The sequence below is a fragment of the Hesperophylax consimilis genome, chromosome 27 (assembly GCF_061612785.1).
Source record: "Hesperophylax consimilis isolate HC1 chromosome 27, BYU_Hcon_1.0, whole genome shotgun sequence".
Taxonomy (NCBI): Eukaryota; Metazoa; Arthropoda; class Insecta; order Trichoptera; family Limnephilidae; genus Hesperophylax; species Hesperophylax consimilis.
Genome location: NC_142862.1, coordinates 26,834,158 through 27,122,515, shown reverse-complemented (window position 1 = coordinate 27,122,515; position 288,358 = coordinate 26,834,158). Strand labels below are relative to the sequence as shown.

The 288,358-nt window shown below is 35.9% G+C and overlaps 6 protein-coding genes and 2 pseudogenes across 6 annotated transcripts; 5 read left to right on the top strand and 3 right to left on the bottom strand.

The window, feature by feature from the left end:
- Window positions 1–24,270: 24,270 nt before the first annotated feature.
- On the top strand, window positions 24,271–25,508 carry LOC149410867 (uncharacterized; annotated as a pseudogene).
- A 1,740-nt stretch (window positions 25,509–27,248) lies between these two features.
- LOC149410866 (uncharacterized) lies at window positions 27,249–36,932 on the top strand (annotated as a pseudogene).
- A 1,275-nt stretch (window positions 36,933–38,207) lies between these two features.
- On the bottom strand, window positions 38,208–52,328 carry LOC149410865 (uncharacterized). The gene is made up of 5 exons (XM_089648084.1): window positions 52,267–52,328; window positions 46,285–46,463; window positions 44,058–44,231; window positions 43,005–43,547; window positions 38,208–38,419 (listed from the first exon to the last, which is right to left on the bottom strand). The coding sequence occupies exons 1-5, from the start codon at window positions 52,271–52,273 to the stop codon at window positions 38,258–38,260; spliced, it is 1,065 nt and encodes a 354-aa protein (XP_089504210.1). The 5' UTR covers window positions 52,274–52,328; the 3' UTR covers window positions 38,208–38,257.
- A 10,342-nt stretch (window positions 52,329–62,670) lies between these two features.
- Window positions 62,671–66,146, top strand: LOC149410864 (uncharacterized). The gene is made up of 3 exons (XM_089648355.1): window positions 62,671–63,084; window positions 63,417–64,862; window positions 65,721–66,146. The coding sequence occupies exons 1-3, from the start codon at window positions 62,671–62,673 to the stop codon at window positions 66,144–66,146; spliced, it is 2,286 nt and encodes a 761-aa protein (XP_089504481.1).
- Window positions 66,147–93,429: 27,283 nt separating this feature from the next.
- Window positions 93,430–109,546, top strand: LOC149410863 (uncharacterized). The gene is made up of 8 exons (XM_089647958.1): window positions 93,430–93,477; window positions 102,239–102,414; window positions 103,003–103,173; window positions 103,510–103,869; window positions 104,749–105,108; window positions 105,866–106,468; window positions 107,533–107,772; window positions 109,300–109,546. The coding sequence occupies exons 1-8, from the start codon at window positions 93,471–93,473 to the stop codon at window positions 109,387–109,389; spliced, it is 2,007 nt and encodes a 668-aa protein (XP_089504084.1). The 5' UTR covers window positions 93,430–93,470; the 3' UTR covers window positions 109,390–109,546.
- A 15,666-nt stretch (window positions 109,547–125,212) lies between these two features.
- or (AP-3 complex subunit sigma-2 or) lies at window positions 125,213–152,453 on the bottom strand. Its single transcript, XM_089648464.1, has 6 exons — window positions 152,254–152,453; window positions 147,530–147,621; window positions 132,977–133,088; window positions 130,979–131,158; window positions 128,477–128,584; window positions 125,213–125,347 (listed from the first exon to the last, which is right to left on the bottom strand). The coding sequence occupies exons 1-6, from the start codon at window positions 152,320–152,322 to the stop codon at window positions 125,333–125,335; spliced, it is 576 nt and encodes a 191-aa protein (XP_089504590.1). The 5' UTR covers window positions 152,323–152,453; the 3' UTR covers window positions 125,213–125,332.
- Window positions 152,454–153,538: 1,085 nt separating this feature from the next.
- On the top strand, window positions 153,539–244,241 carry foi (solute carrier family 39 fear-of-intimacy). The gene is made up of 7 exons (XM_089648402.1): window positions 153,539–153,893; window positions 216,543–218,187; window positions 223,065–224,437; window positions 235,532–235,668; window positions 237,682–237,762; window positions 238,058–238,245; window positions 239,814–244,241. The coding sequence occupies exons 2-7, from the start codon at window positions 216,955–216,957 to the stop codon at window positions 239,952–239,954; spliced, it is 3,153 nt and encodes a 1,050-aa protein (XP_089504528.1). The 5' UTR covers window positions 153,539–153,893; window positions 216,543–216,954; the 3' UTR covers window positions 239,955–244,241.
- A 14,596-nt stretch (window positions 244,242–258,837) lies between these two features.
- On the bottom strand, window positions 258,838–272,669 carry AspRS (aspartyl-tRNA synthetase). The gene is made up of 13 exons (XM_089648376.1): window positions 272,593–272,669; window positions 272,170–272,301; window positions 270,339–270,510; window positions 268,881–269,010; window positions 267,538–267,715; window positions 266,044–266,188; window positions 264,023–264,174; window positions 262,696–262,862; window positions 262,029–262,144; window positions 261,262–261,416; window positions 260,533–260,644; window positions 260,036–260,095; window positions 258,838–259,081 (listed from the first exon to the last, which is right to left on the bottom strand). The coding sequence occupies exons 2-13, from the start codon at window positions 272,284–272,286 to the stop codon at window positions 258,978–258,980; spliced, it is 1,608 nt and encodes a 535-aa protein (XP_089504502.1). The 5' UTR covers window positions 272,287–272,301; window positions 272,593–272,669; the 3' UTR covers window positions 258,838–258,977.
- Window positions 272,670–288,358: the final 15,689 nt, after the last annotated feature.

The window sequence follows — 288,358 nt, the reverse complement described above, 5'->3', positions numbered from 1 at the left end:
GCAACACGGCATTATACCCCAAAAATAAATCATCATTGTTTATTCGAAATCAAAACCTGAAGGTTTCCTACATACTTTTGTATGCATGCTGTTCTTTTAGTGGAAAAATGATTTCTCTTTTCCTATAAATATGATTATAAACAACATCTTTGACATACTTCGTTTATACGTTATGTACTTTTCTCATTTCTCTTTATAACATTTTCTTTCCCTATGTTTTCTAAAAGTTATTTGTAAACGTTTATTTAAAAAAATAATAATGATAGTAAATAACGCTTAGTAAGATTAATTCCCTTCAGGAAATTTTAGTTAATGACTGCAAACAATTGTTCCAAGAAACTGATATTTTAGACCTAAGACTACTGAATGCTACAGCATGAATGCTACCTAAGACTACTGAATGCTACAGCATTCAATATCTAAAATTAATTAATTAATTTATTTATTTTTTTATGTGACACCTCACAAGAGTGTCCCTGCCTGTGCAGTGTACAGACAGGGGAACTATGTCACCACCCGGTTGGGCGGCGTTGTGAGGCGGAATAAGGTAGGGGCTGTAGGAAGGGATTTGTTAATGCGGGCCTTGAAGAGGCTCGGATTATAGGAGGGAGGAAAAACAGATGCCAGTAGCTCGTTCCACATACGAGCCGACTTACACAAAAACGAGTCGTAAAAACGGCCCGTTCTCATGAAGCCAACGTCAACCGTAAACGGGTGTTCAGTTCGTGTCCGTCGAGTTTCGCGCACGTGCACCGGTGCATCAGGAATCAATGCTGCTAGATCCTTGGAGCAGGCTCCATTGAAATACCTGTAGAACAGACACAGCATGCCTACATTGCGTCTATGCATTAGAGAAGGCAATCGGTCTGTTAACAACGGATTGTCAATCAGACGGATCGCTCTCCTTTGCACAGATTCAAGCAGGTTTATGAAGTATTTTGGGGCACCAGCCCAAAGGTGGCTCCCAAATTCAATAGTTGGGCGGACTTGAGACTTGTACAGGGTCAGCAGCTGGTCACTGTTGAAGAATCTCCTAGCCCTGTACAAGACGCCCAACTTTTTGGAGGCCTGATTTACTCGGGCTTCTATGGATCCCCGATACTTGAGCTGGTCTGATATAGTAACTCCAAGCATTTCAATGGAGTCTTTATTGGGGAGAGTGTACACGTTTACACGCGTTTAAACAATTTCACATAAAACTAGAACCGTTCTAACCAAAGACATGGCACTTATGCAGTACTCCATTGAAAACTCAGATTAGACCAAAGATATGTTACATTTATCGCATTAACGAACAAGAAGATGAAAAAATCAACAAATTTAAAGGTGAGGAAATCACGATGTAACATCAACACAACTTCCTTCAGTAATAAATATAAATATGAATCTCTAGTGATGACGACTGTGAATAATACGAAGTATATTAAAAGTCATTAATAGAAATGATTAAAAAACAAACAAAAAATTCGAGTTATCGGTTTACGTCGATTCCTTTCCCTTTCCATCCAACGGGACGACCGACTAAATTGAAAAAAAAACAGGAGTAAGAAAAACACAAATATACAAACAATGCTTTTCATCTCTAGCCAATACTATTTATTAGATCAATATTACGTTTTATTTTATGTGTGTTTCTATCTGTTCGATTTCAAATTCAACTCTGATTGCTATTGTTTAATGCCATTTTACTATTGATATTTGAGAACAGTGTGTTTCTTGCAGACTTGTTATCCACCAACGCCTTGGAGTCAGGCTCTTCTGTGACAGGTGAACTTCCTTCTGTGGACCTCGACCAGATTAAAGTGGTTTTTTTGGATGCCGTGCAGCCTGTAGGAGAAATCAGTACACATTTCTGGAATATTAACACAAAAAAAATCATTAGTACGTATGTGTGAAAAATAAAACTTCCAATATTTGTAATAATTGATTCAGTTTAACTAAAAAGTGTATTAACAAGTGGCCATTGCTTGAACTGATTTGTCAATTATTATTTGAGAATCCAAACACCTTGATCTTATGGTGTTTCAAAATCTTATAATATTATGTAAATAACAAATCTCTCTTTATACGAACATTTTATATTATGTTCACTTGAAAATAAAACTCAAGTCAACTCAATATGTACGGACTTTGTAAAAGCATTCGATGAAGTAAACCATCGAATTCTAATAAACTTTGCAAATTCGGTACAAAAAGTTAATTCTTAGAATAAATAAAAAGCTACCTAACTAATAAAATTCTTCAAGAAATAATTTAATTCTAAGCTGTCATACAAATTCTTGGCTGCAAAGGGGTGTACCCCAAGAGTCACATTTAGGGCCAATTTAGTTTTTACTTTTTATAAATGATTTTTAAAATTTTTTTATTTGTAAATTCGCAAAAAATAATGCTACATAATTTACAGAAATATGGTAATTCTTTCACAAAATTTTATATACATTTGCAAATCTAGCCACGAATTAGGGAAAAGAACGAAGCAACTGCAAGCGGCAGGTTCAGCGAGGTTCAGTTCGGCAGTTAGGCTCGCGTATGTATACGTAGCATTAGATGTACCACCATAATAAATCTAGGCTTGTGTTATGAGGGATGTGATGGATTTTTTAAGTAATACGCCAAAGTATTCAATTTATATTTTCAGTGTGTTTACTATATTATCACATTATTTTATTATATTATTTATTTTGTTATCACCAACACAGAAATTCTCAGGCGGGCTAGAGCAGAGAGAGAACTGCTTAGATTAATAAAAATCAGGAAAATTTCATATCTGGGTCATGTACTTCGAGGGGAGAAGTATCACTTGCTCCAGTTAATATTGAAAGGCAAGATAGAGGGTCGCAGAGGGCCTGGTAGGAGACAAATGTCTTGGCTGCGAAATATACGAGAGTGGACCGGCATTAGAAGTGTGGAGGAGCTATTCCGGGCAGCGCAAGACAAAGAGACATTTTCTAGAGTGATCGCCAACGTCGGGGGGACCTGATACGGCACATAAAGAAGAAGAAGAAGAAGAAGTGTGTTTATTAAAGTGAAGATTAAAATCTTTGTTGTTATTTATATTTCGGATACTTTCTGGATATGAATTTAAAAAAAGTTCAATATATTCATAGTTGAATTGCCCCATTGTTTTTTTTACATTTTGGAGTTGGGTCTGTGTAATCTATTCTTTTTAATATGTGCATTTTTATTTAGAATAATATCCTGTTAAATTTGTAATGTTGCATGATAGAAGTATAATGTATTTAGTTTTAGAACTTCAAAATCTTTGAACAGATGTTCTGATCAATATGTGAATGGTTTAAATAGAATTGTATTTTATATTAATTTTTGTGCTATATAAAACGGTAGTGTGTGTTTTTTTATAAGTTTCACCACATTTTAATGTCATACTGTATTAGTGATTGGCAGAAAGAAAAGTATGTCATTCTTATTAAATCTTTATTTAGTATATGTCTATGATATATGTTAGTTACCTCACTCTGTCTTTGAATATGTTTATGTGTGTGGACCATTTTCGGCATTGGTCTACTGTAATGGTTTTGCTTTCTATTACTAAACACAAGTTATTGCAGTTATGTTGTTGTGTATTTGTCGTAGACTGGATTATAATATAATTTGTATTTCTTTAGGCGTTTCTTGTTTTTTAATGCTAAATGGTATTTAATAAGTTTTTTTCGTTTGATACCGTTACTGTATTTGAAAATAATGTTTATGATTTATTTAGTTAATGGTTTTGCTTTCTATTACTTAACACAAGTTATTGCAGATATGTTGTTGTGTATTTGTCGTAGACTGGAATATAATATAATTTGTATTTCTTTAGGCGTTTCTTGTTTTTTAATGCTAAATGGTATTTAATAAGTTTTTTTCGTTTGATACCGTTACTGTATTTGAAAATAATGTTTATGATTTAAATTCATTTAAAGTAATATGTCATTTATTATTAAGGAATTCAATTATTTTGGAAGTACGGAATTTTATTATGTTATGAAAAAACTTACCCCAGCAGAAACATCGAATTCGTAATCATAATAACATTCCACTATCGTTAATATTCCCGCCCAGCAAACGTAGTAACGGTCGCATCTGGTCGGATGCGGAATAAGTGTTATTTCGGTCCCGTTGAGTACACATTTCACAGGTTCTACGGGAGTTGTCTCAGGTGGGCTTACAGTTGTGGATGGTTTAGATGCCGTGCAGCCTGAATCAGAGATAATTACGCATGCCTGGAATATTAATATAAAAAAATAAATTAGTAAATTATGAAAAAAATATTTTATAAATATTTGTGTAACTAATAATGATTTTTAACGTAGTGTAGGGTGTCAGGACATCGTGACAAAACATTGTTATTTTACTTCAAGTTTTTCAGGATACCCATCAATTCTTTCGTTAATGACCTACAATCCCGTTTTAAACAGAAATACGAATAATTTGAAGAGATTCTTAATAAACTAGCAACATATTTTATCAGGAAGTTTTCTCCTTGTGGTCATGTACCGAACGTGAAAGTGAAGTAGCTAGGTAGTTTGTAACATTAATGACAATTGATGGGTGATGAAAAGATTAATTGTATAAATTAATGATGGATCTAACGATTGTGACATTAATTGGTAATTACCAAATACAATAATCTAGTCATCTACGCACACGCACTGAACACAATGTATGTAGGTAGAGATGAGATCTGAGAAGGAAGTTAAATAATAGAAGGTTTTAAATATCAACAGACGTTAATTTATTAAAATAACAATTATTAAATACTCGATCAATAAAAATAAACATGAGACTCTAATAAACATCTTATCTCCGGGCGTGTCAAGAATGCACGTAATAAAACGACATCTTGATAAAAATATGACCAAAGAGCAGGTAACATTATTAATTTAAAACTTTAAGAATCTTGTAAAGAATGTCTGAGTGGGCGCCAGCGTAGTATAAAATAACTATGCAAGAAGTTAAATAAGTAATCCCTAATAGAATGATAAGTTACATAATTAAAAAGTTAAAAGAGAAAAAGACCTTTCGTGACTTGCAAAATAGACCCCCATGTTCCAGTGTCGCACGAAACACACCAAAGTCTCCAGAGTCCGGCCAGCAACTGAACTCGACGAAGTACGCTCCGGACCGAGAGCTCGAAACAGTAGTGCCAATCGGAGAAAATTAACCCATGATTATTCTAATCGGGTAGGAACTACGCCGCCCAGAGTAAGCACTGCTACAAGTTATGCAATCTAAACGATCCACTATTAATTTCTTCAATGTACCTGTGTGTTAGTAGTCCACCATTTATGTATCGAAGAAAGTTTATTTCTGATTCTTTATCAAAAATTTTGACTGGGTATATAACTTATGTATTTTTAGGTAATATTTTAGTAATTATAATTACGTAAATATTGAATAATCACCTTTTCTCCCATATCGAATTCGTAACCAGGGTAGCATATCCCCATGTATGATAATACTCCATTCCAGCACATGTAGTAAACGGAGCAATTGGTTGGATGCGGAATATATGATAACCCTGTTTCGTTGACTGTGCATTTTACGGAAGGGTCTATGGGAGTTGGTTCAATTGGCCTCTCCGACGTAATCTCGGGTGTAGTTTCAGTTGTGGACTCAATTGGAGGTGGAGCTGTTGTCTGGGCAAAGCATCCGTTTGGAGATGGCCAATCGCACGACTGGAATAATAATAATATAAAATATAAATATAATTTTAACACATTCTTTGCGGGAAACGAGAAAACTCGTCATACGTCTTTTACAGTAAGATGCGGTAGACGAGTTTACTCGTTTTGTTGCGCAAAGCGGTAAGGAGCGGGAAACTTGTAAACAAGGGGTTCTAAATGGGTGCGGGGTCTTGTGTTTTCTATTGTCGGCGGTACCCGATATATCTACCTGTCAATACAATGAGTTTGAAACACAACAAAAAAATAAAATCGTTGTCGCGTATGTTCCGCTCACTAACTACGCAGTGAAACGCGGTACATGTGCAAGTTTTGCAATGTACCCCTGCATAAAGGAAAGTGTTTCGAACGCTATCACACATTGAAGCACTATTAAGTTATAGTTTTTTATATGTATTGAAAATATCTAAATAATCTTGTAATTTTGTATGAGTAAATTTCGATATGTGAAATATTTAAATAAATATTTCAATTGTGAAATACTGTTTTTTCTTTGACTCCGAAGAAAGTAGAAAGTTTTTGTTCATAAAAAAGACATTACACATAAATTGCTAAGTAAATAAATAGAGACATCTTTTTAAAGTAAAACACTAAAAGTTTCATCGAAAAATATCAAATAGATCATAAGATATGAATATTTTGCGGAAATTTGGCTAATTTTAAATTTTGTCTAATTTTGGCGCTAAAATTTAAAAAAACCCTCGCGCTTCGCCCCCAATTTGGTGGTAAAATGCCCGACCATATACTGTTAATACACTCTCAACCAAACTTTTTTAAACGTATAAGAGTTCTAGATGTCCAAAATCAGCGGAACTTCAGCTGATTTGAGGATTGCTGTGATTCAGTTAGAAGTGGGGTAAAGGAAGGAAAATTAAAGAAAAGCCATGGAAAGTGCTTGGTTATTCTTCTTCTTTTATATGGGTCAAGGGAGAATATCGAGGTATTTGAACCAGTCTAGGGCCAGATACGTTACCATGTGGATCCTATCAATTCTGCCGGGGAATGAATGGAGCAGTATTTCTTCGATTACATGTTCGGTGGTTTGCTCTGTACATCATCTGCGGTTGTAGGAGCTTATTTATGTATGTCTATTGATGGAAGACCAGAATTAAAGAGGCATTCAAAACTAAGGCTATCTCTCAGTGGGGTCAGCTTGAGATGATTATTATTACGGTAGCCGCTCGCTGACTAAGGGTGATGTGATGTACTAACTATAAGTACTAACCCGAAGGTCCTGGTTGTATTCGAGGCCATCAGGGCAAGTCTCCAGGTTGGTGACACCATAGGAGCACGTGTAAAACATGGTGCAGGAAGTCTCGTGCGGGAAGTACGTGGTTTCCGTCTGGTTCATCGGGCACGTGGGTGCTCGCTCCAACCAATCGCGGGATGACTCGCATCTCTACAAATCAATCATAATTTTTTTTAAATATACATTACATTCAGTACCTTTATTATAATATTGGTTAAAAACATCATTGATTAAATCTTTAGATAGTGAATAAAATGAATAATGACAGAGTTCCACAAAAATCCAATGAAAAAATGATACATTCTGAAGAAAAGTAACGTTCTATGACAACAATAACTGGCATGGCCTCATTCACTCAAAGATTTGACAAAAACACAACCACACGTTTACAAAATCTGCTGCCATATTGAATTAAGTGGCTCGTGAGGGCCATTCGTATGTTTTTAACAACACCCTCGAGCCCCAGTCAGATTTTGACGATCTCGATATATTATTTATTTTATTTATTTATTGCATCTCACTATACATAAAACACTTTTTTTTCTCATAAAAATCAACCACACTAGGACTGAGCCTGTATCGAGGTTAACAATTTACATTATAGTGAAGCAAACATAAGAGTTTTGGGGATCAGTGGTGAAAGCACGAAATGAAAGGCATGTCGCGAAGTTCACTGTGTTTATTGAGTCAGTTGCCGAGACGAGGAGATGATCTAGGACAGATGTAGAATATTCCGGTTGCTGCGGTGTTGTGGTGGTCAAGCGCGGGTCAGTGAGTCGACGCCGGGCGCTGGTGACCGGGACTCGATGACTGTCAGGCACTGGCGATCTGGGGAATCAATACTCCAGTGCTGACGGAAGCCGAAGGTGCGGCGGACCTTGTAGGCAGTTAAGTGGGAGGTGCGTAGACTAGTGAGGATGCTGCGTGTCCTCGTGGTGGTCATGATGGCGTGGAAGAAGCGCTGGTCAGAGACACTGGAACCAGGGCGCTTGTAATCCGAGTAGCGCTTGCCAGGAACGGCGATCTGGACAAGGCGCTATGATGATGTCCCGATGGGGTCCATGGTGGTACGGGCGAAGCCGGGTACGTTGTCCTTCGCGCTAGTAAGAAGAGCGCGGGTGATCACTCGTTGATTTAACTGACGGCTGATAGATGACTGACTGACTGACTGACTCGCTGCGTCGGGCATATTTATACTACACGGCCGATGTCAGCGGTAGGTAGATGGATGGCAACTAAATCCTAGGCACTCGCACAGACTGTATGTTTCAGAAACCTTCGACAGCGCGGCAATTATGCATAGGCCGTAGACTCGAACCTTCTGACGAGTTCTCGTAATGTCCCAGACTGACTGCGCGATAGTATTGTCGCGAGTAGACAAGTAGGTGCTTGTCTGCTTGTAGTACGTAGGTTGCTCTGTTTACGATGCGATTTGGACTGCAGGTACATGATTCGGGAGTAGGTACTAAGTAGGTCGAGCGGTTTATTATTAATTAGTTAATCTAGATTTTTCTCGACGCTACAGAGTAATCACAAACATAAATTAACTCTACATACAAACACAAAATATTTCAAAATTAAAGAAAAAAATAAGTATTAGATGTGTTACCAGATGGGTAATTTGACAGTATATTGTAACAATATTTGAACCATAACTAATCATTAATCATTATTCTAAAGAAGAAGCAAAGTAGATAAGAAAGACAGATAGGGTGACATTCAGTTTTTAGTAAATGGGACTTATATAAAATGTTATTATTTAAGAAAGGACAAAGATGAAAAAATATTAAGACAATTGTCTGTCAATACAAAAATCTTAATTAAATTTTTAAATTTAACTAAGGAATTGGTATACTTAATATGATTTGGAAGAATATTAAACATAAGTGGTGCCTGATATAAATAATTTCTTTGACCAAAAAAAGTTTTAGTATGTACCGCAACAAAGTTCAATGTAGAGCTAATTCTAGTTGTCCGCATTTGTTGTGTTCTTTCAGCAAATTTAATATTGATAAAAAATCGACAAAGTATTTGAGTGATATATAGCTGTTTTATACACATAACATTACATTCCTTATAAAGTAGGTTGGATGGATAACAGAATTTTTTTTTGTACATTACTTTAAGGATCAATTTTTGGGTAATATTTAGTGGTTCAACATTGGACTTTAGACATGATCCCCAGCATACTATGTTATAAGAAAGTCGAGATTGGACTAAGGCAAAATAGACAGTTTTTAATTTCTCTTTGTCCAATATGTGTCGCAGTTCTTTAAAAATAAATGTAAGTTTCCTTATATTTTTTGTTAACATATCGATATGGTCATTCCATCTTAAAAATTTATCAATCTTTACACCTAGATACATGATACAATTTACACTTTCCAAGGGGTGGCAATTACAATTTAGCAGACAATTATGTATAATTAGATTATGAGTGTTAGAAGGCTGACTTTTTGATAATATACTAAATGAAAAATATATAGTTTTTATTGTATTCAAAGTTAAGATGTTATTATTCAGCCAACTCTTTACTGCTCTTAATCCTAAGTCACATTTGTTAAAAGCATCTCTCCAGGTTTTACCCTCAAATATTAAAACAGTATCGTCTGCGAAACTAACAATGTTACCTGGAATATCTAAATTACACAAATCATTAAGTTAGATTAAAAAAATATTAATCCAAGCACACTACCTTGCGGAACCCCAAAAGAGATTGGTTTGCTATTGCTTAAATGATTATTTATCTCTACTTGTTGCGTTCTATCACTTAGATAGGATGTGAACCAGCCTAGTGCTGTACTATGAATGCCAAGAGAAGATAATTTTTTGAGGAGTAATCCATGGGACACCGTATCAAATGCCTTTGATAGTTCTAAGAACACAGCCAAAGCTTTTTTTCAATAGTCTAACGCACTAATGACTTTGGACAATACCCTCAACACTGCATCACTTGTTCCTATATTCTCTCTGAAACCAAACTCATTACTAGAGAGTATATTATATGTTTCTTAGAATGATACCAATTTCGACTTAGCCAATCTCTCTATTACTTTTGAAAGAGTATTGAGTAAGGGTATAGGTCTGTAATTATTATTATAACCTCATTTTTACCAAGTAAGGATATATTTTACTTTAATATCACACCTGACAAGAATTCTTCGAATAAAACAATGTCATGTTCACTAATGGGTATACTCTGGAGATGTATAACTACCCCTTTTTTGTTTCCCTTGAGTTGCGTCTACATTTTGCGTGCATTTTAGTACCCATTTCATACAAGATTGCCAGCTCGGTCTTTGAACAATTTACTACCAGTACTGTACCTACCTTCTATTATTTCGTACCTAATAAGTACATTTTTATTTTTATATCTTATTTTTTCTAAGTTTAATAACTATTATATTATTTAAGTTATATTTTTTATTTTTTAGTTTTTAATTAAATTTCTTATTTTCTTAATTATACAGGGTGTCCGGAAACTCGTAATACAAGCGGGAAACTGGTGAATCTACATCACATTTGGAGTCGATTTTGTAGTCTATTTTTTTATTTATTTGAGCTTTCGTTATCGAATAAATCGAGTTAGAAGTTGATTTTTTTTTTTAATCAAATTCTTATAAATTATTACTGAAGATCAAAGTACCCAACTAATTAAAACTATTTGAAAGTTAAAAAAATGAAGAAACTCGGATTTGAAGCATTATTTTGAAATCACCCTTCATTTAATCCGGTGTAATCATAAAATATTTCTGCTCTGCAGGGTTAAAACATCTGTTTTTCAACCCTAAACACCAGAAAAAACTTTAACCCTAAAATAGCCGAAAAATATATATATTTTTTTTTTGTGAAAATGCTCAAATCAAAAAACTTTATGTTTATTTGGGTTCCCCATGTGGTGTAGATTCTCCAGTTTCCCGCTTGTACTACGAGTTTCCGGACACCGTGTATAGTGTTATCAAATTTATCATCTAGTTTTATAGCTGTTTGTTAATTTTTAGCTACATCAACTAGTGAAATTTTACAACCTATAAACCATAATGACTCACAACACTCCCCAACTCAAACACGAGAAATAATTTCTCAATTGAGTTGGGCAATTTTTTGTTAAAAATTTCTAATTTTTTCGCAATCAACCTCGAAATATCTACATTTGTAAATTATTTTAATGTGTTTGTATATTCAATAAAAATAAAATTAGGCTGTAAAACGATAAAGTTGCATTCCAAACACAAGACTGGTTAAACCATAAGAGTAATTCTGTGCATACTAAAATTTTAGTTATTCGAATTTAGAATTTTAATACATCATTCGGAAGACAAACTGCTTTTAACTTATGATTTAATCCTTGTCCGAGTCCACAACTTTGATTTAAATTACACCCAGCCCATGAAAATGGTTTCTCCTATTTTTGCAGCCCATAGTAGTCTTAGCCTTCCAAAATATCAAATTGACAAACTTCAATCAGTGTTTAATGCAGCAGCACAGCTCATAACCGGTGTTTCTAAATATTCGCACATTTCAGAACACCTTCGTAACCTTCACTGGATCAAATGCCCTGAAAGAATCCAGTACAAACTGTGCTGGATGGCATCAATGAAATGGCCCCACCCTACACCTCTGAACTATGCGTCCCGGAAAACACTGGTCTGAGGCAGTCAACTCTTAGATCAGTAACATCATCAGCTGTAGGCAGACTGATATAACCTAATAAGCGCAAGCCAAATACTAAGTTTGGTGATCGCGCTTTCGTAGTATCTGGGCCGAAGGCTTGGAATAAACTTCCTTCGGAACTAAGATCCATAACAAGTCCAACCGAATTCAGGTCTAAACTAAAAACTTGCCTTTTTAAGCTGTCATACCCAATTAAATATACCATTCCTGAGAGAAAGTCAAGTTATATCCAATTTTCTAGTTTTGTCCTAAATCCTGTATCCAAATTTCGCTAGTAAACAATCAGATAATTTTAATCAAGTTGTAATGGTTATAAATTCCAATGTAATGGTGAGATAATCAGGATCAAAGTAGTGGAATGTATACGGCAGAGCAGAGATCACAACTCAGGATTATGGGAATAGTTTTCTGTCAAGTAGGTAGGAAATCAGAAAATAAAAGAGGATGAACTTTATAAAACTATAATGTAACCATCAAAAGAACAAAACACGGGAGTTCAAAGTTATACCAATGTAACATTTAGAATATAAAACATAAACATACCAGATGGACTCCTGAACACACTATGCTAACTAAACATGGCCGAGTATCGTAGGAAAAACAACGGATGGCGAACGAAAACTTGATTCTGGTAGAGGGGAACGGACCAACCGGGGACGGCGAGGAATCCAAGGAACCAAGGTCATCCTTCACTTTGGGGAGGAAGGGCGCTACACCTTCAAAGAGCGTCTCTAGCCTCATGCTGGTTCTTTTTATTTATTGATTTTATTTTAGTAATTTGTACATTTAAGTTTACAAATGACTAATTAATTTGTTACATGTAAATATATTATGTTTTTTCTTGCTTGATGTGGCTCCTACACAACATCTTGAACTTTTCAATTGGGGCAAACTTGAGGTTTTCCGGCAGCGCGTTATAGTATTTCATCCCTTTATATAATATACTATTCTGGGTATTCGCTTTGTCCTTCTTTGGTAGCCTGATTTCATTGCACGTCCTAGTTTTATGTTTGTGTATGTCCTTGTTGTATACAATTTTATTTGAAAAATCTTTGGGTAGCAGGTTGTTGTTGTAACTATTTTGTGTAAAAATATCATCGTGGTAGAGGGGAACGGACCCGTGACGGGACCACGGATCAACCGGGGACGGCGAGGAATCTAGGGAACCAAGGTCACCCTTCACTTTGGGGAGGAAGGGCGCTACACCTTCAAAGAGCGTCTCAAGAATCTTCATCCGAGAAGCACGTGGTCCAACCAGTCTCCAAGACTTACGGACTTCGTTAGAACCAACAGCAATCCGTGACTTCGCGACGCGGGGTTAAACAGGCATAATATTCTAGCCACAACCAGAACCAATCTCTTTACAATTTCAAGTCCAAAACACAAATTCCACAAAACTGGCCACCGGCCATCACCGAGAAAAGTGGGATTCACATAACCTCCACTAAAAATAAAAACCTACACGAACTATTCAGGAAAAACACCCCGCGCCCTTTTTAAAGATAAAAAAAACTTGTATTCACATGATTTACTCAGATTAAAACACCTTCATGGTGAGTGACTAATTCGCGTCCAGCTAACCCATGCTGTCCGGGATGAAGTGCCCATAAACAAAAACTATCCCCAAAAAATTTGCCAAACTTCAAAAAAAAAACACCATAGACAAAATAACCAATTAGGCAAGAACTGCAATAGTCAAATAATATTTATGTGACAAAGTGTTAATCTCAAGTGACCTAACAGGTACAGGTACTGTATATTATCTCCATAAATAGTTAGTAATAACATAGATCACTCTTGAAATGTAATCACCACCCCTGGTATACAGCAACACGCTCAATCTTACTTGCACAAGTAAGCATATACGTTAATTCGTCAAAATGGTAAACTGCTTAGACGAATGTTTATTTTCGAAACTAAATTTACACTAATTTGCACAAGTAAACATCTAGGTGCGTTAAGATGAAATGAATATTCTGCATAGTGCGGAAATGGTTTGTTTACACTTCAAATTATTGCGACTTTTGTACAAACTGTTTGCGCATACATGCTGCTGACGAATGGACGCCGCACACGCAAAATTTGCACAAACTGAGACGGAAGTTTGATGTTATCAAACATAATATTGTAATATGGGGGACTTTTGGAAGATTTTTATTGTTGTCCTGCCAGTTATTGGTCTATCACCCTAGGTGTTCTTCTTTCTACTATATTGTGAAATGAAAAATCCATCGGAATTAATTACTTTTGTCAGGGAATTGTAGGCAGTTCCGTCGTCGCAACTCAGGATCAACTCCATCCCTTCTCGGCAGACGATGTATTTAGTGGCATGCTCTTCGTGAGGTATCACAAGGTCTCCTGCCAGAGGACAAGCCGCCCAGGCGCACCCCAGGAGAGACACCACCAGTAAAAGTGTTATGCTTTCTGCAACAATGGGAACATAATAAATTAGTTAACTAGCAAACCATCATGTCATTTTGTGGCATTGAGGTTTGCACTCATTGCTTTGTTTACATTCATTCATAACCAGATCGAATGTCTCTCTGTTCCGTTTTCCCCGAGGAGATTTTTAAGACGCAAAAATGTCCCGTTTTCAGAATGAATCATCAAATTAAGAAAATAATATTTTTAAATGTAATGAGCGTGTGTCTAAAGGTACGACAGACACATTCGTGTATGAATTAGATAGCACGATAATGCCAAAGTATAAATGGGCGTGTCTGCTTTGTTTCTCGTCTTACCTTCCGAAATAGTAACTTGTTCCACAATCTGAATAATAACCACTCAAATATTCTACCAACAAGAGCATTTTTTATTACTAATAACAGCAATGTACATTATTACTTGGTGATTTAGTTCAGCAACTCAAACGAGCTATGACCATAAATAATAATAAACCATACATAATAATAATAATATTTTACAAGACAAAATTAAAAAAATTATTACATTTTATTTTATTTTATTTTATTTTATTAGGAACATTAACAGGTTTATAACATAACATGCATAGAGGGAGAGAGAAAAAATAAGTAGAAGAATTAGGTTACAACCCAATAACCAATTTTCACATCATGCTATAAAGATAAAGAAGGTTAAAAAGCAATAAACAAACAAAGAAAACAAAGAAAGGTTAAAAACAAAGAAATGTCAAAAACAAGGAAATAATAAGAGGAAATGTATATATATATACACTAGGGTGTCCCAGGACATAAGGAAGATTTTTTTTTCATGAATTTAAATATGCATACCCTCTTATTTTATTTCATTTGATCCCAATAACTCATATAATAAATATTATTTTGATTAAACACCGGCAACCCGTGCCGACTTGATGCCAAACATATGGTACAGAGTTAATATGGAAGGATTTTCAACTTTCATTTTTGTCGGATAAATAAAATTTAAAAATGCACAAATGTTCAATTATGTAGTATTTTGTATTTAAAAATGGTTTATTGATTACATTTTTTCTTCATAGTTTTTTTTTTACAGTAAGGATACATCTTCCGCTGTTCCTGAACGCATCGTAACAAAAATTATTTTTGTTCCTCTTCGACCGTGAGATTAAGCCATGAAAATCTTGCATTAACGTAACAGTTCTTTCAGCTGTATCATTCACTACAATCAGCGGCGATACCTTCTTTCTGACTTTTTGATACGAAGCATTATTTGACCACATCGTACGGAATTCGTTAAGAAAACTGGCATCTGTTTTCAGACGATCAAACAAATACTTGCTCTTGACTGAAATGAAGTCGTAAATATTTTTCTCTGAAACAAAAGTCACTAAATTATGATATGAACAAAAACCTCAATACAAAACATAATTTAAACTACTAAATAAACTTACCATACAATTTACCATCAAGATCTTCCTTCGATGGGATGTAAAGTTTGTCATGGGTTGATAAATTGTTTTTTTTTTGATATTTTGAGCATTTTTATTTTAGTTGTTTGATCCACAGCGTCGTCAAACAGCGATAAAATAGATCCTTCATCGGTCAAATACCATAACTGCTTACTGAACAGAAATAAAGCTGCCATTGAGATGTTTTCATCAATTTTTTCTTAAGCCTTCATCGATTTCAAAAATCACAAGTCCTGGTAAGGTGCTTTAACTTCTATAATACATTGTAACCATGGCTTGACATAGGATGTTACTATGAACAGGCAAACGTCTAAAAGTGCCGCCTTATCCATACCGGTAATTTTAAATTGCGCACAAATTAATGATATTTTCAAGGAATAAAGCGCCTTTGCCATCCATCGAGCACCTGGAGGCCCAATCTTAAATTTTCTCGCTATATCTCCTCCTAAAACTATCACACAGAGCTCTAAAAACTCTCAATAGTCATCTCCAAGTAATTTTGTTGTCAGTGCAGTACGGTAAAAGTCAAGCAAATCATCGATTTCGGAAGCGGTTAGGTGCAATGTGAGATTTTCTCTGTAACACTGAATTTTATCGGGATCACCATTTTTACAGTTATCTCAAAACTTTTTGAATAGTGGTATGTCAGGGCTTGTAGTCACTTGACTGATTTTTACTTCAAACACAGCTTTTAATACCAACTATGGCTATATTTGGTATATATTGACAGTTAAATTCACTTCCCGGATATTGTAGAACAAAACTTCAAGAACTTGTCCATTAGATGGCAGTTTAGAACCCGATATTTGGTGTTTTACGACTCCTATTAAAAAAATACTCTTTTTAGAAGTGCGTAAATCTAACAACATCTTACCTGAACGAGTGATTTTCGTTTACTAACAAAATAGCAAGTTACTACAAGCTCATCAACACGTTTGCTCGCTGGCGTCTTAATGTACAAGTAATGATATCTTTCGATGCAAGTCGGCACGGGTTTCAGTTGTCCAAAGTAAACTAATTTTTTTTAATAAGTGTTTTGTCATTATTAAAACAAAAATAGAGGGTATGCGTTAAAAAATAACAACTTTAATTTTTTTGGGACACCCTTAAACACATATAAACACATACATACATATATATACATACACATGCATATACACATATAAATACATACGTACACACATACATATACATAGTTGCATACATACATACGCATACATACATGCATACATACATACATACACACACGTACATTTGATATTAAATACAAATAATATGTAAGAGTGATAATGAATAAATGATGAATGTAATGTATTAAATTTAGAAAAGGGTTAATTATTACAATACTCTGTTAACAATTTTTTTAAAAGCTCCTAAGGTACACGACAGGATATCAGCACCAAAATAAGTTTTATTATAATGATTGCAAGTTTTTAGTAAGAAAGAATTTTGCCTGAGACTCGTTGAAGCAATTTCGATATGAAACAATGATTTGTCTCTAGTTTTCTTACTTGGGACTCTAATATTGATTGATGACAAAAGGGCTGGACAGTCAATATGACCACTCAAGACTTTGTGTAAGTAAATCATGTCCGCAGTGTCTCTCCTGCTTTTTAATGTTTTATGTCCGTAGTGCTTGATAGAGCTTTCCATATCGTAATAACGTAATTGTCTCCTGAAGTTCAAGTGATGTACAAACTTTCTTTGAACAACTTCAATGCGTTTTGTGTGAATGTTATAAAAAGGATTCCATATGGCAGAAGCGTACTCAAGATGACTACGGACGTAGGAGTAATACAAAATTTTGAGTGTATGGATATTGTTGAATTCCTTTCCAATACGGAATAAAAATCCTAACATGCTCAATGATTTCTTGACAATCTTATCCACATGTGCCTTGAATGAAAGTTTGTCGTCAATCAGTACACCGAGGTCTCGAATTTGATTGACTTTATTGAGTGGTTGACTGTTTGTAATATGGTAATTATATTCAATTTTATTTTTATTTTTTGTAAAGGTTATTACATAACATTTGGCAGTATTCATGTGGAGATAGTTGACAGTACAATAATCATTAAGCTTATTAAGATCTTGTTGCAGTTTATAACATTCAGTAATAGAGTTAATAGAAAGAAATATTTTCATGTCATCAGCAAAAAGTAAAACTTTAGCATGCTTAAAGCATTTTACAATGTCATTGATAAATATAGTAAAAAGCAACGGTCCCAGGTGAGATCCTTAAGGGACACCTGAAGGTACATTGACAATCTCAGAATTGAAACCGTTTACTGCTATTATCTGGGAGCGTCCGTTTAGGTATGAAACTAGCCGTCGGTACAAATTACCGTGTCTTCCTAAAGCTAAAAGTTTAGACAATAATAGGCTGTGGTCGATTTTATCGAATGCTTTGGAGAAATCTGAAAAATTGAAAAATTGAAAAAACATGAAAAATTCACTTTAAAAAATAACTTATATCATTAATTTCGCTATTCCAAATTCCTGTAATATTCAAAATTCTGTTAATGAAAAAATACACAGATTTAGGAAATGAAATAAAAATAATTTGGCATTCTCAGACTATAAAAATTTTACCATTTGTTATTTCGGCTACTGGCATTATACCTAGCTCTCATTCAAAATTTAGGCGTATTAGATCTGTCAAAAAATTTATATATAAAAATGCAAAAATCAGTCATTTTAAATACATGTAGGATAACGAAAGATTTTAAATATTTATGTTGAGGGATCAGTAGAATTTATAGACCATGTTAGGAGTTCCTCCGAGCCGAACCTTCTGATATGAAAATATCTGGAGTCGGTGAATTATTTTCCCATTTGATCTCTGGTGAGTTGACGTGCTGTTCTTGTCTTGTTTTGTGTTTATTTTGCTTATATAATGCACTTGCATAATGTTGATTCACTAGTTATTCATTTGTGGAAGTGGAAGGGTTTAGTTTTTCCTATGGGGAAGATTTAACCCGGATATAAAGTCGGAAAAATATAAAAAAATTTATTGTGATAGAAATGAAATGTATGATTCATAGAAGTATTATAAACCATCATGGTCTGTAGTATCATTTAGTTATATAAAAAAATCATCAATACAAATTGACTTATAGGTATAAAATATTAAAATCCAAATCTTTATTAAGTTATACAGGGTGTATCGGCAAGTACCCGACAAACTTTAACCAGCTATTCCTCAGCACATTTGGAGTAAAAAATGTTATGGGCGCTTTGCTGTCCGGTAACATTTTTTTCCATTAAAAACACAAAATAAATAAAAAAAAATCCACACTCCGTCACTGTCATTTGCATTGTTTCTCGTGTTCAACAGCTGTTATTACCAAGTGTGTCAAAAAGTGTCCTCGCTCTTTCGTACACACTAAATAATAATAGCTAAAAATGAGACGAATGGTGCCGTGCCATTTCGTTGTGATTGTAAAAGCGCGCCAACGTAGGTACGTACGTACATTATTCAACGAAACTCGAACAAAATATTGCCAGATGGGTTTTCAAACTTTGACAAAGGATAAAACATTGGTGACATGTAGTGAAAATATGAATAATAATTTTTTTATTAAAAAAAAATGTTACCGGACAGCAAAGTACCCATAACATTTTTTACTCCAAATATGCTAAGGAATAGCTGGTAAAAGTTTGTCGGGTACGTGCCGATACACCCTGTATAAATGATAATTTGTATTTTGCCGTTTTGGTGAAAAATTACCTCAAACTCGCTGAATAAGTACGCCGATTTGGCCGATTTTTCGAACACGTGTTCCGGCTTCGCGATGAAGTTTTCTAAATTTATTAAAAGTTTATCAGCAAACCTTTTAATATATTCGTAAAGGCCTGCAATCCCGTTTTCAACTGGATTACCAATAATTTGAAGACAATCTTAATAAATTAGCAATACTCATTTTTATCTGTGCGTATACGACTTGTTTCAATTCTAAGAGTTTCTTTAGTTCAAATCAGTTTATTAATAGGCAATAATATTGCGTAACGAACGACACATTAAAAAAATGGGTATATTGACAGTTAATCGAAGCTTATCGGCCGTCGGAACATTTCTTATTATTTGCTTACCGTGCTCGCAAATATCACTCACTGACCATAGATGATGAATTAAGTCAATCTCGTATTGATGGTTTTATCGATCGACCGTTCAAAATAAGAGGAATGAAGGAGTTGAAGTTGAGTTAATTGTTGATGACTGAAATAAAAACCCAATACTTAGGTTGTTCCCAATTGACAAAGACTGCCTCTTCCCAACCCCTTACTTACTCCTACAACCTCATTTTGCATGCAGGCCATAGATTAGTCGATGATGACCGCCCTTGAAAATTTTCATCAGTTAATACGATGAACTTTGTTTGAATGTTAACATAAAACATGTCAAATCATTATGCCGACACGATCAGATAATGCAAAAAGATAACAATCAGTTGATTGAGCATTTTAATTACTTAATTTGATTTTTTTAATCCGATATTGGTGATTAAAGGAGCATAAATGACGAAGTCATGCTGATAAAACTGACAAAAACTGAAAATATATAATTTTTTTCTTAAAAACAGGTACCTAAACTTAGGAAAATCCAATTCAGGGCAGTCAACCATTAGGTCAGCAACGTCATCAGATATCGGAAGATTGAAGGAACCAAAGCACACACTAAATTCAATGAGTTTGCTTTCCGAGTGTCAGGACATAAAGCCTGGAATGGACTGCCACATGATTAAAAAATGATGACTCGACAGAAATCAGAGCTAAACTTAAAACTCACATTTTTAGACAGTCATATGCATTAAGGCGAAGCTTAATGCTAAATCACTATTATGATTAATCTTTATAACGAATTGGTGTACATTATGAATACTCAAAAATATGCTTTAGATAAATTAAAGGTGTTCATTTCGCTTGAGTAGAAATAAATAAAATAATAAATTACTTAATAAAAAATATAAATGTAAACTACTAAAAAAAAACAACTTTTACTACGCGTAAAAGAAACAACTTTTAAAAAATACAGTATTATAGCTAAGATTATCCGTGACAGTTTCACTTGATTAACTTTTTTGCTTTCTTATAGAATTATTTACAAAATAACTAAAAACCAGTTTTGCGCTTGAAAGAGAACTTTTCTGGACTCCGGAGATTTTAATGCCCATTACCTACGATATAAGGATGACCGGATAAATCATCACAATGATAATTCATCACATCTTTAAAAAGTTATATAAAGTCATGGAAAGTGATGAAACAAAAACTTTATTAACTGGGTTAAGTAGGTTAGGTTAGGTTAGGTTAAAAAAAAATCATCGTTTCTAATGACTTTATATCACTTTTTAAAAGTGTGTTGATTTGTCACTGTGTTGAGTTATCATGGAACCGATATAAGGTATACCAAGAATATACACATTTTTGGCTTGTAGCTTCCTCTTAAGTCGGAAACCTTCAACTTTCACAGTTCCACGACATTGTTAATAACTAAATGTGTGAAAAATGTAAGCAACTAAGAATTCGTAAGCTTATTAACGTCAAAATTCTCCAGTCCTAAAGTGTCCTAAATTCTCCAGTCTTTTAAAATAAATAAATATAAACTCCATTTTTGCCACTGATTTTCTAATAAATGTAATATTAATAACAATGGGGGGTAAAATAGCAAATGTAAAATTAATGTCCAGTGTTTTTATTCCTCAATTTAGCTTTCAAAATCGTTAACTTTGGTCTAGCCTAAGATCTAGTAATAAATTGTAAAACGCCTTTAAGATATTCCCATGTCTTAAAGGGAAGCTACAAGCCAAAAATGTGTACATTCTTAATATACCTTATATTGTCGGTAATAGGCATTCAAATCGCTTGACAAACGGAGTCTAGAAACGTTCGATTTCAAGCACAAAACTGGTTTTTATTTATTTTGTAAATAATTTTATAAGAAAGCAAAAAAGTTAATCAAGTGAAACTGTCACAGATAATCTAAGCTATAATACTGTATTTTTAAAAAGTTGTTTCATTTATGCGTTCATACATATCTATTGATAAGAATTTTTTTTAGTAGTTTATATTTATATTTTTTATTGAGTAATCTATTTTTTATTTGTATTCTACTCAAGTGAAACGATAGGAAAACCTTCCATTTATCTAAAGCATATTTTTTGGTATTCATAATGTACACCAATTCGTTATAAAGATTAATCAAAATAGTGATTTAGCATTAAACTTCGCCTTTTGTAATCTTAAAAGCACAGGCGTCAGATGGGAATGCTGTCCTTTTTCTATACTGATTACAATGGAAGATGCTCCAAGGAACTAGTGTCATTGGTGCAAGAGGATTTTTTTACGAAAACGGCGCTGGACAAATATCCATTTATGATTAATATTATTTCTTCTGTCTACACTTTATCTAAATGTATTAAAAAGCTTATCACCAGTGAAAAACTACGGCTATTAAATAAGTTGGTACTTACTCATCATTTCGTTCTATTTGTAGACACTATCAGCACAATGAAATGACGATAATTTTCTAGTGAAACAGGTTTCAGGAATGATAAAAATTACATTAAACATCACCTTTATATGCAGTTTTATACGTAATCACACAAAGCAAGATGTATTTGATTAGATTATAATAACACTGTTAATGTACCATTCTTAAAAAAATTATCAATATGTCGCGTAAATTCTTAACATCGAAATGAACTCTCAAATAATATTAAGGCGATGCACTACGTAGTAATGCAAAATCATGTGTTTTTGGTTTGAAAATTTGGTCGCTTAGAAATGTTTCAGATGCTTTAAACAAAATTCCGCGAGTATCTTGGCCTTTGAAATAATCGAGTATTTTTTACATAATTATTTTTATAAGCCCAGAAAAAAATAATTTATAAGACATATGAAAACTGCTTTAAAGTTCAAAATTTCCTACTTACGAACCCATTTTCGGTTATGGTTTTATTGTATAATGTGGAAAATTAAGTTATTTATAAAATGATGGGAAAACATTTAAATATTTATGCCTGAACATCCACAAAATAAAATAAAAGGCACTTTTTGGCCATGTTTTTTTCTTGCCTAAATCAAAACAGCTGGATGGTGTCAAGCGGGAATTTAAGCCTTATCACCATCTACGTAAGGAGTGTTATTGATGGCGGTTCGATTCAAAGTATTACACGACGTAGTGCATCGCCTTAAAAGAGATTATTGCGATTCTGACGAAATTAATAATTATTTTAAGAGATATTTTTTACTGTTTCGAAACTGTGATGTATGGTAATAAGTTGAATATTTAAGCGCTAGATGGCGCTAGTCATAAAGCTTACTCCAGAATCCGACAGATGTCGCTAGAATGTAGCAATTACATGTGGGATTTTATTGACAGGCAACAAGCTTCTCGAACCAGAGAATTACCAACCCTCGGATAATGAACAGTGTAGCTAAATCCAGACCTATTATTTGTAACGTAAATAAACACAATTATAAGTATAACCTTTTACTTATAACAAAGAGTTCCCAACACCAAAATCTGCGTAGTAAGGTACAGATATAACAGAAACAAAATCTGATGGCATCAGAAAATCTCTGCTTAAAAGAAATTACATTTTAAAATTGACTTCAGGGATTACAGCTGACTTTCGCCGGTGACTTTATTGAATTAAGTAGTGCATACCGTGACAAATATTGGTGGAAGAAAACTCACGCTAAGACAATACAGAAGACAATACAATAGTGTCCAGTCGCTGTTCCGTGAACAGCCTCGCAGGGCAGAAAATGGGACGATTCAACAATTCTACCGAAGTTGGAACGCTGCAAAATGGATACACGACTACGCGAGTTACGATCGAGTTCACGAAAAATATTAGATCTTTTATACCAAGATGCATTGTAGTGTTCCATTTACGATACATTTTGACGTCGAATCTACTGGTCATTGATGTCTTGTCAAAACTGTTTACACTCGGAAAACGCGTCCGGGTGCGGTGGTGGGGGTAAGACACTTTCCGGAGATAGCTTTCCCGTTTATCTCTGTGACATTGTCCTGTCTCCCAAGCTGCTGTTCGCACTAGGACAGTAGGTCCGGAGCTAGAACAAACCAGTATTGTACTGTCCTCGTGTGATCAGAGTATAGGTGCACCATAAGGTTCAGTTCTTTTTTCTGTGTGACACCTCACAAGAGCGCCCCTGTCTTTAAAGGCAGGAGAGCTATGACGCCATCCGGTTGGGCAGCTTTGTGAGGCGGGTAAAGTACACTGTGAACGTTTGAGCGGGAATCATTAGCAATCAAATAACCATAATATGTGATGCCACCTAGACGTAAATCAAGACATTACCTGCTTTTCTTTTGGAAGAAATTGATTTACGTTGAAGACGTGAAATTTGGTTTGAACAGGATGGAGTTCCACCGCATTTCGGACTTGCCGTTCGTCGTTACCTAGACGAGCAATTCCCTGATCGTTGGATTGGACGTGAGAGTCATTCTCCATGGCCGGCGCGGTCTTCAGACTTGACGCCATTAGATTTTTTCTTTTAATTTGCGATGAAGGTTAAAGTTTACGCCAAAGAAGAAATTCCGTCGAAGAACTCCGGTTACGTATTCACGAAGTCGCAGATGACCTCATCTGGCGTATCTACGCCACAAAATACTAATTGTACATAGTATTACTTTACGTTTACATGCTTATCTACAAGCTGAAGGTGGACATTTTGAAAATGTTAAATTAGTCAAAAGCAATAACATTAAAAATTAATTAATTAATTAATTTTTATAAAACGACATTTCTTGTCACAATATGGAAAAGTTGAAGTTTACATTTCAATCAAAACCAACAACAGACGGAAAGTCTAATTTTATTGCCATAACCTCAATTATTACACAAGATGACAAAGTTTTCCTGATTCCTGAAGAATGTCAAGCAGCATCACTCCACATACCTATCTACACCTCTAAGGCTTATGCTACAGTAAAAAATACATTAAAAAAAGACACCAAACCAGAAGTGTATGGATAAAAATGACAGAAGATATTTCACAAACATATGTGGATGCGGATAAAAACATGATTTTTCAGGACCAATTTCTAGAGGAAATTACCAAAGAACAAGTGTGTATTGCCAATAACAGGAGTTCAGAAGACCCTATAGTGAAAATTTTGGAAAAATTAGTTGAAAATCAGCAGAAAAACGAAAAACAAAGCATGAAAAAGTTAGCTGATAGGTTTGTACTTGAAAAATTTAATGGAAAAAATATAAGTGCATGTCACTGGATGGAAGTATTTGAAACAGAATGTGCAAGGTTTGACATTACTAAGGACGAAGAAAAAATTGAAATCTTCAGATTATTTTTGGACAAATCATGTACAGATTGGTATTTGTCCATGATGATAAAGCTTAGTTTACAATCAGAGTGGTTAGATTGGAAATCAAACTTTCTGCAAACCTATGGTGATAAAGGTTGGACTGCTAGCAGGTATGCTTTATCTTTCAAGTATCAATCAGGATCATTATTAGAATATGCGGTTAAAAAAGAAAGACTTTTACTTGAAGTAAGAAAAACAATTGATCAGGGGACTTTAACCGATATAATTGCTGCCGGTTTACCAGATTATATAACAGATAGAATCAACAAGGATGAGATTATAGAAACAAAAGACTTGTTTAATGAACTTGGCAAATTAGAACATTTAGTTTCGAAGAAAAAGTATATGAAAAAGAAAGATGACACAAAGCCGTTGAAAGAAAAATGTAGCATTTGTGAAAAATTAAATAAAGGTGTGCGCTATCACTCAGAAGATTTATGTTGGTTCAGAACAAAGAATAATAATAATGAAAATGATAAGAGGAAAATAAAGCACATTAATAATTCAGAATTAGAATGCGAACTGCAATGTGAGAACCAAAAAAACTAATAGTGCCGCCATTAATTAAAGTAAAGTTAGTGTTAAATAAAAATGTTGAAGTATTTGGAATCTATGACTCGGGCTCTAATGTGTCATTGATAAACTCAAGGTTATTGAAGATAAACAATGAAAAAACAGGTTATTCGAACAATACTAACTTAAAAACAATTAATAGCGTTAAAAAGGCAATTGGTATGATATCACTGGATGTAACTATTTTTAACATTGAAAAAATATGGATGTCTTTGTAATAGACAAAGAAAATTTTGATTACGATTTTTTAATTGGACTTGATTGCATACAAAAATTTAGCTTAATTCAACATGAAAACTTAGAAATCAGCCAGAAAGCTCCAACACAAATAAATGAAATAGTTTCTAATCAAACCCAATCTAATAATTTAATAAACTTCAATGAAAATTTTACAAAAAAAAACTTCATTACTTATATAAATCATCTAGACTTTGATCAACAAAAAGTGATTGATGAATTAATAGTGAAGAATAAATCTGTATTTGCAAAGGACAAATATGACATTGGAAAGGTAAAAGATTATGAAGCACACATTGATTTGTTAGTGGAAAAATATTGCAATAAAAGACCGTATCGTTGCACAATCGAAGATAAAAAAGAGATTGAAAAACAGATTGCAATATTACTAGAAAAAAATATAATAGAAGAATCATATAGTCCATTTGCAGCTCCAGTTACATTGGCTTATAAAAAAGATGAAAACAAAAAATCTAGATTGTGCATAGATTTCAGAGATTTAAATAAAATTGTTGTCCCTCAATCACAGCCGTTCCCGCTTATTGAAGACCTGATGGTAAAAACAAGAGATTGTAAGTTTTTCTCAACACTAGACTTGAACTCAGCATTTTGGTCAATTCCTCTGCGAGTCACAGACAGGCACAAAACTGCTTTCGTCACTCAAGAAGGACATTACCAATGGTCATGTTTGCCATTCGGCTTAAAAACCGCACCAGCAATATTTCAGAGGATAATGTGTAACATAATACGGAAACACAAACTCGGAGATTTCACAGTAAATTACATAGATGACATCCTGGTTTTTTCAAAAACTTTCTCAGATCATGTCAAACATCTAACACAGCTGTTTCAAGCGATTGAAAGTGAAGGCTTAAGACTGAAGTTTACAAAATGCACGTTCGCAGCTGACTCGGTTAAATATTTGGGTCACATAATACAAAATAATTCAGTTAGACCTCTGAAAGATAACTTGATATCAATAAGAAACTTTCCAACCCCAAAAACGCAGAAAAACGTGCGACAATTTTTGGGAAAAATAAACTTTTACCATAAATATGTGCCAAAAATAGCAATGAAATTGGATCCATTGCATAATCTTTTGAGGAAAGGTCAAACCTTTGATTGGACTATGGCATGCCAAGAGTCATTTGATGAGATGAAACAAATTTTATGTTCTCAACCAATACTAACCATATTTGACCCGAACTTGCCTATACATATATACACAGATGCTAGTATACTAGGAGTGGGAGCTATCCTAAAACAGCCACAAGAAAACAATGAGGAAAAACCAGTAGCTTACTTCTCAAAGAAATTGAATGAAGTTCAAAAAAGGAAAAGGCTATATATCTGGAATGCCTAGCTATCAAAGAATGTATTAAATATTGGCAACATCTATTGATAGGTAAGAAATTTACTGTCTTTTCAGATCACAAGCCATTAGAGAATATGAATATAAAATCAAGAACTGATGAAGAATTAGGAGATCTAACATACTACCTATCACAAATGATTTTCAAATTAAATATTCTCCAGCTAAATACAATATTGAAGCTGATTGCCTAAGCAGAAACCCAGTCTTAGAACCAGATGAGAACCAAGATGAGCAATTAAAAGTTATCAACTTAATAAAATTAGAAGATATCTTAAAAGATCAGGTGAAAAATGAGAAGATACAGTTCAGAAGAGATAAATTGATATCGAAGAATAATGTTTATTACAAAAAAGTAAAAAAAAGAGAAAAAATAATTCTATCAGAAAAATTCAGCATAGTATTTATCAAAAATGTTCATACAGACCTAGGTCACATAGGAATTAAACAAATGCAAAAAATGATAAGCTCGTTGTACACAGCAGAAAATATGACAAACAATATAAAGAGAACCTGCGAAAGTTGTGCAGTATGTTTAAAGAACAAATCAAGAGGACAAAACAAATATGGATTGATGTCCCACTTGGGTCCCGCAACAAAACCTTTTGAAATATGTTCCATTGATACAATAGGCGGTTTTGGGGGTTCACGGTCAACAAAGAGATACTTGCACCTGCTATCAGATCATTTCACGAGGTTTGCATATATTTTGACATCAAGAACTCAAAATTCCAATGATTTCATCAAACTCGTAAATTCCACAGAAACTAATGACATCGGCATGATACTCTCAGACCAATACCCGGGTCTCAATTCTAGAGAATTCAAAAAAATTTTGGATGAAAAAAATATTCCAATAATTTTTACTGCAGTAAACTCACCTTTCTCAAATGGATTAAATGAAAGATTGAACCAAACACTGGTCAATAAAATTAGATGCAAAATTAACGAAAACGACTCAAAAGTAGCTTGGACAACTATAGCACATAATTGTGTAAAAAACTATAATGAAACGGAGCACACTGTCACAGGATATTTTATTTATTTATTTTATTTTATTTTATTTAAGTACATAAAACAGGCATGGTGCCCAAAAATTTATATACATGGATGTTTAAATACATAATAATAACAAAATGATAATAACAAAAATAGTAACAAAAGGAAAATGTAAGTAATATTAATATTAATCTATTATAATTATATGTAAGCTAAATATGCAAGTAAATAACAAATAAGAATGGGTAAAAGGTAAATACAAATATGTTCATAAACGATTTGTTATTGTCACATCTGTACTGGTGAGACACTGATTAGGTAGGTACAATGTTGCTTCTCTTTAAATAAAGGGCTTCATCACAATATCAGCTTAATATGATTAAAGGTAATACTTTTTTTTTGAAGTGTTTAAATTGGTCATTAAAAATGTCTATTTCATTATTAGAGCCATGCATAATATTATAATTTTTTAATGTTCGCGGTACAGGGGAAAAATATCCTGTATTTGTGTGGTAGGCTTTAATATAGAAAATGTCTTTCATCCTCCTTGTTGATTTTCTTGATGGTATATTGATGTTAATTTGGGATAAAATGTTTGGTGTGTCAACTGATGCATGTATAATTTTGTGTAGGAGCAGTACGTCAGAAAGTTTACGTCTGACCGTCAGTGAGTGTAGCTTATAGTGCAAAATTCGATCATTATATGTTCCAAATTGATCAGATAAACCTTCACGATAAGCAATTACACGGGTTAGTTTCCTTTGTATGGATTCAATCCTATAATTATGAATCTCATAATTGGGAGACCAAATTGTTGATGCGTATTCAAGAATACTTCGCACAATTGATTTATATAATGTTAAAGTTAATTCTGTACTTTTAAAACAATTCGTGATTCTTAGCGTTAATCCTAATACTTGTGATGCACTTTTTGAAATTGTATCTACATGTTTATTGAAGCTAAGTGACGAGTCAAATGTCACGCCTAAGTCTTTGATTGAAGTTGTGTTTTGTAAAGGGATATTGTTAATGTGATATGTGTTTGAGAATTTATTAATGTTTTTTGTGAATGAAATTACGGCACATTTGTTTTCATTAAAATATAAATCATTTAGTGTGCACCATTCATGAAGTGATGATAAGTCTTTTTGCAAATCGGTGCAATCTTCTAATGATGTAATTTTTTTGTACAACTTAAGGTCATCGGCAAACAGGAGATATTTTGATGTTTTTATTCTTAAAATTATGTCGTTGATAAAGATTAAAAACAACAAAGGTCCAAGATGTGAGCCCTGCGGAATTCCCGACGTTACAGTAAAAATATCAGCGGAGTAGCCTCCTACAACCACTTGCAGTTTTCTTTCTGTAATGTAACTTTCGAACCATTTTAAAGTATTTCCATTTATGCCAAACTTTTCCAGCTTCTTGATGAGTAATGATTGATTTAACTGGTCAAATGCTTTGCAAAAATCCGTGTAGATGGCATCTACTTGTAAACGTTTATCGATGCTATCGCGGATGTACTGGGAGTATTCGAGAAGGTTAGTTGTTGTGGAACGCCGAGGGAAAAACCCGTGTTGCTCAATGATAATATATTTACTTACATGAGCTAATAGACAGTCATATATTATTGACTCAAACAACTTTCCTATGCAGTCAAGTTTAGAGATAGGTCTATAATTTTTTATATCGCTCTTACAACCTTTCTTAAATATAGGTGTTAAGAAAGCCGTTTTCCATTTGACTGGGAAAACACCTTCTTGTAATGATTTGTTATAAAGAAGGCTAAGTGGTCTGGCAAGAACATCTCTGCACATTTTCAAAAATATTGGCGGGATACCATCAGGACCTGATCCCTTATTGGTTCTCAATTTCTTACACTTGACTAATATCGTTAAGGGCGAAACAGTGATCATACCAAGGCTTTCGTTACAGAAATCTTCAGATATTTGTGGTGAATAGTTTGCATTGTGAGGTTTATAAACAGATTGAAAGTGCTTAGAAAAAAGCCCGCAGATAACTTGACCTTGGGTAGTTTTTATATCATTTAGGTGCATCTCTTTTGGAATATCGGTTGTGTTTTTATATTTGCTTTTTGCAAATTTCCAGAAATCATTCGGGTTAGCTTTTAAATTTTGTTTGATTAAGTCTAAATGCTTATGATAACAAACTCTAATCAGATTTTTTGTTCTGGTTCTAATCAAGCTGAATGATAAATGATCTAGTTCATTACCATATTTCTTATATTTTTTATGAAATTTATTTTTTTCCTTTATCAAACGAATGAGATCTTTTGAGTACCACTTAGGAAAGTGATTTTTGTTCGTTTTGAGGGGAACATGAGAAGAGATAGGAGATATTGAGGGGAACATAAGAGAAGACGAATCTAGCTAGAGATCAGCTGCTAGCGGATGTGAAAAATTACAATAAAAATCAACAAAATACCGAAGACAAACTTAACACATTGAACATTGGAATTGCCGGTCCTCGCTCGCCTATCTACGTTTCCGAACAACTGACCTTTCGATCAAAGCAGCTCTGGTTTAAGACACGCCAATATGCCAAGGAACGTATGTTTCGATTCGCGTGGGTTAAAGGAGGGAACATATATATTAGAAAAGAGGCGGGAACAAATGCTATTCTCATTTCCGATGAATCAAAATTGTCAGCACTGTGATAAAATTGTACCAATTTCGCTCTCGAGGTATATTTCGTCTCGCTTGTTTACTATTATATTTAGTCGTTGTTCCCGCTTCATCATGTCTATTGCCTTCCACTACCTGCTAGGAACTTGTATTATCACCAGATTCATAGTAAATTTAGGTGTCAATAAAACTAAATTAGATATTGTATTAAAACTTATATTATGCGAAAGTTTATCACAGCACCACGTTAATCTAAAATATAAAAACTATGTTACGCAATACTACACTTATCTAAAATATACTAAAAATGTTTCGTTTACCATATGATAATTATAATGATTCCGATATAAATTATAACACAAATGTTATTTATGATCTAAATAATCTAAACAAATACAATTGGGGCTCATATAGTCTAAAAATCATACATCAGAATATCAGAAGCATTTCAAAAATCGATGATTTTTTGTTATTTCTTGATCAATTTAATTACTCATTCGATGTTATAATTTTGTCGGAATGTTGGATAAATAAAGAATACACCTCCAAAATTATAAACAATTACTGTGAATATCACACTAACATAAGTTTAAATAAATCAAGTGGAATCGTTGTTTACATCAGAGACGGAATACAAGCACAAGTAGATGAAATTTTATTATCACAAGCAAACTGTCTGAAAATTGTTTTGAACAACAACTTATGTATCTTTGCAATCTACAGATCACCCGCTTTCCAAAACATCGACACTTTTTTGAGCTCACTTCAAGCAATCATCAATACTTCAAAAAAAATAGAACGTCAAATCATCATAGGCGATCTCAATATTAATACTATTCCCGAATACCACCGTCAATATAACGATTATTTATGCCTGCTTACTGAAAATGGATTCATTCAGACAATTAAGAGCCCTACTCGAGAACAGGGCATGAGTAAATCTTGCCTAGACCATATCAATGTTAAAAATGTTAACCTAATCGACTCATTTGTTTTTCACACTACAATTTCAGACCACTACACCACAGCTCTCTGTCTTAAAAACAAACCTCCCACTGATGCTAAAATTAAATATGTCCCTCGAACAAATTACAATAACTTGGTCGAAGACTTGCGATCAGAAAACTGGCAAAACGTTCTAGACCAAATTGATACTGACTCAGCAATGAATGAATTTATCACAAAATTACATTCATATATATCTAAACACACTAGTCACATACACATAACAAATAATCAAGTAAAACTCACACCTTGGATCTCCCCTGGCCTTGTCAAATCTATTCACAGAAGGAATCAATTACACGAAAAGGCGAAAAGATGTCCTGAAAATATTTTAGTACAAGCTCATTATAAAAAGTATAGGAATTTATGTAAACATTTAATTAAATCGACCAAAGAAAATTATTATAAAAAAATTATTTACGAAAATAACTGTAGGCCAAAACGTCTGTGGGAAGCTTTTCGTAATATATCTAAAACAAAAATTAATAAATCTTCGGAAATTAAATCGTTGTACATTAATAATATAAACTGTTCGGACCCAAAAATTATGGCAAATTTTGCCAATAATTATTTCACTTCAGTGGGAGTCACTCTTGCGAAAAAAATTCTTGATAAACTTAATACTACTGAAATTGATCTCGCTAAGTTTACTACCTCTAATTTCGGTCATAAAATAGACAATATAGAAACAACGACAAACGAAGTCATGAAAATAATTGACGATCTTAAGTCATCAAATGCTTGTGGTCCTGATAAAGTCTCATCAAATCTGTTAAAACTTATTAAATCCTCAATCGCAATACCGATCGCGTTCATCTCGAATCTAAGTTTTAAATCAGGAATATTCCCCAATCATTTAAAACATTCAGTAGTTATATTGCTTCACAAAAATGGTGACAAATCGCATGTACATAATTACCGGCCAGTTTCTTTACTAAATTCGGTCTCGAAAATTATTGAAAAAATTGTAAAAAATCGCCTTAGCACATATCTGGAAGATAATAACATTCTTTCTAATAGACAATACGGCTTCCGACCAGGTTTAAGCACAGAAAACGCTATCACTAACCTGACAAAAATCATCTCTAATAATATCGATGGAGGAATTAAATGCACTGCACTATTCCTGGATCTAGCCAAAGCGTTCGATACTATATCACATAAAATTCTGTTGAAAAAACTACAGTGCGTTGGAATACAGGGTCAACTATTAAAGTGGATGGTTAGTTATTTAGAAAACAGAAGCCAAAGAGTGAACATTAATGATACTCTAAGCGATTCAGCAAATATTAAATTTGGTGTACCTCAGGGAAGTACTCTAGGGCCAATTTTGTTTAATATATATATTAATGAGCTATGTAACAGTTCCCTTGCCGACCACATTATTACCTTTGCAGATGATACGGTCTTGTTATTTGAAGGTAAAAACTGGAATGAAGTTCACAATAAAGCAGAAGCTGGTATAAACAGTGTTAAACAATGGCTTGATAATAATCTACTCACACTCAACACGGAGAAAACAAAATTCATCCGCTTCAGTGCAACTCAAGCGGGACAACCGAAAGAAACACAAAACATTATTATACACCACTGCAATAACCCAACTACTTGTAATTGTAACACCCTAGAATGCGTAGATAGTATAAAATATCTAGGAATTATGATAGACAAATTTCTGAGATGGGACCTACATATAGACTCAATTTCCACAAAAGTCAGAAAACTTACTCATCTTTTCCTGGGCATTAGAAATATTCTCTGCATAAAAGATCTGAAATGTTTATATTATGCTCTGTGTAACTCATTACTTGAATATGCATCTTTGGGATGGGGCGGATGTACCAAAACAATACTGGATCCCTTAGCAAAAGCACAGAAATCACTATTAAGGGTCATCCTAAAAAAACCATTTAGGTACCCCAGTGATGTATTATTCGAAGATATACGAGTTCTTGATGTAAGGCAACTATACATAAAAAAAATTATATTACACACTCAAAAACAACGTCACCACTACCCTTCCATTGATCATTATCACGACACTAGACATTCAAGGAGGAATCCAGTTGTTCCACCTACTACTATGACATCCTTTGCCCAAAGACAATTCTATTACCTTGGTCCAAAATTATTCAACCTCTTACCCGATTTATGGAAATCGAAAAGCATAAGCATTCTGCGTAAATTAGTTTATTATTGGCTTCTAGACTTAGGAAGAGTCGAAAGCGAACTTATGATGACCAACAGATAAACAAAAATGTTCTGTACTCACATTTATTCATTGTTATTGGCAGTTAAATAAAAAAATCCTACCATGCATCTGATTTATACAATGCGATTGATAATTTTTGTGATTGATAATGTTTATACAATATGTTTTCATGTACCTTGTTTATATTTTTCTTGATTATGTATATTATATTATATGTACCTTAATTATGTAAATTAATACACAGCACAGTAACAGCGATCAAATTAAGAAACCCACCTAATATTTTTCTTATATTGTAACTATAAATTAAATAAATTAAAACTAATATTCGGGTGTACAAATATGTCTGAAAAAGTTTTTATTTTGATTACTTTGATAAATATATATGTGTATAGACTATATTACTAGCGTAACTATTAATGTTAAGTATGGAAATATAATTCATAACAGCAGCGTGTACAAATGTTAACTAAACCAGGCAATTTGGCTGTCCTAAAACGGGAAAATTTCCTAGTTGGACAGCCAAAGCTTCCTTAATATGTGTGTAATTATTTGTATCTAATAAATAAATAAATAAAAAAAGATAATCTGGTAGAGTATGCTGTAAAACTGATCGACAGATTGATCAATATTTCCCTGATTAATGAATTCCCAATCAATCTCACGAAGAAAGGTATTAATTGAATCATAGTCGGCTTTATAAAAGTTTGGTCTTGGGGCGTTACGGGTTTCTAGATGTGGTAGAAAATTAAAAAGAAAATTTATTTCTAGAGCAGGGTGGTATGGGTCTTCTTTACTTAGTGGAGATGAAGAACGTATTACTGATATGTCTTCTTTATCTGATAAAATGAGATCCAATATTTTGGATTGGTGATTCACTATTCCGTTAAATTGTTTAAGATTACAGAATGATAGTGTATCGATGATGTCAGAGGTGATTGTATTTGTGTTTGTGGTGAAAGGTAATAAATTGTTTGTTTCATCGGTAATCCAATGAATGTTAGACTTATTGAAATCGCCAAATATTAAGATGTGTTGGTTTGGTGTTGTTAGGTACACATTCCTAAGATTGTTTAAAAATGAGCTTACAATAGATTCTTCTTCAGTTGGCGGTAGATATACGGTGCAAACATTCAGTTTGATACTAATGTTATTATGGTTTATATTGAGTTGGATCCACAAGTCCTCCGCTTGACATTCCCAATGCGCCATCCTCTTCGCCTCTAGTTTTCTTGATACAGCAATCATGACTCCTCCTCCATCTTTTTTTGTCTTGTGAACTCTATCCCTCCGAAATACTTCATATCGGTTATCTACTAATTCCTGGTCACAGATAGATTCCTTTAACCATGTTTCTGTTAGGCTTACTAGGTCGTAGTCATTGATAAGGACGTTTTCGTATATTTCATCAATTTTTGTCCTCATTCCCCTGATATTCATATACATGCAGTTAATCATTGTAGAATTTATAGTGGTTATGAATGTTGTCGTATTGGTAAATTACCAATCAATTTTTTCTTCCAGCAATATGTTGGTCTGTGTGTATATCGGACTGTTTAATCAGTGATTCAGGCGATAGTTGATCCTCGTGGGAGATCACTATTATCTTAGATGTAGATGTCTTCCTGATGAAGCATCGTCCGTTTCTTGACCATGCAAAAGCGTAGTTTTGATCTCTTGCGAATCTTTTTGTTTGTCTTAGTAAATTTTTTTCTTGTGTAGTGAGGTGCTCGCTTATGAAGATGGGCTCTTTTTTTGTGTCGTGAACCGCTTCAAGTGGGTTGTATTTATTTTGTCTTCTTTCAGCTTTTGTTTAATGTTAAATGTTTTTACGGCCGCAAGGAAGTTGTCTCTTTTCAGCTGATTGTTAAATTTGACTATTACTGGGCGCACAGGTTGATAGGGAGGCTCATCATCAGAGATTTTCAGGTTCCGTCGGATTCGGTAGAAATTGTTAATTTCAAGATTAGCGAGGTCGAGTTTGACGGTTGAACCTATTTCGTTAATGATTTCCAAAAGATTTTCGTTGTTTTTTTCTGGAATTCCTCGAATTTCGATGTTACACGATTTATTTGAGTGTTCTATATCGTTTAATTTTCGTTGAACTTCTTTTAGTGCACTCTTGATAACAGAAATGTCGTTTTCATTTTTCTCAACTTTTTTAATTTTTTTGTCCATTTCTTGGATTTGCTTAGAGAAGTCGTCAATTTTGTTTGCGCAGTAATCGATTGTGACTTTAAAGTCAGTGATGTCTTTACGAAGCTCTTGGAACTCTTGTTTCAATTCTGTTAAAATATCCATCACTTGAGCAGATCTGGTCATTTTTGTGAGTTGGGCCTCTTTGTGTAAAGTTAGCCCTTTTTAAATTTAATTTGATAGCCACAGAAAATACAAGTCAATGGCGAATAAGCAAATATTGTCTATGATTTTTATTTGACGTTACAATGACAATAATATTTTCAAACTTCAAATTAAGTATTTAAAATCACGATCGATGGCTGAAGATTACACTGCCACTGTTGCAAACACTGCCAATTTGACTAGCGTATCGCTGTTTATTTGTTTTTAACTCTTAATATGTTACAAGGTTACTTTTTTGTCACTTAATTGTTATTAAATACGGAGCTGTCAATTAGTGACGCACTTAAACTTGGGTAAGAAGGATATGCGCCACAGTATCTACTTAACGGCACAGATGTTACGATTTTGCCAAATGAGTTAAAACTTAAGAAGACCGACATCAGTTTGATGCAAGACAGAAAAAAAGCTCTGGAAAATACTATGAAGTCACATAATTACAACAAGATAATTTACGATAAAAGCAGGAGACACTTCAACTTCAACGTTGGTGATATTGTTTTTGTGGAGAATGGAAACAAACTTAATAGGAAGAAGCTAGACGAATTGAGAATCGGACCCTACAAAATTATAGAAAAATTATCAAACTCAATTTACAAGATAAACACTGGTCGACAAAAATCAGAATCAAATTTTACCACATCTCAAAGTTAACTCCAGTACCTGCATTAATGAACCAAAAAGAGGATACTTAATAGGTTGGGGTTTATTGTCTTCCCTGGGGGGGGAGATGTAAAGAAAAATATAATTTTCTTTAATGCCGAGCTTGTCTCGTCATTTTGGCTGTGTGTGTCGTGGACTGTCACTGGCTGGATGTGCGCCACAGTACCTACACAGTCGAATCAATATTTCGTAATCTATGGTTTAAGACATAGTAAAAATAATGTATGGGTTGTGACAAAGCAGATTGATGGGAATAATTTCAATAATTTGTAATTGTGATTAAGGAATTGACATAACAATTAATAACATTAAATGTCGTTTCTTTCCTCACAGGTAATGTTTTGTTACTGAATTCTTTTCTTTATGTAAATCTTGTGAGATTAACAAAATAAACCTCTTCTTTCCTTACAGAGAAACTCAATTGTGTTTTAATTGACTGTGTCGTTCAAATTACAAGGAAAATATCATTATATACTGATAAATAATGGTATGTTATTTTAATGCGGTTCTCTTTTTGAATTTGGTTTACAACAAACGATTTTGTAGCTTATTGTAAACGTCGAAACCTCTCTCTTATTTTATTGTTTACATGCGGTTTCTATGGATATGGTCAAATCACAAATATGCAACATTGACACGGCAAGCTCACAGCGAATTTATCGAGATAGTTTGTACCTTACACTAAGGATTTTTAGTAGGTATGTCTTTTTGTATGGAAAAAAAAGTTGTAATTTCGGAAAAGGTTATTTATCTTTTTTACTCCTACCATTACCATCATGTAGGTATCCTAGCACTTCATAATAACATAATTTATATATTTTATCTTCAAAGAAAATGTACACCTTAATTTTGATACTTAAACCATAGAATTGTTAAAATAACTACTATAATACCCATGCACAGCCTTTGTGGGATTATTTGCTATATAATATTATATAAATGTGAGGAAATCGTGGTGTAACCACGTCCAGTCCGCTTCGAAACAGGAATCTCTAGTGAAGAGGGCTGTGTATAAACTACTATACTTTGTATTTAAAAAGCCGTCAGTAAAAATAAGATAAAACACCAAAACAAAAATTCTAAAATTGTAAAGTGCGCAGGGTTTTCGATTTATACCCTTCGGATCCAATGTTACCACCGGCTTAACTAAACACCATCCAATGTGGCGCTCAACAATTATTGTGAGGAGTGAGAAAAACATAAATATTACAAACACGTATTTATTAGGTCTATATTATGTTTGTTCCGTTTTATTCCATGTGTGTTTCTGACTATTCGATTTCAGATCAACTCTGATTGCTCTCGTTACTCGTCAATATTTTCATCCTTCAATCATTAATGCCATATTACTAACGATCTATGAGAATAATGTGTTTCTTGCAGGCTTGTTATCCATCAACGCCTTCACAAAGGAGTCAGGCTCTTTTGTGACAGGTGAACTTCCTTCTGTGGACCTCGACCAGATTGAAGTGGTTGTTTTGGATGCCGTGCAGCCTGTAGGAGAAATCGGTACGCATTTCTGAAATATTAACATAAAAAAATCATTAGTATGTTCTTGAAATATTTTATCAATATTTATAATAATTAATTTACACGTAATTAGTTTAACTTGAAAGTGTATTAAATAGTGAGAGTTTCTGGAAATGATTTGTCAATTATTATTCGAGAATCCAAACACCTTGATCTTATGGCAGCACAAAATCTAATAATATTATGTAAATAACAAATCTGTCTTCATACGAAAATTTTATATCATGTTCACTTGAAAATAAAACCAATGTTACTGGCGTAGGTGTCCAGTACAACCCAAGTCAACTCAATATTTTCGGACTTTGTAAAATCATTTGAAATAAAATTTGCAAATTCGGTATAAAGGATAAAGTCTTAGAATGAAGTGCTACCTAAATAATATAATTCAGCAATAAATCATTGTAAACAGTCATACAAATTCGTGACAGCAAGCGGGGTACCTCAAGATTCTCATTTAGGCCTAATATAGTTTTTACTTTAGAAAAACTAAAGATGGCATACAGTCTATATACTCATATTAAAATGAGCTTAAATACATTGCAATATTGGTATTAACTTAAAAAACACTATCTAAACATAAGTAAGTGCCACATATTAAGATGTCCCGTTCGTTTTCAGAGGTTTGTGTAACAAGTTTAGACCAAGTTGGTTTGTTAAATCTCTATATCTCGTGTCGTGATAGTTTTCAGGCTTGTGCAAATTAACACATGACAATAGGGGATTCGAGCGATATCTTTGTGCTTTACATTGAAGGGAATTTGCATTTATATCTAGGCTTCAAAGCAAGGAACCGTAATTCTATGAGGATTGAAATTAGCTACGAAAGGGCTAATTTATTGTGATTAAAAATATATCGATAGGTACCCCAATAAGGAGATTACGTTCCATTTTATTTTTGTAATCTGAACTAATAAATAAATTAATTTAACTAGTAATTCTGCGGTAAGCAAACCTTAAGTCCCAAAAAATGTGTTTCTAATTTTCTCTTATTTAATAAATCACAATAAAATTTTCCTTCAAAATCATAAGATTGAAAGTAGGTACTTAAATACCTATCTATTAAATTTTAAACCATATAATATTTTAGTATAAGTTTTTTTTTAATGAGGAATTACACAATTTGTCCAAAGCTCAAGAGCTACCTAAATGAACATCCTTCACTTGGATCAACTCAAAACAATTTCCCATTCACTATGTCAATCTTTAATCGAGTATGGTATTATAGCCTGGTAAAGATTAATCTCCCGATATAGCAGCCATGTTCCCTTGCAAATAATTTTTAAAACGAACCTAAAATACATATTTTTCCAACAACCATTATTATAAATTCATCGTGAAAGAGAAAGGAGCCCTTTTGGCCCGGGGCTATGTATGTATATATATTAAAAGTCAAAAGCCTGGAGAGGAGCAAAAGCTGCCGCCCAGTGATTCGAATTGTATAGCTCAGAAACTAATAATGAACATTATTCTAAACTACCAATCACAAACAGTTCCAATGAAGTCTTTAAGAAAATCTGTGTTTTGGACGCTAGGCGACAGATGACGCAGTTACCTACTCTGGCGTCAGGGACTTTCCAGCAAGAAAACCTAGACAGCATTTTAATTTCCAAGCAGCGTTCCAAGAACCTTCGAATGCTGATTAACTCTTGACAGGCCAAGATGCCAAACAAAACGTCTGTAACCAAGTGGGTCTTCCGACGATTCCATGCATTTTTCTCTCTTCTGGGCTTTTAAACTGTAGAAATCCTAATTATTCAGTCAATTATTAATGGTAACTTTTGTATTTGCGCAGAAATACGTAAAATACTGAAATCATATGTCAAGTATTAAGGCTAATATAAGGAGGATAGATTTTTGGGAAATACCTACTCCCCCATTTGACTGCGGGATAGTTAAAGCATTTCTCATATCACTGTCTGAATTGTAACTCTCTCGATCGTTCTCGTGTTTATAAACAGAAGTGAGTTAGCACATAGCACTCAGTTTACACCGCAAGAACTGGGAGTTGCGCTGAGCCCTGTGACAATATCGCCGGCCTGCGCCTGCGTTGCGAGCCCTTCATGCTCGCATCATCTGCCGTCAATATAATGATTGGATTATTTATATAGCGCCGTTTTCGTGAGAAAATCACCTCAAGGGCGCTTAACAACTTAATTTATGCATTGATCACGAAGACTTTTGGCTTATAACTAAGTTTCATAGATAGAGACTTGTGACTAGTGGCTTATAACTAAGATTAATGTCGAGTGATTTACAACTAAAACTTTTAACTATACTTATTTTTATGACCATAATATCCACCGTATCTTCAGAACTTTCCTCACTGGAGCACCTGGAAGATCCATGATCTTCAACACCAGTGAAGAACTTCATTACTCAGTCTGGTGTCCACTTCTACGCCATAGAGCTACCGACTTCATTGCCATGACTACACTCCACCACCGATCATCTCACTGGAGCAAGAGAAGCACGGATTCACATCCCACCGCTACACTGGCTATTCTGCTAGGATTCTGTGTACTCTGTCTACTTCAATAAAGCCGCTGCGATACTCCTACCACATATTTCATTGGTCTTTGCATTATCACCCGACAATGCCCAAAGTATACAAGAATACGTCTTCAAACACAGAACTACTTTTGACAATGTCCAAACTGCTCGCGATACCAAAACCAAAGATCATAACTTCTTACTTATCCCTTTCGCTAAAACAACTTTTGGACTAAGAAATTTTGAATACCTTGCAACAAAGCTATACAATGCTCTTCCAATGGCCATTAGACAGAACTCAACTAAATTTAAATATAAATCAGATACCAAGTCTTGGATCATCAAACAAGACATATCTAATATCAAAGATTTTTTTAAACCAATTTATATGTATGCATTCCGAATGGTAGGATACTGATAAACTGTTATAAACTGCTTATATTATAAAATGAGCCTGTTCTCAACACAGGAGTTCCTAGTGAGACAGGCACAATATCGCACCTCCGGTGCTAAACTGTCAACTATGCAAGTTTTGTCAAAATTGATCTGAGTATGAGAAAAAATAACTAATGTACCTCTTTACTTGGTGCGTCATCGTCGCTTGTGTAGTGCGTATAATTTCCGCGTGAGGGCAGTTATGTCGTTATGGTTTTGGTGCAAATCTAACCTCCACTGGGAGAAACAACGTTTGATTGGTTAGTTGCGCGCGGCACCCCGCACGAATAGCAGTCTCCTGGAGCTACAACGCCTCTAAGGTTATTGTGACAATTCATTTTTAGGTTTTTGGAGCAATAACAACACTTAAGTTGGTTGTGACATGAAATAATAAATATACTTGTGTACGTAGTGACGTTGTTTCCCCAAACCTTATGTTTTATGGTATAAAGTTTTCGTTCGATTAACAATTGTGACAATGTTCTTGATTCGTGGGGCGAAGAAGACTGGTAAACCATTTGTGGTAAAAGAAATGAATTACGATGATTTCTTTGATTTGAAGTCACTTGAGGAAAACATGAAGTTTAATATAGCAAAAAATTTAAACGGAGATGTAATCAAAACTGGTGATATTAAATGCATTAAATTCACAAAGAATTGTGAAAATTACCAATATCGAACAACTTACAAAACTTAAAACTGGGAGGAAGCAAAAGCTATAATTCAACCAAGAGGAAAAAATTTCGCGGAAGTAGAGGCAACGCCCAAAGAATAGATGACATTCCCTACAAGCAAGCATACACTTCAAAAATACCAATTATAGAACGCAAAAAGCGTGATTTATTGCAATTAGTGGAGGCAAATATCATACCAAGATACTATGAAAGTTTCTATAATGATCTCATTTAATTTTTTGTACGTCTAACATTCTATAAAGTCACATTTCCACTTGCAGGGAAAACAAGTTTATTGAAACCACAGCGTTAAAGACTCCCTGATTTTCCTGAGAATGTGACAATAAATTTAAGGTTTTTGATTTTTTTAAGAGTACCCAATTAGTACAAAATTAATGCTAATTAAAATAGTAATAATAAGTAAAAGAAATTGCATTTGTTTGATACTGTTGTTAATTGCGTAATTATAGTATTTAAATAGGTACCATACGTGACCAATGATTTAATATGAAACGTCGCTGAAAACCGTTCGTAAAATGGTAAGAAGACTGAATTTAAAAAGTCTGATTAATAGTAAAGTTCTATATGTAGAATTAAAAAAGTTTGTTATACTGCTTTGATATTTTAATTAATAAACCTTTAGAAAAGTATGATATCGTGTTTTGATTGTTATGACATAATTGCCTGGTAAATTGTTTTCTAGTGCCATAATGTCACTTCTGGGAGGGTTGTAAATTTAAAATGTTTATATTTTTTTATTACAAAGTTGTGAGACGTTTGCTTTTACTTTGATATGAAGTTTAAAGTTGTAGTTTAAATAATTACCAGTTCATTTTTTAGACAAGAAGAACTATACATTATAATAGGCTGTCGAATTTTCAAACGCTTCTCCTGAAAAATTACATTATTTGCATAAGTGACAGTTTAGCACCGGAGGCGCGATATATAACCAATGTAATTATTCAAAAAACTCACCTCATATTTGACATCGAATTCATAATCATAGAGGCATTGCATCAAGTCGAGTTTTCCATCCCAGCAAATGAAGTACTTTGAACAGTCGGTTGGATGGGGAAAATATATTACTCCTATCGATTGGCATTTTATCGGAGAGTCTGTGGGTGTGGAATCAGTTGGAATCTCTGTTGTTTCAGTTGCGGGTTCAGTTATGATTTCAGGTGTGGTTTCAGTTGCAGGATCAGTTATGATCTCAGGTGTGGTTTCGGTTGCAGGTTCAGTTGCGGGTTCAGTTATAATTTCAGGTGTGGTTTCAGTTGCAGGATCAGTTATGATCTCAGGTGTGGTTTCGGTTGCAGGTTCAGTTGCGGGTTCAGTTATAATTTCAGGTGTGGTTTCAGTTGCAGGATCAGTTATGATCTCAGGTGTAGTTTCGGTTGCAGGTTCAGTTGCGGGTTCAGTGTTGATCTCGGTCGTAGTTGTGGTCACGGTTATGGGCTCAATTGGGGGTGGAGCTGTTGAGTGGGCAAAGCATCCGTTTGGAGATGGCCAATCGCACGACTACAATAATAATAACAAATATTAATAAAAGTTAAATACACTCCCAACGAAATGTTTTTTTATTACATACGAGTTCTAGCTGCCCGAAACCAGCGGAATTATGGCATCCCCTTTGTTAGGCAGCGGAAGTAAAAGACAAGAAAAATCATGGAAAGTACTAGGATATTCTTCTTCTTCTCTTATATGGATCAAGGGAGAACATCTAGGTCTGAAATCCAGTCTAGGGCCTAAGGCGTCACTCTGTTAAGCCCATCAACTCTACCAGGAAGTCATTGTTAGGTGGTTTGCACCGCACCGCATTCACCCATTGCCGACTTTGTACATCATCTGCGATTGAGGGTAATATGAACTTATTTATCTATGCCTATTGTGATGGAAGACCAGAATTAACGGGGCAATCAAAACTCAGGTTCTCTCTCAGTGGAGTCAGGTTTGAGATGTGCATGTATCACGGTAGCCGCTTGCGGACTACAGTAACTACAGGGTGATTTACTAACTATAACTACTAACCCAAAGGTCTTGGTTGTATTCTAGGCCCTCGGGGCAAGTCTCCAGGTTGGTGACACCGTAGGCACACGTGTAAAACATGGAGCAGGAAGTCTCATGCGGGAAATACACGGTTTCCGTCTGGTTCTTTAGGCACGTGGGTGCTCGCTCCGACCAATGGCGGGAAGACTCACATCTCTGCAAATCAATCATAAATACATTAGGTACAAAAATGGTCTTTACACTTAGTACCTTTATTATTTTATGGCTATAATCTTCATTGATTGATTCTTCACATTTTTTTAATGATTAAAGAAAGACAAACATTTCCGGGTCACGAATAACCTGACAATATTTAAAAATCTCCTAATACTACCACATTAAGTGGAAAATTTTGCTTGTGTTGTGATCTAGGATGGAGCCAGCTGAGGAATTAAGCACTCAACGCCTGGGTGGGACCCAAACGCGATGTCAACCCAGCGACCGGTCTTTAGGTATTGACTAAATGAATACTTACCAACATTTCACAAAAATCCAATGAATAAACAATATATCTCTGAAGAAAATTAACATTTTATGAGACATGGCCTAATTCACTAAAAGATTTGACAAAAACACAACCACTCTTACAAAATCTGTTGCCATATTTGATTGTCGTGGCTCGTGGATAGATGGCATCAGTAGGTCCATTTTAAAAATAGTAAGTCCTTCTGCACGCCCATTCTTACTGTTTACTATACACATAAACAAAGTATTGCATTCTATAAGTATAGATGTATCGCGCAACCGCTTGCACAAACATTAATTTTTCAACAACTAAATTTACTCTAATTTCCACATGTAAAATGTAAGATGGCAAAACTGTATAGTGACTTGCGCAAACTTCAAATGATTGTGACTTTTGTGCAATCTGTGTGGGCATGCTGCTGTGAAATCAAAAAGATTCATGCCGCACAGCGTGCCGTGACTTTTGCGTAAAATTTTACAAAGACTGATTACAAACAAGTCGCTGCGGATAAATGGACAATGGACATGTGATGTTATTAAACATTATATTGTAATCTGGGGCCTATTAGACGGTTTTTATTGATGTCTTGTCATTTATTGGAGCCCTGCCAGATGTTGGTACGTCACCCTACATATGTGTTTTTTGAAAATATATTTTTTTCTGTTATAATGAAAAATCAAGTCGTCAGAAACATTTTTTTACTGTAATACATCTATTTTAAAATGTCTTTTAAAACACTTTTTGTTTTGCAGTATTGAACCTTCCTACCCAGGAACTGTAGTCGATAACTAATAATAAATTAATAAATAATAATAATAAATTTATTTCACATAAAAATCATACAATAAAACATGCGGAAACTTTGACTAGCCAACTAGGAATGTATCCTGTTTTAGGCCAGTCAAATTGACAAGTTTAGTTCATATTATAATTTAGCACTTAATATAAAACAAAACTATATCAACCTCGCCAAATGCCGATCGGATAGGACCGATATTTATTTAATTTATTGACTGCAGTAATGTCATCCGATTTTAGAAAAATGTGTATATGCCCGCGTGTGTGTATGTGATTGCAACCAAAGGTTTATGTATTAAACAAGATTCCATTCAATGTACCTGCGCGTTCAACACGCTCTTGTGTCCTGTTCAGGGTTGATCAAAGCAAAACGAACTCTGAGCAGAATTCTTGCCTGAACAGACTATGCGATAATTACAATGGCGTATTATCCAAGGTTGATATTTTCAGTTACAAACTTACAAAATACAAGAGGTCCATAAAAGAATATTTCTCTGATGGTTTGTGAAAAATGTTTATGTCTCTATTATTTATATCTCTATTATGATTTGATTTATATCTACAACCTCTCTCCATGGCTATAAATGTATTGTTTTGTAAATTTTTCGTTTTAGGTATATAAATTTTTTAATTCATATTCCTTTCTCACAAATTTAAATTACTTATTCCATATTATGCTGTCTCAGTTAAAGTCACAAGGAGGAAATCCATAATTGGTTTTATTTTACTATAAAATACTTATGTACAAACTGATTAAATGTAAACTGTCGATTTCTCGAAAATGAATAAATAAATTATGTTATATGTACTGTCGTCGGCAACGGGGGTATCTACCGAGTTTGAACTCGATCGTATGTCGGAAAGAGGGTTTATTTACGGTTCCATAATTTGCATTCATTCATTACGGACAACAAAATCGAAATTCAAAAAATTCACAACTATAACCTTAGCCAGGGGATTGTATGGAGTCCCGTCGTCGCAACTCAGAATCAGCTCCGTCCCTTCTCGGCAGACGATGTATTTAGTGACGTCTCCTTCGTGGGACATCACGAGGTCTCCTGCCAGGGGACAAGCCGCCCTGGCGCACCCCAGGAGGCATACCGCCAGTAAAAGGGTTATGCTTTCTGCAACAAAGGGAACATAATACATTAGAACCATCACGTCTTTTTGAGGCATACATAATGAACCACAAGTTACTTAATGCTAAATCACTATTTTGATTAATCTTTATAGCGACTTGGTGTACAATATAAATACCAAAAATGTGCTTTAGATAAATTGAAGTGTTTCCTATCGTTTGGCTTGAGTAGAATACAAATAAAAAAATAAATAACTCAATAAAAATTATAAATGTTAACTACAAAAAAACTTTTTTTTCAATAGAAATGTATGAACGCGTAAACAACTTAAAAAAAATACAGTATTATAGCTAAGATTATCTGTGAAAGTTTCACTTGATTAACTTTTTTGCTTTCTTATAAAATTATTTACAAAATAAAACCAGTTTTGTGCTTAAAATCGAACGTTTCTAGACTCAGTTTGTCAAGCGATTTTAATGCCTTTTACCTACAATATAAGTTATACCAAGAATATCCACATTTTTGGCTTGTAACTTCCTCTTAATACATAACCTGATAATACGTCCCGTTTAAGTTTTAGACTAAACAGGGACTTAATACAACACGTTATGTGAACAACTTCCTCCAAGCCCGAACCAATGTAGCGTCATTGTCCCGAACGGATTCAACTCACCCCCCATAGACTTCTTTCTATTCTAAGAGCTTCGTTAGTTCAAGCCAGTAATTTTGAATAACGAACGACATTATTAGAAAAAAATGCTTATATTGACAGTCAACCGAAGCTTATTTGACACTATCGTGGCCGTGTTAAATTTTGGATTAATATCCAGCTGAAGAGATCAAAAGGCCTCCCTCAACCAGTGTCTCTCGATCCGGCCCGCTATGCAGTTGGTGGGCAGACGCATCCGCCGCCGAGACCTGGAGAAATCTCACTACATGAACCCGTGCACCCTGCTAAGTCACCAAATTTAGCGAACTATACCCGTTTCCCAAATTGTAACTGACCATAGATGACCAACATAATCAATATCGTATTGAAACCTTCTGACGTTCAAAATAAGAGGAAAATAATTTACTGTCTACATCTGATTTCAAAGTAGTAAGATTTCTGTTAGTAATTAAGGCGATGCACTACGTCGTGTAATATTTTTAATTGAGCCGCTATCAATAACAACCCTTACGTAGATGGCGATACGGTTTAAATTCCCGCTTAACACCATCCGCCTGTTTTGATTCATGCAAGAAAAAACATGGCCAAAAAGTGCCTTTTATTTTATTTTGTGGATGTTCAGGCATAAATGTTTAATTTTTTTCGATCATTTTATAAATAACTTAATTTTCCACATCATACAATAAAATCATAACCGAAAATGGGTTCGTAAGTAGGAGATTTTATTTTATTTTAAAAACACTCGATTATTTCAAAGGCCAAGATGTATTCTACTCGCAGTATTTAATTAAAGCATCTGAAACATTTTTAGGCAACCAAATTTTCGAACCGAAAACACATGATGTTGCATTACTACGTATGGCATCGCCTTAATAAGAAAATAGGAAACTGCGCTTACTTACATCGGTTTATCTAGTTAGTGCCTTCTAGGGAAAATTCAAATCCGGGTTAACGTATGATTAAATTATTAGGGTACGTATACGAAACGCGAATTGTACCACGAATCACGGGTAAGGAACGAATCAACTGCAACCTCCGTTTCGCGCCATTTGCGGTTGCTTCGTTTCTTTCCCATAAGTTAAGGTTCAGTTCAGCAATTCGGCTCGCGGATGTATACATAGCATTATAAGACTTGTTGACGCAACTAAATGCATTTCACTTTAACACATATTCCTCCATTCCTACATCCAATTACCTGTCCATGTCTGACAGTGTGGAGCAACTACATTCAGTGACATTGCAACAATTTATATATTCAGTACAAGTCTGTTGTGCAGTGATAACCAGCATTTTCTAGTTAGTCAGAATCTTTTTCCAATTCTAACTGTTTACCACATTAACCCCAATAGTTGTGTAAAATATTGATTACAGTCCACAATAAACCACAAACTGATTCACGTACAATTTTGTGACTACAAGACCAGTTTATGAATCATAATTTTTCGCATGCAAGCCATCGATAAATTGGTCGATTATGAATACCCTTGATAACTTTCACCAGTTAATACGATGAACATTGATTAAATTTTAAAACACGACATATTAAACCGACACGATCAGATAATGAAAAGAGATTACCAATCATGCCTTTGATTGAGCGTTTATGGTATATGTTTTTTTATACGCGAAGTGCAATAAAATCGCATAAATGACATGAAATCTGATAAAACTGACCTTTGTACATTTTTAACATACCTCTCACTGAACTGTGATCTATTCCGATTAAAAAGAAAACATACGGTGCCAAATTACGTAAGATTATTCAACTAGCGATGAGTCGTTCATGAACGAGCCGCACAATAGTGTTAGCTCTTTTTGATGAGCCTTGTTTGTACGACTCCCGGTAAGCCGTAGCACAGCTCAATTGAAAACTCAGAGACAAGTATGTCGTCAAGTCCGACATCTAAACTTAGACATATTATGTACCTACACCTACTGACTACCTAGCATCTATTATTTTTTTTTAAATTTGTATGATAAACTAATGTTTGTAAGACAAGGTTTTATGCATAGCACAAAGGATAACAAATTATTATAAGCAAAAATTAGTCGCCTGAAATATCAATACAAATTGAAAATATCTTCCGAGTAAAAATAAATGCCGCCGACGGGAATTGAACCCGCACCTTCTGATATCCGGTCAGGTGCTCTGGACCACTGAGCTACGTCGGCTTATTTACAACACGCCAAATAATTCAATATGTACCAGTACTTCAATCAACAATTACTGCTTATTATATTTTTTTTCATCTGTAAACAACCAACTTTATTTTTGTACGAAAGGCTTTGTTAGTGCTAAATTTCTCACTAGATGGCGTCGAGACATATTATATCTACATTTGTTGGTGACATATTTTGACTTGTCAAATGTTATTTTAATAATTTGTTATCCTCTGTGCTGTGCATAACACCTTGTCTTATAAACATTAATTTATCATTAAAAACAATAATAGTATTGGACGTACAGGAGTACCGGTAGTAAGAGTCGTACAATCATTCATACGCTTTCACTGGGAGCTGGGGGCCGTATTGGCTGAGCCGTACCGTGGAGCCGTATTGAGGGATCCGTGTCGGGCGTGTCGCACCGGGCGAACACAGTATTCTCATTGCTCATTCGCTCATATCTCACGGCTCCCGTTCAAGTGAGCCGTAATTCAATTGAGTCGATTCTTTGAGCCGTATGAACATATTGAGCTGGTACTGGTATTGTCCCATCGCTCTTTGCAATTCTAAATTGATCATGTGTTGAAGAAAGAAAGTCCATATTTTAACTTGTTTGTTCAATTTCAATGAAATAAGAAAAAACAGCTTAATTCTTGCGCATAGATAGGTCACAACACACGATCAATCTACATCACATTTCAAGTCGATTTTGTGGGAAATTTTTTTTGATTTCAGCTTTCGTTTTTGAGAAAGTCGAATTGTTTAGGTCAAATTTAATATCAGCTGTTTAATGCCCTAAAACACGTCTAGACAAAACTGATTCCAAATTTTATATAACCTTTTAGTTTCTGAAAGAATTGGAAAAAGCAAAAAAACATCTGTTCCCGTTTGTGCCAATAGTTTCTGGACACCGGACAACAGATTAAAAAATATATAAATAATGTGTAAAGATAAACATAATATAATAGCATAACTATTAACTATATATAAATGGCAATTAGTGTTATAAATATTTTTTGAGCTAAGAATAATATAATAAAATTTACTAAATAAGGGGGTATTTCACCATCCTCTTGATAGTTTATTCTTAGGATAACATGTATTAACTTATCCGTTATATAGCCACCATTTATAGGTTAGAGTACCGGATAGTAAATAAATAAATCGAAAGTAACCTTTATCCTATGGATAAACTGTCAAGAGGATGGTAAAATACCCCCTAAATCTTAACACACTTCCTATGGGAAGGTATTTCTACCTTTTACGCCAGTCCTACTTGAATAGTGGAAAAGTCATTGCTGTCCAATAAATCTCTTTGTAAGGGTTCCAACTATATTTACACGTATTTAAAAATGGGAAACTATATATAAACCCGTGGAAAGAGTAATACATCATTACACTTGCAGAAATGCATGGTGTGCGCCTATGCATGCGTTATTGCCACAAAAGTTGATAGAATGCATTGTCATCAATAACGAGTCTATCTGCCTTTCAGGTCTCTGTTTCAGGTCGATCAGATGTCGGGAAGTAGGTTTATATCAATTTCCAAGTTTCTATTGTATTAATTAATCCATTCATTATTTATTTATTCATTCTTTCAAGAAAACAAAATCTAAATTCAAATGGATGTTTAGTAATTGAAAACAATATAAGCTAATCTCAAACGAATATTAGAAACAGAAATATAGGAATTGAACTCAGTACCTCAGCCTTACCGGGGCAATATATGTATTGAACCTAAGACTAACTTATTAACTTTAAATATAGATAAGACTAAATTCATAACCTTTAGCATAAACTCGAGAGGCCAACCCTCCAAAAACATCTACCGTAAAATACATTCCTGTCACTCAGCGAGCACCCCATGCAATTGTCCTCCAATCACACAAACCGAAAATATCAAATATCTTGGTATATACTTCGACCGTTATTTAAAATGGGACAGACATATTGAATCGGTTAAAGGAAAGATAAACAAGTTGATTTACTTTTTCAAAAACGTGAGAAATATACTAACCTCGCAATAGCACTATCTATAATGGAATACGGCGTTATTGCCTGGGGCTATGCCAGTAAAAATACATAGACCCACTATATAAAGCTCAGAAAACTTTAATAAAAGTAATACTTAAATTACCAATACTAACACCCACTTCAACCATATTTAAACAATTCCCAGTGTTGAAGATTCAAAAAATATATTCAAAACAAATACTTACTTTCCTTTACAAGAACCTAAACACATTTAAAACTTCACAAACTTCTCGCAATACCAGAACAAGACATGCACACCAACTACTAATACCAAAAACCAACACATCCTTTGGACAAAAACACTACAGATTCCAGGCTATAAAACTATTCAATTCACTTCCAACACAATATAAAACATCTAATTAAGATTATTATTACTAATTATTCTGTAAGCAGAATACAAAAAACACATATGGAACTGGCTACAATCCTTTTAATATTTCACTTTTTATATTTCACTTTTTTTGGAATAACTATGGAAAAACTACTGTTATAACTATGGAAAAATCGATTTTATATTATAATTTTTAATGTTTCTCTGTGTTACCAACGCCACTGTATTGCTTTAGAATTATATAACTTTACAATTGAAAAAGTCCTCCACAACACAGGTGAACTCCTAGCGTGGAGGACAATATACTATACCATTGTATAACAAATATATTAAAGAATAAATAAATAAAAAAATAATAAAAAAGACCTCAACCTTACCGGGGCAATATATTTATTGAACTCAGGAGTTCAGCCTTACCGGGGCAATATATTTATTGAACCCAGGAGTTCAGCCTTACCGGTGTAATATATTTATTGAACCCAGGAGTTCAGCCTTACCGGGGCAATATATTTATTGAACCCAGGAGTTCAGCCTTACCGGGGCAATATATTTATTGAACCCAGGACCTCAGCCTTGCCCGGGAAATATATGTATTTTAAAAATTTATCACTAGTGTAAAACTGCGAGTAAAAGAAATTGGTACTTACTCAACATTTTGTTTTTGTAAAAACTTTTAGCCAAATGAATTCACGACTATTTTTAAGTGACACCTGAATGATAAGTATTATACTGGACATCACCTTTATATGCACTTTTTTATGTAATCACACAAAGCAAGATATATTTGATTAGATAATAAAATCATAGCTGATGATCCATTCGTAATAATTTATCTCGCATAAATTCCTAACTTCGAAATTAACTCGCAAATAAAATTAAAAGAGATTATTACACTTCTGAAGAAATTTGCTGATAAGGCAATCTGAATGTCATCAGAAAATCTCGGTATACAAAAAATTGTTACATTTTAAAATTGACTTCAGCGTATTTTCGCTAACTTTTACCTGTGACCACGAAATAATTGTCATTTAAGTAAAAAGAAAATGCATTCTCAATATTTATCAACGGCTTCGTAGAATCATTTTGGTTTTCTGAAAATCACCGCTCAAATTATTATTTTATTTTTATTAGCAACGATTTACATTATTTTATTTACTTACGAGCTGACGTGTACCCGGCGTTACTTGACTTTTCCATACTTTCAATAAAGTATTAAAAATACTTTCAATAAAGTATTAAAAATACTTTCAATAAAGTATTAAAAATACTTTCAATAAAGTATTAAAAATACTTTCAATAAAGTATTAAAAATACTTTCAATAAAGTATTAAAAATACTTTCAATGAAGTATTTTATATATATAAACCTACCGGAAGAAATTTCTCAATGATAGTGGAAACCTTATCAAACTCTGTTGCATTGTTTAGAAGAACTAAGCGCACAAACAAACCGACTTTGTTTTAAACTATTTAAAGATTATCGCTCTTTTAAAGATTAGTAAAAAGTAGTAAGAAGGGCATGCATCAATAAGTTACTAGCAATCTCTTCTTAGTCTAATTCTCATTCTCTATTTACATACTTGTGTTATTTACATTTATACAGATTTATTCTTTCTTTTTAAAACTGCTCATGTTTTACGCATGCTTAGTTTATCAATACCTACTACTTTTGTTTAAACTATTTTTTTATATGTTATTATTTTTAGATTTAGACGCTACCATTTATGTGAATTTAAAGTTCCTACGAAAACCTTTTAATTATTTTTAGATTTTTGATTTTATGATTACTATGAACATTCAATGATAACCTTGTAACAATCTCCAATCATTCTTACTAGATCTTTGGTTTTATGACACTATGTACACTCTACAATATTTTTTGATTTGTTACCTTATAACATTTTCCAATACTTAATTTTATTTAAACTTTGTATACTTATGTTTTTATGATCATGTGCATGCATGAGTATGTGTGTATGTATGTGTATGAATTTATATGTATATATTGATCACAAGGTATATATACGGATAAATAAATACATGCGTACGTATGTATGTATGTGTATATGTAAGCATAAATATGTACCCGCCTAAGAACAGAAATCTTCTAGTGAGGCGGGTTACTTGTTTGTATATGATAATGTTATTTCAATAAACGCCAGGGTTGCCGGCAATAATAGAAAAATATATTATGTAAGTGATACATTGAACTGACTCCATACTGACTCCACTAACTGAATCGGACTGTCCGAATTCTCGATAAATTAGTTCGAATTTTGAAAATCTCATCTTGCTTTGAACTCGGAAAAGTTGAGAAAATCAAATATTTAGGTGTTATTATTGATACAAAATCAAATTGGCAGTCACAAATTAATAATACCGTCTGTAAATTAAGATATCTTACATACACATTTTACAGACTAAAAGAAGTGCTCAATGTTGAAAAACTGAAAATTATTTATTTTTCTTTGGTGCAATCTTCACTCATATACGGAATAATAGGATGGGGTGGTGCGCTTCATGCACGTATAAAACCTTTACAAATAACTCAAAATTATATCATCAAAGTTATGTATAATCGGAAAAGAAAATTTTCAACAGATAAGTTATACAAAGAATCTAAACTATTCTGTCTCCGTAAACTATTTATTTTGCAAACTATGAAATACATCTTTAAAAACAAAAATAAATTCGAAATAAATGAAAACAGAATGAACATTAGAAATAATAATGTATTTTATACTCCCAAACAAACACAAAACAAATGCAAACACACTGCAATTTCATTCGACCTCGTACTTTAAATCTGTATTATTCAAGTGATTACTAAACTTCCTCAATATTTAAAAGAGTTAAAATTATGGCTTCTCGATAAAGCAGTTAATTTTTTTTTTATTTAATTTGTATCAATTTATGTTTCTCATAAAATATTCACCATATATTACACTAAACACTATTGTAAACACAAACCGCTTAGACAAAATGTAATCTTGTTTATGTTTTAAATGCCCGTCGTTTGTTTATTTCTGGGTACAATAATATAATAACTTAAAGGTGGATCAACTTAGTCTAACAACTTCTTACTGGATCAACATACTACGGGAAGAGGACAATATATATTGTCCTCTTACCAGGCACAGGCTGCGCCTTAATGGGTTCCCATTATTCGTATTGATTTATATAATATTGTATATAATTAATGTAAACATTGTGAAAAAATAAAGAAAAAAAAATAATAACAATAATTTTATTTTCGAAATATTATATTATGGGTAGATACTTTATCTCTCCAAACAAAAAACCCCTTCAATTTTGAAAATGACACTGTTGAAGCGAAATTCTAGAGTTCATTGAAGCAGAGTTACAGACAGACGGACTAAAGTAAATAAGGAGTTAAAATAAGTAAATATAGAGTAAAATACGCATGAATTATGTAATGTTTTTAGTTTGTTAAATCACTTTGAGTCACAATAAAGATATTTATAAAATCAAAACCTAATTTAATAACCTTCACTGTGCAAGATAAATATGTCACTGAACAAAATAATAACTAGTTTTTAACTAAACACATAACGCGAAAATTGCAAAGATAAACCAATTTTTCACTTTCAATAACAAATTTATCACGATATTACTGATATTGGCAAATAGATATTTATAAAATCAAAACCTAATTTAATAACCTTCACTGTGCAAGATAAATATGTCACTGAACAAAATAATAACTAGTTTTTAACTAAACACATAACGCGAAAATTGCAAAGATAAACCAACTTTTCACTTTCAATAACAAATTTATCACGATATTACTGATATTGGCAAATAGATATTTATAAAATCAAAACCTAATTTAATAACCTTCACTGTGCAAGATAAATATGTCACTGAACAAAATAATAACTAGTTTTTAACTAAACACATAACGCGAAAATTGCAAAGATAAACTAACTTTTCACTTTCAATAACAAATTTATCACGATATTACTGATATTGGCAAACGAACGCGTAAAGAGGAACGGCCTTTTTCATACAAAACTTAAATTTGGATTTGAGGACAAAATTCCCAACCAAACTGAAAGTTTTTTTTTTAATCCAAAGATTAATTTATAAAATACGGGCAGTTAAATTAAATTAAAATAAATTTGTAAATAAATAAATGATTTCGCTTTATTTACTATACGAATGAACCATTTTGACGTGCTAAAATTAATTCACAAACGACCGATTTACGTTGGAACAAAAATTTGTCGTATAAATTAAATTTTCTACACAAAAAACACATTTTTACGTTGTTTTATTTTTCATTATATTCAAACAGTTGGTAAAGCAAGTTTTTTTAACAATTACAATTAACTAACAGAAAAATGCCAATTCCTTCTAAAATTATGAAAAATTGCATATTTAATGGCATATATATTGAAATTTAATACACAAATAAATAAAATTACAAAAATACCCATACTAAATATTAGCTACATATCTTGAATAAAAATATTATTCCATTAGGTTGGGTATTTTTGCCTCAATTCCTAATTTAAGTAGTACATGAAAAAGGCCTCGCAGTCGTTCCTCTTAATAAGATAGCGCATCACAAATTTTAAACTTTACATCCCTTTAAGAAAATTAGCAAAAATAACTTATCGTTAATGAATATTTCCAACTCTAGAAAACAGACGAAAAATAAATGACCCAATCGTTTTACAAAAATTGTGAAATTTGTCTGAACTCCTGCATTTAATTAATTAGACTAGACAGACCCCACTTACTAATAAACGACATTTAAATTTTACACAACTGATAAACAACCATTTACCCGGCATTAACATTGTTTGTTAATCAGCTTTCTAAAATTTAAAACACGTTTATTGGTAAAGTTATCAGCAGCAGACACATACCTGGACGGATGACGAACCTCGTGCTGGCACTGTTGGTGGACGCGGTGGACTCTCTCACTGCAGCAGCTGGTCCAGTTTCATCACCACCTAGGATTCTTGCTGCAGAGTCTCCATCTTCTATCTTCGTCGCATCTCACAGCGGTGCTGCCAAGGTCTGGTATCTGTGAGAGGATATTCTGTCAGCGCTTTATTAGCAGCAGACACATACCTGGATGGATGACGAGCCTCGTGCTAGCACTGTTGGTGGACTCTTTCGCTGCAGCAGCTGCTCCAGTTTCTTCACCACCTAGGATTCTTGCTGCAGAGTCTCCATCTTCTATCTCCGTGTCGCCTGTTCCTGTACTTCACTTTTTTGATTTATTTATATTTTTTGTAATACCTGCATCAACTGTAAAGCGCCCCTGAGGTAATATATCTCATAAAAGCGGCGCTATACAAATTGTCCAATAAATAAATCTCTCTGCATGCATGTATGTATATCATTTCAACTGTGGTTGGCAACTTTTACACAGTCTTGGTATCAAGCATGTATTTGATAATAATTTGAACTTCTAAAGCACACCTCTAAATCTAAGTCTCCAACCCTGCATTATGGGTAGCCATCTATAGGTAACCTCTTAAGGCGACATACGACTCTAATAACGGGGGTTTGCTCGACGCTCACATTTTAATTACTTTTGATGAACGTATTACTAAAATCTCAATTGTTTCTAGAGGGATCCCTACGGATGTAAATTATTTGTATTTATGATTAATAAAAACAGGACCTTACCATTAAAATATATTGTGTAAAACGGTTTTAAATTTTATAAAAAAAAATTACTTTATAATTAGCGGTAAGCACCAGATTTTATTTTTGTAGACGATGAATCAGTAACCTGATGGATTCCTCTATTTTATTATTTTAGTAATACGTTCATCAGAAATAATTCAAATAAACCCCACGGAAAGATCGATTTTCTAGGCTTGATAGGGCAACGTTGACCGTAGGTCCATCCATTACGCCGGGCTGAGCGACGAATCTTGTCTATAGACGACTTCATCACTTATGTCGTTAGATTTCCACTTTATTTTAGAGATTTGAAAGGGCAAATTCAACCGCAGGTCTGTCCAATACACCAGCTTACGTCGTTAAGATTTTGTCGTCTTAAAATGGACACGTTAGGGAAATTTTGTCGTCTTAAAATGGACAATAGCTAGAGGTATAGATTTTCCATGCGGTGGTGTTCCCAATGTTAGACATTAGACCAGTGTTTCCCACAATGGGGCGTACGCCCCACCGGTGGGGCGTAACGCCTCAGCGGTGGGGGGCACCACCCTTCAGAGATGAGACAGGTAGGCATTCCACATATAGAGGGGAATACTCATCGGTCATACCTACAAAAAATGTCTGAGATGTGCAAAATTGAAATATACGCCAAATTTTACTTAAAATGTAATGAAACCCGTAACAATTTCAATAAGTATCTAAAAAGACATAAACTGTGCAGGATGTCGACAATATACTGCTTAATTGTTTAATATACAATGTTTAAGTATAATAAGGAAATCTATAATTGGTTTCTCAAAAAAGTAAATTGCACATGTATTAAACAACCAAGTAACTGTTAATTTTCCTAAAATAAAATATATAATTACAAAAAGAACATGATACATGATTTTTCCTAAGCATGAATTCGAATTTGTAACAATAAGCCGGGTATCCGTGAACATGAATGATCGTAGTAAGAACATGAGAATGGGGTTTGCTTAGTATGAGTGTGAATGTCTCTTCTTAAGCTTGACTTTTGTGAACATGAATAGTTAGACTAAGAAAATGAGAATGGTTTATCCTAAATATGAGTGATAATGTGTGTAATAATTACAGTAAGAATGGTTTTTCTTAAGCATGACAGTATGAGTGATATTGTTTCTCATTAAACGTGACTTCTGTGAACATGAATTATCGCAGTAAGAACATGAAAATGGTTTATCTTTAGTGTGAATGCAAATGTGAGTCATTAAATTTGTCTTTTGTGAACATGAATAGTTACAGTAAAAACATGAGAATGGTTTTTCCTTAGTATGAATGCGAATTTTTGCCATTAAGCTTGACTTCTGCTAACATGAATAGTTGCAGAAATTTCATTTCAGTTATAATAAATGTATTAGAATAGGTATTATTTAATTTCACTAGGGGTTCATATGTTTACAAACATATTACAATATGATTTGTAAATTTACCTGTTGTTTAATTAAAAAAGATGCTGGTGGGGCATCTGACTTTTGAAAAGACTACGGTGGGGCATGGCATAAAGAAGGCTGGGAAACACTGCATCAAACAATATAACGTTGTCCGCTGAATATTTCCGTAGCGCTGCAGTATCTCGGTAGACAAAAAAGTTGGTGATATGCGTTACGATAGTGACCCGCAGTTCTAAGATATAAAAATAAATACAGAAACTTTAAGCTCCGAATTTCGATCGATTTATAAAATATTTATCCTTAACACTTAAAGTTTTAAAGTTGCTAAAAAATATATGTTATTTGTTATTGATTATAATTCCCTCGATATAAAAAAAAAAATAGAAAAGCATGCTCTGAAAATTATTATAAACACGTTTTGTTATGTTATTTAATATGTTATAAGTATCTAAAAATTCAGTGTATTTTTAAATGCAAATTAAGCATTTGTCAAGACATTTTTTTTTCTATTTTAAACGAGTGTTTTATAAAATATTTTTCCTAGTATCGTTTAATTATTATTGTTTTTCATTATTAGCGCGCTCCCTCTAATATTCGTATTTATATATCTCTCTTTCAAATCATTTTTGAACGCTTACTACGGGGCCTTAAATATGTGGTCTGTGTACTGAAGTAGGTGCTGACTTATTTTTGTCTTGCTGGGAAAAACCTGGTTGACACGGTTAAAACCAATGGTTAGAACTTTGCACTTGTAGATACATAAAACATAGTAATGACGTTGTTCTGGTCATACATTACAAAGTAAATACTAGTTAGATGCCTGATTAGATTTTTAAAACAAGATATAAAAACAAATTTTAATTTCAATTAATAAATTTGATTTAAAATCGAGATATTGTCTTTTTATCTTCGGATTCTTCACAAGAAAACCCCTCCAGAGAGGGGGGAAGGAAGGGGCCACGCCCTTTTTATACTAACGTCATTTCAACATTTCCATTTCTAATCTCCGGTAACATAAAATCAATGTTCACTTTGTGTTTGCAAATTCTGAAAAAATAGTTGAACTGGAAAAAAGGCGCAGCACACCTCCAAAAAAAACTGAACCAAATGATAATTGATAACAATATCTTTATCTCTAATCAATTATACTAATTGAATGTAAATCATGTTTTTATTAAAGTTTACTAATCATTATCAGAAATCAAATTACTAATTTGGAATGCATAAACAAAGTGACTTACACACGTGTTTATTTGGCTTAATACCGAATTCCGCTCTGGTGATTGTAATCGTTTCTCACTGACAAATTGGTATAAAATTATTAAATGGTCTTAAACTTAAATGGGCTTCATTCTACGCATTACAAAACCATCAGATAAATCTTTTACACTATATTTCATCTCATCTCGAATGTGCATCAATGATTTGAAAAGATTTTAATAAAATATTTGAAACACCTGTCTTGTCCAATCTATCTTCACTATCTATCACTTCACACGTCATAATTGTCAACCGCTAGGTGAACTTGTTTTGCTCCGTCAAAAATAAAAAATAAACTTGTATTAAAATAACTTTAACCAGTAAACCACAGTGAATAAGTAACTAAACAACATTGCCTCTTGGCACTATTCTAACAATCTTTGAATCTTCACCCATTAAAGTGGAAATAAGTGTGAAAGTGAAATACGTAACGTCAAACGTGTTATTGTTTGTTTGTTCGAAATCTAACATTGAATTAAACTATTTTTGTCCCACGAGAATAATTAAACAACATAAACCTTTACCACACCATTGTATAAATCACAACATTTTAAAGAGCAATATATCGTGAACGAGAAAAAAAATTTAAATAAAAATCCTACCCAATACACTGAATTTAAAGAAATGGGTAATTCTACGAAAAGTGAGTCATTATAAAATATAGTTTCTGGGATTATAATAATCACAAATACTCATTTACTCCTGCTCGAAAAATAATACTTATAAAAAATATTAATAATGGAATGCAAATCCTGCAACACTGAGATATTCGATAACGAAAATCTATTATGTAAGACGTGCAATAAGAACTTTCACTTTACATGTTGTCATATTATATCCGAGAGCAATTTTCGTAAATTGAACAAACAAAATAAAAATGCTTTTACCTGCACTATTTGCAAGGAAGTTAAAAAAAATCTTCACTAAAAACAGAAACCCTGTCATCTGTGAATGTGATGACATCTGTGAACGATACTGAACAACAGTATGATATATTGAAATCCATCACAAACCAACTAAACGAAAACTTTAAAACTTTCCAAGGGATGTCTCTCAATATCTATTCACTACTAGAAAATTTTCAACGTGAAATCATAAATAGGATTTCAAACATAGACAAAAATAATAATGAAATTTAATCAATGGAGAATTCCATAAATTACGTAAAACCAACATCAACCAGCAATACTCAACCGCCCTCGTCTGCAGACCAAGGTACGGTTCCGGAGGGAGTGAAAACAATTATTACAACATTATGATATTTGGTGACAAACAGGGTTTACAAACCGATTCGTGCAAAATGCTGTAGTCACATTTATCCGGATGCTACGATTGATAATTTTATGTCAAATGTGTTTCATGAAAGCAAAAACTTAACGAAAACGGATACCGTTATTCTGTGCCCAGGTAAACAAGATAAATCGCCGACAAATCTGTTAAGTAATCTCCACTATATAATACAAAATCTTAAACACACAAACATCGTTATACATCCAGTCACAGAAAACAGATACCTTAATGTGTCCAAGCTGAATTATGAAATTAAAAAAATAGTTCTAATGTTTAAACAAGCTAGTTTCACTGACCAAATAGCATACCATGAAATAAGAAATCGCCCTGAAAGTACATTAAATAGCAAATACACGCAGACTCCAAAAAACTGGGATCCGGAAGCAGAGAACGGAAACAACATAATCAGGTAGACGAGAAGAAAACAAAAAAAAGAAACACATTAGAATTTTTAAAAATGGACCAATATAAAACCTCACTGTACTTCAAAAGGTCAAACTTCTCTGTCATTCATGTACCTTAATGTAAAAAGTTTAAAATGTAAAATTGAAGATATAGAATGTCTACTTAAATCCACAAATTCCAGTTTCAATATTATTCTGATGAGTGAGACATGGCTGAAAGAAGGGGAAGTAAAGTACGTAAATCTAGAAGGTTACCGGCATGAAGCATCCTACCGCCCACAAGGAGCTGGAGGGGGAGTGTCAATATTAGATACCATGGACTTTAATGTAATCAACAACGTGTACGACTCCGACAACAACTTCCTGTGGATACATACAAACAAACTTAATTTAAACAAAGGTGTAGTGTATAAAAAGCCTAGTACTAATTATCAAGACTTTTTGGATAAACTTAGCCCCCAACTTGAAGCACACGAAAGATGTATTATTTTTGGAGATTTTAATATAAATCTACTTGACTCAACAAATACTCAAACACGTAAGTACACAGACACAATTAAATAAAATAATTATAGCATTCTGAACAAAATAAACAACAAACACGCGACACGCATTACAGATAATACTAACACAATCATAGATCATGTACTTTCCGACATCACACTTTCGTACTCACTAACAAACTGCGATAATGCAAAACGTCTTCGTATGAATATAAACGTATTAACTTAGATAACCTAAAAAAGGATATCCTTCAGAATCCCTTTCACTTCTGTGGTGATATGCAAGTACTGCAAATACAGTGGCAGCAAACGCAACCGTTCTGCGATGTGAAAGACAATTGACATTCAATTAGAACGCCCAGTTAGAATACAAGCTATCCGGGCAAGATGTCAAATATTAAACTCGGAGATTTATTAAGGTGTTTTAATGGCGAGGGAGACGTTATTCAGTGGATAACAAAAGTCGAGTTGGTTTTAAAAATTAAAGAAGTAAAGGATGTGTGCGCGATCATCCCGATGTTTCTGGAGGGACCAGCATTTGCTGTCTACAATGAGCTGAGTGCAGAGGATAAGGGAAATGGTGACGCCATCAAAAATGCGTTGATTTGTGCCTTCGCAACAAACCCGTTTCTGGCCTATGAGGAGTTCGTGAGGCGCACATGGCGTGATGAGCCGGTCGACGTCTATATGACGGACCTGAGGAGGTTGGCAAGGCTAGCGGGTGTGACGTCGGATGCTCTCCTCATGAAAGCTTTCATAGTGGGTCTGCCTTTAGTGGTATCACGTGAATTGCGCGCGCAGCCAAAAGTAGAGACAATGCCGCTGTCAACAATCATGGAGCGTGCTAGAGCTCTTATGGCAGAGCTCGTGGATCAGCCTGTCGTGGCGGTGGCTCAGGGCCAACAGAAATTTGTCGCAATATCTCCAAATGCAAGACGGCGTTGTTTTAAATGTGGTGGGCCACATTTGGTCAAATTCTGTTGTGAGTAGCTGAAAAGTGTCTGTTGGAACTGCGGAAAAGATGGTCACTTGGCCAGGCACTGTGAGAAGGGAAACGGAAGCAGGAGAACTGGTGCGCCGGCAGTTCTTCTGAATCAGGAATAAAGGCGCTACCAATAATCCAAGTTGCAGTCAATGGAAAGCAGGTGCGTGCACTCGTTGACTCAGGGTGTTCTCGTACAGTAGTGATGAGTGGGCTGTGTAGTGTACAAGGTCCTGGTTGTGATGTGATTGCTGTTGATGGCAGTCGTGTATTTTGTGAGGGGCGAGGTGTCGCCAAGATAGTAGTGCATGGTGTGTCGCTACTGGTAGACTGTGTGGTGGTGAAAAAACTATTAAGTGCAGTCGATGTTATACTGGGCATGGACGTTATCGAAAAACTGGGTGGTGTTACGATAATGTGCGATAGGGTAGAGTTCGTAAGAAGCAGACTAGACGAGTACAGAGCGAATTGTGTCGAGTCTGGTGAAACCTCGGCAGACAGAATATCTGTTGAGAACAAGGATTTTAAAGCTACATTCAACGGAAGAAACTGGTGCGTGAGTTGGGTGTGGAGAGGTTCTCCCGCTGAATTAGAAAACACTGTAGAGTGCTATAGAAGCACTAAGTTACCAGAAGCGGAGGCAGCTTTTGAAGAAGAGATTCAAAGGTGGATCTCCGAGGGCTGGCTCAGGCCATGGAAGGGAAGCTCCGGTGGTATCCTTCCTTTAATGGCTGTGATCCAAAAGAACAAGGGAAAAGTACGTCCTGTCTTGGATTATCGTGAACTCAACGAGAGTGTTCAGTGCCATACTGGTGAGGATGTAGCAGTGTGTGATGAGACACTTCGGAAGTGGAGGAAGCTACGTGAACCTCTAAAGTTGCTTGATCTCCAATCAGCATATTTACAAGTGCACATTGAGGAAAAACTTTGGAAGTACCAACTTATTAAGTATAAAGGCAAAACATACTGCTTGACAAGATTAGGTTTTGGGTTAAAGTGTGGTCCCAAAATTATGACACGGATTGTAAACGAGGTGCTCTCGCTTGACGAAAGGGTGCGACGGGGCACAGATAGCTACATCGATGACATTATAGTGAATGAAAACATAATATCAGCTGAAGAGGTTGCGGCACACTTGCATACTTACGGTCTCGTAACTAAGCCTCCCGAGAAGCTGGAGGGCGCAAGAGTGCTCGGATTGCGTATTGAACGTGATAAGGTAGGACGTTTAATGTTCAGAAGAGGCAATGACATTCCCATAATGCAAGAAGGATCGCACCTGAGTAGAAGGGAATTATTTTCGATCTGTGGCAAGCTGACTGGGCACTATCCTGTCTGTGGATGGTTAAGGACAGCCTGCAGCTTCATGAAGAGAGAGTGTCAAGGCCATGCATGGGATGATTACGTTGGCGACAGGGCCCAACAAATGGCTGAAGAGCTTCTGGTGAGAGTGAGAATTGACGATCCTGTAAAAGGGGAGTGGCTAGTGCCTGAATCATTAGGTGATGCCAGAGTTTATTGTGATGCAAGTAATCTGGCCCTTGGAGTTACCTTGGAAATTGAGGGAAGAACTGTTGAAGACGCCGCATGGCTGCGTAAGACAACCGATGTAGCGCATATTAACATAGCGGAGCTAGATGCTGTCCTGAAGGGATTAAACCTAGCTCTGAAGTGGAATCTTCAAGTTGTGGAAATAATTACAGATTCGGCAACGGTTTTGTGCTGGGTGAGATCTACACTTACCGGGAGTAGTCGTGTAAAAGTTTCTGGCATGTCAGAGATGCTCGTCAAGCGGCGTCTGGGATTGGTGAAGGAGATTGTAGAAGAATTTGATCTCACATTGTCGATCACCCTTGTAGAGTCTTGTAAAAATAAAGCCGATGTACTTACTAGGGTCTGCAAGGCCTGGGTAAAGAGTAGCCATGACAGGAAACGTCATGAAAGAGACTTAAAATCTTCAGAGTATGAAGAGAGGTTGGAGATACTTGAAAAAGAAACTGGAGAGCAAACATGTGCTTTAAGCGTAGAAGCTTTACATGCTCAGCATCATTTTGGAGTAGAGCGAACGCTTCATCTTGCCCGGCTGGTTAATCCCGAGGTGAGAAGAGAGGACGTCGATAGATGCGTACGTAACTGCATACAATGCAGGACAATTGACCCACCGCCGTCAACCCATGAAGCGGGTAACCTCAATGTTGCAACAAATTGGAGTCGCTTGGCAGTTGATGTCACTCATTTCGGTAGGAAATGTTTCTTCACACTCATCGATTGCGGGCCAAGTAGATTTGCCGTGTGGCGGGAAATCGAATCAGAGAACGCAGTTTCGATTGTCAAAAATCTGGAAGAAGTGTTTCGGGAAAGAGGCCCACCCAGTGAAGTTCTCATGGACAATAGTACTGCGTTTCGTTCCTATAGTGTTGCAGATATGTGTAAGAGGTGGAATGTACGTCAAAGATTTCGCGCGGCATACCGTCCAGCAGGAAATGGTATAGTTGAACGACATCATCGAACAATAAAGAGAACTGCAGCCAGAAGTGGAAGCGATCCTCTGCAGGCAGTATTTTGGTATAATTTGGCTGCGAAGAGTCAGAAGGATGAGGGTGTTGCGCCTTCTAGCTCGGTTCACACTTATTCATGGAGGCACCCTTCTGCGCAAGTGAATATAGAAGAGGAAGTATCGACTGAGTTTGAAGTGAGCGATGTCGTTGCGGTCAAACCAGTAGACAAAAGATGCACATCACGCTGGAGGCAAGGAAGGGTGACAGGACTTAATTCAGTCAACAATATCATAGTTGATGGTGTACCAAGACATGTGCTTGACCTGCGGAAGATGCCTGACAGAGAACGAACTGAGTCTGAAGAGAGATGCGAGGAATTGGCCGCAAGTCCCACTGTAAATCTTCTCGATGTGTTTGAAGAGGACAGTGAAGAAGAAGGAGAGACCAGTACAGAAGGACGACCCACTAGGGCGCGAAGGTCTCTGGGCTGGTTAAGTCAATTTGTACAGTGATGACGACATCAGGAGGGCGTGTGGTGATATGCAAGTACTGCAAATACAGTGGCAGCAAACGCAACCGTTCTGCGATGTGAAAGACAATTGACATTCAATTAGAACGCCCAGTTAGAATACAACTTCAACGTAAATGAGGATTCGATATCAAATTTTGACAACTTTGTAAACTACCTCAAAAATAAAATAAACTCAAATAGTACACAAAAAATAAATGTCACCCGGATTGGATAACCAAAGACCTTTTAAAACTAATTAATAAAAGAAATAAATTACACCTTAAACTAAAAAAAACAACCGGGAAGCGTACCATTAAAAACAGAATTCATAAATATTCGTAATAATATTACTAAAAAAAACTTTAAAACAAAAACACTACACCATCCTCTTTAAAAATTGCGAAAATGATTCAAAGAAAACATGGAATCTAATTAATACCATACTAACAAACAAGTCAAAAACTCTCAACAAATCTTGTAACAAGATAATAATCAATAATGAAATAATCTCAAATAAAGATGATATATGTAAACATTTTAACGACTACTTTTGCAACATTGGGTCCTCATTAGCTGATAACATAAAAAATAAGCCCGCACACAGTTCAGCTAACGAAATAACGTTAGAGCATAATAGTAATCAATCACTATATCTTCAACCTACCACGGAGGTTAAAATAAACAGAATTATTAAATCACTTAAACCAAATGCAAGTGCTGGCTATGACACAATAAAATGTAAAAATTTTCAAAACCAATGATTATCCAATGCATTGCAGAGGGGACTTTTCCAGATTGCTTTAAAATTACGAAGGTAATACCAATATACAAATCTGGATCAAAAACGGATAAGTCAAATTATCGGCCAATCTCAATTTTACCAATTCTATCAAAAATTTTCGAACATGTAATTTATGAAAGATTAAACAAATTTCTACTAAACAAATCACTGCTATATAATAAACAATACGGTTTCAGAAAAAAAAACAAATACTTTTTCAGCAACTAATGATCTAATAAACAAACTAAGAACCAGCATAGACAATGGAAATTACGCTATAGCAATCCTCGTAGATCTCCAAAAAGCATTCGATACCGTGAGTCATGTGATACTACTAAAAAAAATTGAAAAAATAGATGTAACCGGCCCTGCTCTCCAACTCATTAAATCGTAGTTAAATAACAGAATGCAATATGTCAGCTTAGATAACAAAAACAGTCAACACAATAATATAAATTATGGTGTTCCTGAAGGATCCATATTAGGGCCTCTCTTGTTTCAAATATATATATATTTTTTTTTTTTTTTAAAAAGAAAGACAAACATTCCCAGGTTACGAATAACCCAACAATGTTTGAAAATCTCCTACTACCACCACAGAAAGCCGAAAATGTTGCTTGTTGCTTGTTGCTTAAATATTAACGATATCTGTCAGTTAAACCTAAATGGGGAAATTTTTTATACGCGGATGATACTGCTATATTTTACTTTGGTAAAAACTTAGAAAACTTACTTGAAAAAGCCCAACTGGATCTTAATAAATTAAATAACTGGCTAGTTAAAATATATTAACTATTAACACAAAAAAAAAACAAATTACATGATCTTAAGTTCACAAAAAAGAAAACGCCGTCTCATAAACCTTTGCAAATAGAAGGAAAAAACCTACAAATTTCAGATGTTGAAAAATACCTGGGACTTCATATCGATAATCACTTATCTTTTAAACACCACATACAAAAAGTAAAAGAAAAAAATATCCCACAAATTGGTGTATTTGGTAGAATAGCCCATCTTCTACCGATACAAGTAAAGAGGGGATTATATTTTAGTTAAATTCAATCTCATCTAAATTATCTCATAGAAATATGGGGAAACACAAACATCACATATCTAAACGAAATTCAAATAATACAAAATAAAGTTATAAAAAAACTTTTTAACTATAGACCAGATACCCCCACCAAAAGAGTATACCAAGAAACTAACTAACTTAAAATTAGAAAACTGTACGAATACAACATATGCCTATTAATTGACAAAATCCAAAATGGCCTCATACACACAAATACTTCATTTATGAAAACATCACAAGTACATGACCACCACACAAGACAACATAATAAATTATACACAAATTCAGCAAAGACAGTGTGGTAAAAGAAACATAGGCCATGAGGGTGTACACATATATAATCTCCTTCCTGATAGCCTGACAACCGTAAATAGAATAAATATATTTAAGAAAAAACTGTTTGCCCTCAAGATCAATGAGCAAAACCAAAATGCTCTTACTTAAGAAAAATATGTTACTTAGGTAGTAAACCATAATTATTAATATTTATATTATTTTTGTTTTCATCAATGTACACTTAAGTTAACAAAGCGAAATATGTATTTCTTTTATGTTAATAAATAAATAACTAAAAATCTTACAAAATGGTAGAATCGGTTGGGGAGGGACTTTTAAAACAAACCTCTCGCAAATGGAAAAGGTTCAGAGGTTAATTTTGACTGAAATTTTGAAAACCATCAATATTTCTTACCACGCAGCTGTTTTAGGGTTCTTAGTTTAAACTAAATTTTCAAAAATAATGCATTGTTACAAATTCACAAAGACAATTTTAATTCAATATTTTTTACAAAAATAATCAAAGATCACGTGGTAAGAAATACATAAATGTAATACTAGTGCATATCAACACCATTATCAAGGTTTTTTTTTCGCTTCTGGATAAAATCAAAACTGAATAAAATGACGTTTTAGAACTGCCTTATAGACTCACCAGTTCCATTGGAAAGGATTACATTTCCGTATAAGATTGTGAACTGCCTTATAGACTAACGTAACTAACTTCTATCGGAAAGGATTACATTTCCGTATAAGATTGTGAACTGCCTTATAGACTAACGTAACTAACTTCTATCGGAAAGGATTACATTTCCGTATAAGATTGTGAACTGCCTTATAGACTAACCAATTCTATTGGAAAAGATTACATTTCTGGATAAGATTGTGAACTGCCTTATGGACTAACGTAACTAACTTCTATCGGAAAGGATTACATTTCCGTATAAGATTGTGAACTGCCTTATAGACTAACCAATTCTATTGGAAAGGATTACATTTCTGGATAAGAGTGTGAACTGCCTTATAGACTAACGTAACTAACTTCTATCGGAAAGGATTACATTTCCGTATAAGATTGTGAACTGCCTTATAGACTAACCAATTCTATTGGAAAGGATTACATTTCTGTATAAGATTGTGAACTGCCTTATAGACTAACGTAACTAACTTCTATCGGAAAGGATTACATTTCCGTATAAGATTGTGAACTGCCTTATAGACTAACCAATTCTATTGGAAAGGATTACATTTCTGGATAAGATTGTGAACTGCCTTATAGACTAACGTAACTATCTTCTATAGGAAAGGATTACATTTCGTTGCCCCAAACGCACGTCTCTTAAACATTAGTTTAACATTAAAAGTAATATATTTTCCTTTGTGCTATGCATAAAACATATTTTTCTCTTAAACATTAGTTTATAATTAAAACTTCTATTACTTCTTTATTCGTGTCTTAATTATACTTTGCGATATTATAACTTTTAACATCCAGTTGTTAGGAAGCATCTTATGTAACCATAAATAATTATTATAAATAGAACTTAACAGATTTTTTCTATGTTCACCATCAAATGTAAAATTAATTCATATATAAAATTTTATGTTTCCTACGTAAAAACTTAAATTTTAACAAAAACTGTATCCACAACGTGCACTTTTTTAATTACTCACATTTAGATAATATTAGCGGTTATCACCATTCTATATTTATCAGTTTATTACAATCATACATTGATTAAACTGGCCGCCTAGCTAAAATATTGTGTATTAAATAAAATAATTATCTTAAATATTAGTTACATTTTTATACATAAATATCGCACAAAGTCCCAACTGCTCTCAACTGTTCGAAGCCGGTGGGATTATGGCATTCCTAATGGGATGTTTTCATAAAGTAAGCACTGAGAAAAGTGAGTATTGCTAATTTATTAATAAATCTATTCAAATTATTGGTAATTCGGTTAAATAATGCGTTGCAAGCCGTCTCAAGATAAACTTTTAGTAAATTATTTATTATTTATTAACGCCCTATCGGGCTTTTACATAGTAAGTTGACAGTATATGTATTTAAGTGTAACATGTACATAAATAAAATAGCTAAATATAATTTACTCATAAGGTATTTAGAAAATAATATGGTTTAGTAAATCAAAGTATGAAAACAAGATCTTTTTTTTAAAGCTAATAAATATTACAAGTTAATAACTAGCAAAAAGGTCTAAAATTAGTTGCCTTTTGAAACTCTCAAAGTTATTAACACCAAATATGTCGATAAGTTTACAATATTTGTTTGCAAGGTGATGAATTCTTGGAATTGGTGAGTACAAAGAGTAGTTAGTATTGAGGTTATTGTTACATTTAAAAGTGTCTATGCTTCGAGTTTGTCTGGCAGGTACATTCATATAAATTAATTCCAATAATTCAGGGCTGTCAATGAGAGATTTGATAATTTTGAATAAAAATAATATATCAGTTAGAACTCTTCTATCCGATAGTTTGAGAAGTCTGGTTTCGGTACGTAAGTTATTATAATTTATAAATTCGATGGGAATATTCATTTTAAAATTGATGTACCGAAGAAATTTATTTTGTACCTTTTCTAAGGCTTGAGAATGGACTTTGTAGAACGGTGACCATACTGTTGAATTATATTCTATTTTACTTCGTACTAATGAGCAATATAAATGTTTTAAAGTTAACACATTTTTAAACTTTGCCCCCATTCTCAAAATAAAACCGAGCATTCTCATTGCATCGCTAGTAGTTTCATCGATGTGTAAGTTAAACTGTAGACTTTCGTGGAATAAGATACCGAGATCTAGAATCTGTGAAACTCGAAGAAGATTAGCGCCATTAATGAAATAAGAAAAATGAAGAGGATTTTTACCTTTGTAAAAACTAATAATCTGGCATTTACTAATATTTAGTTGCAAATCATTTTCTGAACACCAAGCAAATAGTTTATTCAGATGCGACTGCAAAATAGCGCGATCATTATCATCTTTAATTATTCTGTAGATCTTCAAATCATCGGCAAATAACAGAACTTTGACTCTGCTAAAAATATTTACTATGTCATTGATGAACAAACAAAATAATATTGGGCCCAGATGAGATCCCTGCGGTAATCCACTTGATGCCGCAAATTTGTAAGAAGTGAATGAATCAACCTTTACCGCTAAGTACCTTCCCAACAGATAACTCTTAAACCATTCAAACATGCTCCCTCTCACTCCCAACAATTTTAATTTACGTATTAAGATTCTGTGGTTTACTTTATCAAATGCTTTACTGAAGTCAGTATATATGGAGTCAGTTTGATATGATGTGATAAAGCCATTAACGATATCATTAGTGTATAATATTAAATTGGAAAGCGTTGATCTTCCTTTAATAAATCCATGTTGAATTGGTGAGATTACTCGTTTAAATTGAGATATCAACTTGTCTAGTACTAGGCTTTCGAAAAGTTTGGGTAAAGAAGACATTATGCATATTGGCCTATAATTTGTTACTTCGCTCTTATTTCCTTTTTTGAAAATAGGCGTCAAATGACTAAACTTCCAAAGGTCAGGAAACACACCTGATGAGAGTGACTTCATAAATAACTTATGTATGGGATGTGACAATGAATGCATACAATTAACTAGGAATCTAGGTGGAACTTTATCGGGTCCTGAGGATTTGCGGGAATCGAGACTCTTCAGCTTAGACATAACGTCCTCTATAGTTACTGTACAGTCAGATATATCAAGGTTTTCAACCAAATTAGAACAAGAGTACTTACTGTCTACACTATTACTAACATATACACCACCAAAAAACTCAGCAAACAGATTAACAGTTTCCTGTAGATTTTGTGATTGTTTACAATCGAATGACATAGTACTAGGTATATGAGTTCCATTTTCTTTTTGGGATTTAACATATTTCCAAAAGAAATTTGAGTCCTCTATGAGAGAGCCTTCGACAACACACATGTAACTGTTATAACATTTAGTAGAGAGCTTATTACATTCTGCCCTCATTTTTTGAAAGGCAATATAATCGATAGCCAGGCGACTTTGTTTGAACCTCTTGTGCGATATTTTTTTGACGTAAATTAAGTCAATCAGTTCTTTTGAGAACCATTTCGGAAATTCAGTTTCCCTATAAACTGTCAAAGGTACAAAATTTTTGATTGAAGAATTAACAATGGAGTAAAATTTTACAAGCTGTACATTAATATCAGCATCAGTGTCTAAAAATGACCAGTCACTCTGTTTAAGAAAGTTAGAAATTTGAACATAGTCTGTTTTTTTGAAATTGCGAGTTTCTTCTATCTTTTTTACAGTGGGAATTGGTTTAAGATTAGACATACATATTTCTAGTGGCGGATGGTAAACATCGACGGGCAAAAGTATTTCTGTACTTCTCACAACACATATATCAGACACATTAGACAAGACCAAGTCCAATGTACGGCCACCTATATTATAAACACAATTACACTGAGTTAGTCCCAAGAACAGGGCCATATCTCTAACTTCCCGAATTTTAACATTGGAACAATAATTGTCAGTACTTATATTACACCAGTCGTAATGTGGCAGGTTGTAATCACCAACTAGAAGTAATTTTGTATGTGGGTATTGGGCGCAAATTGATTCAACCTCTTCACAGTGGTTGCTGTAGCATTGAACGTCAGAATTTGGAGGTAGGTACGCACATCCCACTATTATTTTTCCGCCAGAAGTGTTCACTTTGACAAAAATTTGCTCGATGCTTGGGTTCTTCGTGGATATTTTTGAGGAACTGAGATTTTTTGAGATAGCAATGGCTACACCACCCCCTCGTGTTTTGGCACTTGTTTTAGAATTTCTGTCCGTGCGGTATATATTAAAATTAGGGAAGCCTAATTCAGCAGATTCAATTCCCGAGTCAAGCCATGTTTCGGATAAAAAGAAAATATCACTGCTGATGGTTGCTGCCGATGCTACCAAAATGGGAAGTTTGGTGCGGATCCCTCTCACATTTTGATAATAGCACTTTATTATTTGCTGTCGTAGTTTTTTGGTACACAGTTTATAATTTTTGGGACTGAGTTCACGTATTTGATTGTGATATTTGTTTCACCGTTTTTCTTCCTCGTGTCAAGTTCGTTTCGTAAATCCTGAAGTTGAGCCCTCTGCAAATTAGTTTGATCATTACTGGCCTTGATACCATTTTTGATTCTTGCACTTCTTGATAAAACCTCACGCGCCGATACAGATTCCTTAAATTCGATCTTAATTGGTCTTGTTTTGTTAGCTCTTTGTACACCCAGTCGATACATCTTAACGACATTTGGTATGATTTCGCTATTAATATCACTTATTACTGAAACTACTTTTTCTTTATCCATTGCGATAGTCGTTGCAGTAGATTCCGAGATGCTCTCCGGAACATTAAAGAGAATGATATTCTTCGATCGGATTTTTCTTTCTTCTGCCTCCGCGAGCAAATCATTTATTGGAGAGCAGTTTACTGGAATTTGTTGCTTATCAATTGTCCTTTCATAAGTATCAATTTTACCCACGAGAATCCCCACCTTCACTCCTACGTCTGTCATGTTTCCAGAGACGGTTGATAGTAGTGACAATATTTTTGTCATTTGATCCCTGGTGATTTTAAGTGCAGGATCGGTGATGGCTTTATGGAGGGCACTAATTGATTCTGTCGCCATATTTAATGATGACACGGCACTATCGTTATTATTCATAATGACAATAAAATAAATATTATTTTTTAATTTTAGACAAGAATTAAGTTTTGACAACCCTGCAGCACTAAGCGGGAACTATTATTATAAATGTATATTCAACTCACTCAGTGTCGTGAGTAAATGTCACTTTTCGTTTTAAATTTATAATAATGTTTGCACAGAGTACGGTTTAAAAACACCAACGGTTTCGAATGGCAATAGTTATTGAGATACCACCGAGAAATTATTTATTGCAGTGATTTATTGCGGATTAACTAGTTTTATAACGCAGAGTTGAAACAATCGACTGTTACACTTGATACTTAGTATTGTTGTTTTTTTTATTTAAATTCCTAATATATCGGAACACGTGTTCATGCACCTGCATTTTCTTTGATAATATATGACGAAATGTGAAAACATTGGTATTCTAATGAACACGTGTTCCGATGTCGTGATAATACATTCGTATTTTACTGAGAGTTTATTAGGAAACCTATCATTCGTTAAGTGCCTGCAATCCCGTTTTTAACCGGATTACGAATAATTTGAAGACGTTCTTAATAAGTTAGCAATACTCATTTTTCTACATGTGGATACCGTTAAAAACGCATTGTAGATTTAAATTTAATTTTTCTAATTCTGATCATCGTTCTAAATATTTGTCGTTTTAATGGTTTCATTTATAATTATTGATTTCAAAAAGTGCACATTTCTAATCTGTTCCAACTGGCTACAGGGTTATTATCACAGACATAGGAATTAATAGACGAGAAGATAATGGCGAGGGGTAAAATCAACTGTTGAAGATCGAAGGGAGTGAAGCTGACTGTGATTCGTCAATAAATCAATCTGACAGTAAATAGGCATCTCGCATTATAATATCACCATTTACTTCTTAAAAGTAAAATCTGCTTTTGAATGAATAGACATTTTTACATGGGAGCGCAAATTACTCGCCACGTTATGAACAAATTTGCGAAGTCCGAATTCGGCAAAAAATTCGGTTCTATTTTCCGAGTCGAATATTTCGTTTAAGTATTTAGTTAAGACACTTTTATAAATGTTCATAATTTACTTCCCAGCAACCAACCAGCTTTGTGTTTCGCGTCCAGACGTTTCTCGATGTGATAGTAACAACTGATTCATATTATACGATGTGAATATGCTTAAAATAAAGTAAAATAATGCTTTTATATGGAATGTAATACGACAATTGGGTTTATTCTCTTTTTCACATCTATTTTTACAAGTTTTCATAGTACAAGTCAACATTTTGACGTGTTATTTCGTAAAATGAACCGATGATGCCTCGACCATAGTTCGCACAAGAATGATGACGTCACGTTTTCAAATTTCACTTGAGGCCATACGCGAGCACAGCCGGCTCCAATGGAACCGGTATGGGGAGTGGGGATAATACGCTTTTAATCACTTAGGGCAGGTCTACTAATATTCATATGTCTATGGTTATTATGTATAACGTAGAAAACGCTGCTGGCTGGTAAATAGAAGACGACTGTGACCGACATTGCCCAGCGTGACGTCAACAACGCCATATTCACAAACAAAAACAACAAAAAAATATCGTTCTAACGAAACGAGTCGAAAATTCCTCATTGTTCCTCGTTACGGAAAATTTACTTGTAAAATTTGTAATTCTTGTAAAATCCAACATTACCGTTATTTTTTTTTCTTAAATTTAAACAATTAAAAAAAAACAGTGAAAATACCCGTATGGAGTATGTTGGAGTAGGGAAAGGGAGGAAATGGGGAGGAGGAAGGTTTAAATTACCAGACTATTCAGATCTGATCACCAAATAGGTTAAATTTATAATAATTTCATGCAACGTTTCCATTATCAATGATGATCCATGAATATCCAAGGTTCTCACTTTACCCAACACTAATTTCCCTTATCCTAGTATCTTCAGAGTATCTGGCACATCCAATTTATAAAAGGTTTTATCGATAATCTCTGAAACTTCTCATCGTTCCTGAGCATGACTGCAGATCGCCATTTAAATTTTCTTTTCAAATCCTAAAAAGCAAATAAATAATTTCATCGTCTCATACATACTCTTCTATTATCTTGACTCTTGAGATGGCCCGACTCCAGGATCTGATTAACTTAATCGTGCCATGTCTTCCTCGAGCATCCCCGACTTGTTCTACCATTCTCATGTGCGTCATACATTCTCCTTACACTCCTTTCTTCGTTCATTCGCTCTACATGCCCAAACCATCTGAGCATACATTTCTTAATCTTACTCATTACGCTTACATAAGTCTTGCATTCTTTGCGGATCTAAACATTTCTCACACGAACATACAAGGTTTTACCACACATTCGCCTTAGGGATGCCATTTCTACAGCATTCAGTCCACTTTCATCCTTCCTCTACCAGTTCCGGATATCACTGCCATCAGAGGCGGATTTGCCCTTAGGCCTATGTAGGCCCGGGCCTAGGGCGGCCAGATATTAGGGGCGGCCAATCGTGACAAAAACGTCACAGATGATAACAAGAAATTACTTCCTAAGTACCTAAATATTGTACGTACGAAATAGCGATATGCAAGAGCGTGTTCACACACAGCACACAGCGCGCCCCCACGCCCCGCAGCCGCCCTCGCCACACCTATCATGCTCCGTCGCTCGCGTATTTCCAATCCATTCAGTTGCGCAAGTGACTGAACCGCGTTAGGTATTGTTATGCATAATAGCGTGTTCACACACAGAGCTATAATATGCGTGGGATGGCGTATTTCAGCATATCGCTCGCCATACTTTCTAATTTGGAATGTACGGCGAGCGATATGCTGAAATACGCCATCCCACGCATATTATAGCTGTGTGTGAACACGCTCTTAATCACCTTACAAAAGCTATAGTAAATAAATAAATCAGAGATTATAAAATAATACAATAATAAGATGTTATTTATGCCAATTATGAACTTTCCACTGATGACTGATGATAGTGAATAATAAAGTGTGACATTATAAAGGTATTTTCTTTAAAAAATAAAAATATATATATATTTTTAGTTAAAATCTATGAAAAAGGGGGGGAAGGGAGGGGGGGGTCAGGGGGGACAAATCTCACCCCATGAACCATGAATGATAATGGCAGGAAAATTAAAACGGTTTTGACCCTAGGAACTTACTGAAAAGTTTGGATACTCCTGGTCAATATGATGGGTACTGGAGAAAGGGGCGGCAACATGGTCTGGGGCCTAGGGCGGCCATGACTGCAAATCCGCCTCTGACTGCCATACATCAGGTTAGGTACCAGCACTCCATTGTGGACTGCTAGCTTCGCTAGTTTGGACAGTTTTTTGTTAGCGCCAACCGCGTTCAGTCCTTCATTAATGGAGTTTTGTTAAAATAACCAAATTTCTTCCTATTGACCTTGTCCACTTTTTAATTTGTTTTTAAAAGCTAGATTGTTTATTTTTCTTGATTACGACCGAAATAATATCATACCATTTTGCTCCATATTAGTACGGTGTCCTTTGTTCATAAGTAATTTCATTATTAGCAGGTTAATTGTTCATTTCCAACCAGTGAACATTTGGAAATATTTATGGTCCTTCTGGTTTAAAACTTTAAAAAAATGTTTTTTTTAAGTTTTAAAAGAATCTAAGCTGTCCTCAACACTTAGTGTAAGGCATAGAAGATTAGGAATATAAAATGTACCTAGATGTAAGATGACAGTTGCAAAATACCATAACGTGTTATACAGGGTGTATCGGCACGTACCCGACAAACTTTAACCAGCTATTCCTTAGGACATTTGGAGTAAAAAATGTTATGGGCACTTTGCTGTCCGGTAACATTTTTTTTAATAAAAAATTTACTATTAATATTTTCACCACATGTCACCACTGTTTTATCCTTTGTCAAAGTTTGAAAACCCACCTGGCAATATTTTATTCGAGTTTCGTTGAATAATATACGTACATACCTACATTAGCGCGCTTTTACGATCACAACGAAATGGCATGGCACCATTCGTCTCATTTTTAGCTATTATTATTTAGTGTGTATGAAAGAGCGAACACACTTTTTGACACACTTGCTAATAACAGCTGTTGAACACGAGAAACAATGCCAATGACAGAATGTTACCGGACAGCAAAGTGCCAATAACATTTTTTACTCCAAATGTGCTAAGGAATAGCTGGTTAAAGTTTGTCGGGTACGTGCCGATACACCTGTATATAACACATACAAATTGACTTTCTATCTCATATCGAAGTTTCTTTTTTCCTTTTCATTTGCTATTATGTTGCTATTTTATTTATTTTAGATGATAATATGTTTTTGTCAAACTTATGGCGCTGTTTAAAAAAAAGCATGTTTAATAAAATAAAATACTTTTTTGTTTTAAAACCACGATATTTATTAATTTAAGAACAAAATACTGTATTAATTTGTACCCTGATGATGCTTAAGTAAAGCGAAACCGGTCGGTTCTTAAATTAATAAATATCGTGGTTTTAAAACAAAAAAGTATTTTATTTTATTAAATATGTCAAACCACAAAGTGATTGCTTTCTACAATAATATAAAAGCATGTTTGTTCAACAAATTTCGCTGTTTTTCAAAAAAAAAACAGAGACATTTGCGGGCTTTACGTAATTAACAGTTGGAGATTACGGATGCGATTCGTCATATCATACGATGTAATTATTCACAGGTGACAAAAAAACAGATTTTTACCTGTCCCATGTGACATTTATATAACATAGGTATGTGTCAAAATTTCAAAGCAATCGGTGAACATTTTTCGGAAATTTAAGATTTTTAACAAACGGACTATTTTTATTAATATGTAATATAGCTGTACCCCGCCACGCGTTGCTGGAGCTCAGTCTGTCTGTGCAGATTGAGAAAAAATAGCGCGTGCTGGTTTTACGTCCAAGATTGGTTCTACCTGTCACAGGCGACATCTATATATAAATCACATGACACTGTGTTCGAACACGCTAATCTCCGAAACCGCCTAATCGATTACAATGAAATTTTGTGAATTTGTATGTTTGGTTCCAACTTGAAATATAGGATTGTTTTGGACCCGATAGGTGGCGCTGTTGTCGAGATATAAAAAATTAAACTTCCACTTTTCTTCATAATTTCAACAAAAAAAATAAATACCAATTGTAATGAAGCAAAAAATATGTACGTCCTAAATTACTGGCAGTAAAATAAAAAAAAACTTGTTATTTAAAGCGATCCACTACGTCGTGTAATATTTTGAATCGAGCCGCTATCAATAACACACCTTACATGGATGGCGATAAGGCTTAAATTCCCGCTTCACACCATCCACCTATTTTGAATTATGCAAGAAAAAAACATGGCCTAAAAGTGCCTTTTATTTTATTTTGTGGATGTTCAGGCACAAATATTTAAATGTTTTTCGATCATTTTATAAATAACTTAATTTGCCACATTATACAATAAAACCATAGCCGAAAATGGGTTCGTAAGTAGGAGATTTTGAACTTTAAAGCAGTTTTCATAGACCTATACATTTTTTTCTGGCTTTATAAAAAGACTTAAAATATAAAAAATACTCGATTATTTCAAAGGTTTATTATTCTACTCGCAGTATTTAATTAAAGCATCTGAAACATTTCTAGGCGACCAAATTTTCAAACAAAAAACACATGATTTTAAATTACTACGTAGTGCATCGCCTTTATAAAAAAATACTAGAGATTTTTGCACATGCTGTGAATGAATCGAAAAAACAAGGTCGAATAAACGGGTTAATTTTGTTTCTCTAAAATCTAAAATATGTGTTTCCAATCCCAATTTCATATCTATGTTTTTGAGATTTTCATTTATTATTGGAGACATCTATGAAATTCTACCCAAAATTTTAGTTCACTCTAGCAATGTCTCGAACCAATTACAAAATTTTCATTGAAGTAGAGTTTCGTATTTTCTTCAACAGAGCAAAAAGTTTGTAGAAAAGGCTGAAAAGTTTGTAGAATGCAGGAAACTCCTTTAATGGAGGACTGAACGCGGTTGGCACTAACAAAAAAAATGACAGAGAAGCGAAGCTATATACCGGTGCACTATAGAGTGCTGATACCTACCCTGGTGGATGGTAGTGAGATATGAAACTAACAGAGGAACAATTTGGTACCATGGAGAAAAGAAGGGTACCTATATTGATGTATGGCTGTGATACCTGGAACTAACAGAGGAATAAATGATATCCCTGAGACATATGTGTGGTAAAATCATGGTACGGTCGTGAGAGAAATGTAAAGATTCGCAAAGAATGCAAGACTGACGTAAACGTGATGATTAAGATTTAAAAAGGGACTCTTGGAAGGTTTGATGGTCATGTAGAGTGAATGAACGAAGAAAGGAGTGTAAACTTAATATATGACGCGAATGTGAATGATGGAAGAAGTCGGGGGCGCCCGAGGAAGACATGACACAAACAAACCTGTAGGATCTTGGTAGTGAGACAATGAAATATGATGTTGTTGTTGTCACAGCGTTTATTGAGAGTCGGAATAACACATCAGTTGAGTTGCGCAGTTGAGAGATGGCTCTGGATCGATGATGATGATGACAGCAGGCGTAGACGACGATGGCGGCGATGGAGTCGTGGAGACCGGCCTTGTTGCTGCGTTCAGCACTGATGAAGACGTGGGGTCTTCCCGATACTCCAGTGTGAACGAGGTAGGCGAAGGTGCGATGGACTGGTCTGCAGATGAGTGGAAGATGCTGACCGGCAAATGACACGGGGCTGAGGCGTAGACTAACGTTATGCCAAGTCGGACTTGTTGACTGGAGTGATGTGGAATGAATGATGTACTTAGGTCCTCCACCGCTTATATTATAGCTGCTGATTCCTTTGTTCTCGTCGGCCACGGGTTGGAGTAGCGTCTGGACTTCGAACCCGCAGGACCGCTGACTCGGTTCATTGAATGAGCGTTTGCATCACCCTGTATGCAAATCAGCAGTTTACGTATTGCGGTACCGATATGCGGTGCAGTCTGGTTATGATTTGATGACCCTAAGAGCGGTGACGTAACCGCTACAAACCAAATACTTGAGACATGTCAAGAGTCGGAATAACAGAAAGATGGGACGAAGCAAGACGTGTGTTCCAAGACCGAGTTGGTTGGTAGTCCATCCTCTCTGCCTACCCCTGCCGAAACAGCGTGATGGTTAGTTAGTTATATTAAGATTGGGGCGATACACTAATTACCTCGTAACGATGTGCGAATCCCTAATCGTATGATGGCATAACTTAATATTGTCTAGAGTCGTTTTATCTTAATATCTTGATAAAAATTTAATGCCGTACTACAAACAGTTACTATCAATACCGTCAATCAGGCACTTATAATGACTACGCATTGATAATGTTCGTATCAGTTATTTAATTCAAATAGAAATAGTAAATAAAGCTAGGTATTTTATCATAATTACATCATGTGATATGACGAATCGCATCCTTAATCTCCAACTGTTAATTACGCAAAGCCCGCACAACGCACCGATCCGCTCTCATATAGCAAAATGCCAAAATAAAGTTTACAAACCTTTCCACCAAAGTTCATTTTATTATTAAGTATTTATTAACTTTGTTGTTGAGCTCGGCTCAGCCCGTTGCGTGGGTCGTGTGCTTCATTATTATGTTCAATTTTACCAGCATTTTTTGTTAGTTAATGTTTATCTTTAGAAAACCAATAGCTAACTGTTGTGTATCTGGGTTTTTTGACAAACTTTCTTATTAAATAAAACTCATATTAATGAGATAGATTGACGATGGACTCTGATATCGTAAATGCCATGCGGTTGCAATGCCATTATACACTCGGTCTCTACAATAATCGACAGCTAAACGCCATCTATGGATAACCTAAAAGACTAATGCCATTATAATAATATCTAATTTCATCTATGGGTGAGCTCTTAAACTAATCTCAGTAAGCATGAAAGAGTAAGAAGACGTTTTTAATACCCACTATTATCGTTATTATTTAATAAGCAGATTTCACAAAACATCCTTTCTTTTCTCGAAATAAGAATCCAATCGAGATTTAAATTGGTTTATATTAGTAGAATCGAAGAAAGAATTTTGTGGAAGTTTGTTCCATGCATTCACTAGGTACTCTGTTTTCTAGGATTTGACACAAAAGGTGTTTTTTTTTTGTCCATGATTATTCATATTTTTGTTGTTAGTGAAGATACCAGATATCTGGGCAACCAACGTCTTAACCCCCTTTTAAAAAAATTATGCTAATATTTTAACATTCCATAATATTTTAACCCTTCAGGCCTTGGAAGGACATTATTAGCCACAAACATCATATTCCATTATAGCCTCTAAAGGACAGATCTGACCGGGGCGTCCATGGTTTTCTACATTATAAAAGTATTTTTTATAATTTTTTCTATGATGCGTAGATAGGTGATTTGTTCGTCATTTGAAATATAAATAATTATTCTTTTCTGTTTGTATCAAATATTTATACCGAATTACATGGATAAAATAAATAAAAAATGTCAAGTACATGATTACGAATCGGCAGAATTTTTTCATTGACAGTTGAAAGTTAAAATATTATTTATATTGTATAAACGGCATAAAAAGTGAAGTGTCAGTTTTCTCTAATTATTAATTACCCACACAAAAGGAATGTTTTGTATAAATTTTGAATTCTTACAAAATAATGGAAGTTCTAAGTCAAAATGTCTCGGTAAGTTTTTTGTTAACATTTTCAAGTTTGATATTTAAAAAATATATTTTTTAACTATCAATGTTTATTTAAAATACAAACATTGCAAAAATAATTTTATCCAGTTTCTAAAATGGTATTTCTTTTAACGGCAACTTCAAAAATAAGCAATATATAGCACATTTTATATATCTCGGGAGAATTCCGAAATTCCGTGAAATTTCACCTTGTCATGTCGTTGGGACTAAAACCTGAAGGGTTGAAGTGAACCGGTGGTTTCTTAAATAATTTTACACATTTTTAGACATACTGACTATTTTTTTTACAAATTTGACAAATTTTCATAGTTAATTACCAGATTTATATCATAATATTTCCATTTTTATATCATGAAAACTAAATCTATTAAGTTTAAAGAATACGTGTGTATGTTTCCCTTCTGACCGCAAGCAAAGTTATTGTATTTGCAATCTCTACTTGTATTAGATAATTAGATATAGTTTTGTCGTGATTTAAAAAATAAAATTGACACCTGCTCTTCTTCTAAATGATGTATAAACGGAAGTGAGATAACAACATATTTAAAGCCGTATTACGGGCAGTTTAATTAATTAATTGATTATTGTTTTCGACGAACCACGTGAATAATAATTGAGCCATTTTACTGATTAAAAAGATTTACCCACATTCCTAGAGACATTGCTTTTAAAATAAAAATGTTGTTAGCGGACGACAATAGTCAATTGAATTATTATTGATAACGTGAGATGTGTATCTTTATCTAAATAGAATGGGGAGAGCTGGCAATGTTGTTAGTAAGGTTATATTATAAAACGAAGCAAATAATGTTAAAAAAATGGTTATTAACATGTCGTGTTTTATTAAAATATTTTCACCATTTTCGCTTAATTATTAATTATTTACACCCATCTCAACGCTTACTACGAGACGGTAAAATCAAAAAAGTAAATCAGTTTCTACAGAAAACAAAAAAAGTCGGGTTGGGGTAAATAAAATAACATAAATACATACGTACAGTTTGACCTAAAATGGCCTTTAACGCAGAAACAACTGTCATACTTGCAGAACTTAATGTAGGTACGAATTAATAACAATAAATAAATCATTTTATTTTACCTTCTGAAAATTTTGGCAAATAGGATTGTGTTCGATCAATTTTGGTTTTATAATCAACGATGAACGAAAAAGAAAAATAAATCGACGGTCTCGATAACAATGTCGGATGTGCCAATGTGTTGTTTTGCAGACGAGCGGTTTAATAGTGATTTGTTTTTGGGGTATTATGCCGTGGTACGCTACCTCCTTCTTTAGCCAACGTTCCGGACAGGTGTGTTGGCTGGCGTTAGGGCAGATGTGTAATCTAAGGTTTTTTTTTTTTCATTTTCTAGATTCTTATATTCCATGAAGTGGTGAATCATTTAAATTTACTGAATTTAAAGTTAATGTTCTTTATACAAATAGAACGGCGTCATATGCGCCTCACAATTTTTACCTCATATGGGTTTATTCAAATATTACCTGGCTTTTATAGACTTAGAGGCCTTGTATTTTCTCGGTAGGGAAAAAATTTGTTACCTAAAAACCCTACTAAAATTGCATGTATCATCATCCAGCATCAGCACCAGCGGCGACCTACAGCGGCCATATATTACATACGTGTCTGTTTGTGTTGTGTTGGGAATGGGAAGGGGAAATTTTGGCTGCGCCCTATTGTTGGAATCCTTCCGCATTTGCCGTTGGGAGTAAGGAAAATCGCAGAAAACCTTACCCAGGAAGGAGCGGCCGAACGTCAACTTGAAACGTATGCGGCCTTCAGTAACATCGGTATATGATGTCCTGCATTTTGAGATGTGTGTGTGTGTGTCTGTTTTTATGTTAATATATACTTATGGGAAGATAGAAAATAAACATACATATACATACAAATTATAAAATATTATATAAATATATAAATAGATATATAAACATTATATATTTGGGAGGAAGGTCGGGAGTTTAGGAAATACCTACTGCTCGCTATTCGTCCGCGTCTAGTTCTGGTATGTGCCATATGTGGTCATGGTCCATGAGGATGTGTTTAGGTAGTCTATGTGTGTATCTGAATGTCAGGTCGCTCGGAGCATTGTATTGTCCTATGTCTCGTATTAGTTGATTTTTACTAAGTGTGAGTGATTTGTAAAAGCGTTCAGTCAGTCTGTGTGTGAATTCGTATAGAGTTGGAATTTGTTCTCGTTCGTGTAATCTCTTCAAGTTTGTTCTGAGTCTCGTGTTGTATGTGATTTTAATGCAGAGATTTTGAAGTGTCTGTAGATTCTTGTGGTCTGAGTGTGAGATGCTGCTACATACGGGAATCGCATAAGAGAGTACTGGACGAATGAGCGAGTAGTAGACGAGGAGTTTGGTTTTGGGAAGTAGCGGACTCCGTCTATTGAAAATTGGCTTCATCATGCCGATCGCTTGTCGCGTGCGCGTGTGCATCTTCGCTTGGTGAGATTTCCAGTTGAGGCGGGAGTCCATGGTCAGGCCCAGATATGTCACTTCATCTTTCCATTCTATGCTGTGTCCTCCCATTTCGATGTTGAAGTCAGGTGTTCTATTTATACGTTTTCTCGTGAACATGATGGCTTCGGTTTTCGCCTCGTTCAGTTTCAGGCGCCATTTCTTGTAATACTCTACGAGCGCGTCGAGCGCCCTCTGCAGGTAAATCGCGGCCATGTTCGCTTTCAGCGAAGAAACGTATAGTTTGACGTCATCTGCGTAGATAGACAGATTGCATCTCTCGTCTCGGGGGATGTCGTAGGTGAATAGAATGAAGAGAAATGGTCCCAGTAAACTTCCTTGCGGCACGCCTTTTGGAATCTCACGCATTGAAGATAGCACGTTCCTTAAGAACACTCTGAACGATCTATTCTTTAGGTATTCCTGTATCAGTCTCGTTAGGTATATGGGCGTGTTAGTGCGGTGCAGCTTATGCACGAGCCCGTCTATCCATACGGTGTCGAATGCCTTCTCTAGGTCGATGAGCGCAGCGGCGGTGAAGCGATGTTCGTTAAATTTTCTTGCGATAAATTCCGCTACTCTGGTGAGTTGATGGGTCGTGGAGTGCCTCTTTCTGAAGCCGAACTGCTCGTCTGGCAAAGTCTTGTTGTCGTCGTGGTGTGGTACAAGCCTGTTGAGTATAATTTGTTCAAATACCTTGCTCAGCGTAGATAATAGGCTAATCGGCCGGTAGCTTGTCGGCTGCGTTCTATCTTTATTCGGCTTTGCGAAAGGCAGCACGGTCGCCGATTTCCAAATCTGGGGGAAATGCCCGGTCATGAGGCAGGCATTGAACAATTTTGTTGTGTAGATAATGGCTTTTTGAGGGAGATGTTTGAGTAAAATGTTGTGAATTTGATCGCTTCCCGGCGCCTTGTTTGTTCTCAATCGCCTGATTGTGACAGCAATCTCGCTTGGCGTAGCAAAGTGAATATCTTCAGCGTTTGTCTGCTCCGCTTCCCTCAAGTCTCGTAGAGAGTCAGCTACGATCCGGTCCGTAGCCGGGTCGGAAAGGCCGTCTGTAGCGGCGTAGGCTCTCTCGAACCCGTCGGCGAGTGTTTCAGCCAAAGAGTATGGATACTAGAGAGACAGCATGTGAAGTGTGCCCGCGCGCTCCAAGTGTGAATTTTGTGGAATTTTACGGAGACGGCTGACATTAGCTTTTACACCTCGGTCGCGTATTGAGCTCCTAGTAAAACGTTGATAAAACATAGAAAAATGGTCAACTGCGCCGTAAAATTGTGTAAAAGCAATTCTGTGAAGAAAATTAAGAAGAAAGACGGCCTTACCTTTCACATATAAGTATTTAAACACCGCTCAATTAGACATTTTATAGTTAATTTTTTGACGAGTTCATTTCAACCGCCATCACGCCAGCACGCCATCTCGGAATCACGCGGCGGACGAATGTCAATGGGCCGAATCAGTCAACTTATTTTATAATAATTAAAAATTACCAACAAACCTTTATTTTTTATTAATTATAACACACGTTTATAATGATTTGTCTTGTATGGTGACCTGATAAATCAACACATCGACGATTCAACACGAATTTTAAAAGTGGTATAAAGTCATGGAAAGTGATGAAACAAAAACTTTATTAACTGGGTTAAGTAGGTTAGGTTAGGTTTTTTCCTTCGTTTTTAATGACTTTATAATGTACTTTTAAAATGTGTGTTGAATTGTCGATGTGTTGATCAGGGAACCGTCTGTATATATATATACCTAGGTCGTACTTTAAATCCTAGTTTTGTGATGTCATGCGCGCACATGGCAGATGTGTGTCACTATTTTAGGTTTTTCGATAAATAACTCTTAAAAGTTCACTTGTATCACATTTTATCTTTTTCCGGTGTAGATAAATATTCTAAGATATTCCGTGTTTTTTATCGTATTTTTGGAACCATGGCTTGATGTTTATATTTATTCATTTTGTATCATGCCTATAAATTGTGTTTATAACATAATATTTTATTAATTATTTAAAATTGTTATTCATGTCTCCTATCTTTAATTTGATTTTTTTTCTTCTTTTTTTTGTTATCACTGTAAAACTGTAGAGTTTTTTCTTATATTATTAACGACAACTCCTTTCCTAAAAGTCAAGCACCAGTTTACATTAGAAAAGAATATAATAATGCACAAAATTGTACTCTGCAAATCTGTTGATTATTTAAAATAATTCTACCTAATACAAAAAAAATCTATTCAAACTGATGAATTGCGCAATATTAGCACCAAGGAATGGCGCTGCGAGTTTCAGCAAGATCATAACATTAGTTTTTCACCCAATTGCACTTGCTATACATTCCCTGAAGATTGATACCGATTTATTTGGACGCGCACTACACGATAAGATCATAATCTTGATTTGGCAAAAAAAGAGTTACGTGAAATCAGATTTAGGTAATTAACAATAACATGTATGGTACAATAAATAAATAAACAATATGTATGTCTTTTTTTACTTCCCTTTCTGCACTAGTTAATTTTATATTTTTACCACCATTCTTTGTTTGGCAAATAATGCGTAATGCGCTGTATGCCCAAAATGTGATAAAAAATTAAGGATGTTTTTTTAATAAAAAATAAATAAAATAATGTGCAGCCCGTTCACAGTTCGGCCCTTAACTCTGACCCACGGCCCCCTCCGCGCTCGCTTACCGCTCTTCCCCGTCTCTATCCCCCCCCACAAGGGCGTAGACAATTATGGGAGCTTCATTGGTTTTGCGTATTATTTAATACATCTCGACAAATTATGCCGCTTCCATTGATCCTAGTTCCATGGTTTCAGCTTTTTCTTGTAGCGAAAGCGCCGTCCCGGGGCCGTTCAATTTCTGTAGCGGGGGGATTGTGAAGTCTTTATGTCGCAGCGCGCTTGCCATTTTCCATAGGGAATTATCCTTCGGCGTGAGTGATGCGACTTTTTTGTCCCAGAGTTCGCGCTTGAGTTCTGCGATTTCGGTCTTGATTTCCCTCTGCATGCAGTTGTACGCTGTCTTGAAATATTCGTCGCGTGTGCGGTGAAACATGCGTCGCAGGCGATTTTTCTCCTTGATGAGCGATAGAACGTACTCGGGAAGCTTGATCGTGTATGGGTGTATTTCTTTGAGAGGAATGTGTGTATCTTGTGCTGTTTGAAGAATCTCTGTGAGAGTGCTTGTAGCTGCGTCGATTTCTTGTGGCGAGCGCAGAGTTCCCGAAGTGAGATGAATTCGTTCGTTGACTTCTTTTTTGAATCCTTCCCAGTTCGCATCCTTGTAATTGCGCTGTTTTCTGGGGGTCCTTGAAGTTGTGCCGCCTATAGTAAAGCTCACGGGCAGGTGGTCCGAAGACAGTTCGTCTAATGTGCGCAGTGGAGATATTGTCTTAACATTTTTCTCGAGTACTATATCCAATGTACTCGGATATCTAGATAGTCGCGAGTAGTACGTAGGTCTGTCGGGCGCCATTATCGAATAGGTATTTGTCTGCATGTGTGTAAAGAGCGTATTTCCGTTCGCATTACCTCTGTAGTTATTCCAGTAGTTGTGTTTGGCGTTCAAATCGCCTCCCATCACAACAATTGGTCCCAGATTGAGCAATTTATTGAGATCTTCTCTCACTAGGTTACTATGGGTGCAGTATACGGAGATGATGGTATGCGCTCTACCCTCTATGGTGACTTCGATAATCGTGGCTTCAGCGTGCTTCAACTTCGGAGTAGGTATTCTTGTGGACGTCATAGATTGTCGAACGAATATTGCGGTTCCTCCGCCTGATCTTCCTTGTCGATCGTCACGATAAATCTCGAAACCTTGCACTCTCAGCGGTACGCTTGGATTCAAATGAGATTCTGATAGGAGAATAATGTCGGTGTGTAGTTCGTTTGCCAAAGCGAGCAGTTCGTCTGTCTTGTTGCGCACGCTAAATGCGTTCCATACGAGGACTTTCACCGTCTCGGTATTAGGCATCGAGGGTGTCTAGGAGCTCAATCAGGATGACGAGCTTGTCTGCTCTTGTTGCGCAGCGGGCGAGCTGTGATCGCATCCTCAGGAGGCCTTGGAGCAGGGCCATCAGGTCCAGGTTGTCATCTGAAGAGGTGGGCGCGCGCACGGGCTCCTGCTGTGGGCGTGGCTGTGGGGGCGGCGCGGTCTCGCGCTGCTCTTGGGCGGGGGCGGTGCCTCCGGCTACGTTGGCCCATGTGCGTCCATCCGTCCTCGGCTGAGGAGGTGGCCTGCTCGGGTTCTGTTCTGCCGGCGGGCGTTGGGCCCTTCTGGCAGGTCGCTGCTGTATTGAAGCGACGTACGCTACCCGCTTGGGGCAGCCTCGGTAATTGGCGGGATGCGGGCCTGAGCAGTTGCAGCATGCGGCGGGCTCATCTCTCGTCTTCTTGGGGCATTCTGCCGAAGCATGCTCCAGTAAGCATTTTACGCACCTTGCTGTGTGCGAGCAGTTTCGGGACCCATGCCCGAAGTCTTGACATCTGTAGCACTGAGTGCCGTGCTGAAGGTGGTTGCTCCTGTGCTTCTGGAGTCGAATTCGGCAGTGGCACAGGTATTTGACGGCCGCGCGCAGCTGTCCCATGTTGACTTCCTTATTGAAGTGCGCTAAGTATATGGGATATTCTATTGAGGCGGTCATCTTGACCACCTTCACTGCTGGGAATCCCTGCGATTCCAGGTCTGCCTTGATATCTTCCACTTCTACGAGCGGCAGGCCCTTGATGACGGCCTTTTTCATCTTTTCTGCTTCGGCCGTGAATGTGTGGAAGCCGCGAGCCTCCGCCCGCAGTCCATTGGTGAGGGCGCGATGGTCCTCCATCGTGCGCACGAAGATGTTGGCCGTGCCGCCCCTGTTATACCTGAAAGTAAAATGCTTACCAGCCCCCAGATGTCCTTGCACCGCAGCTGTGATCTGCGCGTGTGTCATGTTCCCCAGGGTCATCACGACCGGGGGAACGCGGTCTCTCCTGCCGGTACCTGCGGGAGAGAAATTATTATTAGTATTGGCACGCTTTATACGCGGCGCGCCGGCGCCTTCGCTTACCTCGGGCAACTCATCAAATCGGTTGCCACACTGGAGCGGTTGTGGTCCCCGTGGGGACATGGGCCTCTTCACGGGGTTGGACGGCCTCGTCCAGCCTCCATCCTGGGGGGCAGCCGTCTCCATCGGCTGCTGTGGTCTCGGGGGCGCCACGTAGGCCGACGCTGGGCCTATCGGGGGGCGCGTGGGGGCAGGACTGGGTCCTGCTGCCCAAGAGGGGCCTGCTGCGGGCTCCGTCATCTCCGTTTCATCGGGCGTGGTGGCAGTCGTGGTGGTGGATGGTCTCCGGGTCCTTGGGTCCTCGGGGCGGGGCTGTGGTGCGGGGACCGTATAGCGCACGGTCCCGGTCTTAGTGCGATGCGCAATTTGGCGAGCGCCGGGCGGTACCACGACCGGGGAGTCCTCGTGGTCAATGGGGAGCATCCGGGTCGGGAACATGGTCATCTGTTTCGAGCGGTGACTCCTCTTAAAAAGGGAGCACGTCTCAGGTGCTTGCGGGCGGTTTGTGGGGGCCAGCGTGGATCTTCGTAAGTTGAGTGTTTTGCGTGAAAGATTGCCTTGATAAAGGCAGTTGGGTGGGCGCGGGCGCCTGTTCAGTGGGCCGGCGGGATTCCTCCGGCCGGCAAAAGTAGCGGGGCCTGGCTGAGTGCACAAGCCAGACAAAAACGCTTGTGTGGTTGTGTCACAAACCACAAAAACCTCCTATCATATCGTGTAATCTAAGGTTCTGATGAAGTATGTGGTTATGTATGAAGATGCAATACCGTGTTACCAGCTCCAACTCACTAAGAGCTGATATAAACATATAATTTTAAAATGGTTTTCTGCGTTTAGTTTTGGTGTAGCCGTCAATTACCGAATACCAAGAACTACTGAGCTTAGCTCCATGGTCTCTATTAATATTTACGGGATTTTTATGAACTTCAATTGCCTACGTAATCAGTCGTGTTCTATATGTTTTGGGTCACCCCAGGACTTCAGGAAAAAATCCAAAGTAATGTCCGGCAATTGTCGATTTGTCAGGGTGGCCGAGTTTACATGCTCTGAAGTGTTCAGATATCTTTTTGGAGATTGTTAGTTTTTCTGTTTTTAATGATATGCAGGGTTTTCCAATAAGAGGTGTTATTTTGAATAGCGCGCTATTTCGGTAGATGTTACTTTTGAAGCTGTCATTTTTTGACATTAGACAAGTAGAAACTACGCCATTAATAAAAATGGAACGATACAAGCTTCAACAACGCATTGAAATGATTAAAATTCACTTGAGTGAATTAAATGCAAATAATCTTGAGTGATGAGGCCCATTTTCACCTCGGTGGCTTCGTCAACGAGCAAAATTGTCGCATCTGGGGCTCGGAAAACTCAAGAGTTATTGTTGAAAAGCCTCTCTATCCTCAACGTGTGACTGTTTGGTGCGGGTTATGGTCCGGCGGAGGACCTTATTGGACCTTACTTTTTCAAAAATGAGGCTGGAGCAACAGTTACGGTGAATGGATTGCGCTATCGAGAGATGATTAATGTTTTTTATGGCCGGAATTGGATGGTATTGATCTGGACAACGTTTATTTTCAACAAGACGGCGCACAGTGGGCTGAAAATCGCCTTTCATAGACATAGAGACTTGAATTTTCAAGGGCATTTTTTTTTGCTAGAAATGGATTCTGCTGATCATTACTATGCTATAAAATGTCGTACGAAGCAATTGCGTGTACAAATGAAGGAGTTATAATTTTTTTAAGAAAAATTTGTATGGCGCTGACATTAAAAATGAGGCTATCTCTGGAATCATAAGGTTGGCCGTTCTATCTTTACACACAGATAATACTACTATTTATTTGTATTTTTTTGACATACTTCATATTGTGGCGCAAGGTGCGATTATTTTTTTAAAAATCCTAAAGTAGAAAAAAAATCTTTTTTTTGTTGATGAATCATTTTAATGCTTAAATGCTTTACATGTGAGTATGCTTTGTCTAGTTTACAATATTTTATTTACACTGCAAGCCAAAACACTGTGCACAGTGGGCTGAAAATCGCCTTTCATAGACATAGAGATTAGAATTTTCAAGTGTATTTTTTTTGGCTAGAAATGGATTCTGCTGATCATTAATATCCTATAAAATTTTGTATGAAGGAATTGCGTGTACAAATGAAGGAGTCATCATTTTTTTAAGAAAAATTTGTATGGAACTGACATTAAAAATGAGGCTATCTCTGGAATCATAAGGTTGACCATTATATCCTTACACACAAATATACTACTATTTATTTTTATTTTTTTGACATACTTTGTACTGTGGCGAAACTTGTGATTTTTTTTTAAAAAATCCTCAAAGTTGAAAAAAATACTTTTTTATGTTGAAGATTCATTTTAATGCTTAAATGCTTTACATATGAGTATGCTTTGTCTAGTTTACAATATTTTATTTACACTGCAAGCCTAAAAGCATTTAAGCATTAAAATGAATCATCAACATTAAAAAGGGTTTTTTTCAACTTTGAGGATTTTTAAAAAAATAATCGCACCTTGCGCCACAATATGAAGTATGTCAAAAAAATACAAATAAATAGTAGTATTATCTGTGTGTAAAGATAGAACGGCCAACCTTATGATTCCAGAGATAGCCTCATTTTTAATGTCAGCGCCATACAAATTTTTCTTAAAAAAATTATAACTCCTTCATTTGTACACGCAATTGCTTCGTACGACATTTTATAGCATAGTAATGATCAGCAGAATCCATTTCTAGCAAAAAAAAATACCCTTGAAAATTCAAGTGTCTATGTCTATGAAAGGCAATTTTCAGCCCACTGTGCGGCGCTACGTGCCACACAAGCAACGAAACCATTGATCTTTTACGATTGAACATCAAAATAACACATCTTATTGGAAAACCCTGTATTTCTCCAATTAAATAAATAGGGTTTAATGCAAAATATTAAATAGCACTATATTTATTGACCTTTTCGGTTCTTGGGGACGGTCGAAATGTAAATATTTTATCAACAGAACCAATTTCACCCGCGTTCCTCACTTTTTGACAGTAAAGATTTGCAATATAAAGCACTGATTTATTGTTATCAGGTTAGTGTTTGTGTTGAGGTTAATCATTATAGATACTAATTTATTGTGGTTCATTTATAAAAAAAAGCCAATTGTTAGCATGATTGGTAAGTAATTAAATTAACCCCTATTCTGGCAATGTATTTTTCTTAATAGATTTTTGTTTCCAGATAAATTCGCTGTTTTTGGACGTATTTCTATATAAAATAATGTTCTTGAAAGTAAATTGAAAGACTTTCAGATCTTAGTATTAGAAATCGACATATGCAATTACAAATAAAGTTGTTTTTAACGCAAACAAAGATAAAGTTTTTTTTATGTAGCTTAGGTACTGATGGTTATGTGAAATTGTAATTACTACTTTACACGTAATTAAAAAACGTATTTAATTAGGCAAAGTGTCATAAAAGTTATTGTCTCTTCACTTTTTTAAGTTCTGTTTTCATTTCAGCTGTGTGAAACAACTGTGCAATAATGATATTATAACAAAACTTGAATAGAACCTTTACAGAACTTGAAAACAACGTGTCCTTAATATTGTTTCACAGAATTATTTAAAAAATTTCGGAAGCGTTTATAGTATTTTTTTAATGCAAACTGAAAAGTGTTATTCTCTCTTTCTAAAATTGTTTAAATCATATTTCTCACCGCAATATAAAATGAGGTAGCATAACTTTTATGAGACCGTGTCACGCTGGTGGGAGATGTACCTCCCAAAAAGATCTACTATTGTTTGTTGTCTGTGAAGAATATCTCCCGAAATTGTCCAAGGGATTAGATGATCATTAAAATTTTAATTACCAACCTTCCTCGCCCCCATCTCCTTCCTCTCCTCATTCTCTTCAACCTCCCAATATGCAATTAGGGATACCATAATCTCACTGAATTTAATTTTTTTATTCATGTAATCCTTTGCTCTCCATTTTTTACCACTAATAGCATTTAATTAATCATTTCTATAATATATAACTCAAACCCTAAACTTCAACAAATCTCCTATCAAACTCTAAGCCCCAAAATTATCAAGGAAATTGGTTACTTTAAGAATTGTTAGTAGAGTCTAACACGTTTTAAAAACGTATAACCCATTTACCGCAGTCGATTAGTGATTAGTGCAATTGGTATAAGTCTACTTATAAACAGTTGGTGTAAGGCTACGTATAAACAGGATAAAAAATCCGCAAGCCGAACCACGAATTATGGAAATGGAATGAAGCAACCGCGAACGGCGTTCCTTTCCTTTCATTCCTTTCCACCCATTCCTTCTTTCTCTTCTTCCTCCCCAAAAATAACATAGGCATTATTTTCCTCCGGGCCTCCTGTGTGGAGCTAATTTTTAAAAAGAACAAAAAATTTGTAAATTACATTAATTATACATATAAATAGACAATCAATTTGGGAGGCGGTTTTGGATACCGCCGCCCAGGGAACCATTTATTGGATAACCAACACCTATGCCATAGGTCACACCAAGTAGTTCGCTACGTTTGGTTATTTGTGTTTGTGATACGGGTTCATCGAGTGAGGTGTGTTCAGGACGCGCCTGACCACGAACATCGTGGGGTGCCGTATCGGGAGGGGCCGGTTTGGGTAGACCCTTTGACCTCTCCAACTGATCGTTCTCCGCAGCAGGAGGGATATATTCATAAGTCTGTCACTCCTGGACGTACTGATCCCTAGATTCCTCCCCACCCCTTCCTTCCATTCCTTAAAAATACCCTCCCCATCCCCAAAGAACACATTATTTTTATATTTATATTTACAGGGATTCTATGTGCAATATTTAGGTTTATACTAGGTAGATTATGTGAGCAAGTTTTAAATTATAATTATATGATTATCAAAATCTCAGTATGATTACAACATGTATTATTATTGCTAGGTGTTTACCTAGTTTCGGCTAAATATTTATCAATAAACTACAATCATTTAAATCTTAAACGACGGATATAGGTATATATCTACTAATCAATAAACAATGACATCACATCAATAAAACCTGAGTGCTATTTAACTAAATAATTTTGATTAAATTAATACATCTAAAGTTAAAAAGTACCTGCCCAAATGACTAGCACACGATGTAATCAACATATTGATTATTTGTGATAATATCTTTGACAGACAAACTACACGTACGCACTATGTGAAAGAAGATAAAATTTGATTTCATTATAGTTTTTGTTTTCTACAGGGTTTTCCAATAAGAGGTGTTATTTTGAATAGCCCGCTACTTCGGTAGATGTTACTTTTGAAGCTGTCATTTTTTGACATTTGACAAGTAGAAACTACGCCATTAATAAAAATTAAACGATACACGCTTCAACAATGCATTGAAATTATTAAAATTCACTTGAGTTAATCAAATGCAAATCATCTTGAGTGATGAGGCCCATTTCCACCTCGGTGGCTTCGTCAACAAGCAAAATTGTCGCATCTGGGGCTCGGAAAACCCAAGAGTTATTGTTGAAAAGCCTCTCTATCCTCAACGTGTGACTGTTTGGTGCGGTTTATGGTCCGGCGGAGTCATTGGACCTTACTTTTTCGAAAATGAGGCTGGAGCATCAGTTACGGTGAATGGATTGCATCGAGATTAATGATTTTTTATGGCCGGAATTGGATGGTATTGATCTGGACAACGTTTATTTTCAACAAGACGGCGCTACGTGTCACACAAGCAACGAAACCTTTTAAATCTTTTACGATTGAATATCAAAATAGCACCTCTTATTGGAAAACCCTATTTAAAGCAATATTAATTATGTACCTACCTACTACAAGGTCTAATGTTTCTGAAACAATAATATAACGTCAAGGACAGCCAGGGCCGGCCCTCTGCAGGCGCAATTGGAGTAGTCCGGCTTGCCGATGAGCCATGGAGCCATGGCGCTGATAATATGTTACGCCCAATACAGCGCCCTTGATGTTTTTACTAACGCCAGGCTCCGTTTGGCTCATGGCCCTGTCGACATCACAAAGCAATAAAAAAGTATTTATCGAAACAATATCAATAATTATATTTAGAGATTGTGAAAATGTGAATATAGCATGAGAAACGGGAGAAACTCAGAAAATAAAAAGATTTAAATCTACAAAATACATAAAAACACACGCGTATTCGAGTGCAATGTTGTGTCAAAATTTTAAAGCGGTCGGTGAAGAACTTTCAAAGCAATCGGTGAAGAACTTTCAAAGCAATCGGTGAAGAACTTTCAAAGCAATCGGTGAAGAACTTTCAAAGCAAACGGTGAAGAAGTTTCAAAGCAATCGGTGAAGAACTGTCAAAGCAATCGGTGAAGAAGTTTCAAAGCAATCGGTGAAGAACTTTCAAAGCAATCGGTGAAGAACTTTCAAAGCAATCGGTGAAGAACTTTCAAAGCAATCGGTGAAGAACTTTCAAAGCAAACGGTGAAGAAGTTTCAAAGCAATCGGTGAAGAACTTTCAAAGCAATCGGTGAAGAACTTTCAAAGCAAACGGTGAAGAAGTTTCAAAGCAATCGGTGAAGAACTGTCAAAGCAATCGGTGAAGAAGTTTCAAAGCAATCGGTGAAGAACTTTCAAAGCAATCGGTGAAGAACTTTCAAAGCAATCGGTGAAGAACTTTCAAAGCAATCGGTGAAGAAGTTTCAAAGCAATCGGTGAAGAACTTTCAAAGCAATCGGTGAAGAACTTTCAAAGCAAACGGTGAAGAAGTTTCAAAGCAATCGGTGAAGAACTGTCAAAGCAATCGGTGAAGAAGTTTCAAAGCAATCGGTGAAGAACTTTCAAAGCAATCGGTGAAGAACTTTCAAAGCAATCGGTGAAGAAGTTTCAAAGCAATCGGTGAAGAACTTTCAAAGCAATCGGTGAAGAACTTTCAAAGCAAACGGTGAAGAAGTTTCAAAGCAATCGGTGAAGAACTTTCAAAGCAATCGGTGAAGAACTTTCAAAGCAATCGGTGAAGAAGTTTCAAAGCAATCGGTGAAGAACTTTCAAAGCAATCGGTGAAGAAGTTTCAAAGCAATCGGTGAAGAACTTTCAAAGCAATCGGTGAAGAACTTTCAAAGCAAACGGTGAAGAAGTTTCAAAGCAATCGGTGAAGAACTGTCAAAGCAATCGGTGAAGAAGTTTCAAAGCAATCGGTGAAGAACTTTCAAAGCAATCGGTGAAGAACTTTCAAAGCAATCGGTGAAGAACTTTCAAAGCAATCGGTGAAGAACTGTCAAAGCAATCGGTGAAGAAGTTTCAAAGCAATCGGTGAAGAACTTTCAAAGCAATCGGTGAAGAACTTTCAAAGCAATCGGTGAAGAAGTTTCAAAGCAATCGGTGAAGAACTTTCAAAGCAATCGGTGAAGAACTTTCAAAGCAAACGGTGAAGAAGTTTCAAAGCAATCGGTGAAGAACTGTCAAAGCAATCGGTGAAGAAGTTTCAAAGCAATCGGTGAAGAACTTTCAAAGCAATCGGTGAAGAACTTTCAAAGCAATCGGTGAAGAAGTTTCAAAGCAATCGGTGAAGAACTTTCAAAGCAATCGGTGAAGAACTTTCAAAGCAAACGGTGAAGAAGTTTCAAAGCAATCGGTGAAGAACTGTCAAAGCAATCGGTGAAGAAGTTTCAAAGCAATCGGTGAAGAACTTTCAAAGCAATCGGTGAAGAACTTTCAAAGCAATCGGTGAAGAAGTTTCAAAGCAATCGGTGAAGAACTTTCAAAGCAATCGGTGAAGAACTTTCAAAGCAAACGGTGAAGAAGTTTCAAAGCAATCGGTGAAGAACTGTCAAAGCAATCGGTGAAGAAGTTTCAAAGCAATCGGTGAAGAACTTTCAAAGCAATCGGTGAAGAACTTTCAAAGCAATCGGTGAAGAACTTTCAAAGCAATCGGTGAAGAACTTTCAAAGCAAACGGTGAAGAAGTTTCAAAGCAATCGGTGAAGAACTGTCAAAGCAATCGGTGAAGAAGTTTCAAAGCAATCGGTGAAGAACTTTCAAAGCAATCGGTGAAGAACTTTCAAAGCAATCGGTGAAGAAGTTTCAAAGCAATCGGTGAAGAACTTTCAAAGCAATCGGTGAAGAACTTTCAAAGCAAACGGTGAAGAAGTTTCAAAGCAATCGGTGAAGAACTGTCAAAGCAATCGGTGAAGAAGTTTCAAAGCAATCGGTGAAGAACTTTCAAAGCAATCGGTGAAGAACTTTCAAAGCAATCGGTGAAGAAGTTTCAAAGCAATCGGTGAAGAACTTTCAAAGCAATCGGTGAAGAACTTTCAAAGCAAACGGTGAAGAAGTTTCAAAGCAATCGGTGAAGAACTGTCAAAGCAATCGGCGAAGAAGTTTCAAAGCAATCGGTGAAGAACTTTCAAAGCAATCGGTGAAGAACTTTCAAAGCAATCGGTGAAGAACTTTCAAAGCAATCGGTGAAGAACTTTCAAAGCAAACGGTGAAGAAGTTTCAAAGCAATCGGTGAAGAACTGTCAAAGCAATCGGTGAAGAACTGTCAAAGCAATCGGTGAAGAAGTTTCAAAGCAATCGGTGAAGAACTTTCAAAGCAATCTGTGAAGAACTTTCAAAGCAAACGGTGAAGAAGTTTCAAAGCAATCGGTGAAGAAGTTTCAAAGCAATCGGTGAAGAACTTTCAAAGCAATCGGTGAAGAACTTTCAAAGCAATCGGTGAAGAAGTTTCAAAGCAATCGGTGAAGAACTTTCAAAGCAATCGGTGAAGAACTTTCAAAGCAAACGGTGAAGAAGTTTCAAAGCAATCGGTGAAGAACTGTCAAAGCAATCGGTGAAGAAGTTTCAAAGCAATCGGTGAAGAACTTTCAAAGCAATCGGTGAAGAACTTTCAAAGCAAACGGTGAAGAAGTTTCAAAGCAATCAGTGAAGAAGTTTCAAAGCAATCGGTGAAGAACTGTCAAAGCAATCGGTGAAGAACTGTCAAAGCAATCGGTGAAGAAGTTTCAAAGCAATCGGTGAAGAACTTTCAAAGCAATCTGTGAAGAACTTTCAAAGCAAACGGTGAAGAAGTTTCAAAGCAATCGGTGAAGAAGTTTCAAAGCAATCGGTGAAGAACTTTCAAAGCAATCGGTGAAGAACTTTCAAAGCAATCGGTGAAGAAGTTTCAAAGCAATCGGTGAAGAACTTTCAAAGCAATCGGTGAAGAACTTTCAAAGCAAACGGTGAAGAAGTTTCAAAGCAATCGGTGAAGAACTGTCAAAGCAATCGGTGAAGAAGTTTCAAAGCAATCGGTGAAGAACTTTCAAAGCAATCGGTGAAGAACTTTCAAAGCAAACGGTGAAGAAGTTTCAAAGCAATCGGTGAAGAACTTTCAAAGCAATCGGTGAAGAACTTTCAAAGCAAACGGTGAAGAAGTTTCAAAGCAATCGGTGAAGAACTGTCAAAGCAATCGGTGAAGAAGTTTCAAAGCAATCGGTGAAGAACTTTCAAAGCAATCGGTGAAGAACTTTCAAAGCAATCGGTGAAGAAGTTTCAAAGCAATCGGTGAAGAACTTTCAAAGCAATCGGTGAAGAACTTTCAAAGCAAACGGTGAAGAAGTTTCAAAGCAATCGGTGAAGAACTGTCAAAGCAATCGGTGAAGAAGTTTCAAAGCAATCGGTGAAGAACTGTCAAAGCAATCGGTGAAGAAGTTTCAAAGCAATCGGTGAAGAACTTTCAAAGCAATCGGTGAAGAACTTTCAAAGCAAACGGTGAAGAAGTTTCAAAGCAATCGGTGAAAAACATAATTATAGATAGATTTTTATATTTAACTTCGGAATACGTTATTTTTGGTTAGAAATTTATTTTGTTTTTCGAAATGGGTCAGGTTTTTTTTATAAAAAACATTTGACCTTTTTTATATATAATGTGCTATTAGTTAATTTTCCATGTTGCGAAAATTTTATTTTTCTGTAAAAATTATTTAATTTGTTAAATGGGTCCGAAAATTGTTGTTGAAACTGAGAAATACCAAGTTTTGTAAATTTTCTTTTGTCTCATCGAGGATGCTGTTTGGAAACTTCAACAGTTCTTTTTTAAAATAACAGAGGGCGCCACTTCCGTTAACAACAATCCTATTAACTATAAGATAATAATCAGATTTTCATAATTATATATGTAGGCAGAAAACGGGCGATTTTGAAATGGCGGTAAAAAGTTTTCAATATTTATTTATTTATTTATTTATTTATATATATAATTTGTACATTTATTTATAACAATTACAGGTAATAAAGCCTAAGACGTTATAATTGTACCATTTATGCAGTGTATATGCAATGCCAAAAATCTCGTAAATGCGCTATAGGACACAAAAAATAAATCTAATTTCTTATCTACCGCATTCAAAAAGCACGTAGCTCTCCCCACAGGTGAGTTCATTAATAAATTAGTGCGGCTTGCTCTACTATATAGAAGATTGTGATGACGTCCTCGAGAGTGAGACTCTGGTACAAAAAAATTTAATTGGGCCAGTATCTCATTATTAGATAAGTGACCGTTTATTAGTTGGAAAAATATTTAAGCAAAGCAATACCTCTACGTGTCTCTAGGGAGTGGTAATTGGTCATGCCTAATATATAAATCGATGGGTAAAGCCAAGGGTAACGTCCATAGAGCCGCGAGAATAAAAACCTTAAAAAAAATTTATGGACTCTTTCAATGCGTAAAGTGTATGTTAATTCATGTGGAGCCCAGATGATCGAGTTTGATTCAAGTACACTTAGGACTAGTGTGTTATATAATAACGTCAGTGTTTTTGTGTTACGAAACGGATATGAGTTTCTAATTACGAAGCCGAGAAGCCTGTATCCTCTGCTTATTAAATCATCGATGTGTTGGTGAAAGGTTAGTTTGCTGTCGTAAATAACTCCTAGATCTTTGATTTGATTTAGGTGTTGGAGAATAATTTCATTGATTGTATATTCAAATACATGCGGTTTCTTTGATCTTGTATACGAGACGATATTGCACTTGGGTGTACTGAAGTTCAAGCCATTTATTTTGGCCCAGTTTGAGACGCAGTCAATGTCACGTTGAAGGAGAATACAGTCAAGATGGTTTTTTATTGAACGATATAGTTTCAAGTCATCTGCAAATAGTAAATACAGCGAATGTGTGATGACTGAACCAATATCGTTGATAAAAATCAGAAACAGAAGTGGTCCAAGGATAGACCCCTGAGGAACTCCAGAAAAAACTGTGAATTCCAAAGAACTGGAACCCTTATAATAAACAAACTGTCTACGATTTCGAAAATATGAAGCAAAAAAACAGAGTAGTCTTTTGGAAAAACCAAATGAAGCTAGCTTATTTAGAAGAATGTCGATGTCAACCTTGTCGAATGCTTTTTCCAGGTCGAAATAAGCAACATCCACCTGTCCCCGATTGTCGAGAGTTTGTGATAAGAAATCTGAGATGCATAAGAGGTTTGATGTTACTGACATCTGGGGTCTAAAACCATATTGACGGTCATCAAGAGTTGGATTAACGTGATTAAGTATATATTTATGTAGAATTTTCTCGAATATTTTCATGATGGAACATAGAACGGCAACTGGTCGATAATTCCGGATATCGCGTTTATCTCCCTTCTTGTAGATAGGGGTTATTTTAGTTAATCTCCAGATGTCTGGGAGAATCCCAATTGAAACTTGATTTTGATGTATCTATAGATTTTACAATTTAAATGTATGAAAAATAATAATAACCATTTGGTTCATACATATCAGCGTATGTTAGAGTACTGTAAAAAAAACATAATTCAAACTGCAACAAAAACACCACTATCCCTGTTTGACATATTTTGACTTTTTGCAGTGCACTTGCGGGAGTGCGTCGTGTTACCATTGTTTCACCTTCGACGCTGCCCTCTGTATTTATTATTGTTTGTCTTGATCTTTCCAGCATACCTCGTGGTGGCCGCGTCTCTTCTGGGCCTAGGCAGCTGTTTGTCTTGCGCCGGCAAGCCCCCTCTCGCCCTTCAACATGACAAAAGCGGCAAACTCTTTTACGTCTGCAGGAACGGACAGGCTAGCGTTGTCGCCTGCGACCCAGGATTCCACTACAACCGCGACACGAAGGTACCTATTTAAATTGTTTTTTTTTTCATTCAATTTCTTCACTAGCCATCACGCCATTTCACCGCAGGGACAGCCATGAACTCTTTTATTGACACTCACTTATTAACTTGCCATCACACTATTTCACCGCAGGGACAGCCATGAACTCTTTTATTGATACTCACTTCTTCACTTGCCATCACGCCATTTCATCGCAGGGATTGCAATGAACTCTTTTATTGACACACACTTCTTAGCTAGAAATATCGACGATAGCCACGAACTCTTTGGCCATGCACTGTTACATGTTGCGTTGGTACAACCAGAAGTTAATAAGGTTGATAGGAAATAGAGCAAAGTAGAAGAATAATGGTTAAAGGGGCAGTTTTACCATTTTATTACATGCGTCAAGAGATAGTTGCTAAACTGTCTCTAAGTGACGTTGCAAATGTCAACGATCAATGCAGAATCGAAGCATTTAAGTCGCTTTGTTGATTGGCGCATTCTTATAAGCATGATTAGCTCTCTATTTATTTATTTGCGCCCTTGAGGTAATTTTCCACAAAATGCGACGCTGTACAAATGAACGAATTATTATTATTATTTTAGAGTTGCATAAATGTGGAGGACATGTCCAGGGTGCCAAACTGCCCCATCGACCAGGAAGACACTCTCTATCTGCCTCATGAGGAGGCCTGTGACAAGTTTTACACGTGCTTACAAGGTATTCTGGAAGAGATCACCTGCCCCGTGGGACTGGAGTTCAACCCTGAAGCCAATGTAAGTAATAAACGCCAACTTTGTAACTTATACTTTTGTTAGGTGTACAATTAACAATTAGATATTATAAATCTACAAACCATTGCACACCTTTTATTGCCATTGAAAAATAACTTTTTTTTTTTTTTTTTTTTTTTATTTATTATAAATTTTTAAAGATACAGGTATATGCAGTCCCACAAAGCTGTCACACATGACGGCTTGTCTGTAGGTTCTACAAATAATATATATAAAACATTTTTAATTTTTAATACATGTATGACACAAAATTATACAATAAACAATATCACAAAATAATATATATCAAAGTACCTACCTATGATTTTAATTTTACAGGTCTGCGACTGGCCCAAGCCAGGTGGTTGTGGAATTACTACTCCGTCATCCAATACTACAACTACTGAAGCGCCAAGCACAAACACCACTATTGGCCAAACCACACCAGATTCAAACTCCACAATTACAGGAGGACCTTCTAATTCAACAACACAAAGCCCACCAATAAACTCAACAAGTTCGGGTTCTTTTAAACGTAACATGGGGGACATGTCCAGGGTGCCTAACTGCCCCCTCGACCAGGAAGACATTCTTTATCTGCCTCACGAGGAGGCCTGTGACAAATTTTACACGTGTTTACATGGCATTCTGGAAGAGAACACCTGCCCCGCAGGACTAGAGTTCAACCCTGAAGCCAATGTAAGTAATAAACGCCAATTCTTATTTTTTTATTGTTATCAAGTTAAATTTGTAGAACCCCATTTTAATTTTAATTTTTTATTTATTCAATAATTTTGTTATTGGGTTTATAAAAACAGTTTATATAAACATATTATAATGCCTTCAGAGGGCGAAACAGCTGTCACGCGTAATAATAAGTACACAGCAGAACTTGTTTAAAAATAAACTTTTTTTACAAACCCAATAACAATATTATTGAATATATAAAAAATAAATAAAAATAAAAAAATAAAAAATAAATGCTAAATTAGTAACTGTAACTTGTCTGTTCAAACTGGTTACTTGAAAAAAACAGAAAGGAAAAAAGTGAAGGAAAAGAATAAACAAACCGAACCTAACGGAGATTAGTCAATGGTAGAAGCAGTGACGTAACTATAGCATTCACATGGGGGGGGGGTTAAACTCTGCAGGAGAGAGCGGGGGGGGGAAGAATAAGTGCAAATAGTTCAAAACAGTAATTTCGGTTGTGACTCTGTCTGTAACTCCGGTTCAAATTAGTATTTTAATTAATTTTCAAAAATGGAACAGACTGTTGAAAATTTGCTAGTATTATTTTACTTTACAGGAATGTAATCACCGAGTAGGTACTATTGTCTTTTTTTCTTACGGAATACTAAGGCCGATGGAGGGAGGGGGGGGGGGGGGTTAAAGTCCCCTTTCCTGTAAACTACACCACTTCTGTACTGTAGAGGTACACCTTTAGAAACTAGTTCAGTTCGTAAACATGCTTCCCAGGGTGTACTTAGCCTATAATAAAAAATAAGATATTGTAAATCTACAAACCAGCACACACCTTTTATTGCCATTGACAAATAACATTTGATTTTCATTTTACAGGTCTGCGATTGGCCCAAGCCAGGTGGTTGTGGAATTACTACTCCGTCATCCAATACTACAACTACTGAAGCGCCAAGCACAAACACCACTATTGGCCAAACTACACCAGATTCAAACTCCACGATTACAGGAGGACCTTCTAATTCAACAACACAAAGCCCACCAATAAACTCAACAAGTTCGGGTTCTTTTAAACGAAACGTGGAGGACATGTCCAGGGTGCCAAACTGCCCTATCGACCAGAATGTAACTCTCTATCTGCCTCACGAGGAGGCCTGTGACAAATTTTACACATGCTTAAATGGCATTCTGGTAGAGAAAACTTGCCCCGCTGGACTGGAGTTCAACCCTGAAGCCAATGTAAGTAATAATCACCAACGTTGTAATTGTACCTTTACTGCTCAAAAGGGTTTCTAGAAAAATAGTTTAAAATACTAATTTCGGTTGTGACTCTGTCTGTCTGTAACTCCGGTTCAAAGTACTGCAGAACGTTTCCTTTCCATTTAAGTGCCATTTTCAAAATTGGAGTGTTTATAATACAAAAATGTAAACAGAAAATTATTTTAACTATCATTTCCAAAATTTTAACTGATTTGTCAAGAATTCACACTATCAGTCTTCTCTTGTTGAAAATACTAACTTTGGTTGTGAGTCTGTCTGTGACATAGATGGAAGTGTAATTTTAAAAAATCTTACTGATTGTGTCAAGAATTCAGACAAGCTTATAAAGAATTTATTAGCTGGAATAATTTTAAAAGAAAATTATTTTAACGATCGTAACGGTCGAGAATACAGATTATCCATTGATTTTTCATGGGTCGTTGCTAGTATTATTGTACTTTCTAGGAATGTAATCTTCGAGTTGTTACTATTGTCTTTTTCCTACGGAATACTAAGGCGACGGGGGGGGGGGGGGAGGTTTGAAGTCCCCTTCCCTGTAAACTAAAATACTTCTATATGGTAGAGGTGTTACAAAGAACACATTTAGAAACTGGTCCTCAAGCATGCTCCCCAAGGTGTGCTTAGTCTATAATAAACAAGTGGATATTATAAATCTAAAAACCTGCGCACACCGTATATTGCTATCGACAAATAAAATTTGATTTTAATTTTACAGGTCTGCGATTGGCCCAAACCAGGTGGTTGTGGAATTACTACTCCATCATCCAATACTACAACTACTGAAGCGCCAAGCACAAATACCACTATTTCCCAAACCACACCGGATTCAAACTCCACAATTACAGAAGGACCTTCCAATTCAACAACAACAGAAAGTCCTTCCAACTCAACTACGACAGAAGGCCCATCTAACTCAACAACATCAAGCCCACCATCAAATTCAACGACAGAGAGCCCTACAAACTCAACAACAACAGAAAGTCCTTCTAATTCAACCACATCAAGCCCACCCACAAATTCCACAACAGAAAATCCTTCCAACTCAACAACAACAGAAGGCCCATCTAACTCAACAACATCAAGCCCACCAACAAATTCAACGACAGAGAGCCCTTCAAACTCAACAACAACAGAAAGTCCTTTTAATTCAACAACGCAAGGACCCACAACTCCAAAACCCAACGTCTGTCCACTGAATGAGACAACTATTTCGATTATCCCCCACGAGTCCAACTGCCAACATTTCTATGTGTGTTTCGCAGGAGTACCAACGGAATACGCATGCGATGATGACAAGGAATTCGACCCCGTTCTTGCGGTAGGTCTAATACGCATTTATACTCCATTGAATCTGTTCTGTTCTTACATTACTTCTGTTCACTATTCTATTCTTCTGTTCTGTTCTTTCTTACATACATTATTTGCATTTTTCATCCAAAAACCTACTTAAACTTGGTTGTTGTTTTGTCCAATCGTGACTAACAGCAGATTAGTCGTGCAAATTGCAAGCCTAAAAAACGAACGGCGTAGCAGCTTGTTTTTTCAACATTGATCTAATGTCCAATGTTGTAATATGTCTAATGTTGGACAAATATTGAAAATATTCCGCCTTTACCAGTAGTACTAGTACTAGCTCTCATATTTGTTTCCGTATTCCATTGACTGTAATAATGGAGTTCTCAGGGATCTTAATGCGGAGCCTTTTTTCAATGAAGGCGGAATATTTTCAATATTTGTCCAACATTAGACATATTACAACATTGGACATTAGATCAATGTAGAAAAAACAAGCTGCTACGCCATTCGTTTTTTAGGCTTGCAATCTGCACGACTAATGTATGTGTGGCCTATGTATGTTCCGAGTGCTTACGAAAGCTATGCAAATGGTCTCTATATCAACGATAATCATTATAGACATATTTATTCAATTCATGTTGAAAATCAGCGACTACATATAGACAGAGCTGCACAACCACCTAGCCACTCCCATCTAGCGTATATATGATTGAGTGATTAAAATGGCAAAGTGAAGTGTATGAAATCAATTACTGTTTCTATAATGGGGATCGGCCCTTTTGACAGCGTCACTCAGTTTATAGCATGATATTGTTTATTGTGTCTTTACATTGTATTATTGTTTACATTAGATATTTTAATATTCTTGTTATTGTTGTTTGGACGTAACCAGTTACTCAGTCAAGGCAAGCATATTCCATGCTACTTCTAGTCCATCCTTTCCTCCAAAAAATTTCTGGACGTCTTCCCTCTGAAAATTCCGCCAGTGTTTTATGCGGAAGCATAAACAAACATGTTATTTTTTGTAAGATGATAAACCCTCCAAGCCATTAAAACCACGAAACTAACAATTTTTTGTTCCTCTAGAACTGCGTGACAATCACCGAGGACGGTTGCACAGCTTCGCAGATCACGACTGTCACCGCCGGACCCACCGAGCAGGTGACAGACGAGCCGCAGCACGAGTCCTGCAAGCCAAATGACAACTCCGTTACCATCATCGCACACGAGACCGACTGCCACAAGTTCTACGTGTGCTTTATGGGAGTCGCCACAGAATTCAGCTGCGATGTGGAGCAGAACTTTGAGTTCGATCCTATCCTAAAGGTAAAATATTATTCTTTAGTCGTTGCCTCATTGCTGAGAATAGTAAACCCTGTTTCAATTTCCCTGGTGAACAAGAACCATCATTCCAGACTGGTGAGGGAATGCTGGACTATTCTTGTACTTACTACCATCAATAAAATAACCCTCATCTGGATACAAGTACCTAAAGGTATTGAAGGTAACGGTGGGCTGATGGACTAGCAAGGAAAGGGATAGAAGCACCGCTTGCAGGATCCGAGCCAGCCGTAGGAGTGGTAGCTTCCCACAACAAGCTATATATTGAAAGGTGGGTCAAATAACAGCACTGGAAGGAATGGGAGACGGCACCCAGAATGAGAAAATCTAAAGTACTTATTAACGGACCAAACCCTAGACGAACCAGGCAACTACCTACTCAATATGGACAGAAACTTACTGAAGGAACTGGTAGGACTACTAATGGGATAATGCCACGTCAAGAGACATGTAGCTTTTAGGAGTGGAAAACACCAATAGATACAGGAGATATGAAAAGTATGAAGAAACTTCAATTTATCCATGGTTTCAATATCCCAGCCTGACGGGAACAAGGCTCAGCTACCTGGGAAGACACATTGTGGAACCAGGAGACATAGCCAAATAGCCAACGACAACCCTGGTGAACTTTATCGAAGGTACCGGGTTACTGTCAAAGAAATTAGGTGAAATGGGAGGTAGCATAATGAGCCCATGGCCTGAGTATTCACGGAAACTATGGTAAACCATCTCCACTTATCGGTGATTTTCCTCTAGTGTTAAATGTTTCAAGAAAGGTAAAATAGTATGATCTTATTTTGAAGTTGTGCAGTTTTTTGTATAATTATCTGTTTTTTTTTAAACACTTGGCAATGAGGCGTAAAATGATAAAGTAGACTGAATACTTTTTTTTAATCGAACCACAAATATTCCCAGATTACGAAAAACTTGACAGTATTAGAAATCTCCCTTCTCCCATCATCAATAGCAGAAAATGTTGCTTGACTAGGTTAGCAGAGGGTGCAAACCCAAAGCCTTGGACCACTCATCCAATAACTGGCCGGTGAAATCTGCGAGGCAATCCTTGAAGGCTGAAGTTCATAGAGGACTCTGACAGAGTGGGCAGAACCATGAAAGTTGCAATGCTTATGTCAAAACCTTAAAAGTTTCAGTGCTTATTTCAAAACATTGAAAGTTGCAGTTGTTATGTCAAAACCTTGAAAGTTGCAGTGCTTATGTCAAAACCTTGAAAGTTGCAATGCTTATGTCAAAACCTTAAAAGTTTCAGTTCTTATTTCAAAACATTGAAAGTTGCAGTTGTTATGTCAAAACCTTGAAAGTTGCAGTTCTTATGTATACCTTGAAAGATCTACGGTCTTGAGTTTTTAGAATGAATGAACTGCAGGTGCAGAATGATTACAGATAAATGAAGGTCCGAAGACGGGGCATTTGCAAGTGATCATCGAAATCGCTTATCTATATAAATTACTAATACATAATACGTATTTCTAATTAAAATTTTGTTTTTTGCAGAGTTGCGTGCCAATCACAGGAAATGGATGCACAGCTTTGAAGTCAACTACTGCAGCAAATTTCTTCACATACTCAAGATTCCTCAACTAGTCAAGACGAATTTCAAACAATAAAATATTTTTCTTTTTACCCATACCGAGTCAGTTTTCGTCAAACACAAATCATTTGGAATGTTCTGAATTTTAACACTTGATTTTTTTAAAGTTTTTATGTCTAAAGTTCACAAACATTTTTCGAATAAACTAAACAATAATCTGTATTTAAATACTTTGTTTAACCCCTAAAAATTTAAAAACTGTCCATCAGTTTCAAAACACCCTTAATTGATCAGGACAAAGCTTAAAATAAATGCAGAAGGATTGTGTGGAGCGGGAAGTGAAACAAGGCCTACTGAGGAAACAAAGCGGTTTATCGGCAACATATTTTTAAACATCTAAATACTTGTAGGTATACAACTACTAATAAAGTGAACTAGAGGCGACTGCTCCTGAAGGTCATTTGGTAATTGACCCTCAAAGTTGTAAGACGATAATGCAAGTCGAAATTAGATAATCCATAAAACATAAACAGCCTTACTAAAGAAAAACCACTTCACATTCGTTAAACATTGTTTTCGTTACACATTGTATAAAGACTGTTAAAGTTTAGATTCGAGTGGGTATGTACTAATAAAAAATATCTTTAACTGGGCTCCAAAAGTACTAGCAATGTTGCATTTTCCGCAAACTGACACGTGAAATTCCGGTCTTGAAAAAGTTAGGTTATTTCGGACACAATTTTCTTTAATTGACTGTTACCGCGTGAATTGAATCCTATGAAAGTGATGTTTTTTTAATAATACGTATGTTTAACATACGAGTATCTGTAGGTAAACATAAATTATACAAATCAACGTGAATGAATTCAAAATCTCATTTTTGTTGTTATTCTCTAGGAACTATTATAATATTTTTTAATAATTCTTTATTGTATAAACGAGATGTGGATTTTTTTTTACAGATTCCCTAAGCCAAAGGACTATGTTTTCATAATATCGATTTTTCTACTTTTATAGTAAAAATATGTGTGTTTTTTTTTCAATTTTTTAAAATATTCCAAATTATAAATTTCAAATACAAAAATCTAAAAGGTAATTTTATCTAGTTTCTTAAAATGGTATATTTTTTACAACATCTTCAAAAAGAAGAAATATATAGCATATTTAAAATACTTTGAAATTCGATGGAATGAAATTTGAAGTTTATACAACAGATAAACAACCCCCTTGGCTGTGTAAGCAATTTATATTTCTTTCCATGAACTGAACAGTTAAAATACCCTAAAAAATTCAAGTTTATACAACAGATAAACAACCCCATTTGACTGTGTAAACAAGGTACTATATATCTTTCCGTGAACTATTTTATGTCCGTTTTTTATATTAGTAGTGTTTTCACATACACGGTCACATTTTCTCCGCGTTTTTTAGTAAGACCAAATGTCTTTAATGTAAATTGGCACTTTTGTTTTCTTCGTCAGCACCACAGATCATGGAAGTGGTCAACATAATAAATTATTCTCAATATAAACACATACATTTGTTTTAAACCACTATACTTCAATATATTGCTCTAACTGTTTTGGAAGTGCCCTTCCTTCATCAGGAGAATAATAAAGGTACAACTGACAGACATATATATATAAATATTTAGGAGTTCGAGTAGGAGATTAACAAAGGGAAGAGTAATTAGGAGTATCACGGGGAGAACAGAGCGGTTTACTGGAAATACTTCTTCAACGGGAATATTGTCGACAATTGTTCCACATTTGACAAACAATAATATATACATATAGGCAAACGTAAAAAGTAAGGATGAATAAGTAAATAAGTACAAGCAAGGAAATTATTTTTATATTATTATATAATATATAGAACAAAAAGAGACATCAAATATAAATACTCGTAGACATGAATTATATCAGTTTGAACACATTATATATTTGTGGTTAACGGTATTATTTGGTATTTTTTATAAAATATATAAATTTGAAAAGGCACTCAATAGCATTTCCTGGTAGATCTCCAAAATAGTTAAGCTTATATTTTTTATATAATAGAAACAAACAGTACGTGATTTACAGATATGAAACAATATACAGGAATAAGATACTTCATGTTGGGTACCTGTGATATGTTTTCTTGTAATGTCTGCTAAGTGGTATGTTTATTCCTTAATTACCAGGTGACGTGTGTAGTATATAGGTGAGTGTGTGACGTGTGTAATGTGTTTGTGAGTATTTGTTTTATAATTAAGCGTGTGAAATAGCACTATAGTTATATTTTACATGATGTATTATTTTTGTCTAATATTTACTGTCCATCTCCTTCTCATTTGAGATGCTTCATTTTATTAAGTCCTTGGTTTTCAAAAGCCTTTCGGTTGATAATCTTCTTCAAAATAATTAATTTTTTCTTCAAATATTCAGGTACTTAATGTTTATTTTTTTTCTTGTGCATAACATACTATGAATCCTTTACAACATGCATGTAACGTAAACTACATATTTTAGATACACTCTTTAAAAAAGAAGAAACATAAGATACATGTTACAACGGGTAATGTGTGGTTAAAAATGTCAACAGTGTTGTAAATGTTATTTAACTGCGCCATGCCTTGTGTCATGCTATGCCGAGCCAGTACGTCCATTCTGCTACGTGGGATACATAGCAGATAATGGTGTAGTCCTTGGCTGTAGTTGTTCGGTACAAACAACTTATAGCATTCCAGGAAATATGGGCTATTAAATTATTCATAATTTTGTACGTCGTTACTGCCGTTGTTTAATAACCATGTGATCAATTATTTGCCATACATTGTTTCTTTTTTAGTTGATTACTTTTCATCCACAATTTGGTATTTTGTAAAGTTTGTTGGCTCTCCAACATGGTAAGATTTATTGTTCTTTTACACATACTGACTGTTTAAATTATTAATCAATTATTGTCTCTAATTTATGTAATGTTTACTATTCATTGTCGGTTATTTTCTTTATTACTTGCCTCTGCTTTCTTCAAAGAACGTAATTTGAAATACTTCTCAAATTCTTGTTCATCAACTGTGGTTGGTATTATATTCTTGGTATTTTTATAAAGACTGTCAAAGGCATTTCTTGGCAACTCTCCAACATGGAACGGTTTATCGTTGATTTCAATTTTCAGGGTGTGTTTTTTTTCTTTACTATCGGTTGAATTATTCTTGTCTGGGATTACGACTGCATCAGATTTAGTTTGGGCTGATGCGTCATTAATGTCACTATTTGGAGGCTTGTATTTACTAATGTAATCATTTAGTTGTTGGTTAGTGGTGAAATCATTCTGATTTTGGTATTTTGCGTTGTAATTGTTTGGATTTGGGTATTTAGCACTGTAATCATTTGGATTTGGGTATTTAGCAGTGTAATCATTTGGATTTGGGTATGTAGCAGTGTAATCATTTGGATGTGGGTATTTAGCAGTGAAATCATTTGGATTTGGGTATTTAGCAGTGTAAGCAATTGGGTTGGGGTATTTGGTAACAAAAGCATTATGCTTTTGGTAATTAGCATGGTCAAATCCATTTACATGTCCATTGTATATATTAGGATTTGAAGGTTGAATGTTACCAAAATGTGGTCTATCGTAGTAATAGTTTTGTCCATTTCCATTCATGTAATTATTAGAATGTTGGCTAATAAACGGAGAATTCAAACCGTTAGTGCTTCCTACGGGGATAGTGCTTATTCCTTCATTCAAACCAGTATTTTGCAGTGGTATTTTGGTATTTTCAGGAATACTTTTTACTGGATTCATTTCAATTCCTTTTGGAGCACCATTATGTGTGTTATGTCCAGCAAATGATTTATCGTTTCCATTATAAGCTCCAAAAATCTGGGGATTTCCTCCGTTATATCCATATTGATCAACTTTTCCACCATTAACTCCGTATAAGTTGCCGTAACCATTCATATTTCCATGTGGATTGCTAGTCACTCCAGGTGGAATTCCAATTACGCCATTGTGTCCATATAAACCATTTGGGTTATAAATTCCATGCATATTTCCTACTCCACCATTATATCCATTAAAATGACCATTGATTCCGTTGGCATTCACTCCATTATAAGCTCCATACCAAATAGGTTGTCCATTATTGATTCCATACTTATTTCCGTCTACATTATTGGCCCCGTACAAATATTCATTATTATTGACTTCGTGTGCGTTGTTTTTAACACCATTAGCATTTCGGTCAATGAGTATATTTGGACTTTCTTCCCCTTTGTAAAAATCTGCATTCCCGTAGGGAATTTTCGGGTTCACTTTATCACCTTGATAGTTGGCATGTATATCGTTTTTTACTCCTTGCCAATTAACGTTCCCGGTATTGAGACCAGTTGGATTTCCATTATGAAAATAGGCATTTCCGTCGTGTATACCAGGGTGTGTGTAAGGCAAATGGCCATTTTGACTAGTATATACATTTACATTGTCTTTATCGTCGTACACCTTGTTATTATCGCCATGTAAAACATTTGCAGTTTCTTTCATCTCATTTAGATTGATATTTCCGCGGTCTAGTTCATCAAACCGTTCTTTACTATTTATTAAATTAATATTTTCGTCATTGAGTACATTTGAAGTTTCCTTTCTCTCGTGCGAATTGTTATTTCCATAGTCATTTAACCCCTCTTCATTATTACTTGACATGATATTTTCTTTATAGAGTTCTTTAGAACCTTCTTTTCCACTATTTAAATGTATTTTTTCGTCATTGAGGCCATCCAAACTTTCTGGTCTATCATTTAAAAATGTGTTTTCATCGTTGATTTTATTGTAAACTTGTTTACCACTTTCGTCATTGAGTTTATCCGAATTTTCTTGTCTATTATTTAAAATTGTATTTTCGTCATTGAGCTCATTGTAAACTTTGTCACCACTATACAAATTGATATTTTCGTTAATGAGTTCATTCGAAGATTCTTTTTTATTCATTAAATTTATGTTTTCGTCATTAAGTTCATACGAACTTTCATTTCTATTCGTAAAATTGCTAATTTCGTCTTTGAGTTCATCAAGTTCTTCCCTTTCACCGTATACATCGATAGTTTCATCAGTGATTTTGTTCGAATGATCTTTCGTATTATTTAAATTGTTAATATATTCATCATTGAGTTCATCCGAACCTTCTTTTTTATTCAATGAATTGATGTTTCCGTCAATAGTCTCATCGAAATCTTCATTTTCAGCGTACAACTTGATATTTCCGTAATTCAGTAAACCCAAATCTCCTTTTTTAGGATTCAACTTGATATTTCCGTAATTAAGTTCATCTAAATCATTCTTTTCACTATTAAACTTGACATACCCACCATTAATTACATCCGAGACATCTTCATCGTTTCCATTATTTAAAAATATGTTTTCGTTATTGAGTTCATTAGAACTTTGTTTTCCGCCATACAAATTGTTATTTTGTCGAATATTATTATCAGCATTCTCAGTTTCTAAATTATAACTAGAAAAAATTTCTCCATCAGGGATATCATTGAGTAGGCCTTCGACATTATCTTTCGAGTGTTCGGTTGCACTTGATGTTTTATATTCTCCGTATATTTTATCATCACCAAGTTCATTACTTTTGTTCAACTCGACTGGAGAATATATTTTTGATTCCTTGTGGGAATCAAAATTTTCGAAACCTTCATCATCTCTTTTATGATATTCATTTCCATTTTCTGTGAGGCGTGGGTTACTACTATCAAAATAATTTTCACTCAGGGGTTTACTAGGTGAGATGTCTCCTGTTCTATTTGTATATTGGTCTTCAGTATTGTCGTATTCATGGGCAGTATTTGAATTTCCATTATTAACAGTGTCAACTCTGTACATTTGCACAGCAGTTTTGTCATTTGGTTCAGGTTGATATTCATCAGAATTGACATCTTCTTGATTGGTATGTTGATATTCGTCATGGTAATTTTTAACAGTAACATTATCACCTTTAACCACTAAATCTTTGATAGAAATCTTATTTGGTTCAAGTTTAACCAGTTCATCCAAATTTACAATACCTTCCTCATTGTTATTTTTAAAATTTTTATTATCAGCATTTTCTCCTTCATCCAAAAAATCATTGGCTGAAATTGATTCACTATTTAACTGTTCTTCAACATTGAGGTTAGCTTCTTGATTGGTATGTTGACATTCATCAACGTTGATCTTACCACCAAGAGTGTCACTTGTTTCATTGTCATGCTGTCCTTGTATAGCATCAATATCCTTGTCCCGTGTCTTGAAGTTTATCTCAGTGTTTTCGGAATCCAAATCATCATCCATTGTAGCATTATCATCTCCATGCAAGTACTCATTATTGTAATGTTCTGTCAAATTATTCTTGGGTTCATAATTATGGTCAAAAATATAATCATCGATTTCTTTCCACAATTCATCTCCTTCTTCAAGTAAAGTCACGGAACTATTGCCATGCCCAATCGTTGATTCCGGTTTCAAAGAGCGACTGTCATTTTTTTCGAAACTTAACTCTCCATCAGCATCAATATTGGTATGATATTTGATGGTTGGATGGTAGTAATTGTTGTTTTCAACTAAATATGCGTTCTCTTCATAATTTTTGCTTGGTTCAAGATTATGATGGGCTTCAAGATTGGTGGGGTTTCTGTGTTCATTGTCAAAGTCAAGCTCCTCAAAAGTTTCGTGGTCGCTTCTTGGTTGATCAAATTGTTTTACAGCATCTATACTAGCTAAATAGTAAATTGGTTCGCTGTAGAACTGATCTTCCACGTCAGAGTCCAGGTGTATGTTTTGTGATTTCTGCATATCTTTAACCGAATTATTTTCATCCCTAGTGTCACTGAAATTGTTAATATTAATATCATTGCCACATTTTGGATTAGCGTGTATAAATTCATCCACATTTTGAGTTTTCACATCATAATCTTTGTCAATTTGGAAGGAAGATTCACTTAAATGATCCATTTCCTCTGAATTTGATTGTAGTTCATCGAAATCATTATTTGCAAAAATTTCAATTAGGTTTTCGTAATATTTGTCACTGCTTTCGATTTCGTGGTCATTTTCATTTCCAAATAAGTTTTCATTTGATAAACTGTTTCGAGAACTGCTAGCATATTTTTTTTCCGTGTTGCTTGGATTATTAAAATTATTAATGAATATATCTTTACTCTTTTTGGGTTCATAATGACGGGTTTCAAGACCATTACCAGAGCTATTTACAAATTTGTTATATTGTCCACACAAAAGCTTTAAATCGTTTGTGTACTGACCATCGAAATTATCAACATTCGATGATGCACAATTGTGATGTTTTTGAGAATTATTAATTTCGCTCCAGTAATTTTCCCTGTTGTTCACATAGGTAATTTGAATTGAAGATTTCTTCTTATCGCAATAAATCGAATTAAATTCTGGATGATAACTCCAAACTTTTTCTAAAGAAGTTTCCAGGTTTTCATCCTCTTTTATAAAATATTGAATCCTGTTAACGAAATTATCTGAACATATTTCAACAATTTCGATTTTTACTCCTTGGAGATTTTTGAACAATTTTTCTAGATACTTTGGAACATTAAAGTCATTATTCACGCGGGCCTTGAAAGTCTTTGCTTTTATTATTGGGATATGGCTTGTTTTGCTGCCATCAATATTTTTTTCCTTACTTGATTTCTTATTTTTCTTTTTTTCCTTTCCTCTTTTATTTTTTTTCAATTTTTGATTACGGTTCAACTCTCTTTTTGTCCTTATAATAGTTCCCTTTCTTTTATTATTGCAATCGCTGTCTTCTAAGCTTACGCACTTCTGTAACAAGTCAGTATATTAATTATTAGATATTACCTCGATAATTATTTAAAACAAAACTATCAGTAACTTATTTTTCGTAACCGGCAGAGAAAATCCTTTAAATAATCGTAGTCGATGGAGAACTACGAGTACAGAGCATTCAACTTAAAGATAAAACTTTGTTTTCGTGGGAAGAATGCTCAAATCTGGAGGGCCAAGTTGTGAATCCATTTCAATAATAATAATGACAGGTAATAATATTAGTTTTTCATACCTGATGAAGGGTGCTAAAAGCCGTGTTCTCAATACATCCAAACTCGAGTCCTGTGTCACCCAGACATTGGTAATACCTCCTGCAGTCGGCCCTGTGCGGTATCTTGGTGATATAGTCCCCAGCACCCTTGGAGTTCACAGGGCACTGGTCGAAAGTTATCCACGGCAGGGGAACCAGCTTGTTCACTTCGATCCAAATGAGAATAATAGCTAGCTTTTCTGTTGGATGGAAAATTGTTCAGATAAACGAAACCAAAACATTAATTTTCTAGCACTAAAAAATTTTTTTTTTTTTGGGAGCAATTTATTTGTCCATGATTTTCATAATAGACTTTGAGGAAAAATTAATTTGAATTACGAAATATATGTGAAATTTTAAAATATATTAAGGAATCTTTTAGGATTCGTCCATTTCAAAAACACACTTCACCAGGGGACCCAAATTAGAACCCTGTGGAACTCCATAATTTCTCAAATAAAAGCCGTAACAAATAAATTAGCAACATCAAAATAATCCCTGAAAGAAAACAGGATTTTTAATGATACAATTCCAAATTGTATTGATGGGATCTTTTGAAAAGATATCCAACCTAAAACATAAAAAAATGTTATTTAAACTTTTATGTAAGGCTAAGTGATATTTATTTCAGCACATATTAATTTAATTATTGTTAAAAATAATTGGAGAAAAACACATTTTTTTAGTCTTTTTTTAATTTTTTTTCTGACTTCTGTACCGTGTACAACCAGGGGATCACAACTAGGTTGGGGAAGTTGTGACGTGGACTATGTAAGGGGATGCAGGAAAGTTTTTTTTAGGACAGTTCTTGAGAAAGCCCGGATTAAAAGAGGAAGAAAAGTCGAAAGCCAGTAGCTCGTTCATGCTTGGCGTTTTATAAGAATAAATCGGAGAAATACTCCGTTTTCGTGCTCGTTTTAAAGATTTAAAATGATTGTAAATCGTTCTTAATTCACACGCAAGTCACTACTAAGAATATGCTACAATTGCCACTGTTCACAGATATTTTTTCTAATTACAATAATCACAATTGTTTAGAGCGAGCATAACTGATTTCTTTAAATTTTGTATGCATAATTTAGTATGGATATGGTGCATTATATAACAGTTAAAATAGTAATGAAATTTTTATTACTGCAGTAAAATATTCATATTGGGACTTGGTAACTAAGTACAGTAGCAAAAGTGGGTTTTCATCAGAGTTATATAAAATGTAGGAGTGAGACAATACAGATGGAGGACTTGAAACCGCTTTTCATTTGGTCCTCATGGACCAAATTTGTCTCTACAAAGGAAAAAAACTCATTCTCGCTTTAAGCAGTATTTTTATGCTATAAAAAAACAATTTCCTAGGGAAAGTTACTACGTCGGCTTTACTACACTTTTTGGAGCAGCTTTTCAGTAATGCATCACACCGCAAAAAGGCATTTCCACATGCTTATGTCAAATGCTGACGATGGTCACCTTTGGAACAACAATATAATTCATATATTTATTAGGTATAATATTTCCACCATGCAAAAACTTCTTTGTTTAGAAATTAAATTGTTAAGAAATCAAAGAATTATATGAAATATATTATAAATATAGGATTGACCCAGTTTTAAAGCGGTAGAGTAAATACTGCTTATAGGCACTACTATTAAACCGATGATTTGTCAATTCTCAATTAAATATTTTTTTAATGACAGTAAATTAGAAATTTTGGCATCCCACAAGGTTCTGATATAAGTCCCCCTTAAATCAGTAGTATGTATCTCTTCCCTCTTGAATCAACTTTTCAAACAGTATAGTTGTTTCCATCATCAGGTTAGCTTGTAGAATTGCAAACCACTTTTGTAAAATTGATTCTATCCCAAAATCAAAAAAAAACAAAAACTTGAAATTCAAAAATAAAAAAAATTGATTTGATAACATATTTTTATTACAAATTCCTACATATAAATAACATAATATTTTTCAAGTGGAATGAAAATACAAAGGCAATACATAATATATGGATAGAACACAGCACATAAATAAGGACACCCTCCCAAACAATGATATGTAGAATAAACTAGACCAGGTCTTTGTAAATAACACAACAGTCGAAAATTAATAATGATTAAAAAAAAGTTATGAAATAATTGTCATCGTACGGTTATTGACTGAAAAATCATTAATGTATGATGAATTCAATCAATTGTATAATTATTGATCGATGCATACAATGACATGATGATGATTGATCAATTTTGGTTCAATTTACGGATCTCTTGCGTTGTGTGGAGTGACTGAAGGAGGCTATTGAATAATAATTGCATTACATTTATTATGTATTCAATTAATAATATTGTAAAATAAGAATTTAAATAATACAATAATTTTATAATTGAGGAGCAGGATTTTTAGTTGCAAAATGCGATTCAAAGTTAATTGAAATGCATACTTTTCACTAGTAATTAGTGTTCAAACTTTTGCACATAGCTCCAGCTGTGTAAAACCTACATAAGTAATATTTACACAGCGGATAAAGGAGGGATTGGAGAAACCAAAAAGGCGACGGAAGCAAAAACAGATCGTGCATTTAAGTTGTTATTGCACACTGCTCCTTAATTATTACAAATATTGAATAAAATTATAAAAACATTGGTTGATATTAGAAAAACAGTGCAATACAATTTACATTCTTTCAACAACTCAGTTTACCAAACTCAATTGTGGGCTTGAAGAAAAATTCAAAACGACGCAAATAGTTTGATGGCGAACATTGACACCTATTATTTAAATCGGACTGCAGAAATGGAAAGAGGCATCAAATAGGAGACCTCCGATAAGAGAAGGAACCAGAAGTAGAAATGACAAGACCGAAAGTCTACAAAAAGAATTGTTAACAAATGTTATTTAAGTTTTGTACCCAAATTCAAGTGTTATAACCGCAGCACTCTGTCAGTAATCTGCCGCATACCTAGACTTGAACTTTGTACACAGATGGGTTGGATTATCTTACTGTTACACGCTCAGTTACTACACTGCCGTCTATCTTGCTAGAGCTGACTGATTTACCAGCCACCAAGGTTAATAATTGTTGTTTTAGAAAATTTCGGTTAGTCCTCTGTATATTTTAGTAACTGTCGCATGTGTTTTTCTTTGTTTCATTCTGCCACGTTTTTTGTTTGAATAAATTTACAAAATGTAGTATTCGCATAAAAAAAAAACATTGAGAGAAAAATGGAGTATTCTTGCGAGCGTAAACATGACATCTTAAACCATAACCACTCGACTCGAACAATATCTACCCAAATTTAGGTTGGTGACTTTTATGAATTAAAAGTAACAATTTTTAACTGATATATAGATGGATTCATTGGCTTTAAACCGCAGTAAACAGTTCATATGTTTCCATATTAATATTTGGAGGTATGATATTAATTAAATCAAATGACAGAATCGAAAACCGAACAACCGGAAAACTCCATCGCTCGAGTGACTAAAATAGAACAAACATTGTTTGTTTTTACGAAATATCTGTTTTAATTTTTAGCATATTTTGTATGTATGCATTATACTACCTTGGTAACTAAAAACACACCGTCTTTCTTGAGTCTCAAGGTACCGTGTTAACTAAAAACACAGTGTCTTCCTTGAGACTGAAGAAAGACACTGTGTTTTCAGTTACCACGGCAGTATAATCCGGCGCTTTCTCTAATTGGACACTTGCTGGGTTTTTGATGATTTGTGACGGATTAGTGAGAATGTATTGAAAATCATGGGCTGCAATCTGCAGGTTGAAGTTTGCCATGATGATAGCCAACCTCCAATAGGAGAGGGCACCGGAACACGTAGAATAAATAGAAATGGCAAGACCAAAAGTCTAATAAAAGAATTTTGTTTTATTTAACTTTTGTACCCAAATTCAAGAGTTAGTCATACAAGTAATTATAACTACCACACCTCGGACGTAATTTTGTATCTGAAGGGTCCATCCTGCGTATGCTATATCAATGCACTAAACAAAAAATGTCCTTTTTATAACAACAATAATTATTATTATAATGAATTTTATTCACAATATAAATTTATACATATACATTACGATAAAATTGACAAATAACTTATTAATCAAAAATCATTGATTTTATTTGAGACGGTACTTGTGTGATTTAATTGGTGAAAAAGATTCATAATATATTGAACTATTATATGGGATACCTGTTGATACTGTGGTTTACAATGTTTTGGCTTTTACTCGTTTTCTATATTTTGCCTCGAGTAATAGTCACCCTGTATAAGAATGGAAAAAGAGAGCACAGGATTAAAATACATCGGAAAATGAACAGAGCTATGGATTTTAATAAGTGAAATATTAGATTAAATACAGGGCTTTCCAATAAGAGGTGTGATTTTGATATTCAATCGTAAAAGATCAATGGTTTCGTTGCTTGTGTGGCACGTAGCGCCGTCTTGTTGAAAGTAAACGTTGTCCAGATCAATACCATCCAATTCCGGCCATAAAAAATCATTAATCATCTCTCGATAGCGATCCATTCACCGTAACTGTTGTTCCATCCTCATTTTCGAAAAAGTAAGGTCCAATGACTCCGCCAGACCATAAACCGCACCAAACAGTTACACGTTGAGGATAAAGAGGCTTTTCAACAATAACTCTTGGGTTTTCCGGCCCCAGATGCGACAATTTTGCTTGTTGACGAAGCCACCGAGGTGGAAATGGGCCTCATCACTCAAGATGATTTTCATTTGATTCACTCAAGTGAATTTTAATAATTTCAATGCGTTGTTGAAGCATGTATCGTTCCGTTTTTATTAATGGCATAGTTTCTACTTGTCAAATGTCAAAAAATGACAGCTTCAAAATAACATCTACCGAAATAGTGGGCTATTCAAAATAACACCTCTTATTGCAAAACCCTGTAGTAAATATAAAAAAAATTATTGATGATCGGAAAACTAGTGAATATTTAAAAATCACCAAAAATATGACAGATTATCCATGGTTAAAATAGGTATTGTCTATGGTTAATGTTTTTACCAAGGACCTAAAAAGCGCTGGACAGAGCATTAGTTCGATTTTGTATGCACGCCATTGAAGCCAAGTCTACGGTATGGGAAATTGCCTGGCAGACATGTTGTATGAGTAACTTGACGGATTAGCTGATTTATATGTGAAGTGGTGCATAATGAACTATTATTATTTTATTTTTGTGTTGTTAATGCAGTTATAACAGCTTATGATTTATTTTGGGGTGTTTAACCTCTCAGAAAAGGACTTTTATTTACTTTGTGTTCCTTTGCGAACTGTCAAAACGCGAAAATTTTTGTGTTATTCACGAGTTTTGTTAAAAGCTTCATAACTCACGTTTTGGGAAACGTAGCCTCATTCTAAAAAATGTTTTGGAAAGATTATGAAATTCACTATCGTATTGTTTTGTTATACGTAAATATTTGCGTGTCTAAATATACATTTTCTGAAAACGTCAAAAATATGTAAAAATCGCTAACCATTATTTCAAAGCTGTGAAAAATGTACTTTTTTCTGAGTATCATAAAGAAATAACACTTTATATATTGAAGAAATATAATTAAAAACTATTAGTCACCTCAAAATATTGACCGTCCAAACTAAAATATTTAAATAAATTATTTAAAAACGCAATAAATTATGAACGAACAAGATGACAGATTCAATCGACTCAGATAATTCACCTCTACATTCCATAGATATTCTTGAATGCAGACGCGTAGCGTTATTCATTATCGATACTCTGTTTTTTAAATTATGGCAATCCGTATACTAGTGATGGAAATAAATCGATTTTTGTAAAATCTCGCACGTTTACGTGAAAAGACGTACTAATGTCTTGACCGCTATTATCATATTTACGTCTTTTGACGTTCTAATGTTCCGAGTGGTTAATGAGACAAGGAATGGAATGCATCATTAAAAAATTTATGTGGGTTTTGGCATTTTCTATACTTCTTCGCACTCACCCCACGGCTTCAAATTGTTCTTCAATTACTCCGTCCAGAGCTTTTCAGGTCTTTGGTTTTTACAGAAATCATAGTGTAGCGACACCCTACTAGAATAATACGAGGCATTCGCAGCGCAACCTTGCACCTTCGAAAGCACGCCGGAGATGCGAGTCTAGAAGCTTCCAGCTGTAATGCGCGCTGCCCTTACTAGAAGTCCTGAAGGTTCGAGGTTGCGCTACAAATGGCTAGTATTATTCTAGTAGTCTTTCGCTATAATACTTTCCATCTTCCATAAAGGAATAAATACAAATTTAGTAAGCTTTAAAACCCTCTGCCTGTCCGTGTGTCTTCTCTTTCATTGTGTAAATGAAAATAAATAAATATTTGTCCCAACTGAAAGTTTGAGCTAACTTGCACTCTTCCTGTTTGAGCCAAATCTTCCATGAAATAACAAAATGAGAATAATGAAAGGTGGTACAGTAGAATGTCAATTATCCAAATAATCCAAACAAATCTTTAATAAAGTTTACAGACGAAAAAAAATCGAGCGTAGTTCCAGTGTATACTGTTTGAATAAAAACAGGGAAAGAAAACAAAACAAGACCTGGTTTAACCAACAAAAGTAAGTTGTTTTCAAATCTTCTTTTGAGAATTTGTGCTTCAATTACCTACCGAGAAAAAACCATTTTAAATGAAAGGTATCTAAAATCATTTAAGATTATTTTTTATAATTTAAAATGAATCAAATTTAATAATGTTATAATTTAGTTCTGCAAGAATTTTAGTTTTGTTATTAGAACAGTTCGATAATGCCTTTGAACTCTGAAACAGCTATCACAATAATAACAGAAATACAACGTAATAATGACTAAATTTGATTTATTTTAAAATGTAGTTTTAGAAAAACATAGTGAACAATCTAATCTTATGCTACGTATATATACGCGAGCCGAAATGCCGAACTTAACCTCAACTGGAAAGGAATGAAGCAAACGTAAATGGCGCAAAATGCCGCTTTGTTCCTTTCCGGTAATTTGTGGCTCGGTTCGCGTTTCGTTTCGCAAATGTATATGTACCATTAGATATTTGACTATCGAAAATAATTGCTGTATTCAAACAATTGGATTATCTGAACAATTTGATAATTCAAACAACTTGATCTGAATCATTTGACTATCTGAACAACTCGATTATCCGGATCATTTAATCCTAACTACCCTCGTTTCCAATCAGTTAATGGGATAATGGGCGCTCTACTGTAAATATAATTATCATAATTCAATAAATCATTTGGACTGCTTTCTTTCGTGGTCTGCATTCTTTTCCTCACTCTCTTCCACCCGAGGATACATCAAGGTGGGCCGACACAAACTAACGAGATCTGCCGATAGCGCCGTCTTCTTCTTATCACGCTTCGACCTGACCTTCTTTTCATCGTCATTAGCCTCCCCGTCAAAACTCAGATCTAAACGCATGGACTTATCCGAACTCACAACGTTCTCCGCATGTTCGAAATCCATCGACTGCTGAGTGATATCCTGATAACCCGACATCTGCGAAATAGACGAGATTTCTTTTGTCAGGGAGTTTAAATAACCGCTTTCGTCGATCGTGTTAGCAGTGCTTTTAGCGTAGATTTCATCGGGCGATAAAATCACAGTGTTGGCCGTTCTGTTTGTGTAGTTTTCTTCGTAGTCTTGCGTGGCTTTGAATCCTTGGTTGACAGACGGGGCCGGTAGTATCTTGGGGGCGAAGGGCCGGTGCAGATCGCGCAAGTCCTCATAGTCCTGCTGGTTGGAGGTGTTGGGGTAGAGGGACTGGATGATGTTGGAGGCCATGGTCATGCGCGAGGATAGGAAGCCAGGGCCGCCCCGCGGGGGAAACTCGGGGCTGATGTAGGTGCGGTAGTCGGAATTAGGCTGGACTGTGGTAGGTCAGAATTTCAAATCCTGGAAAGAAACATATTATGTAAAGATTCTAATGTGACAATTTTTTGAGAAGAAGAATTGAACCAGTTTCTTAGGGAAACTCACAAGACTCTTGAGCGAAGAAATACATAATATGTTATTCCAGTGCCGAGACGTTGAACAAAAGAATGAGATGTAAAAATAACCAATTCTGATACGAAAAATTTCAACCGGGTACTGATGCTCAAAAGACGTTTTTGAACCAGTGACGAAGAGATCATGAAACACCAACAAGTTAGATACATTATTCCCACCTGTCGTCTGTTCTCCTACGATTGCAATACGTTCATTAAGAGGAACAGTTGCACGGCCTTTTTCATAGATAACTTAAATTTGGATTTGAGGATTTAATTTTTTTATTTATCTATCAATATAAAGTTTTTTATTTTTTTATTTATCTATCAATATAAAGTTTTTTACTTGTATTTATCGACATCTGTCTCACTAGGGTACACCTGTGTCGAGACAGACGTATACAGATACTTAAAGAATATTTACATGCATGACTAAATCAAAATCAAAATACAAATTACAAAGTTGTATACATTTTAAACTATGGATTCAATAGATAGATAATAGAAAGAGTAGGTACAGGTACGACAATATTGTAAATATATGTGTAATATAAATGCATTTAGTTAGTAGCATTTAGTTTATCGTAGTTACAAAGGGTTTTTTATAAAATTATTGATTCTTATATTTTATTTTGTATTTGAATTGTTGTTATTGTTTACGAGTAATTTGGTTTACAGATGTTTGCGATAGTGGGACGCCCAATACTTGTTATCCATTTCTTTATTTCATGTTTGAATTTGGTTATTGACTCTGTTTGTCTAATCGTGGCTGGTAGTGTATTGTATAGTTTACAAGCTGTGTATTTAAAATGTTTTTGCCCAAAGGTATAAGGTTACCAAATTGAATAATAATTTATTTATTTAGAATTAATGGCATAAGTGCCATTATACACAATACTTATTGACAGTCATAGTGCAATATAAAAAAAAAAGATTATATAAGTAATTAAGACAAAAGAATATACATCATTACAAAGATAATGAAAGTAATGAAGTAGAAACAAAAACAAAAAACCTGTTATGCAGCGACCTCATTAAATTATGCATAGCTGAAATGTTTAATTAGTGCAGCTTTATACTTCAATAGAGGCATATTAAAAACATCAGCTAACATAGCATAAGAGTTATCAATGGTGTGTAGTCTATTAATAAAATATGTACATATAATCAAATAGTGTAATTTATTTATAACCAAGAAATATAGCAAATATTTGTGTTCTATATTATAACATATAGGCCATTAAAGAATTACATTTTTAAGATTTTAGAGGCAACGTTTTGTGAGTCGGTTTTGCTTTATTTACCATAAAAATGAGACGAAGTATAATTTAAAAAATATATATTTTGACGGGCGTAAATTTACACTAAAAATGACCGCTGGGACCCAAATTTATTGTACATTTAGATTTAAATTTTACCCAAAAAAATGTTTTATTTATTATTTTCATTCTATTAGCACAGAGTAGATGGTAAGTTTATTTTTCTAATGTTTACAATTAATTTTGCCAAAAATGTCAATAAGAATGCCAATAAAAATGCCAAAGTTGCTTCTAAAATCACGCAAAATTAAATCTTTAATGGCCTATTTATCGTAATTTAAAAGACAAATAAATAAAATATCACATATCCGTACTAGATATTTGCTATACCTTTTGATTCGAATTTAAATTTTGTATAAAAAACGCCGCGCAGCAGTTCTTCTTAAGATCAAGAACCTAAAATTCTTAGGTGGATTAGCTGTTGAATTGTTTTAGGAATATGGGGCCGTTCAAGTATTACGTAAACAGATTTATTACAATTATTTACCCCCTCTTTCCCCTTGTCACCAAAAGTAAGCAAAGCTCTTACCCCCCCCCCCCCCCCCCTCCCATGCTTACGTAAAAATTGGTACCTATATGCATTTTTCTGTTAATGTATTCTTTTTTTTTTTATTGATTCATAAGCGAAAGAGGATCAACGGTAACACAAATATTAACTTGCTTTGATTTGCTTACAACACGTCAAATCGTCAATCGTACAGAAACGAAACAATAGATTGATGGAAGAAATTTTGACAAGTGAGTAGCGCGCGGTAATTCCCCCATTCGCTTCTAAGCGAGTACCTAAACGTATTAATTATTTGTGGGAATCCCCGAATATGTATTCGGTTTTCAAACATAGACAATGTGTGGGTTGCCAATGTGTAAAAAAAAAAAAACTACTGCTGAGCAGTGCTGACGTAATCACTATCTCGACCCCCCCACCCCCCCATGTCATCAAAAATAAGCAAAGCAAAGACCCCCCTGCCCCCCTATAGTGCTTACATAATACTTGAACGGCCCCTATATGGACAGTAGGGAAGCAAGCCACAACTTGTGAAATAAGCTTGTGCAATACCACTCAAGTTAGAAGAGGTAGATATGCTCTAACTCAAAATCTGAGTATTATTTCTATGAGCTGGAGTCAAACCATGTGACTATCATTTTGGAACCAGGAGGGTTCGAATATGTCTCGAATAAACTACGACATCATTCGAACATTGGGTGCACATTGAAATAATCAGACCCTGCACAGAAAGTAAAGCGTGCTGAAGTAAGGTAACGGTTTGCAGCACAGTCCATTGTGGGACTTTTCAGAATGATATATACATCCGAATGTTTGTTTCCGTTGTTTGTTAACGAGGACATCCGCCGTTCTCTCTTCCTTCGCGTGTTCGCTTACTGCGGTGAGTAAATTATAAAACATTTGAAAAATTATCAATCTAAACACTGTTACAAATTATGTATTCAATTTTGGAAACAAGCCAAACTTTTTTCACCCGATTTGGGATTCGCAGTTATGGTTATTAGTTATGACTCTCGAATTAATTTATTGACGATCATTGAGAGGGACACGCAAATGCCACCTCCCTGCTCCGCCCAACTTGGTTTGTTCCTCTCGCCCTTATGGGCAGCTCTGTCTCTTAATTACTCAGTGCTCAGTACAGAATGCGTGAACCCGTGCGTACAATATTATTAACCCTCTTGGCTTTGGGTTGACTGAAGAAGTGGACTGTTACCTTGATAGCTTGCGGAAGGTCGGGCAGTTTCATGTCGCGGATCTGCTGCGGCAGGTTCATACTCTTCACTGCCGACACTGCTCGTGCGGGGGCCGCTGATAGTCCGGCCTGGAATACACATTCATGCAATCAATGGTTAAATAAATTAATACAAGCAGTATAAAGTGATTTCATCGAGGTTTGTTTTACTTGAGAATCGGCCAATCTAAACGGAGAAGTCGTAATACAAATGTAAAATTTATTCTCAAGGTTCTTATCAATGGATTTCACATATTCCGCTTACAAAGGCTTAATCACATTCTCAATGCACTTGTATGTAACTCAAAACATTCTCAAGGTTCTTGTTAATGGATTTCACATATTTCCAGGGCGCTTAGAAAGGGTCTACACACATACTCAATTCACTTGTATGTACCTCAAAACATTCTCAAGGTTCTTGTCAATGGATTTCACATATTCCCAGGGCGCTTAGAAAGGTTCTAGTCACATTCTCAATGCACTTGTATGTACCTCAAAACATTCTCAAGGTTCTTGTCAATGGATTTCACATATTCCCAGGGCGCTTACAAAGGTTCTAGTAACATTCTCAATGCACTTGTATGTACCTCAAAACATTCTCAAGGTTCTTGTCAATGGATTTCACATATTCCCAGGGCACTTACAAAGGTTCTACTCACATCCTCAATGCACTTGTTTTTACCTCAAAACATTCTCAAGGTTCTTGTCAATGGATTTCACATATTCCCAGGTCGCTTAGAAAGGGTCTACACACATTCTCAATGCACTTGTATGTACCTCAAAACATTCTCAAGGTTTTTGTCAATGGATTTCACATATTCCCAGGGCGCTTACAAAGGTTCTACTCACAATCTCAATGCACTTGTATGTACCTCAAAACATTCTCAAGGTTCTTGTCAATGGATTTTACATATTCCCAGGGTGCTTACAAAGGTTCTACTCACATTCTCAATGCGCTTGTATGTACCTCAAAACATTCTCAAGGTTCTTGTCAATGGATTTCACATATTCCCAGGGCACTTACAAAGGTTCTACTCACATTCTCAATGCGCTTGTATGTACCTCAAAACATTCTCAAGGTCCTTGTCAATGGATTTCACATATTCCCAGGGCACTTACAAAGGTTCTACACACATTCTCAATGCACTTGTATTTACCTCAAAACATTCTCAAGGTTCTTGTCAATGGATTTCACATATTCCCAGGGCACTTACAAAGGTTCTACACACATTCTCAATGCACTTGTATGTACCCTAAAACATTCTCAAGGTTCTTGTCAATGGATTTTACATATTCCCAGGGTGCTTACAAAGGTTCTACTCACATTCTCAATGCGCTTGTATGTACCTCAAAACATTCTCAAGGTTCTTGTCAATGGATTTCACATATTCCCAGGGCACTTACAAAGGTTCTACACACATTCTCAATGCACTTGTATTTACCTCAAAACATTCTCAAGGTTCTTGTCAATGGATTTCACATATTCCCAGGGCACTTACAAAGGTTCTACACACATTCTCAATGCACTTGTATTTACCTCAAAACATTCTCAAGGTTCTTGTCAATGGATTTCACATATTCCCAGGGCACTTACAAAGGTTCTACAGACATTCTCAATGCACTTGTATGTACCTCAAAACATTCTCAAGGTTCTTGTCAATGGATTTTACATATTCCCAGGGTGCTTACAAAGGTTCTACTCACATTCTCAATGCGCTTGTATGTACCTCAAAACATTCTCAAGGTTCTTGTCAATGGATTTCACATATTCCCAGGGCACTTACAAAGGTTCTACACACATTCTCAATGCACTTGTATTTACCTCAAAACATTCTCAAGGTTCTTGTCAATGGATTTCACATATTCCCAGGGCACTTACAAAGGTTCTACACACATTCTCAATGCACTTGTATTTACCTCAAAACATTCTCAAGGTTCTTGTCAATGGATTTCACATATTCCCAGGGCACTTACAAAGGTTCTACAGACATTCTCAATGCACTTGTATGTACCTCAAAACATTCTCAAGGTTCTTGTCAATGGATTTCACATATTCCCAGGGCACTTACAAAGGTTCTACACACATTCTCAATGCACTTGTATTTACCTCAAGGCGCTTGTCGTTCTTAGTCAAGGTTCCTATACATTCTCATGGCACTTGTCAAATGCCTTCACACATGTAAATACCACATAAGAGTCCCAACTGCTCCCAACTGTCTCTAGCCAGTGAGACTAGGGCATCCCCAATTGGGGTCTGTTGTGAGGCTGAAGGTACTGGGGAGGAGAAGGAGATAGGAGGAGGAAGGTGGAGGAGTACCTGGCTTTTCAGATCTGGTTACAAAACACCGCTAAAGCCATTTCAAGCAATGTTTCAATTCTGAATGATGGTCTTACACCAGGGCGATACTGAGAGTATCTTCCACTCTGAAAGCTCATCAAGGGTATCCTTTCACACTCTATAAACAGATAGTTAGCAGCGCTCACCTCCTGTTTCTGCAGCTTGTTCTGGTCCTCGATCCTGGCCAGAATGTCGGCCATATTGGTCTGCAGCACCATGCCTCCCATGACCAGCTCGCTGAGGATGTGGTGGACGCAGTCAGCGTGGAAGATCAGGTCCAGCTCGCACACATTCTCAAAACACTTGTCCAGGGTCTCCACAAATACCTGCACAGAGAATATATGTACACACAGAACAAGGAAGTGATAAGTCAGACATAAGGTCCCGGGGCATAGGGGTCTACATCATATTTAGGGATGCTGTGTATAGGGTATTTTTGAGGAAAGGAAGAATACTTGGGTCTAGCTCAAAAGACTGGCTAAACATTCCATAGCCGAACTGTTGACCACAAAAACGAGTGATAGAAGCGACCTGTCCTCATGTGACAAATACTATCAACCGTGGATAAATATTGGGCACATGTTTGGTGTGTTTTCCGATCATGCAAAAGTGCTGAAGGGATCAATGACGCAAGTTTCTTGTGGCATCTTCCATTGAAATACTGTTAGAACAAAGACATTGCTAAGTATTAGGTTGGAACCCATCTTGGAATTGAACCAGGGTGTAATGTAATTTGCTAGCTCAGTGTAAAAAAGGTAGGCAGATGAGAACTCGAATCCATCAGGGGTGGGGAACTTTCCAGCTCATTTCTTCGTCCATCGGTCAGGGATTGGGAAGGTCAATTCAATTATTACTCATTAATATAAAGAACAAAGGTTTATTTAACACTTTCTAAAGAAACACATGGTAGAACAGAATCTAAACTCTATCTCTCCCTCTCTATAGTAACGACCGGGTGAAACGGGGAGTTTTTAAGATGGAATTTACTGTCTTGAACAGCAGAAGTGGATTATAATGAAGGTGCTTACAGGTTCGGCTTGCCAAGAAGGGGGGCCATAACATGCCGAGCTGGTAGTTGCCAGCGCTCCAAAGAGAGCTGCGGTTGGTTTGGTTTTGTGACGCACTTGAGAATTCAACGGAAGCGTGGTTCCATTGAGCAAAGTTTAACTTAAGATTTCGAAACATGATTGTGAATTGGCAGCGCGAAATAATTAGTTAAATTCAAGAACGAGTCCGATTCTAATAATGCGTAAACTGCGCTTCATTGTTGCAAGTGTTTCAATTGTTCTGGGACCCGCGTGCGTTCAGGGCTGAGATAAGATCGTGACTGCTGCCGAGCCGAAGGCAAGATGGAGACTCCGCACGCGGCGAGTCAAAGGGCCGGAAGCGGTATTCCGTTTTGACCATCTGGCCGCTTGGTCTGCCAGAGTGGGGGTGACAAATGATGCTACAGGGTGATGTACCTTTTAATGTATTTCGTAACAACATCATTCCCACCTGACTCCTATGCTCCAAAACAGACCAATTGTCATGTGGGCATGCTAAGTCTGTTCTACAGATATTTTAATGGAGTCTACACTAAAGAGCTAGCAGCATTGATCTCGGTGCACCCATGCAAGTGCGTGAAACTCGACGTACACGAGCAGAACACCCATTCACAGTTGATATTGGCTGGTGTTTGTATAAGACGGCTCATATTTACCGGCATCTGTTTTTCCTCCTTCATATAATCCAGGCCTCTTCAAGACCCGCATTAATCAATTCCTTCCTACAGCCCCTACCTTAACCCGCCTCACAACGACATAGCTCCCCTGCCTTTACAGACAGGGACATTTCTTGTGAGGTGTGACATAATTTTTTTTCAAATAAATTACAATCCATAAGTTGTTAATATAGGATATTCTATCAAACGGACCCTACAGAGTCAAGAGTTTTTTGCAGAGTCAAAGTGCTACCAACAGTGGGGCACACTTGCAATTTGTACAGTATCAGCAGTGGTGTAATAGTATTTATATTTCAATATTTATATGAATTTGGACAGGTAATTTATTTTGCAAATAAAATAGCAATCATGGGATAGAGCACTCTTAATAAATTTTTTTGTCGTGCTAAATAAGTAGACAACAACATAAAAATGTAATTACCTGAATAAGGTCTAAGATTCCCAGTTCACTTTCTGAGGAGTCCACGCAGAAGACAAAGTACAGCGTGGCGTAATGCCGGTAGATCAGCTTGTAGTCTGATCCCCCAATGAGGCTGGAACATTAAATAATACTTCTGTCAAAGGATCCCAATAGAATATTTGTTTATGGAATTCTACGGAATGAACGCTTGATTCAGTTGGGTGTCGCAGTGCATTGCGTACGACAATTGTGTTAGCTTTTCTGCATAATTAATTAATTCATTTTTTTAATTCCTATTTGTTAACGTTATATATCCAATTTGTTAACAAATAGTGTGGTAAAAGAATTTATAGAAATACACAATTACAATCGGTTCAATATTGACGACGGTATAGTTGTAAGTACAAATTTACTTATATGAGTCAATATTAAATTGCTTAGCCAAAAATTGAACAAAAAAAGAAAAAGATTTTAAACATGCGCAGTTAGGTTTTTCTTTCACAGTGAAATGCAAATTTCCAAAATCGATGATTCAGGTGTCTTAGCGATTACTGCCATATATTTGCGCGAGAGTTTCGTACATAGGTACACATGTCGACATTTTGTAAGCTCATCGGCGACGCCAATCTCTTGCGACCAGCCGAGCAAGGTTGTTCCAACTCAAATCGTCGTCGTCGTCGCTTTAAACATGGTAACACTTATTTTAGACATTTTGTAACTGTAAACAGTCAACAAAGAACGACAGCTACAGGAACTGTTTGGTTGTGAGTGAGGTTATGAAAGCATTCTAGTTTTAACGTTTTGAGTATTCAACAACCTGTACGGACTGTGCGCGAGATGTGAGTACACAACATAAGTATCGGATACTTGCATATCTCTGTGGAAGAAGAGTCTTAAAAGCAACTAAATGTCCACCTTTATACAAAGGCTACAAACTAATGCAGTGTCTACATAGAGTTGTCGCATAGAGTTTAATATTGAGTGAAGATGGAAAAATTTCACAATAATATTCCAATCTAGTATTAACAGTTATTAAGAGTTAGTATGGTGCTGTCCATGGCTATCCTACGAAAAGCTGCAATGATTTTAGGCTTCCTAAGACAAATTTATCGGCAACACAAAACAATAGTTATTATAAAGTGTTATGGTAATATGCAGGGCCCAATGTTGTGATAATAGGCTGGCTTATGTGTTAGGTTTTTAAGTACATTATTGACTGTTATGTTGATTGAAAAGTGGGTGGCCAAGTTTGACTTTGTTGGTTTGTAAAAAGACCAAACGCGCCAGAGTCCCTTCCAGTGGTTAGACTGGAAAAGAACCCGCCAAACCGACCAACCGACGGTAGAGCATAATCCTCCATACAGGGCGGGGAAAAATATATCCCATCTACAAGATGTTTGAAAGGAAGTTGCAAGGTTATAAAATGAAAGTATCCTGGTTAAACTTTGGACTGACCGTAACAAGGTATATTTTGAGGTAAAGGTTTTAAAGTGTTCAATAAACTCCCTTTAAATGTTAAGGAAGCTAAAAGTTGTGCAGTTTTTCAATGTTCTTCTTCCTAGCACTATCCCAACTCATTGCCTAGGTAGGCTGTTGGGGTCGGCTCTTCTCGTTCTCAGGTTATAGCTTCTTCGGTTCTGAGTGTCGCTTTCATCTAGGCCGTTTCTTTGTAGGATTTTGGAGCATTGGGTCATCCAGGAGTTCTTTGGTCTACCTCTGGATGACTGTCTTTGAAGCTCTATAGACATTGCCTGCTTCACTGTGTGGTCTGGTGGTCTCCGTCTTATGTGCCCATACCATCTTAACTGTCGTTCCTCTAGCTTACTGTTTATGTCAGTGACACCCAGGCTACCACGAATGCGTGAGCTTTTAATTTTATCTTTTAATGATACTCCTGCCGTCCATCTAAGCATTCGCATTTCTGATGATTCGAGTTGCCTAGAGTAGGAGTTGTACATAGTCCAGCATTCGGAGCCATACATTATCGCGGGTCTAACAATAGTCTGGTATGTCTTTCCTTTAAGTTTTATTGGCATTTTCGTGTCGCACAAAATTCCTGTTACGGATCTAAATTTCATCCATCCCACTCCTATCCTATGGTTGACATCCGCTGCACATCCTCCGTCTCTGTGGATGAGTGAGCCCAGATACTTAAATGAGTCACAGTTGGCTAATGTTACTCTATCCAATTGCATCGAAGGAGTTACAGCATTTGGGTCTTCAAATGGTAAATACAAATATTCCGTCTTTTTCCTGCTAATTTTTAGTCCATTATCCTCCAGGATCTTTCTCCACCTTTCCAGGCTATTTTGTAGATCACAATGATTTTCTTCTATCAGTACTACATCATCTGCAAAAAGCATAGTCTTGAGAATACTGTTCATTTCTTGACTCGTTAGGTAATTCATGACCATTATGAATAGCAATGGGCTGAGGACAGATCCTTGGTGTACCCCCACTTTAATTGGAAATGTTGGTGACATCCCTGATGTGCATCTTACTTGTGTTTCTACGTCTGTATACATATCTTGTATGGAGAGCACATATCCTTCTGGTACGTTATGAGATCTCAATGCCGCCCATATCAGGCCTCGGGGTACCCTGTCAAATGCTTTTTCCAAGTCTATAAATACCATGTGTAAATCTTTTTTTGCATCTCGATATTTTTCAACTATGATTCTGACTGTTTGAATAGCATCTATTGTTGATTTCCCCGATACAAAGCCGCATTGATCGTCGTGTATTTTTACAATATTCCTAATTCGTGTGTTTATAATCCTCTCATATATTTTCATGGTGTGAGACATAAGCTTTATCCCTCTATAATTGTCGCACTTCCTAGAGTCTCCCTTATTTTTGTAAAATGGAAGAAGATAGCTTTTCCTAAAGCTTTCTGGCATTGGTTCTCCGGTCAGTACTTTATTATACAGGTTGCACAGCCATTTATGTCCCACTTCCCCACACTCTTTCCATAATTCGGCTGGAATATTGTCTGGCCTCACTGCTTTCCCCTTTTTCATTTGTGATATGGCTACTTTAACTTCTGTCGGAGTGATTTCTTCAACTGGCCCCAGCACTGGTTTCTCTGACACATGAATTGTTCTTGGAAATTCTTCGTTCAGTAATGTAGAATAATAATCTTTCCATCTTTCACATATTTTGATTTCGTCTGTGATCAACTCACCGTCAGTGTTTTCTATGTATTTGGGTGTTCTAATAGATTTGGCCCTTTCTCTCCTGTGTGCTGCGATTTTGTATATTCTTTGCACTCCATTGGGTGTTTCTAGGTCATCATACAGCTCTCTCAATGCCTCATGTTGTGCAGAGGCAACTATTTTCTTTACTGTCTTTTTGATTTGCTTATACACTATCCGGAGTTGCTCTTTCTCGTTATCGCACTTACATTGTGACCAGTTTCTGAAAGCAGTTTTCTTCTCTTTTACACATTTGTGCACCTCGTTTGTCCACCACCATGATTCCTTCTTTATTTTCAGTTTACCTTTGGAGACTCCCAGATGTTGTTTGGCTTCCTGTAAACATACCTGTTCAAATGCTTTCCACATTTCAGTTGGGTTTTGTGTCTCTTCATTTTGGAGATTTTCAAGCATCCAGTTTTGGAGTTTTGACGTTAATTGTTTTCCGTTTTCTTTTGAGATATTGAACCGCTTAATTTTGGTTGTTGGTTTTATCTTGTCCTTATACAATTTATGTCTAGTTAAATGTAATTCCAGCAATAGTAGGCGATGTTGTATTGCAAGGGGTTCACCAGGGATAACTTTACAGTCTCTGAGCATTTTTCTCATTTTGTTTCTACATAACCAATAATCTATTTGTGTTGCAGCATTTCCACTTTTGTAGGTTATGAGATGTTCTGGTTTCTTTTGGTAGAATGTGTTCACGATAGTGAAACCGTATGCATCTGAGAAATTTAGTAGCTCATCTCCTAGTTCGTTTCGTGCTCCATATCCAAAGCCGCCATGGCTAGTATCATGGCCACTATTTGACATCTCCACATGCCCATTCATATCTGCACCCATCATGATAGCTTCATTTTCTGGAATGTTTTGGATTAATTCTTCCAGCTTGTCCCAAAAACTGTCTCCTTCTTCTCTATCACATCTCATTTGTGGTGCATATGCACAAATGATATTGTAAATAGCGTTACATATTACCAGTTTTAACATTATAATTCTATCATTGGGTGCTATTACTTTTATCACATTTTCATGAAACCTTTGCTGTAGTACTATGGCTACTCCATTTCTGGTACTACTTTCTCCGTAGTAATACAGTTTGTAATCATTTGTCTGTGTTTCTAGGTAGCGGCACTTGTCTATATTTGTATTTTTCCATTTGGTTTCTTGAATGCATGCAATATCAATCCTACGTCTTCTCATCAATTCGGCCAATTCTTTGCTTTTTGCTGTAAGCGTTCCCAGATTCCAAGTAATGGCTCTTTTCCATGAAGCTTTGGTTGATTGACTATGGTTTTTATCCACCTGTTTCTGCTATCGTGGTACGAGAACACGCCGTCAGATGGAATGCAGGAAAACACTTCTTCTTCTTGACATATAAATTTATTAATTCACAATATAATTGCAGAGGATCTTATTTTCCTCTGCTAAAACTTAAACTGAAAGAAATAAAGGTCTAGTTTCCTCTATTCTTCAGTTTTACCTAGGTTTACATAAACCTAGTGATTATCTCACGACTGACAGCGTAGGTACGTCTGTACCTACCCGTTATAGCAACACTGCAATACTGTCCTTTTTCTGGGAGGTATCTGTATTTAAACTAAATTCTGAAGGACATTTTACCAAAATAAAGATGTTCCACCCGCTCGTTGGCAAACAACATTCTTAACATAAAATAAAATGCACTAAACTATTCTTAATGATACAAACGTGACTTAAACAATACAAATATTTTAAAGGGATTATTTTAAGGGACATGAAACTTTATTTGGGGTTTTTATTACTATGGGACAGGGGTGGGAAAGGTATTGGCAAATATTTTTAGGCATAATGGTTTAACTAGGGTCATCATAAAATAGAAAGCGAACAGCTCTATTTGAAAACTGCCGCTGCTTGCAGTAAAATGTCACTAATTCTTAAATCATAAATGATACACAAACAAGACAATATCTTTATAAAAATACCAGGCCAATGAATTGTTTTATTGTAGGGTCGAATCTGCAAATGTGGGAAACTACACTAAACTTGAAAATACGAACTGTGGGAACTGGCTTGAAGGTTAAATTTTACTGAGCAATATGTAATAGTCGCATTCTGGAAGATACATACCTCCTCCCGTGAAGATACTTCACAAAATAGGCAAAGAATGCGACTGTTATCTTTATTAGGTACCTACTGCTTGTCTACGAAAATTACCAGTTAAATTTATTAAAATGTCTAAAATACAAATATTTATGCTACTCTTAAAACTAAAAATTCCGTGGAATATGTAAATCTTATGACTAAAAATTGTGTAGTAGGTAATGTCTTAAAACTAGAAATTCCGTAAAAAATGTAAATCTTATGACTAAAAATTGTGTAGTAGGTAATGTATTAAAACTAGAAATCCCGTAAAAATGTATATCTTATGACTAAATGGTTGTAGTAGGTAATTTTGGAGAATTTATTTAAGTCTATGAAACATGCCGCCGATGTGGTGAGTAAGATAGCCGATGGTTTTAACTCTAATAGTTCTTTGTTTATGCTATCACACTGTTTAGCCAAATTCTCTTGCGGCCATACTTCTGGAGGTGATTTTAGGAATTCGGGACCAGAAAACCATCGCCCCTCTAATCCTAAATCTGTCATCCTAGTATCTCTGGTAGCCTCATCTGCTATATTATCTTTAGTTGGAAGCCACCGCCAGCATTCTGAACCAACTGTTTCTTCCAACTCACCTAACCTATGCGCAACAAAAGGCTTAAAATTTCTTGAATCAGATTTTAACCAGCACATTACGGTTTTTGAATCTGTCCAAAAATGTTTCGAGTTAAAGGTGAGCGTGTGTTCACCGATTATACATTTATATAATCTACTACCTAAAAGGGCTGCTTGCAATTCTAAGCGCGGAATTGACATCGGCTTGATTGGGGCTACGCGGGTTTTGCTAGCAATAAAATTTACGAAGACCTGACCATTAGCATTTTGAACACGACTATAAGCTACACAACACATTGCCTTTTCGCTCGCATCACAGAAAATATGAAGTTGTCTGTCTACGGCGTTTTCCCCACCGCATAAAATCTCGTAATACCTAGGAATTTTAACTTTACTTATTGACCTTAAGGCTTCCAACCAATGAAGCCATTCATTAAAATTACGATCATTTAATTTCTTATCCCAGTCAGTACCCGACCTCCATACATTTTGCAGTAGTATTTTAGACCGAACTGTCAGGGGTGCTAAAAACCCGGGCGGATCGAATATTGTCATAATGACTTTCAACATCTGCCTTTTCGTGGGTCTTTGCTTCCCAGAAATAATATCTCCGGGAATTTTTTTGAAGCTTAGATCGAATGACAATGTGTCTGAATTTGGATCCCATTGCAAACCTAATGTTCTCTGTATGTTTTCCTCACCTTGTTCGAAACAAACAACATTCTTCGACCTGTGGGCTACGGGAATGTTTTCTAGCGCCTCTGGCGCGTTACTTGCCCAGCCGGTGATATTAAACCCGCCTTGAGCATGTATGTATGTAATATCTTGTATTAATTTCTTCGCACTTTCTACTGAATTTACACTATCTAAATAGTCGTCCATGTAATGTTTTGTTTTTATTGCTTCGACGGCCTGGGGAAACTGAGATACAAATTGATCCGCGTTTTTATTTTTTACGAATTGCGCCGAACAAGGTGATGATTTTGCGCCAAAAATCATTGAATTCATAGCGTATACAGACGGGGCTACCTTACGATCTTTTCCTCTCCATAAAAACAACTGAAACGGTGTATCTTCATCAATAATTTTAATTTGTAAAAACATTTCTTGGATATCGGCGGTGAATGCAATTTTATTTTGCCTAAATTTAAAAAGCATTCCTAGCAGAGAATTATATAGATCGGGCCCGGTTAAAAGCCTATCATTCAAAGAAATTCCCTTTGATTTTGCCGCCGCATCAAATACAACCCTAAGCTTTCCTGGCTTATTTGGGTTGTAAACAGCAAAATGTGGTAAATAAAATTTATCCGAGCTATCCGGATACCTACCACTGAAATTGAATTTTTTTGCATATCTTTTATCTAAATAATGTTGTATTTTGTTGCAGTAGGCTTCCGCAAATTCAGGGTCTTTGTCCATTCTCTTTTCTAAAGTTTTTAATCTATTTTCCGCAACCTGAAGACTATCAGGAAAATATCTTTTTTCTTCCTTCCACAGCAAACCCGTCTCCCAATGACACCCCTGACTAGCGCGTTTTGTGGTACTTTCTAACAGGGAATATGCACGTTTATCATCTTTGCATATTTTCGGGCTCACTACTCCCATCTCGTCTATCTTAAAACTCTCTTTGATAATTTCATGCAATTCGCTATTTTCGTTTTCCTGAACATGAAAATTGAATTCTACACTATTTCCCGTTTTATTTGAAATATGGCCGAGCGCGACCCAACCAAGCTTTGTATAAGATAATGATACTTTATTTTTATCTCCCTGAACTATTTTTCTGGAAATAATTAATTCCCAGTTGTTTTGCCCAATTAACATTTGGGGTTTTACATTCTTTTCAAAGTGAGGAGCGTTCTTTAAGTGTTTATTACTCGAAATGTACGAATTAGATAGCGCCATTTGAGCTGGTATCTTTAAATCCCGAACGGTTCGAGCACTAGCTATGTACGATTCTACTTCGTTTTTACCTTTTATTTTTACATTTATTGACATAGAATCCGCGTTGTTGGAGCTCATTTCATTGACTCCATGCAATGAGAGGTCACTAACTGGTCCAGACAAACCGATTTGTTTGGCTACTTCTTGGTCTAACAATGTGACGGTTGACCCATCGTCTAATAGCGCATGAATATCTCGGCTTCCGAGTGGCCCGTATACCGTAATCGGAATAATTTTTAAAAGTACTTGATTACTTTCCCACGTGTTTGTGACAACTTCATCGGTTTCCACCCGATTGTGATTAACCAATAAATCATGAAATTTTTCGTTTGGTGATTTTAAATTTACTTTACAATTAAAACGGGAATGTCCGTACCCTAAGCACTTATAACAAACATTATTATATTTAGCAATTTCCCATCTTTGCGTTATTGGGACATTTTTAAATTTCTCACATTGCCAAATCTGGTGTTCTCCTTTGCAAACACAGCACGGTGGTTTTCCATTATTAGTGGTGTGATAAAGGAATTTTTTTGACGTATCGTACGGACGTTCGAAATGATTATTTTTGGATGCATAAGGCCTATTAAAATTTTGTTTATTTTGATGTTGATTAGCTTGCCGTGGATGATAATTATTACTATACTGCTTGAAATGGTTATTGGAAGCGAATTTAGTTTCGTTACTGATTTTAGAATTAAAACTTATTCCTGAGTCACGTGAATTAATTACGATTTCTTCCAGCCAAAGTGATAAATAGCAGAGTATTGGCTGTGTTGTGTTCCGCCTATCTTTGTCTGTAAGCCACAACGTTCGTAGTGTACTAGGTAGTTTACCGATTAATGTCGATAACAAATCTGGATTGTGCAAATGTCCGATATTTTTAAATGATTTTAACATAGAAATTAAATTTTTTACTTTACAAGAAAATCGAATTATGGCGTCTGAACTGGTATTCTCATCTAATTTACTTAAATTTCGGATCTCACCAATAGTTTTTTGTATGATGTGATCCGTGTTGCCAAAAATATTTTCTAACGTATTTATTATTTCCTTGACATTGCAAGGAGATAATAGAAGGGAAGAAACCGCGTCACGCGCCTCTCCTTTTAACGCTTTTTGTAATCTATATAAATTTTCGCTGTCAGATACTTTTAAGAAGTCTGTGGTATGATGGTATATTGATTTGAACGCAATCCATTCAATTGGATTGCCGTTAAATGTGGGAAGATCATTGACTTTGGGCCTGGTATTATATAAAGACATTGCCTTACCAATTGATTCCGCGAGACGGTCTTCAGTTATAGCAGGTGTTGGTCCCTGGAATCGGCCCTGCGACTCTGGCCACTGTTGCCCGTCGCGTTGCTCTGCTAAGTTGAATGGCTGCTCTGACGTAGGCAGCTCCCAGTAGCTACTGCTTGGCTGCTGAGGCTGCGTCGACTGCAGCTGAAGAGATTGCCCTACCGAGGGCTGCTGATCCGATGTTCCTCTGGGTGGGAGTAGCTCGTACCGCCCGCCCTGCTGCTGCTGCTCCAACCGCTGTCCCAAGTGCAGCGGAAGAGTCTGCTCTGCCCGAGGCTCCAATTGCGATGGGAGAGTCTGCCCTGCCAAGGGCTGCTGCTCTGAGGATCCTTTTGGTGGGAGTAATGCGTACCGCCCACCCTTGTGCTGCTCCAACCGCTGTTCCAATTGCAGCGGATGAGCCTGCTCTACCCGAGGTTCCATTTGCGACGGGAGAGTCTGCCCTGCCAAGGGCTGTTGCTGTGCAGTTCTTGTGGGCGGTTGTAGTGATAACCGCCCATCATGGAGCAGTTCCTGTTGCTGCTCCATTTGAACTCGAAGAGGCTGTTCATTGTGATCTCCAAGTTCTGATGATGAACTGTGATGTGACTGGTCCACCCAGTCATTGACTCTATCCTCGAGAGTCCGTTGCGAAGTCCTTGATGCAGCTTCTAAAACGAGCGCCGCATGTTGCTCCTCTGCTTCCAAGACTGACATTGCTGCAGTCATCTTTGCTTCGGAAGCCTTTGCTTCGGAAGCCTTTGCTTCCGCGGCCATCTTTGCTTCAGCCATCTCCGTAAGTAGGCGGGCCTTTTGTCTCGTGATGTGCACCTTGGTTGCTGAAGCTTTTATTTGAGCCTCCGTCCAGCTGCTGCTGGTTCCCGCCTTGCTGCCGCAGACAGATGACGTCTTTGAGTGTTGTCCCGCTTCCATGATGCTGCTGTTCCCGATGCGGCTCGAAGGACCATATGTTTCTGCTATCGTGGTACGAGAACACGCCGTCAGATGGAATGCAGGAAAACACTTCTTCTTCTTGACATATAAATTTATTAATTCACAATATAATTGCAGAGGATCTTATTTTCCTCTGCTAAAACTTAAACTGAAAGAAATAAAGGTCTAGTTTCCTCTATTCTTCAGTTTTACCTAGGTTTACATAAACCTAGTGATTATCTCACGACTGACAGCGTAGGTACGTCTGTACCTACCCGTTATAGCAACACTGCAATACTGTCCTTTTTCTGGGAGGTATCTGTATTTAAACTAAATTCTGAAGGACATTTTACCAAAATAAAGATGTTCCACCCGCTCGTTGGCAAACAACATTCTTAACATAAAATAAAATGCACTAAACTATTCTTAATGATACAAACGTGACTTAAACAATACAAATATTTTAAAGGGATTATTTTAAGGGACATGAAACTTTATTTGGGGTTTTTATTACTATGGGACAGGGGTGGGAAAGGTATTGGCAAATATTTTTAGGCATAATGGTTTAACTAGGGTCATCATAAAATAGAAAGCGAACAGCTCTATTTGAAAACTGCCGCTGCTTGCAGTAAAATGTCACTAATTCTTAAATCATAAATGATACACAAACAAGACAATATCTTTATAAAAATACCAGGCCAATGAATTGTTTTATTGTAGGGTCGAATCTGCAAATGTGGGAAACTACACTAAACTTGAAAATACGAACTGTGGGAACTGGCTTGAAGGTTAAATTTTACTGAGCAATATGTAATAGTCGCATTCTGGAAGATACACCACCGATGGTCGTCAGACGTGGAACCAGAGTGACCCAACTAACTAGGGCTGGATCCGCTATCATTGCCCGTTTATGGTCAATTATCGGATTAAACTAATGAGCCTGGATACCCATTAGATATGGTGTATGCGACTAGTACCCGAATATGTCGAGTTGCCACACCCACCATTTGTGAGCAGCCACTAACATGCGGAACAGACGCTCACTGCTTCTCACTTTAGCCGTACTTTTGGGGTCCCCCGACGGATTGGTTACCATCAACTTCACCCTCCAGTCCGTTGCCCGTTGGTCACCGCGTGGAGGTATGAGAAGCGAGGGTGGGAGAAGCTATGTCGGTCCAGGCCCTAGGACCAATGTATTGCGCTATAACCACCCGAACAACAGTGCAGTTTTTCAATGTTGTGAAGTCCAAATATTAGTATGTAGGTAATAGAATATTATTAAAGTAGTTTTAGAATAGATACAAAATGTAAAATTTTATAGCTAAATTAAATATATTTAATAAATTTATAAACACATTCGACAGTCTGTCAGCCATTCAAGGTCATGTCTAAAAACCAACTGAATTTGGATCGCTTGTATTGAGGGATATTAACATTTGTGACCATGTTTATTTCATATTATACTGTGTTAGTATTCATTAAAAAATATTTATAAAAATAATAAACAGCAATATCTATCGTCAAACATATTACCTATGGATAAAAATATTACCTATAGATAAACATATTACCTGTAGATAAACTATAAAACTAAAGGTCTAAATTAAATCTGGCTTGTTGAAATGTTTAAAATATACAGATCTCTTAAGGCGAAGCTTAATGCCAAATCACTATTTTGATTACTCTTTATAATGAATTGGTGTACATTATGAATACCAAAAATTTCCTTTGATAAATTGAAGGTTTTCCTATCGCTTCGCTTGAGTAGAATACAAATAAATATATAAATTACTCAATAAAAAATATAAATGCAAACTACTACAAAAAATATTTTTTCAATAGAAATGTATGACCGCATAAAGGAAACAACTTTTAAAAAATACAGATTTATAGCTAAGATTATCTGTGACAGTTTCACTTGATTAACTTTTTTGCTTTCTTATAAAATTTATTACAAAATAAGTAAAACACAGTTTTATGCTTAAAATCGAACGTTTCTAGACTCCGTTTGTCAAGCGATTTTAATGCCTATATTTATATTTCTTTTGAAGACAATGGAGAGGCTAATGGACAGGCACATAAGGGACGGGGCACTGAAAGAGAAGCCCCTCCACGAGTTACAATTTGCTTACCAAGCAGGTAAGTCAGTCGACGCGGCACTGCACAGGTTGGTGTACAAACTGGAGCAGGCACAAGCGACTGGGGAACTGGCGGTAGGGCTATTCCTGGATATAGAGGGAGCATTTAACTGCACCACTATTAAATCCATTGATGAAGCGGCAGAAAAACATGGACTCGACAAAACCACCAGAAGGTGGCTGAGGAACATGCTCTCAGGCCGGATACTTACGGTGACAAGGGGTGAGGTAAGCATCAAAGTGCTGGTGACACGAGGGTGTCCACAGGGAGGGGTCTTATCACCCTTGCTGTGGAGCCTGGTGGTGGACAACCTCATCCGGAAACTCAACAACAGGGGCCTATATACGCAAGGGTATGCGGATGACATTGCAACCATAATAAGGTGTTGGGATGCAGACACAACCCGAGGCCTTATACAGTCAACACTGGCAACAGTGGAAGAATGGTGTGAAGAAACAGGACTGTCAGTCAACCCAGACAAGACAGAACTAGTAATCTTTACGCGTAAAAGGAAACTAGAAGGATGGAGCAATCCAACCTTCTATGGAAAGGAATTAGAACCCTCTGACACGGTTAAGTACCTCGGAGTCATCATAGATGCCAAACTGAGCTGGAAAAACCAGGTGGAAACTGTAGGCAGAAAGGCCTGTGCTCTGATGTGGGCAACTAGGCGAATCTGCGGCAGAACGTGGGGTCTCAAACCTAAAATGATGCAATGGCTTTACACAGCCGTTGTAAAACCAAGGATCATGCACGCAGCCCTGGTCTGGTGGAGGAAAACAACACTGAAAACAGTGATGGTCACACTCAATCACATACAGGGACTTGCATGCAGAAGCATCACAGGAGCCATGAGAACCACTCCAATACTAGCCATGGGAGTGCTGCTGAACCTACCCCCACTAAACATAGAAATAGAGGGGGCGGCGATGGCGGCAGCCTACAGGTTACATTGCAATGGCCAATGGAGAGGAGAGTTGCCCAGAAACAGTCACACGGAGATAGGAATAAGACTGAGGGCAATTAGTCCGACGGCTGGGATGAAGCAGGACGGCAAGCAAGCCGAATACTTCTTCGGACAGCTGTTTAAAGTGACGTACCCCACAAGGGAGGAATGGGACTCGGTCCCAGGTCCAAACTCCAAACAGGAACTAATCTGGTTCACAGATGGGTCCAAGATGGAGGAAGGAACAGGGGCCGGGGTCTGTCTACAGGGATCTAAGAGGGAACTCAGTATACCTCTAGGAATGCACTGCACTGTGTTTCAAGCTGAGATGAAAGCCATCTTAGCCTGCGCACAGGAGAATATGAGTATCGGGTACAGAAATAAGAACATAAATATATGTTCAGATAGCCAGGCGGCCTTAATGGCACTGGAAAGTAACCGATGCGACTCCAGACTGGTGATGGAATGCAGGACTATCCTTATAGAACTGGCGACCATCAATAAAGTAACCCTGCTCTGGGTACCAGGACATAAAGGTATTGAGGGCAACGAGCGGGCTGACGAACTAGCAAGGAAAGGGGCGAAAGCACCACTTGCGGGATCCGAGCCGGCCGTAGGAGTAGCAGCTTGCCACACCAAACTACATATCAAGAGGTGGGTCAAATCCCAACACTGGAAGGAATGGAAGAAGGCACCCGGAATGAGGCAATCTAAAGTACTCATAAACGGACCGGACCCTAACCGAACCAGGCAACTACTCGATATGGACAGAAACTCACTGAGGGAACTGGTAGGACTATTAACGGGACACTGCCATCTCAGGAGACACATGCAACTGTTGGGAGTGGAAAACACCAACATCTGTAGGAAATGTGAAGAGGAGGAAGAGACTCCAATTCACCTATGGTGCCAATGTCCCGCTCTGCTGGGAATAAGGCTCAGATACCTGGGAAGACACAGTGTGGAACCAGAAGACATCGCCACATATCCAATGACAGCCCTGGTGAACTTCATTAAAGGGACCGGGTTACTGGCAAGGGAATGAGGTAAAATGGGAGATAGTACAATGGGCCTATGGCCTAAGTGCTCGCGGGGAACTTAAGTAAACCGCCTCCGACCGAAAAAAAAAAAAAAAATAAAATAATGCCTATTACCTACGATATAAGGTATACCAAGAATATACACATTTTTGGGTTGTAGCTTCCTCTTAACAAAAAAATGTAAGCGTGTTAGAGGTTTTTTTTAGCACAAAAAGTCGCTGAATAAAGATGATCAATTTGAATCATGTATGCTTTTTTGATTACAGTAATATGGCTGGGCGACTTACTGGTTTAAACCCGTGCGCGAGAGGCAACAGATTTATTCTTTCAAAGACAAACTCACGCTCGTATGAAGTCAGTTGTAAAGGGCTAGTAAAATAATTAAGGTTAAATAACTCACCTTCCTCCCTCCAAGAAATTGCAGACATTATCATCTCTTTTTGACACCAATTGGAATGTTTCTTTTATTATCTGTTGTTGCATGTCTTCATTCTATAAAATATAAACAGTTTATTTATTTATTTACACAGGGTACGTACAGTCCATTTATTTATAGGTACATAAAATTACAAAAACCAATGGGGTATTTTCACAAAACTATGAATACTGCTAAAAATGTGTGGAAAATTTAAAGTTCATTTTGTGCTTATGATTATCATACAAAAATTATGTAATTTTAATAATCTTCATTCATAATTATCAATTTGAAAAATGATCTAAAACTGCACATTTCGAAATGGTTCCAATTGGCCACAACGTCATTATGACATAGAAACCGCCAATGTCTGGTATGAAGGCTGTCACTAACGTCGTCCAGCGTGACATTAACGCCGCCGAATTCACAAATAAAAACGAGAATGCCGTCGCCAACGTTGGCCAGTTAAAAACAGTCATGTCATTTTGACGGCAAACCGAAAATGGCACTTTTAAATCAGTATAACTTAACTTAACTACTAGAAAAAACAACTATTTACGTCAGGGGAGATGGAAAAACATGCATTTAAATTCAGATTTGGTAAAAACTCTAATAAGCGGAATTGCTCCTCAAAGTCGACTACCGATATAACGTAACATTTGCCGGAAGTACCAATGTTTATATTATTTAATACAAAATAAGTTTTTAGGTATTTATTTTTTACTATAGTAACTATAAATAATTTTTAACACATTTCTGGCAAGTATTTTTTGGGCTGGCGTTACGTTTTTTCCGGGCGAAAATAAAGGTCCTGCGCGAATTTCTTTAATTTGTTTTAAATGGCTATATCTTCGGAAATAATTAAAATATTTTAACGAAAATGTAGTAACTCAGCATACCCAAGCTATAAAAGTACTAAACGAAAATCGAATATTATTTGAAATGCAACTCAATTAACCTTGTAATATGTTTATATTGAAATGCAACTCAATTAACCTTGTAATATGTTTATATTATTTGAAATGCAACTCAATTAACCTTGTAATATGTTTATATTATTTGAAATGCAACTCAATTAACCTTGTAATATGTTTATATTATTTGAAGTGCAACTCAATTAACCTTGTAATATGTTTATATTATTTGAAATGCAACTCAATTAACCTTGTAATATGTTTATATTATTTGAAATGCAACTCAATTAACCTTGTAATATGTAAATATTATTTGAAATGCAACTCAATTAACCTTGTAATATGTAAATATTATTTGAAATACAACTCAATTAACCTTGTAATATGTTTATATTATTTGAAATGCGGCTCTTCTATCAAGCCTTATCTAAAATTGCCTCCCCTCCATTCAACATCTCATCTCTTCTAAGTCTGAACTCGACTCCAATTTTCATTATAATTTAGAAATTTGCCTATTTAAATAAAATTAATATTTAAATTCACCTTTCATTTCTCAATAATTTTAGATGATGGCCAAGCCTTGAAGGGTGAAAGCCAGAAATAATGGGAAAAAAAAAAAACTCAATTAACCTTGTAATATGTTTATTACGGTCCGCCTATCGGTATGTGCTCACACCTGCTTACTTTAAATACGCCCGACATCTCTCGCTCGATTGCACATAGGGGTTGAGGGGGGTTTCACGGTCGTAAAAACCCTCATTCCAGGAATTATTACAATAACAAAATATTTTATCTTTTGTTGAAAACGATGTAAACGAAAGGCACGAAGATAAATATAAAAAGATGACTTGCATTACGATTCGATAATTATGTATATATAGGTGGGATCTTTACAAAGAGATTGGTATATATTATTCATATAAAAAAATTGGTTATTTCCATCTTTTCTGTCATTGAAATGTGGCCGGCGCAAAATGTAGAACTACCCTTCCTGGAGTTAAGCATCAATCGACTGGACGGGTAGAACTACCTTCCTGGAGTTAAGCATCAATCGACTGGACGGGTAGAACTACCTTCCTGGAGTTAAGCATCAATCGACTGGACGGGTAGAACTACCCTTCCTGGAGTTAAGCATCAATCGACTGGACGGGTAGAATTACCTTTCTGGCGGAAATGTGTTGGTAGAAATTTTACAAAATAAACCTAATCTAAGAACCTATGTTGTTCATTCCAGAATGCGACAATACCTATTACAAATAATTTTATCATGAGATCCATATTTTCCCACTGTTTCTTAAATTAAGCTTTTCATAAAAAACAATATATTTTTCCCCCTAACTTCGCCAATAAGTTCCAATTCTACAAATAAAATAATTTGTCTAACGACCTAGTATTTTTATAAACACAATTTCTTCTAACTAAGTCATGAATTTTAGAAATAAGTGTTCATTGTAAATTTATGTCCAAGTGTTGGGTTGGGTTTCAGTTCTTAACAAGAAAGTGTCGGACTTTATGGCCCAACGGGAGTATTATGCTTTTTTAACAAGGGCAATGTTAATATTGACACATAATAAAAAACCTAATTTTAATTTGCAAAATGTTAATGCATTCCTAAGATCCACTGTAAATATATTTCTATTGGTCATGTGACATTCTCTACTAGTCTTAGTTTAACCCATTGGCCTCAAACGACGCCGTCCCGGCGTGTGTACGGCGATGTGTCTTAAAATCAAACGACGGCGTCCCGGCGGATCTGATGTCTGTCGGCTTAAAAACGAAAAAGGGATACATTAGTAACATCTGTGTTTAAAATTTTAAATGCCAATCACTCTGGAGATAATTAAGCATTCATTTCGTACTAATTGGCAGGACTCCGTTGGTACAGTTTTTTCCTGATATTTACAATTGAAATTTTGTTATATTTCAGCGTCATTGAATTTTTTTCAAAATGGCGTGTGGTTCGGGAATTGACAAGTTTTTTCGTAAAACGCGTGGTGGGCGGCTAACAGCCCAAAATGAAAAAAAAATATTGTGTTAATAAGTATGATTAATGTACAAATGTTATATGTAATAATGTACATGAAGAAAAAAAATAGATTTTTGTAAAAAAATATTTTTATATCCTCGTTTAATAATATTATTTTTAATGATATCACAGACCAGAAGTGTCGTCAGAATTGATAGGTATAGAAGTACTTACAAATTAAGGGAAATTAGACCCTTAATCTGAGTTCTGTGATTGAAGATATCACGGACCAGTAGTGTCGTCAAGATTGATAGGTAAAGAAGTACCTACAAATTAAGGGAAATTAGACCCTTAATCTGAGTTCTGTGATTGAAGATATCACGGACCAGTAGTGTCGTCAGGATTGATAGGTATAGAAGTACCTACAAATTAAGGGAAATTAGACCCTTAATCTGAGTTCTGTGATTGAAGATATCACGGACCAGTAGTGTCGTCAAGATTGATAGGTAAAGAAGTACCTACAAATTAAGGGAAATTAGACCCTTAATCTGAGTTCTGTGATTGAAGATATCACGGACCAGTAGTGTCGTCAGGATTGATAGGTATAGAAGTACCTACAAATTAAGGGAAATTAGACCCTTAATCTGAGTTCTGTGATTGAAGATATCACGGACCAGTAGTGTCGTCAGGATTGATAGGTATAGAAGTACCTACAAATTAAGGGAAATTAGACCCTTAATCTGAGTTCTGTGATTGAAGATATCACGGACCAGTAGTGTCGTCAAGATTGATAGGTAAAGAAGTACCTACAAATTAAGAGAAATTAGACCCTTAATCTGAGTTTTGTGATCGTGGAAGATCACAGAGTAGTCTCGCAAGAACTGATAGATACAGAATTACCTAAAAGCTAAGGGAAATCAGACCCTTTTTCTCAATGTATTTTATTATTATAAATTGATGTGTACCTAAGAAAGTGTTTTCCTGCGTCCCTTTAGGTGTTCTTGTACCAAGATAGTAGAAAAATTAGATTAGGTTATGTTTATTTCAATAATTTGTGGATATTAACACACTTCGTGCGGGCGAAAACAAGAGTTCAATGTGGAAATTATACTTTGTTTCAACTACAAGAATCTACAAGAAACAACTATAAACATGCACAAATTATATTATAAGGTTCTTAGTTTGCATTAATTAAGTAATATATTATGCATATTTAGATTGAAACAAAGTGTTTGCAAGTGTCGTTCGAAAAAAAAGTTCAAAATGGCGGAAAAGGGATCATTTTACAAGGTAAATTTTGAATTTTGATTGAATAAAAATGGAATTATAATGGATCTATCCAGACGTAAATCATTGTTTCTTGTAGTAATTTAATTGAAATGAAGTGTAATTTCTATAATCTGGCCTATAAAAGTGTAGAGGTTAGGGAAATATTTACAAATAATTTAAAAATATTTACTCAGCAAACTTTGTAGATAAAATATTAATCAAACACTTAATTTATCTCCATTATGTTAAAATTAAATTAGAAAATTAATATTTCCTATTAGGCAACTGATAATTGGCATAAAAAACAAGAAAGTATTATTCAATAAATGTAAAATGTAGGTTAATTGGAGTTTACTTTGGATTGGGTTTTTTAAAACATAAAATCATAACATATGCTGGAGAAATTTCTAATCTTCGTAATAAAATAAACTAAATAATTTAAAGGTGATTCAACTGCGCGAAAACAAAGTAGAAAGTTTATAATTCCAATGAATCGAACCAACGATAAATCTCCAGTGATATTTGTAAAATTAAGTTTGGCGATTTGTTTATTTACTTACAAAATACTGGTAGAATTTTGATAACCTAGGTTTTCCATGATTATTGAACACTAAAATGGCTTTAATCATAATTAAGCTTTAAATAATATGCAAACTACGTCCCAGATTTGCAAATAAATGGGGGAATAAGAAATAATGAGTTTAATAATCACGATTTTTGACAGCAATCGGCGACGAGACGTACATAGATAAAATCAGAATTTGACAAGTGGAAATAGACTAAATAAGGCTTGTTGATGGTACGATCTAAATAGAAAATTAAAAAGTCCCAAAACCCAAAAACGATTAATTTTTTCAATCAACGATTTTTTTTCAGTGAGAATGGCGTACTGAATTTTCCGCTACATATTTCTAAACACAAACAAAAACAAATTTAAGAAGCTATGTGCTTGTGCTCCCAGTCGAAAGAATGGACTGTTGACATAGTAGACAATCGAGAGAGTAATTTCTTCAAGGGACTCTTCACATTGCCCGACTCAAGCATCTGGTTCACTTGATCGTGCCATGTCTTTCTCGAGCTTCCCGAGTTCTTCCACCATACACATTCGCGTCGCGTATTCTCATTATACTTTGTTCTTCGTTCATTCCCTCTACTTGACCAAACTATCTAAGTGACCCTTTCTTAATCTTTCTCATTACGCTTACATCAGCCTTGCATTTTTTGTAAATCTCTACATTTCTCACGCGGTCATAGATAGTTCCACACACGCCTCAGGGATCCCATTTTTACAACATTCCGACTAATTTCGTCCATCGTCTGCCAGTTCCATGCCTTTGCCATTGCTCATACTTATCAGGGTAGGTACCAGCGTTCTATTGTGGACTGTTCGGTTTCGGTTCTTTGGACAATTTTTTATTAGCATCAACCGCGTTCAGTTAGCATTAACCTTTCTTTCAATATATTTAGTAATCTCCTTTCCATCTCTCGTATCTACATTCCTTGTCTTTTTCGTTTTCATTCAAAAAGTGTGAAAAGGAAGTTTTTATTCACGGCTTTTAGGATGACCCTCGATGACATGCGTACAACCTCTGTCTGGACTAGCATACCATTTTATTATTTTTTGGGTTCATTTTTATTTTCAGCACACCGAATTTCTGCAGCAAATTTTTCAACCCTGGCAACTACAGAAGCAATAAGTTTCGCCACACGTACATTCGGATCGGCGGCACCAATCGCCGCTCCAGACCGCCGCGCAGAAAAGTTTCACAGTGAACTGCGCTGTAAACCGTTATCTTACTTTCGGACTTTACTTTTCTGCGCGGCGCGGGCGGCCTGAAGTGGCGCGTTGTACCTCCGTTCCGAAGTGTACGTGTGGCAGAGCCCAATGTGTTTCTGCTAAACAACTCCTCCTAGCGGCTGACGTTGCAACCTTGCAACCTGCATTCGTTAAAGAATTTATCTCCTCCGCCGGTAGATCTCGTCTGCGCTTATTATTTGTCCTAATTTATGACATTGTATATTGTGTGGAATCGTGTCGCCGTAGCGTCGTTCAGCGTCGTGTGTCGTACTGTCGTGTCCTCACTGGAAAAACACGGCCCGAGCGAAACCATCGATTTTCAATCAAGTGTCGCGAAAACAACATAAAAAAACGTGCGTCTTGAATCCTGAATCCGACGCGGCCATAGCCAAAAGAACTCAGGTTAGTCAGTAGTTTTCAATAATTATTTTGATACATATCCCGTGACAACTATGTCTTTATTTGGCGTTCCGCTTTTTCTTCTTTCATTTAGGTGTGCATCATATTTAGATGAATGGAATCGTTTACCGCGTCTCCAGTTATTTGGATATACTGTTTCGCTGTTGTGAAGCGACATTATTGACATCGACACAAGTATAATAATTATATTACATCTGTCAATGTTGAATATTATCGTTTCCTGTTACTGAAATAGCAATATTACAGTGCCTTAACATAAATAATGTATCGCATAACCTTAAAACCTGTTGTAAGTTTGTAAATTGTAAATAACCCTTTGAAGTTCATTAATTTTCTCACAAATATCAAGAACGCAAGACCTATTGCACAAATTTGGAGATGCTAAAGTTATGTTATAATAATATATCCGATTATAAATACATTGTTGTATTATTTAATGATGTGTTTGGTATTATATTATGTATTTAATGGTGTGTTAATGTGTAGGTTTCGTGTTTATTATATTAATGTTTACCGAAAGGAAAACATCGTTGTGGAAGTACCGGTATATTTTTATCGTTCCTCGCTCCGGTGTCGGATGCGTTTTTATTTTTGCATTTCGCCGTTTATTTTCGTTTTAAATCTAACAGGTGGACTAATGGTGGTTTATTTTGGATCACGCAATGTTCAGGGACGTAGAAATAACAAAGTAAACACAATAGTTACATCAAAAAATAGCGAAATAGCCATGTTTAAATATACATATATGTGCATTATTTCTGCCTCTGAAATGGACGCTTAGCTGGTTTGATATGACTCGAAAGTGAATGGTAGAAGTAGGGGATGCTCAGATCAAATGTGAATCAAACATATAGAATAACAGAAGTGTATGTATTGTCATAGACATATGAACATTAGTAGACCTGCCCTAAGTGATTAAAAGCGTATTATCCCCACTCCCCATACCGGTTCCATTGAGCCGGCTGGGCTCGCGTACGGCCTCAAGTGATATTTGAAAACGTGGCGTCATCATTCTTGTGCGAACTATGGTCGAGGCATCATCGGTTCATTTTACGAAATAACACGGCAAAATGTTTACTTGTACTATGAAAACTGGTAAAAATAGATGCGAAAAAAGAGAATAAACCCAATTGTCGTATTACATTCCATATATAAGCATTATTTTATTTTATTTTAAGCATATTCACATCGTATAATATGAATCAGTTGTTACTATCACATCGAGAAACGTCTGGACGCGAAACACAAAGCTGGTTGGTTGCTGGGAAGTAAATTATGAACATTTATAAAAGTGTCTTAACTAAATACTCTGAAACTAACTACGACTATGAATATAGAAGCTGCCTTACTTTGCCGAATTTGGACTTCGCAAATTTGTTCATAACGTGGCGAGTAATTTGCGCTCCCATGTAAAAATGTCTATTCATTCAAAGCAGATTTTACTTTTAAGAAGTAAATGGTGATATTATAATGCGAGATGCCTATTTACTGTCAGATTGATTTATTGACGAATCACAGTCATCTTCACTCCCTTCGTTCTTCAACGGTTGATTTTACCCCTCGCCTTTATCTTCTCGTCTATTAATTCCTATGTCTGTGATGTATTGTATAAGACAATGTCTGAATGTGAATGAAGCAAGGAGTGTGTAACAAGACAGAGTTGTGCGGCGGTCGATTCACTCTGCCTACCCCTGCGGAAAAACTGTGATGGTGAGTTAGTTTTTGTAAATTTCACATCGCCATAGCTCACCGTTCAAGAATTCAGCTTCAGGAAACAGTTTTCTGATTTATTCAGGTTTCGACAGTCATTTTTGCATTAGAAATCAGTTTTTACCATTTTTAATGATTTTGTGTGTTTATTTCTCAATATCGCTTCGATTAGAAAAAATAGTTATTTAATGCTCGACACAGCTTCCACACCACAGAAGAGATAAACTATAGAAGTTTGTTAGGGCGTGTCTGTGTTTCAAAAGTAAGCTTAATTTTTCCTTATTTTTTGCTGATATTGGCAAAAAACTTTCTTGAACAGATTATCATTTTCGTTGAGTCATTTGATGGTCTCCGTGTCTGAATGGTTACGATCCTTGGCTACAAATCCTGAGGTCGCGGGTTAGAATCCTGGCAAGCGCAAGTAAATTTAATTTAATTGGTTTTATTCCACAATTTTATTCATAATAATTTCGCTTCAGCCGTCTTCGATGACCATATCTGAATGGCAAGGTACTTTTCATCCTTCATCTTTCCCATTGCCTTCTCCCACTCACTATCTTCAGCCTCATATGAGGCCATGGTGTTACTGGCTCTAAACAGGTAGCAGTTGGGACTCTTGTGCGGTACTCACATATATTTTTTTTACATTAGTTCCACACGTGAACAAGATCTAGACCAGAGGTTCCCAAACTTTTTTGCCCCGTAGACCACTTGCCAAATATATTTTTTTCTGTAGACCCCTGCCTGCCAAATATTGAATTTTCCTAGAACTATTAACGGCCCATGTGATAATCATTTATGTTTTTAATAAAAATATTCCCTTCCCTTGCCTCTCCAACAACCGGCTGGCGGTATAGTTGCTCTGTCTTTACATTGTGCAGACAGGGGCACCCTTGTGAGGTATTACACCAAATGAAAATGAAGCAGGATAAGCAATGGGAATTTCTTTCTGTAGCTAGCCTTACAGAACTGCCCCTTAAGTTCTTTGTCAGTGCTTATTCCGGTCATTTCTTCTTGTCACATGTTTTCCGATTCTTCAACGTTTCATTTCGATAGTTAAAATGTCCTCAAACTTAGTTTTGAAGTCTGTGGAAAGTACATATAAATGTTGAACGTCGTTATTACCTTGGACGTTTTTCAAAAACAAGTTGGGGATCTAGGAAAATTCGCGGCTTCCAATGTGCAATGTTTTGCTTGAATATATTAATTCTGACAAGAAAAGGAACGTAGATTCTATTTATATACCTCAATTAACAACTTTACGAAATATAAAAATGCAAATATATATATCAAATAAGTAATTTCTCAGTCTATTATATTTGTGTTGGCTCTATTGTGTCATTTACGGAACTCCTAAATGGTGACTTGAGGTAAATGGGGGTCCCATCGTATCTACCCCCATTTGAATCTCGTGGACCCCCAAATTTTTTTCTCACTGACATAGACCCCCAGCATGCCGATATCGACCCCTAAGGGTTCCATATAGACCACTTTGGGAACCTCCGATCTAGACAATTCTCACCTCATGAACCCGGGCACACCTAACCTAAGTCACCAAACGTAGTGAACCACTTGGGAAGTGTTGGTTATCCAATAAATGGTTCCCGGGCGGCGGTACCCATACCCGCCTTCCAAATTGGCAACATCTCAGTAATTTTTTTGTTATATTTTTCACAGTTCTAGAAATTATTTCTGTTCAGTGCTCCCTCAACCAATTTATTCATTCCGTTTGCACTTCACGTGATAAGATAACAAAAAACATATTTATTAATATCGTTTCGATATTAACCATGGGTCCGTTAGAATAACAAATTTTAATATTATAATATGATATACTACTTGTACAGTTGAAAATCCGAAAATTATATTATGTATGGAAAAACCAATGTATGACGTAGTATTTTTCTATTTATGAATCTCCAGAACAGTTCGACACACGTAACTTTGCAGTCGTTGGCGTAGACACTTTTTCTTTAGATCGTCAGCCCGAGTCATCTGTGGGCGACCTCTGTTTTTTTCCAACCAAGCGCCAATTCGCCCCACTATTAAACTTGGCAGCCACCTCTGGTCTGAAGCCCCAAATACTTGACTGTGCAGAGACGGGGCGGTCCGTTTGATTGATCCCACTATCTTAACAAACGTAATTCTGTATTATGTAATCTAGCGGTATTTTAATGGGAGATGCTCCGAGGAACTAGCGTCATTGATCTCTTCGACACCGGTGCATAGTCGGGAAACGCGCCAAACTCGTGCCCATTCTTTGTACACGTTGACATTAAATTTTCGTACGAGAACGGGTCGTTTCTACGACATTGAAATGATTAAAATTCACTTGAGTGAATCAAATGCAAATCATCTTGAGTGATGAGGCCCATTTCCACCTCGGTGGCTTCGTCAACAAGCAAAATTGTCGCATCTGGGGCTCGGAAAACCCAAGAGTTATTGTTGAAAAGCCTCTCTATCCTCAACGTGTGACTGTTTGGTGCGGTTTAAGGTCCGGCGGAGTCATTGGATCTTACTTTTTCGAAAATGAGGCTGGAGCAACAGTTACGGTGAATGGATTGCGCTATCGAGAGATGATACACCTCTTATTGGAAAACCCTGTACATGGATATTATATTTATTGAAAGTAGAGAAAAGTCGAGCACACGCCGGGTACGCGTCAGCTAATTTAAACTAAATCCATTGCCCATTTTAGTGAGAATAGAAGCATATATATAACGCAAAGAGTTTTGGCGGCCGGGCAGAAAGAGCCGATGAGTCACTAGTCACGAGCCCGGCTGAATGAAGTGTTCCATGCAAGAGGGTCGTTCCGTCTTGCCACGCTTCCTACGCAATAGTCTATTTTACCCCCTATGCGTGCTAAACATAGACTTAATTAGACTAGACACGGCATATTCATTTAAAAATAACCCCAACACAATTTTGGTTTGGTTCACATGCACATTTATGAAAAGGCCCACGCATTATGACGCAATGCGAAATGGGCACTGTGCATTGCGTTTTACCTTTTGTTGGTCTATTTTGCTTCTCAGCTATGCTGGGCAAGTTCATTTTTTTCAATCACAAAAATAACCGAGTTCCAAATATTTAAATTTGAATTATGTCCATATTACAACACCTCTGACAACAAATTCTCCGTGGTTTTGCTTATGAGTTTGAACGCTTGTACAAGGAGTTTAAACAGAGTTGGGTTGTTAAGTTCATCTCCATATTTGTGACGTACGCTACGTGGCGTTATTTTTAAAATGAATTTAACTAGACAGGGCTAATCTAGTATAATACATCAATGGTGCTAAAAGATAATTCGCATAAAAAAGAACGCGGTCCGATGTTGGATTTTCAACGACCATCTGTTAGTCGTGCCACGTGACCAGCTTAGTACCTTTGAAAGTTTGGAGGTTATGACGATAATGTTGGTGACCTCTGACGTGCTCCTAAAGCACGCATTAGCATTTCTGTCTCGCAAGGAGATACCTAGCTTGGCTGCTTCCATGGCTCTTGTGTGATGGTCAACTCAGAAATCACAAAGTTCTTGGTGAGAGTCCAGTTCATGTTTGCGCTACATACGTGAGTAGGTACTTGTAGTATGAAAAAAAAACTAACCTTAAGGCCCCGTAGTAAGCGTTCAAAGATGGTTTGAAAGGGAGATATGTAAATACGAATGTTAGAGAGAGCGCGCTAAAAATCTCTCGACAAATGCTTTAGTTGCATTTAAAGATACACTGTGAATTTTTTCATGGATTTTAGGCCAAAATACCCAACCAAACTACAGAATTATTTTTGAAACGTGTATCTAAAATATCTAGTATAGATATGTGTTTCTTCATTTATTTTTGTTTTAAATTATATAATATAAGCATCAAATAATTTAATTTTTCGTGATTTAACTTAATTTTTGTAATTATTTATGAGTTAATGGAAATTATGTTTACTGTGCAAATATGACGAAATAAAAAACTAAAAAAATACACGAAGTGTTTACGTGAGCGTAAATTCAAATTAAAAACGACCGATTTGCGTTAATTAAAAATAAAATTGGACGTAAATAAATTGAAATTTCTACGCATCCTGAACACACCTCACCCGATGAACCCGTGCACCCCTGCTAAATCACCAAACGTAGCTAACCACTTGGGGTGACCTATGGCAGAGGTGTTGGTTATCCAATAAATGGTTCCCGGGACGGCAGTACCCAAACCCGCAACTGTTAATATTATATTTTGTATGTACTTACCGTCCTACGTTTACATCCTACTAGAGCTTGTATTAATTTTATACTTTCTGTCGTCATTTTACGATCAAATCCCATAGTTAATTACTGGTCTGAGGCAGTCAACTCTTAGATCAGCGATATCAGCTGTAGGCAGACTGATGGAACCTAAGCGCAAGCCAAATACTAAGTTTGGTGATCGCGATTTCGGAGCATATGGGTCGAAGGCTTGGAATAAATTCCCTCCAGAACTAAGATTCATAACAAGTCCAGCAGAATTTAGGTCTAAACTAAAAACTTACCTTTTTAGGCTGTCATACCCTGAAATTAAATATACCATTCCTGAGAGAAAGTCCAGTTTTATCCAATTTTTCAATTATGTCCTAAATAGTACACAACTGCTGACCCTGTACAAATCGCAAGTGCGCCCTACTGTCGAATTTGGCAGCCATCTCTGGTCCGGAGCCCCTAAATACCTGAAAAAAACCCTTGACTCTGTGCAGAAACGGGCGGTCCGTTTGATAGATTCCTTAATCTTAACAAACGGACTGCAATCTTTAGAGCACAGGCGTCAGGTAGGTATGCAGGGTGGCCACAGACCTGGAAAACCGGGAATTATCAGGGAATTTTACCGAACCGGGAATTATCAGGGAAATGTCAGGGAATTTTAAAATATTCTTAAAATATCAGGGAGTTCCAAAAATAAAACGAAATTGCCAATGTGGAGTTAATATTAAAAAAAAACCTGTATCTAAATTTCACTAATAAACAATTAATTAATGTTAATTAAAAGTTAATCTCAAGTGTCCTACCAGGTAAGTATTGTACTGTATATTATCTCCATATATAGTTAGAAATAACATAGATCTATAAAAGTATGAATATTTATATTATATTTCTAGTTTTTGCTTACGCTTGTATTCTGCGTGCAATTATTGTTTACGGTATATTTGTATATATATATAAATAAATTATGTCTACATCCTTCCTCTGCCAGTTCCATGCCGCGCTGCCATATATCAGGATTGGTACCAGCACCCCGTTGTGGATTGCTAACCTCGCTTTTTCACAAAGTTTTAATAACGGCTACCCCAATAATAGAAATCTGCATTCATCCTTTTTTTATTGCCGATTTTAAATCCCGCAACGTGTCCCAACCAACTCCTTAAGAACCATCCGGATCAGTAAAGGGGATTTCCAGAGGTGGATTTACTGGGGTCTCCGTTTAAAATATTCCTCGAAAAAGCTTGTAAAATTCAACTAATGGGTAAGGATTATAACTTTATGACAGCGACAGTTGGATTTCGGTTACAAAGCATTAACCTTATTTCCCTATTGTTATAAAACAAATTCCATACGGTCATTATCCTTCGCAGTTAAGAAATATCTCATAGGATATATCGGTCAAATCAGACCCCAACCTAACATACCCCTGATACAATTGGTATTAGGGGTATTAAAAGCCCGACTAAAATCCATGTTCATTGTTCAATTCTTCAACCAGTTTGAAAGAAAACGTATTTTTGGTTTTTCATCATCAATAATAATCAGAGGTTTTCGATGGTGTTAGGTGAAAGTTGGTAGGTTCATTCAATCTTCATTCGAATCGAAAAGTTGCTTGAAATTTCTTTAGCCTATTTGGAGACCAGATCCGAACAGCCGGTACTTCGTCTTCACTATCTCCTTTCCCACTATATTAACACTCTATGTTCGGGAATTTTACCGCCAAATTGGTGGCGAACGCGGGTGTTTTTTTTAATTTTAGCGCCAAAATTATCTATTTGATATTTTTCGATGATACTTTCAGTGTTTTACTTTAAAAAGATGTCTCTATTTATTTACTTAGCAATGTATGTGTAATTCCTTTTTTATGAGCAAAAACTTTCTGCTTTCTTGGGAATCATAGAAAAAACAGTATTTCACAATCGAAATAAAATCGAAATTTATTCATACAAAATTACAAGATTATTTAGAAATTTTCAATACATATAAAAAAAACTACAACCTAATAATTCTTCAATGTGTGATAGCGTTCGAAACACTTTCCTTTATGCAGGGGCACATTGCAAAACTTGCACATGTACCGCGTTTCACTGCGTAGTTTGTGAGCGGAACATACGCGACAGCGATTTTATTTTTTTAAATTTTTTTGTTGTGTTTCAAACTTATTGTATTGACAGGTAGATAGATCGGGTACAGCCGACAATAGAAAACACATGACCCCGCACCCATTTAGAACCCCTTGTTTACAAGTTTCCCGCTCCTAACCGCTTTGCGCAACAAAACGAGTAAACTCGTCTCCCGCGTCTTACTGTAAAAAGGCGTATGACGAGTTTTCTCGTTTCTTGCAAATAATGTGTTAAGCATCACATAGTCCCACTGGCTCCAGACAAACTCGAGACCATTGTGCAGTGTTGACATCACGTTGGCGTTTGTATGACATATCTGTTAACTAAGCCATATTCAAGCCGACATTATTTAAATTGCATATTGCAGAATGTAGAAAAAAAATCATAGGTCACCCCGCGCTGTCTCAAACCGGTTTGATTTACTTGGTCGTGCCTGCTTTAACATTTGGAAGAGTTATTTGTTTCAACGCCCTCGTTAGCTTGACAAGATTAGTTTTGCATACATTATTTTAATCAACGCTCTAATTATACGGTCTGGGTGCCGATACCGTATTAGTTACAAGCCTACCTTTCTTGATGTTTTTCATTATACTTCTTTGTTTTTTTTTCAATCCCAACTTGCACTACAAACATAAGTAAAAAAAAACTGTTACTGGTTTAATAAGTTTTGTTATAATGATATCCGCGGCATTAAGTCCATTCATGGGATATCGGTAATTTTTTATGATTTATTGAAGTGGAATCAGTTTTTTTGATAATCTATTATTTTTCACTGTGTTGAATGTTGGGATTTTGTCATTAACACTTATAATTTCTTCTGAATACATATTTATCTATTGGACAATTTGTATAGCGCCGCTTTTGTGAGATATCACCTCAGGGGAACTTTACAGTTGATGCATGTATTACAAAAAATATAAATATTACAAAAATAAAGTGAAGTTAAGTTAAGTAAAATAAAGTACAGGAACAGGTGACACGAAGATAGAAGATGGTGACTCTGCAGCAAGAATCCTAGGTGGTGAAGAAACTGGGCCAGCTGCTGCAGCGAATGAGTCCACCGCGTCCACCAACAGTGCCAGCACGAGGTTCGTCATTCGTCTAGGTTTGTGTCTGCTGCTAATAAAGCACTGACACCTCACATAGATAAGAGACCCTGGCAGCACTGCTTGACGCTCGGCGATACCATCATTCATCTCCATGTAATCCTGTTCCTGGTGATTGTTGAAGTGGTGCATTTTGCCCGCAATAAAAAGCGACGGTCGGGATAATAAATTATCCTGGTTTTAGCGAAACACTTGCTAGGGCCTTCAGAGTTTCCGAGAATTACGTTGAAAACATCTGGGGTGCATTTACCGTTCGACCACAGACATAGGAATTAATAGACGAGAAGATAATGGCGAGGGGTAAAATCAACTGTTGAAGAACGAAGGGGGTTAAGCTGACTGTGATTCGTCAATAAATCAATCTGACAGTAAATAGGCATCTCGCATTATAATATCACCATTTAGTTCTTAAAAGTAAAATCTGCTTTTGAATGAATAGACATTTTTACATGGGAGCGCAAATTACTCGCCACGTTATGAACTAATTTGCGAAGTCCAAATTCGGCAAAGTAAATTTCTTCTGTTTGCAGAGTCGTAGTTAGTTTCAGAGTATTTAGTTACGACACTTTTACAAATGTTTCATAATTTACTTACCCCAGTAAACAACGATGAGCACACTTGAGAATCGCTACATTGTGATGTGATAGTATATGTTTCTAAAACTGATCCATATAATACGGTGTGAATAAGCTTAAAATAAAGTAAAATAATGCTTACTTATGGAATGTAATACGACAATTGGGTTTATTCTCTTTTTCACATCTATTTTTACAAGTTTTCATATCACAAGTCAACATTTTGCCGTGTTATTTCGTAAAATGAACCGATGATGCCTCGACCATAGTTCGCACAAGAATGATGACGTCACGTTTTCAAATTTCACTTGAGGCCATACGCGAGCCCAGCCGGCTCCAATGGAACCGGTATGGGGAGTGGGGATAATACGCTTTTAATCACTTAGGGCAGGTCTACTAATATTCATATGTCTATGCGTTCGACGTTCGTTTCGAATGTCGAATATTTGTGAGCAAATCACTTTTAACACAGTGCACTCAAATCACATATTATTAACTTGTAATAACTGGTTGTTAAGTTTATTTAAAACGTTGATTGATTGATTGATTTTAAAAATAATTTCAAAGCGATGTTGCCTAATTTCCCTTGAAAATACAAAAAAAAAAACACAAAGCGGTTGGAAGACGCGTCCGGCTGCCGCGAGGGGCGCTATCTATCCGCTGTGTACTGGTCGCGCCGGGACAAGAGTGCTCCTGGCTGGGGTGATATATGAATCGTATCGTATTTAATAATGATTGGATTATTTTTATAGCGCCGTTTTCGCGAGAAAATCACCTCACTCTCCAAAATTGATAAAGTGTCAGAATACTTCCATTCCCACTCTACTAAAGAAATTCCGTAGGCAAAAATACTTCTTTGTCCCTTTTCCCCATACAACTTTCTAACAGACCAGAGAGAGAAGTCAGTAGTATTTTAAAGTTCGAAGTACTTCAAGGCCTGTGATATTTTTAATTTGAATTTTTGGAATGAAAATACCTGGTAATTTTACTGGGTACAATAAATACGCCTCTCCTCTAATTTCTAAATAACGAGAAAGTTCCGTTGAGGGATTTTTTACCAACACGGCGCTATATAAATCATCCAACAATAGGTTTTAATTACTGATAAAATACCATTAAAACGAACATAATGTGAGTTATTTACTGCTGAATTGTCGAGAAGATTCGTGTTTTAGTGCAATAATATTACGCGGAGAAAACTTACTCGTACAAGATATTGTAAATTTATTTTTAAAATCTGTCAAATTATTCGCTTTCCTGGATTTTTCGGATTTCTTCCATTATATTTATTAGAACTAGGCCATCTGTTTGAACATGTGTTTAGCTATATTCTAAATTACTAATATGTTACCATGAAAAGGGCAAGCAGTCACATTTTAACAGTATTTTGATAAATCACCCGTACTCATTTTTCTCCGTGTAGGATTTTCATGTTTTCATGCACGCGTGTTTCGACTGATAATTCGCGTCCTAATATTTATTAAATTCATTCGAAAGGCCTGCAATCCCGTTTTTAACGTATAAGCAATACATTTTTCTCTGTGTTGTATCAAGCTGTGTTGTGTTAAGCTACGTATACATCCGCGAGCCGAACTATCGAACTGAACCTCAACTTATGGGAAGGGAACTAAAAGCTACCGCAAAGGGCGCGACACGCCGCTTTCATTTGCTCCGTTCCCGTTATTCGTGGCTCGGTTCGCGTTTCGGTTCGCAAATGTATACGTACCATTAGGAAGACGACAAATAATAATGAACGTTTCAACAGAATTACGATCGATCAGACATTAATTTAAATCAATCACCGTGATGGGAGCGAAACGATGGACAATAAATAACTCGATGGACAATCAATCTACAATGTATTGTGTGGTGTCTTGGGGAATGCACATGTACACCAATACTAGAGATTAGTCTGTATGGAATGCTCGGATGATGGAATATTTATTGTTAATACACTAGCCACAATTATAGCAAAACGGGTTCCATTCGTCCAAACTCAGGACAGTTGCTATTCAACACACTTTGAAAAGTGAAATTAAGTCAGTAAAACCGACGAAAGAAAGGCCTATATACCTAAACTAACGTAAAAAGGCATATAAACCTAAACTAAAGTAAAAAAGACATAAAAGCTAAACTAATGTAAAAAAAACTATAAACCATAACCGACGTAAAAATGACCTATAAACCTAAACTAACGTAAAAAAAACCATAAACTATAACCGACGTAAAAAATGGCCTATAAACTTAAATTAACATAAAAAACCTATAAACCATAACCGACGTAAAAAAATGGCCTATAAATCTAAACTAACGTAAAAATGGCATATAAACCTATACTAACGTAAAAAACCCTATAAATTTATTTATTTATTGTAAGAAACAAACAGCAATTTTATACAGGATAAGTTATACAAGAGGTTAAATATGAGGTAAGCCAAAATAGTTTCTTATGCTAATGTTGGTTAATGTGATATAATACAAAATTGTAATTGGTTATAACCATTAACTGAAAATGAAATTAACAAAAAAAAAATATATATATAAATATATTAGAAGGAAGAAGGAATAGGAAAGGGCAAGAGGCAGAGGAAGATGGGATGGGGACAGGAGACGCTCATGTTGTACCTTTTCTATAAACCTTAACCGACGTAAAAAATGGCCTATAAACTTAAACTAACTAACCACATTTATATGGACGTAGGGTAGGTATGTAGATGTGAAAATTTAGCAATTTCTATTGCGCATAAAACAGGTAAATATATTGATTTTTTGAAATCTTTATTAGCCATTTCGTAGACACATAAAATAAGAAACGTTTTTTGGTGAACATCAGCTCTCTTTGTCAAAATGCTCCTCAATCGTGGATGCCATATTCCAACCAGCTCCGGACCGTCAATATGGATTCGGTAAAAAACTATTTTAGCAACTTACCTGCATGAACACTGTTATTACAGCGAATTCTTGGCGAGTTAACGTGCTTACCGACTTTTGGCAGTGAATTTATGAAATCAATACGCGTTGCTTAGCGTTTTAAAATTTTCCAAGTTCAAGTGGAATCATCAGGGATAAGCAGACAAGGTCGGCCGGCGGCGCGGTCAATCTCGCGAGAGACGCTATCAGCGGTGGATTAGTTCTGCGTAGTGCACACTGAATAGATGACTGGTGGAAGCGTGGCGTGGGAGTTTCGATGTGCCCAAACGAAGTAATTTTTATTTATTTCTTCTGGTAAAATTGAACAAACCCTTTTCTTGTGAATATCGTACAAGAGTCTACTGTCCATAATACTTATATAGGTGGGGTCGAGTCGAGTTGGGTTGGGTGAGGTCTGGTCGGGTTGGGTAGGGTTGAACACTCATCACAAGTCCTCGGGATCATCTCTAGACGTTGGACCCACGATATCCACTGAAAAGATAAAACGGCGTCGAAGGATGTTGGTATGCCCAAAGTAAGGTCAATGTTATCTAACTCCGAGTGAAAATGATCCTGTCAATTTCATTGTCTGCCTGTGGGCCTTGGATTCAAAAAGGCTTATAGCTTATCTGATTGGCAACATCGGTTCTCTTTCAAATCTGTTTAATCAAATAATTCATTTTTAAATACATTTATTTGATTTTATCGAAGGAAGCAAACACTTTGTGATGTGACATTATTTATATTAAATGAAAAAATACACTTTGTAAAACACCTTTTATTATGAATTAATATTAACAGCCAACCAGGTTTCGCTTAGCTCAAGCTTCGTCAGGGCTTATTATATCAACTAAAGTTATTTTCATACAAACACATATATAGAAGAAAATTCTGTTATTTTATTTCTATCTCCTTCACTCATTGTTTTATTTTCTTCTATATAATATGTGTCTGTATGAAAATAACTTTAGTTGATATAATAAGCCCTGACGAAGCTTGAGCTAAGCAAAACCTGGTTGGCTGTTAATATTAATTCATAATAAAAGTGGTGTTTTACAAAGTGTATTTTTTCATTTAATACATTTATTTGATTTTCACTTTTGTTTTTGGGAATGCAAATCTTGAAGCGGAGATTAATCCGCTTCACGACATTCGTTCATGCCGAAACTCGTCAGATAGGACTAATTGTCGATAAGAATGCATTCTATACACTTATATAACTTGGTGGCAATCACGCACATACACGCGTAGATTACGTATTTTTCTGAAATCGGATGATATTTCAACAGTTAATATACGATATTTATATAATCTGTATCAGTTGTTAACGCTGTCGACTCCACCAGTCCCTGTGGAAGAAGGTTAAACCCTCAGACAAACCAAAAAAATAATGCTTGTATACATCTTTTAATATGTTATTTTATATTATCTATTAATATGTATAATGTGTAAAGAAATGAAAATAAATAAAGTTAAAAAAAAAATATATATATATATATATATATTTTTATGAATACACAACTGCTAACCCTGTACAAATCGCAAGTGCGCCCTACTGTCGAATTTGGCAGCCATCTCTGGTCCGGAGCCCCAAAATACCTGAAAAAAACCCTTGACTCTCTGCAGAAACGGGCGGTCCGTTTGATAGATTCCCCAATCTTAACAAACGGACTGCAATCTTTAGAGCACAGGCGTCAGGTAGGTATGCTGTCCTTGTTCTATCGGTATTACAATGGAAGATGCTCTGAGGAACTAGCGTCATTGATCCCTTCGGCACCGGTGCGTAGTCGGGATACACGCCAAACGCGCGCCCAACATTTGTACACGGTTGACATTTGTCACATGAGAACGGGTCGCTTCTACGATTCGTTCTTAAGTTCAACAGCTCGGCTGTGGAACGAACTGCCGGCCTCTGTGTTTCCTCCCTCCTACAACATGGGACTCTTCAAGACCCATGTTCACTCCTTCCTCTCCACAAAAAGACCCTCCACACAGCATCCCCAAAGATGACATAGGCCCTGAGGGAAATTATTTTCTTCAGGGCCTCCTGTGTGGAGTTAATATAAAAAATATATTTTTCGAAACGATTTCTAAAGTAGGAAGGTTCAATCCCCAGTGAAACCAATTTATTTTAAAAATTTTACCATAGATACTAAGATAGTAAAGTAGCATTTGTTTTTTACGGGTTGATTTTTTTACGATATCTAAAAGCTGAGATAATCTTTTGTTGTCGCGAGTCTTGAGTGTCCCGCTTTCTTCGGGTCAACGGACAGGGTTCCTGTCAGGACGGTCACGTTGACAGGACGCGTTATTAGTCACATTAGGTAAGTTGTGAACTTGGGGGAGTGGCGAAGGGAAGAAGATTGGAGAAGTAATATCGAAATTCTTTCTCGAGCAGATAACCAATTTCATTGGTCTATCTGTGGAGTAGAAAGGTCTTATGCAAATTGGCGACATCAGTTTTCTTTCAAATCGGCCTAGATCACAGTTCTAGGGATAGTCTATACAGTGGTTTAGCATCTCGGATCAATCAACCTGTGCCCACGCGCTCTCGTAAATCTATCAGTAACTTAGAATAAATTTACAAAATTCTAAATATTCCAGATTGCCAATGTGATGATTTAATGGGACCATTATTATCATTTATATTTTTTTCTTTCTTTCTGTTGGTGATGCTATTGATATGCAACATTCCAGAATGGAAGAATGATTGATATATTCAAGGGTTGTTTAAAATATGTTTGGTCTTCAGGTGTAGACATCGACCAATCTAGGTCTGGGCGTGTGATTCTTAAAATTAACACAGTTACCGACAATATTGGTTCAAGAAAATATGTATCAAAAAGAAAGTGCATTATTTCGCAGTAGAAAGATCGGAAGACGCATTGTTTTTTTTACCTTTTGTTGAGCAAATTCGTCTTCTGGCAAGTTCGTCTTCCAGCAAGTTCAGCTTCCAGCAAGTTCGTCCCATGAGTGTTGTTAACATCATTTTTAAAACACGAATTTGAGGCGTTAGCAATATTGTCGATAGAGGCTCTCGTAGACATTATCATTGACAATTTAATCAGCTATATGCATATTGTAAAAAATATACCTCGTAGATAGCTTCGAGGCGGGTTTTTTTAAAATTTTTATGTGACATTTCACAAGAGCGCCCCTGGTTGCACAGTGTAAAGGCTGTGGTGCTATATCGCCACCCGGTTTGCCAGCGTTGTGAGGCGGGTTAGTGTAGGGGCTGTAGGAAGGGATCTATTAATGCTGTTTTTGAAATGGCCCGGATTATATGAAGGAGGAAAAACAATTGCTAAAAAATCTTACATTTCTTTCTAGCGAAACATCTACGTCACTCATCAAATTACGACAGCACCTTTGCAACAAAATTAACGATCTTCGCTGGTTTGGCGTACGTTTTTAGACTCTTGAACAACAAGCTTACATCGGGTTGTTGCGTTTATCTCTGTATCTTGTGACGCTATGCCTTTCAGGCCCGCTATTGGCCGATAAAATTAACAAATTACAACATGTGATTGATCGGTAACTGTGTGCTCTGTTTTATATTGTAGGGAACTTGCATTTATATCTAGGTTTTCGAAGCGAGGCATCGGAATTCGATGGGGAGTTGTATTATAAAATTAAGTGGTGTTATTTTTAGATTAGAATTAGATATAAGAGGGCTAATCTAATTTTATTTTATAAAGAAAACAAATTTATACCCGAAGCTGTTAAAATTTCATTATACAACAGACTTAATTTATTGTTAAGAAAATTGACCCAATATTTTTCTTTTTATTCTTACTTATCAATTGTGTTGCAATTTGACAAAACTGATAAATATATTTTTTTATTTATTTATTATTATTTTATTTTTATTTATTATGTGCATCTATATAAAAAGGTTTACATTTTTTTTGGCTTTGCCTGTCTCACTATGAAATCCTGTGTCGAGACAAACTAGTTTACAAATATTTTATAATATTAAAATAAAGTACATTTTTCAATAAACCAAAAATATTTGACAAAAATAAATATTTTATAATATTTAAATAAAGTACATTTTTCAATCAAGCAAAAATGTTTGACAAAAATTTTCAGGTTGGTAGGTAGTGGTAACAATAATGAGATAGAGGATTATATTTGGGTGAGGTGACTAAATTGTTTTGTATTGTAAACAGTGACGGATTCTGATTGTACTGATCGCAAAAATGGGTGGTGCGCTTAAAATTAGAAGTGAGGCGTATTTATCGTACCCAGTAAAAGTATCGGGTATTTTCATGTACTTGTGACAAATCTCCGAAATACCTGGTTCCAAAATACTCACAAATATTTTATACTGTGACTAAATATTTTCAGGTACAGGTACTTTTACCAGGTATTTTTGGTAGGTATTTTAATTGGGTATTTTGAATAGGTATTTTTGATGGGTATTGTTGATAAGTATTTGTAATAGGTACTTTAACCAGGTATTTTTGGTAGGTATTTTTGATGGGTATTTTGAATAGGTATTTTTGATGGGTATTGTTGATGGGTATTTGTAATAGGTACTTTTTTTACCAGGTATTTTTGGTAGGTATTTTGATGGGTGTTTTGAATAGGTATTTTTGATGGGTATTGTTGATGAATATTTGTAATAGGTACTTTTACCAGGTATTTTTGGTAGGTATTTTTGATGGGTATTTTGAATAGGTATTTTTAATGGGTATTGTGGATGGGTATTTGTAATAGGTACTTTTACCAGATATTTTTGATATTTTGATATGTATTTTTGAATAGGTACTTTTACCAGGTATTTTTGGTAGGTATTTATTTTTGCTAGGAAATATGTAGGGAATCTTTCGACAGGAAATTTCGTAATTTAACCCCCCCCCCCAACGGAATTGATAAATTACTGTGGGGAATCACATGTAATTTTTTTTTGTGGGGAATAACTTTTCACAGAACTTCTCTACCAACCCCCCTCCCCATGGATTTAACATTTTGTGGGGAATCACACATTTGAATTTTTTGTGGGGAATTACGTTTCACAGAAATTCTCTAACATGTGTTTATGTAAGTCCAGTTACTTATTCAATCAATCTTCAGGTCGGTATTAAATACTTAAGTATTTTATCATCGTTATTTTTTGTACCTGTACTCATTGTACGAAAAGCACCCACCTCTACTTAAAATATTGCCAGTCAGAAAAACTACGTCAGGTCAGAAAAACCTTCAGCGGTGAAGGACACTAGCAAATATCAATTTTGAAGCTTATACCGCTGGAGTGATCAGTATGCGAGTTGGAAACTAAAGTGGCGCCATCTAGCCGAAGAGTTTAAGAGGCAACAGCAACCACGCTCTGCGCGTATAGATAATTGGTGTTCCTGGGTGACGATGAGCGATATGAAATTACGCTTGCACCACGTGACTCATGACACGTGATACAAAGAACGAAAATTCGAGCCGGTTGAATTTAATCAATTCAGTAACAAAGTAGTGTTACTCTTATTCACTTTTATTAGTAAGTGTTTAAACTGTGTTCCATGTGTTTTAATCGATTATTTTCAGTTCAATGAAATCGTTTGTTTTCTTTGTGTAATCTTTTTTCTTATTACCAAGACTTGGTAATAAAAAAACGTTGCGTTAGTAACAGAAAATCATAAAAATTATGACGGTTTTTATAAGTTCACTACAGATTTTTACTAACATATTTATTTGTTTTCTATTTTTCGCGAAGATTGTACGTGAGATAATGGTCTCTTTCTCTTTGTGTTCCAGCTAACAAAATATAATTTAATATACGGCCGGGTATATCAGTATTTTTAGCAACGGTATTACTCGGCTTATCTTGACAGGGCTCCTACCAGAGAGCAATTTGACGGATGTAAAATATCTCTTAGCGAGCAGAGCAAATGAAATCTCGTGATATAGTCTACTGGAAGCTGTATAAAGCAATATTGCATAAAGCTACTGACTTAGGAAATAGATTACTCCGTCAATTCAAACCTTGTTACTGGGGTAAAATATACAGAAAATAAGGACAAGATAAATTCGCACTTTTAACACATTCTTTGCGGGAAACGAGAAAACTCGTCATATGCCTTTTTACAGTAAGACGCGGGAGACGAGTTTACTCGTTTTGTAGCGTAAAGCGGTAAGGAGCGGGAAACTTGTAAACAAGGGGTTCTAAATGGGTGCGGCGTCATGTGTTCTCTATTGTCGGCGGTACCCGATTTATCTACCTGTCAATACAATGAGTTTGAAACACAACAAAAAAATAAAAATAATAAAAACGTTGTCGCGTATGTTCCGCTCACAAACTACGCAGTGAAACGCGGTACATGTGCAAGTTTTGCAATGTGCGCCTGCATAAAGGAAAGTGTTTCGAACGCTATCACACATTGAAGCACTATTAGGTTATAGTTTTTTTTTATATGTATTGAACATTTCTAAATAATCTTGTAATTTTGTATGAATAAATTTCGATATGTTATTTCGATTGTGAAATACTGTTTTTTCTATGATTCCCAAGAAAGTAGAAAGTTTTTGTTCATAAAAAAGGAATTACACATACATTGCTTAGTAAATAAATAGAGACATCTTTTAAAAGTAAAATGCTGAAAGTTTCATCGATAAATATCAAATAGATCATAAGATATGAATATTTTGCGGAAAGTCTAATTTTGGCGCTAAAATTTCAAAAAACACCCGCGCTTCGCCCCCAGTTTGGCGGTAAAATGCCCGACCATTATAGTGGTAATAGAAAACTAATGTGTATCAATTAGATAACAATGAGAAGTAAGATTTTCTGTTTCTGAAAATGAAAATAATGTATTTTAGTAGCTATTTTGAAAAAAATGATAATTTAACGTGTTTTTTCACGCCATAATAACATTAAATTGTTTTTTAAATTTAGTTTTTAAAAATTTATTTACATTTTAATTAAACCTAAACTGACGACCTATTTAGGGTCGTCTCTAAATAGTATGAAATAAAGTCGCAGTCCGCGTCTGTCTGTGCGCTTAGTTCTTCTAAACTACGCAACGGATTTTCCTCAAAGGGTTTTTACTATCATGTAGAGAATTTCTCCCGGAAGGTTTATATAAATAATAAATGCATATTCAGGGTGGCCACAGACCTGGAAAACCGGGAAAACCGGGAATTATCAGGGAATTTTACCGAACCGGGAATTATCAGGGAAATGTCAGGGAATTTTAAAATATTCTTAAAATATCAGGGAATTCCAAAAATAAAACGAAATTGTTATTTACGATTTGTGAAGTCCCAAAGTTGTGTTTTATTACTTTTACTTGCGGCGTGTGTAACAATAGATATGCCGACAAAGACAAACTAGATAAGTAGGTATTTTTTTATTATTATTTTCGTAAATAGCCCTTGCAACACAATCATGTCGTAAACCACCCGCCTTGGTTTTTCCCCTATACTATGTAGGTGCAAAATCTGTAAAGAAAAAGCTAGCAAAGTTACAACAAAGTGTCAAAAGGGTCGGACACCCAGTATGGTCGTAATAAAATTTAAAGATCATCATTATCAACATTTTTACAAAGTGTCAATACAGTAGAACCTCGTTAATTCGAAATCCACGGGACATCAAAGATCAAATTTCGAAATAACGAATTCCCACGTAATTCGAATTTTTATGATTTTTATGATTTTTATTTTACGATTTATGAAAAAAAACGCTGAAAATCGATTTTCTCGGCCGCCTCTTCAAACCCGGGTGGTATTTTAGCTGTAAATTCGAATTAATACCAATTATTTCTTTATTTTCGCGGCCGATTACCGTAGCGGCGGGCCCTTTAAATTCAGATATTCGCAATAAATTCGTAAAAATGCTATATATTTACGCGTAAATCGAGATTTCGCTGCCGATTTCGGTCGCGGCCTACACTTTAAATTGAGATATTCGTAAAAATACGATATATTTCCGCGTAAATCGAGATTTCGTGGTAATTATCCGTCGCAGCCGGCCCATTATTTCAAATATCTTTATTTAAATTCGTAAAAATATGATATATTTCCGCGTTAAACGAGAATTCGCGGCCGTATTCCGCCGCGGCCGGCTCTTAAAATTCAGATTCGAAAAAAATTCGCAAAAATACGATATATTTCCGTGTAAATCGAGAATGCGCGGCCGATTTCCGTCGAATACGATATATTTCCGTGTAAATCGAGAATTCGCGGCCGATTTCCGTCGCGGCCGACCCTTTAAATTAAGATATTTGATTAAAAATATGAAATATATCCGCGTAAAGCGAATTTTATCGGCAGTTTTTCGTCGCGGCCGGCCTTTTAAGTTCAGATACTTGAAGTAAATTTGTAAAAATATGTCATATTTCGGCGTGAATCGAAATTTTTCGGCCGATTTCCGTCGCGCCGTATTTTTTAACTCGGATATTCGAAGTAAAGTTTGTAAAAATACGATATATTTCCGCGCAAATTGAAATTTCGCGTCCGATTTCGGTCGCGGCGGGCCCTTTAAAATTCAGATATTCGAAATAAATACGTAAAAATACGATATATTTACGCGTAAATCGAGATTTCGCGCCCGATTTACGTCGCAGCGGGCCATTTAAATTCAAATATTCGAAATAAATTCGTAAATATACGATACATTTACGCGTAAATCGAAATTTCGCGGCCGAGTTTCGTCGCGGCCGACCCTTTAAATACAGATATTTGGTGTAAACTCGTAAAACTACGACATATATCCGCGTAAAACGTATTTTCTCGGCCCTTCAAACTCGGATATTCGAAATAAATTTGAAAAAATACAACATTCCAGTGTAAATCGATTCAGATTTACAAAATAATAATACTAATTAGGACGATGTATAACCACGTAAAAATACATTTTTCGGCGTTTTACCGCCACGGCTGACTTTTAGATTCAGATTTACGAAATATTATGATTTATTTTCGCAAAAATCAAATTTTTTCGAATTTCACGAACAAATTTTCGTGCGCGGACACGAAATACGAATAAATTTTCACGAATAAATTTCGAATTACAAATTAACGAATTTCGAATAAAAAAAAAATTTGTATGAAAAATTTTTTTTGCGGATATTTTTTTGGCGAAAATTTCGAATTACGCGTTTTTTGGAATTATCGGGGTTCTACTGTACTTACTTTTGTTTATTTGTCTATTTTTGTCTGGTCTTTTCATTTGTACACAAATTGTCTTCAGGCGAAATATCAAAAATTTGTAATAAGTGTATTTTGTTTTGAATAGATCATTGTGGTGCAAGGATATAATAAATGCTTTAGATGACGGAATTCCCTTTATTTATGTATCTGTTCTAATTTTCTGGCGTAGAGGAAAATCGTGTTTCAAAAATAAAATTTTGAACGATATGTCCTTATACCAAATAAAACATATCAGGGAAAAATATAGAAACTGCCCTGGAAAACCTGGAATTATCAGGGAATTTTGAAATCGGGTTTTTGTGGCCACCCTGATATTATATTTATAGAGAGTAGAGAAAAATCAATGATTTGTAATCAAGTCGTAAAAAGATTATTTTCGAGCACTTACATTGCAAACACTGGCTATTTACAGCGCCCTTGAGGTGATTTCTCACGAAAACGGCGCTATGTAAATTAGCCAAATATTATTATAGATACATCAAAATAATGTACTACGGAATTGTATATCCTAAAAAGGCCTACAGAAAAGTCAGCAGTGGTATATGTCTATCTCCTTTCGCAAAACTCGAAAAGTAGTCGACCAATATCGCTGAAAATATCAAAGTTTGTTCTTATTAGTGCCAGGAGTGTTTAGAGAGAGAGATTTGAATTTTAGAAGAAGTCGGGGACGCCCGAGGAATACTTACGGCCGTTGTTCCCAACTTTTCGAAGGATCAATCTCAGACTCCGATCAGCCAAGTAATTTGTTCAGTAACATTCGATTCGCCTGTTTCAAAACAGTTTTACCATTGATTATCCTAAGTGGCCCCGCCCACTTTCATAGACAATAAAATGACATCAAAGTAAAAACTTTCAATGTTAAATTAAAATTGATGAATTAATTACTGTGTTTATTATTAATGCATTTAAATTTTTTCACATAAACCGATATTTTATATATTATTTACCTGGCGTATGTAATAGGTTAAAAATAAAGTATGTGCTTGACTTTAATGCCATCGTGTCTTGGCGTCGCGAATATTTTTCACTCTGTCGACACTTTTCATAAGTAGTCATTTACCGAGGCAGGCTTAATCCAGTAGTTTGCCTTCCTTAAATTGGTAGATCGCTCAGTCGTCACCTTTCCGTTGGAAAGAGCGTAGTTGTGCTCTTGAGCAGTGTTGAGCCAAAATTTCGGCTTAACTGTTGATCAGTAGGATTGGGAACAGCGGCCGTTAAAGCAATATCTCTGCACCGGAATGAGATACGGAGTCCACTTAAAGTCGATGTAACATAGTTTTTTAACAGAAACATTGTGGTATACAGTAGTGAATGGTGGAAGAAGTCGGAGACGCCCGAGAAAGACATTAGCAATACGAAGAATCGCAGGTACCACTAGTATATTATAATGATTTTAATAGTGATGGGTGGGCTATCAATAATCTAGCTACCCATTTCGAAATATCCATCGATTAATATTCGTGAGTGGAATTACTAACCGAATTTATGTTTCAAAAGATTTCATAATGTTCAAATGATTCGGTACTTACTTAAGTGTATTATTTCATGTCAACCAGGCCACCAAAACACGTGTCGAAATGTAATCTTGTTGCAACAGTTGATCGGATTTTTATGGCAGTATTTGCAGACAACTAATCAAACTGAGCAAAAGGTTACCTAGAAATTCGCTGGCTTTCTCTCCTCCCCCACCCACGAAGATAAAAATTTCCCGATTACAAAAGACATATATAAATGAATGTTTCTTTGTTTGTCGAAAACTACTGGATCGATTTCGCTGAAAATAACAAAGTTTATTCTTATTGGTGTCAGGAGTGTTTAGAGAATGGTAAAATAAGTCGGGGACGCCCAAGGAAGACTTAACGCATTACCTTTGCATTAGAATGAGATTTATAGTCGAATTAAAGACCGTATCATGAAGTTTTTTAACAGGCAATATATGGTATACAGTAGCGAACGGTGGAATGGAGACGAAGACTTAACGCATTATATCTGCACTGGAATGAGATTCACAGTCGAAATAATGCAGTTTCTTTAACAGTAAAAATGTGGATTTCATGAAACTACTACGTGAAGTGGATGGTAGAAAAGTCGGGGTGACCGATAGAGACTGTGAGAAGATGAGGATGATCGGCAATACTAAAATAATTACCCCCTATTAAACATGTGTGGGAAACGTATAATTTGACATAATAAATAGAGAAGTGACTGGTACAAGCAGTCACTCCTCGTTCGACAGTACTCGGGAAAAGTAATACATTGCTTTATTGAATAAAGGTATTGTAGTGTATGGAGTATTATCGTGCCTTTATTGTAGCGTGTCGGGTAGTATGCAATAATACTCTTAGGTGATCAATGTACTTATATTTATTGGGGAGCTGTTTGTAACAAAAGAGGCACACAACAAGCGATGACCGTAAAAATCCCATCCCATAGGCCACTTGAACCAAATTAGTACTGGGCAGGTAATGAGATGCTAATTTCGTATTATTATATGGGGCTAATTTAAAAATGTCGCTAGAAGAAAGGTATTTTTCGCTCGAATAATCGCGTAGACCACAAGGTTCTCCTCGGCCGAATTTCGTCCGAACGACATATTCGTAAACAGGGAATTTTTATCTAAATTCTGACATCGATTTCATTCGTGTGGCCGATGAGATATTTTGCCGCATCTGGAGGATACCTACAATGTCATTTGTTAGGTACTTCTCCCCACACAAAAGTTGGCCGAACGATTTTTTTTTTCATAACAAATTTGCAATCAACTTTTGCCGTTAGTTTTGGTAATGTGGCACGTCGGATATTTTCATCCCAAAAATGACACCGGAAGTCGTCGCTTTCCAGGACTCCTCCCGGGCCGAAATCTGGATGAATGCGTTTTTTTAACTAATCTTATTTGGGGTTAACCTTCCAGCGGGCGCGCTGTCGTAAAATTTACGAAAAACGCGCCTTATCGCTTCCCCCACTCTTGCGACTTAGTTGTAAGCATCGAGCTTCGAACTATGCTAGAGTCAAATCAAATGTCAAACATTTACTGCAAGATATAAATGCTTTTCTCAAAGTGAATTACGGTAGGGCAGTTGAACCGATAACAGAAGAATAAAACAGAAGCTTTCCAAAATGCGGTGTTTGTCGGTTATGTGCACTGGATAAGAAAAGATCCTCCGCATCAATGAAGTGTTGCCGTTGCCAGTCCTTTACATGCAAAAACCATTCTTCAGTTGAGGTGGTTTGTAACAATTGTAAGGATGAGAATATTGATTCTGACTAAATAGGGCGATAAAATATTTTTTTTTGAAATATTAACATGTTTAGAGTGTTGCCTCGTTTTTTTAAAGAAAGTCAAATATATTTTTTTAAAGTACTGCCTATTATGATTTTTCATATCCTCAAAGAAATTCCCTAACGATTGTATAAAGAAAACACCACTTACATGGAGAAAACTTGATGACGTAAAATTTACGACAAGCGCCCGCTCAAGGGAAATTTCTCAACGCGCCCGCTGGAAGGTTAAAGCCCAGTACTAATTTGGTTCATGTGGCCTATGGGATGGGATTTTTACGGTCATCGTTTGGACTATAACGTGCATCGCCTTTTATAAGATCTTGCAAGCATTCCATCTCGCACACTCATCCACATTCGTACAGACATCACAGGTATTCAAACTGCTCCTGCTGCCATTACAAGCGCAACTTAGGGATCAAGGTGGCCATGTGTGTGTATTTATGGTATTTGTGCGGACGCCACTTGTCTCAAACAGGTGTGTTGAATTGTCATTTTGATAAGTTATCCCGTCCCTTGGCGTAAGTTGCATCTTGCACATTTTTTGGTGTGCTCTGAATGCATTCTAGCAGAAATAGTAACTTCAACTTAATTTTCGTCCTTCGCACTCCCGACTAGCGTAACTCCTTCGTAAATTTTTCTTTTATTTCGGGCGCAGTGAATCGCTTTCCTCCTTATTTTCTAGTTTTCTGAATAAAATTTGTTAGTAAAATTAGCAATAAATTTGTGTGCATTAAACAAATAATAAGAAAAAAAAACTAACAATTTCAACTTCTAAGCTCTATTTTGAATGTGCTTTTTATGCAAACATTTTCACGTAAGAGGAACGATAGCGCGGACTTTGTCACACAAAACTTAATTTTCGATTTGAAGCCAAAATATCAATCGGCACATTTTAAAGGCACAAACAAAATTACAAGAAAACAGTAAAACTACTAATGTTTCTTTAATTTAATTGAGGGTTCATATATATATATTTTTTTATGTATATAGTTATAAAAGTTATAAGTTATATTATAGTTATAAAATTTTACATCTTATACCTAATATATTATTTTCTATGACTACTACAATATTTACTACTTACATACTAAAATTTAGATTTCACAACATTGAGACATAATCCACGAAAAACTGCAAGACTTTTAGCATCCTTAACAATTACCGGGAGTTCATTGAACATTTTAAAACCTTTATAATAAATATTGTTTTGTGTTCCCGATAAATGTGTTTTAAGAAGCCTAAAATCGTTGCAGTTTCTCGTAGGATATAAATGAACTGTACTAAATTCTAACATTCTTTGACATATTATATAGTCAGGTAACATTTTATTTTTTAGCTTATAAATAAACACTAAGGTATTATAAACTAATCGTTGCCACACACTTAAAAGATTGAGTTGACGTTGCATGGTTTTTATTCTGGTGTACCTGCTACAACACAGTATTGACCTCATGCCTCTGTTCTGGATTACTTCCTTTCTCTTCATTTGGGTTTTGTTACTTAGAAATATTATACTTGTAAAATAATTTAGATGGGATGCTACAGTGGTATTGTAGACCAATATCCTTGTTTTAATGTCCAATTTTCCTTTTATCCTACTTAAGAAATTAACCTTTTTCGCAATTTTTTTATTTAAATTTTCAAAGTTAGTGTTAAATTTTAACTTGTTATCTATTATGATTCCCACAGACATAGGAATGATGATTCCCAAGTATTTAATTTCTTTTACTTCTTCAATATTTTGATTGTCTATATTTAGGACAGTATGTACGTTTAGTTTTTTCCCTAATACCATGAATTTACTTTTAGTTACATTTAATTTCAATTTATTTATGTTTAACCACTTAGATAATTCATTAAGTTCATTTTGTATTTTTGACAATGCATATGTAAGACAATGCTCTGATATTTATATATTATTATATTAGACAATGCCAGCATATAATGCAGTTCGCAGTAACACTACACACACCGTGAGGTCGATCACTCCCGCTCTGGATTACTAATAATATGTACATTTTAATATTGCATGTTATTTCACACCGGGCAATGGTGGATACATTTTTATATCGTTTCGCCTTTTTTTACCGTGCCCTCCCTTCAAGGTTTGTCTGGCTTGGTCACGCATGGACGCTTTGGCGATGTATTTCACAGTTAGCTGGCGGCCTCGGTGGTCGGGCGGTAAAGGCGAAGCTTGTTTGTTTAGCCAGAAAACTTACTGACATTAAATATTGCTAATTTATTGAGAATCTCTTCGAATTATTCGTAATCCGGTTAAACTCTTAACTAATAAATTGATAGGTTTCCTGTTAAACTTTTAGTATAAAAGGAATGCATTATCGCGTTGTAAGAACACGTGTGAATAAAAATCATAATATCTGCCAAGGTCTGTTATCTATGTGAGGATATTGTGTCAGCGCTTTATTAGCAGCAGACACATACCTGAACGGATGACGAACCTCGTGCTGGCACTGTTGGTGGACGCGGTGGACTCTTTCGCTGCAGCAACTGGTCCAGTTTCCTCACCACCTAGGATTCTAGCTGCAGAGTTTACATATTCTATCTTCGTGTCACCTGTTCCTGTACTTCATTTCACATAACTTAACTTCACTTTATTTTTGTAATATCAATATTTTTTGTAATACACATCAACCGTAAAGCGCCCCTGAGGTGATATCTCATAAAAACGGCGCTATACAATTGTCCAATAAATTAATTAATTATCAGGACAAATGCAGGTGCAAGAACACGTGTTCCGATTTATTAAGAATGTACCAAAAGTTTAACAGGAAACGGCCTGCAATCCCGATTATAACCGGATTTTAATAAATCATCAATACTCATTTTTCTCCATGAAGGCAGACAGGGAACGCTAACCAACGACCTAACTCTATGATAAATTTAATTCACACATAATCTCATAGTTCTGTTATTCCAAATGGCCCGATTCTTTTTTTATTGTCAATTTTTTTGATACATACAGGTACATATATAATTATACAAAATATAAGGCAGTAACAAAAAAAATCCCACAAAGGCGAAGCCTGTGCTGAAAATCAAAACAGTGGTGGTTACATTATCTATGGTTTAAATGAAAAAAGAGATATAAATAAAGAAAAAAATATATAGTACCTACATATACTTATTTTTGCGTATTATAAAAAAAACAGAAGAAGTTAAACTTTTTTTAAAATTTAGATGGTAACATATTATCATATACAGGTTGTCCGGAAACTCGTAGTACAAGCGGGAAACTGGTGAATCTACATCACATTTGGAGTCGATTTTGTAGGATATTTTTTTTTTATTTGAGCTTTCGTTATCGAGTAAATCGAGTTTGAAGTTGATTTTTTTAATTTTTTTTTTTTAATCAAATTCTTATAAATTATTACTGAAGATCAAAGTACCCAACTAATTAAAACTATTTGAAAGTAAAACAAATGAAGAAACTCGGATTTGAAGCATTATTTTGAAATCACCCTTCATTTAACCCGGTGTAATCATAAAATATTTCTGCTCTGCAGGGTTAAAACATCTGTTATTCAACCCTAAACACCAGAAAAAACTTTAACCCTAAAATAGCCGAAAAATATTTTTTTTTGGTTTTTTTTTTTTTGAAAATGCTCAAATCAAAAAACTTTATGTTTTTTTGGGTTCCCCATGTGGTGTAGATTCTCCAGTTTCCCGCTTGTACTACGAGTTTCCGGACACCGTGTATAGGTATCATATTCGTATAATTTATAGAAAAAATTCTCTCACTTCCAGATACTATTTTACCCAGCTTTTGACATTTATTTTATATGAGTTTAGGTTTTGGCACATCTTGATGGAACTCGGCAAAGAATTAAACAATTTTGGGCCAGTATAGTTAATGTGTCTTTGGGCTAGCCTAGTTTTGCAGTGAGGCACTGTGTACACGAATATGTTGTGTCTCTGGCTAGAACGATTTGGATTTTTACAGAAATTATAAGGACGAGTGTATATAAATTTAAGACATTGGACACAGTAGATCTGCCTTAGTTCCATAATGTCAGTTTCCTTAAGCGCTTGTTATATGATAGCGAAATTTCGCAAACTGTCAAAATGTCTTCATTTTTTTGTCACTAGAGGGCGGTAGTTGTACATTAATTAACATGTTAAAATATAACATCACATGTGCGTTTGTCGCAAAGCAATGATCGTATAATATGAATGTGAAATATTAAGTAAAACAAACAACTTAGTAAAAAGGTATGACTTATTTGCATAACCTACTATTTTGGTAAAGCATTTAATTTGACATTTTTTATAAATGTTTCATCATTCACTTGCTGTTGTCATTAGTGTTGAGGAACATTTCCGATACATATAGTTTGTTTTACACGGTGTTCGGAAACTCGTGGTATAAACGGTAAAACCCTTTATAGGTCATAAGCTAAAAACGGATAGTTTTGAGACCTGCAACATTAAGGTTTATATTTCTTTATGTTTCCAAGTTATAAGCCCTTGGGTTGTAATCATTCTGAGGTAACGCACAGAGGTCTTGAATCGAACCAACCGCCCGAAGTTCGCACATGTTGAGTAAATTAACGAAAATCGCGTCCTGGTCAGTTTCTCTATAACATTATCAAAGCAGTTATTCCCCTGTAACGCAAATAAATAAAAGTACATTTTCCTTACCAACCTGTCGTTTTGTAATGAAAACAATAATTTTATATCATTTTTTTTAAATGGACACCGGTCAGAAAAAAACCCGCTGGAAAATCGAAAATTTCAAAAAAGCTAAGAAAAAAAAAGTTTTTTTCTGTTCATCAAAATGAATATAGAATAAAAAAAAGAAAATAAAACATTTTTTAACTTATTTCCACTTTTTTATTTTACCACTACCGGTTTCATCCTATTATGGACATCTTCAGCCTGAAGATGTCCATAATAGGATGAAACCGGTAGTGGTAAAATAAAAAAGTGGAAATAAGTTAAAAAATGTTTTATTTTCTATTTTAATAATATATAATTCCACCAAGTATAACAGTATAATAAATAAAGTCATGAATATAGAATACATAAATAAAACCATTAAAGGCGTATCGTTTAAAAAAAGTTGTCCTATATAGGGATAACTTGTGAATAACCTTTCATTTATTGACAATTTTGGGTTATGACTTTTTTTATTTGAGCTTTCGTTTTCGAGAAAATCGAAGGTGGATTTATTTGGTGAATTTCTTAATTTTATATTTGATAGAATATCTATACATATTAATAACATCATTAATAAATTGACCTCGAGAAATAAAAGAAATTTTATTTTTTTATTTATATATTTGTTAAATTATTCTGTGTTATTTAGTACAACTAAACAATAATCTTTTTTCATTTATTCGTTACTTGAAGCATACCTTGTTTGGAGTATTTTTTCCGGCTGCCATGGATAAATCATAATATTGATCTACAAAGAGAAAAATAATATTGGTAATTTTTGGTTCAATTACCAAACGTGCCCTATGATAAAACGTTCACTCTCCCACTTGGTCAGAGCGCGTAAAGACAATGAATTCTCTCACACACACTTGCATAAAGATGCCGCCAGTAAACAACATGACGTTAGTGCTAACCGTTAGGAAAAGGAACGCATATTAAATGTTGAGTTTTAAAATATGACACTTGAAAAAATACAATACGTCAAATTTACATGAAAAAAGAGAATTTGTGAGTAATTACTGTTTTTGTAGCTTCATTAGATTATTGCAATGCTTCAAGTGAGTCGGTATTCTACTTTTAGACCCATTAATGAAACATTTTGATGGCATTTTCGAAATATATACGCCGTGAAACAGGGAGCGATAGCTTCAGTACCGTTCACGGGGGCTTCTCACCCGTAATAAGTAAAATACTGTGAAATGTCTTGAAAATTTGGTGCAAGATGAAGTATTTATTTAATTGTTAATATCCACAGATATCATAACGATAATAAGAGGCCGTACTTCTACAGATGTGTGTATTATATACATATTTTAAATTAAAAATATTGTGTAAAAGCGTTTTTAATGCGATAATCATGGATCGAAGTTTTAAAAGTGGGTTGTATGGTGTATCAATGTTTTTATTTTTTATAGTCGAATGCCTACAACAACTACAAAAAAAAATAGGCAGACTGAAAAATAATAGTCCATTAATTGGTATAAAAAAATATGAAGTCTGAGAATGACATACGAAAGGTAGTATTAAGCCGTTTTAGGGAGCTGTTTTCCAGCAAATCACCATTATGCCCTATAACCCACTCTTAAACAATTTATCGGTGGGATATGTCTTGATCTTCTGGTGCATTATCTTAATGATAGACTTCTGAAAATTTTCTAGAGGTTTCACATGGTTATTGATTCACTCGATAGTGCTATGTCTTCCCTGGGCGTCCCCGACCTTCTCTTCCATTACTAGACTTATTAGTTTTTTATTTTTTTTTATGTGACTCCTCACAAAAGAGTCCCTGCCTGTGCAGTGTACAGATAGGGGAACTATGTCACCACCCGGTTGGGCGGCGTTGTGAGGCGGAATAAGGTAGGGGCTGTAAGGAAGGGATTTGTTAATGCGGGCCTTGAAGAGGTTCGGATTATAGGAGGGAGGAAAAACAGATGCCGGTAGCTCGTTCCACATACGAGCCGACTTACACAAAAACGAGTCGTAAAAACGGCCCGTTCTCATGAAGCCAACGTCAACCGTGAACGGGTGTTCAGTTCGTGTCCGTCGAGTTTCGCGCAAGTGCACTGGTGCATCAGGAATCAATGCTGCTAGCTCCTTGGAGCAGGCTCCATTGAAATACCTGTAGAACAGACACAGCATGCCTACATTGCGTCTATGCATTAGAGAAGGCAATCGGTCTGTTAACAACGGGTTGTCAATCAGACGGATCGCTCTCCTTTGCACAGATTCAAGCAGGTTTATCAAGTATTTTGGGGCACCAGCCCAAAGGTGGCTCCCAAATTCAATAGTTGTGCGGACTTGAGACTTGTACAGGGTCAGCAGCTGGTCACTGTTGAAGAATCTCTTAGCCCTGTACAAGACGCCCAACTTTTTGGAGGCCTGATTGAGTATTAGTATTCAGTAGCGACGATATTGTCAAATAGTCGATCTGTATTGGGTCACACTTGTCGGTCAAATTATCGTATTTTAAAGTATCCAACAAAACAATGCCGTGGCCATTGTCCATTGCTTACTTTAAATGGTACCAAGGTCACATCTCGTGTTTGAACATTGACAATAATATAACTTCGTCATTAGTTCTTTTAAGATGGTCTAACTTAATTATTACGTTGTCTTAGGACAATCGTCGTATATGCCTTTGAATGATGATCCGCATAATCTCTACCGATTTGAAACAAAACGGCTGTCGCCAATTTACATACATAAGACGATTCGGTTTTTAATTCTCAGATAGGCCAATGCAATCAAATATCTGTTAATTGTTTATTTAGACCAGAGGTTCCCAAAGTGGTCAATATGGACCCCGGGGGTCGATTTCGGCGTGCTGGGAGTTCATGTTAGTTGAGTAAAAAAATGGGGGTCCACGAGATTGGGTTTCGGTAGCGGAGTCATCACCTCAAGTCATCATCAACATTCAGGCGTTCCGTAAATGAGATAAAAATTACTTCTTTGATCTTGCGCAAAATTGTTTATTAAAGTATATAAATAGGAGTCTACGTTCATTTTCTTGACAGTATTAACATTGGGAGGCACGAATTTTCCCAGCTACCCAACTGATCGTTTTTTCGAGAATAGACAAAAAAATAATGAAAATATCTTGTTATGCGTGCGAATATAAAGTTTGGGAAGTACCTGTCTATTCAGATCTGGTCACCAAACATGGCCAAAGCCATTTCTAGAAACGTTTAAATTCTGATTGGTGGTCTTATACCAGGGCGATACTGAGAGTATCTACTCTGGAACGTGCCGCAAATATACTGCATATTATTTAAATAAGTAATTTGTGAAATAATACAAATTAATCACATAAATTTACTTGCGCACCCCGAGATTCGAACCCGCGACCTCCAGCTTGCTAGTCGAGAGCCTTACCCCTTCACTACGGAGGCCGTCAAAACTAGTTGCGATTATTGTAACAGCTATTTCGGTTTTCAGGGCCTTTGTCAAAAAATTGTGGTTATGCCACATTGAGACGACTTGTATGTATGATATTTTTACACCCCACTTGTGTGTGTGCCCTGATTAACCCTGGTTCAATGAACTCTAGAACTCGTGTTTGCTTTGAACTTCGAGTGTCATTTTCAAAATTGGAACAGTTTTTTGTATAATTCGGATATGCGATAAAGGGTTCCATGATATTACATCAAAATGACAATTAAAACACCTTTAAAAAGTGATATAGAGTCATGAAAAGTTTGCTTTGAACTTCAAGTGTCATTTTCAAAATTGGAACAGTTTTTTGTAGAATTCGGATATGCGATAAAGGGTTCCATGATATTACATCAAAATGACAATTAAAACACCTTTAAAAAGTGATATAGAGTCATGAAAAGTTTGCTTTGAACTTCAAGTGTCATTTTCAAAATTGGAACAGTTTTTTGTAGAATTCGGATATGCGATAAAGGGTTCCATGATATTACATCAAAATGATAATTAAAAACACATTTAAAAAGTGATATAGAGTCATGAAAAGTGATGAAACGAAAACTAGGTTAAGTAGTTATCTATGTAACCTATTAAACCCAGTTTTTTGTTTCATCACTTTTCATCACTTTATATAACTTTTTGTAGGTGTGTTGAACTGTCATTTTGATGATATACCCGGTCACCGCGATGAAGTACCTGCCTGTTACATAAAATTTTTAATAGATAAAGATTTTCATTCCATGCGCTTGTTTTAATTAAAAAAAAACGATTTTGTTGGAAATAAATAAGTTTTTTTGTTATTTAATCCGACGCACAGTGGGCTGAAAATCACCTTTCATAGACATAGAGACTTGAATTTTCAAGGGTATTTTTTTCGGCTAGAAATGGATTCTGCTGATCATTATTATGCTATATTTCGTATGAAGCAATTGCGTGTACAAATGAAGGAGTTGAATATTGTAAACTAGACAAAGCATACTTATATGTAAAGCATTTAAGCATTAAAATGAATACTCAACATAAAAAAGTTTATTTTTTTTAATAACTTTGTGGATTTAAAAAAAGCGCAAGTTGCGCCACAATACTAAGTATGTCAAAAAAATAGTAGTATATCTGTGTGTAAGGATATAATGGCCAACCTTATGATTCCAGAGATAGCCTCATTTTTAATGTCAATGCCATACAATTTTTTCACAAAATAATGATAACTGCTTCATTTGTACACGCAATTGCTTCATACGAAATTTTATAGCATAGTAATGATCAGCAGAATCCATTTCTAGCCAAAAAAAAGACCCTTGAAAATTCAAGTCTCTATGTCTATGAAAGGCGATTTTCAGCCCACTGTGCGACGGCCGATTAAGCCAGTCGAACTGAGCAATCGCTAAGCTTAAAATGTAATACACGTAGTACGAAATAAAGTTATGCACGAATCCAAATTTGATTAAAGTATCTACACCTTCACCGTAGAGCTGCAATTAGAGGCACTACTGCGTACTTAATATCTCTTCGAAACTCGTCCCACTATTAGAACGCGATAAGCGGTGCGCGTAAACCGGATTCGGTAGGTTTGGTTAGAGCGTTGGAGGTAAAAAGCGGATCCTATTATTTCGCTTCATGTCTCTCATGATCACCAATGATCAACACAGACGCTGAAGCGTTAAGGCGATGCCATACGTAGTAATGCAAAATCATGTGTTTTTGGTTTGAAATTTGGTCGCCTATAAATGTTTCAGATGCTTTAATTAAATACTGCGAGTAGAATACATCTTGGCCTTTGAAATAATCGAGTATTTTTTATATAAGTCTTTTTATAAGCCCAGAAAAAAATAATGTATAGGCCTATGAAAACTGCTTTAAAGTTCTAAATCTCCTACTTACGAACCCATTTTCGGTTATGATTTTATATAATAATAATAATAACATAACATTTATATAGCGCAGTTTTGTGTTGTTTCACTTCAAGTGCGCTTAACTATAATAAACTTAAAATAAAATTTCGTATTGTGTTCCTTTAAAAAAAATTAATTACATAATATGAAATAAAGAATAAACGGTTTACACAAAAGCAGAGAATAAAATTTAACAATAACAGTGCTATTTTAGTAGAGGATAACAATAAAAGACAGTGACAGTGCACGAAAAAAACTTTAAAATTAAAATATTATATAAAACAGGAAAACATTAAAATATTATATAATAGGTGGACATTAAACATAAAAGTACAATAAGGAGGAAACCGAAACCAAACAATTACCGGAAAACTTCAAAACCTGGCTTTTTATAGTATATTAAAAAAGAAGCTTAGATTCATGAGAATATAAATGATTTTAAATTATTAAATATGATTTTTTGAATAATTTTGTTTTTAAAACCCGTTTAAATTCAGCCAAATTTTGTATATTGGTAAGGGCTGGGGGAAGTTTATTCCAAATGAGTGGGCCAGCTACACGAAAAGAGCGATCATAGTAAACAGCTCGATTTGACCGAGAAAGTTCGATTAAACGATTGGTAACATCTATATCTGCTGACCTCAGAGTAAGCTGTCTATCGCTTAGGTTTTGTCGGACACATAATTCCGATATATAGGCTGGCGCCATTCCCTGCAATGCTTTGAAGGTCATTAAGCAGATCTTGAACTCTATTCTTTCAGGGCATCGAAGCCAATGAAGACGATCCCTTAGAAGCGGGGTTATACGACAATGCTTAGATTCACCAAAAATCATTCTCGCCGCAGCATTGAAAACGGACTGGATTCTGTTGAATTGTTTTTTTGGTAGGCCAGCATATGCACTATTACAATAGTCCATACGTGAGACAACGAACGAATTTATGAGTGATTTTGCTCCATCAAAGGGAAGGCATCTCCTAATTGATTTTATCTGCCTTAGATGGAAAAAGCCAGCACTTACAGTTTTTGAAATTTGCGATTCAAGAGAAAGACAATTGTCTAAAGTGAAACCTAGAAATTTTATTTCCGTAGAAGGGATTATATTTGTATTCTGAATACGGATTGGACTGGAGTCGATGAGGGCTTGTCTTCCAGGAGAAGCTATCCAAATAAATTCCGTCTTTGTCGGATTAAGTTTGAGTTTATTAACAGACATCCAACTTGAAACCGTGTCAATGAAACTAACCACCTCGTTTTTAAGGACGTCTTTTTCATCCGGGGAGCAAAACTTGAAAATCAAACGATCATCCGCGTAGCCTTGTGATTCAAAGCCAGCTGAGTGAATGAGTCGTTCGAGACGATTAGTATATAGAATGAAGAGAATGGGACCCAGTACAGAACCCTGGGGAACTCCAAATTCGATGGGAGTTTCAGGTGATGTATATTTATTGAAAGTTACTGAAGCTACTCGTCCAGACAGGTACGATGACATCCATTGGAGTACATCACCTCGAACGCCAAATTCGGTTTCAAGCACATTTAATAAAATACTATGATCTACAGTGTCAAATGCCGCACTCATATCAAGAACAGATACCAAACCCAACTTACCTGCTTCCATCCCGATGATCAAATCTGAAATTACCCGCAAAAGGACAGTTTCCGTTGAATGAAACTGTCGATAAGCAGATTGATTTTTGGCAAATAGACCGGCCGAGTTCAAGTACCCCACCAATTGTTTGGCAACGATTTTCTCAAGCAGTTTTGACAGAAATGGTAGGTTAGATATTGGCCTGTAATTATCCGTATTGTCTGTATCAAGATTTTGTTTTTTTAGAATCGGAGTTATAATTGATTTTTTGAGTGTTCCCGGTACAAGTGAATTTACTAGTGACTTCTGGATAATTGCGGTAATTATAGGCGTTATATCCGGAAGACATTTCTTTAAGAGCCAGGTAGGTATGGGGTCTTGTGTGCATTGTTTATTAGGACAAGACATCACAGCACGCGTGACATCTTCTTCCGTTACAGCTGCGAAAGTAGTGAAGTCACCAGAGAGCGGACTTGGTGCTGCGACAGAAGGCGATCCTACTACACTGAGGGCCCGAATGTTTTCAACCTTATTTCTGAAGTGTGTTGCGAGGCTGTTTGCTTCAAGGGAGGAATCAACCTTGATGTTGCTCTCTCCAGACAGAGTCTTTATGTTTTGCCAGAGCTTTCGAGGGTCCTTTTCTGACTCAATTTGGTCACACCAAAAGTTTGATTTTTTCTTCGTCACTTCTTCCTTATACACTTTTTGCTTTGCAATCCAAAGCTGCCGATTGCTGAGAGTTGGGTTCCGTCTGTAAGCCCTCTCCAATTTACGCATTTCCCTTTTCCTTTGAAGACATTCTACATCGAACCATTTACTGCAATTTCTAATGCGGCAGATCTTTTCTGTGAAAGGAGCATTTTTATCAATTAATGCCAGTAGCGTAGAATTATAGAGAGTAACTAACTCTTCTACCTGCATTTCGCAATACTTTTCCTTATCACAGAGAGGCGAGGTTTTTAATTCGATGCAAAATGTCTCGAAGTCGAATTCTCTCCAATTTCTAGAGATAATAGATTTAAACTCCAGTTTTGGAGGATCGAAGGCAAACACGGATGTGACGAGACGATGATCCGATAGTCCAATGTCCGTAACATCTACGATTTTCGGAGGAAAACCGACCCGGGAAATTATTGCGTCAAGTGTGCCTCCTGCATCATGAGTAGGTGAGTTAACCCACTGGTCGCAGCCGAAGTCACGCAGAATTTTATTAAATTTTTTAGCCATGGGATTGGCTTTCTTTTCCAAGTGAATATTTATATCTCCCAGAATAACAACGTCGCAATTGTAATTGGAGGTGCACTCCAGGAGAGATCTAAATTCATTGAAAAAAATTGCAGTCGGTGTGCATGACCCGGGACGATAGATGGAAATTATCACGAGGGATGCACCATTAGCTGAAGCCTTGCAGCCGACAAACTCAAAAGTGGTATACACCTGACGTATTCCTATACTGTCTAAGCGAATACCATTTTGCGCTACAATTGCAACCCCCCCGTGATTTGTAAAATTAACGTTGCTTGTGTCCGTTTTGATCGGTCTTGCAGCTTCATACACCGAGAAACCGCTTGACCGAAGTGTTTTGATGGAGTATGAGTCTGCATTCTCATGCCAAGTCTCCGATAGCGCCAAAATATGAATATCTTTGCCCTTTATCAGATCCACAATATCTTCGTGTTTATTAGCAATGGATCTCGCATTCCAAGCCGCAACATTCAGAGACTTAGGTGGACGCAAATTTCTGGTTTGTGCTAACCGCAGATTTTTCACTAATTTTACCTTCCTTCCGGCTCTACACCCTCGTTTCCTTCCCTTACGTTGGGGAAGAAGTACACCATTGTCCTTTTCATTATCACCACTATTAAAACTATTATGATTGTTTATTACCGGTAAGGGTCGTAAGCCATACAGTTCGTCCAAAGTATATCTTATCATGATTTATGACCTTACTACCCATTTCGAAATGTTCCCACAAAAAATAAAACGTAACCTTACACCGGTCATCGCTCCACCCCGGCAGAAAAACATGTGGCATCCATCTGTGAACCCACACTGCACTTTTAAATACAGCTATGTCTGTTAAAAGTTTTTGAATAAAACTCTTACTTCAATATTTTAAATTGTCATATCTATTAGAATTTACACTAAACAACTATTTTAACATAAAAAACACAACAATTTTAATATTTCACTTATAAGGGCGAACTTATCGAACTTTCATTTTATTGTATAATGTGGCAAATTAAGTTATTTATAAAATGATCGGAAAAAAATTTAATGTTTATGCCTGAACATCCACAAAATAAAATAAAAGGCACTTTTTGGCCATGTTTTTTTCTTGTATAAATCAAAACAGGCGGATGGTGTTAAGCGGGAATTTAAACCTTATCGCCATCTACGTAAGGGTTGTTATTGATAGCTGCTCAATTTAAAATACCACACGACGTAGGGCATCGCCTTAGAGCAGGGGTGCTCAAACTTGAACTGCTGGCGATCTACCTCAATATTATTAGATTCCGATCGATCGACTCTGAGAGGCTGCAAGTATGTATGATGCAGGATTGTCGTCTATGTAGGTAGGGTGTATCGTGGCGCACATATAACTGTATATATAGGGACGTTGCATAATTGTATGGCCACGAATCCACATAGAATTTGGAGAAACGACAGAAATTAGTTCACAATATGCATTTTTTTTAGTCAAGGTAGGTGGAGGTCTGCACTAAAAAGTCAATGAAAAAACTTATATTTATTAAAAATTGCAAGTTTATTGGTTCTTACAAAAACAAACGAGTTCTAGTTTCTAAACTTAACTAAATAATGACTTTGGATGTTGAAGCAAGCGTGGCACTGCATGTCTCAGAATACTTTTCATACGATGGTACGTAATTACCGAGTGCTAATCGCAAGCACGGTGACATATGTTCATCAGTTAGTCGATTGCGATATTTTGATTTCTAAAAGCTACAAATAAATAGTAAAAAAGAAGACATGAAAAATGGTAAATTTTTCTCGAGATCGACTCAAAAAGCACTCGCGATCGACCGTTTGAGCACCCCTGCCTTAGAGTATAGACGTGTGTTGTGGACAAGTCCATGTGCCCGAGGTAAGGTAGATTTTTCCTTACTTCTGGTGAAACTGATAAAACATTTTCAAATAATTGTCATAATCATTATTACTTTCATCTATTAGTTATTTTTTTACATTAGTTCCACACAGGAGCAGTGGCGGCCGGTGGTCAAAATATGTGGGGGTTCACCGGATTACAACATTAAGTCATAAAATAAATTAAATAAAGGTACATACCTATTTATAAAGAAGTTCTATTCTCTGTTCATTTTGTTTAGCAAAGACCTCTATCAATGCTTAACACTGATAGTGCGTTCAGTCTGTCCTGGCTCAACGTGTTAAAAGATTTTATTCTTTTTAACGTTGAGAAACATCTTTAGCTTTCAACTGAGGTCATTCCAAAGGTCATGAATGGTGCACAAAAGTTTTAGTAATTTCACAGTCTCGGGAAAGTCTTCTAATAAACAAGTACTATAAAAAAGTTGCAAAATTGATAAAGCGCCGTTAGCTTTTGAAAAATCGTCGCGGGCGTAAATTGCACAGAGTTTACCTTTTAGGTACTGAACTTTATTTAGGAAGTCATACGTTTTAAGCGTCACATTGAAATCATGTTCTGGGAAATTTGACCTGTATCGATTTTTATTAAATAGCTCATTATGGTGTTTACCTTAGGCACGGTAGCCTGAATCCAATTGCATTCTGATGTCAACTTTTCCTAAAACCTTTAAGCTCAAAACTTTTTGTAAATGTAAATGATAAGAATTATGTTTTTTGATTTTTTCAGAAAGGTGAGTTACATCAGTAACACCGCTGATTGTCCAAACTGAATCAACATCGTAAATTAAACACGTAAAACAAAATAAACTATTCAATTGATCACATGCACAGAGCTACAAGCTTTGTTATACATTGTTTTGTTAAATGATCGAGTAAACTTCTTCGATCCAGATTTGCACTCTTGTTTTATTATCAGTTCAGGTTTTAGGTGGACCGGCATTTTTTACTATCACTTTGTTTTCAAAACTCGACCTATTATTCTTAATGTATTCCACATTCAAACTCATTCTTAATTTATACGTTGAACAAACACAAAAGTAATCATAAATTAGTATAACATGCAATTGATATGCCTTATTAATAATTGATATACAAGATCGATATAACCTGCAATTAAACTTCAAAACTTTCTCAGAGTAAGAAAAGTTTTAAATTCAAGAGACAATGCCTGGCAACGGCGAGTACTGACTGAACTGATAATAAGTAATCTGACCATCACTCATCTCATGACAAGTTTTATCCTGTATGCTTGTATCGAAGAAGCGTAACATTCGCTGAAAAATAGCAGATGGTAAATTGAAACAACGATATCGACAATAATATCAAACATACGCGTTTTAGTTTAACTTTCTACTGAATAAACCGTTCCTTCTGATGTGGTGGTAAAACTCCGAACGCCGTTCTTGATATGGTATTATTTGCAAAGAATAGTATGTAATGGTATGTACCCACGCTTTCGACTGTTCCACAGAATATGCGACAAAGCAGTTAAATTTTGGATCGCAATCGAAAACGAACTGCTACGAACATAGGCACAAGTCAAAGTCGGTCTGCAAGTTAAGCGCGCTTAATAAGTAGGTACCTTTTGAATGAGATATTATAACCGAGCCGAGTTTCGTATTGTGATTAGCCATGTCGGAAATCTTGTTGGTTGTTCGGCGCTCGGGAGCACATATTAGCTGGCCGCCACTGCACAGGAGGCCCTATGTTATCTTTGGGGATGCTGTGTGGAGAGTCTCTTTAAGGAAATAAAGGAGAGGAAGTTTTCTGAAGGAAACAGGTTTGAGGGGCGGATATGAATCTGGGGATCCATTTCTCCCACTGCGGTGCAAGGCGATGGTTCGATGGAGTCCTGTTGAAAGGGTCCCTCAACCAGTGTCTCCCGATCCGGCCCGCCACGCAGTAGGTGGGCAGACGCATCCGCAACCAAGACCTAGTTAAACCTTGCCCAAGAACCTAGGCGAAACGAATTAAATTTAAAGTAAATCAAATTTAATAATGTTATTAAATACTGCAAGTATTTTTTTTTAATTTTTCTCAGGGCCTATGACATCTTTGAGGAAATTACAAAGTTTTTTTTAAGTGCGTATTAAGCGTGTCCATATTTTCTGTATATTTACCATAATTTTGAAATGTCCTTGATTTTTCTGCTTCGCACCTGTTTAATGCTGTATAATCTACAAATCCACAGTCATAAAACGCTTAGCCACTTACTAAACCTATCTGGTAATTTTCAAGGTTGAGAAAACTCTCTCGACAAGAGCAAGTACACATTGATATAAATACTTATGTCCGCGTGAGATGAGCAAAAAAACACATTTATTTTCGGGTGCAAAAGTATATATAAAAAAAAGTATTTTATTGATAGCTTTCTCTCTCTTGCTCCTGCCCACGATGACACTGACAAATAATAAAAATTATTATATATTTTGAAGTTACCTGTATGCATTGCTAGGTAATAATATTATCTAGATTGACCGAGCAGATCCAAAAATGACTTCAAACACTGAAAATATAAATTGATACAAGTGTTATTTGGCTGTGTTCTTTTGTTTCAATAAGATCATTTTTCTTTAGGCCGGCTATACACCTGCAAGTGTGTACTTGAACTGAAAACTTGCGCAAGTATACTTGATCGGCCTTATGACAACACACCTTCAAGTATACTTGTACGGTGTCAGTTCTGGCGAATAACAGACGGAGGTGTTGTGCTGTGCAGTGCCATCAATTTTATCAATGGGATCCGCCGACAACACGGCTGTAATTGGACTAATGTTAGCTATTTCAAAAAAAGTCAACGGGGCCGAAAAAAGGAAACTATATTCACATATAAATTTAATCAGTGAATTGAAATTCGCTCAGAAAGACTGGCACAAGTAACAGCATCTTATTTGGAGTTTTTGTCGTTATTAAAAGGGCTTTGGAGGATTGGTTATCATTGCCAGTTTAAATGGATTGATGGCTACATGATTCTGCGGTTCTCCAAATCCGCAGAATCCGAGGTTGCGTGATTATTTTTAGTGTGAAATAACGAGAATTTGGATAATTCTAATTTAGTTTTTTATTTTAACAAAACTCACTTACAATAATTTTACGAACAAATAAATCGCGTACGCTAGAGGTTTAGGGTCAACCCGACGTCAAGACTACTGGAGACCAGTGGCGGCCAGCTAATATGTGCTCCCGAGCGCCGAACAACCAACAAGATTTCCGACATGACTAATCACAATACGAAACTCGGTTCGGTTATAATATCTCATTCAAAAGGTACCTACTTATTAAGCGCGCTTAACTTGCAGACCGACTTTGACTTGTGCCTATGTTCGTAGCAGTTCGTTTTCGATTGCGATCCAAAATTTAACTGCTTTGTCGCATATTCTGTGGAACAGTCGAAAGCGTGGGTACATACCAGTTCATACTATTCTTTGCAAATAATACCATATCATGAACGGCGTTCGGGGTTTTACCACCACATCAGAAGGAACGGTTTATTCAGTAGAAAGTTAAACTAAAACGCGAATGTTTAATGTTATTGTCGATATCGTGGTTTCAATTTACCATCTGCTATTTTCAGCGAATGTTTCGCTTCTTCGATACAAGCATTTAAGATAAAATTTGTCATTAAGAGATGAGTGATGGTCAGATTACTTATTATCAGTTTAGTCAGTAGGTACTCGCCGTTGCCGGGCACGGTCTGTTGAATTAAAAAAATTTCTTACTCTGCGAAAGTTTTTAAGTTTAATTGCAGGTTATATCGATCTTGTATATCAATTATTAATAAGGTATATCAATTGCAGGTTATACTAATTTATGATTACTTTTGTGTTTGTTCAAAGTATAAATTAAGAATGAGTTTGAATGTGGAATACATTAAGAACAATAGGTCGAGTTTTGAAAACAAAGTGATAATAAAAAATGCCGGTCCACCTAAAATCTGAACTGATAATAAAACAACAGTGAAAATCTGGATCGAAGAAGTTTACTCGATCATTTAACAAAACAATGTATAACAAATCTTCGTAGCTCTGTGCATGTGATCAATTGAATAGTTTATTTTGTTTTACGTGTTTAATTTACGATGTTGATTCAGTTTGGACAATCAGCGGTGTTAGTGATGTAACTCACCTTTCTTAAAAAATCAAAAAACATAATTCTTGTAATTTACATTTACAAAAAGTTTGGAGCTTAAAGGTTTTAGGAAAAGTTGACATCAGAATGCAATTGGATTCAGGCTACCGTGCCTAAGTTAAACACCATAATGAGCTATTCAATAAAAATCGATACAGGTCAAATTTCCCAGAACATGATTTCAATGTGACGTTTAAAACGTATGACTTCCTAAATAAAGTTCAGTAAAAGTGAACTCTGTGCAATTTACGCCCGCGACGATTTTTCAAAAGCTAACGGCGCTTTATCAATTTTACAATTTTTTTATAGTACTTGTTTATTAGAAGACTTTCCCGAGACTGTGAAATTACTAAAACTTTTGTGCACCATTCATGACCTTTGGAATGACCTCAGTTGAAAGCTAAAGATGTTTTTCAACGTTAAAAATAATAAAATCTTTTTTAAACACGTTGAGCCAGGACAGACTGAACGCACTATCAGTGTTAAGCATTGATAGAGGTCTTCGCTAAATAATAATAATAATAATAATACTTGGATGACTTGTATAGCGCCGTTTTTGTGCAAAAACACCTCAAGGGCGAGCTAAACAAAAGGAGCAGAGAATAGAACTTCTTTATAAATAGGTACGTACCTTTATTTAATTTATTTTATGACTTAATGTTGTAATCCAGTGAACCCCCATATATTTTGACCACCGGCCGCCACTGCTGGAGACAGAATGATATTATTTACTTGTGTTGCCAACGGATCTTGGCCTAATGTCGCCGTTTTTCAAACATTAAGGAGCCTAATGTAGCCGAATTTCAGTTGCAGTAATTCTAATGAACTCACATAAATTCTGCCCACATATTCCCCACATATATTCTACATGAGCTTAATTCCCCCTTTTATTATTCGAAATCCATTGTGGGGAGGGTTGTTTGTTAGAGAATTTCTGTAAAACATAATTCCCCACAAAAAAATTCAAAATGAGTGCTCCCCACAAAATATTTGAAATCCACGGGGGAGGGGGGGTTTCTTACAGAAGAAGAAAAAAAATTCCGCACAGCCAAAAATATCATATGTAATTCCGCACAACAATTTTTTGAAATCCATAGGGGAGGGGGTAGCTACGGAATTCCATTTCGAAAAATTCATATTTTTCCGGTCGCAAAAAATATTATATCAAATACCGGTGTAGAGGTTTTTAATGTTTTGTTTTTTTTTAATATTATTTGTGATTTGGCTGATTTAAATAACTTGTCTCTGAATAGACGACCTGTCGCCTTTTAGATTTTTTCGTCGCCGATTCTCGTTCTGAGTAGCCTAAATGGCGATAAATCGCGCACAGGTTTACAATGATACCAGCCTCACAAGAATGTGGGTAAAAATAATATTGTAGTTATTTTCGGGAGATGCAAACTCCCTATAATTTACCCCACAGGGCATTTTCGCCAAAGTTTGCGTTTTTTTCATGTACCACGTTTTTGATTTTGATTTCATAGTTACGTACTATGGAAAATTTAATATTTTTGACATGCGAATGTATTCATTTACTTTATTAAGGCAGTTAAACGCATTTGTGAAACCTGTATACAGTTTCAATGAATTAGTTAGATGAAAAGTTAGTTTGTTTTTTACCATCCCCCATTTCTACATCCAATTGTAACTTATGCCTATCCTCAAGGCGCCTCCGCTCCACGTCCCTGTCCTGCACTATTTCAACACAGGTCCAACTTATCCTCGCACAGTCTTTATGGATGTTTTACATTGACAATATATTTTTTTATCAGATGGGTCGTCTTTCATCTGGATTGTCTTTTCATCTGGATTGTCTTTTCATCTGGATTGTCTTTTCATCTGGATTGTCTTTTCGTCTGGATTGTCTTTTCGTCTGGATTGTCTTTTCGTCTGGATTGTCTTTTCATCTGGATTGTCTTTTCATCTGGATTGTCTTTTCATCTGGATTGTCTTTTCATCTGGATTGGCTTTTCATCTGGATTGTCTTTTCATCTGGATTGTCTTTTCATCTGGATTGTCTTTTCGTCTGGATTGTCTTTTCGTCTGGATTGTCTTTTCATCTGGATTGTCTTTTCATATGGATTCGGATTAAAAAGGACGTGTTCGACGTATTTTGGTACCGATTTTCGTACATATTATAGTATTTGACATCTGTCATTGTTTTACGTAACTATAATTTGTAAAACTTGCGCATGTTAATTTCATTTTATCGTTAAAGCATTGATAAAAAATATCATAATACAGTGTTTTCCAATAAGAGGTGTTATTTTGATATTCAATCGTAAAAGATCAATGGTTTCGTTGCTTGTGTGGCACGTAGCGCCGTCTTGTTGAAAGTAAACGTTGTCCAGATCAATACCATCCAATTTCGGCCATAAAAAATCATTAATCATCTCTGGATAGCGCAATCCATTCACCGTAACTGTTGCTCCAGCCTCATTTTCGAAGAAGTAAGGTCCAATGACTCCGCCGGACCATAAACCGCACCAAACAGTCACACGTTGAGGATAGAGAGGCTTTCAAACAATAACTCTTGGGTTTTCCGAGCCCCAGATGCGACAATTTTGCTTGTTGACGGAGCCACCGAGATGGAAATGGGCCTCATCACTCAAGATGATTTGCATTTGATTCACTCAAGTGAATTTTAATAATTTCAATGCGTTGTTGAAGCGTGTATCGTTCCATTTTTATTAATGGATATACATTTTTCTACTTGTCAAATGTCAAAAAATTACAGCTTCAAAAGTAACATCTACCGAAATAGCGGGCTATTCAAAATAATACCTCTTATTGGAAAACCCTGTATAATGTGTTTATTAATTACTGATTGTGAACGAGTATTACTGTTAGGTATTGTGATTTTGGGTGAATTTTTTTGATAATTTGTTGACGGCAACTGCAAAGGCAAATGACAGATGATGCTTTTAGGCGATCTATGGTTATATTTAATGTGTTACCTTTTTTTTATTATTTAGTATCGTCCCAAAATATTATTTCGAATATTATATGTACATATTTAAATAAAATTTTATACTAAAAATATAATTCCATTAAGTATTTTATGGCCCCTGGGCGTCTAGCATGGACGATCGATAAATCCCAATGTCAATACGATATTGACGAAATACGTCATCTATGGTCAGTTAGCGATATTTGCGAGTACGGTCAGAACATGATTCCGACAGCCGCTACTTTTACGCAGCCTCCAAGGTGTCGGATAAGCTATCAATATGCACGACTTTTTTGATAATGTCGTTGGTTATGCAAAATAACTGACTTATTAATGAATGGGGGTGAACTACTTACTAAGCTCTTAGAACTTTTTTTTATGTATTAACTCCACACAGGAGGCCCTGAAGAAAATAATTTCCCTCAGGGCCTATGTCATCTTTGGGGATGCTGTGTGGAGGGTCTTTTTGTGGAGAGGAAGGAGTGAACATGGGTCTTGAAGAGTCCCATGTTGTAGGAGGGAGGAAACACAGAGGCCGGCAGTTCGTTCCACAGCCGAGCTGTTGAACTTAAGAAAGAATCGTAGAAGCGACCCGTTCTCATGTGACAAATGTCAACCGTGTACAAATGTTGGGCGCGCGTTTGGCGTGTATCCCGACTACGCACCGGTGCCGAAGGGATCAATGACGCTAGTTCCTCAGAGCATCTTCCATTGTAATACCGATAGAACAAGGACAGCATACCTACCTGACGCCTGTGCTCTAAAGATTGCAGTCCGTTTGTTAAGATTGGGGAATCTAATCAAACGGACCGCCCGTTTTTGCACAGAGTCAAGGGTTTTTTCAGGTATTTAGGGGCTCCGGACCAGAGATGGCTGCCAAATTCGACAGTAGGGCGCACTTGCGATTTGTACAGGGTCAGCAGTTGTGTACTATTAAAGTATCTGCGGGCCCTGTACAGTACGCCTAGCTTCTGAGAGGCCAAGAACTGAAATAAAAAAAGACGCGATCAATTGATTCCGTTTCAGCTTCGATAAACAAAAGTTGTTAGTTATGGCTAATGATCTCATGAACTAACTAACTCCCAAAGAGTACATGCTGACTACCATATTTCAATTCGACATTTTCAATGTATTAGTATTTTTAACTTTTACGTAGCCGTCTGACGTTAAACATAGAGAGATGCGCCTGTGTTTCCAGTGTGTCGATTCTGAAGTATTGCGTTATCAATATCGGTCTGGACATCAATCATCGCAACCGTGCTCGGGGAATTGTATAAAATCATCGGTAGTTACGCCCATCGATTTCACTGTGCAGGAAGAACAGGAAGGCTACAGGCTGGCCTGCGATTCTGGAGTTAAATGATCAATCGTTTTCGTATGCGCCGTCTTCGAGTGAAAAACTACTAGTCGTCGCGACTAACTTTTTCGAATGTTTCAATTTTACGTATTCTTGAGCGTCGAACGGTCGAAGTTGGTAGAAGAGATGATTATATTGGCACCCCTGTGAATATTGTCTATGTTCCTGATGTTTTTGGGATTTCTATGGTGTGACTGTCAAACAGACAACAGTTATTCGTTATTCAAAACAGAAATGGCTGCGGGACATATTACAAATTGCCAAAAGCAACTCTTAATTGAGCTTGTAAGCTCCGATAAAGACTTAGTAAGTGGGAAATTTTCACCCACTTTTACATTTGCGGAATCCGCGCGGTAAAACAAAAATTGACAGCTAGACTAGATTTTGACAGCCAATTCCATAGAAACGCCAACAACCTACCACTCGCTGCCCTGTTTCTACTGGTTATACCCAGTAGTTGTTGTGTGGAATGACTTTTGACGTTTGGCGACGAAGTATGTACCTTCGACCAATTTCGGGAATAGCAACGACGACCAACGTAAATAATTTCGACGGCGATTACGAGCGCCCTCGATTCGGGAATAGAGCCCCTGGGGTGTTACATTCCTACTATTTTCGTTATTTGTACACATCCCATAATCTTTTAGAATATTTATTTAACGCCCAGAGGGCTTTTACATGGTTGGTAGTATAATTTTAGTTTGACAGATACTTTGAAACATAAAAAATAAGAATAAAATTACATTTGATAAAAGCTATGCAACAAGTCATACAAACACAAGAAACAAAAACAGAAAATTACAGCTATTTGTAGGTTTACATGATGTGTTTAGGAGTATTGTTGAAATAAATGTTTTAAATGATACACAAAACTTGCCAAGTTGGTATTGAATATGTCAACATCACCCAAGTAATGATTTCCCATGGTGTGAAGTCGTTGTATCGGAGAGTGGGCAATGTATTTACGCTTATGTGTGCTGCTGTAGAATATTGTATTTTGTCGTGTACTGTGGGTGTATGTATGTTTATAAGTTATAGGAGTTCACAACAGTCGAATTTAGAGTTAAGTATTTTGAATATGAACGTTAAATCGTTTATTTTACGTCTATAAGTTCAGGATTTGGATTCCGACGACGAGATCTCCTATCTTTATGCAATCAAGAGCGCGTACAGGTCCACAATTCCAGAATTACGTGCCGCTGTAAAAATAACTTGCGCTTTCGACGGGGATCAAACCCGACGCGTCGTGTCACAGACCGACTGCCCTCGTTCCCAACTAAAAACCCTCCCAAAAATAACTTATGAATAATAGACTAGTTTCCTTCCTACTGACCTGCACTGCTACTGTAGTAGGCGTACGTGACGTAGCAATACGCCTCTACGTTGGTACATCAACTTGTTATGAATGTGTATCGACGTATTTTTACGCCGTGACGTACTGTTACGTCGCGTGAAGGCTATTTGTTTATTACATTGTCGGATATGTGTATTTATATCAAATGGCATATGTACGTTACGTCACGAGAATCACGCGTGAAAAAAGATAACATTGTTGGTGTATTTTTAAAATTTGTGTTCCGCGTTTTATAATTTTGTTTAGTTATTTATTTGTATGTACCTGCAATACGTTTATTAATTTATTGGTATTATGGTAGAATAGGTCGGCGTTCTCACGCATTGTTAACTCATATTTTCAATAGTAATTTTATGATATAATAATAACCCCACTTGCTAAACTAAAAAGTTTATTTAATATAATATAGCCAAAAATAATTAAGAAGAAAAATTTAGCCGATATCTATATATTATTTCACAGCAATAACTTTTCACTGCAATTGTGTTATAGAGAGAATACATAGACATAGACTGGGCAATCAACTTATAGATGTCGCTGATATTTTCGGTTTGAATTTCGACACATTCGAAGACAGTTTAGTTTATTACTTTTTAGTTAATGTAAATAACATTCAATATTCTCTATCCGTCTTTCTCATAATACAGGGTTTCCAATAAGAGGTGTTATTTTGAATAGCCCGCTATTTCGGTAGATGTTACTTTTGAAGCTGTCATTTTTCGACATTTGACAAGTAGAAACTACGTCATTAATAAAAATGGAACGATACACGCTTCAACAACGCATTGAAATTATTAAAATTCACATGAGTGAATCAAATGCAAATCATCTTGAGTGATGAGGCCCATTTCCACCTCGGTGGCTTCGTCAACAAGCAAAATTATCGCATCTGGGGCTCGGAAAACCCAAGAGTTATTGTTGAAAAGCCTCTCTATCCTCAACGTGTGACTGTTTGGTGCGGTTTATGATCCGGCGGAGTCATTGGACCTTACTTTTTCGAAAATGAGGCTGGAGCAACAGTTACGGTGAATGGATTGCGCTATCGATAGATGATTAATGATTTTTTATGGCCGGAATTGGATGGTATTGATCTGGACAACGTTTACTTTCAACAAGACGGCGCTACGTGCCATACAAGCAACGAAACCATTGATCTTTTACGATTCAATATCTACAAAACACCTCTTATTGGAAAACTCTGTAGATTATACGGAGGGATAAGAATAGGTTAGTAGAAAACGTTACACATAATCACGCAGGTGCATACTGCGTATATCGGCCGTAATACCGCAGGATTAGCGGCTGAAAAATATTTAAACCCCCCGACCTCGTAGAGGTGGGTCCTATGAGTACTTTTCGTTACTGGGTACAATGAGTACAGATACAGAGAAATACCTGGTAAAAATATTCAAAAGTATTTAATACCGACCTGAGGATTGATTCAGAATAAGTCCTGAATTCTGACCACATATTCCCCACAAATTTTTCTACGTAAGCTTGATTCTCCCATTAATTATTCGAAATCCAATGGGGGGAGGGTTGTTACAGAACTTCAGTGAAAAAATCCCCACAAACAAAAATTCATATGTGATTCCCCACAATATTTTTTCCAAATCCATGGGTGGTCTACGGAATTCCCTGTCGAAGAATTCCCCACTTTTTTCCGATCACAAAAAATCATAAAAAGTACCACTCAAAAATACCCATCAAGAATACCTACTAAAAATACCCATCAAAAATACCCGATAAAAGTACCTATTAAAAATATTTAGTCCCGGTATAAAATACTTGTGAGATTTTGGAACCAGGTATTTTGGAGTTATGTCACAAGTACAAAGTATCGCATGAAAATACCCGGTACTTTTACTGGGTACGATAAATACGCCTCACCTCTAAGTCCTACAGGATTAGGGACGTTTTACTGTGGTACTAAGGCTGAGACTAGTTTGATTTGACAAACACCGATCGGTCGCGCAATGAACATGTAAAAAAAGTAGTAATACTCATTGGCAGCACTAATTGAAATCGAAATATCGATTTACCAAAGCAAATACGGAAGGTATAATCAAATTGGCCAAATTTCGAAGCAATTCAAAGCAGACCGGGTCAATGACATCGCAAGCGTCATCTGAAAAAACGTGAAGTTAGCAACTAAACATAAACTACAAAAAATGACTGTGCTTTTGAGGATTAGAACAAAGTGGTGCCAGTCTAAAAAAATCTTGCATGAATATTATTATTAGTAGTTACGTTAGTGTAATAATAAGTTAACGAATTGTATTTTATGCTTTATTTTTTAAATCATTTTTTTGAAATTTATGTTATACCGATGTTTTATGTAAAAGCCCAGTAAGGCGTAAATTAAATTATCCGATTTGATTAATTTTCTAGTGGATTAAATATGATATTTATTTTTCGAAATAACTTCATTGAGTAAAACCTCAAATTGTAATATTTAATTATTGAAGACAATATTAGCGATGCCGGGGCAAGGCAAGGGTGCTGGGTTCGAGTCCTAGATGTGACCGTATCCTTCTGATTTTTCTGTTTCAGATTTTTGTTTAGAAATCGCTAATATTGTCTTCAATAAGAAAATATAATATAACTGTATTTAGTGGCATTAGGGTAAGTTGTGAGTCTGAAGATATTGGTGAGGGGAAGAGGGAGGTTGGGAAGTATTTGGCTATTCACATCTGGTTACCAAACACGGCTAAAGCCGTTTCAAGCAACGTTTTAATACTGAGAGTATCTTCCATTTTGGAACGTGCCGCAAATATACTATGTATTATTTAAATTTAAAAAATTGTGAAAAATACAAATTAATCACATAAAGTTTACTTGCGCACGCCGGGATTGAAGAGCCCTTCTTACCCATCGACCCCGGAGGACGTCAAAATAGGCACATACAAGAAGAGGTTGCAACTGAACTCTCAGCGACAGGATTGAACGCCAACATATAAATTGAGGTTGTGTTTTTTGTAGACGCTAACCGCGAGACCACAGACTACAGACCACATTCCGACAGTTGAGTGGATTCGTCGAATTATTGTTCACGCTTGTTTGCCGGCAACGTGGCGACCGGTGGCGGCATCTCTGGAAGCTTCTACGTCAATTTCCGCTTTAAAAGGCGGCGGATAGAACGCCAAGCGTCAGTATTATAGTAACATCCAAACATGCTACGTCTAGTAACGTACGCATTGTGTATCAGCTGAATTCGTGGAAACATTTGAGTAAGTTTGTTTTTTATTGTATAATATAATTGATTTTCTACCCGGTTTCGCTCGGGTTTTGACATATTTTTCCCTATCGAGCAATTGAAAGATATGGAACGAACAATGATAATATTTGTTTGGTAGTTAGTGAACATTTAAGTTTTTAATAAGTTGCGAGCTGAGCAACGAGTACGTTGACCTAGAAATTCGGAACAGGAAGAGCTGTGCTAATTTTATGTCGTCAGAGCTCACCGTTCAAGAGTTTCGCTACTGTGCTTGACTATTCGTAGGTAATATTCCATTAAGCCTCGTCATTCAATTGATTACGATGTATCGCATTTATCTGTACTATTTAGCCCGAAGCCTTGATGTTAGAACTAGGAGTTCTGTGAACAAGTACTCACAAGTCTTGTATGAAAACGAACAAGGCAGAAGATACTAGAATGATGACGTCATGTACGATCTCTCGCTGGGACTGGTATGGGCTATAGGTAGTTTGGTGATGTTCAGGTTTTGTGAAAGAAAAACACTTATTGTATTCTTCAATTTTTTTAATGTTCAATATTGAACTATATATTCTGCAGATGCGGGTATTAAATGTAATACATTATTGTTGAATTGTCATTGCTCATGAACGTGTTCCCCTTGTCGGATATGATACGAGGTACATAAATTGAAATACTAATGCTTTTAAAAATAGATAATAATAATTGCAGGTGTGGGGTTCTGATTTCCGGAAAAAACTGTTTACTCGTGTTTTTAGCGACCGCCATAGTAGATACGTATCGATTAAAGATAATAATATTCTATGTTATTTTACCTCACTGACGTCCTTTTCCAGAAATAAATAATTATTTGCAGATCCAAAGTATAGACTTCAATAAATCGTACAAAAAATATAGCACGTTCTAGTTTTATGTTTTATAGCTGAAGAGAAATAAATGGGAAAAGGATCGCAATTTAGTGAATATGTGTGTGCGGATGAAATAGCAATTCAACGGCGCGCGCATCTCTTGATTTTAGTTTCAAGCGAAAAACGAAACGCATTAGAAAGGGATAGCAATTCAAAGAATATGTGCGTGCGCATGAAATAGCTGTGTTTACTTTACGAGATTGTGGAAATGTTGTTTGTTTACTTCGTTATTAATTACTGACTGTGAACGTGTATTTACTGTTCAGTATGATCAATTTTACGTTTATTTTTTATGATTTGAACGGCTACTGCAAAGGATACATGCTTTCAAGTGGTCTATGGCTATGTTCAAATATGATGCTTTCTCTAATCGCAACTATGTCTGTATGAAATCGTCAAATACTCGTAGTTTCCATATAGGGATCGATATGAAAAATCGTCAAAGATGATCGTTTCCGAAATACTCGTAGTTTCCATATAGGGATCGATATGAAAAAGAGCATCGTGTAGAACGATCATAAGTGACAGAGATATAGAATAACCACACTGATACTATTAAATTTTCCAGGAATCTTAGTATTTTTCCAGTGCCCTCTCCTATCGGCGGTTGAAAAACATCGTAGCAATCTTTACCATAAGATGTTTAACCCTTTCAAACCGTGTGTACATTTGAAAATACATGTATTTCAGATTTTTTCCTCACTATAGTAATAGGTATACAGGGTGTATCGGCAAGTACCCGACAAACTTTAACCAGCTATTCCTTAGCACATTTGGAGTAAAAAATGTTATGGGCGCTTTGCTGTCCGGTAACATTTTTTTTCCATTAAAAACAAAAAAATAATAAAAAATCTACACTCCGTCACTGTAATTTGCATTGTTTCTCGTGTTCAACAGCTGTTATTAGCAAGTGTGTCAAAAAGTGTCCTCGCTCTTTCGTACACACGTGGTGCCGTGCCATTTCGTTGTGATTGTAAAAGCGCGCCAACGTAGGTACGTACGTACATTATTCAACGAAACTCGAACAAAATATTGCCAGACGGGTTTTCAAACTTTGACAAAGGATAAAACATTGGTGACATGTGGTGAAAATATGAATAATAATTTTTTTATTAAAAAAAATGTTACCAGACAGCAAAGTGCCCATAACATTTTTTACTCCAAATGTGCCAAGGAATAGCTGGTTAAAGTTTTTCGGGTACGTGCCGATACACCCTGTATAGATAGGAGTGAATTAAAATTGTCATTTTTCGTTTTATATGTATGTATTACTAACTGGCTTCGATCGCTATTTTTTTTAATGGATTTTTAGCTACTGGTTCAGGTGGTAGCCATTTTTAAATGGTGAATTTTGTGTTTAATCTCAACCGTTTTTTTTTACTTTTTTGTGATTTTTTTTTAAATTCAATAAATTGTTATATTTTTGGTACACAATAATACGATTAGTAATTTTATGTGAAACATGCCCTCTGAAGTTATTGTTAAACGAAAGTAGCAATAACTCCTAACCATTATATTTATTTGTCAAATATTTTCGACCACTGCCCGTTTTAATTCAGGTCTAAAAGGGTTAAATGAATAAGTTATTCAATATTATAAATACAAAGTTGGTATATAAACACTATACACGGTGTCCGGAAACTCGTAGTACAAGCGGAAAACTGGAGAATCTACACCACATGGGGAACCCAAAAAAACATAAAGTTTTTTGATTTGAGCATTTTCAAAAAAAAAAAAACCAAAAAAATTTTTTTTTCGGCTATTTTAGGGTTAAAGTTTTTTCTGGTGTTTAGGGTTGAATAACAGATGTTTTAACCCTGCAGAGCAGAAATATTTTATGATTACACCGGCTTAAATGAAGGGTGATTTCAAAATAATGCTTCAAATCCGAGTTTCTTCATTTGTTTTACTTTCAAATAGTTTTAATTAGTTCGGTACTTTGATCTTCAGTAATAATTTATAAGAATTTGATTAAAAAAAAAAAAAAAAAAAAAAAAAAATCAACTTCAAACTCGATTTACTCGATAACGAAAGTTCAAATAAAAAAAAAATATACTACAAAATCGACTCCAAATGTGATGTAGATTCACCAGTTTCCCGCTTGTACTACGAGTTTCCGGACACCCTGTATATTATGCAGCGTATGGCGCAACTATATTATATCTCCCGTTAAGGTCCCGTAATTAACGTTAAAAGATAGTTTGAAAGGGAGAAATGTAAATACGAATATTAGAGGAAGCGCGCTGATATTTAAAAAAACGATAATAATTATTTTACAAGCAATAATTGTTCGCCTGAAACACTCATCCACATTGAAAAATCTCCTGATAAAAGATACATGACGCCAACGGGACTCGAACCCGTGTCCCTTCGATTTCCGGTCGACAGCTCTGACCACTGAGCTATGAACAATTATTGCTTGTAAAATAATTGTTACCCTTTGTGCTATGCATAAAAAAATCTTGTCTTAAAAACATTAGTTTACCAAAAAATAATAATTAATATTTGACAAGTTCAAGTATTTCACCTAAAAATGTAGACAATTTGTCTCGACGCCATCTAGTGAGAGAGTTAGCACTTACAATGCCTTTCTCATATAAAATAAAGTTGGTTGTTTTCAGGTGAAAAATGTAACAAGCAGTAATTGTTGAATGAAACACTAGTATATATTGAATAATTTCGCGGGTAAGAGATAAGCCGCCATAGCTCAGTGGTCAGAGCTGTCGACCGGAAATCGAAGGGACACGGGTTCGAGTCCCGTTGGCGTCATGTATCTTTTATCAGGAGATTTTTCAATGTGGATGAGTGTTTCAGGCGAACAATTATTGCTTGTAAAATAATTGTTACCCTTTGTGCTATGCATAAAAAAATCTTGTCTTAAAAACATTAGTTTACCAAAAAATAATAATTAAGCGAAAATGGTAAAATATATTTAATAAAACACAACTCGTTTGAAATACAGCGAAAATCTCACGATATATCCTTAAGTTGCATTTAAAGATACACTTATTTTTTTAAACATATTGAATAAGGGAAAAAAGTTGTTTTAATAATTTTCGGAGCTTACTTTGAGATCTTTTTCTATCGAAGGAATTTCATATAATTACCATTTCGTCTTTACGAATGTATAGATATTATCTTAAAAAATAACATATTTTTTTAGGAACTTAAAAACTTTAAGTGTTAAAGAGAAATATGTTTTAAATCGGTAGAAATTTGGAATGCCCGCTTCACACATGTTCCTGCTTTCCTCCGCCCAATTGCCTGTCCCTGTCTGACATTAAGGAGTATCTATATTCAGTGACATTGCAACAATTTATTTATACATGACCAGTCTGTTAAGAAAACCGGTGCTGTGAACATGTCACTTCAGCGCGTTTCATTCGAGTCTATTACGTAAGCTTGTACAGTGATATACAGCATTGTCTCTCAAGGCCATAATATCGATCGAATTAAGTCGAATCTCAAGGGTAAGTCAAAATCCATTTCCAATTCCAACTGTTGACCACAGCTACCCCGATAGTTGTATCAAATATTGATTAAATTACACAATGAAATCATAACTCATTCGCATACAACATTGCTACTCCAGTACGTTTTCTTATAAAGCAAGTACACTGTATTGTCTTGCCGTTTACACAGAATTACTTATCTCACTATACTTTATTTTACTTGCCAAAACATTACCAAAATATATCATAATAATATCGCAATTTATAAAAGAAATAACATAATATGTACAATGGAAGTTTTATCAGATGCAGTGTATTTTAGCAACCGACGCGAAACGGTTTTTTAATGATTTTTTTTAATGTTCTAGGCATGGGTGCTTGTCATTGAGACGTAGCGATCTGGAATGACTTCGCATTATTTTTGTTTATTTTTAATTACTCATTATCGCGAGCAGTGAACCAAAAGTTAACCATATTATTTGTTTATCAACACGGCGCCCAAACCTGACTTACAGTTTATACTAGCTAAGTCCCCGGCGAAGCCCGGGCTTTACACAGATTTTTTCGAAATATCTAAACAAAGAATCATGAAGGATGTGTAATTTTTTTGTGGATATAAGTTGTGATTGCGCTAGTAATTGTTGACTTCTTTGCTGCATTAGTGTTTATGGTTCCTATATGAAGAAGCGTAGTGTGTCTGGTATGCCTCATTGGAACATTTAAAACAATGACAGATAGCAATTCGGAATTATCTATTTGCTGCATTAGTGTTGTTGGCTTCTATATGAAGAAGCGTATTGTGTCTGGTATGCCTCTTTGGAACATTTAAACCAATGAAAGATAGCAATTCGGAATTATCTATTTGCTGCATTAGTGTTGTTGGCTTCTATATGAAAAAGCGTATTATGTCTGGTATGCCTCTTTGAAACATTTAAACCAATGACAGATAGCAATTCGGGACTATCTATTTGCCGCATTAGTGTTGTTGCCTTCTATATGAAGAAGCGTAGTGTGTCTGGTACGCGTCATTGGAACATTTAAACCAATGATAGATAGCAATTCGGGATTATCTATTTGCTGCATTAGTGTTGTTGGCTTCTATATGAAGAAGCGTAGTGTGTCTGGCATGCGTCATTGGAACATTTAAACCAATGACAGATGGCAATTCAGGTTTATCTATTTTATTATTTAGCGAGTTATGTAGAAAAAAAACATCGTGTAAAGCGACCATAAAGGTCTCGGTACTGTGTGGAAAGGGATTATATCTATGGCAGCGATAAAATCGTGTACATGTGTGTAAAATGTGTTTTTACACGTGTGATAAAATTGCCTCTTTTATGTAACATAAAAGTTCTCATAATGTAAAATTATAATATCGAAAAAAAAACGCACAACGTGCCAAGCTTTTTGCGCGGGTTTGAACCCGCAGATGATGCGGCGTATAATTATATAATAAATTAACTACGTAAGATGAATGTTTAGTTTTAGTAGGTCATGCATAGCATTAGGTACCCACATAAACGAATTTTCGGTCTTTGTGGCCTAGCGGTAAAGTTTTGGCATACAAGGCGAAGATCACGGACTCGATAATCACAAAACGTATTTGACATGTTTCATTTGAAGTGCGTTGGCATTTCAGCCTATCAACGAATTTAACCAGTCTCTAATCTATATTAGGGTACGTATACATTTGCGAACCGAAACGCGAACCGTACCACGAATTACGGGAAAGGAACAAATCAACTGCAAGCGGCGTTTCGCGCCATAGCATTATAAAAAAATTATATTGCATACATTTTTTATACTGAGCTCATCCTAAAGTCTAAATTTACCTTGATCGGAAGACTTGGCAACGGATATCTCTTTTTATTTTTTTTTATATTTAAAAAAAAATTATCTGAATCCGGCACAAGAGTCCCAACTGCTCCCAACCGTCTTGAGCCAGTGATACTATGGCATTCCTAATTAAGGTATGTTGGGAGGCTGATGGAAGTGGGGTGGGGAAGTACCCGGCTATTCAGACCTGGTCAACAAACACGACCAAAGCCATTTCAAGCAAAGTTTCAATTCTGAATGGTGGTCTTACACCAGGGCGATACTGAGAGTAGCTTCCACTTTGGAACGTGCTGCAAGTATACTATATATATTATTGTTATTGTATGTTAAATAACACAAATCCATCAAATAAATTTACTTGCGCACGCCGGGATTTGAACCCGCGACCTTCGGATTGCTATTCGAGAGTCTTACACCACGACCACGAAATTTCGAAACGACGGCCGTTGAAATTTTATTTCACCAGTTTTTCTTCCGGAATCGACATGTTTAATGGTGTAATATGCGTCAACATATTATTAGAAGTATATGTAATATATTATTCGAAGATTTGATACATATGTATGACACGGTAATCAAAACGTAATGCAAATGTCCGTTCTTATTAGAATTGTCCCATTTTACAATAGGTAATGATTTGATACATATGTATGACATGGTAATCAAAACTTAATGCAAATGTCCGTTCTTATTAGAATTGTCCCATTTTACAATAGGTAATGATTTGATACATATGTATAACACGGTCATCAAAACGTAATGCAAATGTCCGTTCTTATTAGAATTCTCCTATTTTACAATAGGTTAATGATTTGATACTTATGTATAACACGGTCATCAAAACGTAATGCAAATGTCCGTTCTTATTAGAAATCTCCCATTTTACAATAGGTAATGATTTGATACATATGTACAACATGGTCATCAAAACGTAATGCAAATGTCCGTTCTTATTAGAATTCTCCCATTTTACAATAGATAATGATTTGATACATATGTATAACACGGTCATCAAAACGTAATGCAAATGTTCGTTCTTATTAGAATTGTCCCATTTTACAATAGGTAATGATTTGATACATATGTATGACACGGTAATCAAAACGTAATGCAAATGTTCGTTCTTATTAGAATACATACAGATACATACAGGGTGTATCGGCACTAACCCGACAAACTTTAACCAGCTATTTAACCAGCACATTTGGAGTAAAAAATGTTATGGGCACTTTGCTGTCCGGTAGCATTTTTTTTTTCAATTAAAAACAAAAACAAAAAAAATTTCCACACTCCATCACTGTCATTGGCATTGCTTTTCGTGTTCAACAGCTGTTATAAGCAAGTATGTCGAAAAGCGTCTTCGCTCTTTCGCACACACTAAATAATAAGAGTTAAAAATGAGACGAATGGTGCCGTGCCATTTCATTGTAGTGTGGGTGTATCGATCTTTAACTTTTTTTTGTTTTCAAATTCCAAGTTGAGAAAAAGTTGCTACTAGGTACCACAACTTACCACAAAAAGTTTTGGATTTTTAAAAAAATGTTTAGGTCTCCCGCACAAGGCTTAAAGTTTTAATTTTTTTCAAAAAATATAAAAAAAAATTAAATTTAAAAAAATAAAATCGTAACTTTTGTGTTCTGAACTCATTTTATGCCTTCTGTAAGAAAATTAAAATTAATTCCGGTGGTTTAAACTTGAAAAAAAAACATGGTTCATATATGTACACAAAATTACAAAATTTCATCAAAATTAACAAACTTTAGGGCTTGTGCGGGAGACCTAAAATCCATTTTTTATAAAAAAAAATCGTTTCTTACTTATTTTTATGCCCTAATAAAACTGTTTTTTAACTTGGAATAAACACAAAAGTTACGATTTTATTTTTTTAATTTAAAAAAAATTGGATGTTTTTTGAAAAAAATTAAAACTTTAGGCCTTGTGCGGGAGACCTAAACATTTTTTTAAAAATCCAAAACTTTTTGTGGTAAGTTGTGGTACCTAGTAGCAACTTTTTCTCAATTTGGAATTTGAAAACAAAAAAAAGTTAAAAATCGATACACCCTAATAGGTAATGATTTGATACATATGTATGACACGGTAATCAAAACGTAATGCAAATGTCCGTTCTTATTAGAATTGTCCCATTTTACAATAGGTAATGATTTGATACATATGTATGATACATTTTACATGGTGTTTTTTACTAACCCTTTAGGTGCCAAGACATCCATCTGTGGATTTTCTAGTAAATCACCGCACTTGTCTCGATTTTATGGCATTTTGAACCTTAAAAAAAATCAACCCATCAATCAATAAATTGCTATAATTATATGTTTCAATTTTTTGTTCGCTTGTTTGACTGAGGATTGAACTCTCCTCCCCAGGGACTTGCTCTTAACTGATGTGAACTTTTTAAATTTCTTTAAAAACCTAAAAAAATATTGCTTTGACTGAGGATTGAACATGACGAGTCTATTTACCGAGTGTCAGCTCGATCGGATGTCAGGAAGTGGGTTAATTTCCACTTCTAAGTTTTGTTCAAATAGATGTATACAAAATGTTCCTAGCAAGCTATTTTTTTTATTCGCTTGGCAAGGAAATAATGTATCTTAATAATTTTCTAGCTTGTCGTTTCGTCATTTGCAAACATGTTTATTTTATCCTCGTAAAAGCTTCGCAAAATTTCATATCAAATATCGTAATTTTTCATTTTCACTGTACTTTATTTATTTATTTATAGGAAAGCCTTACATGACTTATCCCCGACTTATTCTACAATTCAAACCACTCTCTAAATACTTCTGACACTAATAAGAACAAATTTTGAAATTTTCAGCGATATCGGTCAAACACTTTTCGAGTTTTGCAAGCACAAACATATGCAGGCTGAATTTTTAAATATTAAGATTAAAATACGGGGTTTTCCAATAAGAGGTGTTATTTTGAATAGCCCGCTATTTCGGTAGATGTTACTTTTGAAGCTGTCATTTTTTGACATTTGACAAGTAGAAACTACGCCATTAATAAAAATGGAACGATACATGCTTCAACAGCGCATTGAAATTATTAAATTTCACTTGAGTGAATCAAATGCAAATCATCTTGAGTGATGAGGCTCATTTCCAAGTCGGTGGCTTCGTCAACAAGCAAAATTGTCGCATCTGGGGCTCGGAAAACCCAAGAGTTATTGTTGAAAAGCCTCTCTATCCTCAACGTGTGACTGTCCGCCGGAGTCATTGGACCTTACTTTTTCGGAAATGAGGCTGGTGCAACAGTTACGGTGAATGGATTGCGCTATCGAGAGATGATTAATGATTTTTTATGGCCGGAATTGGATGGTATTGATCTGGACAACGTTTACTTTCAACAAGACGGCGCTACGTGCCACACAAGCAACGAAACTATTGATCTTTTACGATTGAATATCAAAATAACACCTCATATTGGAAAACCCCGTAGTTTTACAATTTAATATTAGCTTTTCAAAACGATTGTCACGAATAAATAAAAGTCTAACGTAGTCATAAAATTTCTATTTACGTGATTATAAAAATAAATTGTATTTGTACTTAAACTATTCATAAAAAGCATAAACTATGAATGCTTTGTTTAAATTCTTGTATTTATAAATGTTTTTGTTACTTTTCAGAATTCAGAAGCATGATGAACACACCACCGTCTGAACTCTGTGGGAAAGGTCCACGATCAGAAGCTGCACGGAGTCTCCGTCGGTGAACGTCTACGCGATACACGATAACGGAAGCATCCAAATTGTTTTCGCTTCACTTCGAAAGTACTGTTGATATTGTAAAAAACATTTCAAGTAAACTCTATACCAAATTAAACAAGTATTATTTTAAGTGTTGTGACTTCTCTACAAGTTTTAGTTTGTTATTTTCTTTTTAATCCTTTGACTATCAAAAGTGGTGACTAATTTTCTACAGATAGCCATAGATAATAGTTCCTATAATCGAATTTCTGCTTAAACATAAATTTTGATAGTTTGTATAAGTTTGTAATAAGTGAATTTTCTTGCCGTTTGCCGCTTTTGATGTTACAAGATGGCGTCGTCCAATCATTTGGTGACCGTGTGCATCTGCTTGCTGTGCGCCACTCACTCTTCGTGCTCCGCTCATGATGGCCTCATACCTGAAACCGAGGGGCTGACCAAATACCAGGACTTGAGGCACGAGAGATTCAAAGTCAACGCCCTCCTGGCCAAGGGATACGCCAAGAGCCACTATCTCTACAAGACTAAGAGCCCCGATATAATAGGGGCTGACGAGTCTAAACTGCGGACGTATTTTTATAAGATTAAAGATAATGTTTACGAAGATGATATCCAAGCCGCGCCAGTGAATCTCAATGATAGAAGCGGATATCGCAAGAAGCGCCCGGAATTACGTGCGGCTCATTTCAAGATCAACTCGCTGAGCAACGATGGAAAGTTTGTCGGAGATTCCATGGAGGACGGACGTTATGTTAATATAATAAGCGATCGGAATTTTAGAGGTAAAAGGAGGAATCTAAGTGCCAAGCCCGAAGACTCGTCTGACGGTAGCGAATTGAACGATGATAAATACAATATAGACATATCGCAGAGGCTCCATGACATCCAACAGAGGGTCGGGGCAAATCCACATTTGAACGAGGCGAGAATCAATGAACGTATACTAGACTTAAAAAGAGACGAATCAGAGTATGGTAATAGCAATTATAATAATTACGCTTGGGCAATTAAGAGCAATAGAGACTTGGAAGCGACAGCGAATATCTTCGATATCAATCGCAGATCCAAGGTAGCCAAGGAAAACGCAGACGTGAAACACGCCGATAAAAATGTTTTAGACACCATGTTAAGAAACGAAGACGAACCCCAATTTAAAAAATCTGACGATTTACCGTTGTCGGATTCCGCTGCAAATTCGCTCGACGTCGGGAATGCGCAGCTCCACAGCAACGATCAGATTTATTTCAAACGGAAAAAACGTGACACGAATTTATCGGACGGCGTAAATAAGAATTCTTCCGACACGGCGAACGGTACCTCGGTTGCGGTGGCTAACTCCACCGAATACAAAATTAATCTCAAGAACATCGACGTGGACTTTTACGTGAAGAAGCTGTTCATGCAGTTTGGGGACCGGGAGTCCATGACGATGGACCTGGCCGGGTTTGACCAGATGCTGAAGAAGCTGGACCTGGACCGGATGGTCCTGGAGCCGGAGCGGGTGCAGCACGCCCCCATCGAGGCGGTGATCAATGGCCAGAGGAGCAGTTCGCCTAATGTTGCCGTGAGCATTGTTTTTTTAATTTTATTTATTTGACTGACTGAATTTCTGGCCCTAATATAATATAATATCAGGCCATAAAACTAAGCGCCCTTGAGGTGATTTTCTCACGTAAACGGCGCTATATAAATAATCCAATCATTATTATTATGGGATAGATTACCGCATTCACTAAGATTGATGAAAAACGTACTTGTGGAAAATCAAAACTCAAATCTCCCCAAAATTATATCTGTGGATAAAGAATGTGTTTTTTCGGAGCTTGCTAACCAACCCGTAGTTTCTAACTTCTGTAATATAATTTGTTTGTCTTTTTATTATACACGGTGGCTGGAAATCTTAGTACAAGCGGGAAACTTGTGAATCTACATCACATAGAGAACTCAAAAACCTTTTTTCAATCAGAGCATTACCAATCAAATTTATTGACTAAAGGGTTAATAAAAAAAAATCAAACTAAAGGGTTGAGAAGTATTTTAAAAGATATTAAATATTTTTCTTCTTTTATTCCACAATTTTTAATTTAACTAAATAACTAACCATCACGCCGTTTCCCCGCAGGGGTAGGTAGAGAGGACGGACGGCCAAACAACTCGAGTCACACCACACACTCCTTGCCTCATTCACATTCATACATCCTCTTCTATTATTCTGACTCTTGACATGGCCCGACTCAAGTATCTTATTCACTTGATCGTGCTATGTCTTCCTCGGGGCTCCCCGACTTCTGCCACCATTCATATTTGTGTTATATAATTCTCCTTACGCTCCTTTCTTTTCTCATTCGCTCTACATGCCCAAACCATCTTAAGCGTCCCTTTCTTAATCTTACTCATTATGCTTACATCAGCCTTGCATTCTTTGCGGATCTTCACATTTCTCACACGATCATACATGGTTTTATCACATATACGCCTCAGGGATTTCATTTCTACTGCATTCACTCTACTTTCATTCAATTCCATGCCTCACTGCCATACATAAGGGTAGGTACCAGCACTCCATTGTGGACTGCTACCTTCACTTCTTTGGACAATTTTATGTTAGCGCCAACTGCGTTCAGTTTTCCATTAATGGAGTTACCTACATCAATGTTTAATTTAATACCAGTAAAATAGCTTGGCATCTTATAATGCTACGTATACATATGCGAGCCGAACTGCAGAACTGAACCTCAACTTATGGGAAAGGAACAAAGCAACCGCAAAGGGCGCGAAATGCCGCTTGCAGTTGCTTCGTTCCTTCGTGGCTCGGTTCGCAAATGTATACGTACCATTATATGTCTTTGATATAATGGCTCTTTGCATTAAAGTTTTTATGTAAAATCGGGATTGCGCTGTTCCATTATTATTGCAGTATAATTATTAGATAATAGACTGTAATTAACACGTGTTATCTCAGATGACAGGTGATAAATATAAATTTTATTATTTATGTAAAAAAACCTTTGAATAAATTGAACCTACAATTAATTGTTGCGCTTTCAAGACATCTTTCATACTATTAAAGTACTCCAGGCACACATTCATTACAGTTATAAATTATTTTCTTGATTTTTAAAGTGCTTTTAGATGATACTTGACAAAAATGGCAACGATTATAATATATTTCATTATTTGTATATGCCATATCGATTCTGTATATTTGTCAGTAAAGCAGTTTGATCTGTGGAGTTGATGTTTTCCGTCAGACTGACTCACACCCACACTAATGTGTATTTTAATAACATTACATCAGTTTATATAAAATTATGCAGGTCATGTTATTACTACATATTATACAGGATGTATCAGCATTGTTTGTCTTTACATAACCTACAACGACATCTGTGTCCCAGTCGTTGATATACAAAAGCACGATCAAATCATATTTCACGCCAGGTCAGTATTTGCGCTGTCTTCTAGTACAACACTTCAAACCCAAGCGTAAACGAGTCGTGCATATTTCATTGTGCACAAAACTTTACAGCTTCGGGCGGTGGTATTGAGGCAGCTCGACCCCCTAAACAGTGATATGAGCGAAGCATATTGTGGTCATGTTTGGGGTAGTGCAGATATATAGCTCAACCCTTGCACTATCATCGCATGCGCGAAGCTTCTTGATGACAAGTGAATTTTGCATCACTTAATTAAGCGTAATCCAATACGTCTGGAATGGATTCGTTTAGGAATACTAATTTACAATGTTAGCACTACAACATTCACACATTCATGCTCGAGATTTTCAGTGATTACTTGCGTGTCCTTTACTATGCGAACGCTGATTGAGTAGTTTTATTACGTTATAGATTTATTTTAAAAGTGAAATGCACTACTGGCAATTTCAGTCATCAGCTGCCTGTGATCAGCTTTAACCCCTCCGACTTTTCGCGAACTTGAAGCTAAGATGTCTTTACCGAAATGTCAATTTCACGAAAACGTTGTGTTATTACCGCCTCACAATCAAAGCTCTATAAATGAAACATTACTGAACGGAGCCGAATAGTAAAAACTGTTTTAGAAAGGTTACAAAATAGGCTTTCAAATTGTTGTATCATAAATAAATATTAACATTTGTAAATATTTAAATTTAGAATGGAAACATGAAAAAATTGTAAAAATGACTCACCTGTAATGTTTTATGTAAAAACGATACTAAAATCACGGATAATGTAAAAAAAAACACTTATTTCATCGTACAAATGTACAATAAACAATTCTGTCACTTCACTTTTTGACCATTTCATACAAAATATATTTTTTAAAAAATAATTAAACTTGCGAGGCGGGTCGGCACGTCAAACGGCTTTCTTGGCGTCGTTTTACGATTTGGCGGGTAAAATTTGCTTCCACTGAGTAGGTCTTTTTACGGGTTTCTATGGATAACTTTGAATAGAGATGTGAAGCTTCATTCAATACGAATATTCTACTTTTTGTTTTAGGGATGTCACTAGAAGAATAACGGAGTTATGACGATTTTTGTGGAAACACACGCGTTGACGTGTAAACACGCTTATTGTACTTGACTGCTATCGTTATTTTATCGTGTATATCTGCTTACGTTGCTGACCGGTTAACTCAAAAGATTTTAACCAGCGATTCCTGAGTATATTTGGAGTAGAATATGTGGATGCCATTTTGCTGTCCGATGATATTATTAAATACATCTATTTGAATTTCACTTTTGTTTTCTTTAATGAATGTGTGAAGGAAGTGGAATCTTGGAAGTGAAAATCAACTCACTTCCCGACATCCGATGGAGCTGAAACTCAGCAGATAGACTCGTTGTCGATGATAATGCCATTATGACAGTTAATATACGAAATAAATGTCGGTACCCAATAAGAGATAACCCAATCGGGATTTGGCTCAGTTGTCAGCGCGGTTGATTCCAGTCACTGGGTAGAAATGTTCAATCCTCAGAAAACTGAATTTTTTTTTTAGGTTTAACAAGACATTTTAAAAGTTCACAGCAGCGAAGAGCCAATACCTGGGGAGGAAGCTTCAATCCTCAGTCAAACCACAGATTTTATATTTTTAAATACATGTATAAAAATAGACATTATAGTAAAAAAACTCAGTTTTTTACGGGTTGATTTATATCAAATTAAAAACAAATAAAGTCTTTTCCATTACACGTCGCCACTCGGTACAACCTAGCGCATCACGTGATATGCGCTCCATCTCGTTCCGGCAGATCAACACGGACGAGGTAGAGCGAATATCATGTTATCCTTTAGCATCGTCTGGCAGTGTGAAAACCTTAAAAAAACACTGTAAAATGACTTACATTTTTACTCCAAATAGGTTAAAGTCTTTCAGGTGTGTACATAGATCCTGTACAATATATGCATTACACTACACATAGCACTAGACACTAACCCACATTCTTCTTAAATCCATTCCACAAGTAATAGGAATTATTTATTTATTATCATACTTATAATTATATACTATATTCAATATTAAAATAATTATTATGTGGGATTTTAAAATCACAAAACGAAAAATGATTAACATACCAATTTCGATTCTTGCCAACTTCTTACTTGCGTAATGTCTTCTTTCACGTAAGCTCTACACTTCCAATTGAGGTTACTCGAAGAGGAAGCTGGTAACTTATACGGTAATGTCCCCAAAATGTGTCCAAATAATTTTCATGTTTGCATTTTTCAAAGACCGCCCAAAGCTGACTGGGTAGGCGTGACATCATACGTACCTGGGTATTGTCGGTTAACAATAAGGTCAATCCCACTCGGGTCGGTATCAAATCAACAACTCCCAATTTAAATATTTAACAAGATTTCCAAAAAACACGAATTCTTTTGAAATAATTAGTAACCGTGTGTGCTAGTCTACGCAGATCAACTTTGCACAAAATTGTCCGCATTCCAATGCACGCGGCCGACCGGCCCAGCGATGGAGGTTCTGTCAGAATCCGCTGACCAATCACAGGGTGTTTAAGTTGATCTCTTAATTCTAAGTATAATTATGTTTGATTATATATTCAGAATCAACGTTTGTTGATCCAAATGAGTATATGTTTTTTTAAGCCATAATATTTTTCACTCTAGTTTTTTTATTATCTAACTTCTGTATTATTTTAGAGTGAATCAAATTCCCTTCATCCCTTTTACATGTTGAAAATGTCATTTTTGGCATTTATCATATTTTACCTAATTTGATCACAGAACTCATTTCGTTTATTACTTCACAGCATTTACACAATGTAACAATCAATGAATATGTTTCTTTCCCAATAAACTTTCTATTTCCTTTAACAAAAAGTTGGTTTACTTTGTACCACTGTTGTTCAATATCTAAAATCGTTACAAATTAAAACCGCAATATTGTAATGTATCGTTTCTTTTGTTAGACTAATTTTTTTAATTTAATTTTCAGTGTGTCAACAGTGTTGATCTCGTATCCAGCCTTAATCAGCAAGCCAATTCTCACCACTCTCACCATACACACGTCCATGCAGAAGACGAAACAAACCCGAAACCTCTCAACCAGTCATTGGGAGCACTTAAAGCCAATATACGTCTTAACGCAAGAATCCTGACCAGAATCTGCCCCATACTTTTATATCAGAAGGTCGCACCTACGTCTTACGAAAGACAAGGCTGCGTCGTGGAGCGAGAATATCCCAGCCTAATCAGCGGAGAGAATAAACTAGAATCTCTCTTTCCGTACGCCATCGATGATCACAATCACAATGAAGATACAGAGGATTCTGGTAGACCGCAAAATCGTGCAATGGTCTGGGCGTATTCATCATTAAGCATCCTGGCTGTCAGTGCTTGCGGTTTATTAGGAGTTGCGGTAATACCAATAATGCATCACGTTTATTATCAACAAATTCTGCAGTTTTTGGTCGCCTTGGCGGTTGGCACATTGTCCGGAGACGCTATGCTGCATTTATTACCGCACGCGTTGAGTTCTGGCTCTCACGGCCACGGAGAAGAGAGCCAACATAATCACACAGATAGCATGTGGAAGGGATTGGTCGCGATGCTGGGCGTTGTGTTCTTTTACTTCACGGAGAAGTGTCTGTCGCTGGTTACGGAATGGAGAAAAAAACGCATGCGTAATGATAAAAAGAACAAACTCCCGTTACGCGTGAGAGTTATGACGAATGACATTGGTTGTCTTAAAGGCTCTGGTAGCTGCAGCTCGCATACCGGTAAAGAAGGGTTTTTAAAACTACCGACTAGTTTGTCGATATTCAAACCTAGTTCGCACTCCAAATCTGAAGAACCCAACACGGTTCAAAGCTCTGGTAAAATCTGCAAGCATAGATATTCGGAATATCCGTATTGTTATGACGAGATTGCAACAGATACGCAAGATGATCATCACGTGCCACCGCGTAGCGAACAAAAGAACAATACGCCAAAACAGACAAATTTAAAAATCGAAAAGACTGACGAAGGTTTGAGTGTCGTATCATCAAACGTACTGAACGAACAAGACAACAGTTCAAATTCAAACAACGTAGAACCGGACGTGAACGATACGTTACTATCCGGAGATTCGAAGAGCGTCGTGATTAGTGTCAACTCAAACAATCGTTTGCAGCCGAAGGACTATGTGAAGGAAGACTTTTCGACCGCCTTGGCTAACAAGCGGTTCGAGACAACGAATGGTGGAAAGAGCAGGAAGATGAGCGATGGACACAAGAGATCGAGGAGTGCTGATCGTGCGACTGAGATGGAAGATCTAGATGCGAAGAAGTCTGCAAACCCGCAGGAGAGTTATACTGTTATTTTGAGGTGAGTTTATTTTATTTGCTATTTGTACTTTGATAAGAATATTTGGGTAATTTGTACAACGCCATTTTTGTTATATTTTCATATTAATATTAACAGAGACGATTGGTAACGCTGCCAGAAATATTGGCCAAAGAAAGAGGAAGTGAAACACGGCAATAACCTAATAATCATAATAATCCTTTTGGCTGTGAAAATCTCAAAACAAGTTTCGTCCGATTTTAGGACAAATATTTTATAATGAGCTTTCTGTATTTATAGAACAGAATAGGGATTTGGTTGGAATTTATCTATTGAAAAGTGGTTTGTTTCTCATTCAGACACGTTATATATATTCATAACGGATAGGCAAAACAGATGTGACTTGCTTCAACATATGAAAGTAAATAATTTTTGACAATTATTTTTACAAGCAATAATTATTCGCCTGAAACACTCATCCACATTGAAAAATCTCCTGATAAAAGATACATGACGCCAACGGGACTCGAACCCGTGTCCCTTCGATTTCCGGTCGACAGCTCTGACCACTGAGCTATGGCTGCTTATCTCTTACCCGCGAAATGATTCAATATATACTAGTGTTTCATTCAACAGTTACTGCTTGTTACATTTTTTCAACTGAAAACAACCAACTTTATTTTATATCAGAAAGGCATTGTAAGTGCTAACTCTCTCACTAGATGGCGTCGAGAGAAATTGTCTACATTTTTAGGTGAAATACTTGAACTTGTCAAATACTAATTATTATTTTTTGGTAAACTAATGTTTTTAAGACAAGATTTTTTATGCATAGCACAAAGGGTAACAATTATTTTACAAGCTATCCCATCTAAATCCCGGAGTTCTTTCTTTATTCCTACCTTATTGCAAATATATATTTATACTGTTAGCAATAATAAAACTCAAAGTAGATGTTTATAATGAAATATATTGGTCTTGTCTCCAAGGTATTACAATCGATAACTTTGTTTGATTTGTCTTCGCTCAGCGTGGCTGTGCCGATTGCTTGCAATCCTTGCTCGTCCCGTGGGTGGCCGGTAGGTGGGGGGAGAATCGCTCCCGCCTTAAACCAGCAGCGCCTCTGCCTTTAAGCTTTAGGTTGCGTTCAAATGTAGGGGTGATTTCACCTTCACGCGACACATTTTTTCATCATTTCACGCGACCAATAATACTTTTTATAACTGTAATTAAATATATTTCCCTTGATCATTCTTTATGTAAACCTTGCTCAAATTATGCATCCATATCTTAACTATTCATTAATAATTATTTTGGGGTGATGTTCATTTAAACAAAATGCTGGACGGTCTTTACCGGGCGGTCTGTTTGGGTTTGAATTTTTATATCACATTATTTGATCTATGCGCCGAGTGTTTTTAATAAATAAGGATTTGTTTATGAATTTATTTACATGGTATGCAATCCTTTAAACATTTTATTTTTATTTTAGAATAATGATGAAATTTTTTCCCTCATAACGAAAGAATAATAAAAATATTAATCAACTATTTAAAAATTCTATTTTCTGGGCACTAGTTAGTTAAAATATTATATTTATATTAAAACACATAGTGTACCAATACATATGACAACAAGATGCATCGTAAGCAACATAAACTGGTTGCAAATCTAATGCAAATTAACAGCCCTAATACATACGTTTTTAAATAAAAAAAAATTATTAAAACATTTATTTTCATTCCAGCGAAATGAGATTGTCGAATAAAATTCCTAAATTCACAATTGTTAAAAAACCGTCACGAAATTCAGTCTAAATTGAGAAGCGGCGCACGGCTCTACTGACATCGCAGTAATTGTTTATTGCGCATGCGCGCCGAGCAAGATCGTTTTAATGGATGCGGCAACTTGAAACGAGCTCAGGGGGAAAATCTGTCTTGGGCGCTTGAAATCCTTACCCAAGTTAAACAAATAAATCTATTGAACATATTTCTAGAGATATGAATGGATAATCTTTCACTTCACTTTTTATCTCGACTAACTAACTAACCATCACGCCGTTCCTCGCAGGGGTATATTATTATAATAATTTCCAGAGAAAAAAAAAATGCCATTTTGGATTTGTTTTTTTGCGCAATATAAATGTTGATTTCCATGATTTATATTTTCCTGCACAATTAAAAAACATCACTGTCGTAGAATTCTTATTAAATTCATGCGGTGGTAACAGTTAATTAAAAAATAATGTCAGAAATAACCTAACTTTTCAAGAAGGGAACCTCGTGTGTCATTCAGCAGAAATGCAACATTACCAGCTCTTTCGCAGCCAGTTAAAGACATTTGTTTATTTATTTATAAAACACTGTTTTTCAGTTGGGTAGTTTTTTTTATTATTAGTAAGGCTGTTAATCATTTGTGATTAACAGCTGCAGTATTATTAGTTTGTTGAAAGCTGTGTCTGTTTTTTATTGTTAATTTTTCCTGTTGGAATTTTTATGATGACTAGTCATAATATCCAAATACCTATTAAATATTGAATTATGCTCTCTCACCAGTAACTCGATTCTTAACTAACCACCATCATGAATCATGAGTCAAGTGACATTGCACTCATTATTATAACATGAAATTGAACCCATGCAGACCAAATTAGTGCCATATTAATCACATGCAAAGGAATCTGCTACGTGCTTGAGTTTTAATGTGATCTTTCTGACCCTTGCACCGAAAATGACACTCGCGGGCACTTACTATAATAAGAATTCCTGCATCAAAGCTTTTGTGTTTTCATGCAGCAAAATGCTCTAGTTGATGGATTATTTGTACGGCTTTGGACTCTAGCGCAATTTTCTACTTTTGAGTGGTGATAATTATAAACTCCACACTGGAGGCCCCGAGGAAAATTTCCATCAATGTCATCTTTGGCGATGCTGTGTGGAGGGTCTTTTTGAGGAGAGGAAAGAGCAAGCTGTTGAACACTGAATCGTAAAAACGACTCGTTTTCATGTGACAAATCAATGTCAACTGTTAACAAATGTTGGGTGCGCGTTTCCCCAGTTCCTCGGACCACTTTTCTTTGAAATACCAGCAGAACAAGAACATTATTCCCACCCAACGCCTCCAAAGATTGCAATCCGTCTGTTAAGATAGAGGAATCTATCAAAAGGACCGCCCGCTTCTGCAAGTTAAGGAGTCGAGGGGTTTATCAAGTATTTTGGGGCTCCAGACTAGAGGTGGCAGCCAAATTAAACAGTGGTGCGCACTTGAGATTTTTACAGGGTTAGTAGTTGTTTACTATTGAATATGCATAACGTAATATGAAAAATGTCATAAATTAAATTCTTTACTTGATATATTTTATTTTCATGATTTTGAACACTGTTAAATATGCATAATGTAATAAGAAAAATGTCATGAATTAAATTCTTCACTTTATATATTTTATTTCCATGATTTTAAACACCATTAAATATGCATAACGTAATATGAAACATGTCATGAATTAAATTCTTCACTTGATATATTTTATTTCCATGATTTTGAACACTATTAAATATGCATAATGTAATATGAAACATGTCATGAATTAAATTCTTCACTTGATATATTTTATTTCCATGATTTTAAACACCATTAAATATGCATAACGTAATATGAAACATGTCATGAATTAAATTCTTCACTTGATATATTTTATTTCCATGATTTTGAACACTATTAAATATGCATAATGTAATGAGAAAAATGTCATGAATTAAATTCTTCACTTGATATATTTTATTTCCATGATTTTGTTTACTACTAATATGCATAAAGTAATATGAAAAATGTCATGAATTAAATTCTTCACTTGAAATATTTTATTCCCATGATTTTGAACACTATTAAATATGCATAATGTAATATGAAACGTGTCATGAATTAAATTCTTCACTTGATATATTTTATTTCCACGATTTTGAACACTATTAAATATGCATAATGTAATATGAAACATGTCATGAATTAAATTCTTCACTTGATATATTTTATTTTCATGAACACTAGTGCCATTTTCAACTTTAGTTTGAGTGAAAATACTCGGAACTAATTTTTCTAGGTAAATTTAAAATTTGTGAACTACCTATATATTATATTCAATTCTCTTTTCTTGTTTCAAAGATCAATTAATGTCCAAGTCTTTCTTTTTAAAATCAATTACCTACAAAATAACAAAGCGTAATTTAAATTAGTTTTTCCAAATAAAAAAAAAATTATGTTTTTTCTATTACGTCAGAAAATTTTCTATCAGCTGATATTACAGTACAATTCTAACCTTATATGTAAATATTTTGTTTCTACTTGGTTTGACTTCCGGCACAGACATAGGAATTAATAGACGAGAAGATAATGGCGAGGGGTAAAATCAACTGTTGAAGAACGAAGGGAGTGAAGCTGACTGTGATTCGTCAATAAATCAATCTGACAGTAAATAGGCATCTCGCATTATAATATCACCATTTACTTCTTAAAAGTAAAATCTGCTTTTGAATGAATAGACATTTTTACATGGGAGCGCAAATTACTAGCCACGTTATGAACAAATTTGCGAAGTCCAAATTCGGCAAAAAAATTCGGTAATATTTTCAGAGTCGAATATTTCGTTTAAGTATTTAGTTAAGACACTTTTATAAATGTTCATAATTTACTTCCCAGCAACCAACCAGCTTTGTGTTTCGCGTCCAGACGTTTCTCGATGTGATAGTAACAACTGATTCATATTATACGATGTGAATATGCTTAAAATAAAGTAAAATAATGCTTATATATGGAATGTAATACGACAATTGGGTTTATTCTCTTTTTCACATCTATTTTTACAAGTTTTCATAGTACAAGTCAACATTTTGCCGTGTTATTTCGTAAAATGAACCGATGATGCCTCGACCATAGTTCGCACAAGAATGATGACGTCACGTTTTCAAATTTCACTTGAGGCCATACGCGAGCACAGCCGGCTCCAATGGAACCGGTATGGGGAGTGGGGATAATACGCTTTTAATCACTTAGGGCAGGTCTACTAATATTCATATGTCTATGACTTCCGGGTACTATGTTATTAATTTTGTGTTTCAAGTGGTCGAAGATAACTTATTAATAAAATGTATCTCACAGCACGATCAATATTGGAAGCGACCTTCAATCACTGGTAGTTCATCATCACTGAATTTATAATTCACACTAGAAATGTTTTCCATGTAGATTTGAATGGAAACCAATGATTTAGTAACTTTTGGTTCTAGCCCATTCAGTAAGCGCTCTGTCTCTCTTACACTATCTGACATTGTTTTCAATATGGAATCATTCATTGTATAATCAACACCTCTGCCGTAGGTCACCCCGAGTGGTTCACTACGTTTGGTGACTTTGCAGGAGTGCCCAGGTTCATGGGGGTGAGGACTGTCTAGTGTGGGTGGCGGCAGGATTTGGAGAGACTGGTTGAGAGAGATCTTTTTACGTCTCCAGCAGAACTCTCTCGACCCATTGCCTTGCGTCGCAGTGGGAGAGATGAACTCAAAAGTCTGTCACTCCTAGAATTTGTTTTTTATGGACTCTTTCGTAATCCTCTAACGAGCTATTGCTTATAACAATACCAATACCAGATTCCTACTCACCCCTCTTGCCTTTTTCCTTCCCAGATCTTCCTCTCCTTCCTTACCTTAAAAAAAACCCTCCACAGAGCATCCCCAAAGATGACATAAGCCCTGAGGGTAATTATTTTCTTGGGGAACTACTGTAAAAAAATATATTATTATTATTTAATGAGCAGGCAGCATTCTGCTGATGAGCTCATATCTGATTTTGCAATAAGGTTAACAGTAATTGAGTTATTTTATATTTTAATTAAGTTAACCCTATCTTCTCTCCAAATAAGAATCCAATCGAGCTTTACATTGGTTTATATTAGTAGCATGGATGATTTGTTGTGGAAGTTTGTTCCATGCTTCCACTACTCTATTTGCAAGGAAACGTTTCCTAGGATTGGATGCGAAAGATGTTTTATTAATTTCTTTGGAGCGTTCCCAGAGATTTATATGTTTGTTGATCGTGAAGATTTCTTGGATGAGAGGGCAACTATTATGTCGAGATAATATTTTGAAAGTCTCAATCAATAAGTCTCAATATATCACCATTACATTCGATTGAAATGAAAATTTCATAATGATGATGTAACACTGTTCTGTATTTGAAATTTAAGCGAAGAATAATCCGACTTTTGGATAACAAAACACGCCAACATGGCATTTCTAGTGCACTTCTTTATTCTATGGTCATAATACATTTCAAGTTAATTGCTTTTAATCTCACATCAGATAAACTGGTTTGTGGATTTAACACCATTTTCAGATAAAACTGATCCAGTTTATCAGTAATCTATCTATTATTACCATTTTTTTTGGAATAACTTAAATCTTAAACAAGAAGACGATATCAGCGACTGTCAAACGAAAATTTGAAACAAAAAGACCTAGATTCGGTCGCATCTAGGAATTGAACCCATGACCTCAGTCTTGCCGGGGCGCTGCTCTACCACTGAGCTCATCACCCTATAATAAAAATTGGACAACTTGTAAAGCGCCGTCTTTGTGAAAAATCACCTCAATCACCGCGCTGTATTAACCGCCTAATAACAATGACAATCAATGTGCCAAGCGACGATTGCACAAACCGTCAGTTTCAATTAAGTAATATACAAATGAAAACTTCTTATACTTTGGCACTAAACTTTACAACAAAATCCCACTCTCATTCAAAACTCACAACAATATTTTAACATTTAAATTTCAAATAAATAGCTGGATACAAAACATAGGGAGATCAGAAATAGATAATATACTAACACCAAATACAAACTGAAACCACTCAACTGAACAAAGAAACACCATGTATGTAATACATTTATAATTATTTAAAAAAAACAACACTATTTATTTACTACCCATACTACTAAATTTTAATAACATGCAAATGAAATCTTCTGCACGGTAGATCTCAAGTGAGGATATCAATTATTTCTATTGGTTTAAAAAAAAAAAAAAACATTATAAAATACTTGTTATTATTATAATGGCCGACTTGTACTGAGAGCGCACTACCGGCTATCACCGTAGGCCTTGTACTGTCATCTGTGGTTGAGATTTTGAAACGATTTTTGCTGCGAATGTAGTTGAATATACTTGGAATACTATTTGAATGGATCTGTTATTTCCATAACGCAGTTTTTCTACATGAGGTTTCAATTACATTCTATGTGTTGTTACAAATTCCAACCCATGGACTATAACTTAGAGTCATTAACACGTAATACCCGGAGGTTGAAAATGAAACACATGTGGCGGTGGTGGGTCCAGATTGACCCGGCTGAAATGATGAAATTAAAAGGCTTTTTATGCATTTTTCGTTCATATTCTTACTTTTATATGATATTATTGTAGTTCCTCATTAACTCATAACATATCCCCTGTGTTTCTTGTATGAAGATGGAAGTTTTAGAAATTAGTATTCCGTAAATTTTGCGGTTCTTCGATATACAGCGGCGCGGACATCCCGCGCAACAGCTAATCAACAACTGAATCGACGACGGCCCCGACACGGCCGATGCGGGTGCCGGGTGATGGTCAGGGGAATGAGGAGGGCAGTGCGGGAGGGGGGACAGGAAGCGTTCGTCAGCGGAAACAAACATTTTTATTTCTATAATTATTAAAATTTTCGATGGTGTGCATTTACAAGAATATCGTGTATTATTTAAAATACCAGAAATAAATCACTTATTTGATAATTTCCTTGTGGCTGTACCTCTAATAGAAAGATGTGTAAAGAGAAAATAAATTCAATTTATAGCCATATTAAACGATGATTGCTTATGCAAATATTAGAAAATATTATATATAATGGCATTCAAATTCAAGTTGAGTATTTACTTTCCTCACACATTTATTTGTCACAATTAAAACCATTGAATGACACACATTAAAAAATACTAAAACTTTTATTTTTCAACAAAACAAATTTAAATGAACAATTTTCATTTAAAAAAACGGAATAAACGCAATATTCTAAATACGAAAATACAAAAATGATTCGACGATTAATAAAATTTATATGCATACACAAAACACCAAATGGATTTATTATTACAAATTCAGCAGCAAAATAATTATATAGCACTACCAATTGTAAAAAGTTTAACAGTTTTTTATTAGTTAAAATATATTAAAAATGCTAAAATTCACAAAAATAATTCATCGATATATTATATCATTCAATAAATGTCATCGAAACGTATATTGCTAAAAATATAGCGGAAGCGATCTCTAGATAAAGCGGAGGGGAAAAAATGCTGCCGGAATAAATCCTCGGTAGTCCAAAGTTCGCTTAGTTCTAACTTTCGGCCGCGATTTCTTCCTGAAGCCAAAAGAACTCCAAAAAATGCATACATTTCTGTCTTCGTAATGTTAGGAAAGCTGGAATTTTTCGGATTGAGCTGACAGAATTTATTCGTATTTTCAATAATTTCCTCCACCATTTCATTTGAAATAAACAAATCAAAAGCATCTCGGATGGATACTATGTTCTGGCTACCGTTTTTCAATCCAGGGGTAGAAGCAATAATGTTATGGCTTCTGGTACGTGAGCTGGCTGGTGGCGCAGAATTCCATTGGAATCCGGAATTCGACACGTATAAATGTTGATCTGCAACGGATTCATTCGAATTTCCTACACTAACTTCATTATCACTTCCATTTCCACTTTCAGATATTTCCTCTAATAATATTTCTTCCGGATCACTTTCAAATTCTGGATCTAATGTTTCGAATTCCAAGTCGCCATCATCACTGATCTCACTGTTCGAACTGTTAAGTAGCTTTTCGATCTCATTATCAGATAAATAATTTTGCTTTGCCATTGCGTTCGTACGCTACGAAAAAAAAAAATTAAAACAAAGTCACAAACAAAAATCACAATACTAGAAATGTGCCCGAATGGTTGACAACATCTGCGCGGGACTGTGAGAGACAAAGACGGAAGGACAGAGCGAGAGATATGCTGTTTCGTCGGCTGCTCGAATTCAACTGAGAAGAAATGGAGTTTTTGCGTGTTTTTATACACAATTATTCTTATAACTTTTTTAAAACGTGTCCGATTTTAATCATTTTTGAGTCGAAATGTGGGTAAATATTTGATGAAAGAATAGACAAAAGGAAATTAGCCTAAACGAGATATTTGCGGCAAAATCTTTTTTTTTAAAAACACTGGGTCAAACCAGACCCATCACCGGAGTCAAGGTGTTAAGTTAATCTTTCAGTTACTCTGAAGCCATTAAGTTAATCCTTCAGTTACTCCAAGCCATTAACTGAATCCTCCCAGTTCTGCTCAAGTACGCCATTATTTTAATTGAATCCTAATCCGGGCACTCCTCGGCCATAATTAAAATAACAACTCTCACATCTGCTTGTAGGGCAAAAGGTTGTTATTAGGAATCCAGAATTCCCAGATTTAAAATATATTTTTTTATATTAACTCCACACATTCTTCTTTGGGGGTCTTTTTTAAGGAAAGGAATTTTCCTCATGTTCACAATTAAACATCATTAATTAAACTTTTCGCTGCCTTTTTGATCCTACATAAAATATCATTACTACGCAGCACTCTCTTTTTGACAATCGTAACAATTATTTTTAAACTGCTATAACCTCTCTTATTTCTTGACAGATTTGCGAATTTGCTTATCTTAGAAGGTTCATTAATTTTTCTCCTGAATTTGTGTTGAACACAAATAAATTTAACAAATTAATGTTAATCTAAAAAAAAATTATAAATGTGTAGCATCCGCATCATCGCCGCTACGGTCGTCGAATCGACAATCAGACTTACGAAACATCAATTGAAATATCGACCTTTGATACAGCGATATGTAAACTGCTGATAATGCGAATGGAAGGAATGCGGGGTGATGCAAAACATTCATACAATGAACCGAGTCAGCGGTCCTGCGGGTTCGATGTCCAGACGCTGCTCCAACCGGTGGAAGACGAGAACAAAGGAATCAGCACCTATAGAAGCGGAGGAGGACCTAAGTACATCATCATTCCAATCGAGAAGTCCGAATCGGTGTAACGGAGGAGTCAGCCGTTATGGCATCCCCCGCGTTACGCCTCGCTCTTTCTTCACCTCATCGCTACACACCTACACCCGGTTTTGCTCGGACTACAACTATGGACTCCTTGGGATTCACCTCAGCGCCCTGGCCCCGTCCTATCATATCATTCCTGGCCAGCGCTGATCTCACGCGCCTAGACCCTGCGACCACTTTGCTGGACTGCGCCACGGTCCCGCGGCATCGTCGCCGTCCTGCATATCCCACTCATCTGCTGACCAGATCCATCGCACCTTTGGCTACCTCGTTCACACTGAAGTACCCGGAAGCCCCCACGTCTTCATCAGTGCTGAACACTTCCACGAGTCCAGTCTCACTGACCCACATCTCGACCACATCATCGCCGTCTACGCCTGGTGTCATCATCATCATCGGTCCCAAACTTCCAACTGCGCAATTATACTGACTCACAATAAACGCTGTAACACACACAACATCATCTTTCATTGTCTATCACTACCAAGATTCCTATATTTCTAATTTAGGTAGGTACCTACAAATTTTCGAAAACCTGGGAAAAAATTTATCAAAAATCATTGAATTCCGAAATGACATAATTCTGAAAGTATCAGTATTGCCACTGTGAAATTTTACTTGAAATAAAGAATTCAGTCCCTACACGAGGCAAGAAGTTTCATTGCCATAGAACTAAATAAAAATACTAGAAAATAAATGAAAGAGTAACTCAGAACACAATCACAAATCAACTGCTTTCTCGATTCTGGCCAATGTCCACTATTGTGGACTGGGGCAATTGAGTGGATATTTATGATTGGCTCTGATTATTATTCTAAACCAACCAATATCGCAAAGGTGGATCAAGCTATATGGAACATCCATTGTGCCGACTTATTTAAATTTTTGTTATAAATATGTATTTTGTTCATAGATCAGTTTACTGTTTGAGAGTAACTATAATTAATGTTGTTTGTTTGCAGGGAGCACTCTCAAACCCACCATGGCCATTCGCACTCCCACGGTCACGTACACTCTCCCCCCTCCAGCCTCTCCTCCGTCGTGTGGATGGTCATCATGGGGGACGGCCTGCACAACTTCACCGACGGCATGGCCATAGGTAACAATTTATATCAACTACCCCGGAAACTTTAAACATTTCTTCTTTGGAAAAACGTAGAAAGGACTCTGATCTGATTTGCATATTCAAAATTATCAACAGTATTACTGACACACCTGCTTTGTTGCGGCTCATCCAGTTCAACATCCCTCCCCGTAGACTCCGAAATAATGAATTTCTGTTCCTCAAATCAGCATTCCACTAATTGTGGTTACCATTCTCCTTTGTCCAGAATGTCGAGACAAAGCAAAAGCATTGAATTTTTTGGCGTAAGCCTGAATGAATTTCGACAGTCGATACGTAATGTGTAATTTTTAAAGCCCTTTAAATCTTCTTAATGCATTGTAATTGTCTTGTAATACTTGTAATTGTCTTTCATCTGTACTTTTTATATTGTATGTGTATTGTCATTGCTCATCATTTATATATGCTCTCCTTTCATTGCCATCTCTGTTTCTTATTCGTGTAAAAAATATTATATTGTAATGGACGTCCGTAAATAAATAAATAAATATATATTATCAACATTTTTTAATCTTCGAAATACAATACACTTTCGCTAATCTGCCACCCCAAAAAACTGGGAAAGTACCCATTTAGGGAAAACGTCACATTATAGTGTTTACATGTAAAATTAATATTTTTTTGGTTTAAAATTAAGATGTCATGTTTACTCTTGCGAGAAGTCTCCATTTTGTAAACTTATTCAAACAAAGAATGTGGCAGAATGAAACAAACAGAAACACATGCGACAGTAGCTAGAAGATACAGAGGACTAACCGAAATATACTAATACCTTTTAATTTGAATTTATATGATGTTTTATTTTATGTTATCATTGGGTTCCTATGCCTATTATATTTTATGTTATTTTTGTTTATTTTTTATTATATATGTAATACATACTTATAATGTATATCTCATGTAATTATAACAGACTGGGATTGCACTATTCCCCCTGACCCGCAGGATTAAAAACTTAAATAATAGAACAATATTTAACCCTGGAAATGGTACAGTAACCGAGTATATATGAGTAAGATAACCCAACCTGTCGGTGTACAAAGCTCGAGACAGATTACTGAGAGAGTACTCTATACATTCCACTCACATCAAATTGCAGATTGTAGTAGTTGTGGAATAATCGATGGACAGATTACTGAGAGAGTACTCTATACATTCCACTCACATAAAATTGCAGATTGTAGTAGTTGTGGAATAATCGATGGACAGATTACTGAGAGAGTACTCTATACATTCCACTCACATCAAATTGCAGATTGTAGTAGTTGTGGAATAATCGATGGACAGATTACTGAGAGAGTACTCTATACATTCCACTCACATAAAATTGCAGATTGTAGTAGTTGTGGAATAATCGATGGACAGATTACTGAGAGAGTACTCTATACATTCCACTCACATCAAATTGCAGATTGTAGTAGTTGTGGAATAATCGATGGACAGATTACTGAGAGAGTACTCTATACATTCCACTCACATAAAATTGCAGATTGTAGTAGTTGTGGAATAATCGATGGACAGATTACTGAGAGAGTACTCTATACATTCCACTCACATCAAATTGCAGATTGTAGTAGTTGTGGAATAATCGATGGACAGATTACTGAGAGAGTACTCTATACATTCCACTCACATAAAATTGCAGATTGTAGTAGTTGTGGAATAATCGATGGACAGATTACTGAGAGAGTACTCTATACATTCCACTCACATCAAATTGCAGATTGTAGTAGTTGTGGAATAATCGATGGACAGATTACTGAGAGAGTACTCTATACATTCCACTCACATAAAATTGCAGATTGTAGTAGTTGTGGAATAATCGATGGACAGATTACTGAGAGAGTACTCTATACATTCCACTCACTTCAAATCTGTAGTTTATTATATATATGTATCAGCCTTAATACATCAACCAACAGCTATGTTGATTGATCGAAATTGTGAAAATACATAAGGAAAAGTGTTCAATATTTTGTATGATTTCAGGTGCTGCCTTTTCGAGTAATATTGCCGGTGGATTCTCCACGGCTATTGCGGTGCTGTGCCACGAATTGCCTCATGAAATTGGTGAGTTGTAAACCATCATGAAAAACCCTCCACCAGACTGCAGGCTCTTGAAACAGCATTGTAGTTGAAGTAATTAAGTTGAACTTCATTGTTTATCATTATCTTCACGAGGTTACTATTTACTACTTCCTATATTCGTCCCGCCGAAACCGCTGCATGTGTCAGGGAACATTTCTCCCTCTTCCTATGTCAACTGAGGGTGGTGAGCGGACTACCTACTGCCGGGTCTCTTGTGAAATTTATTGACTACACAGATCAATTAGTACATCTATAATAATGTGTTGTCTGTTTCCAGGTGACTTTGCGGTGCTCCTGAAGGCAGGCATGTCGGCCCGGCGCGCCGTGTTCTACAACCTGCTGTCGTCGATACTTTGCCTGCTGGGGATGGTGGTTGGAGTGTTGGCAGGTCACACGCCCGAGGCCACGCAGTGGATATTCGCCGCGGCCGCTGGCATGTTCCTTTACATCGCGCTCGTGGATATGGTAAGGGAATTAGGGGCAATTACAAATTGGTTAAAAAGTATCTTAGGGCGCTTTGTAGGCAGACCGATGACAGCTTATCTTCTCTAGTGGATTGATTGGTGCGACTTGCTGACCATGAAATACTGTAATCTAATTGTTGATTTGAGACAGTTTGAGTGCGTTACCTCTGGTAAGTCGGTAACCAATGAAATGTATCCTTTGTTTGGATGACTACGCACTTATTTATTATTTTTACATTACCTACATACGGCCCTTATATAATTTTTTTTTTTTTTTTAAATTAAAAAAAAATTGTACAGTACAGAAATATCGGTAGAACAAGGATGGCGTTCCCATTTGACACCTGTGCTCTAAAAATTGCAATCCATTTGTTAAGACAGGTGAATCTATCAAACGGATCACCCATTTCCGAGTCAAGGGTTTGTTTTACTATTATAGTATTTATTTATTTATAGAGCAGAGACGGTTTACATATAGTTCCCGTGAGCACTTAGGCCATATGCCCATTGTGCCATCTATAGAGATGGCAAAATTTAGCATTAATTTTCAGATTTTTTAGCATTAACAATTGGAAATTTAGCGTTTTATAGCATTTTGAGGCATAATTTAGCGTTTTGTAGCAAAATAGAAAAAATGTATTTACTGAATGTTTTTAGCGCATATATTAAGTATTTTTGGTAAAATATATGTTTAACCTTCATTTGCAAGTATTTCCATGTGAAAGATTATAAATAATTAATTTTAATATTAAATTAATAAGGAAGGAAACTCTAAGTACGGGTCGAACACAAACACAACAAATGCAGATTGCGATTAACATCAATAGGCGTCATTTATTTCGCACAATTTGTGTAATGTCAAAAAGCAATTTTAGCCTACAGTACAAAAATATTAAATATTTACACATAAAATAGTAACAAAATTATAAAAAATCGTAATGTAAATATCGATTTTTTGAAATTCTCACATATTATTTTAATACCCGGTATTTTCGGGAAATTCACGCCTATTTCGCTAAATACAATAATAATGCTGAAATACGGCCAAAGTCACGTTTTTCGCGTTAATTCGCGAAATAGAAATCACTGGAAACACTTGCAAATGCCTTGAAACGCAAAGAAAATTTATAAATGCCCTATTTTCGAAACACAAATATTTTTTCGCGTTTTTAGTTAAAACAAAATCTCTAGCCATCTCCCATTTTACCTCATTCCTTTAACAACAACCCAGTCCCTTTAATGAAGTTCACCAGGGTTTTCATTGGATATGTGGCTATCTCTTCTGGTTCTACAGTGTATCTTCCCAGGTATCATCTCTCCTCTCCATTCCCCTTTGGATTCCCTGAAGGCCCCACAAGGGAAGAGAGCCTCATCTCTCCTCTCCATTCCTCCTTGATTCCCTAAAGGTCCATCAAGGGAAGAGGATCTCATCTCTCCTCTCCACTCCTCCTTGGTTCCCTGAAGGCCCGTGGTGGAAGAGTCCATTCCCCGTTGGTTCCCTGAAGGCCCCACGACGAAAGAGTCCACTCCCCTTAGAGTATTTAATAAATAATTGATTTTGTTCCTCAGATCCCCGAGCTATCATCTTCCCACGCCAACGAGGGTTCCCTTTGCCAGTGCCTGCTGCAGCTGTCGGGGCTGGCATGCGGCATCGGAATAATGTTTCTGATCGCCATGTACGAGGATGACCTCAAGCGCCTGTTTGGCTGACTGCCGCGCTAGCCAACAGGCACCACCCTCGGCGAGAGAGAAGAACATTTTTTACAGAGTGCTTAAATCTTGGGAGGGTTTACGTAGGTAGGTACTTAAAAACAAGAAATTTTCATCGATATATGTGAAAACAAGCATTTAATACTAACTTTTATTTTCAATTTTGAAACTCTTAAAATGTGAGAGACGCATTGAATTTGGTTCAGGTATAAAGACTACCTAATAAGAAAGAAGAACATTCATTGATGCTAACAGTAATTTGTTTGAATTGTTTCTTTTTTGAAACCCTGTGAAAGGTGAGAATCGCCTTGAATTTTGAGTGGGTATATCGAGTTACCTAATAACAAAGAAGAAAGTTGTCACATTTTTCTATTTACTGAAATCTTACTTTAAAATTTTTACGATAACCGCAAGATCTTGTAGTACTTATTTAAAATTTTAGAAAAATTTACACAGATAACTTAGTACTTACTAGAAATTAAAAAAAAATTATCTTGCAGTACCTACCTTTTTAAGTATATAATTAATGCTATCTTTTCCCTTAGCATGTCAAGATTTTACAGTATAATGATATTTCGAAGGCCCCTTTCGCCAATCAAACTGAGCGACTGCTAATATTAAAACTTTTCTTGGTTGCAAAATTTCAATATCACCAATGTGATTTTTGATGCATTTATTTTTATGGATTAAACATTACTTATTGTATTGAACTCTCAAAGTAAAGTTTACATAATTTGATAAAGTTATAATCATTATTATAAATATTCATAACAACTGGAGCGTCCCGCTAAGAAATCAATTTCTGAAAATTTAAAGCGTTTGGTTCGTAATTTCCCAACCTCTTTCAAAAAACCATACCTAACTATACCGAATTTTAATATAAATACATTTAAATTGCTTATAGTGTTAGAGAAGCCTTTGAAATAATTCCAATCATTTTTTTTTATATATCTCTTCAAATTGGTTGCAAGTGTTTGTAAATTGGCCAAGAACGCTCCAGTTGATACGCAGTATTTGTTTAAGCATATTGCAATAAAAATAAAATGTGTATTCCCAATGAATACAATGCATAGTATTGCTAACTAATTTTACAAATTAAAAACTGTTAATAAAATGGAATTTGGTAATCTTCAGGTATTGATAAATACATATCTGTACTCAACTCAGAAATCGCTCAGTATATTTTTTTCAAATACGTAACAATAGTCTTAACTGCTCCCTACTGTTCTGAGCCAGTGTTACTACGGCATTCCCAATTATATAAAAATTAATTGCGCTTGCCGGGATTCGATTCTTGATTTGTAGTCAAGATTCTTAACCGCTCTACCACGAAGGTCTTCTTATATGATCTTTTTTGGCATTCTAAGGGGTAAAAATTTTGGAGTGGACGTAACTACTTAAGAACTACGAGAGGAAACTTTTAAACGACCAGTAAAACAATTGTAAGTGATTTAATGGACTTGACATTAAATATATAAGTGCTTTAGCTTCAGGAATTTATCACTTTGTACCCCCTACGATTATATTCGCTGTGCTGATATGAATAATAAAATAAAATTAAAAAACTATAAATTTATAGTATTACATAGTTGACCAGGAAAAAAAAAACACTTTTGTAAATATATTTACATCATATTATAATTTTTTGAAATATGTCTCAATTTTGTATTTAAAATGATGCCGATTTGTAATATATTGGCTCACATTTCAAAGCTTAGAATATAAAAATCTCATATTTTCAAAATTGCTTGCTGTTTATTTAGGCATTTTGGGAATTGAAAATTTAATTTAAGGTTGAAGGCACTCGTTACGAAAAGGTTGGTTTCACATTATTGAGTATTAATCGGTTCATTTTTGCTATTAATCATTTTTATACCCAAGTGAAGAATGTTTTAAATGCAATTTTCTTACAAGTATTTTGTTTGGTATCTTTTGAAATACATTTTTTTTTTTACTATTGGTTTTACGTTGAGTCGAAGAATATGATGTGAACAAATTAGTTTTTTGTTATAAAAATCTTGTTTTATGTCGGGTTCTCGGAGCACAAAGGTAGCATGTTTTAAAAAGGACAAAAATTTGAAGGGCCTTAATCGATAACATACTGAGTACATTTTTGAAAAAAAACATTTTTATTTTTGGGATATTATGCCGTGTTGCGCTACATCCTTCTTTAGCCAATGTTTCGGACATCACACACCCGTCCTGATGATGGACACTGTAATGCTGTCCAAAATGTTGGCTAAAGAAGAAGGTAATGCAACATGCCATAATGCCCAAAAATAAATTACTATAATTCTTTTGGCTGTGAAAATCTCAAATCAAACATCATTTTTTTATTTTTTTTTATTTGTTGAAAATGACAATTAAGTATTTATATCGCTTAATTTGTGAAAATGAATGTTTTTTTTAACTGGTTTTTTGTATATAATATTAAACATATATACATTGCTAGCTGACGTTTACCGCCGCGGATTTTTCTGTAGGCCTTTTTAAGCTATTCAATTCCGTAGTACATTATTTTGATGTATCTCATAAGGTTTAGCTAGTGTTAGCGAGGAAAGCGCCCAAAAATATTTTTTACGACTTTATTACAAAACATCGACTTTTCTCTACTTTATATAAATATAACATGAATGTATAATACATATATACCTTCCTGGAGAAATTTCATAAATGATAATGAAAACCTTATCAAAATCCGTAGTTTAGAAGAACTAAGCGCACAAACAGACAGACTCGAATAGCGACTTTATTTTATACTATTTATTAGAGATGATTGATTAAATTTAAGTTATGTTGTCATGTTTGTTTGTTTGGTCGAATTGTCTATTTAATTACATTAAATACCACAATTTAAGGGGCCGTAGATAGATAGCTCTCCCCGCCTCGGAAGGGATATTTTGTTATACTGCAGTTCTGGACTCTAGTTTCATGTGCTACCCAGCCTTTAAATTGTTTTAAAATATTTATATTCCCTTTTTTGTCAATACCATAATACCATATATAAATATTTTTTATTTACATTTCGTTTACATATATCAAAATATACATTTCAGTATGTTATCTATAGGGACTTTTCAACTGTTTGATACATTCCTTTTTCCTATAAAAAAACCAATGATTTTAAAAACTGGGTAATGGACTAATTTTACAACCGTCTTGCGTGTGCTCCCGGGACGTGAAATTTAATCCTTGTGGAACAGTAAACTTTACACTTTTATAAACTGTATTTTTATGTTATGTGTGATTTTATGCGGGCTTACTAAAAATCCAAAAAAACTGTTGAAACTAGTGTTGGAATGTATACATCGAGTGGGGATGCTGTGTTTTTTCTACCAGTATTACAATAGAATTTGCTCTGAACTTATCATTGATTCTTTCGGCCCAGAGACATGACAAATGTCTGCCCCACATTTTTTGGTTGACATTTGACACATCTGGAAGTGTAATTAAAACTAAAGTCACCAATTTATGTAAGACTATTCGACTCCTAGGCCCTAGAGAGGCCAATGTAAATGATAAGCTGTTGAAGAAATATTTTCAATATTTGAATTATCTCAACATTGGACACATGAGAACGGGCTGTTTAACATCCTCTAGTCAAAAATACCCCCCAATCAGCACCCCCAAAGATGACAGAGCAGTTAAAATTAGAATAAACTTATTTTTTTGTGCGCATTGTTTTCTTTGGTCCAGTAATAAAACGTCCAATTACTGGACACGACGTCACATTACCAACTTTGTACTGTAGGTTAAATGTTGGACTTGGGCCCTCCACCAAGCATCCCCAAAGGAAGCGTGGACTTTTTGCAGCTGTCAATGTCTATGTATAGTTGCGTTTTGAATGTTTTGGATTTTGAGTATCGCCCTTATTCTTAGAAGTACTTTGTACTCAAGTGATGAAGAATTTGTATACACGACGGATGAGATAAAGAAGTGTTTGTTTTTTTTTCTTTTTAAGCTTATAAGAAAGATTTTTTTATTTAGTGAATAGTTTTAAGTGCGAATAAGTTGGGAGATGTAACAATGAAAATTTGTATTGTTTTTCACTACTGTCTTGTGATAACGCCATCGATGTGAGAATACTGTTTAGTATTGTTTAATACCGTTGGTGCCAATCTGCGTTTTTATATTTCGTTGGATAATGCTGATTTTTACATTATGTTTTTAGTTATATTAAACAGTAAAACACAAATGTTTGACGAAACTCCTATCAAATTTATGTAAAAACAAGTTTTTTTTTTTCGTTAACTTGTGAATTTTTTTGTTTTTAAATAAAATGATATTTCTTACTTAAAATTTATGTTGTTTTTATTTGGATATCTTGATATTTTATGTATTAGCAATATTTGAATCCTTAGCCCTTTCTTCCTCAACTGCGAGATCTATAGAATTTCGTTCCCTCATGTTATTGGCATACTCGGTTAATAATGTTTGGATCATTTCTACAGCGCCGTTTTCGTGAAAAAATCACCTCAAGTGTGCTCAGTAGTTATTTTTCACTCTATTATGTAACACTCGTAGATAATCGTAACAAGGGAGATGGGCCATGAACCAATATTAAGGCGAAGCTATTACAATCGCTATTTTGATTAATCTTTATAAGGAATTGGTGTACATTATAAATACCAAAAAATATGCTTTAGATAAATTGAAGGTTTTCCTATCGTTTCGCTTGAGTAGAATACAAATAAAATAATAAATTACTCAATAAAAAATATATTTTTTCAATAGAAATTTATGAATGCATAAAGGAAACAACTTTTTAAAAATACAGTATTATAGCCAAGATTATCTGTGACAGTTTCACTTGATTAACTTTTTTGCTTTCTTATAAAATTATTTACAGAATAAATAAAAACTAGTTTTGTGCTTGAAATCGAACATTTCTACACTCCGTTTGTCAAGCGATTTAAATGCCTATTACCTATAATATAAGGTATACCAAGAATATACACATTTTTGGCTTGTAGCTTCTTTTTTTTTTTCTGGTTTTAGGCATTTTACCCTGAAAAGAGTGCTTTGTGCCGGTAACAGTTAAAGTGGATTAAAAAATTCGGTTAATCTATTGGGAGAATAATAAAACAAATTAAATATTGGACTTATTTAGATCACTAAAACATATTAAATGTTGAATTCATTCAGGTTAATGAACATACATAAGGCTGTATGAACACGAGAATTGTTAAGAGATAAGAGGTATGAAATGTTAAGGGGGGACTGGTGTGTGATTTTAATAAGCCGGCGGTATATGTTCTTGAAAGATGAATGGTTTTTACAGTTAAAGAAAACGTGGTCGAGGGTTTCCTCTTCCACACCGCACTGGCAGACCGGATCATCCAAAACTCTAATTCTAGCCAAGTGAGATGCAATTGAACAGTGACCAATTCTCATTCTCGAAATACATGAAATGAATCATTTTGAAAGTTTTTTACCGTGAAACCATGGCTTAGCAGGGATATGGTTTTGAATTCCAGCATAGAAAGATCCAGTTCTTATTTTGGAGACTGCCCAATTTTCTTCCCAGGCACGAGTCATGTTGGATTTAAGAATCGGGAAGACATCGGAGATAGGAATTCTAAAATTTAGTGGGGTAGTTCCGGAATCTGAACCAGATTTGGCGAGAGAATCGGCCATCTCATTACCCTCTATACTTAAATGGGCCAATATCGTCTCAAACCCAGATTCACTTAGAGAATTGAGAAGATTTTTTATTTTACATATAATATTGTCTTCCGGATAACATAGAATATTTGACATAATTTTAGTTAGAGCACTTAGCGAATCAGTACATAGTAAGGCTCGATGAATGTTGAGAACCTGGATTTGATTTAGCGCTTGTTCAATTGCAAAGCATTCAGCTGTAAATATGGAAACTTCTTTTGGTAATTTATAAGTGAGATTGATGTTGAATTCTGGACTATATATCGATGCTCCACATCTTTTATTTTCAAATTTGGAACCATCAGTGTAAAGGATGGAAAATCCAGGGAATTTTGAAGCCACAATGCTTTTAAAACAGTCATCCACATTATTATATTTATTTGGGGAAGATAAAATATTCTTCCGAAAGTCTGATGTTATTGTGTTCGGCATAAAAGTGATTGCCTCAAATGGAATATTGTATATAGGGAGATTGGGAACTTCTTGAAGATATTGGAGGGAAGATGACAGAGAATTATAGAGATGAAAACTTTTAATTAGGAGAGGAAAACATTTTTTTTCTCTCAATCTTTTGTCTCAATGTGCCATAATTCAAGTGGCTCCGAACTAGGGAATTATAGATTAATTTAAGAGTGGTAGGATGAGATCCCCACCATACTCTGGAAACTGCTCGCATCATATTAAGTCCCTTTTCACACTTTGTAGAAATTATCTGAATGTGTGGAAGCCAGGATAATTTATGGTTCAAAAGAACACCAAGGAATTTGATTTGAGTAGCGGTTTGTAGAGGCACATTATCAAAAGAGATTGAGAAGTGGGGAATTTTTCTTTTGCGCGTGAAAGCCACGACCCTTGTTTTAGATGCCGCCAGATTCATCCCATTTATTGACAACCAGCTTTTAATATATTGTAAAGCCAAATTCATTTCCTTAGCTGCAAGAATAATATTTTTATGTAACAAATATATAAGGATATCATCCGCAAAGTAAAGTCGCTTGATAGAAAAAGGAATTACTGAGTCTAGGTCGCTTATATAAATATTAAACAACAGAGGACTGATAACAGAACCCTGGGGTAAACCTCTCCATAGTTTGCGCCTTAAGCATTTAGAGGAAGACTCAATAATAATAGACCTATCTGTGAGCAAATTAATAATATTTAGTATATGTACTGCCGAAGCGAGTACAATAAATTGAACTAATTTCGGGGGGATTTGTTTTTTAATTAGCTTTTCTTTCAAAACATTCAGTAAAACATCATCGTAAGCTGATGAAAGGTCAAGGAATGTGGCCAATGTATAAGAATTTAGGGATTGAGAAATTCGGATATCAGTTGTGAACAAACTTAAATTATCCATTGTAGATTTCTTTTTCCGAAAACCATACTGATTTGGTGAGATAATATCTTGACTTTCAACAAACCACTCTAGTCTGTTTTTTATCAAACGCTCCGCTACTTTCATCAAACATGATGAAAGAGCAATAGGCCGATAAGACGAAATTTCAGATGGATTTTTTCCATGTTTTAAAATGGGAATGATTTTTTGAGTTTTCCAATCATCCGGAATTAGTCCTGTTTCAAACATATTATTAATAAGAGATAAGACATATTCAACCGCCATATCAGAAAATGATTTAATGAAACATATTCCATCGGGACCCGGAGCAGAGTCAGAAAGGGCTCTTATCACTCGTTTCATCTCATCAATGGAAAAAGGAGCATCTAGCCAGTTAGAGTGGGATGGATACGGCTTAATAGAAGGCATTTATTCACATCCGGCAACTGATGGGGGGGCTATTTTATCCGCAAATCCTATAAGAATTTCTTCTGATATATGTTTGATTCTCGGTGGACAATACGATGATCCGAATTTTTTTAAGCTAGACCAAACTGAAGACTGGGGAGTTTCCGGAGACAGGTTCTCACAGAACTTCCGCCATCCAGCGCGCTTCTTATTTTTCAAAATTCGTTTGGTTTCTGCCTGGGCTTTTTTAACTGATAAAAAATTTTCTAGTGACATACACTTACGAAAAGAGGAAATTGCTTTTTTTCGAGAGTTGACGGAGCGAGTGCATTCTTCGTCCCACCACGGAGTAGAGTGTTTTATTTTAATGTTCGCATTGCATTTCGGGATGGATTTTTCTGCTGCATTTATGACCATAGATGGAAACGACTCACATTGCATTCTGATGTCTCCCGGGGACGATTTTGTTAAATTAATAAGGTTATCTAGTTCAGAAGAGAAAGTGATCCAATTCGCATCTTTCGTTCTAAATTTGAGATTATTTTTAACTGGGGGGCAATAAGTGTTGAATTGATGGTGGAAGCGGATTATAATTGGGAAATGATCACCAGAGAGGGGATCGTTTAGGATGTCCCAAGAGCATTTAGATGCTAACGAATACGAACAGAGAGATATATCAACAGCACTTTTCCGTTGATGAGGGGGGGTGAATCTAGTTGGAGATCCGTCATTTAAAAAACATAGGTTATGGGTATCAATAAAATCTAAAAGATTGCGGCCAGAACGATTTGTTATTTCGCTACCCCAAGAAGGGGAATGTGCATTAAAATCTCCAAGGATCATATAAGGGGAACAAATCTGGGTTAAGATTGGTGCCCATTCATTTTCAATAAAAGTCGTGGAGGGAGGAATATATATTGACAATATTGTGATATCAGATAAGACAGCTGCTATTATCTGGATATCGTCGGAGGGAGTATGAATATTAATTTGTTTAAACGGGATAGAATTATGGATTATCAGAGCCGTGCCGCCTTTACCATCCGGTCTGTCGTGTCTGAGACAATAATAACCTGGAATTCTTAAGTGAAAGGAGGGTTTTAACCACGTTTCAGAAATGGCGGCTACTGAAACGTCGTGTTCGTCGAGTAATTGAATTAGGTCAGATTTGTTAGCGAAGAGGCTTCTACTGTTCCACTGAAGAATTTTGTTCAGTTTTGAAGCCATTGGGGAGGCAAGATAATAAATATTTAATGTTATCGGCAGCGTTGGATGGTACAGTATTGTTGTTTGTAAGGATAGTAATTAAAAGGGTAATTAAAGTTTGTATAAAAGAATTATTATTCATTATTTCGGGGAGAGCAGGAGGGGAAGTATTACCAGTAATGGCACACCCATTGGGCGTCTGGGATTTGGCATTCCCATTCGGGCTGGCCAAAATATTATTCAATTGTTTTTTATCAAGGTAAGGAGTATATTTTGGGTTGGGTTTGACTGGCTTGAGAATGGTTTCTCTGTGAGAAGATGACGTTGAATTTAAAAAGGTGGTTGTTTGGAATGGAGCTGAGGACGATGTCATCTCTGCAAATGATTTTTTAGCAGGAGAGATTAACTTTGAGGCCTGGAAGTACGAAATGTTGTCGGTAGCCATTTTATGTTTTATGTTCTTCTGTCTTGTTAATTCTGGACAGGCTAGACTGACCGCGGTATGTGCACCCGAACAGTTAATGCAAATGGGATCATTGGAAGATTTCGGACATTGATCAAATGGGTGACCTTCTCCGCAATAGTAACAACGTGGGGGGGAGCGGCATACGGATTTCGAATGTCCGAACCGGCAGCAATTGAAACATTGAATTGTTGGAAATTTATAAACTTCGACGGAAAGCGAGGTATAATAAATTAACACACGAGACGGTAGGGATTGTCCCTCAAATGTAACAACAACAGACTGGGAAGGTTTCCAGATCGTGTTTCCATCAGTAGAATCCTTGTAGTTCAGTCGACGAGCTTTTAATACTTTCGGGGATCCGTGGGAATTATTCAAAGCATCAACAATTTCAGCCTCTGGGATATCCGCGGGAATTCCTCGAACAAGACCCATTCTCGAAAGGTTAAATGTAGGGATGAACGACTTATATTTATGATTTGAGAGCGAGTCAATTTTTTTTACAAATCCATTTGCGGAGGCGGCAGTGTTAAACTCGATAGATAATTTATATCGCCCTTCCGGTTTAATTGAACCGTTAACAATACCGAGGTTATTATTTTTTGAGTCAAATACGAATTTTCCAAAATCCAAAGGATGAATAAGTTTTCCCTGTTCAGTTCTCTGAACACTAACGATAAATGAACCGGAAGCTAAAGCAGGATAAAGTAAGTCAGTACTTTTTGCATTATCGCTAGTTAGAGTACTTGGCTGGATGTTACTATTGGTGTTAAGGTCGTTAGAGGTCGAGGTTTGTTCAATCGGCGGTATAGATTTAACTTTCGATGGAATGTGAAGGCTACGCGATGGTCGTCGTTTACGAGATGGGAGCGCAATAGAAACCTGGCTCGTATTAGATTCCGAATCAGAAAAATCCAATATCGAAACTGGGTCGGGAGGCCTATCTTCATCTTCCTCCATTATATAAAAAAAACTTAACTTTTAAAAATTAAACTGAAAAAATAATACGCAGTCTATTTCATTGACTGTACAAACAAAAACGGATTAGCCGTAAGCAGGAATGCAAACAAATAGGTATACGATAAACAAAATTAAATAAAATGTAACAATAATCTCTTATCTGTATGCAGCACAGGAACGGGCGAACGGCACTGAGCAATAGGTACACACAACCACTGTTGACCGCGGCTCGAATCGGACTGTAGCTTCTTCTTAATATTGTACCGTGTGCACAATGCGTGTCACCTACATCATTCACTGATGACGAATTTATTTTGTCACACATCACCGTCGAAAGTGCATACATTAGTTGACGTTCTTATTCTCGAGTCTCTTCGAAGGTACATACTTACACACGCCAAATGTCAAAAGTCATTCCACTTGTACAACAATTGGGTCGTACCACTCGTTCGAGTAGAATGAGTTTGTCGAGAATCGAGGCCCAGGTTGATTTGACTTCAGCTCGGCTGTGGAACGATTTGATGGTTTCTATATTCTCCCTCCCTTCCACAAGGGTCTCTTCCCTTTAACGAGACGCTCCACACAGCACCCCTAATGCCTCATTCAGACGTTTCAGTTTTATTATTTTTATAAATATAAACTAATGTTTATAAGACAAGGTTTTTTATATGCATGGCACAAAGGATAACAAATTATTATAAGCAATAATTAAATAAATTTAGTTGTTGATTACAGGTGAAAAAATTTAATAAGCAATAATTGTTAATTAAAATACATTGAATTATTTGGCGGGTTGGAAATAAGCCGACGTAGCTTAGTAGTTCAGAGCACTTGACTGGCAATCAGAAGGTGCGGGTTCAATTTCCGTCGGCGGCATTTATTTTTATTTAGGATATATTTTCAATTTGAATGGATATTTCAGGCTGGTAATTATTGCTTATTATTATTACTTTCAGTTTTAGTTGATCAACTCTGTTTTGACACTTGAAAGCATATTCAACTCTGAAAAAAAGCATATGCAACTCTGTTTAATGACACTTGAAAGCATATTGACAAGTCATACCTCGAAGATTAGTCATCGAACTACGGTAGTGGATAGTCGTGCTCTGTGTTTGACGAATTGCCTACCTGCTGTCGCGGACTTCGTACAGATAAGAAATTATTGTTACATTTTTGTTTTCTATTATTTGTTTGTTATATTTAGGTTTTGATAAATTCGTGTGTACAGTCAATCAAATAGACTGTATTATTGTTTTTTTTTGTTAATTAATTTATAAATATGGAGGAAGATGAAGATCGACCTCCTGACCCCGAGTCCATATTTAATATTGGAGATGAGTATGAATCGGATGTTTCTATAATACTCCCTTCCAGAAAACGAAGACCATCGCTCTGTCTTAATGTACCTCCCAAAATTAAACCTTCGCAATCCGATGAAACCTCAAACCCTAAGGAAATTCGTAAGGATACCATATTATCAGAATCTAAAAATACTGAACTAAGTTATTCCCCATCTTCCTCGGCTCCATTCATTGTCAATGTCCAAAGTACTGAACAAGGAAAAATCATTCATCCTCTGGATTTCGGGAAATTCATTTTTAGTTCAAAAAACAGTAACCTTGGCATAGTTAACGGATCTATTAAGCCGGAAGGCCGCTATAAGTTATCCCTAGAATTTAAATCCGCAAACTTTGCAAATGAATTTGTCCAAAAAATTGATACGCTTTCACACCACAAATTTAAAGCTTATATTCCAACTTACAACCTTACTAGAATGGGCCGAGTGAGAGGTATACCAACCGATCTCTCAGAATCTGAAATTGTTGATGCACTTAATGATTCTCAAGTGACCCCTAAGGTTTTAAAAGCACGTAGATTAAATTACAAAGATACATCTAATGGAACCACTACATGGAAACCCTCACAATCGGTTGTTATTACTTTTGAAGGCCAAACTTTGCCATCTCGGGTATTTATTTATTACAACGCACTCCCTGTGGAAGTATATAAATTCCCGACGATACAGTGTTTTAACTGCTGCCGTTTCGGACACTCTAAACCAGTGATACTCAACCTTTTTCTTCTGGGGGCCACATTCATATGTTTGTAAAGCTACGCGGGCCGCAACACTATACTGGTCAGTGTTGCCAACGGTGTGAGCTTGATTCCCCCTTTTATTATTCGAAATCCATGGGGGGGGGGGGTTGTTAGAGAATTTCTGTAAAACATAATAATTCCCCACAAAAAAAATTCAAAATGAGTGCTCCCCACGAAATATTTCAAATCCATGGGGGGGGGGGGTTGTTTCGCTAAAAAAAATTCCGCACAGCCAAAAGCATCATATGTAATTCCCCACAACAATTTTTCGAAATCCATGGGGGGGGGGGGTAGATACGGAATTCCGTTTTCGAAAATTTCCGGCCGCAAAAAATATTATATCAAATAGAATAGATATATAAAGATAGGTTTTTGTTATGTTTAGTAGCCTAAATGGCGATACATCGCTTTCGTTGGTAGTAACAAGTAACACTGGTAACCATTTAACTTTGGAACTGTCAAATATTTATGTGTTGCCACGAGCAAAATTATTTGCGCTCATATTTGTCTGTCAAATCTTTGTTTTTTAGAGATAGATCCAAGCTTGTGCAGTTATGGTGTGCAGTAGCAACACTCTTATACCATATTATATTATATAGATAGTATATTATACTTATACTATCCTCTTCGGGTTTCAATGTCTGTACGTCAAAGTCGCAATTAATCTCAACTTAACGTGATATAGAATGCCAGATTTTGTAAATCATGTTCCTGATATTAAATGTATTGAGGGCCGCACAAAATAGCTCAGCGGGCCGCAGGTTGAGTATGACTGCTCTAAACCCATATGTCGTTCCCCTCCACGTTGTTTTCATTGCGGAGAGGACCACCCCTTTGATCTTTGCCAAAAATCATCGAATGATCCACGTTGCATTAACTGCAAGGGAAATCATACAGCGGTTAGTGTGGCCTGTCCAGAATTGACCAGACAAAGGAATATTAAACAATCAATGGCTTCAGACAAAATTTCCTATTTCCAGGCATCAAAATTATTCCCACCTGCAATAAAATCGTTTGCAGAGGTAACATCTACCTCAATTCCTTGCAATCTATCTTACTCTAAATCTCCTCCATCATCTTCTCACAGGGAAACAATTTTTATACCACTAAAACCAAAACCAAAATTTATTGCTTCTATTGATAAAAATCAACATAATGATATTTTGTTTAACCCAAATGGGAATTATAAATCTCAGACACTCAATGGGAGTGCTTTAAATAGTTCCCAATCTTCCCCTAATTTAGGGAAAGTGGTGAATGAAAATTCTGCTTTCATTCAGACTTTAATTACCATCTTAATTTCTATTCTTTCAAACAACAATAATATACCGTCCAACGCTGCCGATTGCATTAAATCTTTATTATCCTGTCTTCCTAATGTCTCCGAAACTGAACAGAATTCTTCAGTGGAATATCAGAAGTCTAATCTGTAATAAATTTGAACTTGTAAAATTACTCGATGAACATGAAATTTCAGTTGCCGCTATTTCTGAAACGTGGTTTAAACCCTCGTATCTATTTAAGATTTCGGGATATAATTGTCTTAGACATGATAGACTGGATGGTAAAGGTGGCGCTGCCTTAATCATCCATGACTCTATCCCTTTCAAACCAATCATGTTTCATACTCTCTCTAACAATTTTCAGATAGTAGCAGCTGTTGTATGTGATATTACAATACTATCAATATATGTCCCTCCCTCCACTATTTTTGATGAAAACGAATGGTCATCATTTATGTCTCAGATCCGTCCCCCGTATATGTTACTGGGCGACTTTAAAGCTCATTCTACCTCTTGGGGTAGTGAATTAACGAATCGTTCTGGCCGTAATCTTTTAGATTTTATTGATTCCCATAATTTATGTATTTTAAACGACGGATCTCCAACCCGATTCACCCCCCCTCAACAAAGGAAAAGTGTTGTTGATTTATCTCTCTGTTCATCTTCGGTGATACGTAAATGTTCTTGGAACATACTTAAAGACCCCCTTTCCAGTGATCATTTCCCTATTATAATCCTCTTTCACTATCTAACCACCTCGCATTCCTTTACAATTAACAATAATTTTAAATTTAAAACGAAAGATGCGAACTGGAGATTTTTTTCTTCTGTATTAGACTCTCTTGTTCACTCTGTAAAATCTTCTCTTGGGAACATCAGAACACAATGTGAATTATTTCCTAGTATAGTTATAAAAGCAGCAGAAAAATCCATTCCAAAGCGTAAAGTTAACATTAAAACTAAACATTCGACTCCGTGGTGGGACGAAGAATGCACTCGTGCTGTTAACTCTAGAAAAGAAGCAGTTTCCATTTACCGCAAATGCATGTCTTTTGAAAATTTCTTATCAGTGAAACGCGTCCAATCAGAAACTAAACGTATTTTGAAAAATAAAAAGCGGTCTGGATGGCGAAAATTTTGTGAAAACTTGTCTCCTGAAACTCCCCAGTCATCTGTTTGGACTAATTTAAAAAAATTCGGTTCGTCATATGCTCCGGAGCGTACCAAACATATTCCGGAGGAAATTATTATAGGTTTTGCTGATAAGATTGCCCCTCCTTCAGTTGCCAGATGTGAAGAAATGCCCTCTTTTATTTCATATCCATCTCACTCTAACTGGCTAGACTCTCCTTTCTTAGTTAGTGAACTAAAACGAGTAATCAAATCTCTTTCTGACTCTTCTCCGGGTCCTGATGGAATATTATATAGCTTCTTTAAAGCATTCTCCGACATGTCGGTTGAATATTTCTTATCCTTAATTAATAACATGTTTGAAACAGGATTTATTCCGGATGTCTGGAAAGTTCAAAAAATCCTCCCGGTTTTAAAACCAGGGAAAAATCCGTCCGAAGTCTCATCCTATCGTCCTATTGCTCTTTCGTCGTGTTTAATTAAAGTAGTGGAACATTTGATAAAGAACAGATTAGAATGGTTTGTTGAAAATCACAGTATTATCCCTCCTAATCAATACGGCTTCCGGAAAAAGAAATCTACTATGGATAATTTAAGTTTGTTAACAACAGATATCCGTATTTCTCAATCCCTTAACTCTTGTACATTGGCCACATTTCTAGATCTTTCTTCAGCTTACGACGATGTATTAATTGATGTTTTGAAGGAAAAATTAATTAAAATAAAAATCCCTATAAAATTAGTTCAATTTATTATCAACTTGCTAACAGACAGATCCATTATTATCCACTCTTCCTCAAACATATTGAAGCGCAAACTTTGGAAAGGGCTACCCCAGGGGTCTGTAATCAGTCCATTATTATTTAATATTTATATTAGTGATTTAGACATTGTAATCCCTTCGTCTATTAAGCGACTTTATTTTGCGGACGATTTTCTCATATATTTATCTCACAAAAATTTATCACATGCTGCGAAGGAATTAAATTTGGCCTTACATAATATTAAAGTTTGGATGTTGACAAATGGAATGAATTTAGCTACCTCTAAAACCAAGGTAGTGGCTTTTACTCGCAAAAGAAAACTGCCTCACTTTACAGTCTCTTTTGATAATTTCCCCCTTCAAATCGTTAAGCAAATAAAATTTCTTGGCCTGCTTTTGGACCATAAGCTTTCCTGGCTCCCGCATATTCAGAACGTTTCTGTTAAGTGTGAAAAGGGGCTTAATATGATGCGAGCTGTTTCCAGAGTATGGTGGGGATCCCATCCTACTACTCTTAAACTAATGTATAATTCCCTCGTTCGAAGCCACTTGGATTATGGCACATTTCTTTTCGACCCACTTCCTAAATATCTGGATAAGAAACTTGAAAGAATCCAATCAAAAGGGCTCAGAATGATTATTGGGGCAATGCAATCTTCTCCAATTAATGCTCTTCAGATAGAATGTGTAGATCCTCCCTTATTTTTGAGAAGACAATACCTCGCGGATAGATATATCTTCAAAGCGTTATCTTTATCGCGTCACTCATTGGAACAGAGTCTCGATCGTTTGTTCAGTATTTTGAATAACAGAAGGAGGGTAATAGATAGAGATCGGTTCCCTCTCTTATTAAAAAGTTTTCTATCATTTAGATCTCTGTCTTCTAACCTTCAAAATCTACAAGATGATCCAATCCTTCCTATTTACAGTACCCCGTTTAATGCTATTAATTTTATCCCAAACGTAATAATTTCTGACTTCCGGACGAACATTTTATCATCAGCTAATAACTTTCAAAATGTTGAAGAACATTTTAAAAACTTTATATTTTCAAAGTTTCCTGGATTTTCCCTCATATACACAGATGGTTCCAAATCCGACCACAAAGAATGTGGCGCATCGGTATATATTCCTGAATTCAATGTTAATCTGTCTTATAAATTGCCTAAAGAAATTTCCATATTTACTGCAGAATGCTTCGCAATTGAACAAGCTTTATTTCAAATCCAACTCCTCAATATTCGTCGAGCCTTACTGTGTACTGACTCTCTAAGTGCAGCATTAAAAATTTCCTCTAATATCGTTCGAAGTCCAGAAGACTATGTTATTTGTAATATTAAAAACATCCTCGATTCTTTAAACGAATCTATGTTTGAGACAATACTGGTTTGGGTGCCTGGCCATCTAGGAATTGAGGGTAACGAGCAAGCTGATTCTCTCGCTAAACTTGGAACTGTATCTGGTTCTATTCCTTTAGATTTTAAAATTCCTGTCTCTGACGTCTTCTCTATTCTTAAATCCAACATGTCTCGTTCCTGGGAAGAAAATTGGACAATCACGAAAACTCAAACTGGATCTTTCTATGCTGGAATACAAAATCATATTCCAAGTAAACCCTGGTTCCACGGAATAAAAAAGTCCAAAAGATTTATTTCCTGTATCTCGAGAATGAGAATTGGCCACTGCTCTATTGCAACTCATTTGTTTAAAATTCGGGTACTCGAAAGTTCATTATGCCAGTGTGGTGTGGAGGATGAGACTCTTGACCATGTCTTCTTCAATTGTAAAAACCATTCTTCTTTCAAGGGCATGTATCGATTGCTTATTAAAATCACCCACCAGTCTCCCCTTAGTATTCCATATTTGCTGTCTCTCAACAACTCTCGCGTATATTCTATTCTTTATAAGTTTATAGATTTGAATGACTTTAATATATGATATTATGTCCAGTCCTCTTATAGATAATTCACATCAGTTTAACCATATATCTTAACCCAATCGGCACAAAGCACTCTCTTTAGGGTGAATTGCCTAATACAAAAAAAAAAAAAAAAGTCAACCTCAGTTGGACAAGGTTCTAACATTGACATTTTTTTCAAAAATGATCTTTGAACGCAAAACCATTTCTTTTGCTAATTTCTGGAACCAAAATGACTTGAGCAATCTATGTTGTCTTTCTGCTGATACTTGTGTGACAAAGTTCTAATATCAAGTTTTTGGCTTCCGTTTATTTTACAAGGTTCTAACATCACTGAACCTTTTGCAATTGCCATTTTAATTGTATCTGACAGTTGATAGTTTTTAAGAGGCACAGTGTAGTTCTTCACTTTAGTTGGACAGGGTTCTAACTTCGTCTTGCCATGTGTCAAAGTTTGCGAAGACGAACTCTCATAATATATTTTTTCTGATTTTGATGTTCAATTTTAGTTAAAAATATTTTAAAGAAAAATATTTAATTAGAACATGGCTTTATTTTAGAATGGCTTTAGGGAAATGTAGTTAGAACCAAAAGCAATGAATTATTATGCCCTAGGTAGTTGCATATGGTTCTATCTGCACCTTTAGGTATGTTCTAAAATGGTAGGTATATATAGTAACTTAAGGCGATGCACTACGTCGTGTAATATTTTAAATTGAGCCGCTATCAATAACAACCTTTACGTAGATGGTGATAAGGTTCAAATTCCCACTTAACACCATCCGCCTGTTTTGATTTATGCAAGAAAAAACATGGCCAAAAAGTGCCTTTTATTTTATTTTGTGGATGTTCAGGCATAAATATTTAATTTTTTTCCTATCATTTTATAAATAACTTAATTTTCTACATTATACAATAAAATCATAACCGAAAATGGGTTCGTAAGTAGGAGATTTTGAACTTTACAGCAGTTTTCATAGGCCTTTACATTATTTTTTTCTGGGCTTATAAAAAGACTTATCTAAAAAATACTCGATTATTTCAAAGGCCAAGATGTATTCTACTCGCAGTATTTATTTAAAGCATCTGAAACATTTCTAGGCGACAATTTCAAACCAAAAACACATGATTTTGCATTACTACGTATGGCATCGCCTTTAACTAAATAATAATAACATAGAATTTATATAGCGCAGTTTAGTGTCATTTCACTTCAAGTGCGCTTAACTACTCGTATAACAAACTTTAAAAAAATGGTAATTCAGTGTTAATAGTTCTTAAAATTATTCCTACAGTGTGCCTTACCCAATACAGATCTAATATTGTAAGAACACATAGTTCCTGTGCGGAGCCAATATAAAATATAAAATCTATATAAATAAAAATGTTTGTTCAAAATCTTTAATCTTCGAAATTTCTTCACCGATTGCTTTGAAATTATGACACAATGTTGCATTCAAATACGCATGTGTTTTTGTATAACTATATTATATAGGTGTCACTTGTAACAGATAAAACCATGCTTTTAAAAAAAATTGTTCTTCTGTTGGATGTAAAAGCAAAACACTCTATTGTTTTTCTATCCGCACAGACAAACTGAGCCAGAGCAACGAGTGGCGGGGTACAGTTAGTATAAAAAAATAATGAAAACAAATTTATTTCTTCGTTAAATTTATTGAGAATATAAAAGTTTTTAAATGTTTCAGTGCGTTAAAAATTCATTAGAAATCTGTATGGCTCAAAATAACAGTAACGTAGTTATTGCTAGGTTATTGTTTGATCAGGTTTCCGCATCTAGGGGGTCAGGCGCTTGGGGTCGCGGGGGAACATGCTCGTCTTTCGGATGTTGTCTAGACCAAGGTACAGCATCACTACCCTTTCAAGGCCAATTCCGCCACCTGGAAAGTAGAAAAGAATTTTATTTCATATTGCATAAGCTTTGCTGTGAATTAACAGTATCGTCCTCTAAAAGATTTATTTTTATTAAAACCCTACAGGAGGCCGTGATGAAAATTTCCTCGACCCTCTTTGGGAAAGAAAGGAAAAAGGTTGAGGGGGTCAGTGTGTCCAGGAGTTACGGACATTTGAATCCATCCTCCCACTGCAGGGCAAGGTGATGGTTCGAGAGAGTCTGACTGGATGCAGTATAGTTTATGAGACTTCACTTTTATTACAAGGACATTAACCTTTTGAATGCGTTAATTTGCTCCGTTTTATCTATACCCGTATGCGGCACATATTTTCAAATACCTATGCACGCAATTAAATGTCAAATTATAGCATTCTGACATGATTTATTGAACTATATAGACAAAACAGATTATTATCCACAATATGAAAACAAATCCTCGTGTGTGGACACTCTTAGATGTTTATAAAAACAAAAACATAAAATTTCATACAAAGACGTGCCATATCTTTTGAATGTGGTCCCGCCATTCACTCGGCGTGTGTGTACTTAGGCCACTGCTGATAGACACAAGTGGGACACCATGATCACTTATCATTTTTAATTATGAAAAGTTGTGAATGACGTACTAGTACTAACGCAATCCGTTGACAAAAATGTAAACTAAAGGACTAAAAGGCGCGAAGAGGCGCACTTGATTATCGATCTTTTTTTATGAAATACAATTTTATTTTTGAGAAATTCTTGTAGATGTCAGCATCGTGATAGTTCTACGAATGTCCAAGTGAGCAAGAAATACATTTATGACGAAAGAGCGCTGGAATATCGGCCGTCAAAGTCTCCGTATCAACTGTTGATACAGCCGCGTGTGAGTATAGACTTTTTGCCGTAACAACAGTTGATACGACCGCGTGCAAAGAGTTAAGTAAGTTTTGTTACTCACCAGCATGAGGGGGACATCCCAGTCTGAAGGAGTCGATGTAGGCAGCAATCTTGGTTATATCTATAATGATAATAAAAAGCATTAATTGGCGCCTTTGCGGTACCGCTGTAAAAAGGACGCTCTTCCAAGCCTTCTGAGCAACTTTGTACAAACTACAAAAAGAGCAGTATATAAAGGCTTTTGTGTCCAATACAATAACGCCTTCCGCATAATGTTTGGCCTTCCAGTGCATCATGGAATGGCGAGTTTTCGGTTTTGCAGCACTTATAAGATCCAGGGTGTCAGGAACGAGGCAAAGGATAAACAACTCCGGGAGAATCCTCATCATGGAAGCCCACATCAGTCCTGCCTCCAGCGTCTATGGATACCGGAGAAAAATGCTGGCCCCTCACAACCTAAATGCCACAGCCCTCTTTATTCACCTACTTATATTTTTAATCCAATGTAAAGATAAGTACGAAGATTTGTGTACTTTATCCTTTAATTACGATGCTTACCGATTTGGTGATGTTTAGCTCTCTCCGTCAAGAAGTCTGGGTCGTGGATTCTCTGGGCCCCGGACAGAATCTCCTCTCCCCTCATGAACATGTCATAGGAGTTAGAAGAAATCTGCAAATAACAAACATCTTTAAATTATCTTCCAAGCGATCAAACCTACAATATGGTTTTAAAGATCCGAGATGTGCTTAGCATCAAACATCTGCTAATTCTCCATTTCTAGTAACAGATGATGTTGTTGAAGCCAAAGGACAAGGGAAGATGGTTACGATCGCAGTTAGTCTTCTGCTGTACATAAACCTTAATATTCTTCTATATCCTCGGACAGCGAAAATAGCATGTTGACACAAATATATGATGCATGTCCCTTTAACGGAGTTCCAGCATTCCTCCACCGAATTACCAGTTACCCATATGTGTTGCAACAATTTATTATACATCTCCAGTCCGTTAATAAAACCGGTACAGTGAACATGTTCCTTCTGTGCATTTAATTCAAGTCTATTACAGAAGCTTGTGCAGTGATAACCAGCAGTGTCCCTCAAGGCCATAATATCAACTGAAAAGACTGAGGGTAAGTCAGAATCCCTTTACAATTCTAACTGTTAACCACAGCTGCCTCAATAATTGTGTAAAACATTGATTACTAGTCTACAGTAAAGACACAAACTGATTCGCATGCAATATTTGCGACTCCATGGCGTCTTATTGAATCTGATGGAATTTACCTTTTCTGTGGGGTCGGGCATTGTGTAAAAAGGTCTCACGGCCAGCGGGTACTTGTCCAGCATGTAGAAGTCCGTGTCGTACTTGGCCTTCACCAGCTTGCCTAGGAACTTCTCATCCGGAGTGGAGAGGTCATCTTCTCTGCCTATTGTCACACCTGAACACAAAACATTTAAAAACCTCCGTTTATTCTATTTAATAGAATATGTACTTATTACGCAAGTTTAGTAGGTACCTTCAGCTCGTGAGAGGATCAAATAACTCATTTCGCAGGAGCCCCCTGTGTCTGGTGGTCACTATAAGGCTATGTCAAGTAATAGAAAAATCATCACGAAGATTGCATCCATTGAAGGAGATTAGATTATTGTTTCTATCCCTTGTAGTATAGTTAATCAGAAGTAATAGGCCTTTCTTCCATAGGGATACACTCAAATATCTGATACTCACCTCGCAAACAACTTGTTGCGCACAGTTCATACATGTAGCAACTAATCAATGTTGTATTCTTAAAACCTCGTGACTAGAATGCTTTCACAACCTCATTTGCAACAAAACAGTTGTGGTAGCTGTTTTGCGCAGATGCATGGCGGTAAGCGCCAAGATACTTGAATTGAGCAACAGATATTTGCATACATCCCCTTAGGAAGAAAGGCCAAAGTCCTCGGGGTTATTGGAGTAACTGTGCCCTTCGGGGGCTCGTCAAACTAAAGCCGTCACAAACTACTATCATGTAACAAAGTCACAGCAGTTGTAAAAGACATCTACGAACCTGCTTCCTTGAGCATTTCCACGGCCTGGTAGAACTCCAGTCTCAGGGGAGGATCCAAGAACTTGAATGGTTCCACGTTGTACTGCTGTCCAACGGCAGCAATCTCCGCTGCGTAGCTGCAATTAAAATTCAAATGTTCAGTCACTAAGCTCTACGAAAGTATGGTTCGTACTGGTAACGGCTCTATTAAAAAATATCATTATATGAAAAAAGTAACACTGTTACTGGAGCAAAAGACAGGCCGGGAACGAGGTTTGCAAACCAGGCTGCAGTCGCTGTTTAGTTTATAGCTTTGTGATTATGTACTCCTCACTAACATTGTTGGGGAACCAATTGGATCTCAAAACTGGGGGTCTGCTATATTGTACTAGGGCAGACCCCAGAAAAATCACGCAATGTTATAATCGTAGGATTTTTGAATCTCATTTACTGCCTTTCAAAATCAATAATAATAATTGGATAATTTGTATAGCCTTGTAAAATAGAGGATAATATAGCAACTGTAATCATGCAATATGAAGCCTTTTTAATATAGTGTCCTCTGCATTCAAAGTTGTATCTTCTCCAAGTTGACAATAAACTAACATTATAGCCCAACATCCAATGATAATCCTGGTGAAGTTTGTTAAAGAACTGCGGTCTAACATTCATGGGTTCATCGACTCACTTATCACGGAGGCCCCTGAACATGGCGGTGAAGGTCTCCCCGATGGTGTCTAGCACCTCGTGGTAATGGAACTTGAAGGCCATCTCCAGATCCAGACCCACAAACTCCGTCAGGTGGCGATGCGTGTTGGAGTCTTCTGCCCGGAAAACGGCGCCCACCGTGAACACCTGCAACCAACCACTACTTTAAAGCCCTGCGTAGATGATAAAGATAGCATGTCTGTATGTCAAAACATTCCTTTATTGACTGGTTTTGTTAGATGTCATTGCGTTACAGGTTACATTGATATGCACATGTTAACACCGTAGTGAATTTAGTATTATTTATAGAGCTTTACATTGTGCGTTAGTTTAAAAAATGTATTTTATCAGGGACATCAAAGGGTTTAGCACAGTCGAATTAATATCCAATCGACAGGCTTAACTGACGACGTTAGGCGTGTTGAGAGGCAAGCCGATATTGACAATGAAATAAATAAGAAAACGTTTTACGCTGGCAACACTGGTGGGTATTGTCTATGAATCAACATTCCTAACTGCTACGTACATATGAATAAATTGACATTTTCGAATTGAAATATACTCCCTTTTTTGTATATTGGCCATATTTTTGACACTATAAAGGGAGTTATATGGTCAGTGAAGTACTTTAACCATAACTCATGATATTCTGAACAACTTTCTGGATTCTGCTTCTCCTAGCTCAAACAGATTCAATTGATCTTGTATACGACATCTTTCAATTCTACGAGATTCGTTAGTTCACCTCCGTTCGTTAATAAATCAGTAATTTTACATACCGAACGACATTATTAACAAAATTGTATGTATTGACAGTTAACCGTAGCTTATCTGACACCTCGGAGGTTGAGATAAAATTAGGTGGCTTTTGTCTACTGGCAGTCGGAACATTTTACGTTAATCGATGACAGATTTAGTCAATATCGTATTGATATAGGGTTTTATTGATCGACCGTGCTAGGGACCCAGGTAGAAGATTGGCTTGGTTATACTTTCTTCGATAGTCATCAGGAATTTATGCTTTTGTTTCTTTGATATTTTAGTTGTTAAGTATCTCAGGAAGTAGGTGGCGATATACCTCTTCCTTTCCGAGTTGCAGCAGGGAGTGAGATTGGAGCATGCCCAGCAGAAAGTTAGTTATATACAGCCGCTCATAGTGGTCGCATTTCCCATTGTAGAAAAGTCTAAAAAACTTTTATTGGACCCTTTCCAACAAGCAGGTACCAAAACTTGAGAGGATTTAAAATAGCTGAGCCACTCTCCAGTCTGATACGTTTAAGTAAATTAATATTACATTACAATGTTACCTTGTCGAAGTCGGCAGCGATGGCCATTTGCTTGTAGAGCTGGGGGCTCTGGGCCAGGTAGGCGGAGCCCTTGAAGTAGCTCACGGTGAACACGTTGGCGCCCCCCTCAGAGGCAGCTGAGATGATCTTGGGGGTGTGGATCTCCACAAAACCTGGAAACACAAACAGTTCATTTTATCACATATTTCAGAAGCAGAGTATTAAAAGAAGTGCATTGTCACGTCTGATGTCACGTCTGATGTCCCGTCTGATGAGCGTCTGATGAGCATGGACCCTTGTCAATCACCAGGGCTATTATGGGGCTAAGGCAAGAAGACATAATGTGTAAAAGCATTGAAGAACCTTGATCATGCTGTCATGTCTGAAGGTGTTTGGAGAGTCCGCCAGCGGTGAGCAGGACGACAGGTCTCCGCGAAATCCGTTTGAGTTAGCTCCGGGTAGAGATTCGTGGGGTGGAGTGCGCGAAGCCATCCTCAATTAATCAGCATCCATTGAACGTTTAAAGGGACAATGATGCTTCATCTTTGCGTCACCTCAACAGCATGCTTGGCAATCCAGTGCAGTCTCCAAGGAATTACCCCTCAAAACCACTCACAAATAAAACCATTTTTATTTTCAAACAACCGATTGTATATTTTCATCTCTTCAAGCCACAACACTCGAACAAGCACAGGCCGATCTCACACAGGAGTCGAAACGTTGGTTTTATGTTTTGTAAATTTAAACGGAAAGTCTCCGAAGGATAAGTTCAAGGTATCCGCGCGATCTTTTTCACTATTTTTCAATATCCCTTCTTTCTCGCCAAACGCCACGCGCACCGCGGAATCGTCGTCTCGCGTCTTGTTCCGATCTATATCTACCCGCGTTATTTTTGCTCGCCCGTCCAACCGATCGCAGGGCAGCCACCCGAAAAAAACTCTCAACAAAACAATAATCGGGCACTACCCTGGCAATCCAAACATGCACAATTCTTTGACGTTACAGCATATCACCCACCTTGACCAACAGATACTACTAAAAATTGATTTAAATAGATCCCTCTCAAGAAGGACCAAATACAATCTCTATAAACCAACAACGAGTGATAACCCTCATATAGAATAGTGAACAGGTACATATTTCAAATATTTTATTTTAACCCTCAGACCTCTGGCATATTCTGTCAGAATTCGTATGTATTTCCGCTATGCAATAAAGTCTAAATAAATGGAATATTTCTGAACGTATCCGAAAACTAAAAACTGTTTTAGAAAGGTGATGAAATACGCATTCAAATTTTATTATTAGAAAAAAACATATAATTTTTTAATACAAACACACAAACACAATACACACTTTTTATTAGAATAAATGTATTATCAACATTACTGCCACCTTACTTTTTTGTTATTTCATATAAAAATAATTAATAAAAAATTAACAAATATTATAAGTTTTTCTCAAATCGCAGCCAGAACCTTTGGTTTCATAAAGGTGTGCATTTTAATTCTTGTGTGGTAAACTTCTAGATTTGAACATAAAGCATGGTGTTTTCTCTTTCTAACACCGTTTAGATATATTTATCACAGCAAGGGAGACATAATGATTTCTACGAGACCATATGAGCTTTTCCCAAAAGCAAACAAATTGATTCTTTGAGTAATAGCTGTTTGTTCGTAAAGCCGAACAAATTAATCACGTCGATGACTGTAGAAATTTCCACCGATTGACCGTAGACAACATACAAAAATAGTAATATTCAATATTGCCTTAAATAAGTAAAATGTAGAGCAATTTCGGTAATAACATACAGAATTCGCGACTTTATAAATTTTAGGATTTAAAATATATTTTTTTACAAACCTTAAAATATATGATAAACGGTGAGATGATAGGTGGATTAATTGGTTTTAAACCACAGTTAGCCGTTTATATGATTCTGTATTAATATTCGGAGGTACGATTTCACAGAAGAACTACTCTATTCTGTGTTCATGCAGCCTAACATTAGAACAAGAAGAATGAAAGTGTTTGTTGGGTACCTTTATCGGTGAGTATATCCCTAAAGAGCTTGCAGACACCAGCTTCCAGCCTGAAGATGGCCTGGTTGGCGGGGGTCCTGAGATCCAGCACCCGGTTATCCAGCCTGGTGTCCTGGTTCACACGGATCTTCAGCGCCTCGGGATCCTGTTACAACATACAAGTTTATAGTTACCAACCTCCTTACTTGCCACTGTGAATTGTCTCAGCGGGAGAAAGTAAGACCGGCCACCACAAACCCCCGGCAACCACCTCTCGTCTCACATTTTCAAATTTTTGGGCTTTTTGGGCATTTTGGAACATTCCAGATTCTTTCTTCCTCCTCTCTCTCACAACCACTATACGAAAGCTGAGTATGATAGTGGTGTATGAACTCAAACTAAAAACACCAAGTTAAACACACTGGAACAAATCCAGAAGAAAATCCTCAGATGTATCTTCATGTGGATGCATGGAACTTATCCAAGGTTCATGTACCATTTGGACTTACTCGAGGCGATGATTAAATTTACCTAGAAACTTATGCAAATCTTGCAATACCTAACATACTGCGTAACTCTATTGGAATGCTATCGCTTATACATACCTGAGAACTTCGGCCGTAGTCGACATCATGACTTATTAAAGATACCACACGGCAGAACATAACAATGGTGTTATTGAATGAAATTTCTAACAAGTAGATATATTTAATCACTATTTAAATAACTTTAAAACATTTTTATACACCTATCTTCCCAAATGTTAAGAATGTTAATAAATGTTGGGAAGTAAGAGCTTCACAGATGCACTCATAGAGGGCAGTGCAAAGAGCTTGCTTGAAAGTCCGCAAGATGGCAGCTAGTGGCCAGTAGTCGCCAGGACCAGTTAGAATGCTCCCAGACAAACTTGGTGTTTTCAGATCTCATTTAGCCAGCTCCTAGTTAGGTCGACTATCGAGTCACTATTGTAATACGCGAAGTATTGAATAAATCCCTGATTTAATATAAAGAACCTATTCTTTAAAATCTTCTTCCACGACGAGTTGGAGAACTGTTTGTGGGAACACAACAAATCTTGTACAGTGAACGGATCAATAATCTGTCGCCCAATAATTTAAATTAACAGAAATACATACATATTTATCCTTTTTTGAATACAGAAACTTCAATACATGAAGATATAGACAAAACAGAAGCAATGTATCAAAGTTTATCAAGGGGCCATTTCTCCATGATTCATTAGAGTTCCGATTAGCAATTGTCCGTCATAAATGTATATATAATTTCTTAAACTTTTATTAGTACTAGCCGTCAATAAATAATCATTAAAAGGCGTTAATCTAATCGATATACAAAGCAGTAAAAATCTTCTGATTAGAATTTTGACAGTTGATAGTGACAACAGCAAATTTAAAGATATTTCCTTGATTTCAGTGAACATATAACATTGATTTGTGACAGTTTTCATATGGAGGGAAAGATCAGAGGAAAATGGTTTTTAGTATGTATCCTCACGTCAGATTTCTCAGGTCTCGAAGCGTCCTCCAGAAGGAGAGGCAGCTGGCTCTTGGCAGCGGAGATGAGGAACATCTGCGAAAGGTGCAGTTCCACGTGCTTCTGCGTACACGACTCAACTGGCACCGCAACTCGCACCACCTGCGCCAACACGTCCACAATGGACTCCTTTGAAATGCTGGAAAAGGAGGATTATTTATTCAATGAAAGTTAAACACTGTTGATGGAGCAAAAGGTGGGCCCGCAACTCGGTTTTATTTTACCGACTTTATGTCCGGGTTAAATCTTCCGCACAGGAAAAACTAAACCCTTCCACACAATTTTCGACAAATGATCATCTAGTCAATCCACATTATGCAAGTGCATTATATAAGCATAATAAATACAAAACAATACAAGAACAACACGTCAACTCACCAGAGATCAAATGGGAAAATAATTCACCGACTCCAGATATTTTCATATCAGAAGGTTCGGCTCGGTAGAACTCCTAACTGGACCTATAAATTCTACTGTTCCCTCAATATACATATTTAAAAAATCTTTCGGAATCATACATGTATTTAAAATGACTGATTTTTGCATTTTTATACATAAATTCTTTGATTGATTTAATACGCCTAAATTTTGAATGACAGAGCTAGGTATAATGCCAGTAGCCGAAATAAAAAAATGGTAATATTTTTATAGTCTGAAAATGGCAAATTCTTTTAATCTAATTTCCTAAATCTGTGTATTTTCTTTTTTTTTTTAGAAACAGAAAATAACAGAAATGTTATTATTTAATTTATAAAAAACTGTTTATTATTTATAGACAAGTTCGACCGTGTAATTGTTTTTATGCGTGACAGCTGTTTCGCCTTCTTATAGACAGTGTGATTAACTTATTTATGAATAATTTTTTTTTTAATAAATAAAATAATATTACTAAATATAGAACAAAAAAAATTTAAATGGAGTTCTACAATCTAAAGTTGATAACCAAATAACATGGCATATATTTGGGTTGGAAATGACATTGGAAGCTGAAAATAGTGGTTCCTTATTATGGTACGCCAATTTTTTCTGGAGTTTATTTTTCCATAAGAAAAACAGAAGCAAATGCTTCAAAGTTTATCGAAGGACCATTTCTCCATGACTCATTAGAGTTCCGATTAGCAATTGTCCGTCATAAATTCATAAGTCATCTGATAGTATTATTAAGCCAGCGTCTGGACGGTTTTTTATGTTTATTATGATAGGGCACTTGCTTGGAAGTTTGAAAGATCAAATTCTAATTCTACATAGGTAACTGACTCCCTTTTCAAAATACATATAAGTTATAGATATAGTATATTTCTCACCCTCCGGCAAACTTAACCATCTGCTTGCTGACGGTATCGGTGACCACGGCCAGTCCCTGCACCGTGGAGGATTGCTGACGCAGCACCACAAAGCACTGCTTTCCCTTGGCGCGGGAGGTGTGGAGGCGACCTGGGCAGGGAACACACTCATAAGGTAATAGCTACAAGATCTAGCCATTCAAAATAGGTTATAAGATACTTTGGCCATGTTGCCCACCAAACTGAGAACTCAAATCTGGAAACTCACGTTCACTGGCAAAGTGGAAAGAAGGAGAAGCAGAGGAAGATGTGTTGACCGGTCGGTGGCTGAGTTGACATCGCGTTTGGGTCCCACCCAGGCGTATTTATTTATTTATTGGATAATTTGTATAGCGCCGCTTTTGTGAGATATCACCTCGGGGGCACTTTACAGTTGATGGAGGTATTAAAAAATATAAATATTACAAAAATAAGTGAAATTAAGTTAAATAAAATGAAGTACATGAACAGGTGATGAAGTACAGGAACAGGTGATACGAATATAGAAGATGGAGACTCTGCAGCAAGAATCCTAGGTGGTGAGGAAACTGGAGCAGCTGCTGCAGCGAGAGAGGGCACCGCGTCCACCAACAGTGCCAGCACGAGGTTCGTCATCCGTCCAGGTATGTGTCAGCTGCTAATTAAGCGCTGATACAGTATCCTCACACAGATAACAGACCTTGGCAGCACCGCTGTGACGTTCGGCAAGGCCATCATTCATCTCCATGTAATCTTGTTCCTGGTGATTGTGTTAGTAGTGCATTGTGACCGCAATAAAAGGCGACGGGCAGGATAATAAATTACCCTGGGCTTAAATAAACATTTCTTATGGCCTTCAGAGTTTCCAAGAATTCCATTGAAAACATCTGGCGTACCTACACTTACCGATCCTCGTCCCAAATTCAACTTCATCGAATTTCGAATATTTTTAGCAGAATTTTCGATTATTCATTTTTAACTCACTGCACTCTAATCACATTACTATAAAGTTCGGATTACTAATATTTAAGTGAATTTAAAATGTTGATTGACCGATTTACAAAATAATTTCAAAGGTATGTTGCCTCATTTCCCTTGAAAATACTAAAAATAACACAAAGCGGTTGGAGTACGCGAGGGCGCGTCCGGCTGCCACGAAGGGCGCTACAACACTAGGCGTAGTGTGTTCAATTCCTCGGCTGGCTAAGTCCTCCATCACAACGCAAGCAACATTTTCCGTTTATGGTAGAAGGAGATTTTCAAATATTGTCAGGTTATTCGTAACCTGGGAATATTTGTCTTACTTTAAAAAAACCAAAAAATTATCAAGTATCACAGACATCCAGAATGTGTGTCCTTGGCTCTCCACGCAGCGCAGAACCGCGAGGAATGTAAGAACCTTTTCCACCAATCTCGGCAATGAGGAAACGACTCGTGAAGAATAATAATGTGGAATTTCACCTCGAATCCACACCTCCTTCCCGGCGAATCCTCCGTCCAAGTCCTTGATGTCAGTGTAGACACGGTCACGGTTTTCCCCGGTGGACTGGATCAGCTTGGTCACTCCGTACTTCCCCACGGAGTAGTCCTCCGACTCGGTGGTCTCCTCAGCTCCTTGGGGAGCAGCTGCTGCCTGTAACACAAAGAAACACAAGACATGAGTTCATTAAATATTCAGTCAATAATGGATATAAAGTCACTATTGGAGCTATCAGGTCTATTTACAGGAAACTGCCACCTTACACACATCCCATTACCCCACATCATTAGCTGTTGGGGGCAGAGATGGGTCGATAAATCGTTTTACACAACCCACTCTTTACTCACCAGAGTACCCGCTCTTTGATCGGACACTTTTACACATGGAAAAAATTCCATAGAGAAGAGAAATTGATGCGCCGCCGAAAGTACGCACCGTACCTGAAATCCGAGTAGATAGTAGTACCATATATAGACCGTGCCATAGATGTGCGAATTGTATAGAACGGGCGTCGAGTTCATTCTCGCGACACAGAAATAGAGTTGATTAATCTGAAACCCAAACGGACTGTCACTGCAGTTTCAATTACCCGACACTGATAAATGGAACTTATTATCGATTGATTACAAACCGATTACGGATTAACTTTCCCGCCATCTCGAGAACTGGTTCCAAAAGTATCTAGAGAATCCTTTCCTTATCAATTTCTGGTAACTGGAACTGCAATGATAGTCCATTTTAGATTTAAGGTATCTACCATTTGTGTTTGCTCGCCACACCGGCACCCATCAAGGTTCTTACGATGAAGTCTCATTTAGAAAATGAACCCAAAGAAAACTCAGATACCTGGGAAGACATACGGTGAAAGCCAAATAACCAATGTCAACTTTACTAAAGTGACTGGGCTACTTATCTGTCATGAAAATAAGGTAAAATGCGGAGATGACCTTTGTGTGATGAAATGATGTGGTGGTTAGTTAGTTTTACACAGTATTTACTGTATAAAACACGTTAACCTTTTGTGATTATCTCATTAGTAATTAAATGCACAATCATGTTTGAATAATCTGTGTCTCCAATACTAAGAGTATAAATGAATGCATTAATTTTAAATAAAATTAAATTAAAAGGTTGAATGTAGAATGAGTAATGCGTACTTGCATCTGTTTTTCTGCACATGGAATGAATTAAAACGTTTATACGAATTTACATATGTTTTGCACAGATATTTTCAACTCAACAGTGTCTGATTCTGCAAGGTTTGGTGAGCGATATAGGCACGCATATATTCTCATCGTACCGGTGAGATCTACGCGTACCTATAACACTTTGTGTTTGGCGCTCTCGTAGTGGCATGTTCCAGATTGGAAGATACTCTCAGTATCGCCCTGGTGTAAGACCATTTAGAATAGAAACGTTGTTTAAATTAGCTCTGATCGTGTTTGGTCACCAGATGTGAATAACCAGGAAATTTTCCACCGTCTTCTTCCTCTTACTGCCATAGTTTCACTGGCTCCAGACGGTTGGGAGCAGTTGGGACTCTTGTGCAGTTTCATAATCCGCGCCTAAAATTCTGGCAGTTATGTAAATAATCACCGAAAGAAAAAATGCCTTGAGCATTCAGCCACAGAGGCTGTACAACCTACATTATGTATAGCTAATACCGGCACTTCACATAAAATTGCATCAGAAAGTTATTTTATCTGTGCATTAATAGATAAATATTGCGCAATATTATGACTAAATAACACAATAAATTAACATTGAGTTGTACACTTTAGGCATGGTATTATAATAATTTAATTTGCATACCTTATGTTCAGCTTTCTTCTGCTTCCTCTCGAGTTCTTTGGCCAACTTTTTCGCCGCCTTTTTGCTCTGAGCAGACTCTCCATCAGCAGCCGGGGTGGTACTCTCGTCAACAACCATTTTAATTCAAGTATTCTACAATAAAAAACACAATCAATATAAAATATGTGTCACAAAGCCGGGTAAATGACACAAATGTGTTGACAGAGCTTTGCGGCAGACCCGGTACACTGTGTCGGTACTTTTTATCAGATAAAAACAAGTTTATCTCCAAGTGGTCTGATATAAATAGTTTTACAACCTAACCTCGAAGCCGTTTAAAGCAATGTTCAATATGATACCAATTAAAGTAATAGGAAGCACGTAATACTTCAGTTTAAGTAATTATTAATTACAAAAATATCTTTAATTATACAAATAACTCACTTTCAGATATTTTTTCTTTCAAAACAGACCGGTCAACGTGACAGCTAGAGCGGTACCAAAACTTAAAAATAAAAATATGACACGTTTGAAGTACTGCTCCAAACCTAATAAATACGTGATTTTTTATGATCAAAAATGGTTTGCATCACGGATTGGAATCACTTATGACAAATTTCTCAAGGATGTCGCTAGTTGTACCAAAACGGGATTTAACTTTATAAAAAATTGCCAATTTTCCGAATGATTTCAGAAGTTTCTTTATTGACAGGGCCTAACAGGGCCCAGAATTAAAATTTCATAGGACAAGAAATTTGTAATTACTCATGTTTCTTACCACTTTAAATTGTGCATTCATTCAACTAGTAAATTAAATAAGTTAACGATTTGTTGCAAACATATAAAATAAATTCTTCGTCAACTTTTCAAAAAACCTCAACACTTCCAAAAGACGCTCGTCCTTGCATGAAATGGTATTAGGTATTCGTGTTTAGTGACCAGATCTGAATAGCCATTTTCTTCCCAACCTTCCTCTACCCCTCTCTACTTTCTTCAGCGTCACAATAATATACCATATACCCAGAGATGTCCTTTATTTCAAATAAATCCATTTCAAATGGAAATGCAAAATGCAAAATGGGTATTTTCCATTTTGCATTTTAAATGCTTTTCTAAAAACCATTTTGCATTTTGCATTTTAAATGCTTTTCTCAATGCATTTTCCATTTTAAATGCTTTTTGCAAAATTCTTCCAACTATCTCCACTCATCTTTTTTTCATAAGCCCCAAATATCAGTCGGTCCTCAACCTCGCTATGAGAGATAATTTACATTTGTCAAGTTGCTCCCTGGTAGGAGCCCTGGCAATTGAGTGATACCATTACAAAAAATACTGATTCAAATAGGTACTGAACATGGGGCCATGACTCTGTAATATTAAATGTTAGATAGCAGTTTCTATGTTTTTACGTTGGCAACATTAGTTTAATAATCTGTAGTCGTGGTGTTTTTGGATTTACCATCATGTAATATGTTTGTTCTACATTGATGTCCAATATTAAATGACAATTTTTTTTAAATTCTATAATTATTTTAATTGTTTGACCTGAGAAACCATTTTGCATTTTCAATGCATTTTGAAAATAGGTATTTTGCATTTTGCATTTGAAATGCTTTTATAAAACCCATTTTGCATTTTGCATTTTCAAATGGAAAAGTTTTGACCCATTTCCATTTTGCATTTCAAATGGTTTTGGATACCCATTTTGCACATCTCTGCATATACCACTAATCGGGGACGCCATAGTCTATTGGTTCCAAGTAATTGGCACTTTTGTGCGGTATTCACATAAAAAATAAGTAACACAACTTCTCGTAAATTTTAAATACTTATTTACGCACGCCACAATGACAATACATATTAAAAGTATAATTGCACAACAATGTTATGTATTTGATAGACCAACAAAATTTGTTTAGCTCAGGGGTAGGGAACCTGCGGCTGGCGAGCACTTTCGGTGTACCACAAAAAAGGGTATACATTTTTTTTTCTTTTCTTTCACGGTATTTCAGATAAATTTTTACAATACCCAGAGAAAGGTATAACATAGCTGACAGGTACTTACGTACCTATATCTACGTTACTAGAAAGCAGCTTGAACACAAATAAATAGTAGATCCAACATCACCTTTTATGTTTATTTCTTATTATTTTACTAAAGATAAATTAAATGTGTGATAAGAAATGATGAGTGTAATGTTATTTAAACTGAGGACTCGCTTACAGATAAAATTACAGTTGTGGATTCATAAGCAGACGCATAAGGTTAAACGCGACGCTCGTCTACGTGTTCATAGATGGCGTTAATTAATTTATTTTATTAAAATACGCCTTTTACAAGGTATTGCTTTACAATGTTAAGACACATTATTTTTTTGCGTCCGTACATACGCAATATGAATTTGAATAAATAGTTTTGTTTGTTTAAAAACTCAATTCTTTCGAGAAAGGAATATAAATACAAAATTGGATTGAATCATCGGTACCTACTTATTGTGTTCGAAGTGCAGTTATAAAATCCAAGTTGCAAATTATGTGCAGCAAAAACCGGAGGAAACCATCTTCATGTGCTGGGTGTAGTTTTAATCAAAGCTGTAGACGCGCACAAAAGATTCAATCTTACGTTAAAAGCAGTTTTATCTTCAGAATGATGTCTTCAAAATCCAGTTGCGGATTCATCTGCTGACGCAATTCGAAGGAAACCGTTCGCGCGTTCCGAGTGGAGTTTAAATTTCCGAGGAAAACCATTTGCTTGTTCGGTTTGTATGATAATTTAAACTCGTGGGCTCTTATGTAGAATAACTCATAAGTTTAAGCCAGTCTTGTGTTTAGAATTCAACTTAAAATTCTATTTTCGGACTCATCTGTAAATGCAACTCGAGGGAAACCATTTTCGCTTTCCGAGTGAAGTTATAAATGTTCTATTTAGACTCATTTGTGAACGAAGTTTTTTATTCGAAGAATTTTAGTCAGGGGAGCAATAAAAATTAAATAAAAATCAGTACTTGATAAAATAAGGTTATAATTATTTATTGTGGATTCATACACACCTCCATCGCCCGCGGGTGATACCACAAACATCTAAATGGCCCCCGACGGCGAAAAGGTTCCGCACCCCTGGTTTAGCTGAACCAGGAAAACTTTGGCAAGACGAGTTCAGGCAATTTTAAATTTCTACAGACTTTTCTCTCCGGAGCTTATGGATTAACTCACTGGTCATATCATATCGCAACATCGTTTCCACGATGGGCTGTGAAGCTTTGAACATTTGGTATCCTTCCAATCACAGTCCTTCCCAAACTTGAATTCACAAGCACCATCATACAAATTACCCAACAATCAACTCACACTAACATCAAGACATCCACAACCACAATACTCGGAATAACAATAAAATCCGCATTCCTCTTAAACACACTACAAAATATTGGATAAACTCTATTAACTATATTGCCTACACACTCTATAACTCTCTTCCAGATATGTATACAAACAGACAGCATATAAAAAAATTCAATGTAAGGCTTTAAGAGAATATTTTTTAAAATCATATAAAAAACGTAAATACGTAATTCTTGTCGTGTTGTATTTTGTCTTGTTTCTTTCTCTCTCATTTTCTATCCCCTGTATTTGTAGGTACCTTTTGTAAATACCTTTTTGTAAATTCCTACCTTTGCGCTTATGTGTAGGTATATCTCTGTTTGTTTCCTTTTTTGTTTTTCTTGTTTGTTCTACTTAAGCTCCATTTTTTCTATTTTTTGTACTATTTTGTACGTGAAACTTATAATTTTGTTCAATCAAAATCAAAATATGTACCAATGTAGAATTGTACCTATTAACTCCCACCTATGTATTGTGAGTTCTTTCCGTCCTACAATGAGTTTTTGAACTCATCGGGATTGCTCTAGCAAGAAATAAAAATAATAAAAAAACGAAGAAATTAGTATAAAAATAATATATGACATGTCCGAGAAAGACATGGCACGATCAAGTGAACCAAATACTTGAGTCGAGCCATTTAAAGAGTCAGGGTAACAGAGGAATACATATGAGACGATGTATGAAGGAGTGTGTGTCAAGACCGAGTTGTTTGGCGTACATCCTCTCTGCCTACCTAAAAGGCGTGATGGTAAGTTAGTTAGTTTCATTCGCTTCAGCTAGCCAGCCTCATATCTAGTCGGTTCTTTCCGGCCGGCCGCTAAAACTCTGTGCGGTATGTTTGCTTCTATATATTCTCACTAAAATTGGTAACGGATCTATTCTAACTGATGATAAATATTTAATTTGTAATATTTTTCTGTATTTATATGTTAATAATACTAAAAAAATATTATTTAAAAATATATAAAGACTTGTTTACTTTCTTTTCACTTCCTTGAATAAAAATTAATTTCAATGTTTCACATCTGCCAGGCGTCCCGTGTAAGCTATATATATATATATTTTTAATCGTGATTATATGAAAGATTGTTGTATGTAACTCAAGAAGTAATAAATTACACGTATATATTTTAAAATAAAAAAAACCTTTTGACAACCCTATTCAAAAAGTATCGTGGTACCTACCTTAAAAAGCTTGTAATTTAAACTGAGAAAAACGAACATTCTTTTAAAAGGGATGACATTTACAAAAACTTCCTCTTTTTAAGTACCTCCCCCTCTCAAAATACCCCCACTCCGCTGAAAATTACTTCAAGGATGAATAGGTGGAGGCGAGGGGGGAGTGAAACAGCATTTTCCGCGGGACTAATTAAAAAAATAATAAAAAAGAAGAAACTGGAGATGTACCTAACGAGTGGCTAGATTAACAATTCAACACCAAGCCGCTCGTCTTTCTTGTTCTCTTTAAATTTATTTTATTTCCCTTCCATAATGGGTGGCAAAGTGGTAGGAATCTTTTTTAAAAAACTAACTACGAAATACATTTATTCTGGGGTACCTGCTTTATGATATATTTATTCCGGCTAGGTACCTACTTTGTAAAAAAATATCTCTGGGTTAGGTACCTGCCCAATCTAACAAATATATTTTATCTGCTGAACTTGGGTTGCAAGGTTGTTAAAAGACAACGACAATTAAAATATATTATCTATGTTTATTTTGCTGTGGGGTATTTAAAAAAGCAAGATGGCTGACGGTGTTATGAGTTATACGACATTGTTATTCTAATTATTTTATATTTGTTTTTAACAGTATTTTCATCTTTAAATTTACTATTTTGATTACCAGACACGTTGTTTGTCTTTAAAATATGATAAAAGACACAATGGAAGGTGACGCTGCAACGCATTATTTACATTACAAGAGTAATCAATATTGTTGTCAAATGTTATTTGAACATACTAACGGGACACTGCCATCTCAGGAGACACATGCAGATATTGGGAGTAGAATACACCAATTGACACCAATAGATGCAGGAAATGTGAAGAGGATGAAGAGACTTCAATTCACCTATGGTGCCAATGTCCCGCCCTGGTGGGAACTAGGCTCAGATACCTGGGGAGACATACAGTAGAACCAGAAGACATAGCCACATACCCAATGACAACCCTGGTGAACTTTATTAAAGGGACTGGGTTGTTGTTAAAGGAATGAGGTAAAATGAGAGATAGCACAATGGGCCTATGGCCTAAGTGCTCACGGGAACTACGTGTAAACCGTCTCCGCTTTAAAACAAACAAAAATAAACATAATTAATTCGAGTGCTAAAGCACTTTAGATACTCTCAGTATCGCCCCGATGAAAGACCACCAAATCAGAATCAAACCTTGATTCCAAATAACTTCTGATCTATTTTTAAGACTAAATAATTTACCTGCCCAAATGTCATCGTTTTCACATTTCAAAAGCTTTCAAATTTTGAACAATAAAATTGTTACCAAAATTACCTTGATTAATTTTGGGTTATTATGCCGTGTACTTCCTTCTTATTTAGACAACGTTTCGGACGGCTTTACAGTGTCCATCGTACCATGGTGCGAACATTAATTTTCTTAGGGCTGGTATTTTAGCATAATAATAATGTGGTTTAAGGCGTTTGGTTTTGGTGTAGCCGTTCTATCTTCTCTATGTATGGAGTTTTTGTAAATGTTAATTGCTTTCATAATTAGGGTGCTCGAGGCGTTTTGGGTCTTCCAAAGACTTCAGGGACAAATCCAAAGTAATTACTCGTTTCAATGAAGTGATCGACAATTGCCGATTTGTCCGGATGGCCGAGTTTGTCCAGAGATCCTTTTGGAGATGGTCCATTCTTTCTAATTATTAACTTTTTTTATTTCAGCACCCTGTTCAGAGGAAGAAAAATAGGCTTGCACCGCTTCCTCCCTCCTCTGTGAGATTAAGTACAGAGAAGTGCGAAACACTCGCCGTTAATTTGTTTAATTCTTTTTCTCCTGGATATACTCTGGTGAGGGGGGGCGGACAGGGGTTAAATGGGGGCGCTAAGGGGGCAAAAGGGGGGCAAGAACGTGCCTCAGACGAGGGAGAAGATGGGGGTAAGAAGTAAGAATGATGAAAGCCTGGGAAGTAACAAGGACGGCTCGTGCTAATATTACTATTTTTGAGGTTGCTGTGTGGAAAGCCTTTTTTGAGGAAAGAATGGAGAAGAAGTTATGAGCAGGAATCTGGGGGTCCGCGGGGGAGAGAGTCACGCCGAAGAGGTCGAAGAGATTTTCCCGATCCGGCCCACCACGCAGCTGATGGGCAGACGCATCCGTCACAAAGACCTTTCAGTTTGCATGCCGAAATTTACCATAAACACTCACGAAAATAATAAATAATTCTATGAAACAGCATTCAGCATTTGAAAAATAATTAATTAAAACAATTCATCAAATTTATTATTGATTTTCCAGTACTGTGAAGGTTTTATTCAAGTTGAATTGAATGAATTGTTCAAATTCTTTGAAACAACCCGTCCTAAGTAATATAAAAATTAGTTAAAGCGGGGATCGAACCTCAGTTCTTCACGACGACAGTCGGGCGCTCTGCCTCTAGACCGCGAAGGTGAGTTTGGAGAGTGATCTAAACTAGGTATATACCTAATATAAGCTAGGCTCCTATAGCGAAATGATCACGGTTTTTCGTGACGGTCATGAGTCGGTTTTACTCCGGTCCTCGAAATTGCTTGACGCGCGTAAAGAATTTTCACTTCAATAAAAAAATAATTTTAAAAAGTTATTGTTTTATTTTAAATTATAATGTCACATCACAAAGTATCTGCTTTGTATGAACAAATATATTTCAATTAAACGAAAAAAAGTGAGTGACAATAACTTTTATAACACCTTTGTCTAATTAAATATACTTTTTAGTTTCGTCTAAAGTAGTTATTACGATATGAACAATCGGTAAGCTACTTAAAAAACATTTTTAATTGCATAGTATGTTGATTTGTAATATGAAAATCGAGTCTTTCACCTGCTGTCAACAAGAGTTATTTTATTTTGAAATACGTTCAAAAATAGTGAATTTATCGAGAATTATATATGTTGCTTATAATATTTATAATACTAAAATCTGAAAAGCTCTTTCATCTGCTGTCAACAAAATAATTTTATTTTTAAATACGTTCAAAAATGGTGAATTTATCCAGAATTATATATGTTTCTTATGCTAAAATATATGAAAAGGTTTTCATCTGCTGTGAACGAGAGTTTTTTTTATTTTGAAATACGTTAAAAAATAGTGAATTTATCCAGAATTATATATGTTTCTTATAATATTTGTAATACTAAAATATGAAAAAAATTCATCTGCCGTCAACAAGAGTTATTTTATTTTGAAATACGTTCAAAAATAGTTAATTTATCTAGAATTATATATGTTGCTTTTAATATCTGTAATACTAAAATATGAAGAGGTTTTTCATCTGCTGTCAACAAGAGTTATTTTATTTTGAAATACGTTCAAAAGCAGCTAATTTATCCTCCACAACACAGGTGAACTCCTAGCGTGGAGAACAATATATCATACCCTTGTAATACAAATATATTTAAGAATAAATAAAAAAAAATCAAATGTAAAACGAACATATTTTCCGCGAAATCTGTATTCCGACTGTTTTGCTAAGAAAAGTAGGTACATTGCAAAATGTCAGTGGTTTTAGGGATTAATTATCCATAACGATGTAAATCTTCAAAATTGAGTTGTAATTAAATACTATCAGTATCGCCCCGGTAAAAAACCACCAAAACATTATTATTATTATGTAATGAGCAGGCAGCATTCTGCTGATGCGCTCATATCTGATTTCACAACAAGTTTGACAGTAATTGAGTTGTTTTAAGTTTGAACTAAGTCCTTTCTTCTCTCCAAATGTGAATCCAATAGAGCTTTGAATTGATTTATATTTGTTGCATCGATGACATGTTGTGGGAGTTTGTTCCAAGCATCCACTACTCTATTTGCAAGGAAGTGTTTTCTAGGATTAGATGCAAAAGGCGTTTTGGTAATTTTTTTTTAGTGTCCACGGAGATTTATATTTTTAGTAATGAAGATTTCTTGAATGCTAGGGCAACTGTAATGTCCAGATAAAATTTTGAAAGTCTCGATCAAGTCACCCCTTTCTCTTCTTTCTTGTAAGGTTGGTAATCTTAGTTCCTTGAGTCTATCTTCGTATCGTAGATCTTTTTAAGATCATTGTTTAAGATTAGTTTATCGGCAAGTGTAAGAGAGGCAGAGCGCGTGTTAAATGGGCTAGAACCAAAAGGTATCAAGTCTGCATTGGTTTCCAATCAAATATGCGTGGAAAGGATTATTTTTTTGCTTGTATAATACAATTCACCCCAAAAATAGTTCTTAGATTAGTCATCGAACTACGGTAGTGGATAGTCGTGCTCTGTGTTTGACGAATTGCCTACCTGCTGTCGCGGACTTCGTACAGATAAGAAATTATTGTTACATTTTTGTTTTCTATTATTTGTTTGTTATATTTAGGTTTTGATAAATTAGTGTGTACAGTCAATCAAATAGACTGTATTATTTTTATTTTTTTTTGTTAATTAATTAATTATAAATATGGAGGAAGATGAAAATCGCCCTCCTGACCCCGAGTCCATATTTAATATTGGAGATGAGTATGAATCGGATGTTTCTATAATACTCCCTTCCAGAAAACGAAGACCATCGCTCTGTCTTAATGTACCACCCAAAATTAAACCTTCGCAATCCGATGAAACCTCAAACCCTAAGGAAAGTCGTAAGGATACCATATTATCAGAATCTAAAAATACTGATCTAAGTTATTCCCCATCTTCCTCGGCTCCATTCATTGTCAATGTCCAAAGTACTGAACAAGGAAAAATCATTCATCCTCTGGATTTCGGGAAATTCATTTTTAGTTCAAAAAACAGTAACCTTGGCATAGTTAACGGATCTATTAAGCCGGAAGGCCGCTATAAGTTATCCCTAGAATTTAAATCCGCAAACTTTGCAAATGAATTTGTCCAAAAAATAGATACGCTTTCACACCACAAATTTAAATCTTATATTCCAACTTACAACCTTACTAGAATGGGCCGAGTGAGAGGTATACCAACCGATCTCTCAGAATCTGAAATTGTTGATGCACTTAATGATTCTCAAGTGACCCCCAAGGTTTTAAAAGCACGTAGATTAAATTACAAAGATACATCTAATGGAACCACTACATGGAAACCCTCACAATCGGTTGTTATTACTTTTGAAGGCCAAACTTTGCCATCTCGGGTATTTATTTATTACAACGCACTCCCTGTGGAAGTATATAAATTCCCGACGATCCAGTGTTTTAACTGCTGCCGTTTCGGACACTCAAAACCCATATGTCGTTCCCCTCCACGTTGTTTTCATTGCGGAGAAGACCACCCCTTTGATCTTTGCCAAAAATCATCGAATGATCCACGTTGCATTAACTGCAAGGGAAATCATACAGCGGTTAGTGTGGCCTGTCCAGAATTGACCAGACAAAGGAATATTAAACAATCAATGGCTTCAGACAACATTTCATATTTCCAGGCATCAAAATTATTCCCACCTGCAATAAAATCGTTTGCAGAGGTAACATCTACCTCAATTCCTAGCAATCTATCTTACTCTAAATCTCCTCCATCATCTTCTCACAGGGAAACAATTTTTATACCTCAAAAACCAAAACCAAAATTTATTGCTTCTATTGATAAAAATCAACATAATGATATTTTGTTTAACCCAAATGGGAATTATAAATCTCAGACACTCAATGGGAGTGCTTTAAATAGTTCCCAATCTTCCACTAATTTAGGGAAAGTGGTGAATGAAAATTCTGCTTTCATTCAGACTTTAATTACCCTCTTAATTTCTATTCTTTCAAACAACAATAATATACCGTCCAACGCTGCCGATTGCATTAAATCATTATTATCCTGTCTTCCTAATGTCTCAGAAACTGAACAGAATTCTTCAGTGGAATATCAGAAGTCTAATCTGTAATAAATTTGAACTTGTAAAATTACTCGATGAACATGAAATTTCAGTTGCCGCTATTTCTGAAACGTGGTTTAAACCCTCGTATCTATTTAAGATTTCTGGATATAATTGTCTTAGACATGATAGACTGGATGGTAAAGGTGGCGCTGCCTTAATCATCCACGACTCTATCCCTTTCAAACCAATCATGTTTCATACTCTCTCCAACAATTTTCAGATAGTAGCAGCTGTTGTATGTGATATTACAATACTATCAATATATGTCCCTCCCTCCACTATTTTTGATGAAAACGAATGGTCATCATTTATGTCTCAGATCCGTCCCCCGTATATGTTACTGGGCGACTTTAACGCTCATTCTACCTCTTGGGGTAGTGAATTAACGAATCGTTCTGGCCGTAATCTTTTAGATTTTATTGATTCCCATAATTTATGTATTTTAAACGACGGATCTCCAACCCGATTCACCCCCCCTCAACAAAGGAAAAGTGTTGTTGATTTATCTCTCTGTTCATCTTCGGTGATACGTAAATGTTCTTGGAACATACTTAAAGACCCCCTTTCCAGTGATCATTTCCCTATTATAATCCTCTTTCACTATCTAACCACCTCGCATTCCTTTACAATTAACAATAATTTTAAATTTAAAACGAAAGATGCGAACTGGAGATTTTTTTCTTCTGTATTAGACTCTCTTGTTCACTCTGTAAAATCTTCTCTTGGGAACATCAGAACACAATGTGAATTATTTCCTAGTATAGTTATAAAAGCAGCAGAAAAATCCATTCCAAAGCGTAAAGTTAACATTAAAACTAAACATTCGACTCCGTGGTGGGACGAAGAATGCACTCGTGCTGTTAACTCTAGAAAAGAAGCAGTTTCCATTTACCGCAAATGCATGTCTTTTGAAAATTTCTTATCAGTGAAACGCGTCCAATCAGAAACTAAACGTATTTTGAAAAATAAAAAGCGGTCTGGATGGCGAAAATTTTGTGAAAACTTGTCTCCTGAAACTCCCCAGTCATCTGTTTGGACTAATTTAAAAAAATTCGGTTCGTCATATGCTCCGGAGCGTACCAAACATATTCCGGAGGAAATTATTATGGGTTTTGCTGATAAGATTGCCCCTCCTTCAGTTGCCAGATGTGAAGAAATGCCCTCTTTTATTTCATATCCATCTCACTCTAACTGGCTAGACTCTCCTTTCTTAGTTAGTGAACTAAAACGAGTAATCAAATCTCTTTCTGACTCTTCTCCGGGTCCTGATGGAATATTATATAGCTTCTTTAAAGTATTCTCCGACATGTCGGTTGAATATTTCTTATCCTTAATTAATAACATGTTTGAAACAGGATTTATTCCGGATGTCTGGAAAGTTAAAAAAATCCTCCCGGTTTTAAAACCAGGGAAAAATCCGTCCGAAGTTTCATCCTATCGTCCTATTGCTCTTTCGTCGTGTTTAATTAAAGTAGTGGAACATTTGATAAAGAACAGATTAGAATGGTTTGTTGAAAATCACAGTATTATCCCTCCTAATCAATACGGCTTTCGTAAAAAGAAATCTACTATGGATAATTTAAGTTTGTTAACAACAGATATCCGTATTTCTCAATCCCTTAACTCTTGTACATTGGCCACATTTCTAGATCTTTCTTCAGCTTACGACGATGTATTAATTGATGTTTTGAAGGAAAAATTAATTAAAATAAAAATCCCCATAAAATTAGTTCAATTTATTATCAACTTGCTAACAGACAGAACCATTATTATCCACTCTTCCTCAAACATATTGAAGCGCAAACTTTGGAAAGGGCTACCCCAGGGGTCTGTAATCAGTCCATTATTATTTAATATTTATATGAGTGATTTAGACATTGTAATCCCTTCGTCTATTAAGCGACTTTATTTTGCGGACGATTTTCTCATATATTTATTTCACAAAAATTTATCGCATGCTGCGAAGGAATTAAATTTGGCCTTAAATAATATTAAAGTTTGGATGTTGACAAATGGAATGAATTTAGCTACCTCTAAAACCAAGGTAGTGGCTTTTACTCGCAAAAGAAAACTGCCTAACTTTACAGTCTCTTTTGATAATTTCCCCCTTCAAATCGTTAAGCAAATAAAATTTCTTGGCCTGCTTTTGGACCATAAGCTTTCCTGGCTCCCGCATATTCAGAACGTTTCTGCTAAGTGTGAAAAGGGGCTTAATATGATGCGAGCTGTTTCCAGAGTATGGTGGGGATCCCATCCTACTACTCTTAAACTAATGTATAATTCCCTCGTTCGAAGTCACTTGGATTATGGCACATTTCTTTTCGACCCACTTCCTAAATATCTGGATAAAAAACTTGAAAGAATCCAATCAAAAGGGCTTAGAATGATTATTGGGGCAATGAAATCTTCTCCAATTAATGCTCTTCAGATAGAATGTGTAGATCCTCCCTTGTTTTTGAGAAGACAATACCTCGCGGATAGATATATCTTCAAAGCGTTATCTTTATCGCGTCACCCATTGGAACAGAGTCTCGATCGTTTGTTAAGTAATTTAAATAGCAGAAGGAGGGTAATAGATAGAGATCGATTCCCTCTCTTATTAAAAAGTTTTCTATCATTTAAATATCTGTCTTCTTACCTTCAAAATCTACAAGATGATCCAATCCTTCCTATTTACAGTACCCCGTTTAATGCTATTAATTTTATCCCAAACGTAATAATTTCTGACTTCCGGACGAACATTTTATCATCAGCTAATAACTTTCAAAATGTTGAAGAACATTTTAAAAACTTTATATTTTCAAAGTTTCCTGGATTTTCCCTCATATACACAGATGGTTCCAAATCCGACCACAAAGAATGTGGCGCATCGGTATATATTCCTGAATTCAATGTTAATCTGTCTTATAAATTGCCTAAAGAAATTTCCATATTTACTGCAGAATGCTTCGCAATTGAACAAGCTTTAATTCAAATCCAACTCCTCAATATTCGTCGAGCCTTAGTGTGTACTGACTCTCTAAGTGCAGTATTAAAAATTTCCTCTAATATCGTTCGATGTCCAGAAGACTATGTTATTTGTAATATTAAAAAAATCCTCGATTCTTTAAACGAATCTATGTTTGAGACAATACTGGTTTGGGTGCCTGGCCATCTAGGAATTGAGGGTAACGAGAAAGCTGATTCTCTCGCTAAACTTGGAACTGTATCTGGTTCTATTCCTTTAGATTTTAAAATTCCTGTCTCTGACGTCTTCTCTATTCTTAAATCCAACATGTCTCGTTCCTGGGAAGAAAATTGGACAGTCACGAAAACTCAAACTGGATCTTTCTATGCTGGAATACAAAATCATATTCCAAGTAAACCCTGGTTCCACGGCAAAAAAAAGTCCAAAAGATTTATTTCCTGTATCTCGAGAATGAGAATTGGCCACTGCTCTATTGCAACTCATTTGTTTAAAATTCGGGTGCTCGAAAGTTCATTATGCCAGTGTGGTGTGGAGGATGAGACTCTTGACCATGTCTTCTTCAATTGTAAAAACCATTCTTCTTTCAAAGGCATGTATCGATTGCTTATTAAAATCACCCACCAGTCTCCCCTTAGTATTCCATATTTGCTGTCTCTCAACAACTCTCGCGTATATTCTATTCTTTATAAGTTTATAGATTTGAATGACTTTAATATATGATATGTCCAGTCCCCTTATAGATAATTCACATCAGTTTAACCATATATCTTAACCCAATCGGCACAAAGCACTCTCTTTAGGGTGAATTGCCTAATACAAAAAAAAAAAAAAAATAGTTCTTAGTGGAAGACATTATTTCTAATATTGATAACATTTATGAATATACACGGAGAAAAATGAGTATGGCTGATTTATTGAAATCCTGTTAAAAACGTGATGGCAATCTATTTCCTAATAAAATATTTGTCCATTCAGAATACATCGGAACAGGTGTGCATTCAGGTGTTCTTTTCCTGATAAATATAATGTCGAAATGCGACAATATTAGTATTTTTATGAACACGTGTTCCGCCGTCCTCATAACACATTCGCGTCTTATTGATTGTTTGTTAGGAAATCTGTCAATTAATTCATGGAGAAAGCTTACTAATTTGAAATACTGTTAATTTATTATAAATCTGGTCAAATTATTCGTTTTCACGTTAAAAACGGAACTGCAGGCCTTCACTGAATGAATTGACAGAGTTCCTAACAAAGTATCAGTTAAAAAAGAATGTCTTATGAGGACAAATATTGATATTGTCGTATTCCATCTTAACATTTATTAGGAAAAGAACACGTGTTCTCCATATATTCTGAATGACTAATATTTCAACTGGAAATTTACATGCTATGAATTTTTTAACAGGAATATGAATAATTTAACAAGATTTTTAATAAAATAGCAATCTTGTATATCAGTAAGTTATAATAATAATAACATGGCATTTATATAGCGCAGTTTAGTGACATTTCACTTCAAGTGCGCTTAAATATAACAAACTTAAAAACGGTAATTCAGTATTATTGGTCATGTTCTAAAAAATTATTCCTATAGTTTGCCTTACCCAATACAGATCTAATATTATAACACTAAATATACTGTTTATACAAAGTGATGACAACACTTAGAATAACAATAACAGCAGGACAGGACCAAACAAGAATATTAAAACTAAAAACATAGTTTAAAACAGGAGGCAGTTTGTGCTCAGAAATGAGAAATCTTCTGAGCAGACATTTTAAAAGGTACAATAAGGAGGCAACCGAAACCAAACAATTACCGGAAGTTTTAGAATATGGCTTTTTATAAAATATTGAAAAGAAGTTAAGATTTATGAATGGTAAGATTTTTTAAATAATTTTATTTTTAAAGTCCTTTTAAATTCAGCCAAATTCTGGAGATTAGTAAGAGCTGAGGGAAGTTTATTCCAGATGAGCGGGCCTGTTACACGAGAAGAGCAATATCATAGTAAACGGCTCGATTTGACTTAGAAAGTTCGATTAGACGATTACCAACATCTAGATCTGCTGACCTTAGAGTGAGCTGTCTGTTTTCAAGTTTTGTCGGACACATTATCTCCGTGTAATACTGAAAACTGTCAACGGACGAATTCAAATATTTTTTTAAATAAATTTATTAAAAACATTTTCCCCCGCCCTGTGTAAACGTGCCCCGTAATATAAAAAGGCCAAAAGATGTATTTGCTCGGAGTGTTCAGTTCCGCCCCGCCCTCCCCTGGTCGGCCACCTCCCTGAAAGAAATCTTTATTCGCAAATGAAAGACAAATAAGTTAGGCTGGAGAGGAAATTACCAAATTACCTCGTCTTTCCTGATAAGTTGCCCGGGCTTTGCACGGTTTTTATGCCTTGTTAGAACAAATTTGTTTTAATTTATCGATTAATATGTAAGTAGTCTAATGTAAAATAGATGAATAATGGATGTTTTGTTAACTGATTCAGAGAGACCTAAAAAAATCGCTTATTTCATCGATTTTAAAGCGGATTTTTACAAAAAAAATCGTCGATTTTGCGCGTAATTCGCAATTTTCACATCTACACACACTTCACCACAATCTTGACACGTCTGCACTGATGATGGATACTATAATGCTGTCCGAAACGTTGGCTAAAGAAGGAGGTAGCGCAACAGAGCATAGTGCCCCAAAAATAAATTACTAAGATAACAGATTGTTTATAAGTTATAAGCCAAGTAAAAACAAACTTCCTGGGTAGGTACCTATTATCTTATTAAGT

What these genes read in the sequence shown, in the direction of transcription:
- LOC149410864 (XM_089648355.1), top strand. Translation starts at nt 62,671, where the DNA reads ATGTTTCTGGAGGGACCAGCATTTGCTGTCTACAATGAGCTGAGTGCA. An exon ending in TTGTCGCAATATCTCCAAAT is followed by an intron (nt 63,085 to 63,416) that starts GCAAGACGGCGT and finishes GTATTTTGTGAG; the next exon opens with GGGCGAGGTGTCGCCAAGAT. An exon ending in CGGCAACGGTTTTGTGCTGG is followed by an intron (nt 64,863 to 65,720) that starts GTGAGATCTACA and finishes TTGGCTGCGAAG; the next exon opens with AGTCAGAAGGATGAGGGTGT.
- LOC149410865 (XM_089648084.1), bottom strand. An exon ending in CATACAATCCCCTGGCTAAG is followed by an intron (nt 44,232 to 46,284) that starts GTTATAGTTGTG and finishes ATTGATTTGCAG; the next exon opens with AGATGTGAGTCTTCCCGCCA. An exon ending in AATTCGATGTCAAATATGAG is followed by an intron (nt 38,420 to 43,004) that starts GTGAGTTTTTTG and finishes TTAATATTTCAG; the next exon opens with AAATGCGTACCGATTTCTCC.
- foi (XM_089648402.1), top strand. Translation starts at nt 216,955, where the DNA reads ATGGCGTCGTCCAATCATTTGGTGACCGTGTGCATCTGCTTGCTGTGC. An exon ending in GCAGTTCGCCTAATGTTGCC is followed by an intron (nt 218,188 to 223,064) that starts GTGAGCATTGTT and finishes TTTAATTTTCAG; the next exon opens with TGTGTCAACAGTGTTGATCT. An exon ending in CACCGACGGCATGGCCATAG is followed by an intron (nt 235,669 to 237,681) that starts GTAACAATTTAT and finishes GTATGATTTCAG; the next exon opens with GTGCTGCCTTTTCGAGTAAT.
- AspRS (XM_089648376.1), bottom strand. Translation starts at nt 272,286, where the DNA reads ATGGTTGTTGACGAGAGTACCACCCCGGCTGCTGATGGAGAGTCTGCT. An exon ending in ATGGTTAAGTTTGCCGGAGG is followed by an intron (nt 267,716 to 268,880) that starts GTGAGAAATATA and finishes CTCCTTTTCCAG; the next exon opens with CATTTCAAAGGAGTCCATTG. An exon ending in TCGCTGCCGACTTCGACAAG is followed by an intron (nt 262,863 to 264,022) that starts GTAACATTGTAA and finishes GGTTGGTTGCAG; the next exon opens with GTGTTCACGGTGGGCGCCGT.
- LOC149410863 (XM_089647958.1), top strand. An exon ending in AGTTCAACCCTGAAGCCAAT is followed by an intron (nt 105,109 to 105,865) that starts GTAAGTAATAAT and finishes TTAATTTTACAG; the next exon opens with GTCTGCGATTGGCCCAAACC. An exon ending in AGTTCGATCCTATCCTAAAG is followed by an intron (nt 107,773 to 109,299) that starts GTAAAATATTAT and finishes TGTTTTTTGCAG; the next exon opens with AGTTGCGTGCCAATCACAGG.
- or (XM_089648464.1), bottom strand. Translation starts at nt 152,322, where the DNA reads ATGATTAAAGCCATTTTAGTGTTCAATAATCATGGAAAACCTAGGTTA. An exon ending in GAATCTTAGACCTTATTCAG is followed by an intron (nt 131,159 to 132,976) that starts GTAATTACATTT and finishes TTCTCTGTGCAG; the next exon opens with GTATTTGTGGAGACCCTGGA. An exon ending in ACAAGCTGCAGAAACAGGAG is followed by an intron (nt 128,585 to 130,978) that starts GTGAGCGCTGCT and finishes TGTGTATTCCAG; the next exon opens with GCCGGACTATCAGCGGCCCC.